This window comes from Pelobates fuscus, chromosome 5, assembly GCF_036172605.1.
Source record: "Pelobates fuscus isolate aPelFus1 chromosome 5, aPelFus1.pri, whole genome shotgun sequence".
NCBI lineage: Eukaryota > Metazoa > Chordata > Amphibia > Anura > Pelobatidae > Pelobates > Pelobates fuscus.
Genome location: NC_086321.1, coordinates 244,198,050 through 244,426,973, shown reverse-complemented (window position 1 = coordinate 244,426,973; position 228,924 = coordinate 244,198,050). Strand labels below are relative to the sequence as shown.

Sequence of the window (228,924 nt, the reverse complement as noted above, 5' to 3'; positions counted from 1 at the left end):
ACCAGCACCGGCCAGTAGGGGTCACTGTGTGTGGAGAGAGGCAGGGATAGGAAGTTACAGCATATCCCTGCCTCTCTCTACTACTTGCTGATCCGTGGGGGAGCAGCAACACAGCACAGAGTCCCGACAGCAGCTCTTCAACTCAGGTAAGAGAGGGATGGGGGGGGGGGGGAAAGGCAGCAGGGACACTAGGGGACACACGGGGGCACTGAGACACTAGGGGACATATGGGACACTGAGACACTAGGGGACACAGACACTAGGGGACAAATGGGGACACAGACACTAGGGGACACTGAGACACTAGGACACATGGGGACACAGACACTGGGAGACCTGGAAACACAGACACTAGGGGACACTGGGACACATGGGGATGCTGAGACACATGGGGATGCTGTGAGACATAGGGACATTGGGAGACACTGAGACATTGGGACATGGAGACACTATGTCCCCATTTCTCCCAGTGTCCCCATGTCCCCCATCCAGTGTCGCTAGTGTCTCAGTGTCCCCAAGTCTCCCAGTGTCTGTGTCCCATGTCTCTCAGTGTGCCTAGTGTCCCCATGTGTCCCAGTGTCCTTATATGTCCCAGTGTCCCCATGTCTATGTCCACAACTGTCCCCATGTCTCCCAGTGTCCCCAAGTGTCCGTCTCCCAGCCAGTGTCCCTAGTCTCCCAGTGTCTGTGTTCCCATGTCTCTGTGTCCCTAGTGTCTTAGTGTCCCCAAATGTTTCAGTGTCCCCATGTCTCCCAGTGTCTGTGTCCCTAGTGTCTCAGTGTCCCCATTTCTCCCAGTTTCCCTAAATGTTTCAGTGTCCCCATGTCTCTCTGTGTCCCCATGTCTCTCAGTGTCCCCAGTATCCTAGTGACATGGGGACACACTGAGACATTGGGACACTGGGAGAAATGGAGACACTGGGAAACTAGGGGACTGGGCGACATGGGGACACTGACACTGTGATACATAGGGACACTGAGACACTGGGTGGCTTGCGAGACTGACACTGGGAGCAATCCATCTATACAGCAGAATCAAACTGTGAGTAGTTTGTTGGATTTTCTCTGATGTCACTCCTTGTGATTATGCAAATGATTAAGGCTGGTATTTTTTTTCAAAGAAAAGTGGCAACCCTAACTACTCTTCACATACTCTTGCTTAAAGAAGCACTATAGGGTCAGGAACACAATCATGTATTTCTGACCCTATTATGTTAAAACCACCACTCTGGCCCCTTCTTGCCTCCCTAAGTATAGTAAAATATAACTTGTATTCAAGTCTGCAGCTCCTGGCTCTGCCTCTGAACTGACTGTCTGCTGACATCATCAGAAGTGGTGGTCTGAGCAAATTACAATACTTACCCATTGGATTGGCTGAGACTGTCAACTAGGCAGATCAGGGGCAGAGCCAGCACAAGTCCAACATAGCCCTGGCCAATCAGCAGCTCCTCATAAAGATAAATTGAATCAATGCATCTGTATGAGGAAATTTCAGTGTCTGCATGCAGAGGGTGGAGACACTGAATGGCAGTGCTGCACACTAGGCAGTATTGCCCCAGAAAGCACCTCTAGCAGCCATCTAAGGAGTGGCCAGTGGAGTTATTTTTTCTGAAAAGACAGTGTTTACTGCAAAAGGCCTGAATGGAATGATTCTACTTACCAGAACAAATACAATAAGCTGTAGTTGTTATGGTGACTATAGTGTCCCTTTAAGTTTGGAAGCTTAAGAGAGATGAATGGGAACAAAACTTGTGTGGACTGTCTGACAATGAAATTAGTTTAGGTAATGCAGACGTTGGTCTCTCTAACATTGTGGCATGTTCCCTTTCTTCTACACTCACTACAAACACCTTTTCTCTGTCTCAGACTATATACCAAGAACTTCTGCCTACTAGTAAGAAGGTAAGGAGACAAGTGCTAGGGGACAGTCCTTAGAAAGCATGGAATGAGCGCATCATTAGAAGCATTTATGTCAAGCTCAGGGTGCTGCCTGCATAGTATGCCCTTAGTTGGACAGCCTGCAGGATTGGCGAGCAGCCTGACATGCATTCATGCCAGGCTGACCTTCCAATTCTTTGGACAGATATGCCCCCTTTTTGGGCATGTTCTCCCCTTTTGGCAGGTCTGGTCACGTGATTCGCACCAGTGGCCCACCCTTTTACCCCGCCCGTTTACTTCCTGCTTCACTGGACACTGCTGTTGGGGGTTATGGATTTACTTGAAAGATGAAAGCATAAATTAGAGAGCGATTGGCATAGAGTATGGGTTTTCTTATATCCTCATCCTATGAGTTTCCCTCCAGCACCATCTCCATCCGATACATGACGCTTGGGAGGTATGAGTGTTTTAGTGTTTTTGGTCAATAAGATTCCGTAATTAGGCCCATCATAATTGTCAGCACCAGGCCCAGTGTGCTCTTAATCCGGCCCTGGAAACTGGTCAGAGTTGAGGGAAAGATGAATGGTGCTAAATACAGGGATATTCTTGAGCAAAACCTGTACCACTCTGTGCGTGATTTGAGGCTAGGACGGAGGTTCACCTTCCAGAAGGACAATGACCCCAAACACACTGTTAAAGCACCACTTGAGTGGTTTAAGGGGAAACCTGTAAACGTGTTAGAATGGCCTAGTCAAAGCCCAGACCTCAATCCAATAGAAAATCTGTGGTCAGACTTAAAGATTGCTGTTCACAAGCGCAAACCATCCAACTTGAAGGAGCTGGAGCAGTTTTGCAAGGAGGAATGGGCAAAAATTCCAGTGGTAAGATGTGGCAAGCTCATAGAGACTTATCCAAAGCGACTTGGAGCTGTGATTGCTGCAAAAGGTGGCTCTACAAAGTATTGACTTTAGGGGGGTGAATAGCTATGCACATTGATTTTTTTTGGTTATTTTGCCCTATTTGTTGTTTGCTTCACAATAACAAAAACACATCTTCAAAGTTGTGGGCATGTTCTGTAAATTAAATGATGCAAATCCTCAAACAATCCATGTTAATTCCAGGTTGTGAGGCAGCAAAACACGAAAAATGCCAAGGGGGGTGAATACTTTTGCAAGGCACTGTATAGTAAGTGTATCTTATACTCCACTATATTCACTGGTGGTAACCCCAGGTTGCCACTCACTCAGTAAGCCGACTGCCTTCCGCCCCTGGGATTCCTCCTGCTGCTGATCAGTGAGGATTCTGTCCTCGCTTACTGAAAATACATTCTGACCCTGGGGAGTGAGGACACTGTCCTTTCCTCCTGTAAACACATTTGGCTGTTGGAGAGTTAGGATGCTGTCCTCCCCTTCTGGAAACTCATTCAGCCGCTGAGCAGTGAGGAGACTGATCTCCCTTTCCCTCCCTAGGAAGACATTCTGCCACTGGGGAGAGGGGGTTTTGTCCTCTTTTACCGTAAACAAATTCTGGTGCTGGGGAGTGAGGCTACTGTCCTCCCTTTCCCTCCCTAGAAACACACGTTGCCCTCTGGAACCTTGGTAAATTCCTCAATATAGTGGACAAGACCAGTCATATTGGGTAAAACTGAACTGTTTATTTCAGAGAAAAACTCATATATTTATTCTCCTACAAACAAGTCTTTAGCCAGAACAATGCAAACCACTCCCTGGTGTCTTGGTATCTGGGACATAATTAGGTCAAGACATGTTAATCTAATTTCCTGCTGGACACCAAGACACATAGCACAATAGCTTTTACAGAATATAATTAACACAATAGCTTTTATCCAGCTCAACATTTGACAAAACTCAAGCATAACACAATGTACACCCACCTCCTATATATCATTTTAAAGTCTGTGACCAGGCCCATAGTTTGTGCCTCTCCAGCAGGCTGTGGCACGGGAACTTCTGTGACACCATACATTGCCAACTGGTTTTTAAACTGTTTGCCCACTGGCTGCTAGTGCTGCCAGTAATCAAATTGTAATTCAAATTTTATGTCGAGACACTGAGGTTTATATTGCTTAAACCTTTCTTTACTGTTCACCAATAACAGCAAAGAACACAAATAAAAAAAAAAATAGAACATACACAGTCACCAGCCAATTCCCATCCAAGTCCCACTATAGCAGTAAGCACTGCTCCTAAGCCTTCATCTTTCTTTGTTGCTCCACAGTCAGTTAAGTACCAATTTTCTCTGCATTCTCTATTTTTGTTGATTTATTGCCTTATTCGCCTGTGTATACACTTCTTAATACTATTGTTGTTATATATCAACTATTGTTGATTGATAGATATTTACCTTTGGGCCCAGGGTTCCAGACCATCCTGGGGGGATTCTTCTTTTTCTCTCTCTGGGTGTTCGGCTGTTTTGCTGCAGATTTGTGGCGTTCTGTAAATTTCAGTTCACGAACACCTATAGTTCACGGCCCAAATTTGTCTGTGTGAATTGGATGCGTTTGCAGGTTTTTGTCATGATTCTCGCAAGACTGGCAGCCATATTCTTTGACTACCCCTCCTTCCTGACTCTCTCTTTGCCTCGTGTTTCCCTGTCTGGTGGTCTGGGCCCTGGTGAGCTCCCCTCTCTCCCTCTCTGTTTTTTGGGGGGGCTAGTTTAAGTGATTAACCCCTTCTAGCCTGTGTTGCTTATTCTTTGCAGCCTGGTATTTGCTTCTGGTCTCACTATTGTGCTGGTATTTACTGTGGGTCTCAGCATTTTAATATGCCTAAGGGGCCTATCTGCCCCCTTCCCCTAGTGAGATGGATATGCTCTATGTCTTCTGCCCTGTCCCAAACCATTTCCCTGTCCTTACTCTTGTGCCCAATGGACGTGGGGAGGTTTGTTTTCACACCGCGCCAGTCGCATCCTGGGTTGGACCATTCCAAATCCTGACACTTATCTCCCTCTTCCTCCAGAACCCCTACGACTGGCGATCCTCTGGTTGCGCAAGAAGCATGCCTCATTCATGCAAAAAGAGCCTTTCAGCACCAGGCAGAATGAGCACAGCAGTGGAAACCTGAGAGTGACTCAGAAATCGGGTCTAGTCACGAGGCTGGTACCGAGTCCTTGAGCAACTCTGAGAATGACCCATTTGATCAAGACCTTGATCTATTGCCCTCCGCTGAAGCGGGGACTGCTGTGCGGGAAACTCTGAGTGGTTCTCCCTCCACCACGTGGTCCGCTCTCCTGGATCCATTGGGAGAACCCATGTTCGAGCAGGATGATCTCCATCATCCTAGGTCAGCCGACTGTTTCCTGGCAGACTATGTGGCACACTACCTATAGACCTGGGTGCGGCCCCTTCCCAGCAAGGCGGACCAGAGTAAATTTAGGGCTGAATGCCCCTGGCCCTTGGTACCCAATAAAGTATGTGAGACCACTGTCGTTGACCTAAAAATGACCCAATTCCTTACTAAATTTGGATGGAACCCACATAAGGGTTTGGACTTGGCACTAAAATTGTGTCAAAATAAGTATCTGGACATTGGCAACAGAGAATTGTGGGCCATTATCTTGGCGCTTAAAGAGTGGCGACATCTTTTAGAAGGTTGCAAAGATCCCCTTTTGATCATCACTGACTATAAGAATTTGGCTTATATAGGGGATGCTAAACGACTGTCTTCTAGACAGGCTAGATGATCTTTATTTCTGTCTCACTTTAACTTTCATATAACTTACAGACCTGGTCCCAAGAATGTGAAGGCAGATGCCTTATCTAGATAGTTTGATAATGAATCTATACAGGAACACGAGACATCCCCTATTGTGCCACCTGAGTGTATCATCGCTTCCACTGTTCGTTCACGGTCTTCTCCTTTGCTTGTTGCTATAATGGAGGCTTAGTCTCAGGCACCATGCAATAAACCACCAGATAAATGATTTGTTCCATTAGGTGAAAGAGAGAATGTCATGAGGGTATTCCACAACAACGTGACTTCTGGACACCCAGGCATTAAAAAAATCCGTATCCGCAATCATGAGATAATTTTGGTGGGATTCTCTCAGGAGTGATGTTAAGCACCATGTGCAGGCCTGTTCTGTTTGTGCAGTTTCCAAGGTCTCTAATAAACTTACTTGTGGGTTGTTGCAGCCACTTTCCGTACCTAGTGTTCCATGGTCCCATTTGTCCATGGATTTCATCATGGAACTTCCTAATTCTAATGGTTATACCACCATCTTTAAGGTGCGTCACCGTTTTTCTAAAATGGCTCATTTTGTTCCACTCAGGAAACTGCCTTCCTCTCAAGACCTGGTTCTTATTTTTGTACGAGAAACTGTCCGACTACATGGCATTCCTCACAATATTGTTTCTGACAGAGGTTTTCAGTTTGTGTCTTGGTTTTGGAGGGCTTTCAATAAACAGTTGGGCATTGAATTGTCATTTTCTTCATCTTCCCATCCCCAAACCAATGGCACGGCTGAGAGGGCTAATCAGTCATTAGAAGTGTTTGCGTTGTTTTGTTAATAGCACTCAAGATAATTGGTCCAAATTACTACCCGGGGCCAAGTTTGCTAGGAACATTGCTAATCATGACTCTTCTGGACATAGTCGTTTCTTTGTAAATTATGGTCGTCATCCTACTGTCTTGATGGCTGTCTTTTCTCACACGGCTATTCCTGCAGCTACTGAGAATGAAGAGAATGAAGGCGCAGCTACTGAGAATGAAGAGAAATTGCACTGATCCACATAGATTTCAGGAACAATCAGAAAAAATAATGGAAGATTTTAGAGAAAAGGGGTATAAAGAAGAACTCCTAAGAAAAGCCCTTAGTGAGGTAGAAAATGTGGATAGAACAAAGTTAATAGAGTATAAAGGAACAAAAGGAAATGTAGAACCACAGAATGTGAAGTTTATTTGTGATTTTAATCATAACAGTAGACGTTTAAGGAAAATTATCCAAAAGTACTGGCCACTCCTAAAAAATGACCCTGTATTGAATTCAATACTCCCAGATACACCTGATATTGTATATAGGGGTGTACCGAATCTTAGAAGGACACTGATAAAAAATCATATACCTTCAAGGAAGTTGAGAAACCAGTTCTTTAAAGAAAAAACTGGATTCTATGGATGCGGTATGTGTGGAGCATGCAAGGGCTCTAATAATAGCAGGAGGACAGTACGAGAATTTTGCCACCCACAAGACAAAAACAAAAACTATAAGATTAAACAAATAATCACCTGCTATACAACTAGAGTAATTTATATGATTACATGTCCGTGTGGATTAGCCTATGTGGGAAGAACTAATAGAACCCTAAATACTAGGATCCAAGAACATATTAGGAATATCAGAAAAGGCTTCCTAAATCATAGTGTATCCCTGCATTTTAAGAACCAGCATAATAGTAATCCCCAATTGATGGAATTTATGGGAATTCAAAAAATAGTAGGTAACTGGAGAGGTGGTGATCCTAACAAACAAATTGGACAAACAGAGATGAAATGGATTTTTAACTTGAACACTATGCAACCTTATGGTCTTAATGATGATTTTGAACTATGCCACTTTTTATGATTTTAACATATAGTTTATTTTTTATAATTGCAATTTTGCACATTTTTTTATATATTTTTATATATTTTTATAAAGATATTTTTAATGATTCTGTTTTTATATAAGATTTTTAGTGGCTTAGATAAAAACATCATTAACACTTGTGTACCATACTTTTAATTTGTAATATGCTCCCCTCTATGTATAGATGTATGTTTTCTTCTGTATATTTATAATCCACTGATGCACTTTATTGCTTATTATTTATCCTCAAATGCTCGTATATGAGCACATTTTTAGGATTGAAGACTGTATATATTGCTATGGATGGCCTTTCCGGTTTTCCAGGACTTTTGCCATCACTCAAAATGGACGTATGAACTTTTATAATAGACTAAAGGAGGAAACCTGTGAGACCGGAAGTGATGCCCACCGTTTTCAAAGAGAATGATTGGGTCTTTGAGACTGATGGAAGAAATGCTACCCTTTCGTATTCCCGGAAGTGACGTCGTCCGCACGATCATACGTGCGTGCGTGATGACGTCAGCATTAAGGGATAAAGCAATACAGTTGGAGCACTTTGCCCTCCCTCGCAGTGACGCCCGTGATTGGATGGCATTCGATCTCCGGCCACCAATCAGGGCGGAAGGCGGGGTTCATAACCAGGAAGCAAGCAGGATGGAAAATACCGATTGAGAAAGCCGGACGGAACCGGCGAAACGCGTTTCGGATTCACCTTATATTGTATGTATCATTTGATTTTAAAGTTTATGTAATAAATAGTTATTTTATTTGGAATACATATTTGGTGCATTTTCCATCCTACTAAAGAGGGAAGGAGTCATCCCTAAAATGACTCATATGCTGATTTACTTTGAGCCAGGTCACAGGCTCTCTTCCAGGTGAGAAGCAACCTTCACCTATGTGCATAATTTGCTGTCATATTGTATTGAGGATTTCAACACCAGGGCGAGTTTTCCCTGTTTCTCTCTCTCTCTCTTTTGAGGAATACATTTTACCTGGAGTGAAAGGTGTGTGTCACCTAAAGGACACAAGGCGGAAGTGATTAGAGCCAATCCTCAATAGGCTCTAAACCAGGTGAGTGTGTCTTTTATCGTGTGGTGTATAGTCACAACGTTCTGCACAGAGTGCACTATATTTTTCTCTATTTTTTAAATAGATTATGAACCCTTCATATTCTGAAGGATTTCCTGTGGAGTAAGTCTATAAAATTGAGCGCTACACACTTTCCCTATTTCATACTGTGTATGTAAATTAGTGTATAACTTCACATTGAATCACGACAGGATTGGAGAGTTCCTGTTTTTTGTGTGGGAGCAGCTGTAACATTAGAGCACTTGTTACAATTTATGTTAAGCGCCTGATAACACAGAACACTTTGCTATACTAACAACATTAAAACCACCTGCCTAATATCATGTAGGTTCCTGTCAGGATCCTATCCTGACAATCAGGACCATGTTTCATTTCTTCTGTTTTATTTCCATGCAAACCTGTTTCTCACCTCTAGTGGCCTCCCTAGCCACTAGTCACCTGAGTCTCTCACCTGCATAGCATGAATCAAGTATGCTATAAAAGACCACACCCGACAAAACCAAATGCCTTTACATTGAAGTTGATGTTCATACTGAAAAAGACTTCAGATCCTGGCTCCTGTGAAGCAACCTATGATTTACCTTCATTGCTTCGTACCTGATATACTACCAACCCTGCTCCATACCAACCTGGATTGCTTACAACCCTGCTTTATCCTGCCCGCCTGAATTATTCCAACCTGCATACCTCCTATTTACAAGGTGTTATTTTCTTACCCCGAAACCTTATTATTCTGTATACTTGTCTTACTATTCTACCTATACTTTTATCTATAGCTTTTTTTTATTTATCTATAAACATCCTGATTATCTATATAGGGCATATTGCCTAAACCTTTATTTCTCTCATTTTCTTTTTCCTTATTATTTCATTCTATAAGTTATCCTGCTGTTATGTCAATCCTTACCAATAAAGCCTCTTGTGTTAATTCTGGCCAAAGCCTCCTATCTGACCTGATCAAGAACATGACAGTTCCACTCGTCCTGCCACAACAGCTCTGCTGCATTGATACATAGACTCCACAAGACTTCTGAACATGCCCTGTGGTATCTGGCACCAAGACATAAGCAGTAGAGCCTTTATGTCCTGCAAGTTGCGAGGTGGGGCTTCCATGGATCAAATTTGTTCCAGCACATCCCACAGATGCTCAATCAGATTAAGATCTGGGGAATTTGGAGGCCAAGGCAACACCTTGAACACATTGTCATTTCCATCAATCCATTCCTAAAGAATTTTTGCAGTGTTGCATGGTGCATTATCCTGGTGAAAGAAGACACTGCTATCAAGGAACACCATTGCCATAAAGGGATGTACGTGGTCTGCACCAATAGGTACTTAGGTGGTACGTGTCAAAGGAACATCCAAATGAATGCCAGGACTCAAAGTTTCCCGGCAGAACATTGCCCATTGCATAACACTGACTGTGCCTGCCTCCTTTCCAAAGTGTGATAAAACTCTCACTACCCCTGGGCAGCAGCAATAACTATAGTACACATCAGTCCAAATACATTTATGCACATTTAAAGAATTAACGATCATTTGTATCACTCCAATGACCATTAAGGTGTAAGCTCACCTGCCATGTCACCGCAAACCTTGAAAGCAAGTGCGTAGGTAACTTTTTTTTGTGTTTGTATTTGCTTTTGTATTACACAGCCATGTTACAGTGCTGCTACCCACGTCATGTGTGCCCTATTAAAGGTTGATAAATGTGTAAGGGTTTAGAAAAATAACCCTCTGTTTCATTAGAAATTTTGTCTTTAGTTCAAAGATGCAAAGTGAATTATTATTGTTGAGGTTTGCTTTAATGTGGCAGGTGAGCTTACACTTTAATGGTCACTGGAGTGATCCTTAAAACCTCCAGTTATTTAAATGTGCATAGGGATTTGGGATAATGCACAGGTTTTTTTTTTGTTTGTTTTTTTCCCCTTCCCATAGTGCATCCTGAAGCGAACTCTTCCCCAGGTAAATTACATGTACAAACACATCCATTCACTTGATCTAAAGAAAACATGATTCATCGGACCAAGCAACCTTTTTCTATTTCTCCACGGTACTGTTCTGACGCCCACACCCTCATTCAAGGTACTTTTAGCAGTGGACAGGAATCTGACCAGACGGCGACCATGCAGCCCAATACGCAACAAACTGTGATGCCTATTTGATCTGACATCCTTTCTATCAAAGCCAGCATTACATTTTTCAGCAATATGAGCTACAGTAGCTCTTTTGTGGGATTGAGCTAGCCTCCCCAAGTGCATTAATGCGATACAAAGTTATCTTTTCATCATTTGTCCTGCCTTAGACACCACTATTTTGTGGTGAACGTGATTGAGGAAGAGAAACATAAGTTACACACCAGCATTTTGACTGGAAAAAAATAGAGCCTTGGGAGAAGTGATATTTGATCATATGTCTGATTTTAATTCTGTTTGCCATTTACCAGTAACCATATAATTTGTCATATAAATAATCAAGTATACAAACATTTCCATGTGGCATTTTATTGCTTTACAATCCATCATCCTTGTATTTAATCACGTTTAAATTATGCATCCATTTGTGTTTTGGAGCAATCTCAAAATATGTATCTACTCTTAATCTATAGATATAAAAACTAAGAAATGGCAAGTTAAAGGAATGCATAGTCAGCCAAACTAGTATAAATCATTTTAGGAATTACAAATTGCATTAAAAATTACACACTGTAAAAATCACTCTGAGATCTATTTACAGTTGTTTTATAAACCATAATCATAACAAATTAACAAAATGTACAGTAGCATTAATAAATAAAATGTTATTTTATTATTTTAAAGTTGAAAAAAAAAACGGAGCTATCCTCACAAATACTTTCGTTTAACACAACATTTCTATTAGCTCACATAAAATTAGCTACAGGAAAGTTATACTAATAGGGTTTTTACTAAAGTCAGAATTCAAAGTGAATTTCAAATGTTAGGCCAGAGGAGCCAAACTTAAAGCATTATTGTCTTTGAGAATTTTTCTACTTTTAGCTATATTGAACTAAATTTGAAATTAACTTTTTAATTCACTTTTGATTCCTCACTTTAGTGAATAACCCTGTATAAAATAAATGAGCCTTGACTAAATCAGAATTTACCATGTACTATTGTATATTTTTGTTTTCTTTGAGTCAGTTTCCTTTACCTCAATTAGAGGACTTGCATTTACTAGAGAGCTAGTTTTTAATTATTTGTTTAACTAAAAAAAAGTTCCACTCTGCCTAACTTTAGATTTGCTTCAATTTTGCACTACAATCAGACTTCCTGTTTAGCAAATAAATCCCAGGATTATATATTATTTTTAATGTGACACGACTCTATAAAACCTTCTGAAAACAGCTTTGATGTTAATGTTACTTTTAAGATGTTAATCAAACAGTATTGTTAGTTATTTGAATACAGGGCAGTAAATCACAAAACATTCTTGTAACATTAAAGAAGTAGGGTTATAAAGAAAAATAGCCTAATATTTCTGACTTTTTGCTCACAGAAGGTAATCCTAACCAACTTTATTTTTGTCTATTGTTTCTATTTCATTAAATGAGTTATGGAGTGTAGTTACATGCACTGTATTGATAGACTACCCTTGACCTACAAAAGCTAACATTAGAATACACACAATGGGCAATTGGTTGAGCTAGCTCAAGACAGAAATTTGTTAAATTTCCTCCAAGTCGAACAGCCATTGGTATCCATGATTAATTGACCTTGAGCTCTTGTGGTTATTCACTATAGTGATAATTGTAATTCCAATTCCAATACAATTGGCATTAAAAGTGCATTTTAAACTATCCTATCTTAAGACCTAGCCAATTTGGAGATTTTCTTTTTCAGTTCAACTATTTTGGCCTTAAATTTGAAATTTACTTTGAAGTCTCAGTTTAATGTCTAAGTTAATCCATCTCGTCACTTTAGAACAACTGGTCTGTAAAACAGTGTAAAAACAGTTGTCTCCTTCCTAACTTTTATAAGGAGATGTCTAGATTATCTTTACATTGGTGTTTTGTAAAGACTGATCTGCCTGGGTTTCAGATGAATGTGCAGTTTACGCCGTATAATTATTATTATTTTTTTTTTATTATTATTTATGTATTTAAAAGGAAACTGGCAATACCCTGTAACATCTGATAACCCTTTTAACTAACTGATTATCTGTGTTTTCTTTTAAAATTTATAATTAAATATTTGGCAAACTACATTATAATCCAATTCATACAAGAAAAAGATAACTGCAATGAGAATGAGAAATAAAAACAGCCTAATTTTTCCACTCCTCGGCATGCTTTCTCTATGTTGACTGCCAGGTGTAAAATACAGAGCTTATAGCAATGGCAGATGCAGGTGGGAAGTTTATGGATAAAGAGATGCAAATATCTACATTTAATAAAAACAATTTCACACCCAATAAATGTATGTTACTTAACAATAGAGATAGGTAAACCTTGTATTAAAGGAACACTCCAAACACCTAAACCGCGCTTGCTGAAGTGCTTTATGTTTGAAGAGTTTGTTCTCTTTTTCATTTTACAAAACGTGAAGTTTTCCATAGAAATTGGCACATGTGTAAATTGATCTTGTAAAAATTCCCCCCCCCCCCCCCCCCGGCTGTCAATTCGATAACTGGTCAATTTGCTTCCTGGTAGTTTAGATAAGTAGAGCTAAACTCAAAGAGTTGCAAAGAGTTCTTATTGATATTCATTAAGAAGTCTGTAATTGGACAAGTACAACTACAGAAAACCTGTACTAGGATAACAATTAAGGGCCTTACAAAGGCTGCAGACAGCAGATCTCCAGTGTTAGCAACTGCTAGCATGATTTTTATCCATGCCTGTTAATCAGACAAGTAGATACATTTTCTACCTCTTCCATCAGCTCCACAGCAAAGGTGTGCTGTGCTAGTGTACCCTGCCTTCCCTCTTCAGAAGCAGTGGGAAGCAGTATTTTTGGAATATTCCCCTGCACAAACTTGAAAGTCTCTACTGAGTAAAAGTGGGGGAGCTTGCAAAGATCACAGACAGCAAGTTTGCAGCTTTTGCATGCTGATTTTAGATACACCCGCAACAATAACATATTATATCTACTATATTGTTCAGAGAAATCTTATTTATGCTACATGTGTCAAAATATATTCTCTAACATTTTCGCTATATTTTAGACTAAATTCTATATCTTCATGTTACCCTCTCACTTAAAAATATTGTTTTAGATAAGGGATATCAGACTTGCAGCTGCTATTAGATACAACTTGCCTGCGACTAGCAAAGAATTATGAGAGCGTTGTAGACTAGTTTTTGGAAAGCTAAAGTTGGAGACCATTGCTTTAAAGACTATTGCTTTAAAGCATACTATACTTTTAAAGTAGTTCAGTGGGGGATTTAAATGTGTATCATTATCGTGTGGCCCTGAAATCAACCTTTGTAGATCAGTGCCATTGTAGTCACAAGAGCCTACTTTGTTTCATGTAAGTGATGTTTTTTTGGCAAAATGTGACCAAGTATCCTGCCTTTTTCTGTCACTCACAATGGCTGATGGGAACAGGAATCTTCTTGCTTTATTTTCAGTAGATGCCTATAGCAGCTTATTGCACATGTGCAACAATACAAGTCGAATTTTGGGCTATTTTTTTTTTTGCATTAAATGTATCTGGTTATCACACTCACACACAGACAACTTTTGAAATATCTGTCACCACTAGACTAAAACAACTCAAACATTTGTGAATCACAAAAAAACCTGTTTCTGTTCTATACAGATGAAACTGTTTAGACAGAAGCAGGTATGTTTTCTGATAAAAGTGGATGGGATTAATAATGAATTTTCAAGAACATAGCTTGGAATTAAAAAACACGCGTTCTTTAAAATGAACTTTTCTAATGAACAGTTACATAAAATCATCCTCTCCTTTTTTTGAAAAAATATTTTGAAAAAAATAATCAATAGAAGAAATCAGCAGTGTTTTAAGAAAACAATATTAGAAAAAATATTACAAAAGTCTCTTGTTGTAAAACCTGGATTTCAGTGAAGCAAGGAGGCATTGAATTGGGCATTCATGAATCTTCTCCACTATTCATAGCTTTATTATGAAGAAGAAAAAAAAAATATCTGTGGATGAAATATGAAATAATCTGGCCATCCTGCTTATCAGGATAATGGACCAGTGGCAGTAAAGCAGTCCTCTCAATTTGCAGTCTCTGACATGGAAGGAAGTATCTGCTCAGTTAAGGTCCAGTTGCATATTCATGACTTAATGGGTCAATCACACAGGAGGGACAATGCTGGTGTTGATAATGACATCCCTGAGAATCCACTTTTACTGACACATTCGCATTGACATTTCTTTCTGTGAAGAGAAAAGGTTGGGATGATGATTATAGCTCTGCTTAAACAAATACTTTATTACACAAGAAAAATCTAAAAGGACATGACCTCAATTGTAGCAGAAAGATCAGAAACCATTGTCTACCAAACTGGCTACAATTGTACAAAAATAAAAATAAATGTTGGGTACTACTCCACTTGTGTGCAAAGATGCATAGTTATTAACTAAAGGAAGAATTGCCAGGAATTCAAAATTAATTTCAAATTTAAGGTCAAAATACCCAAAGTGGAAAAATTCTCCCAGTCAGTTATACTTCCAGTTTGGCTAGTTTGAACTTAAATTTGAAATTCACGTTGAATTCACACTATAGTGAATAACCCTGCTAGGGTAGTTTTAAGGACACATTACTGTGAGTATTATGGCCATAGAGCTCTGTTTTTACTCTAGCATATCAATAATATGGAGCACCTAGAAAATTGGGACATTGGGATAGAAAATAGTAACAGACAGATAAACTGTGCCAAAAACAGGGATTGTTCCTCCTAAGTAGTAATACTTGGGAGGTATGTTTAATGTTTATACCCAAATCCCTTAATATAATACAAGTGTCTGTTATGTTAATGGAGCACATATCTTATGAACAGTATAGTGGACGAATACTGTTACAGATGGTGGGGAACATAATTTATTTTCTTTTTTGAGAGAGATTGACCACAATATCAATGTGCTCAAACTGTTTTATGGCAGTGTGCTTTTTAAATGTATTCTCAAGATATACCACTGGATGGCACTATATGAGCTTTAAATCCAATTTCACTGTCATTGATACACCGTTAAATGAAATATATATATAGATTTTTATGTAAACTATAAATATATCCAAGTGTTTATGTTAACAATTAATAAAGTATCCGTGTTTTATGATTGTAAATGTCTGTTATATATTGTGCTAATTACTGATCTAAATTAACTTGTTATCCAAAAAGAACTAAATAGCCACAATAAAAAGACAATCTGAAATGTGGTTCTTTTGATTATGAATTAGATACATCCCATTTTTGTGTAAACATATACTCCAAAATTACACACTTTTGCAACAGTTGTGCACAAATTATTAGCAGTTCTATATTAGGTCAGTGTAGTATTGGTGGGCTATAGAGCAGTAAATTGTGATTTGTTCACTCAATATGAATTATTTTATTATTGTTGTATACACAGTATTAAGTAGAAAACTATGTTATAATATTTTCTTCACTAAACTCCCTTTTGAAATCCAGTAGAATATCCTGGTAGGGCTATTGCTAATTTATAAGTAATTCTTTTTCCAGGTTTTAAATATCTTATATTACAAAACTTCCCCATTGGTTGAGCGGAGTATGAGATTAATGTCTTAAAATGAAGTTGCATTGTGAAACGAGGGAGTGTGGCTAAATGTATAGGGTAATGCTGCAGAAGGCTGCAAAACATTTGTTTGTTCTATTCATTAAATTGGAAAAAGTTGAAGAAAACACGTGGCCAGCGAACAGTAGTGGTTATAGTGCCAGAAGTGTACTGGTGACCCCAGTGTGAGTAATAAAAACATTTGCCAATGGTTTCACTTCTGGGGTTCACTGGGTTTTGGTCAATGTCTTTCTTTCTGATTCCTGCACATGCGAGTTTAGCCTCAAAAGAAAACCCAGTGGATACCAGGTAAGTTGTCAAAACGTTAGCTTTTGTCTGTAGGCTCTTTTGAGCAACATCTTCATCAACCTATTGAAACATTTCCCTCTTAAAAATATTGTAAAGCACTGTGGAATAAGTTGACGCTGTAAAAATGCCAATAATAATAATGCAATGGCACTCCTGGTACCTTAACTACTGCAGCACGCTATAGTGTTGTTTGTTTTTTATTTATTTATTTATTTTTTTCTTTGTTTTGGATTTTTTTTTTTTGCTTATTTTTTATTTTTTTTTTCTTCTTCTTTTTTTTTTTTTTTTGAAATGGAGAGAAAATAACTTTGCCCGGACTAGTAACTGTCATTCTCAACTCCCTGGGGGCTAGTTTACGTGAGTGAGGTACTGTGGTTAGTAGGCTTAGACGGCCTGTATGGTCTCATAGTTAGAAGTGGACTTGTCTCCCACTCTCATGGTCACCTCGTGATGTAAGATGTGGCCCAAGGTAAGGAGACCCTGTCCTCCCGCCCCGTCCCCATGCAGCAATTGGTGCCTATCGGTGGCCCCTACGTGGTCATAAGCACCTATGTAGCCCAGCAGTGCCGGTGGTCGTGGTGCCATATCGTGTGGTGGTTCTGTGGGACGAAAGCCGCTCGCGCCCTGCATGCAGGAAGGGGGAGCGGTGGGTGGGTGGTGTTGGGGGCCCACTTCCTAACCCCAGTACCCGCAGGGATTCAACATTAAAATAGGGACACTCTAGTATCTGAACGTTAATTGGAAAATGAGCAATTTTATACATTTTATGATGCAACAATGGTGCATAAGTAATACTACCAGTCCTGTAGTCAGCTATACATCGAGTAGCATGAAAAGACAGTTTCGCGGTCACTTTATGAGCGAGTCCTCGGTTAGTAGACCTCTTGCTTTTTCTTTTTTGTTTCTATGAAAGTTCTTTTGTAAGTTCTTTTATGCTGGTGACGTGTGTCGGGTTAGCGCCTGGGTTGGCCCACCATCTTCCATTCCGGACGGAATCGCTGCTGGGAGGCCTCTGGAGGAGCGGACGGGCCCTGAGGGTCCCAAAGGCCCCATTCTTTCAGGACGGTAAGACCGCGGTCAGGATCTGCCAGTGTGTGTAGTTTTCCTTCCTTCCAGACTAACAGTTTCGTAGGAAATCCCCATCTGTAAGCCATTTTGTTGTTGCGTAGTGTTTTAGTGATTGTGGAGAAGTCCCTGCGTCGGGCCATAGTCATGGCCGACAGGTCAGCATACAACGCAATGCCATCATAGGGTGCAGGTAGGTTGGGTGTTGATCTAGCCGCCTGGAGGAGAGCGTCTTTTGATTTATAGTGATGGAAACGAGCGATCACATCGCGTGGGGTGTCGGGTGTGAGGCGTGGCTGTCTCGGCAGGCGGTGAACTCTGTCAAGTTCCCAGGCCGTGCTGCTGATTGCAGGAGCTAGCGTTGTGCACATGTTGGTGATATATTCATGAAGTTTGTCCGACGGGATGTTTTCTGCTATTCCACGAAACCTCACATTGTTCCTTCGTGATCTGTCCTCCATATCTGCTAGTTTCTGCCACAATTTCGCATTATCAGCTTCCAGTGCTTGGAGCTTGTCTGCTGCTGCGTTGTGGGCTGAGCAGAGCTCCTCGGTCTTCTGTTCTAAGTGGTCAGTGCGGTCCCCCAGCTCTGCTATTTCTTGGTGGATGCCTGAGATAGCAGTAGTGAAGTCTTCCCTGATCGTCGCTCTCAGATCCTGGAGCATGGTTTTAATGTAGGATTTGGTAATATGCCCTTCCAAATCTGGATCTGGAGGCTGGTCGGGCTCCGTCGAGTTTCCTGAGGCCTGCGTTGGAGTCTCCGGTCCAGCGCCATCTTGGATTAGTTTATGGCGGTCTTTTTTAGGATTTCTGGACGGGTCAGTGAGCTTTGTCTGCTTCGAGGGAGACATCCTTTCGGTGGGTATATACCCCTGCGTTCTCTCGCCGGTGTTTAGCGTTTGTCCGTGCTGTTTTGTCCGTTTTAGTTAGCTTTTTGGCTCGGTGACTGGAGGAGCTCTCACTCCATGCGTCCGATCAGGCCGGAAGTCGGACACGCCCCCCCAGCACGCTATAGTGTTTATTGTGTTCCTTTAAGTTATATTGGTGCTTAACATGTAACATGGGTGCCTTCTAATGTCTGACGCAACCAAAGACTAGCCAGAGCTCAGTGGACTCTTCGTGAGACTCATAAATACAGGTGCACTGTCCAAAATTTAAAGTGGAACCATCGCATATGGTTTTCATATAAAAAAGTAATCACATTTAGCCATCCTATCACAGACAGAAAATGTCATGTAAACTGCCATTCACAGAGCGACATTTCCGTGTTCATGTGTGAGAAATGTCAACCTCACACAGAGCATTGTACAGCAATGATGTCTCCCCTAAGGTAGAAATGCAGCATAGGTATGTTTTTGTTGTGTTGTTTTTCTTTGTTGGTTTTTTTTTTCTTCCCTGTTCTGCACTTTTCACCCTAGGAAACACTTCAATAGCTTTTACAGGAGTGAGGAAACAAGGAACTATAATTTCCAGAACAGATGCTGTGTTTAATGCATGTTCATTGTTAGCACAAATTTTTCATTGGCATGCTTTTCATTTGGTTGCCATTTTGTGCATCATAATTTGCATGTTACCATTACATTTACAAAATTATTGTACAGAAGCAAAAGAAAAGATCCCAGCTGTGTGCGTAACACTTTCAGTCACTTTCTGGAGTCTAAAGCAACCCTAGCAAACTAATTTTATTTTTTGTAACTGATTTAGCATCATGAAACCAAGCAAGCAAGACTTTAAAAGGCGTGAAGACCTTCAACAACTTTAATCCAAATCCTTCCGAACATGCTTGAAAGGTTACAGGCAATTTGACTTACTTGGCTCAGTTGCAGACTGTAGCCAGTGATTTTACAGCTTGTTATGGAATCATATAAACCAGAAGTGAATAGATGAAAATGTTGGGTATAAAAAATATTGCAAACATTTTACGGTGTTCTCACATATATGGAGACCTGTGTAGCCAGGATTTTAGTACGATAGTATAAAACCTCTGTATCTTTTTGTCTGTGCCTCAGTGTGATTGTCAGTTTTTACAAGGTAGCAATTGTGTTGTACTTCTTGTGTTTTACTTACATAATCATCCGTTTTAGTAGCAGTTTAATGTACATAGTTTTTCCAAATATCCTGCTTTGGTAATGGATAGTTTTTGGTTAACAAAAAGATGTATGCTCTATCGATTATGCCTGCCATATGGAAAGAGGCCTGCGTGTGCGGCTCATAGTAGTAATAGCGAATTCATTGAGCCTCAACCAGAACCACAGTTCTGCTTTCATGTATACACTGTATAATGTAAGTATAAGTAATTAAGTGCTTATACATAGATGCAAAAGACCACTAGCCCTAATAACGTCCTTTAGAAAAAAGTGAGCAATTCCTATTTGCATACTTTTTGAATTGCATGACCGCTTTTCACATATTGGCCTGCGATTTACATCTTGTAGTTAATTTGTATATATTGGTTAATATAAAGATTCTTTGACCACCTACATGATATCCTTAGATGGGGATTATACCATCCAGGCCTACCATTGTAGAGCTTATATAAGTGTAAGTATTCCATTGACATGTTCTTTTTTTGTTGTTTTTATAAATTTTATGTAAATGTATTATACTATCTTTGTCCTTTTTTTTTTGAAGATACATACATCAATAGAAGCTCATTTCTTCTCCTTTCTACGTATGTACAGAGATGTAACTTGAATCCACCGGGCCCAGGTGGAAATTGCCCTGGATCCCCCCAGTGTCTCATTCCCTCCCCCCAGCTCTTGCATGTGTCTCATTCCCAAGCCCCCCCATGTGTTTTATTACCTTGACCCAAAAAACACTCGATGTGTCCAATTCCCTCTCCCCTCAGCTCCTCCATGTTTCCCATACCCTCCTTCGCCTAACCCCTCCATGTGTTCCATACTCTCCCTCTCTTCTCCCTCCCTTCCATGTATCCCATACTGTGATGGCATTTCAGCTAGGCCCAAAATTCAGTAGGCCTAAAATCTCCATGTGGCATGTACAAGTATCTGTTAGTTAGTTACCTGTAGCTAAGATACTGTCATCAATGTACTGAGCATGTGCAAGAACTGAAACCACATTCCATTCATCTAAAGGGCCATGTTGCCTGTCCATATAAGGTAATCCTGTGTATCCTGTTTGCTGATTGGTGTAAGGGTACAGATGGGGGATGCAAAGCCTCTACTCCATGTGCTTAGGGCTCAGACCTTTTGAACAGGAGTTCAGCTGAGACCCGGTCAGTGAAAATAAAGACCTTTACTTCCTGAAAAGACCTGTGTCTGGACTCTCTGTGCGTGGCTTCTTCAGTGTTCCCCTGTAACAATACCCTCTCTCCCCCTCCATGTGTCCCATTCCTCCCCTCCTTTCCATATGTCCCACCCTCTCTACACACTCCCCTACATTTGTGACATACCCTCCCTCTATCCCCTTACCCATCCATGTGTTCCATTCTTCCCTCCCTCCCCTCTCTGTGTCCCGTTTTTCTCCCCCTCCATGTGTCTCATTTCTCCCTCTCTCCCCCTCCTGTACCTGGCTGGCCATGGTTCCCGGTCTGACAGGAAGTGATCTCACAGTGCGCACTTCCTGTCAGAACGCTCGGCCACAATACACACAGGCAGGAGGGGAGCAGCATAGCTCTCCCCTCCTGCAAGACACCCGAGAAATGTGGACCTGGGCCGGTGTGGCTGTGCACCGGCCCAGAAGGTATCCAGGCAGCCCACAGTCACAGGGGTTGTGGCTGGAGTGCATATGTATAAGGTTTGTTAGCACTGTTCACCTTTTTTTGTTTGACTGGTTTGAGCTTCACAAGGGTGGTCGAGCTCCTTGTTGGTGCATTGCAGCTATCTTATCTGATAGAGAGCGCCTATTCCTCTGGTTATTTTTATCTTGTTGGTAATACCTCAAGTGATTTATTTGCAATTTACATGCAGTAGCCCTCCCTAAAAATTACTTAAAATTGTTGTTGCATTTTAGCTTGCACTTTACTCATGAGTTGTTTGGATGATCTATCATGTTGTTGGCTTGGGTAATTGTCAAAATTATTGTGCATATGCACAACAGGCATCCTTTTTAATAGGTCTCTCTGGTAGAGATTCACTTTGCACAAAAAGAATGAAAGCCTCAAGTTGCAATTGTTGGAACAGTAGTTAAAGAAAGAGAAAATTAAATAAAACTGAGCTGGAGGCGCTTGTAATTATTATTTTTACAGACTTTTGGAATATATGTTGGATGGCTAAGTTTAAAGGTTGCCTGGGACTAATGGGTATGGATGTCAAAGGGTAATAATAGATGCTGGTGAATAGATGGGGATCATATTGAGGAACTGCACTCTGTTTATGTATATCTGCTCCAATATTGAAGATGTCGCTGGATTAATAGTACCAGTGACAGCATCGGGGGCCACCGTGTATTCTGATGCAGACATTTTTCACTTTTCAGTCCTCTGCTCAGTTGGATATCCTAATTTTTTCACTACAATTCCAAGGTTTTTTTTTTTACATTGTGTGGGGACCTTTTTTCAATCGCTGCACAATTTTTTTCAAGTTAATACAAGTCAATGACAATGATTTTTGGAATTGAAATAACTTCAAAACGCATCAAACCTTTAAAGTTTAAATACTATAGTTTCAGAAAAAAAACCTTACTTAATTTTTGCACTACAGTTGCAAGAAAAAGTATGTGAACCCTTTGGAATGATATGGATTTCTGCACAAATTGGTCATAAAATGTGATCTGATCATCATCTAAGTCACAACAATAGACAATCACAGTCTGCTTAAACTAATAACACAGAAAGAATTAAATGTTGCCATGTTTTTATTGAACACACCATGTAAACATTCACAGTGCAGGTGGAAAAAGTATGTGAACCCCTAGACTAATGACATCTCCAAGAGCTTATTGGAGTGAGATGTCAGCCAACTGGAGTCCAATCAATGAGATGAGATTGGAGGTGTTGGTTACAGCTGCCCTGCCCTATAAAAAACACACACCAGTTCTGGGTTTGCTTTTCACAAGAAGCATTGCCTGATGTGAATGATGCCTCGCACAAAAGAGCTCTCAGAAGACCTACGATTAAAAATTGTTGACTTGCATAAAGCTGGAAAGGGTTATAAAAGTATCTCCAAAAGCCTTGCTGTTCATCAGTCCACGGTAAGACAAATTGTCTATAAATGGAGAAAGTTCAGCACTGCTGCTACTCTCCCTAGGAGTGGCCGTCCTGTAAAGATGACTGCAAGAGCACAGCGCAGACTGCTCAATGAGGTGAAGAAGAATCCTAGAGTGTCAGCTAAAGACTTAAAAAAAGTCACTGGCAAATGCTAACATCCCTGTTAGCGAATCTACAATACGTAAAACACTAAACAAGAATGGATTTCATGGGAGGATACCACAGAGGAAGCCACTGCTGTCCAAACAAAACATTGTTGCACGTTCCTCAGCATTACTGGCAAAATATTCTGTGGACAGATGAAACCAAAGTTGAGTTGTTTGGAAGAAACACACAATACTATGTGTGGCGAAAAAGAGGCACAGCACACACACATCAAAACCTCATCCCAACTGTGAAGTATGGTGGTGGGGGCATCATGGTTTGGGGCTGCTTTGCTGCATCCGGGCCTGGACGGATTGCTATCATTGAAGGAAAAATGAATTCCCAAGTTTATTAAGACATTTTGCAGGAGAACTTAAGGCCATCTGTCTACCAGCTGAAGCTCAACAGAAGATGGGTGTTGCAACAGGACAATGACCCAAAGCAAAGAAGTAAATCAACAACAGAATGGCTTAAACAGAAGAAAATACGCCTTCTGAAGTGGCCCAGTCAGAGTCCTGACCTCAACCCGATTGAGATGCTGTGGCATGACCTCAAGAAAGCGATTCACACCAGACATCCCAAGAATATTGCTGAACTGAAACAGTTCTGTAAAGAGGAATGGTCAAGAATTACTCCTGACCGTTGTGCACGTCTGATCTGCGACTACAGGAAACATTTGGTTGAAGTTATTGCTGCCAAAGGAGGTTCAACCGGTTAGGGTTCACATACTTTTTCCACCTGCACTGTGAATGTTTACATAAAACATGGCAACATTTCATTCTGTGTGTGTTATTAGTTTAAGCAGACTGTGATTGTCTATTGTTGTGACTTAGATGATGATCAGATCACATTTTATGACCAATTTGTGCAGAAATCCATATCATTCCAAAGGGTTCACATACTTATTCTTGCAACTGTATACGATGCAAACAAGGCTGAGTGCTAGGTGTTCTAGGATTGCTTTAAGGAGTCTTCATATAGTAATAATTTTTTTGTACAGGTCTTGGAAAGAAAATAATTGTGTATTTTCACACATTAAAGGGATTATCCAGTCCCAGGAAAACATATTTGTTTTCCTGGCACTGCAGGTTCCCGCAGTGCCCCTATCCCTCCCACCCCCTACCCCAAGATTCTGAAGGGGTTAAAACCCCTTCAGTGACTTACTGGAGTCCAGCGCCGATGTCCCTTGGCGCTGGTCAGGCTCTGTATATTCCCCTCCCCCGCCATCAGCCGGGAGACCTAATGCGCATGCGCGGCAATGGCCGCTCACGCACATTAGACCTCCCCATAGAAAAGCATTATTCAATGCTTTCCTATGGGGCTTTTGGCGACGCTGGAGGTCTTCACATAGCGTGAGGATGTTCAGCGGTGCTTAACCCCTTAAGGACACATGACATGTGTGACATGTCTTGAGTCCCTTTTATTCCAGAAGTTTGGTCCTTAAGAGGTTAAAAAACTTTTCGTGTTCTAAGAACACGAAGTCCCTCTAGAGGAGGACTTAACTCTGCAAGGTAATTATTGCAGTTTATGAAAACTGCAAAAATTACACTTGCAGGGTTAAGGGTAGTGGGAGTTGGCACCCAGACCACTCCAATGGGCAGAAGTGGTCTGGGTGCCTGGAGTGTCCCTTTAACTCTGAGGCAAAATATCTGATTTGGATATATTCTCTAATTCAATCATAGTCACATACTAAGAATTGTATGATGCCAAATGTGTTACTGCGCACCAATTCTGATGGCCCACATTTAATGAGGGGAAGCAATCTACATGCTTGTAGGATGGAAGGGATATTTTGTACTGTGCATGCAGCACCAGTGGTAGGTTCTGGGTGCTTTTCCTCACATTTAGTGGGTGAGGTGTCATTGTGTGATATAAAATGGAAAAGGTTGTTTTTCTTTTTTTTTCTGGCTTATATAATTATATTACAGGCCATATGAAAGCAAAACTGTAATGTTTTTAGAGCATGAACAGCATCAACTAAAAATATGAGCCTGTGTATATATAAACAAAGAATATATTTTTGTTAGCATATTATTCTATTATTATTTGTTTTTGAATTATACGCTTTTGTCTTTTGAATTATGACCTACAATTTATATGGAATTTTTTTGTCTAGTAGGACTCAAAGCACCAAACAGTTTTTTTCATGTCACAGTATGTGTTAGGAGTTCACTGGTGGGTGTAGTTCAAAGACTCTAGCAAAGAGATGTGTCTGGAGTCTCTTTAAATATTCTCACAGAAAGAACTTCTTTGACAGTGTGGGAGACAGAGTGCAACAGATTTAATGCAACAAAGAAAAAAAAGCTTAATGATATTAAACAGACGCCAATTACATCCATTACCAGGTGCAGCGCAAGCAGACGACTGACAAATTTAGTTGCACATAATTGACATTTGACAAAGTCATGTGTCCTGGGGTTTAACTACCGTAGCCCCCAGCCCACAAATGCAAAATGAGTAGAAACGTTGCATATATATACTCCTACCACCATGACCACTTTGAAAAGCCAAAATGGTCATGGTAGTTGGAGTTACCCTATAAATGTTAATAAGGCATTATTCATTTAATTTAAAACATGCCAACATATTCAGCAATGTACTGAACGGTGTGATGTTTATGACACTGGAATGGTTAAACAGCACAAGGGCCTGTGTGCAAGATTTCAGCCTTGCCTCTCATCCCATCCTGTATGAGCCTTTTTATTCATCATTATACTGACTGATATAAGCCCACAACCTCTGCAGCTGGCTGTGGGGTTTTAGAGATTTTTCTTTGATCTCCAGCTCCTTCAAGCATGCAATGAATTATGACTGCAATGATAAGCACTTAACACAGAGCCAAGTGCCTGGGTTGAACGACACATAACATCTACAAGCATGGCTCCATTATATTTTCATTTACTGCTTTGAAATTTCCAATTTGTGAGAAAAGTAAAATGACAGCAAGGAAATGTATTTGGTCATACGTGACTAAGTTATTTAATGGGTGGGGGGTGCTATTATTATGATATTACTTTGCTTTTAAGGACTAATGTTGCCGTTATTTAGAGTATTTAGGTCATAAAACACAGAACTAAAGGGACACTTTAAGAAGCATGGATAAAAAATGCAGCTATTTTACTGGTAATATATTGCTATAAGGCAATGATTTAAGTGATGTCCGTCCAGTTTTTGGTAAACCATTTTCATGTGGTTTGACAATTACAAGGAGATTCTTGGACTTCCCCACAGATGCTGACACGATTATGAGGAATTTCACTTCCTTATTATCCCTTAAAATATTTGGACATCTTGAGCAGGCAACACAAACTTACTCCATGCAAGGAAAAGCTGTGCAGAGTTTGCAACAAATCGCTGCAACATATTGGCTCTGCATGAGGACATCCAGTGTCACCCGAAACCCCATAGGAAAGCACTGGGCATCAGCGGGTGAGGAGCAGAGACAGAGCCTGAACAAAGGACATTGTGCAGGAGCAGGTAAGTGAAAGAAGGTTTGTTTTTTTTCAACACCTTCTGTACCACAGAAGGTGTTATGCTTTTAGTTTGTTTACTTTGGCCTTAACCCCTTAAGGACCAAACTTCTGGAATAAAAGGGAATCACGACGTGTCTCACACGTCATGTGTCCTTAAGGGGTTAAAGCAGCTCTCTCACTTTGCAGGTTTTGCTTGTAAATTAATCAATTCATTGATTTTTGTTTCTCTATTTCTCCTTGTTTTTACTTTTTTGAAATTCACCTTAGTTTATTTTAATATACACACTACTTTTTCTAAATGCCGAGTGATCTCCATCTCCTTCAAGCATGCAATGAATTATGATTGCAATGATAAACACAGAGCCAAATGCCTTCTGATGCTCAGTGTTCCTTTAATAGGTGTGTGTTTTCTTATACATAATCTCTGACATTCCTGGTTGTATCCCCCTAATGTAGTGGTGTGAGTGCATTATGTTATAGTAAACAAATGTTATTCTCTTATTGCAATTATTATTATGCTTGTTTGTGAAATTTAATTACATGGAATAAAATAATGAAGAGCAAACTAGTAAAAGACCTTTTAAAAAGATCACATAGAAAAAAGTCTTACAATACTAAACACATTTTTGCAACAGACTGAGCTTAAGTCAAGTTAAATTCAAGTTGCTAAACTATTTTACCCATATTCATTCAGTCAAAGCAGGGGTTCCCAACCCAGTCCTCAAGTACCCTCTCCAGGCCAAGGTTTAGGGGTTACCCTGTTGTGTCTAAAGTGTTTTTTCTTTCTTTCTTTCTAAAAACACCTTGAACCACTGAGTCAAAGGAATCCCACAGAGAAGAATAAAATGGAGCTGCCCAGATATTAAAGTGACACAATAGGCACCCAGACCACTTTAGCTCACTGAAGTTATCTGGGTGCAGTGTCCCTATTGCACTTAGTGCTGCAATGTTAAACATCGCAGTTCCAGAGAAACTGCAATGTTTACATTCCAGCACTGTCTGTCTCCAGTGGCTCTCTCCCAGAAAGCCACTGGAGGTGCTTCCTGCATCCAAACAGACCTTTGGTCTGGTATCTGACGCTGGACATCCTCATGCTCTGCATCCTGTGTCAGATTTTTCCCCATAGGAAAGCATTGATTCAATGCTTTCCAATGGGGAGGTCTCATGCGTGAGGGACATTTGAGGAGGCAGAGCGCCCCTTTATTCACCGACTAGGGGACGGGGGGATGCGCGAGGGAGACGGGAAGGCAGAGGGAGCTATAGTGCCAGGAATACATCTTTGTATTCTTGTCCCTTATAGTATCCCTTTAAGATCTAGCACAAGGAAAAATATATTATAAATAAAGGCAATTGGCAAAGAGGGGTTGTGGTGGGACTGCTTCCTGTCTGTGAATTGTCTTTATGATATTATGTGTGCATCGCCAACTCTTTGTATATTGTGCCCGCTCCCCGTTCGGGAGTGCCTCAACGAAGGGAATTAATTTGCCTCCCAAACGGGGACCACCACGATAACTCATTTAGAATGTTAGTTTAGAACCTTTACACCTCGCAACCTAAGTGTCAAACCACAAGGGAAACAATTAATGAGCGCCATTCGTACAGCCTAACACCAACCCGGGGGAGCGTTAGAGGATTGTTTCCCGACTTGTTAGTTTCCCGAACGAGGACCTCTCTAGTGCCCATTAGAACGCTCACACCAATTCATCAGAACGTTCTCACTTGCAACCTAAGTGTGAAACCACAAGGAAAGTAATAAATGAATGCTCCCCTCGGTGGCCGCCATTTCGTATAGACTAATGCCATCCAGGGGGAGCATTTGTCTCCCGAAAGAAGCTTCCCTTGCAGGGTTTCACACTGGGACCTCGTGAGCGGAGACTGGTTGAGGGAAGTACCGCTGTGAGGGTCCCAGAGATCGTTGTGGGCACTGGTGAGCTGGGCAGGCTTAGCGGGGCCTGCAGGGACAAATAAACCAGTTCTTTTCCCGCAGGTGGGCTTTCTGTGCCTGGGAGTCTAGGCGCGGGAACAAGGGACCTTCCCTTTGTCTCCCAGGCACAGAGAAGACCCCCTGGCGGCGGGTGTTGGAAAACCTATACCTTTAGTAGTGGGAGTTGGGGACAAAGGGAACAGAGTCCTTTCCCGCGCTGGGGACCCAGGGAGGCAGAGGATCCTGGTAGGGAAGACTGGATGTTGGTATGATACACCCCTTGCATGGGGTATGTATAAAAGCCGTGTGTGGCCAATAAAGTGGTTGTTGTACCTCCAGGACTGTATGTCGCCCAGTTACTGGGGTAGATGGGTCTCTTTGTATTCTAAATGCTTCATGATCGGCAGAAGGAAAGGAATCAGCGGAGGTAACCGGTCGGGTTACCCATGGTCCGCTACTGGGGTGTATCATCATTAAGATAAGGGACATAATGAAAAAAAGAACTGAAAGGGGAAAAGAATGACAGAGCTGCTTCAAATGTGAAACTCACTTGGAATTCTCACATTTTTAGTAAATAACCCAGTATATTTGTTTACATGTCATAGGCTATCAGTTTATTATTATTTTTATTAGCTTTTATAACACCAACATATTCTGAAACGCTTAAACAAGTATAGAATGGGGCTATTTGGCAACCGGTAATTACATATAGAATATAACGAAGACAAAAGGGAAACAGGGCTTTGCTCAAAGGAGCTTACAATCGACGAGAAATAACAGCATATCCGAGGGGGGTTTGGATGAATGGATCCAGATCACTGGTAATTTCCAAGTAGAATGGTGGAATGTAATTATTTTTATTTTAAAACTGTGAATAATGTGTGGCATGTGACATCATAAGTCAATATTTATGTGGGTGGGAATGCCATTTTCTTTATATACCACATTGAACTGGGTGATCAGACAAACAAGGCTTGGAAAATGCTTTCAGGAATGTTTCCCACTCAGTTAATTATGCAATATTAAATGGTTAGTTTTTCTTCTACCAACTCTGTAGGCAGATCTTTTGCATTCCTCAACCCCGGAAGTTCTCCTTAGGGCTTCAATTAAAAATAAGCCATAAAACTAATCAGATGTGTTTAGTATTGTAAGACTTTTTCCTATGTGATCTTTTTAAAAGGCCTTTTACTAGTTTGCTCTTCATTATTTTATTCCATGTGATTAGATTTCACAAACAAGCATAATAATAATTGCAATAAGAGAATAACATTTGTTTACTATAACATAATGCACTCACACCACTACATTAAAGCGGCACTGTCATGCCGAACTTACCTTTCCTCAATCTCTTCCTCTTCTCCCCCTCTCTCAGGATCTGTTATTCTTTTCTTCCTGTCTTCTTTAGTTTTCTTTAAAATCATAAGACAAAGTAGGGACTCTGTCTTATGGAGGATTCCTCCGCTTGACCAGCTCTGACCAGCGGAGGAGCAAAGTGTGCTTCATTTCCGCTGGTCAGAGCAATTTTCCCATGATCCCTAGCTTTCCTCCCTGTTCCCACAATGCTTCCTGTCAGTATTGCCGAAAGTCCTGTCACTTAGACAAAACGCCGGCAAAACTGCCGAATTGCATCCTAACAGAATGAGCACCGTTTCTCCATTGGTGTTAGGATGCAATTCGGTACTTTGTTCGTATCGGAATTTCATTCAAATGAATGAAACTCCGATCCTATTCATTGCTGTGGCTGCATCTTGCAGCCGCTTAGTAGATAACTCCCTAATTCCCACGGTATCAGGGAGCTATCTACTAAAAGGCTGAAAGACCTAAATTGGTCTTTCAGCCAAATTTACTAACACCAAGTAAAAATGACTTGGTATTAGTAAATAATATGCCCCTACTCGCTATACCGCGAGTAGGGGCATGTCTAGTAAGCAGTGAGCAGCCTGTGGCTGGGTGGGGGCCATAATGGTAATAAGAGGGGGGGGACCTACTGTCCTCCCCCCCCGGCCCCCACCCCTGGGCGGCGGGTGGGGGCCATAATAATAATAAGGGGGGGGGGGGACCTACTGTCCTCCCCCCCCCGGCCCCCACCCCTGGGCGGCGGGTGGGGGCCATAATAGTAATAAGGGGGGGGGACCTACTGTCCTCCCCCCCCCCGGCGGCGGGTGGGGGCCATAACGATAATGGGGGGGACCTACTGTCCTCCCCCCGCCCCCACCCCTGGGCGGCGGGTGGGGGCACTAAGTAAATTCCCCCCCCCCCCACCCATCAAGGTGACTAGGGGTGCCCAAGCCACAGGCTGCTCACTGTTTAGTGGACATGCCCCTACTCGCGATATAGCGAGTAGGGGCATTGGGGAGATTTTAATCTCCCTTGTGCTATTATGGGGGTCATATTAACCCCCATAGAGTGAGGAGGGGACCTGGGGGGCTTATGAAGTGGTGGGGAGCACTGCTCCCTGCCGCTTCTATAGTTACATATTACAAGGAGGGAGCTGCACGCCGGTAGCTCCCTCCTTGTAATAAACCGAACAAACAAACGAACACTGATACACAGTGTTAGTTTGTTCGTCTGATTTTTTTCTATTCATTCATTCGTCTGTCTGATGAATGAATGAATAGGTGAAATTCCCGTTCGCATGTCCAGATGTTTCACTGGGCATGTGCGGGAATCTCAGGGCTATCTAGTGTGGGTAGATGACGTGTCCCACAGGGACTTCACCTACCCACACAAAGATGGCGGCGCCCTGAATATAGATCGGGGCAGAAAATAAAGAATAAAAAATAGGTAATGTGGGGGGCATAGGGGCATTTGGGGATGACTAGGGGGTCGATTGGATGTAGTTGAGGCGGGAGGGGGGTTAAAAAAAAAACGGAATTCGGCATGACAGTGCCGCTTTAAGGGGAAACAACCAGGAATGTCAGAGATTATGTATAAGGAAATACACACCTATTAAAGGAACACTGAGCATCATAACAACGTCATCAAAATTAAGTTGTTATGGTGTCAGGAGGTCCTTGATGCTTTTAGGGGTTAAACACCAAAGTCGGGGTTCCAGTGCCTGATATCTCTGTCCCATGTCCTACCATTTGCTGAAAGTCTTCAAAACGGAAGATAATGGCGGCTGTGAGCAGGAGCACCATTGATTGCTCTCAGCCAATCAGTGGCACTCCATTCACAAACATACCTTGAAAAATATATAGATTTTATTTCCCAAAATATCTCGCCTACTTAAATAACCCTGAAAGAAAGTACCACAAATCTTCAAATACCCAACAGTTGATACTTTTGTTCTAGACCAGATTGAAAACCAAATTGCAAATTTGTAGGTAAATAGCAGATTTAGAAAAATAATCTAACTACTATAAAATTTCCGTTTAGATATTTTAGCCTGAATTTTTCAATTCTGTGTTTAATTCACGGCTAACAAATCATCTCAGTTCTATTCACTGAACTCTCAATTGTAGTGTTAAAATAGTCAAACCTAAACCTAAATTTTGCCATTCGGATTTAAATTTGCTGCAATTCACAGTTTAGATAAATCTGCCTGTATAATCACCATGTATCTGTTCCTATTTAGCCCACATATTATCCCATATTGTATGCTTCCTTAGACCTGCCAGCAGAGGTCACACTCACCCTCTCCCTATTCCATCTGCTTATTTTAGCTGAGTCCTTCCTTGTAGGTTACATTCATTGTGAACATAAGGCTGCTCTCTCAAACAGTTTCACTAATGGATCACAATAGCTTGTTTTAAATAAGAAAAAAACGAAATATCCTAATAAGTAGAACCAGATGGGATTGAAGACGGGTATATAAGAAGTAATCCAAAAACACAAAGTCAAACTTTTCTGATAAAAATACTTAAAAAAAAAAAAAAAAGACAAATGCTTAAAAAAACATCAAAAGTTAATTTATGTGAAAACATATTGGGTATGTAATGCTGTTCAGAGGATTCACTGTTAGAAAAAGTGATAGCTGCAAGAAAAAAAAACACAACAAAATAAAAAATACAACACAAACAAAGGGAACAGGAATACGGAATCTGATGGAGCTATATAAATAATAAAATAATTATATAACCTATACCTACAAAATCCTTTTAGTTTAGCACTCACTACTATATTAAGGGGGTGGCACACTGGTTATTTTTCTTTTCTTTGGGTTCTATTTTAAATAAGAACTACACATTTCATGCAGAGACAAGTCAACGTCAACCTGTCAACAAATATCGTTTAGGACACTTGTAAAAGTACATTAAGTCATGTCTACATACACTATTCAAAATATGAGTAATTGCCAAGGCTATTCTTGTGTTTCAGGTGGCTGAGGTTTTATAAGATATATAGCTCATCAAAACCTGGGCTGAAGTACACTCAAATGTGCCCCTTAATATTGGAAACTTTCAAATAAACAGATAATATATTGTTACAATCAAATAGCAATGTCCTCCATTTGGCACAAATGGAATAAAAACACTTTGGTTTTCTTGGTTTTTTTTTAAACGTAAGCAGAAAATATGGAGCTTTGATCTTAAAGCGGCACTGTCATGCCGAACTTACCTTTCCTCAATCTCTTCCTCTTCTCCCCCTCTCTCAGGATCTGTTCTTCTTTTCTTCCTGTCTTTCTTTAAAATCATAAGACAAAGTAGGGACTCTTTGCCTTATGGAGGATTCCTCCGCTTGACCAGCTCTGACCAGCGGAGGAGCAAAGTGTGCTTCATTTCAGCTGGTCAGAGCAATTTTCCCATGATCCCTAGCTTTTCCTCCCTGTTCACTTAGACAGAACGCCGGAAAAACTGCCGAATTGCATCCTAACAGAATGAGCACTGTTTCTCCATTGGTGTTAGGATGCAATTCGGTACTTTGATCGTATCGGAATTTAATTCTAATGAATGAAACTCCGATCCTATTCATTGCCGCGGCTGCATCTTGCAGCCGCTTAGTAGATAACTCCCTAATTCCCAAGGTATCAGGGAGCTATCTACTAAAAGGCTGAAAGACCTAAATTGGTCTTTCAGACAAATTAACTAATACTAAGTAAAGATTACTTAGTATTAGTAAATAATATGCCCCTACTGGCTATACCGCGAGTAGGGGCATGTCTAGTGAGCAGCCTGTGGCTGCTCACTGTAAAAAAAACAACAAAAAAAAACCTAATAAACCCCCCCCCCCCGGGGGTTAAAGATGGGGGGGGACCTACTGTCCTCCCCCTGGCCCCCACCCCTGCGCGGTGGGTGGGGGCCCTAATAAAACAATAGGGGGGGGGGACCTACTGTCCTCCCCCACTGGCCCCCACCCCTGAGCGGGGGGTGGGTGGGCCCTGATAATACAATGAGGGGGGGACCTATTGTCCTCCCCCCCCTGGCCCCCACCCTTGCGCGGTGGGTGGGGGCCCTAATAAAACAATAAGGGGGGAGACCTATTGTCCTCCCCCCCCCGGCCCCCACCCCTGCGCGGTGGGTGGGGGTCCTGATAAAACAATTAGGGGGGGGCTACTGTCTTCCCCCCCTGGCCCCCACCCCTGCGCGGTGGGTGGGGGCCCTAATAAAACAATTAGGGGGGGCCTACTGTCCTCCCCCCTGGCCCCCACCCCTGAGCGATGGGTGGGGGCCCGGATAAAACAATAAGGGGGGGGGACCTACTGTCCTCCCCCCCTGCCCCCACCCCTGTGCGGTGGGTGGGGGCCCTAATAAAACAATAAGGGGGGGGACCTACTGTCCTCCCCCCCTGGCCCCCACCCCTGAGCGGTGGGTGGGGGCCCTAATAAAACAATAACGGGGGGGGACCTACTGTCCTCCCCCCTGGCCCCCACCCCTGCGCGGTGGGTGGGGGCCCTGATAAAACAATAAGGGGGGGCCTACTGTCCTCCCCCCCTGGCCCCCACCCCTGAGCGGTGGGTGGGGGCCCTGATAAAACAATAAGGGGGGGGGACCTACTGTCCTCCCCCCTGGCCCCCACCCCTGAGCGGTGGGTGGGGGCCCTAATAAAACAATAAGGGGGGGGACCTACTGTCCTCCCCCCCTGGCCCCCACCCCTGAGCGGTGGGTGGGGGCCCTAATAAAACAATAAGGGGGGGGGGACCTACTGTCCTCCCCCCTGGCCCCCACCCCTGCGCGGTGGGTGGGGGCCCTGATAAAACAATAAGGGGGGGGCCTACTGTCCTCCCCCCCTGGCCCCCACCCCTGAGCGGTGGGTGGGGGCCCTGATAAAACAATAAGGGGGGGGGGCCTACTGTCCTCCCCCCTGGCCCCCACCCCTGAGCGGTGGGTGGGGGCCCTAATAAAACAATAAGGGGGGGAGACCTATTGTCCTCCCCCCCGGCCCCCACCCCTGCGCGGTGGGTGGGGGCCCTAATAAAACAATAAGGGGGGGGACCTACTGTCCTCCCCCCCTGGCCCCCACCCCTGAGCGGTGGGTGGGGGCCCTAATAAAACAATAAGGGGGGGGGGACCTACTGTCCTCCCCCCTGGCCCCCACCCCTGCGCGGTGGGTGGGGGCCCTGATAAAACAATAAGGGGGGGGCCTACTGTCCTCCCCCCCTGGCCCCCACCCCTGAGCGGTGGGTGGGGGCCCTGATAAAACAATAAGGGGGGGGGACCTACTGTCCTCCCCCCTGGCCCCCACCCCTGAGCGGTGGGTGGGGGCCCTAATAAAAAAATAAGGGTGGGAGACCTATTGTCCTCCCCCCTGGCCCCCACCCCTGCGCGGTGGGTGGGGGCCCTGATAAAACAATAAGGAGGGGGGGGACCTACTGTCCTCCCCCCCTGGCCCCCACCCCTGAGTGGTGGGTGGGGCCCCTGATAAAACAATAAGGGGGGGGGACCTACTGTCCTCCCCCCCTGGCCCCCACCCCTGAGCGGTGGGTGGGGGCCCTAATAAAACAATAAGGGGGGGAGACCTATTGTCCTCCCCCCCGGCCCCCACCCCTGCGTGGTGGGTGGGGGCCCTGATAAAACAATTAAAAAAGTGCGACGGGTATGATGGATTTTTATTTGGCCTTTTGGGGGGCTGAAGAAAGAAGAATTTAGAAAAAAGAAGACGTCAAATGGTAAGTTTAATTTTTTTTTTTACAGGTTAGTTATTTTATTCCCCCCTCACTATTTTTAGGGTGAGGGGGGTAGGTAGGGAATAGAATGTTTTGGGTGGGGGGGGGGGGGTGATTAGGGGCTTGGGACCCCTAGTCACCTTGATGGGGGGGGTTCATTTAGGGCCCCCAACCACCGCTCAGGGGTGGGGGCCGGGGGGGAGGACAATAGGTCTCCCCCCTTATTGTTTTATCAGGGCCCCCACCCACCGCTCAGGGGTGGGGGCCGGGGGGGAGGACAGTAGGTCCCCCCCCTTATTGTTTTATCAGGGCCCCCACCCACCGCGCAGGGGTGGGAGCCGGGGGGGGAGGACAATAGGTCCCCCCCCTTATTGTTTTATCAGGGCCCCCACCCACCGCTCAGGGGTGGGGGCCGGGGGGGAGGACAGTAGGTCCGCCCCCTTATTGTTTTATTAGGGCCCCCACCCACCGCGCAGGGGTGGGGGCCAGGGGGGGAGGACAGTAGGTCCCCCCCCTTATTATTTTATTAGGGCCCCCACCCACCGCACAGGGGTGGGGGCCAGGGGGGAGGACAGTAGCCCCCCCCCCCCCCCCCCCTTAGTACCATTTTTTTTTTTACAGTGAGCAGCCACAGGCTGCTCACTGTTTAGTGGACATGCCCCTACTCGCGGTATAGCGAGTAGGAGCATTGGGGAGATTTTAATCTCCCTTGTGCTATTATGGGGGTCATATTGACCCCCATAGAGTGAGGGGGGGACCTGGGGGGCTTATGAAGTGGTGGGGAGCTCTGCTCCCTGCCGCTTCTATAGTTACATATTACAAGGAGGGAGCTGCACGCCGGTAGCTTAGCTCCCTCCTTGTAATAAACTGAACGAACAAACGAACACTGATACTCAGTGTTAGTTTGTTCATCTGATTTTTTCTATTCATTCATTCGTCTGTCTGATGAATGAATGAATAGATGAAATTCCCGTTCGCATGTCCAGGTGTTTCACTGGGCATGTGCGGGAATCTTACAGTCTGTGTAGTGTGGGTAGATGACGTGTCCCACAGGGACTTCACCTACCCACACAAAGATGGCGGCGCCCTGAATATAGATCTGGGCAGAAGATAAAGAATAAAAAATAGGTAATGTGGGGGGCTTAGGGGCATTTGGGGGTGACTAGGGGGTCGATTGGATGTAGTGGAGGCGGGAGGGGGGTTAAAAAAAAAAACGGTATTCGGCATGACAGTGCCGCTTTAATTTCAAAATTCCCTTATCAATTCTCCAAAAACCATGGTGTAGTACATAAACTCCACTTCCTTGATTACACATTACAATACTTTCAGTGCCAGAACAGAAGGATGAATAATTCATTGCTTTATGCTGTGTTGCTTATCCTTGGTGCACATAAAAAGATGCAACACAAAGTTTCACAGTAAATATGACATATATCACAGATATTCAGAAGGGCCAGTATCTTGATGGCATACAGATCTCTGTCCCTCTTTTTTATACCCTACTGTGCTTTTATTCGATAAGTTGAGAATGTTTGAGCTCACTTTTTAGTTAAAGAAATACTCCAAGCACCAAAACCACTACAGCTTGCTGGGGTCCGGTGGTTGTCTTGTCCTGTGGCCCCAAAGATCTCTGTTCTGCACTTTGGCAGTCCATGGCTTAGCTCATTAACTGAAAGTGCTCCGCTGACAATGCAAGACAGAGCTTACCTCAATGGACCTAACAGAAGCTCCATGTGAGTAGGTGACTGGTGGGTTGACAAACCATTCTCAAACCGTTAACTACTTACTCTGGCATGGTATTCTAGCACCATAACCACTACAGTGATATGTAGTTGTTATGGTGCTTAGAATGTACTTTTAAAGTAGAGTAAATGTGTTTAGAAAGTAAATGTGTTTTAAAGTAGAGTGAATGTGTTAAGAAAGATAAATGGTCAGTGATGCATGAATTCATCCAAAATATAACATCACCTTCTGGTGTCAACTCCTAAAAACATCTTCCAACATGCGTCTATATTTTGTTATATTTAATGGTAGAATATGTGATAAAACTTTACAACTCCCTGTGTTTTAAGAATCGCTGAGATAAGATTGGACGTCAAAGGCCGTTTTGGCTTATAAGTATCATCTGCACCAACCAAACAGAACTATATACACACAGTCAAGATTAATGCTTTTAATTAAACATGAAGATATATTGGTAAAGTCATGTCTTGTGTTATTGTATCACATATTCTTTTCAAATGTTTTTATTAATTAATTTTCAATAATAACAATCATAAAAAAATAAATTAAAAATAACTAATAACGGATGCTATAAAACAGACACACATATATATATATATATGTTATTATTGAAAATCCATTAATAAAAACATTTGAAAAGAATATGTGATACAATAACATAAGACATGCTTTACCAATATCTTCATGTTTAAAACCGTTAATCTTGACTTTGTTTACTACATTTCCCAAGATGCTCAGCCAACTGACTGATTGTCTTATATAATGTAGCTCACAAACATCTGGGTTGACAAAGGTTTTAGAAAATGTATCTGAAAACCTTTAAAGGGACACTGTAAGCACCCAGACCACTTCAGCTCATTGAAGTGGTCTGGGCGCCAACTCCCATCACCCTTAACCCTACAACTGTAATTATTGCAGTTTTTATAAACTGCAATAATTACCTTGCAGGGTTAAGTCCTCCTCTAGTGGCTGTCTAGACAGCCACTAGAGGGAATTCCGGTTTCCTAGACGACTTTTGTTCATCTAAACGACGTTGGATCCTCACGTCATGCATGAGGACCTCCACCTTCGCCAGAATCCCCATAGGAAAGCACTTAATAATGATTTCCTATGGGGAGGTCTAATGCGCATGGCTTGCCGAGGGACATTCAGGTAAGATTCAGGTAAGTCTCTGAAGGTTTTTTTTTTCAATTCTTTATTTTCATCTGAAGGGCGAACCCCTTCCGCGTTGTGGGAAGGAGGGGGGCACTCCAGGGGTTTGTTTTCCTGGCACTAGAAAATCCGTTTAAGGGGAAAAATCAGGAACACAGCTATTTTATTTATGTGCAAATTGCAAAATTACAAATGACATAAATAAGTCGGAAACCTCACTGTAATAGGCCACTGGCTTTTTATGGTCATCTGCTCCTCGCCTAATGCTGATTGATCCATATTGATATTTTTTTATTATAAATTGCATTCTTTTTTTTTTATTTTTTTTTTACTGATTTATTTAACACCACGAATTACTGACCCATATCGTAAAAGAGCTACTGCTGTTTTGTAAAGCACCATTAGTCCGAAAGGCCAATAACATTTAGTGTCTGTTCTTCTAAACGCAATGACTCTGAAAGGAAACCAGCTGTGCACAAAAAAAAGCCGTCTACCACGCCTGCCCTAGACATACAGCTGGTTAGTCATTAACTCTCCAGATGTGAAACATAAACTGCAATTACCCCAGTCACTAACCAGCATTTGTGCTCTAAATACAGGTTTTATTTTTTTTCGACTGTTTGTTTGTAGAAATTGGAAATAACATAAAACGTCTATGGTGGGGAGCAACACAAAAACCAATTACAATATCATAGTATGGTTGATATTTTACATTATGTCAGCGGTTTCAAAGAACAACACCCATCACTGGCCGTCAGAGAGGGGGGCAGATTGCCAGACCGTTTTCAATAGTACATAAACCTACTCCAATAATGTATTTTTTTCAAGCTAATTTTACAGTTAAACATTTTTGAAGTGATTCTGTGAAAACCATTGCTACTTTTATTTGTTGTATATTTTTTATTAGGAATTTATCTTCTTACGATTATATTTTCGAACAAGTAGCCAAGAGCATCATACAGTGCTAAATGTTTTTACATATTCTATATATTAAAATTAATACAGGCGGTGCAAATGTCTCTTTTCCATTCTTCTCCACTGGTTGCGTAAAAAATATAAAATATATAAAAGTATAGTTTTTTTATATATATGGAAAATAATCTTGCACTCCATATAGTAGAAATACTTGCCCGGTGCTTGTCAAGCAAAATGTAGAAAAATTTGAAAATAATAGCACTCTCAGGACTCCAACTTAAGATTTAACTTTTAATAGTTTACAAAATAAAAAAAATCGACGTTTCAGTCTGCTATTCACAGACTTTCATCAGGACTCATGAAACACACACTACTTTCCCTAAACACACACACACTTTACAACCCCTACACACACTACATCATCCATACACACATACACTACAGCCCCTATGCACACACTCGCTACATCCCCTATATTCACACACTCTCTCTCTCTACAGACCCTAGCCATACATATGACACCACAAACACAACACAACTGAAACATGTACAAAAAAAAAAACACACCACAATCAACTCACTCTACACATACGCAATCCCACAAGCAGGCTCTAAACACATGTACAATATGCTTTCCTTACACGTTTGTCTTTTGGTATCCCATTTATGGAGACACCAGACACATGTCACAAGCAAACACAGCGCAAGCATGTTACTCAATTTGCTTGCGCTGCGTAGAACAATAACAGGTCCTTTTTTTTTCATGCGAGAGCTCTTCAGCAGGGCTCTGCACATTGAACCAACATGCTAACTTTGAGAGGGTGTGTGCTTGTCACTGGTGATGACAAAACAACCCCCCCCTCTCTCGGCCCGCCCCCTTCTCAGTGGTCTGCTGTGTTTCATAAACACCCGGGCCAAATTTTTTTCACAGCCCAACCCTGCAGATGACCCATTTAATATGCTTTGTATCAACTACTTATAAAGAGTATGTGGATAGCAGTGAGTCTCCATATTCAATATTTAGGGAATACAATACATGCATTCCATTATATTCTTGGGCTTGATGCAATCTTTTTTTTTTTTTTTAACACTTTTTTTTCTATAAAAGAAGCAAGTGCAGTCTCTTTAACCCCATAAGGACACATGACATGTGTGACATGTCATGATTCCCTTTTATTCCAGAAGTTTGGTCCTTAAAGGGACTCTCCAGGGAGGCAAGTTTACTTACCTGGTTCCAGCGCCGGGAGCCTCGTGAAGCCGCGCCCCCTATTTCGTCAAAATTACTAAATAGGCGGGCGCGAGCAGGGAGCAATCAGACGCTTCCATTTGGAAGCGTCATTGCTCCCTTGTGCGCATGCGCGGCTTCGCCGCACATGCGCACATACTTCAGAGGGCGGCATTCATGCCGCCCTCTGAAGTCCTGAGCGCTCAGCTCGCGGTCTTTGCCCGCCCCCCTCCTCCGCTGACAGTGCCTTCTCTCTCCTGAACACGTCAGATGTATTTTAATACGTCTGACGTGTCCAGGGCCTTTTTAGGGCCCTGCGTGATAGGAAGTCCCTCTAGTGGCCGTCTGAGTGACGGCCACTGGAGGTATTCCTATCAATCAATGTAAACACTGTATTTTCTCTGAAAATACAGTGTTTACATTAGATTGCCTGCAGGGAGCTATATATCTCACCTGAACAACTACATTAAGCTGTAGTTGTTCAGGTGACTATAGTGTCCCTTTAAGGGGTTAAAAGAACCTAGATGTATTCACCTGTATAAGACCTTAAGGCACCCTTGAGAACTGCAATAAAATCATGTGCTTGGGTTTTGTATTTTTTTAAATTAAATGCTGTTTGTAAATGCTAGAAGTAAAATGAGTTGACCTTCCAACTTAAGAACTTATATTTGCACACTAATATAGATTATATTGACTTCTTTTAAAAGCCACTGAACAAAAAAGCCAGGTGTGGCCCTGGGCACAAAGTCCACAGGTCTTTGCCAAGTAAAAGGAATTATTTGGATTGCATGAAGTACAAGCACTGGGAAAGTAATGACCATTCCTTGCTTCGGGTCTTCCTTACTTAGATTCAGTTTTATTGCTACAGCCCTGTTTAATGAGAGTATAATAGCTCCTCGCTGTATCACTGCAGGAGCTGAATAATGAAATGCTGGAGGAAAAACATGTAGCTATTTGCTGCTTTTTCAGAATGTATTTGCAACATAAAGCACAATAAATATCATGGATGGTTCTATGTCCCTACTTAGGAGGGACAATCTCTACATTGGGTCTAAATCCCTCTGTCCCTCTTTTCTATAGTAATGTCCTTCTTTTCTAGGAGCTCCATATTGATGGTGTGTCTGCCAGTGCCACTCACACCTCTAAAATAGTGTCCCTCTTTGTCTGTTATGCTACCATACATTCGTGAACAGTTCTATTTAAATGGTTACTGCAAGAACTATATCACTTCAGTGATTTGAAGTGGTCATAGTGCCTGGAGTCTGTATGCTATGAAAAGCTGCAAATATGGAGTTTAACTCATCTGCTGCCTCTGTCAGAGTCATTGGTTTCTAATATCAACTATGTGCAAATTTGATTGCACAGCATGTCATACATTGGCTGAAAACAGTCCGCTGATGCTTTCAGCCAATGAACGGTGACGCTCACGGCTTCTGGCCTCTGCAACACTGCAGAAGTCGTAACCAGAATCCAGGAGCTGCACTGCCTGTCTGCCTCCACAAGGAACAGAGGTAACTATGTGATTGTCTGCTTGTGTGTGTGTCTGTGTGTTTGACTGTCTGCCTGTGTGTCTGTGTGTGTGTCTGTGTGTGTGTGAATGTCTGCCTGTGTGTGTGTGACTGTCTGCGTGTGTGTGTGAGACTGTCTCTGTGTGTGTGTGACTGTGTGTGACTGTGTGTGTGTGTGTGACTGTCTGCCTGTGTGTGTGACTGTCTGCCTGCCTGTGTGTGTGTGACTGTGCGTGTGACTGTCTGTGACTGTCTGCGTGTGTGTGTGTCTGTCTGCCTTTGTGTGTGTGTGTGTGTGTGTGTGGCTGTCTGCCTGTGTGTGTGTGTGGCTGTCTGCCTGTGTGTTTGTGTGTGGCTGTCTGTGTGTGACTGCCTGTGTGTGTGGCTGCCTGCCTGTGTGTGTCTGGCTGTCTGCCTGTGTGTGTGTGTGTGACTGCCTATGTGTGACTGACTGGGCAGACTAGATGGGCCGAATGGTTCTTATCTGCCGTCACATTCTATGTCTGTGTTTGTGTGTGGCTGTCTGCGTGTGTTTGTGTGTGTGTGTGTGGGAAGGGGGAAGGAGGGGGGAAGGAGTGGGGGAGGGGGGGAAGGAGTAGGGGACAGGAATGGGGGGCGTTGTGAAGATTTCTCGCACAGGGCACCCAAAGGCCTAAGGCCGGCGCTGGCTTTAGGGAATTGTAGGCACTTTCTTATACATCACATTTATAGACCAACGTGTCTATATCTCTTTTGTACATTGACAGCATAAGTCAGATTTGTGTATTCTAGTTTTATGTATACTAGAGGGGGGAGAACTCATTAATGGCGATAGTTTTCTATAATTACTTGTTCTAGTAAACAGTAAGTCTATATAGTGGTTAGGACACACCCTAACCAAGGTATCCTTGATGAACTCCAGGCCGCATATCTGCTTACCTTTACTGGAGAATAATTGAGGAAGATTGTGCTATTTTTTCTCCTCTTCTCTAGTTCAATCTCTTTATTATTTTTCCCTTTTCTTTCCATACAGATTATCCAAAGATAACGAACAATAGCTAACAGGCCCGGACTTGCCATCGGGCATACCGGGCAAATGCCCGGTGGGCCGCGATGGCCGTGGGACCAAGGCCGGCAGGGGAGATCACAGGATCTCCCCTGCCAGCCCCTGCAGGGCCAGCGCTACCCGAGACCCTCACCCTCACCTGCCCAGAGACACTGACAGGCGGCCGCCGGCAGGAGAGGGAGTGAGGTAGGAAGGCAGGCGAGAGGACCGGCGGAGCTCTAGCCAGCAGCTCCGCCGGGTCCTCTCGCGAGGTCTGAGCGTTGCCGCGGTTACCGCGGCAACGCTCAGATCTCGCGAGAGTGAACTATAGCCTTCAGGCTAAAGTTCACTCTCACCACTGGACCACCAGGGAAGGAAGCTGCACGGCACCCCCCCCACCCCCCAGGCAGAACGGATCCCCCTCTCCCCACAGGCAGAACAGACCCCCCCCTCCTTCCAGGCTAAAAGGTAAGAAGGGAGGAGGGGGGGTATAAATTTTTTTTTTTTTTTTATTAATAAAAATATATATATTTAAATGTAAATAAAATATCCATTCACACACACAGCACACACAGCACCCAGACACACACACAGCACCCTCAGACACACACACAGCACCCTCAGACACACACACAGCACCCTCAGACACACACACAGCACCCTCAGACACACACATCACCCTCAGACACACACAGCGCACTCAAACACACACAGCGCACTCAGACACACACAGCGCCCTCAGACACACACAGCACCCTCAGACACACACACAGCACCCAAACATACACAGTGCACTCAAACACACACAGCACCCTCAGACACACACATACAGCACCCCCAGACACACACACACAGCACCCCAGACACACACAGCACCCCCAGACACACACACAGCACCCTCATACACACACACAGCACCCTCAGACACACACACAGCACCCTCAGACACACACACAGCACCCTCAGACACACACACAGCACCCTCAGACACACACATACAGCACCCCCAGACACACACACACAGCACCCCCAGACACACACAGCACCCCCAGACACACACACAGCACCCTCAGACACACACACAGCACCCTCAGACACACACACAGCACCCTCAGACACACACACAGCACCCTCAGACACACACACAGCACCCTCAGACACACACACAGCACCCTCAGACACACACATCACCCTCAGACACACACAGCGCACTCAAACACACACAGCGCACTCAGACACACACAGCGCCCTCAGACACACACAGCACCCTCAGACACACACACAGCACCCAAACATACACAGTGCACTCAAACACACACAGCACCCTCAGACACACACATACAGCACCCCCAGACACACACACACAGCACCCCAGACACACACAGCACCCCCAGACACACACACAGCACCCTCATACACACACACAGCACCCTCAGACACACACACAGCACCCTCAGACACACACACAGCACCCTCAGACACACACACAGCACCCTCAGACACACACACAGCACCCTCAGACACACACATACAGCACCCCCAGACACACACACACAGCACCCCCAGACACACACAGCACCCCCAGACACACACACAGCACCCTCAGACACACACACAGCACCCTCAGACACACACACAGCACCCTCAGACACACACAGCACCCTCAGACACACACAGCACCCTCGCTCACACATATACAGCACACTCCCACACACACACATATATATATATATATACCGTATATACTCGAGTATAAGCCGAGTTTTTCAGCCCATTTTTTGGGCTGAAAAACCCCAACTCGGCTTATACTCGAGTCAGAGTCTGTATTATGGCAATTTGCATTGCCATAATACAGACTGGGGGGAGAGGGGGGCTGGCAGAGCTGTACTTACCTTTCCTGCAGCTCCTGTCAGCTCTCTCCTCCTCCGCGCCGTCCGTTCAGCACCTCGGTCAGCTCCCAGAGACTTACACTGGGAGCTGACAGAGGGAGCTGCACAGACCGCGCGGAGGAGGAGAGAGCTGACAGGAGCTGCAGGAAAGGTAAGTACAGCTCTGCCAGCCCCCCTCTCCCCCCCACTGAACTACCAATGCCACTGGACCACCAGGGAAGGAGCCCCCCTCCCTGCCATATATCAAGCAGGGAGGGGGGACGAAAAAAAAAAATATAAATAAAATAATTAAAAAAAATTAATAAAAAAAAAAAAGGGGTATAAGGACCACTATGGGAGGGGGGGGGGGGGTATAAGGACCACTATGGGAGGGAGGTAGTGGGTTAAGGACCACTATGGGAGGGAGGGGGGTATAAGGACCGCTATGGGAGGGAGGGGGGGTATAAGGACCACTATGGGAGGGAGGGGGGGGGGTAAGGACCACTATGGGAGGGGGGGGGGGTAAGGACCACTATGGGAGGGAGGGGGGGGGATAAGGACCACTATGGGAGGGAGGGGGGGGGGGGGGATAAGGACCACTATGGGAGGGAGGGGGGTATAAGGACCACTATGGGAGGGAGGGGGGGATAAGGACCACTATGGGAGGGAGGGGGGGATAAGGACCACTATTGGAGGGAGGGGGGTATAAGGACCACTATGGGAGGGAGGGGGGGTATAAGGACCACTATGGGAGGGGGTGGGATAAGGACCACTATGGGAGGGAGGGGGGGTATAAGGACCATTATGGGAGGGAGGGGGGGTATATGGACCACTATGGGAGGGATGGGGGGGGATAAGGAACACTATGGGAGGGAGAAGGGGGATAAGGACCACTATGAGAGGGAGGGGGTGGGATAAGGACCACTATGGGAGGGGAGGGGGAAGTAAGGACCACTAGGGGAGGGGAGGGTAAGGACCACTAGGGGAGGGGTGAGTCAGGACCACTGGGGGGGGGAGTGAAGGAACACGGGGGTGGGGAGGTAAGGACCACTGAGGGAGGAGGAGGGGAAGTCAGGACATATGGGGGGGGGAGGGGGCGGCAAATATCCTTGCACCGGCCCTGCACACACTGCATTCACACACTGCATTCATGCACACACACACTGCATTCATGCACACACACACTGCACTCATACACACACTGCACTCATACACACACGCTGCACTCATACACACACGCTGCACTCATACACACACACATACGCACACACTGCATTCATTATACACACACTGTAAATAAATATTCAATTAATATATTTTTTTTAGGATCTAATTTTATTTAGAAATTTACCAGTAGCTGCTGCATTTCCCACCCTAGTCTTATACTCGAGTCAATAAGTTTTCCCAGTTTTTTGGGATAAAATTAGGGGCCTCGGCTTATATTCGGGTCGGCTTATACTCGAGTATATACGGTATATATATATATATATATATGAGCTCTTTCTAATTTTCTTTGTCTCACTGAGGGTTATTTTATTTATATATATATATATATATATATATATATATAAATAAATAAAATAACCCTCAGTGAGTGAACAGACTAAGAAAATTAGAAACCTAGAATGTGACGGCACATAAAAACACCCTCACACACAGCACCCCTCTTACATACACACACACTGCGCCCCTCACGCATACAATATGTCCAAATATATATATACACACACACTAAAGCACCCCTCACACTGCACCACTACACACATTACGCTCCAGATACACGCTAGATCCCTTACCCTATATGCACTCTTAATCCTCTACACACACACACACACAATCTCCTTTACACACTCTGGGTCCTTTACACAGTAGATCTCCTACACACACACTACATTCCTTGTCAGCAAACACATACAACATTCTCTAAACACACCCTCTCTACAACCCCTACACACACTACGTCACCTATACACACACACTTCAACCCGTATACACACACTCGCTACATCCCCTATAACACTATGCTCCCTATACACACACTCGCTACATCCCCTATAACACTATGCTCCCTATACACACACTCTCTACAGCCCCTGGCCACACATATTACACCACAAACACAAATGAAATTGACCTATTTACACAATACCACACCACACTCTACACACACGCAATCCCTCAAGCAGGCTCCAAACACATGCACCATACACTTTCCTGGCCCTTTTGTCCTCTGGTATCCCACTTGTGGAGACACCAGAGACAATTTAAAAGCAAACACAGCGCAAGCATGTTATTAAATTTGCTTGCGCTGCGCAGAACAAATTCAGGGCCCTTTTCTAATGCCAGAGCTCTTCAGTGGGGCTCTGCGCATTGAACTAACATGCTCAGTTTGAGAGGGGGCGTGCTTGTCATTAGTGATGACAAAACACACCCTCTCTGGCCCCGCCCCCTTCTTAGGGGGCCGCTCTGATTGAAAAATGCCCGGGCCTAATTTTTTTCCCAGTCCGGCCCTGATAGCTAACTGTGCTAGGATGGTGAACAATAGCTAATAGTCACTTTATCTCCTCCTGTATGAATGATCACTTCATTGATGAAAATATAAAGAGGTGTAACCCTGAGATAGATATTTACCAGATATAAAAGGTCCAGTCACTGTAATCCTAAGTATATTCTTCTTTTGAAAATGAGATAAGGTATTGCACAATCACTGCATATAAAGGACTGAAATAATTTATGTCTAAATATAGGATTGATAACCACATTATTTTCAAATAATTATTATATGTTTTTCATTTGCAAGGTGATCTCATATTGGCATTACATAATTAATAAACCCAGAATGGGGGCATACACTTTTTTTATGAGCACTATATATTGATTTAGGTGTATCAACCTATGGAGAATAGTATGTCAAGAAGGGAAATGTTGTAGATACTTTATTTAAAGGTATTCATTATTACATTTTCATTCGACCTTCTGGCTCTGTATGCAGGACTGGTATTTCTTAAACCTGCATTTCTTCCATTTGTTAAATGGAGAGTACTAACCAGCTTAAATAAGTCAGCAATTTCTTGGTTATCACTGGTTATTGACAGCAAAATAAATAATGTTCAGGTAGAAGTAAAAAATATTTTCCCAGTGCATATTTACCAAAAAAAGGCTGCTTTTCTACAGATTACTATTCCAGCACTAGAAAGTCTGTGGAAATTCCCCGCTCTGCATTCAAACATACTAATTATGATAAAAGGCTACTTCATCCATTAAATTATGTAAACACAGCCAAGGCGCCTTTGAGTTATAGAATGTTTGATAGTGAACTAATCTAAAGATGTCTTCAAAGTTAAAGGGACACTCCAGGCACCAAAATAACATCAACTAGATTAAGTTGTTATGGTGCCAGGAGACCCCTCGAGGCACCTTTAGGGGTGGTTTCTTGAAAAGGCTTAACCCCAATGGTGCCTCCAGCAGTGATGTCCGCATCCGACTTCTGAATTTTCAGATTCAGGAAGCATGGAGTGCCACTGGGCTGGATCAGCTGACACTATCAGTCAATCGGTGACTACCCATTCACTAAACTGGCTTGGAAAAAAACTTTTCTGAGCCAACCTAGTGAATGGGTAGTCACTGATTGGATAAGAGCTTCAGCTGATCGCTCTCAGCAAATCTGAAAATTCAAAAGAACACCGCCACTGGAAGCAACTTTGGGGTTAAACCATTTCAGATTGGTTTAACCCCTTGAGGTAAGAGTGCCTCCAGGGACACTCCAGGCACCAAAAACAACTTAATTTAAAAAAAGTTGTTTTGGTGCATGGAGTGTCCCTTTAAATATATAAATAATAATGTCTTTAATGGACATCGGCAATACAGAAATTCTTCTTTAAAGTGGCAATATATTCTACAGCACTGTACAATTTACATCCAAAACATTTTGCACAGTGCAATACAATTCCAGGATATTAAGAATGCAAACAAGGTGACGAGGGAACTTTAGAATAACAGTTCATATTTAATTGGTCCTGCTAAAACCCAAACTATATTTACTGAACGAAATGACTGATAAGTATGATTTAAGTTTTGTTTTGTATGCAGGAGGACATGTTTGGTAACTTCAGATTAGGGTAATGAGCATCGATAGTTTTTGGGACCCTCTGGGCAACCATGTAAGCAATATCCTACCACACAGGACATTGTAAAAATTGCATGGCACTGCTCCTGCTAATTATATCAAACCTTCATCCCCCATTATATATTTTGGTGTGTTTTCATCAGTGCTGCAGCAGAGTGTAGTACGTTGCCATATTTAAAAGTAATAGACCAAGCATCATCACCACTATAGCTTGACCACTTACACTCGCAGTGCCAGGGCACTCCTGTCAATAGAAGCACTACAGTGCATTGTAGTTGTTATGGTGCTTGGTGATTTCTTTAACAATAACAAGCTTAAAAGTCTTGTGTTTATCATTTTTGGTCAACCGCATAATTATGGTAACAAATAGGCTCAGCAGCAGCTTCCAATAAGCCTCCAGTAGTGCAACCAGACAAAGTGCTGCTGAGACCACTCTCTGTGCCAGGAGCCATAATTAAATACCAGTGCAAGTGCTCTACGGGCAGAGGCTGGGATGGGTTCTTGCATCATAGCTCTCCTTCTCCACACACAGAACAACAATCATGCAGGGACTAGTGAGTATAGGCAGAGAAAGAATGATGGCTGCCAGATGCAACCCATCTGACCACACTACAGGTTGGGGATGGATAAGAGGCAGAGTTACAAGTCTGCAAAAGGCAAAGGGTGAAACACAAATGTGCAAAGAACAGTATAATACAATGGCCAGATGGAAAATGGAAAATGAATCTCCAGCTCAGCTATTAAGCCAGCATAGATATTGTGGCTTAAAATTTGGAGCCACCTTACTTCCTAGTCTTTTCCTGAATATTACCAGTTTAGTGAAAAACTCTGAGTACAAGGAATTCTGTTTTTGTGAAAGATGATCTACACAAGTTAAGTGTTATAATTCAAAAGCATGCTGATGTCTAGAGGCAATACTGTACACCTGGGGCTTAATATGCGCTGTACTGATTTAGGAATGATTAAGCTATCACCTGTCACATCAATTGCCTTAAGATGAGTTAAGCAATGACACAATAATTATCTCACAGAAACATCTCAGCAATCTGAAACCTTTTCCTGTCATTATATACCATTGTATCACATCCTAGTTGTTGTAGAATATATTTCAAAAAAGCTAATGTTTCTAAATTAACTTGACTTAAAAAAAATATATAGCATTTTGGTGCTATATTTCTCTGCTATTACATGTTATTATGGGATCATATTATGGTATGACATGCATAATGGAATGCTAAGCCAGTGGTGTCCCTAGGGTTGGTGTCACCGGTGTGGTAACACATGGTACACACACACACACACACACACACACACACCCCCTATGTTACCATAGACCAGTCTGACAAGTACACTTTGAATTTATATATATATATATATATATATATATATATATATATATATATATATATTTATTTATTTAAGGGATAGGCACAAATGTAACAAATACTTTCACTGCTAAACATGCATTTTTGCTGGCACACACAAAATGTTACACACACTGTCACAGTTAACCACCACAACATCCAGAGTGTGAATCCACCAGAACTAAATTACGATAACATAACACCAGCCCTTAAAATGGCTGGGTTTAAGATATATAGATAAAAGAATAATCAAAGATAAGTGAGGTACAAAGGGAGCCAGAAGCGAACGACAAAGCTGGATCAAGGATGCTAAATAAGAGTAGTCAAGCATAGCAGAGTCAAAAAACTCTGGGACCAATATAGAAACCACAATTATGGCATTGAAAAATATTTCATATGTATTTATACTATTTATATAAGGTGCATTTACGTAGTAACCACTCCCCGAAAATGTGAGTGGCCATAGAAAATTATGCAATTCTGTGTGAGAATAGGGTGGGGTTGCAGCATTTGACATCAGAATCCAGGACAGTTGTCAGACATAGGGAGGATAGCGTGACCTCACTGGCAAAGCAGTGAATGCAGTGCTTCTCTATGAGATACACTCACTCTAACTGCTTGTTCAAGGCGAGTGAACAGGAAACTCTCTTGACTGTCAATATGTGTAACTAAAGTTTTGTGTGTGTGTGTGTGTGTGTGTGTTTGTAGACAGCCATTGTGTGTAGTTGGAGGCTGCATACGGTATTGCATCTCTTTGAATGCTGCTTGTGGGGTTGTGTTTGTGGTGAGGATACTGCTTCTGGAGCTATGTGTTTGTGGATAGGGGCTGTAGTATGTGTGGAGGAATGAAGGCTGTAGGGTCTGTGTGAGGAATTATAGGGGCTATAGTGTGTGGATGATATAGAAGCTGTAGTATGTGTGCTCTTGTTATGAGGGTATGGGCTTTAGTGTGTGGAGAAAGAGAGGTTTTAGAGCAGTGTTCCCCAACCCCCGGGCCGCGGACCGGTACCGGTCCGTGGATCAAACGGTACCGGGCCGCCCAGGGGTGTGCGAGCCTGCCGGCTAATGCAGGGCTGGCATTGCCCAAGTGCCAGCCCTGTAATGTGCCTGCGGACCGGAGGGGAGATCAGAGATCTCCCTCCCCGGTCTGCAGGCACATTGCTGGCAGCCGGCAGGGGAGTGAGAGAGGACCCGGAAGCTCTTACCTGCAGCTCCTCCGGGTCCTCCTCTCGCGAGATTTGGAGCGTTGCCGCGGTAACCACGGCAACGCTCCAAATCTCGCGAGAGTGAACTCTAGCCCTGTAACTGGGCTAGAGTTCACCTCACCACCACCGGACCACCAGGGAATCCCCACCGGACCACCAGGGACTAAGAAATGTCCCCCCTCCTCCCAGTAAAGGTAAGAAGGGAGGGGGGACATGAATATATAAATAATAAATTTAAAAAAAGCCTCCTTACCCCCCATACACACACTGCCCACACACTACACACACTGCCCCACAAACACTGCCCCATACACACTACAAACACTGCCCCATGCACACACTACACACATTGCCCCACAAACACTGCCCCCATGCACACACTACACACACTGCCCCATACACACACTACACACATTGCCCCATACACACTACACACATTGCCCCACAAACACTGCCCCCATGCACACACTACACACACTGCCCCATACACACACTACACACATTGCCCCATACACACACTACACACATTGCCCCATACACACACTACACACACTGCCCCACAAACACTGTCCCCATACACACACTGCCCCACAAACACTGCCCCATACACACACTACACACATTGCCCCATACACACACTACAAACACTGCCCCATACACAGACTGCACACACTGCCCCACAAACACTGCCCCATAAACACACTACACACATTGCCCCATACACACACTGCCCCATACACACACTACACACACTGCCCCACAAACACTGCACACACTGCACACACTGCCCCACAAACATTTCCCCCATACACACACTACACACACTGCCCCACAAACACTGCCCCCCACACACACACTGCAACTCTCACACACACTGCTACCCTCACATACACACTGCACCGCTCACACACACATACACACAATTTTGAGTCTATGTCTTTATGTGACTGTGTTTGTGATTTTCTGACTATGTATGTGTCTGCGTGTTTTTTTTAATATATGTGACTGTTTGGTTTTTTTTTGTCTTATTAAATCAAAACAAGCGGGCCACGGAAAAATTATCAAATGTTTACCGGTCCGCGGCGATAAAAAGGTTGGGGAGCACTGTTTTAGAGTGTATGGGTGGGATGGGAACTGTAGTTCGCTCTGTAGACTTGTCTGCATCCTGTGCTGGCGATCAGCATTTCACTAAAACTGACCATAAGGAGGCTTAGCAATAGTTAATGGCGCACCCTGATTCTCAACATCTTCTGACAATTAATACACACAATGGGCTATTTCAGTATATTTGTCTTATTTTTGGAGTATTTCACACACTCACAAACACAATAGACATGTGCACCAGTGAAATGTTCTTTTCGTACGAATGAATTCGTACTAAGTAAAAATGTGATTCCGAATATCGTCCGTAAAAAAATATTTGTTTTCGTCTATTACGACGAAAAGAAACACTGTGCTTGCGCCCCCCCCCCCCCCAAAAAAAAGCAAGGAGGGAGGTGGCAGCGCTACCAGCTCCCTCCTTGTAATAAGTGTAGCAAAACAGACACCTTTTATATACTTTTATTCCCTTTGTTCAGCTGTCCATACCAACCGTTTACCGAACCCCCATCTGTGTGGTCCATGTGTTTGCACCTTTTATTCACCGACCACCCCTGGCTTTTAACCGCAGATTGCTTGTTGAAGAAAGTGTTACCCCTGTGTGGTCGCTGTTCGTATAACTGAACGCACGTGTGCAAACAAATGGCGGCCATTTCTCTTGAACGCGGGCAGTGGTGCATAGTTGCCGACAGCATGAAACTGTTTTCGGCTACACAACCCCGTGAACACCCAGGTAAACTGATACTGCTGCCCATCCAACTTCCTGAACCGTCATGAGAACGGCGTTCAGTAAACATAGACTACCAAACAGGTGGAACATTCGTATGCTAATAGCCAGGGGGAACCTTTGTCGGTGGTCGTGCGAGAAAACCCCTGAAAGACGACCGGTTGTTGCTTCAATTCCTCTGGAACTGTTTTGGGGCATCACCCTGTGGCCGACCTGTTAAAACGTCACTCTACCGGCATTCCTAACCCACCGAAGTGTGCGCTAAGATCCAAGCTATCTGGTGATGTGACTTTCGTGGGGTTATGAAACATGGTTTTTGGATGTAAATTGTAAATTGTAAATTTTTCTGTACCTGAGAGATAATTAAGTTATAGAGTTTTCTCACGCAATTATCTCTGAGGCACAGAGGATCTATGGAGGAAAAACCCTGTAATTTTGTGTGAGAGACCCATGTAGGGGTCAGTGCATAAAAAGCCATGTGTAACCAAATAAACTCAGTTGACTCCCAGAACTGTGTGTCGTCCAGTTACTGGGGGAAAGTGTTTTGGGATATTTTACTGCTTGTTTCAGCTACGAGGACTGACCAGCAGAGATATTGGAGTTCCACTAAAATACATATGAACAATTCCTACCCCCCCCCCCCCCCGCCCCCCGCATTAAAACCTATGGGGATCACCATGACCCCCATATTAATAAAAGGGAGGTTAAATCCTCCTGCATGCCCATACTGGTGGCATGCCGCAAGTAGGGGGTATGTCGCCTAAACAGCTGTGCAATAAGAGGGGTCCCCCCATGGTGGGGAACCCAGATAACTAAAATGGGGGGCATAGTGCTCCCCCCCGTGCTTAAGCAGAGGACTCAGTTTTGCCAGCCATGGCCATGTTCTGTGCTCTTAGAGTTTCATCCTTATATTTGCAGAAAGTTGGAACTAATAACTCAAGAGAACTGCATCCTGTGAATTTACAGAGTCATTACTCCAGGGATATTGAGATCTATGATATTACTTCTGCTGCTTGAAGGCCACCCAGGAGTGGCACAGCTGAAACAAACTGCCCATAGTCATGTTTGGTGGCAAAGTTTGGATAGAAATACTGGGCAGTTTGCAACTGCATGCTCAGGATGTGCACAATTGCAGAAGCCCAGATGTAAATGTAAAATATAACCATGAACTTTTGGGGACTGGAGTGTTCCTTTAAAATATACCTGTATTAAACTTGCATATGTCTCTTTACTCTGTCCTCTTTTTTGATGTCTCTTCAACAGATATAGCTGCTTAAGGGTTCATGTTCTGTGTAACCCTTTTCTTACGCAATATAGTGATTGTTGGCCATGCAAGTTACAACCACAATTCATAAACCAGGTATGTGTGATGGAACATATAACCCACCTAGCTTCTAGTTCCATTTTGCCTCTAAGATGGTACTGTTATCAAAAATGTGTATAAATGTATTTTTACATTTTTATTTGTTTTTGTTTGTTTTTTTTAAATAAAAAATTGCAGAAACATTTATTTGGGCGTGTTGGGCACACAGTATGTTAAGAGAGAACAAATAATCTTTTCCTTTTTCACAAACAGTGAAAATCAAAAATCAAGGATTTTGATAATTTACATCACAATCTCATAGCAGGCTTTTTTGTTTTTTGGTACTAATAGCTGTGAGTTTGAAAATAGTGATGCAGTTACAAGATCATCACTTGAATACTTATAACAGTATCATCTTTCAAAATTGGGATAATCCTAGAAATCTGAATCTTATAATGGATGTCATAATGAAACAAAGCAGATCTATGTGATTTGAACAGAGACTGTGAATATTAATAAAATCTCACATTTATGCATAGAACAGGATATGTATATGTCGCATGTGTATCTAGAGCACAAAGTATCCTATTTACTCACCAGAGGCTCAAGCTCTTTGCGGTCTATAAGGTTCAACTCTGTTACAAAGTAATAAAAGTGCTTGTAACAAGTGTTGACGTGCGCTTCTGCTCCCATAATGATGATACGGTCAAAGTGATGGATGTACACATGTACAAAGACCCGGAATAATCGACACAGAATCTTCTTGCAGATTTGAAGAAAGTTCTTTGGAAAAGGAATTCCTGCCAAAAGAGAACATACGGTAGTTTGAATGGTCTTTTGAGTTGAAATGAATTCATTTAATAGTATTTATGAGAACACTGTAACAACAATTATTAGCATAATTAAAGGTGCATATTTAATAGTGTTCTCTTATTCCTATACCACTAGTGGCTCCACATTAGAATAAGGTTTATATTTTATAAGTTTCCCTTAAACAACTCTCCGTTCTCTAAGACGAAAGCTTGATGTTGCCAGAATGTATGAGTTTTCTGAACAAAAAAAAGGCTTCATGTCACGGCTCACGGCTCGCCGCCATGTGCGTCTGTGCCTGATCGGCACAACCGCACCAACTTGCTGAGCTTATCTGCTCAGCGGCGAGCCGGGAACAGCTCCTCCGCGTCTTCTGGGCAGTGTGCCCGAACCAAAGATGGCGTCGACCATGCGGTCGCGTCCATCAATGGCTCCGCCCCTAAAAGTTATACGTGTGCGTGACGTCACAACGCCAACGCACGCGCACGTTCTGGGGGCAGAGGTCACCCTCTGACCAATCAAAGCCCAGAGAGGGATATTTAAATCCCTGATTTGCCCCAGTACCTTGCCCTGTCGTGGTTTCCTGTTCCTGGTTCCTAAGAGTGCGTTTTTCCCTGTGATGTTGATATTCTGGTATTCTGATCTTGGCTTTTCCTGGTTATTCCGATTTCTGGTTCCCCTGACTTGGCTTGTTTTATACGGTATTGTGTATTTCTGGCTTCCTTGACCTCGGCTTTCCCTTTGACCATTCTCTGTCTCTAACGTATTAGTCCAGCCATTTTAAGGACCGGTTTACTTTCTGTCCTTTTATTTCCTTTCTTATTTCTATGTATAGGTTTACATAGTTTCTGCATGTTGGACCACACTAGCAGTCATGACAGCTTTACATACACATCTCATCTGTCAAACTTCATTACTATTACTCCCCAAATGACATTCACAAATATAAGACAAAGCACCTAATCATCATCTTTAAATGATTTCTGTTACTCTTCCTCTTCAGCATCCTAGCTTTCCCATAGAAAAGCTTTGACTCAATGCAACGGAAGTGCCTTGTCACTAGAGACATTTTTAATCCCGCAATGTAAATATTGCAGTTTCGAAAAAAGGCAGGGTTAAAAGAACAGGGCACCCAGTCAGACTTTCTCCATTATAGATTCATATTGTGTTCATACAGCGCAGCCCTTGCCCATGCCAAACAGTCATACTTTTCCTCTCTCATTAGTTGGAGTCCCCTCTGGTCCCCTTCTATTTTCCCTTTATGCTGCTTCTCTTGGTAAACTTATTACCTCTTTTGGATTCCACTACCACCTGTACGCTGATGACACCCAGATATATCTCTCCTCCCCGGACCTCTCTCCTGCCATCCTACAACGTGTCACTCCTTGCCTTTCTTCCATCTCTGACTGGATTTCCTCAAGCTTTCTAAACTCAATCTCTCTAAAACTGAGCTTCTTGTCTTTCCTCCTCCTAATACTGATCCACCTCTTTCGCTCTCCCTTCAAATTAGTGGTATCCACATAAGTCCATCCTTGCAAGCTTGCTGTCTTGGCGTCATACTTGATTCTGGCCTCACCTTTGAGCCTCACATCCAGTATGTTGCAAAATCCTGTAAATTCAATCTTAAAAACATAGCCCGCATCCACCCCTTTCTTACGCAAGATGCTACCAAGGAGCTTGGTTTCCCACATGGATTATTGTAACCCTCTCATAATTGGTCTTCCCAAAAACTGTATTGCACCGCTACATTCTGTAATGAATGCTGCCACCAGACTGATTTTCCTCTCCAGTCGGTTCTCTCACACCTCGCCCCTCTGTCAGTCCTTACATTGGCTTCCTGTATCCTATAGGTGTCAATTCAAGGTACTCATTCACATCTATAAAGCACTGAACAATTCTAGACTTAGATCTCTTCACAGAACCATAGGTATGCCCCTGCTCAGTCTCTCCGCTCTGCCCGTGATCTTCTCCTGTCTATTGTATGCACCCATATAGCCAAATTACACTTGCAGGACTTCTCGCGGGCGGTTCCCTTCCTATGGAATAGCCTACCTACCGCCATCAGACTCTCCCCTAGTCTTCAATCATTTAAGAAGTGCCTTAAAACCCATCTCTTTAGGAAAGCTTATTGCCTCCCAGAGTAACCTCTAACTTACATACGTGTCTCTTGCTCTCTCCTAAAGAGCAGCACTCTACTCTCTCCTCCAGCTCTGCTTCACTCACACCTTATTTGGTTGATATTTCCTGTCCTATTGTGTTTTAGACCCCACCTCCTATAGACTGTAAAGCTTGTTTGAGCAGGGCCCTCTTCAACCTATCGTTCCTGTAAGTTTTCTTGTCATTGTCCTATTTATATATACAGGGAGTGCAGAATTATTAGGCAAATTAGTATTTTGACCACATCATCCTCTTTATGCATGTTGTCTTACTCCAAGCTGTATAGGCTTGAAAGCCTACTACCAATTAAGCATATTAGGTGATGTGCATCTCTGTAATGAGAAGGGGTGTGGTCTAATGACATCAACACCCTATATCAGGTGTGCATAATTATTAAGCAACTTCCTTTCCTTTGGCAAAATGGGTCAAAAGAAGGACTTGACAGGCTCAGAAAAGTCAAAAATAGTGAGATATCTTGCAGAGGGATGCAGCACTCTTAAAATTGCAAAGCTTCTGAAGCGTGATCATCGAACAATCAAGCGTTTCATTCAAAATAGTCAACAGGGTCGCAAGAAGCGTGTGGAGAAACCAAGGCGCAAAATAACTGCCCATGAACTGAGAAAAGTCAAGCGTGCAGCTGCCAAGATGCCACTTGCCACCAGTTTGGCCATATTTCAGAGCTGCAACATCACTGGAGTGCCCAAAAGCACAAGGTGTGCAATACTCAGAGACATGGCCAAGGTAAGAAAGGCTGAAAGACTACCACCACTGAACAAGACACACAAGCTGAAACGTCAAGACTGGGCCAAGAAATATCTCAAGACTGATTTTTCTAAGGTTTTATGGACTGATGAAATGAGAGTGAGTCTTGATGGGCCAGATGGATGGATTGGTAAAGGGCAGAGAGCTCCAGTCCGACTCATACGCCAGCAAGATGGAGGTGGAGTACTGGTTTGGGCTGGTATCATCAAAGATGAGCTTGTGGGGCCTTTTCGGGTTGAGGATGGAGTCAAGCTCAACTCCCAGTCCTACTGCCAGTTTCTGGAAGACACCTTCTTCAAGCAGTGGTACAGGAAGAAGTCTGCATCCTTCAAGAAAAACATGATTTTCATGCAGGACAATGCTCCATCACACGCGTCCAAGTACTCCACAGCGTGGCTGGCAAGAAAGGGTATAAAAGAAGAAAATCTAATGACATGGCCTCCTTGTTCACCTGATCTGAACCCCATTGAGAACCTGTGGTCCATCATCAAATGTGAGATTTACAAGGAGGGAAAACAGTACACCTCTCTGAACAGTGTCTGGGAGGCTGTGGTTGCTGCTGCACGCAATGTTGATGGTGAACAGATCAAAACACTGACAGAATCCATGGATGGCAGGCTTTTGAGTGTCCTTGCAAAGAAAGGCTATATTGGTCACTGATTTGTTTTTGTTATGTTTTTGAATGTCAGAAATGTATATTTGTGAATGTTGAGATGTTATATTGGTTTCACTGGTAAAAATAAATAATTGAAATGGGTATATATTTGTTTTTTGTTAAGTTGCCTAATAATTATGCACAGTAATAGTCACCTGCACACACAGATATCCCCCTAAAATAGCTATAACTAAAAACAAACTAAAAACTACTTCCAAAAATATTCAGCTTTGATATTAATGAGTTTTTTGGGTTCATTGAGAACATGGTTGTTGTTCAATAATAGAATTAATCCTCAAAAATACAACTTGCCTAATAATTCTGCACTCCCTGTATATACCGTATTTATCGGCGTATAACACGCCCCGGCGTATAACACGCACCTCATTTCCAGAAGGAAATTCCAGGAAATTTCCACCCCTCCCATAGTATTCCCCCCCCTCATCCCATAGTGTTCCCCCCCCTTTCCATAGTAATCCCCCCCCCTCCCATAGTATTCTCTCCCCCCTCCCATAGTATTCTCCCCCCCCATAGTATTCTCCACCCCCTCCCATAGTGTCCCCCCCCTTTCCATAGTATTCTTCCCCCCCCTCCCATAGTATTCTCCACCCCCTCCCATAGTATCCCCCCCTTTCCATAGTATTCTTCCCCCCCTCCCATACTATTCTCCACCCCCCATAGTGTGTCCCCCCCCCCTCCCATAGTGTCCCCTAGTGCACTTTCCCTCTGTCCCATATTTACTTACCTGTCTTGAAGCGTGGGCCGGCTTCACAGCGCGCACCGCGGAACTGGAACTTAAATTTCAGGTTCCGGTTTCCGGCGGGACTGAAAGGAAGTGTGCACACAATAGTGTGCACACTTCCTTTTAGTCCCGCCGGAAACCGGAACCTGAAATTTAAGTTCCAGTTCCGCGGTGCGCGCTGTGAAGCCGGCCCACGCTTCAAGACAGGTAAGTAAATGTGGGATATCGGCGTATAACACGCACCCATGATTTTCTCCCTATTTTCTTGGAGAAAAAGTGCGTGTTATACGCCGATAAATACGGTATATATATATATATATATATTTATATAATATATATATATATATATATATATATATAAATATATATAGTTAAATCCCCCTCTCATAATATTGTAAAGTGCTACGGAATCTGTTGGTGCTATATAAATGGCAATAATAATAAAAATAATTATACACCTAGACCACTTCATTTAGATGCAGCAAATATTAGGAACTTTGAAGGTAAGTATATTTTTCTCATGCTTTTTTTTTTTTCCAGAAATAGTTTAAGTTAAAAACAAAATACATATATTTAGGATATGGGTTTACTTGGAACAACAAGCATTACAAAATGGAGAAATACACATTTAGAAATTTTTATAGAATTGTGCACAGTGAGGGAAATTTGATTTGGCCAAACCATTTTTTTCTGAAAATGAAAAGGTTTCGGGACAGGAGCATTTTGGCCATATGTTGACTCAGCTTGGCAGAATTTCAGTACTAAAACACTGATTCAGGAAATTAATCCGACAAATCAAAAAAGAGCATGAATTAGCCAATCTGTGTACTGCAAAAAATATTAGAAATATAAATATAATTTATATATTTTGCCAGAGTTAATGTGTTGAATGAGCTATGCTATCCGGGACACCAGGGAACTAAATTGTGACAGCGAGATAGGACCCCAGTATAGCGGCTGCCCCGCCAAAAGTGAACACTGAGGAAAACCGCATTTGTTATAATTTGTTTAAAGGACCACTATAGTGCCAGGAAAACAAACTTGTTTTCCTGGCACTATAGTGTTAATAGGTCCCCCCCACCCTCAGGCCCCCCTCCCGCCAGGCTCTAGGGGAAGGAAGGCTTACCTTTCTTCAGCCCCGGGCTTCCTCATTCGCAGAAAGAGTCGCGTGCGCATTCTGTCAGTCCATAGGAAAGCATTCTCAATGCTTTCCTATGGACGCTGGTGTCTTCTCACTGTGAAAATCACAGTGAGAAGCACAGAAGCACTTCTAGCGGCTGTTAATGAGAGCCACTAGAGGCTGGATTAACCCTAATGTAAACATAGCAGTTTCTCTGAAACTGCTATGTTTACAGCTGCAGGGTTAACCCTAGATGGACCTGGCACTCAGATGACTTCATTGAGCTGAAGTGGTCTGGGTGCCTACAGTGGTCCTTTAATTTCTCACTTATAATCTATTGGAGTAAAAAATTATCAGCTAGACTAGAGGGTATTTTCAGTATAAGTAAGGGAGCTTTAACAGATGCTGCTAAATAAAAAGAACACAATTTATTTAATTAGGTTTTTTTTTTTTATTGGCACTATCGTTAAATCTCCCAGCAGGATATTTGTGCAAGCTTTGTGATGTAATTTACAGTTAAACCAGCTGGTTGGATGAAAGGTATGTTGCAGGCCTGGAAAAATAAAGAACCAGGTTAATCTGAGATTATACATTGTGAAAAGGCTATTTTCAAAGAATATATGCTAAGAGCATGTACAATCTGTAGAGTTTACACAGCAAATTATGAATCATCCAATCGAACAGATAGCGTGTCTTAATCACATATTCAAAACAAGATATTCGATTAGGTATGAATAACTGTTGCATTCTTGATAAGCATTCTCTATGTATAAAATTAAAGTCCAAGTCCATACGGTAGAATTATTTCATTGGTTTCTGTGGTGACTGCGACTCCCATGTGCTAGTAGTAGTAACCCTGTAAATCTCAAACCTTAGACCATATTGGATCTTGATTTAAATCTGGAAGAATTGAAAAAGTATTTTGCCTAGTGCCTCTGTTCTTCTGATGATATCTTATTTATATATGATTATGGTAAATCCAATGGATAATTTAGATGGGGACATTCATTCTAACTAGAGGGGTATTGGCCACACTTCACTGACAAAGCCCAAGTTGGGCTAAAATGATCACCTGGGGTTACTGTATATCTTGTGCAGAGGGAACCTGCCAGCATTTAGGATCTGGACTGCCCTTGTGGGTCAGACCGATCTGATATGAGAATGATATATGTTCTCTCTGTAATGGTACAAGTGTGTGTATGGTTGCTGAACAGGGACTAACCAATGGACAGCTTAATACATTTTTGGCCATTCTCGAGGTTTCATTGACTGGTTGTTTTTTTGCTTATTTGAATTGCGAGCCAAAATTGCTGAATTAAAAAAAAATCCTCAACTCCTCTTCATTTTCAGCTTGGCTATTTTGGCCTGAAATTTGACAATTCATGGTTTAGTTAACATCCTTGACTGCATCCTACATGATGTAATAAGCAGGTGCATAGCTAGGTGGAAAAGAGACCAGGGCTTCAGCTCAAGGGTGACTTTTATGACTCTTGCCATGGCTGCACAGGTCTCTCACCCCAAAGGCCGGCAGGCTGCCATAACAGTATTTTAGGCCCCAGGCAAAGCAGTGCACTGGGGCCCTCACTGCACAATCACTCAAAGAAATAAAAAGGTAATTAATCGATAAACTTAGCTTATATTTATTGATACCTCCAATAAATGCAGTACATAGAATACATACACACTAATTGCTGAATACATTCACACACAGACTGCTGAATACGCACAGACTACAGTGTGTGCCGTGAGGCAGTAGGGTCTATATTGTGTGCGGGGGAGGGGGGGGGGAGAGAATCAGTGGGAAAATGTATATTTTTTACCTCTGGCCTGGAAGGAGTGGATATATCACTGCAAGCCCTGGTGGTCCAGCTGTGGCACGTGCCCTTCAGCCTACATGCTGATTTCACTCTTTTCTTCCCGTGAACACAGTGCGGTGTCGGAGCGTTGCCATAGTAATGCGTGGCAATGCTCTGACATGCCTTCTCCTATCCTGCAGCCTCCCAGGCCCTACCTCCCTCTCCCCTAACGAACTGTTAGGAAGCCGAGAAAGGAAGACAGCAGGGCCCCGGTATAAACCTACATTTTTAAACTATACACTATGCTGTACAAGCCAAGTACCCGCAGCATTATCCGCAAATGATTTCAGATGGCACTTGAGACTCTAACAAGTTTAATAGAAGTTTCGCAAGACTTACAAAGTGCAGCTAAATTTGGAAGGAATTTAAATTAGGGATGCACCGAAATGAAAAATCTGGGCTGAAACCGAAACAAGCTTTTCTATAATTTTATTAATATTGGACTCTGGATCAATTCTTCCCTATGGGGATTTAGCAAACGCAGGATGTCCTCATGCACAGCATGAGGACGTCCAGCATCAGTTAGGCGACTTTTGGTCGCCTAACCACCCGGAAGTCCCTCTGGTAGACTAGAGGTGGACTTAACCCCTCATGGTAATTACTGCAGTTTCTGAGAAACTGCAATAATTACACTTGCAGGGTTAAGGGGACTGGGATACTGCACCCAGACCACTTCAATGAGCTGAAGTGGTCTTGGTGCCTATAGGTCCCTTTAAAGTGGTCTGCGTGCTGTGTCCCTTTTGCACCTAATGCTGCAATGTTAAAGGATCACTATAGTGTCAGGAAAACAAAGCGATCCCCCTCCCGTAGCTTAAAACCCCTTCAGCAGCTTACCTTATTCCAGCGCCGGGCTCCCTCGGCGCTGGTGACCTCTCCTCCCCCGCCGACGTCAGCTGCCCCGTCTGACGTCAGCGGAACCAAATGTGCATGCACGGCAAGTGCCGCGCGCGCATTCAAAGTGTCCATAGGAAAGCAATTCTCAATGCTTTCCTATGGATGCTCTGCGTGATGGAGGCATAATATGCCTCCAGCATCGCAGATGCGCCTCTAGTGGCTGTCCGGAAGACAGCCACTAGAGGCTGGCTTAACCCCAAATGTAAACATAGCAGTTTCTCTGAAACTGCTATGTTTGCATCTGAAGGGTTAAAACCTGAGGGACCTCGCACCCAGACCACTTAATTGAACCCTTTAAACATTGCAGTCCCAGAGAACTGCAATGTTTACATTGCAGCACTAAGTTTGCCCACAGTGGCTGTCTACCAAACAGCCACTGGGGGCGCTTCCGGAATCGTAACGGACTTTTGGTCCGTTATCTGATGCTGGACGTCCTCTCGCTCTGCATGAGGATCTCCAGTGTTAGATTTTCCCCCATAGGAAAGGATTGATGAAATGCTTTCCTAAGGGGAGGTCTAATCCGCGCATGGCATTTGCCGCACATGTGCATTAGACCCCGCTTGTCGCAAGGAGGGGCGGAGCTTCGACCCAGCGCCCAGGGACATCAGCGCTGGGATAAGGTAAGTAAATAAAGGTTTTTTGCTGGGTAGGGGGGAGGCAGAGGGATTGGTAGTGCCAGGAATACAGCTTTGTATCCCTGGCACTATAGTATCCCTTTAAGCACACACACTCTGATAGACACACATACATTCACTGACAGACACACATTGACAGTCTCTCACACACACACACACACACTCTGTCAATGACAAACACACATACGTCACTGACAGACACAGACTCACTGATTTGACACACTCATTAACAGACACACACTGACGGACACATGGATAGTAACACACACACTCAATGACAAACAGACTTTCACTGATTTGACAAACACTCATAGACACACACATACACTCATACACACACACACACTCACACACACATACACTCACAAATTATTATAATTTAATTAACATTTTCCACCTCCCTACCTGAATGTAATTAACATTTTCCGCCTCCCTACCTGAAGAGCTGTTGTGGATCTGTCACTGGGATCCAGTGGGGCTGCTAGGAGGCGTGCGGCTGTGTTTCAATCAGGGGCGGCGAGGGAGCTGTGATCTCCCTGCTTTGCAGAAACACAGTTGCACGCCTCCCAGTAGCCCCACTGGACCAGGGAGAACACCAGGTAAGCTGGAGTGGGCCCCCTTGTTAGTGCCACCTAAGGCAAATGCCTAGTTTGCCTTGGGCTAATTACACCCCCACCTTCCACGGCGTGAGGTACTGAATGCGGGGAAGGGGGTGTAATTTTTGGCAGATTTGACCCTTTTTCGGCCGAAATGGGGTAGGCCCATTTTCGGCCATCCCTAATTTAAATGACCACTCTTAGGTTAAAAATAAACATTTTTGAAAAGTGAACCTGTCAGTCATTTTTTCTTAACATAAATCATCCTCAAACAAAGTGATTACATAGTATATCAGATAGATACATCATGAATGTATTAAACATTTTAAAATATGCTCACCTTATCTGAGATCCAGTGGTGCCATTTCCTTCTCATTGTTTGTTATACCACCTCTGGTCTACCCTTCACTCTGCCTGCAGTCTTCTGTGATTTTGTCCTGCTTGGGCACGAATCCCCAAGCAAAGTAAACCTCCACTTTGGCGCTGACTTGCTGGCTTCATTTGCCAGCATGTGGGGAACTGAATAGTGTGATGTCAGTGACTCCGTTCCTATGATCGCCAACCAGCAAGAGTAGCACCAGCTAGGGAGTTACCAATGCAACCACATGTGCTGTGTCTACTATATGTGGATAGCAGAAAGACTGTAGAAGGTATTTTCTACTTTCCCTTGTCAGTCAACTCTTTTAAAAGAGTTATTTGTCCCACGTGCCTATGCTAAGGAGGTGCTTTTTCCAATCTATATTTGTTAGCAAAACTGTGAACTGCAAAATATAGATGGAAAGTTATGCATTAAAAAGAGCACAGGCAGAATTTCCTATCAGCAACTACTCTGCATTTCAGTAGTTCTGATCTTAGTCCGATCCAATGCTCTTGTCTATGTTGCGCCTAACAAAATACATCCGCAAAAATAACTTTTACATCATCTAATTACATACGTCACGAAATTCCATCCAGACATCCCACTCATGGATAGTCCTCGCTCTACACTATGTATAGTCCTCACTGTAAAATCTGACCACATGTGAATGTATTGCTATAGGCTGGGCAGATCTCAGTTGCAAAACCTGCGTCATGCAGAACTTTATGAGGAGACCAAGAAGTCACGCTTAGTGAAATTCAGTGGAAACAGATATATGAAATCTGGTATAAGATACATAAAGCACTTACTGTTGCTTCTGAATATAAATATGTCTACATATAATTTGATAAAAGATTCCCTTTTAACTCACATGAAACATTTTCCGACAAGTAGACAAACAGATCGACTGCACGCTATTTGTCCTTCTAAATATAATGGCAAACACAGTTGTTGACAGGCTATTACATACACAAATGAACTGTGGCTATGTGTGAACATCCTCTGTCAGGGTTCTCAAAAACAAATATGGCAGTGCAGACTGCTGTAAATTGATTAAAATATCAACTAGATCAATATTTGTGTCAATTATAGCTAGTAACATTGAGCATATCCACTGTTCATTTCTTTAGTAAATTGCAAGGGTTTACCCACCGTGTAACCCTACTATGGCAATGCATTTCTAACTTAGCAGATATATTTGTCTGCTCTGCCCAAGGATGGACTGACTGCCTTCTGGACTCCCGGGCAAAATAATTTGAAGGTCTTTATACCAGTATTAAAGGGACACTGTAGTCACCAAAACAACTTTAGCTTATTGAAGCAGTTTTGGTGTATAGATCATTTCTCTGCAGTATCACTGCTCAGTTCTCTGCCATTTATGAGTTAAATCACTTTATTTATGCACCCTAGTCACACATCCCTGCATGTGACTTGCACAGCCTCCCTAAGCACTTCCTGTAAAGAGTCGGCTAATGTTTACACTTCCTTCTTTGCAAATTCTATTTAATTTAAAATGTATTATCCCCTGCACTGTTGATAGCTAGCTAGACCCCACAGAAGCATTCTGTGTATGATTAAAGTTCACTTTAGAGAGCAGGCAATAAGAACTTTTAAAGTAAGTTACATCTAATTGAAAGTGAAACCATTTTTTCCATGCTTGGTGTGTGAGTCACAGCCAAGGAAGGTGTGACTAGGGCTGCATGGACAGAAACAAAAGGGATTTAACTCCTAAATTGCAGAGATTTGAGCAGTGAGACTGCAGGATCTATGCAATAAAACTGTGCCCTTAAGCTAAAGTTGTTTTGGTGAATATAGTGTCCCTTTAAGTAAATTTTTCAAGTATGGATTTGTTTATTTGTATATTGTGTGAAAACGTGTATGGCATGTCTGTGTTTGAGTGCATACAATCATTGTGAACACAGTTGCACTTTGTCCACGGCAATGTACCTGCTTTATATATATACTGCCATTACAAATGCTTATATTTATTTGTATGTAATTGCAATAATTGTGAAAAGCATATTTGTGTGTAGCAAAATTAGTTTATTTGCATGTATTGTAAGTGTGCAGGTTTATTCAATAAACTGGATTGTAGTAAATTTAAAATACAATTTCTGACGAATTAATTAATTTCTAAAGTGTTAATCTTAAAATTTGGACTTTAATTTGGTATAATTCCGAGTTTGTTAAATATGTTCCTTTGTGTTGAATGCTGTATTGAATTTCAGTGAATGTATGGATGTTTGGTATTTTAGTGTATAAATTGGTATTTTAGTGTATGTGTAAATACAGGGGTGTATTTGTATGGAGTTTTGATGTGTGTGTGTGTGTGTGTGTGTGTGTGTGTATAAATGCAGAGGTGAAAACAGGTATACAAACAGTACACAGATGCACAGGACCAAATATTTTTTAAAAAGTGTTAAAGGAGGTTGAGCTAAAAACATATAAAGAGTTAGTGTTACTGATGTTTTATACAATATAGCAAAGCTAACAACTTGGATACATCATTTATAATTTAACATTGCAAAAGTTTCTGTGCATGTCATATACTAATGAACATTTATTTGAAGTTAAAGGTGAATTGTTTTTTGTGATACACAGAGAGAACCTACATATTACACTTTGGCTAATGTAATAAAAATTTAATGAATTAGTTTATAGAGGTAGCATAATGTGACATTTGTCAACGCAAATTAATTTCCTTTGAAATAAAGTAGACACAGCCATTGTTTTCAAATGAAGACAAATATGACACGTAGGCCCGGATTCCCACCAGGCCGATTAAAACACAATGAATGTACTACATACAAAATGTCTGTGGATGAGGAGTTAGTGACAGCAGTCTGGAGTCTGGAATGTGCAAACTGGGTGCAGTCCAGAAACCTTACACATTTTTGGCATTGCATAGTTTATAAATCTCTTCATACATTGTAAAGTACTTCTGGCAAGACAAAAGTGCCTTCCGAATGTAAAATTTGCATATTCATGAAACTGTACTTGCCACACACAGTGTTTGTTCTGCACATTTGAGATAAAGTTTCAATATTTTCAATATTAAATTGTTAACACTACAATGTTCATCTCTCAGGTTCAATTTGCTCCTATAACCTAATCCATATTCTAAGCACTCATTAAAGCAAACCCACAATAAAGTTTTAACAGACTTACTACAAAATAGCTATGGGGCAACACTATTATGTAATACATAAAGCCTAACTAGTAGCAATATGAACAGATATACAGATCAGCCACAACATTAATACCACTGACATCCTGTTACAATGGCACCTATCAAGGGGTGGGAAATATTAGGCAACAAGTGAACAGACCATTTTTACATTCCACGTGGAATTGGAAGCAGGAAAAATCAGAAAGAAAAGAATCTGAGACCTTGACAAGGGCCAAATAGTCATGGCTAAACGACTGGATCAGAGCATCTCTAAGACAGCAAGCCTTGTAGGGTGTTGCCAGTATGCAGTGCTTAGTATCTATCAAAAGTAGTGCAAGGACGGACAACTGGTGAACTGGCATCAGGGTCATGGGTGCCCTAGCCTGTCTACTTCGACCAAACAGAAGAGCTATAATTGCTGAAAAACCTAATGCTGGCCATGATGGAAAGGTGCTTGAATACACAGTACATTACACTTTGCCACAAGGGACTGCATAGCTGCAGACTTATCATAGTGCTCATGATTGTCCACTGCCTAAAGTGCCTTCAATGAGGATTTGAGCGGCAGAATTGCTCCATGGAGCAATGGAAGAAGGATGCCAGGTTTGATGAATCATGTTTTCTCTTAGACCAGGTGGATGGTCAGGTGCATGTGCGTCCTTTACCAGTGGAAGAAATGGACATGATGGGAAGAAGGTAGTCTGGCTAAAGCAGTGTTATGCTCTGGGCAATGTTTTGTTACGAGACCTTGGATCCTGGAATTCATGTGGACATGTTACTTTGACACATACCACATACCTAGAGATTGTTGCAGACCACATACACCCCTTCATGGTAATGGTGTTCCCTTATGGCAGTGGCCTCTTTCAGCAGGATAACACACCCTGCCACACTGCAAAATAGTTCATGAATCTTTTGAGAAACCTGACAAAGAGGCGTTGCCTTGGCCTCCAAATTCCCCAGATCTCAATCAGATTGAGCATCTGTGGGATGTGCTAGAACAAAACTCCATGGAGGCCCCACCTAGCAACTTGAAAGTAATGTCTTGGCAGCAGATATGTACAAACAAAAGGAGGAATCCATAGTCTTGGTGCATCCAAAACTGGGGCTGGCTAACCCCACTACTATGATAACACAATAAATGTAGTCCAGGCACTCAGGATCAGGCCCGGTCTGGCCATCGGGTACACTGGGCTATCCGAGCGGTGGCCCAGCTACATTCCATGACGGGCCGGTGGGGAGATCAAAGATCACAGGCCCACTATCACTAACAAGTTTCTTTTTTTCGTTCCCCCCAACACACAATCCCTCCTAACATATAGACACACACATCACGATCACACACATCACCCTCACACACAGCACTCCCACACACATCACCCTCACACACATCACCCTCACACACAGCACTCCCACACACACAGCACTCCCACACACACAGCACTCCCACACACACAGCACCCTCACAAACATCACAGAGAAAGATTTTATTTCTAGTTTGGCTACTTTGGCCTTCGATTCTCACTGTAGTGAATAACCCTGCTACACTCCCACCTGCTCTTGACATAAATTACATCATGTTCACAACTTGTCAAAGTCCTGGAAAAGTTGAGCGAATATCCTGATACAACGTTGTTGTCATTAACCGTTAAGAAGCCTCTTTACCTTTTGTGGGGGAATAAAACTGTGTCATTTCTTTCAAAGAACATCATAATCTAAACAGCATGTCCCGAATCCAGAGGTGAAGCTGTTCACACATCCATCCCATGAGACAACAGTATATGTGTGTTGTGAGAAAGCTCTGGCCTAGTGCCAGTTATCATTGACCTGTCTGCACAACAGCTGACACAATTTTTATAAACATCTCGGTATCCACACCATACTACTTTATGCACCGCTGAATGCCAACAGGTGTCTGTGCTTGTACTATGCCTTTTGCTGAAGCTGCTTCAGCTAGTTTAACGTAGCTAGACATGTACAGTTTTATCCATTTCCCACACAGGAAAAGGTGGATACACTGCTCACAGTTGAGACTACATAGTGACAATCTATTGTTACTATAGCTTTTGAAAGCGGAGATATTTAAAGGGAAAACACCCTCAAAATCCCCTTTGGTTTCATGCATTATAGAGACAATGCATTAAAAATAAAGAAGTCAATAATTCTTATGAACTGCTGCCTTTGCAAGCCCTCCTCTTTTTCCACTTTTAGTTTCTTCATCGGGAAATAAGCTGTCAGAGACTTGTTATCATTGAGTTATCGTATTCCAGGCATTTGTCAAATATATAAACAAATTTGTATTTTTATTTTTTTAATGTTGAACATTATTTTTAAGCAGATCAGTCACCCCCCACTCGAAAATTCAAACTCAGTATGTATGTGTGCATTATATATAAGTGTATGTGTGTGTGTACGTGCGTGCGTGCGTGTGTGTGCGTGCGTGCATGTGTGTAAATAAATTTAAATGTGGAACTTCATTATTTTAAAACAGCTCTGTCACCCCCACCTCAAAAATGAGTCTTTTTATATATAAAATCTCTTTTAAACAAATGTTGTCAAACTAATGTTCTAATAGATTTTTTTTTAAAACATAGTGGTGAACGAAAGAGAAACTCAGAGCCCTTGACATTTACCAGATGATGGACAGATTTATAGACGATTTAATATTTGACCCTCTACTCACTGTCTACAAATTCAAAATCAGGAATCTCATGCAAAGGAATAAAAATAATATGGAGAAAAATCTACTTGTAAACAATTATTATTATTATCATTGCCATTTTTATAGCGCCAACAGATTCCATAGCGCTTTACAATATTATGATGGAACTATATCATCCATGGAACTATTGCTAAATAACAACAATAACAAAAATCCTGACTATGAGGCACACATGGAAGATCCTTTGTTTGGGGAGCCCAGACGCTGAATGGAAACTTTAATGTATCCAGGTAAGCAAGTATCAACATGGCTGTGTAATGTGGATAAAGCAATGCATGTGTCATTGTGTGCTGAAGGAATAAGAGGCAGTCTGATTGTGTTTATGACAGTCATGGGCATGCTGGGATTCGCAAAAATGTGTCAGTGCTATAAGGGAAACAGCCTGAACAAAAATGTCACAGGTATAGTGAGCAAATAAGCGTTCATTTATTGATTTTTAGCAGATACCGCAAGAGAAAAATCTCAGGGTTCACTCATGAAACTTAGTGTTACTGTGAGATAAACCTAAGTGGAGGAGGGGGGAATCCATGCAGACATCCCAGCCACCAAACACCTTGACACACAGATACACACACACACATACAAACTGACACACTGATACACACACTGGCACATAGATTCAGATACACACACTGACACACACACACACTCAGAAACACACATACTCTCAGATATACACACGTCATACTTTATATATTTGCAGCTACCTTCCTGTTAGCTTACCTTTGTTTCCATGAGTGCGGCTTGCTTAAAGGACCACTATAGCGCCAGGAAAACAAACTAGTTTTCCTGGCACTATAAGGTCTTTAGGTCCCCCACACCCTCAGGGTCCCCCTCCCGCTGGGCTGAAGGGGTTAAAACACTTACCTTTATGGGGAACTTCCCTCCTCCTGCCGACGTCAGACCCGAATGTACATGCGCGGCAAGAGCCGAGTGCGCATTCAATCCGCCCATAGGAAAGCATTTTCTCAATGCTTTCCTATGGACATCCAGCGTCTTATCACTGTGATTTTCACAGTGAGAAGCACGGAGCGCCTCTAGCGGCTGTCAGTGAGACAGCCACTAGAGACTGGATTAACTATAGTGTAAACATAGCAGTTTCTCTGAAACTGCTATGTTTACAGCTGCAGGGTTAAAACCAGAGATACCTGGCACCCAGACCACTTGATTGAGCTGAAGTGGCCTGGATGCCTATAGTGGCCCTTTAAATGGTCCTAGTCCTGGCTGAGGCTGATGCGAGTGAGCATGCAGCAGCTGCTCACTCCAGCCTCTGAACTAACTTCATGCTCCTCCTCCCTCCATTCCTCTGGGGTGGCTCTCTGTGAAACAGGAAGGAAGTGACATTCGGTCATTTCCTTCCGGCTAATATCATGGGGGACTGGTTGGCTCTTAGAGGGCTACAGCACCCAACCGGGCCACTGTTTGGGGAGTATTAGGAGGGAAGGGGGTGCAAATCATACAGTATCCTGGAAATCACACACACAGATTGTGTGTGTGATTTCTGGAATATTCTATATGATTTGTGGGATGTCTGTCAATGCAGCATAATTTTTTCCCACTGGATAATTTTTATAGATTTGGCTCTTCCTCCATTTTGCAAACCGTCAATTGAATCAACACAACTCTCTGTTTAGTGAAGTCTGCTGATTTAATGTGAATTTACACAATTACTGATCCATGATTGTCGAACAATGTAACATCTAATTGCTGAGATGATTACCAGTCAATCTTATTTCTCTCAGATGTATGTATCTCTGCCCTTTTATTTGCAGCTTTACTCAGCCACAGTTAACTGTAGGTTCTACCTTTTCCATGTAGTTGTCTTCAACACTGGGGATGAAGTGAAGGGTATCAAGGGTAGGAAAGTTCCCAGATTTGCTGATGATGGGTAGAATGTGCAAGTTACAGTATAAAATATTGCCAATCTCAATGAAAGACCCACTCCCCCTCACATTTTCATTAGAGCTCCAAAGCTTTAAAAAAAAAAAAAAAAAGTGTATCAATCATCAGAAAAAAAAAACATCTCCCCATAGCATGGAAAAAGGTAGGAGGAGACCGCGCCCCAAACAATATATTAAAAATATATATACGTACACAGTTCTTTTGATGATTGTACACTCAGTTGACCTCAAAGATAAAAGCAAAAAAATAATACAATAGTGCAGTACAATAGTGGTTAATAAAGGTGGTGAAATAATCTTATGGGATATCACTCACATTTGTTAGAGCTAACTTAGAGCTCAGCTGTAATGCGCATGGATGGAACAATCCCCATCTAAGGATGTATGTAGATGTAGACGTCTATGATTTCTCAAATAAGGTGCGATGTGCAGGACATATGTGAAAATACAAAGAGATACTCATATGGTGAAGTAGGTAATATTAGGTGTAAAGGAGAAATAAAGTAATGTACTTACATTTACTAGAGCAGGACTTCCTCTAGTACAGGGTTGTCAAACTTGCGGGCCCCCAGATGTTGCTTAACTACAACTCCCATGATTCTTTCAATGAAACAGATGGGCAGGGAATCATGGGAGTTGTAGTTCAGCAACATCTGGGGGGCCGCAAGTTTGACATCCCTGCTCTAGTATATACAGCATGGGTGATATAATCCCCACCTAAGGATATGATGGTACCAGGAAGTAAAAAAAAATAAAGTAAAAATAAATAAGTAAACATAACAAGTAAAGTGTACTATTTATTATACAAAAATACTAAAAACAATAACAGATAATGTCATACTAAAATACTAAAAACAATAACAGATAACTGAAGTTATCTGTTATTGTTTTTAGTATTTTTGTATAATAAATAGTAAAGTACCAAAAGTACCGGAGTGGTTGGTGTTCGGTACTTAGTCTCTTTGGATGAATAGGTAACAAAATAACAACAAAATACCCAAACTGAGTAGGAGAAAGACTCTGGGGAAAGCAAAATAGGCATTTTGTCACATAGCTCCCCCCAATTCCATGGGACAGCATACCCGCCTAGATCCAAACGGATTGGCTTGGGGATGCCCGGTAAGTACGGGTAAGTTCTCCAGTTCGGCTTGTCGAGACAACCCATCTGCATTGGCGTTCTGTTTTCCTGGTCTGTACTGCATGGTAAAGTTATATGGTTGCAGCGCCAAGCTCCATCTTACCAGTCTTGGGTTGTCTCCCGCCACTCTGTTGAGCCAAATCAGGGGGTTGTGATCACTCATTATGGTGAATGAGCGCCCATACAAATAAGGTGCTCCATGCCATCTTCCCCGACATGGCTTAATATGGCTCCCAGTCCAAGCATTGAGGCATCTGTATGAACGCGAAATCTTTTAGTGTGATCAGGTGCTGCTAATACAGGTGCCTCGCTTAGTGCCGTCTTCAACTTCTGGAAGGAGTCCGCACACTCTGGGGACCATAAAACTTGTCTGGGCAGGGATTCTTTTGTGAGGTCAGTAAAGGGCTTAGCTATGACGCTACAGTCTTGTACAAACCTCTGGTTATAACCATCCGTCCCTAAAAAAGCCATTACTTGAGTTTTGGTACGGGGTTGGGGCCACTGGGTTATGGCCTCATGGCATTTGTCAGGTTTCAATGTTAGACCAGCGGTTTGAATTCTTTTGAGCACCACAGATATGTGTTCCAGGTGAGCTTCCCATTTGCGACTGAATATAGCTATATCATCCAGGTATGCACAGGTGAAGCTCTGGAATCCCTCCAAGAGCCGGTCAGCCATCCTCTGAAAGGTAGCGATGGCATGAGCTTGAACTGATACAGGCCAAATGGGGTGACAAATGCCGACTTGGGTATGGCGTCAGGCTCCAAGGGTGATTTTCCAAACCCTTTGCACAGATCAATAGTGGTCAAATAATTCCCTCCTGCCATCTGGTCTCATAGTTCCTCTACCGCACCAAGACCACCGGCGAAGCCCAAGGACTCTGGGAGGGTTCTATCACCCCTAATTCTAGCATGTCCTGGATTTCCTTGTGCATGATCTCTCTAACGGCCTCAGGGATACGATATGGTTGCTGCCTGAGGGGTACTTGACCTGGGGTCTCCACCATGTGGACTGCCAGCGTTGTGTATCCTGGTAGCAATTGGGAGGCTTGCTGCCTTTCCTCAGGACTTTATTCAGCTCCTAAACTAACCTGCTCTACTCCCATGGATGTTGTGGGAAGCATGTCGATCAAGGGAATACCTTCACTGTCTTCGAAGGCGGGAGCGCAAACTGCTGATACTCCTTTCCAGGTACAGTTTGAGCATATTCACATGAAAGGACCTTCTGATCCGTTCATTTGAACAGCTCACTACTATATAAGTAGTATCACTAATCCTTGAAGGGACCCTGCCAGGAGGCCTGCAATTTATCTGTTTTAGTGGGCCGCAAAACTAGAACTTTTTGTCCTGGCTCTAGGATACGATCTCTAGCTCCCCGGTCATACCGACGTTTCTGACGCTTTTGGGCCGTTCACAAGTGTTATTGAACTGACGGTCAGGTCTTGCAAACGGTCCCTCAGTTCCAGAAAATATGGCACTATAGGGGTTCCTGCATCTCCCATATCTCCCTCCCAATGTTCTTGTACCAGGTCCAAGGGTCCCCGCACTCTGCTCCCATACAATAATTCAGGGAGAGAAGCGGTTAACTTCTGGGACACTTCCCAGTATGCAAACAAAAAATGGGGAAAAAAGGTTTCCCAGTTGCGAAGGACTCTGCATCTGTTTAAGAGTGCCATTGAATCGTTCACAGAGTTTGTTCATCTGAGGGTGGTAAGGGGAGCTTAAGATAGGGTTTACCCTGCAGCTCTGCCAGAGCTGTTGGTTAATAGCTGCTGTGAACTGTGCCCCCTGATCAGACACAATTTCCCAGGGAAATCCTACTCTAGTGTACTAGCACCTCTACTATGGTCTCCGCTTGAATATTAGAGAGGGCCATAGCCTCAGGGTACCTACTGGCATAATCCACTATCGTCAGAATATATTTCTTGCCAGAGGAGCTGGGCTTATGTAGGAGTCCTATTAAGTCGACCGCTACCCGGTAGAAGGGTTCCCCTGTTATGGGGAAGAATCTAAGTTTGTGTCACGATTCGGGAACCTAACACGCTAACAGGTCACAGGAAGGGTGCAATACCAGTTGTGATAAAGTGAAGGCAGAGAAGCCATTTAACCCCAGGGGGAGTATATGTAGTTTGTGTTTTGTACAACACAAAGCGTTGTTTAGTTATGGGCCCCTGGGGTGGAGTATTTGGAGAGAAGGGAGGGCCAATGCTCCACTCCACAGTTTAGTGGTTTTCATGGGAGACATAGATCCAGGCCAGGGTTTTTTGGACTGTCTCCAGCCCACTGCTCAGCTGGAGATGATCAGCTGTAGCAGTGGGAATAAACCACTCCCTGCTAGGCAGGTAGAGGGGGATTGCTGGCTTCCTCTCAGGAAGCAGGTAGGAGAGAGGGTGTTCTCTCCAGTAAGAGAGTCAGGGAGACTAGGCACTGGGAGTGCTGGCTTGAGGCACTGGGAGTGCTGGCTTGGAGCACTAGGAGTGCTGAGAAGAAGCAGTCAAGGCTGGCTTAGAGCACTGGAGTGCTGAGAGCAGACAAATACACTAGGTTGGTGAAACCCACAAATTTTGTTATAGTTTAACCCCTGATAGATAGGGAATCTGATGTGAGTTAGTGCTCAGACGAGCTAGGCTTTTTGTTATAGGGTTTGTGTTACATTATTTCATTTATGGTTACATTTGCTGCTGTCTCCTGTGTGGATTTACAATAAAGTTGCCTGGATTATATAAAAGCCAAAGGACTGTACATGTTTTTGCCCTAGAGGACCGTGCTATCTACAGACAAGGATCACAATATGGTGGAGAATGCGGGCACAGTAGCACATTGAGGGTCTGTGGGTGTGCCAGTCATCCGTTGGTCTGCTTATTGAGGACTTTTATTTTGTCAGACCTGCTAATCAAATAAGTAGCACTGTACCTTTAAGACTGTTACCTGCTTGGTGCTATAATGGAGGACCTGCTGAAGGCTCTGGTACAGGCAACCGCTGTACAACAAGAGGCCACTGCTATACAACAAGGCACAAACAGTTTCCTGGCTGCACAGGTTAAGAACCTGAGGGACGCTCAGCAGGAGCATAGAGCTGCCCTTACTGAGGATTTGCAGATTGCCCCCTGCAGGGAGCATGGGGACAAGGGACCCCGTAACCAGGCTACTGACATCCTGCATAAGATAACAGAGGCAGTAGAAGAAGTCTTTAGCAAGCTGAAAAGCATGGAGGAAGCAAAGCGTTATGTTGAGAAACACGCAGAAGAGTCAGAAGGCAAGAAGGATATAATTGAGCCTGAAAGTAGTGATAATGTGGAAGAGGGTGAAAAGGCAGCTGGATCCTCCAAGGAACAAAAAGCAAAAGAAAAAAAGGTAGTAATGAGACCAGCAAAACTAAAGGACAAAGCGGAATTGTCAAGAGGCAGTGATGGTGACACTGATGACATGCGCCAAAGTAGGAAAGGTCAGAGGATTCCGAAGGGAGAACAAGACAAACTGATTACTGAAGTTGACAAGTGTTTATATGAAAATCAAAACATTGCAGCTTCACGTGAAAGCCTCAAACTTGCTCTGAGTGACATCACAACAGATGAAGTCTTAGAAAAAGAGTTGGAAACTAAAACATTTTCAAGCTCAGACACTGAATCTTGCATGTTTCAAGAGAAAGCTGGAAAGGCATTTGGAAACAGAAAGGTACTGAGAAATCTTCCCAAGGCAACGAAAGGAGAAAGAAAGACTGTGACTGAGGCCAGCAGTGTAAAGTCGGTTTGTGCTATAAAGCATGAGACAAGTAAAAATACACCATGTAAAGGTGATAAGACCAAAGCATGCAGAAACATCCTAAAGAAAACTGCAAAGATGAGAAATAAATGTACGCAAGGCCAAGTGTTGGTCGTAAGCAAAACCCACCCGGAAGGTGCAAGTGAAGCTAGTGGATACAGCCAGGGAAAGAAAAATGAAGCAGAAGCCGCTGATGTTCACCCAAGTGAACAAGTTAAAGGCATGAGAAGCAGACTGACTTGGGGAGTCAGAGAAGACAACAGCGAAGGAGCTGAGCTTAATAGAGAGAAGCAAAGCACCCCAGTTGAGCTAAAAAATACTGTGCACTGTTTAGTAGAAGAGGCTACCCAAAAAGTGCAACCAGCTGTTGGACAGTTTGGCAGAGAAAAGCAAGGCAGAGAAGTAGTGGCAAAACGAAGTCAAAATAAGAAAGGCGACAATTACTGTTTGAGCAATCATCAACTATTCCCTGCAGACACACTGCATGGATCACGCTTAACTCCTTGACTATCACCCCAGCCGGTCGACAATACGCTATTGATCATCGACATACAAAAATATAAAATGAGGCATTAAGGCTCTGGGAATGTTTATGACCACTGTTAGCACTGTTTTGACCCTACTATGTACAACATTTATGCATCTCCCACTCTTTCTTCTGTACCCCTCAAGTTTGCCTTAATAAAAGAAAGATTGACAAAAAAAAAAAATAAGAAAGGCAAAGTAGCTGCTTCTGATCTAAGTCAAGCGAGAGCGACAGTTACAGAACCAAGCTGTCGTGACAAGATGGGTATGTCTGCACCTAAGCCCAACCAAGTCGAAAGTGACAATGTAGATGACATTGGCATAGCAGAATTAAATATTTCTGAGACACCTGCTGCTGCTACAAGGCCTGGGTGCACTGACTACCTGGAACAGCTGGCAGATTCTGGGGACACAGCCATGGAATTAAAGGCGGAGCTCGGAATGCCTGACTGGCTGTTTGATACCGGGGCTGTCATGACCCAGCGAGAGGCCATGACTTCGTCTCTGCACACCCCCGAGGGAGCAGGGAGACTGCCAGACAGTCCAGAGGAAAGCTTTGCTGACATTGAGAGGTGGCCACTCAAGGCCGAGCAAGCAGAGGATACCCCTGGGAAGGAAACCAAGCAAAGGAAAGAGGAGCTAAGCTGGGAGTCTGGGCCTCCGGCAGAAGAACAGCGCTCCATACCAGGCCAGGCCGAGCATGATAACATGGAGCTGAGATCAAAGGCTGCATTCATGCAGGAGGAAGTTGCTCTAGACAGCCTCCATGGCCAACCCTCTGAGGATATAGAGAGGAGACCTGTAGCATTAACAGTAGAGCGCAAGGAAGGCTCCCAGGAATTCACAGAACTGATGGAGGGTATTGTGGAGCCCTTCACGGAGGGATCTGCTCCAGTGAAGGATGAGCGCGACTCTGCCTCTGAGGGCGAAGCGAATGAAGTTGGAAGTTCAGGGCACCAGTACGAGAAGGAACATAGCGATGCAGAGGAGGACAAGAGAGGGGGTGCCAGTGGATCAGAGAATGATGAAGCTCCTGCAAGGCGGGTTGCAAGTGACTCTGAAGATGAGACGCCTGCTAAGCGCATAGCTGCCAATAAGCGAAAGAAAGTTGCAAAGCACGCAAAAAGTGACTCTGAAGATGAAGTTCCTCTGAAGCGTGTAGCTGCCAATAAACATGTAGCTTCTTCAAAGCATCTGTCTAAGCGGACAACCTCTGCCAAACATTCAGCGAGCGACTCTGAAGATAATGCTCCAGCAAAGAAGGCAGGAAGTGACTCCGATGAGGCTCCCCCGAAGCACACAGCAAGCGATACTGAAGATCAAGTTCCTGCTAAGCGTGCAGTTATTGATCCTGATGATGATGATGATGTACCTGAGCCAATGGTTATTAATGACGATAAAGCTCCTCCTAAAAGTATTCCTTCTGATTCAGAGGATGAAAAGCCTGCTAAGATAGAAGACAATTCAGAGGATGAATTTCCTAGAATGAAGAGGAAAATTGTGTCTTCTGACGACAGTGAGGACGATTTTAAACCTGACCCTAAGAAGAATAAGAAGTCCTTGCAGCGCAGCTCCAGTAGTGATGATAGTGAAAATGAGGGTACGAAAAAAGAAAGACCTGAAAGTGAAGGAGATAAAGCAGGGAAAAGGAAAGCGGCAATCTTGACAGACAGTGAAAATGGAAAGAGAGGACAATATAACTATGATGGTAGAACGTACCTAAAAACCCCATTTTGGCTACAAGACCAGACTGAGAAACAACTCCGATGTTTCAACTGCCACATGCAAGGACATATTGCATATAACTGTCCTAACAGTGAAGAGCCAATACAATATGACATAGTAATAAGGGCTCTGCATGGGATTGTATTGACTTGCTTAAAGAGGTGTATGGTGACTGGTGGTGGTACAGCACAGATAAAAGTGGTGATGGTGGTAGGGAAGAGTGCACAAGCACTGATAGATTCAGAGATGGAGGTTACTTTGATGAAAAGTGTTCTGTTCCAGCAAGAGTATGCAGCTGCCCACCTTGGTGATGTGGGGATTCACAGGGTGGACTGTGAAGCACACCTGATGAAGGTCCAGTTAATTGTGCATAATGTAAGGGCTGCCGGTTTGACCGCTAACAAGTGTTATCTAGGATTTGAGGAAGCTAACTATTTGGGTTATCCACTTGGGTGGAGGTTCCTTAAACTACAAGGGAGCAAGGTAGCGGCCATCTACAATAGGCCACTTCCTGTAACTGAGGAGCAAGTCAGGGCTGGTACAGCCCTAGGTGACGTGAATGTTCACGGTTTGTGTTTTAAGGCCGCTCGACCCGATGGGTCTGAGCTGGGGGGGAGGATATGTGATAAAGTGAAGGCAGAGAAGCCATTTAACCCCAGGGGGAGTATATGTAGTTTGTGTTTTGTACAACACAAAGCGTTGTTTAGTTATGGGCCCCTGGGGTGGAGTATTTGGAGAGAAGGGAGGGCCAATGCTCCACTCCACAGTTTAGTGGTTTTCATGGGAGACATAGATCCAGGCCAGGGTTTTTTGGACTGTCTCCAGCCCACTGCTCAGCTGGAGATGATCAGCTGTAGCAGTGGGAATAAACCACTCCCTGCTAGGCAGGTAGAGGGGGATTGCTGGCTTCCTCTCAGGAAGCAGGTAGGAGAGAGGGTGTTCTCTCCAGTAAGAGAGTCAAGGAGACTAGGCACTGGGAGTGCTGGCTTGAGGCACTGGGAGTGCTGGCTTGGAGCACTAGGAGTGCTGAGAAGAAGCAGTCAAGGCTGGCTTAGAGTGCTGAGAGCAGACAAATACACTAGGTTGGTGAAACCCACAAATTTTGTTATTGTTTAACCCCTGATAGATAGGGAATCTGATGTGAGTTAGTGCTCAGACGAGCTAGGCTTTTTGTTATAGGGTTTGTGTTACATTATTTCATTTATGGTTACATTTGCTGCTGTCTCCTGTGTGGATTTACAATAAAGTTGCCTGGATTATATAAAAGCCAAAGGACTGTACATGTTTTTGCCCTAGAGGACCGTGCTATCTACAGACAAGGATCACACAGTCCTTAGAATGGCCGGGTTAAGCACACTAAGAATAGTCAGGAGACAAGCCAAGTAAAGGGAGCCAGAAAACAGGAGAGCGAGAAACAAGCCGAGGTCAAAGGAGTGGAGAGTACAGGAATATCGGAAAAACAAGCCAAATAATCGGTAACCAGAGAGAAACACGAGTAAACTGCAATACTGGTATCACAAGACCACAACAGGGCACTGAGAGACAGGAAAGGTAAGTATATAAATCCTGCGCCTAATTTTGATTGGATAACTTCCAATCAGAATTAACAAACACACGTGGGAGATATTTACACCTCCCAATGTGATTATGGTACTGCGACTTTAATGCCGGGTCACGTGAGTGACTCCGGCGTTCGCATAAATGCGCGGGGTCCCAGCGTGCAGCGTTATACATGCTGCCGCTGGGAGGCGAGGAGGAGGACGGAGCTTGCTGACAGGTAGGGGAAGGGGAGACCGCGGGACCCTGACAGTTTGGCCCTAGGCTGGTCACCCATTTTTCCTATTGTTTGGTACACATCACATGTCCTACAATAATCTTGTAACTCCGGGCCAAAAGAACGTCTGCGTTAACCTATCCCTCGTCTTTTTTATACCTAGGTGTCCTGCTAGGGGAATATCATGGCTAATTCTGAGTAACTCAGCCCAGTACTTTCGGGGTACTACCAATTGCCTCTTGGTCATTTGACTGGCCCCCTCCTGTCACCCTGTACAATAGTCCCTTCTCCCTCTGAAACCGTTCCTGATCTAAGTCTCCCTGGGGTTTGTCTGCCGCCCATCTATACCCACCCAGGGTAGGATCCTCCCTCTGTTCCCTTCCAAAATCTTGTGGGATGCCCAAGTAGGGAGCAGGATTTTTGGCCAGGGTCAGTGTATCAGTTCCTACCTGAGGTTCCTGAGAGTGTGTGGCATCCATCACTCGAGTCTGCTGGCAGGTGGTTACAGGTAGAGCTCCCTCCAGGGTTGGTGGGACAAACTGAGAGGTCAAACACCCCAAGTCATTTCCTAGGAGTAACTCCGCTGGCAAGTCTAGCATAATTTCCACTTCTAGGGATTTAGCTCCGGTGCCCCAATCAATATGGACCAAGACTGTTGGCAACTTGTGGATGGCCCCCCCGGCTACCCTAACGGCAACAGTGCATCCAGTGTGTTGGGACGGCTTGACTCTGTGTGGCTGTACCAGGGTTAGGGAAACTCCAGTGTCTCTCAGGCCTCGAGCCTCTTGTCCATTCAGCCGTACTATTTGATGATGGTGAGCCCTGTTGTCGCCGGCTGCCTGTACTGGGTTCACCGCATGAAGCATGGACCAGTGTTCAGGTATGTCCTGATTAGGGTAATACATATGACCCTTTTGTATACTTCTCCTGAATGCAATGTGCCGCTGCTCTTGTCGGTGGTACTGATTGTCGCCCCCATTTGTCTGAAGCGCACGGGGGGAAGTTAGGCTTGATGTACCCTATCTGGTTGCACCCGTAGCACATAGGAGCTACTTTCCGATATCCGTGTGCTGTTGGCGTAGCGTTAGGTGGAGAGGTTCTAGGCGGTAGTGTGGGTGTTGGGGTATACATAGAAGGACGAGGCCCCAGCGATGCTTGGTTGCACTCAGTCATTCTGCCACGTTGGAACTCGTCAGCCAATCGTGCGGCCTCTTCCACTGTCTGCGGCTTGCGGTCTCGGACCCAATCTCTAACCTCTGGGCAGCACGGTGCATGCAAAATGCCCATTCGGCATGTGAGTCTCTGCCCCTTTCCGGTGACCCCTGAATTTTCTCTGAGATGAATCTGGCGTGACTGCATACCGGGCTAACAATGTCTTTCACCTTATCATAGTTTTGTATGTCCTCATCTGACACGGCTCTGTAGGCTTCCGCTGCTCTGCCTGATAACTTGCTGCTCAGTATCGCAGCCCAGTTAGCCTTCTCCAGATTCTCCAACACACACTGCCGTTCAAAGTCCTGCAAATAACTGTCAATGTCTAGCTCACCATATGCAAATGCTTTAAATGCAGCATAGTTGACTGTCCGTGGCTGTCAGTTTGTAGATCATTGTAGCGCTGTCACATCCCCTTGTCTTGATTCTGTCATCTGGACCCGGGCGTTCTGTGCTTCTGACGCTTGTGCCAGGATTGGGCCCCACCATGCTGAGTCTCCATCTTACATCTTTTTGGAACTCTGTTTCCTCTGTATTCTCCATTGGAATGTTGCTGGTTCCGTCGCTCTCCATTAGTTCAGCTATTATTGTGGCTTTTGGTTTGTTGCTTGCCACTATGCCTTGAGCTTCCAGCAGTTCCGTCAGCATCGTATGTTTATGCCGTTCATATCTGTGAGCCATTCACTTCTTCTTTTAGTTCGGGATATCCATTCGGGAGAAAGGTCCCACCGCTTGCCAACAGTGTAACGGATCCCCTATACTCCGGCTGAGTATATACGTGCAGAATCTCCCAAAATCCAAGCATAGAAGAAGTTGTAGTGATTATAACTCCCAAATCCCCAAACATGAGCCGAGACTTCATGAAGGGGTAAAGCATTCTGTTTAATGGAAGCCACAGCTGGCCTTTTATGCAGGTCCCCATGCAAGGGGCACTCCCCTCTGGACCTGAGTGGTGACAGTAACACAAAACAATAACCCAATGACAATAACACCCAGGTCCAGGACACTCCTACATTAACAGTATAATCCCTCCTGTGAATCTGGGAGATAATTGAGTGAAGTGGCTGGCTTAAACTCAATTATCTCCAGGTACAGAAAATAGTCACTCTTTTATAAATTCACAAAAACACTTTAAAAAACATAAAGGTATATTTCGTACAACCAAACCCCCATAGTCTGCACATCCTCTGATAGCTTGGATCCGAGCGCACAACATATCCGAAAAACGCTCAGATCCCACTAACGTAGTGAAATCGCTACTTAGGTGAATAATAGACCGACCAATATCCCTAAAACTATGGAACTATTTCTGGAGATGTCTGCCCAGAAATAGTTCCATAGTTTTAGGGATATTGGTAGGTCTAGTTCGAGAGTTTTTATACAAAATAAAAAGGTTCACGAATCAAAAAGGGGAATGGGTCCCCAGGCTCATAGTATGGGGTTTGTTCAGGAGTTCTCATCAAACAATCTGTCGAACAGCGCTCTCCTGGCTTGCCACGAATAGAAGCAGGTGGTCGTACGTTTTGACTTTTGGGCCCTCCTCCAACCATGTCACACTCATCCCCAAAGCCTGTCTCATTCATTCCCTCGCCCTGTCACACCCACCCTGCCACAGTTACCCCTTTACTCATTCTGTCACAGTCACCCCTGAAGACAATCATCATACATTCAAAGTCATAAAACATAGCTTTGCCACAAACACTGTGCACAAAGGCCACAGGCAGCCCTCCTACATACACTGTTCCATATACATTCTTTTTTTATACCGTATGTAGCGGTCCCCCCGAAGAGTAGCGGGGTTTCCACCGACTTTTCCCAAGTGTAAGGTGTCCAAGTCGTAGTTATCCAAGTTGAGAAGCTCTTACAAGAGCTAGTAGTGATAGCTTGTATAGCAGTTCCCTACAATAAGAGACAAGACTCTGTATTGAGGGTGAAGTAAGTCTGGTTTAATGGTGGCCACACTGGCCTTTTATGCAAGTCCCTATGCAAGGGGTACTCCCACATGGACCTTGTGGGGGACTAGGATACAGAACTATCAACCAATAATAACAGGGTTATACATTTGACACTCCCATACAGGACATACAAACCCTCCCCTCGGCCTGGGAGATAATTGAGTCAATTACTGTCTTAACTCCAGGCGAATTATCCAGGCGAATTATCTCCAGGCGAAAAAGGAACATAATTTATATACAATCTGAAAGTACCTCCAAAACACATAATATCCCCAAAACACATAATATCCCCATAAAAAGCATATCCCCTGATAGCCCCAACCTGGGAGAGTAAAATATTCAAAAATCACCCAGATCGGTTCAGGGGTTCGGGATTTGTATGGAGGTCTTATTTCTGACTGACCGCACACAAGGCTCCTACCCAGAATAGTTCCATAGCATCATGCTGTGCGGCCGGTCTCTTTCAGGAGTACCAAACTACTGTCTATAGGGAAATAACTGTATGTGCATCCGTTCCCATAGTTCGGGATATGTTCTTACCGAACAACGTTCTTTTTGTGTGTTTAACACCGGTGGACATGGAAGTCTTAGCGGTGTTCGTGCTGTCGAGTGTCCGAATCTAGTTCCATGCACTCGACGACCAAACACCGCTGGCCGCATTCGTATTCCAAGATGGATACCGCCACGTGTTTGGGCATACGAATGCCAACCGCTTAGAACGTTGGGGTGTTTGGGGTTTTAGAGGTGTTAGGAGGGGCCAATTAGGTTAACAAGTGCCACACTCAGCATCTGGGTGGTCGGTTGTTCTGTAGTTCTTTTGTTAATTGAACGGACAATGGTGATATAGGGCATAGCTGTATTTGGTTGAACGGATAGGCGAAAGGGTGACATAAACGTTAAAAATCCAGGGACCCACATTTCTATGAAAATAGTTTCTATGTTTTTTTTTGCGGCCCACATAACCCTAAACCTTGTTTACGTGGCCTGTTAGAGTTTAACATGCCTGTTCTACAACAACCACAGGAAAAACATCAGGTCTTAAAAGATTTATGACAACAGTCTAAGTCTTCTGGTCTGGAATAATAAATGTGGTTATCAACACAATTCTCTGGTCATAAGTGCAAACAAAAAACTACAAAGCCTAACTGGGAGATTCTGCCTTCTGACAGATGTACAGAAATGGGCCTCATGAGGACACAACAGGAAGAGCTTTTAAGGATCACGGGGGATTATTCACTAGAAAAAGAATTCTGGGGAACTGGCATGGGAATTGCCAATGTAAGGCCAATTTAGCTAATGTGGAAAAACAGCTAACTTGGAGATTTGTATTTATTTCTTCATTAATTCAGCTAAATTAGTCCACATTGGTTGTTGTGTATCCATAATACAATAAGCTGTAGTTCATATGGTGCTTGTTGTGTTCACTAAAAGCATTATCTGACAAATCTCTTTCAGAGCTGATTTATATGTTTACAACTCAAAACCATGCAGATGCCAGCTCTCTTCTTTGTATGATACTCCCTTAACAACACCAACAGCAGTAGGTGGAATATTGTTGAATCCTAGATCAGTTATTTGAAAACATTTTTGTTCAGCTACTTGGTTTCTTTTTGCAAGGGAGAAGTCATGTGGTATAATTCAGCCTGAATTTATTCAAATACAACCATAAATAACACATTCCTTTAATCTAAGGTCAAACTGGGCATTCAATAACAAAACTAGTCACAGTTATCTGAATCAATGTCAGCAAGCAGTGCATGACACAATAATCACACAAACCTGCTTCTGCTATCAGCTGTCCTTGGGTTAATCATTGCCCACCTACATTCTAACTGCAAACTTCAAAAGAATTTTATGAGTTTGTACACACTAATGTTTTGGCATACAATGTGCCATTCCCATTTATGAACAAGTATGTCAATTTTGTATGCTAAAATGTAATTATAATACAGGAAAAAAAATCAATAAATACACAAATGCACAATAAGTATGTTCTCTTCTACTGATTGTGACCTTTTTTGTGACCCATATTTAAGAGTGGGTGGTGCTAAGATGCCACACCAAGAAAATATTTCCCACACAATTATACCACGCTCACTGGCTTGCAACGCGTGTGAAGTAAAATCATAATTGGTCTTTATTTAGGTTATTCATTAAAGTGTGAAATCAATGTGAATTTAGATAGAAGTTAGCTATGCTTTCAGATCATCTGTGTGTGTGTGTCTGTGATTATGTATTTGTATGCATGTGATTGTGTGTATGTCTGTGATTTTGTGTGTGTGTGTATATGTGGTTATGTGTATAGGTGTGTGATTTTGTGTGTCTGTGATTGTGTGTATGTATGTGATTGTGTTTGTCTGATTGTGTGTGTGGGTCAGATTGTGGGTGTATGTATGATTGGGTGTGTGTGTGTATAGATCTGTGATTGCGTGTATAGGTCTGTAAATTTATGTGTGTGGGGGGGTTTGATTGATTGTGTGTGTATGTATGTGATTGCATGTGTGGGTCTGTGATTGTGTGTGTATGTCTGTGTATGTGTGTACATCTGTGATTTTGTATGTATGTGTCTGTGTGTATAGGTATGTGATTGTATGTGTGTGTGTGTCTGTGATTGTGTCTGTGTGTATAGGTCTGTGATTGTATGTGTGTGTCTGTGATTATGTGTGTATAGATTTGTGACTGTGTGACTAGGTCTGTCTTTGTGTGTGTATCTGTGGGGTTACAGTGCCTTGCAAAAGTATTCACCCCCCTTGGCATTTTTCGTGTTTTGTTGCCTCACAACCTGGAATTAACATGGTTGTTTGAGGATTTGCATCATTTAATTTACAGAACACGCCTATAACTTTGAAGATTTTTTTTTTTGTGAAGCAAACAACAAATAGGACAAAATAACAGAAAAAGTCAATGTGCTTAACTATTCACCCCCCTAAAGTCAATACTTTGTAGAGCCACCTTTTGCGGCAATCACAGCTCCAATTCGCTTTTGATAAGTCTATATGAGCTTGCCACATCTTACCACTTGGATTTTTATCCATTCTTCCTTGCAAAACTCCTCCAGCTCCTTCAAGTTGGATGGTTTGCGCTTGTGAACAGCAATCTTTAAGTCTGACCACAGATTTTCTATTGGATTGAGGTCTGGGCATTGACTAGGGCCCAGGCATAGGCAACCTTCGGCACTCCAGATGTTTTGGACTACACCTCCCATGATGCCATGCCAGTATTATGGGTGTAAGAGCATTGTGGGGGATGTAGTCCACAACATCTGGAGTGCAGAAGGTTGCCTATCCCTGGACTAGGCCATTCCAACACATTTACATGTTTCCCCTTAACCCCTTAAGGACCAAACTTCTGGAATAAAAGGGAATCATGACGTGTCAGACACGTCATGTGTCCTTAAGGGGTTAAACCACTCAAGTGTTGCTTTAGCAGTGTGTTTGGGGTCTCTGATTAATGCCCTCCTTGCCCCGTCCGTGAGTTTTGTGGGGCGGCCGTCACTTGGCAGGTTTTCTGTTGTGCCCTGTTCTTTCCATTTGGTTATGATAGATTTGATGGTGCTCCTGGGGATCATCAAAGATTTGGATATTTTTCTGTTTTCTATTTTTAAAAAATAGTTTTATGTATATATTGTTCTCATTTCACTTCACCAACTTAGACTATTGAGTTCTGATCTGTCACATAAAATTCAGATTAATAAAACATTGAACTTAAGGCTGTAATGGGGGGGGGGGTGAATACTTTTGCAAGGCACTGTATGTCAGTGCTACGGAATCTGTTGGCGCTATATAAATGGCAATAATAATAATAATAATAACAATAATAATGTGCATATGTATGTGTTTAGTAGATAACTCCCTAATATATCCTTAAATATGCCAATCCCACATAAGGATAACAAATAAAGGAGTTATCTGCTAAACAACTGAAATATCAAAATTAGGAAAAGGGCATTAAGATAGCTTATATACATTATCTATATCAGGGGTAGGAAACCATCGGCACCCCAGATGTTGTGAACTACATCTCCAATGTGTTGGCTAAGACAATTCCTCTGCGCTCAGTGCGGCCCAGGGAAACCAAAAGGTTGGACACCCGTGGTCTAAATCATTTGGATAATGCACTATACCCATTATAATATTCCATTTAATAACTCAACATCTTGACCATGTCCGCATGTTTAATATATAATGAGATGCAACCGCAGCTACAAGTAAGTGTACTTTCAGTCCCAGCTGGAATATGCCAATTAAGCACACATTGCCAGGAAATGTAGTCTTGCTAATAAACTTTTAGCATTAACAAGTCTACATTTCCTGGTAACATTTGCTTAATTGGCTTATCTCAGCTGGACCCAGAACACAGTTCTTGCCTATCCTTGAGTGCAATATTCAACACCAGGATTTCCCCCAAACAATATTAAAATTTATGTTTGCTTACTTATTGCGGTGACACACAATCTTGGCTACATAAATTAGTATTTGCACCTGTGTTTTCATCATATAATTAGTACTCCTACAAAAATAAATAATATATGTCCTAGCATGATACATCCCTTGCATAAAGTCTAAACTTGGTGATTAATAGTTTTACTTGTTCAACATATGGCCTGTTCTATGGAAAAATGGAGCAAAGCCTCCAAATAAAGTAATTTCTACATTTATGTGACTTAAAGGGACACTCCAGGCACCCAGACCCCTTCTGCCCATTGGAGTGGTCTGGGTGCCAACTCCCACTACCCTTAACCCTGCAAGTGTAATTATTGCAGTTTTTATAAACTGCAATATTTGGCCTTGCAGGGTTAACTCCTCCTCTAGTTGCTGTCTACTAGCCACTAGAGGGCACTTCCATGTTTATAGCACACATTTTGTGTGCTATAGCGTCGCTGGACGTCCTCACGCTATGTTAGGACCTCCAGTGTCGCTGAAATCCCCATAGGAAAGCACTTTCAATGCTTTCCTATGGGGAGGTCTAATGCGCGATAGGTCTCCCCCGCCGGATGACGTCGGCTAGGGAGGAGCGTGGGTGGGCCCTGACCCAGGGCCGGTGCTACCTGTTAGGCGGACTAGGCAGCTGCCTAGGGCGCCCTTGGGAAGGGGCGCCGCCAGGAGCGCCGGCCCCCCTCATGCTGCAGCCGCCCGAGCGCTCTGCAGAGAGCCTCAGGCGATTGCAGCTTTTCCCGGGCTGGTGCGTCCATGAGGGCGCACCGCCCAGGCGCAGCATGAGGAGAGGGGCTGACAGGAGGGAAGCGCTCAGCGCTCCATCCTGTCACTCCCTCACTGTAGCGTGGCCGAGCTCTGTATGGTCCGCGGGTACAGGGAGCATCTGTCTCCTGTACCCGGCCGGACTAACTAACACTGAGTGTGCACTTCCTTTTAGTCCGGCCGGGTACAGGAAACAAAAGCTCCCTGTACCCGCGGACCATACAGAGCTCGGCCACGCTACAACAGAGGTAGGGGAGGGTGGGGGCATAAATTGACAGGGAGGGTGGGGGGAATAAATTTAAAGGGAGGGGGGAGAAGAGAGGGACAAGCAGGGGAGAAGAGAGTGACAAGGGGGGGGAGAGAGGGACAAGCAGGGGAGAAGAGAATGACAAGGGAGGGGGGGAGAAGAGAGGGACAAGGGAGGGGGGGGAGAAGAGAGGGACAAGGGGGGGGAGAAGAGAGTGACAAGGGAGGGAGAGAGGGAGAAGAGAGTGACAAGGGAGGGGGGAGAGATTGACACCCAGACACACACACACACACAAGCCATGCAACCCTTACACACAATGCATCCCTTACACACACAGAAACACACAATGCATTCCTTACACACACTCAATGCACCCCTTACACACACTCAATGCACCCCTTACAGACTCACACACTGCATCCCGTACATACACAGAAACACACCTTGCAGCCCTTACACATACAAACACAGATTCACACAATGCATTTGTGGAACATGAAGGTGGACCCTGGGACCCAGACTTTGAGTTGTGTAAAGGGCCTTAAAAAAAATGGAGCTGCTTCCCGTTCTCCCAGAAAATTGATTTTAGTGACCACGGTTACAAACAGCCTCCAGAGAGCCTGTTCTACACCAGACAAGTGGAGCCAGACTGCAGCTAGAGCCCATCATCATCCTCATCTGGTTGTAAGTAGGCAATCTAGTATATTATTCATGGCACTAATCTCTAATTTACCTCACATTAAAGAAACACTATAGTCCCCAGAACCACTTCAGCTTAATGTAGTGGTTCTGGTGTCTATAGCCTGTCCCTGCAGGCCTTTTAATGTAAACACGGCGGCACTGCAGCACTGGCGTTAGTTAACATGGCAGATCATATGGGTGGGGCATTGTGATGTCACATGGGGGGGAGGGGCGGCAAACTTTACTTTTGCCTAGGGCGGGAAAAATCCTTGCACCGGTCCTGCCCTGACCCAGCGCCGAGGGACATCGGCGCTGGATAAAGGTAAGTCACTGAAGGGGTTTTATCCCCTTCAGCAACTTGGGATGGGGGGTGGGAGGAAGATAGGACCTGCAGTGCCAGGAAAACAGTTTGGTTTCCTGGCACTGGAGAGTCCCTTTAAAGCTACACATTACTGCAATGTGTAAAGTCTCGCCACAAGTACACCTGTATAGATTTTCCTCAATACATTATTGAATGAAGCAGGAAAGCCTGACCTTCTGCGTCAGAAGCCTTTTGTATGTTGTGTTCTTCTACAATTCTCAAAGGAGCTTCCTCACCTGGCTTTCAGGGCTTATTTTTAACAAGATGTAATTATATAGCCTGCAGTAATGACCTGACAAACTCTAATGAATTGCTTTCTCTGACACCCAGAGGTGTTCATTATTTAATCAAACTGTCTATCAGTAGTTTCTAGTAACTGTACTCACCTCAACAAATGCTCTGATTTGACTGAGCACAAAGTCTGACCCAGCTATTCAGTAAAATATACCTCTAGTTGCTGTCATAAAGACAGCCCCTAGAGGTGTGTTTAACACTGCAATGGCAGCATTTTAGCATTGCAGTTTCTAGAAAAACTAAACAAAACTAAAACTTAAGGGCCACTGCACCCAGACCACTTAATTGAGATGGTGTGGTCTGGGTGCCTTTAGTGGTCCTCTCAGCTCTGTAACTCAGCATTTCTATTGTATGTTTCATAAGCAAAGGAACTGTCAAAACTCGTTTCATCAATGCGTTTATTGTGTGCTCTTATGCAGAGGTTGTATGTGATTTCTCCATAATTGGTAAATGGTTTTGCAGTAATTATCTAACTATACATAATTTCCAATTACTTCATGTATATGCTAGATTTAGAATGTCATAGGCTTGTTTAAATATTTTCTTTCTGAATTGACTTTTTCCACATTCAGAGAGTACTCTTGCAGTAAACACACTTAAAGGTAATTTAACGTCACTAGATATAGTAGTTGTGTGTGTGTGTGTGTATTGTTTTGTTTATGAAATATTACATGCTGGAACTATTGATTTACAATATGTTGTCAAATTATACTAAAATGATTACACTAGGACAGCACCATGGCACTCCTGGAAGCAGCTGAATGGCCGGGTTTGTGCGTTGTTTAACTGGGGAAGATATAGCAGCAAAATGCAGTATGGGAAGAATGCAGGCCGGAGGAGGCAGTTATATGCCCAGGACAATGGTCTTGGCATTCATGTGGATGTTACTTTGACACATACCACCTACCTAGAGATTGTCGCCGACCACGTACACCCCTTCATGGCAATAGTGTTCCCTGATGGCAGTGGCCAGATAATGCACCCTGCCACACTGCACACATTGTTCAGGAATCGTATCAGGAACATGACAAAGAGTTCTAGGTGTTTCCTTGGCCTCCAAATTTCTCAGACCTCAAACCAATTCAGCATCTGTGGGATGTGCCAGAACAACAAATAGGATCCATGGAGGCCCCACCCTGCAACTTGCAGGGCTTAAAGGATCTGCTGATAATGTATTGGTGCCAGATACCACAGGACACGTTGATAGGTCTTGTAAAGACCGTGCCTAAACACAATTGTTTGGCAGCACAAGGGGGACTGTACAATATTACACAGGTTCTTTTAATGCTGTGGCTGATCAGTGTACATATTGTCTTCTCTTTACAGTACCGTTTAAGTACAAAACATGAAAACCAGACTAAAGGTATAACAGGAAAGCGATATGTACAGTTATGACATGGTTTTGTACTGTCATAAAGGAGATTTAAAAAAAAAAAAATTATGTAAGGGATCATGTCTGAAAATAAGAACCAGCTTACTTCAGAAAACAAATTGATCAAAGGAGAGTCATAAAGCAGACTTGACATTGTAAAAGTGACACAAAAGGGCTTACTATAAGCAAGCAGAAGAACATCATGTATACAGTGTGCTTTCATAACTGCTAACAAATATACACTTGAAATCATACTTCACAAAAGTGCTCTTTCAGAAATTGGGATGCATGGGTTCTAAGGTTCTGTGCAATGCATTTTGGGATTACAAATGATGCATTTTGATTGCTTATGCAGCCTTTCTGTCAGCAGTGATATACATTATCTCTGTATGCATACCGAATGTGGGGGGGGAAACAATCACTGGGAAAAATAGTACTGGTAAAGGCGATCCCCATGAGTTCCTCTTTATTTTTTTTCTGGTACATATTGAATCCCCAAAGAAATAACAAATTTCTTGGGATGTAAAAATACCTTGTGACATTTATTTCAAGCATGTGGTTGTAATCTGTTTCCCTCAAAGCTATTGAAATTTTCTGTACTATGAACTAGGTAATTAGGAAAAATGGTAATGAAGCCGTTGGGGTTGCAATCAGTAGCTAATAGCTACATGCTAGGGGAAAAGCTAACAATAAATATACAGAATAAATAACTGTTTGCAATATAGAGGAGATAGGAGAGCAGACTGTGAGGGATAACTGCACGTTATGCCTTTTTATTAATACCAGGTTGATACTGTACTTCTGAATCTCCACGGGTACAGTTTAACTTGCTCTGTTAAAAGAAATCAATCAGAAACAAAAATATGGTTACTTGTCCGCTATATTCACACTAACTTCTCTTCGGTTCTGAAGCACATATCGAGGTTACCAGCAAATATGTTTGAAATCAGAACACATTTTCAGTCCAATTACTGACATTAATAAATTAAAATGGAGGCTATTCATACTCTTAAAGTGGTACTACACCTTCTGGAGGCTTTTCATATCTGCAAAGACCTCTGATGGTGACAATGCTGCCTGGGGTGAGGTGGCTCAGTGGTGCTGCTATGATGAGTTTTACTTACGTAATGCTGTACACTGCAAGTGCCATCATCTTCTTTCTTTAGCTCCTGACCCTTCATCTGCCAGGCGCTTATATTTGTGCTGTACTCTTGCGTATGTGCAAGTGTACAACACATATGCCTATGGAGAATCCCACTCCACAGGAATCTCCGTAGATATTGCCTCGCTGTGAGCAAGATACTGACTTATTTCCACAGCTGTCACTAGTAACAGCTGGGGGGAAATGACAAACCTTGAAGAAGGTTGCTCTACCTTATGGTAAGATTAAACCATAAGAAAAACTAGTCTACACTTTGACTGTCTTTTGACTGCATTGAAATTTGACTGCACTAGTAGCAGGAGTGGATTGTTTAGGCCAGGACTTGATAAATTTGCTTTTTATTTTTGTAGTGCAGTAAAGTACAGACAAATGCAATGACACATTGTAATAATATAACTTTGTTCACAATCATATGGGTAAAAGAGGCAGGCATCATGTCACAATAAACTGCACTTTGTGTTTTTTTTTATAAATTAAGGAATATACATGACTGAATGTGCGTCTAGGTAGGAGATGCAATAACAAGAAGTATCAGACAGGATAAGTGCTAGGTGTGTTAGAGAGGCAACAGGTTGGTGAGCTAGATAGTGAGATCCAGACTAACCTATTAATTACATAGCGTAGGTCTGGCCTGAGACTCTCAGAAAATTAGTTAATCAATATGTTAGTTATAGCATGAGGATGTTGCATACCCTACTAGGTATTGTAAAGAAAATACTGGAAATACTGCAGGTGCAATAAAATCATTCAACACTTGTTACCAAAGTAATAAAAAATAATATAAGTAGTAGAACACCTTTGGGGGCTAATGTGGTCGGAGCTGGCATCACCCCATAGTCTGTGTTTGCCCAACCGTCTAGGGTGGATAGACAAAAAAAAGTAAAAGGAAACCGCGCCCTAGGTATAAAGAGGTATATAAATAATGTACGTACACAATGATGGTGGTGGTGGTCTCTATACAATTGAACTCAAAAGATAAAACATAAAGAGATAATGGTGCAGTAAATCAAATACAGTGAGTGTGTGAATGGATACTTTGAGATAATTCACACTCACATTTCCCAGAGCTAACTCAGAGCTCAGCTGTTAGTACGCATGGACGGAACAATCCCCGTCTAAGGATATGTGTAAAGTAGTAGATATCTTGATCGTCTCGGATTAGATGATATGTGAAGAGACAGAGAAGTCCAAATGGTGCAATATTTACTGATAAAATAAGTAAATAAAATAATAAAATTCAGTACTCACATTTACCAGAGCAGGTCTTGCTCTAGTTTTTATGGCGTAGGTGGTATAGTCTTCACCAAGGAGCAAGATGGTAACCAGGAAGTAAGGAGTAAAATCCAAATGTAGTATAATGGAAAAAATACTTTATTTAACAAATAAATAAAAAAATACTATGAATAAAGTCCTTTAAAATCCACTTTACGCGTTTCGCCTGTCAAAAGGCTTCTTCAGAAGTGTGGATGATGTCCTGGTACCATTCGTTTACATATGTAATCCATAAGTGATAATTTCTTCCTGGTGTGTGAACGGAACTTCCTGCTTCCTGTGCCCAACGGTGAACCGCACGCATCACACCGGAAGTGACGCTGCGCATTAGGACCATGGTATTGTATACTGACTGCCGTGAGTCACTTCCTCCCAGATAGAATGAAGCCGCACGGGATATAGGAGAAGGCCGTCAGGAGGGAGCTGGAGTGCAGGAGCCTCACACTCCCAACTTCCTCAGCCTGCCACTGGACCCCAGGGAACCCATAAGGTAGGGCTTTATAAATGTAAACTTTACATGTGTGTGAGTCAGTATGTCTGCGTGTGTCTTACTATGTGTGTGAGTATGTCTGTCAGGGTTTCTGTGTGTGTATGTCACCATTTCTGTGTGTGTGTGTGTGTGTGTGTGTGTGTGTCAGTATGTTGTCAGTGTGTCAGGGTGTCTGTGTGTGTCAGTATGTCTGTCAGTGCGTCAGGGTGTCTGTGTGTGTCAGTATGTCTGTCAGGGTTTCTGTGTGTGTATGTCACCATTTATGTGTGTGTGTGAGTATGTCTGTCAGGGTGTCTGTGTGTGTGTCAATATGTCTGTGTGTCACTATGTCTGTGTATCAGTATGTCTCTGTGTGTGTCAGTATGTCTGTGCGTGTGTCAGTATGTCTGTCAGGGCCTTTGTGTGTGTCAGTATGTCTTTCTGTGCATGTCAGTATGTCTGCCTGTGCGTGTCAGTATGTCCATTAGTGTGCATGTCAGTTTGTCTGTCAGTATGTCAGTGTGTCAGTATGTCTGTCAGTGTGTAAAAATGTAAACTTTGCATGTGTGTCAGTATGTATGAGTGTGTCAGTATTTGTGTGTGTCAGTAGGTCTGTGTGTGTGTCTTAGTATGTCTGTGTATGTGTGTGAGTATGTCTGTCAGGGTGTCTGTGTGTCACTATTTCTGTGTGTTTGTGTGTGTGTGTCTGTGTGTGTATCAGTATGTCTGTCAGTGTGTATCTCTGTTGTCAGTATGTATATCTGTGTATCTGTATTTAGTATACCTATGTTTCTCTATGTGGTCTGTGTGTATCTGTATGTGTGTCAGGTTGTGTATCTGTGTGTCTGTGTGTGTTAGTGTGTGTATCTGTGTCAGTCTGTATCTGCATGTGTGTTAGTGTGAGTGTCAGTGTATCTGCATGTGTTTCAGTGTGTGTGTATCACAGTGTGTGTGTGTGGCAGTCTATGTGTACATGTGCATACATCTCATCATTCAAATCGCCAACACTACACACAAGTACACCCCTGCATTCAACCTTCAACACTACATACAAACATAGTCCTGCATTGAAACGTCAACAATATATAAACACCAAAAATATATATAAACACACCCCAGCATTTAACCCCTTAAGGACCAAACTTCTGGAATAAAATGGAATCATGACATGTCACACACGTCATGTGTCCTTAAGGGGTTAAAAAAACAAGCAAAAAAAACTACACATAGATGCATGCTTGCATTCAAACACCAACACCACATACAAACACACCCCTACATTTACACAAACATACTCCATACACAAACATGCTTCCATTCAAACACACAAACACAACTCAGTGCTAAATACGACTCTGCAACATGGGAAAATGGTTGCGCTACTGCGTTGGGAAGTGGAGAGCGTGATTGCATGTCAGGGAGTGGGGGTCAGGGGGCCCCATCAAATTCTTGCCCAGGGCCAAATCAATTTTAAAGACCGCCCTGACACTACACAAACACAAACAGCTCCCCTGTCTAAACACCCTGCATCCACTACATGTGGCATGTATATTTTGTGCATTTACCTTTAGAAATAGTTATCGGTATCGGCTCTAAAAAAAATCAATATCGGTTGATGCCTACCTTCAAGGCCATTACCCATAATTCCTGGTTAAGTGAAAACTGTAAACATTACCTTAGAACAGTAGAGGCAGTTAGGTGCCTATGTACATTGATAAGAAAAATGTATATATATGTATATATATGTATATATATGTATATATATATATATATATATATATATATATATATATATATATATATATTATAGCAAATAATGGGTGTCCAGATAAGTATAATATGTATTTCTAGATCCAAATGTGTGTGGTCAAGCCTGTTGCATTGGTTTTCAACTTTGTTTTAGAGATGCAGATAATGATCAAACTTGGCACATGCAAATAATGGATAAAAAGAACAAAGGGCTTTTTTTTTTTTTTTTACTGCATGATGAGCCTATGAGTATTGCACAATAGGCTTCCGCTCCAGTAGGGAAATCATGCTTAACTAGCAAAAACCCATCAATTGCCTGCTCATTACAGACAATAATCAGATTCTCCACGACAATAACTGATGGTAAATAAAGGGGGGAAGAGTAAACGAGCAAGAAAGTTGGAAATATATTCTCCTTTGGTAATAAAAGAAATAGACCAAAGGAATTATCTTCTAAATACTGCTCTATATAAAAACTTGTAAAATCGCAATACGTTTATGAATAAGCAATTTAGTCAATAAAAAATACAAAAAAATAAAATTGCATCCAAATACAGCATAAAAATATTTAATTCCATCTTGCAATCTGTACCAAAATATAAAAAAGCACACTGATAACAAAATAATAATAAAAGCACTATATTTAAAATAAAGTAGATGGTATATGATCACTTATGAATAATATAAGAGGGATGCAATGTTAATAAATTAATATAAAATCAAATAACAGTATAGCATCATTCCTATTGGGGGCTCTGTTATTTGATTTTATAATATTATATTAACATGTTATTCCTTTTCATAAGTAATCTTAAGACTTCTTTGTTTTGTGTATTTTACGTACACCTGACATTTGCAGAGAATGAAAAAACATACATGGTATTATAAATAAATCAAACATACTAAGTATTTAAAGTTCTTGCTTTTGTTGCAAACCCACAGGTTTTCCAATTTCCAGAGGGAGCTCTTTCAGCCAACCCCAGGTCTTTTATTGCAATATGTAAATGTTTACCACGCTGAGATAATTTCATTCACGAAGAGCCTGCTGTACAAGCTAAAAGAAGTCAAAAAATAGTTTCTACACATTTATTGCACAATTTTATCTTTTTTTTGTATTTATATTCAGCAGACTAGAATATGATAACTAGACTTCCCATGTAAGGTGGAACAAGAGTAAAGGAAGAAATAATAGTAAAACAAAATAGCACCTGACAGGGTTGTAGATTGTAAGTTTGATTGAGCAGGATCCTCATCAGCTTATTGTTCCTGTCAACATTTTGTAAGAGAAAAAACAAGTAGCAAGAGAAGTGAGAACGGACAACAGCTCAATTAGCCTGCACTTAAGTGGGTCCCCGCTCAGATCTCAAGCTGGTTTTAGCTCATCTAGTGCCATTACAGAGAGAAGAGAACATATCTGATGCATATCAGACTGGTCCCACCCGGCAGTCCAGATCCGAAATGCCAGCATGTTCTCTGTAATGGCACAAGATGAGCTAAAACCAGCTTGAGATCTGAACGGGGACCCACCGAAGGGCAGTCTATTTCAGCTGCTGTCCGTTTTCAGTACACTCTTGCACCCCGTTTTTTTTGCTCTCCAACATTTTGTACGAGTTTGCCTCATTAGTTTAAGTCCCCTTAATAATATTGCCTAGATCTGTGGGATTTCTTGGTGCTATATAAATGTCAATAATAATAATTAAGCCGGTCCCTGTAGTATACATGTCCATTACCAGACCTCTTAAAGCCAGGCAGAGATCTAGAACAATACATGTGCAACTACAAATTGCTCACCTCAATGGTTGCAACCACTCCCACACTTTTTATGAAATATTAACACAGGGTATGTACTAAATTGAGCATTCCAAGTGAATTAGAATCAAATTTTAAATTTAAGGTCAAAATAACTGAACTGGAAATATTCTCTAAGTCAACTATACATCAGCTTTCATTTTGGCCTTCATTTTAAATTCTAACTTTACTGAATAACCCCTCGTGAATATTTCATGGAAAGTATAGGATAGTTTTAGTAAATAATTCTTGACAAAATGGAAGAGTAAGGCAACAACAAAACATAGTTTTTGCTTGCAGTATGCCATCAATATGCCCTCATAAAAGATGGTTGCTCTAAACATTTATTATCAGCAAGGTCTGGCAGGTATTTGAGACAATTTTTCTCAAAGTAAAACCAGAGTTACCAGCGGAACCTTTCTACTAGTTTCTATGGTGGCTGCACAGAATGTAGCATGTTGTCCAATATTTTTTTTTTTTTTTTAACAGGAATAGAGTGTGTATGCGGGCCTAGGGGACTGGAGCTTGACATCCACTGATGAAAGCAAACAAGTAAAACCTGATTTTTATATATTTTTTCTCTGTACTGGAGCGAAAGAGACAAGATACATATAAAATAACAACTTGCTGTTTAACACACACTGGAACTGAAACTACTTTGCTTACCAATTTATAACATTACTACTTTTAAAAAATGCTACTTTTTTTTGTCATATCTGAGGTACAAATACCAGAACAGATCTTTATCATAACTTGTTTATAACAATAAACATGAGTGCAACTTTATGAGGATCACAGGTTTTGATCAACAAGGTTCTGTTTATTAAACTGCACCACTGTATTCCATTTTGTCCTCAACAGTGATGGGATGTTCTGTCCAGTATAACAGAGCATAGTAGAGAGGGTTCAGTAGGCATGTATTCATCATTGTAATGGATACCTCATTTAATTCTATACTCTGAAAATTAGTTCTTTTCAGGCTGTTTCTAGTATAAAAAAAACAAAAAACAATCGGCCCTGGCACTTAACCCGAAGAGGTGCATCAAGTTCCCGGAGGGTCCTGGCTCTTAATATCAGAACAGGACTGCAAAAATTACAATGGAATTATACACACTCAAAAGTAAAGTCACAAGAAATTTTTTTGTCTGTTTTTTTAAAGAAAGTAGGCTTTTATCATACATAAAATCTGGAGTGCAGAAGAAAAACAAAGATTCATTATTTTGTATTTTCATGTGTTGTAATTGCAGTGCAGAGCACGGCTTACCCTGAGAGTATCTTTTTGGTTTATTTTGTACTCTAGACTTTTTGTAAAATAAAAATTTGCTTTCTTCGAACATCAAACATTTTTTTTGTGGCTTTACTTTTCAGTGTCCGTAGGTCTATTGTAATTTTTGTAGTTCTGTTTTTAGCATAGAAGCTCAGCCATGCACATAATGAAGAAGTAGAAGCAGTGCCTAATATGTATATCAACAAACAGTTTCTGTTATTATAAAATTGTTTGTGTTCCTTTAAGAAGGGTCCCTGGACACTCTTATCGTGACTCTTGCTGGATGTATGGCTAAGGCTGAAATTGCACACTTCTTTCTAATCAACTCATACCTGCATTAGATGTTGTGATAGGCTAAAAGCAGTCGCCAACACTCTCTATACCAATCAAAGCTGCCCATTGCTGCACAAGCTAATGCAGCACAGAGGAGATAGGCTGCTGGAATTATTTGAATTGGTTTAATGCTGAATATGAGTGCCAAAGAAACGATGCTGCTTTTATTTAAAATGTTACAAAGGACAGTATAAGTATGTCTATAGCTAAGACATACTTTTAAATGAACAATTTTTAATTTCTTTTTTTTTAGTTAAAAAAAAAAAGCTTACCTGGATTATAGCCTCTGTGCATAATATTATTTTATAATATTTCCAGTGCATCTTCTGACTTACCTTAGATGTATGGAGGCAGACACCTTGAGCCCTCTTTGCTCAAAAGAACAGCCTTTCCATCCTAAAACTATGCACATGTTCATAACCAAGCAACAGGGTGTTCACTAATCCTGACAAAATCTACTCTGGTATGATTTCGATCTTAGAAGACTTTTTGCCACCACACAACTGGAGTAAGACAGGAGATGCACTAAAATGACTTTTCAGTTTGTGTTTTTATTAAGTAAAACACACCAAGGCTATATTACAAATAATCTTTTATTTTCAGCATTCCTTAAAATGGCCTATAATTTCAAAAAGGCATCAGAGGATTAGAAAATGTCAAAGACAACAGAATTTACAGAAGCCTTACCCACTGGTAAGGTTTACTGGCTCTCCAAAAACTTACCCACACTTGTAGGGAATATATCCTCATTGTTGATTTGCACCTCAATCCAATCCATTAGAAGATTCATGTATTGTAGTGCTGGTAAGGCAGTGGGCTTCTTGTATTTCAAATCATCCTGCCACCTATATTCATATTTTGGGCCCCCAGACATAACAGGACAAGTTCTTTCTGTGCAGAAGTCTCCGATGGTTCCATAAATTAGGTTTATCCTGTTGAAAAAGTCTACAACATGAACTGCCACCCAGTCATTAAGGTCCTCTCCGTGGGGCAGTTGAACGGTAGCTCTCAAGTCAACTCCTGAGGTTAAGGATGCTTGAGCACGTTTGTGCAATTCAAACCTTTGGGTTCCAGGATCAAATTTTCGTTTAGGCCTGAAAGTCTTGTCTTTATTAAATACTTGTTTCAGTCCTATTGACATGATTGTGTCCGGAAATGCCAATTTAAACAAGAGTGTTTTACACAAGTGATATGTTTCCTTTAATCCTACTCCAAAATATGTATGGCTTCAGTTTTGAGTTAGGGCAACAGTCCATTTAGAGTACTCTGAAATTGATTTCATAGTCTATGGAAAAAAAAGTAAATAGTTAGCAGTGTTAAATGGTAGAGTATTTATAAACATGCATCTACAGTTATGGGAATATGACCAGGAAGCAGTGCTTGATTACCTAGTTTTCAAGAATTAATTACCCTACAGCAAGTTTGATATTTGACCTGTTTGTTGGCAACTTCTCTACTGAGCACTATTTGATTGAAAAAACATGTATTTGAAGCAAGGGCTGGCATATTTATACAATTTTTATTTTTCACTTATTTATTCATCCTCTACAAAAAGTATATGGGAAATTAGCTTTATACAGTATGCAGTGCATACTTGCAATATTTCACACAGGTTCTGTTAGTATAAAAGCAAAAATTATTTTAAAAAAAATACATATACATTTTACATACAGTAGACAAGACAAAATTAGATAAATAAAAATTATTAAATACCTTCCTTATAGGTTATTGTAAGGATCCTAAAGGCATTAAAAGCAGCGCAGTTAACTGAATATTGCAGTAGAACGTAAAAAAATGTCTGCTTTTATTTGAAGGCACACCTTCACTAAATACAGTAAAAAAAAATATAGATCTAAAATCAAGGCATTTAAAACTGCTGTAGCAATGATTATCAATCTCTGAAATGTTAATGAAATGCTTACAGTGAAATTGAACATTCACTCCGCCCTACGGACTATAGGAATGATATGACCCACTGAAACCTCCTGTATTGTTTGAAAGCAGGGGGTGAGCTTACATTTTCAGCAGATCTACAGGCATTACATCAGTGACCAGTTTTATTATCAGCCTGCAGAGGAACATATTTCTCTGCCAGGAGCCACTATAGCATAAATGAGGATGAGTGAGGCTTGATGGACTAGATTTCATACTGCAAAATACTTTAAAAGAAACATTTATACTCAATTGAGTATACGGTATTGAAAGGGTTAAGCAAAACTCTTAAGTTGTTTTTATCGATCTCTGGTTCTATTAATACTATATTCCTTATATCTGATATAATCATTCCAAACATCCAATAACTTATTCTAACTCATTTCTCCTAGATCAAACTCTAGCCACCCTGATGTTGCTGAACCACGCTTCTCATGATTCTCTGGCTTTTTCATTCAAAGAATTCTGGGAATTGTAAGATTTCAATATCTGGGGGACGACATAGTTTGAGATCCCTGTCTGAAGTGATGTGAACAGCACGCGCTGTTTGAATCACTCACCCTTCTACATCCTAATCACAAGAAAGAATGACGAATAAACACCTTAGTCTACTCATGCACAGGTAAAGTCTAATTGTGTCCAATATTAAAATAATTTGTAAAAAAAGAAGGGTCACCGCTTCAAATTAAGAATGAGTCCAAAAAATCTAAATACACAGGCAAGCCAGATGGATGGCAACGAGAGGCATGCAAATAGCCCTGCATTTCCAGAATGGGCTGATTTTTAGACTGTACAGCTCTCAATTGTTTTCTTTTTATGTATTTGTTTGAACTTATGGTTTATTTGGAATACTAGGGTGCAAATGAATGAGTACCTTGATATGATGCACTCTTTAAGTTCTCCAGAACAAGTAGCTTTGCCTTACTGTGATTAGGGTTTATTGATTTGGTTTACATACGACAGCTATTCTTCAAAGGTAAGGTGTGAGTAGTCAGAGCAGGGGTAGACAACCTTTTTAAAGTCCCGGGGCTTTTTTTTTTCCTTCCTCGTGTATGTTGCCATATTCTGTTTGTGTTAGGAATAGGTGCTGTGGCTGTTTTGAGGGTTGTTTGATGTGTGTATATGGGCTTTGTGTGTTATTATGCATTCATAACAGGGGTCAAGTCCTGGGAAAAAAGTGTGGGAACTCACCCAAGATTCCCGCCCCTCCCCCTTAAAAATTTTTTTTTTTACACTCCTATGCATATAGTGCAGTGCAGGGTGTGTATAATGAATGTAGTGTTTGTAGTGAATGCAGAGTATGAATAATAAATGTAGTGTGTTTGTAGTGAGTGCAGTGTGTAATAAATGTAGTGTGTTTGTAGTGAGTGCAGAGTGTGTATAATGAAGGTAGTGTGTTTGTTGTGAGTGCAGTGTGTGTATAATGAATGCAGTGTGTTTGTAGTGAGTGCAGTGTGTATAATGAATGCAGTGTGTTTGTAGTGAGTGCAGATTGTGTATAATGAATGCAGTGTGTTTGTAGTGAGTGCAGATTGTGTATAATGAATGCAGTGTGTTTGTAGTGCGTGCAGATTGTGTATAATAAATGTAGTGTGTTTGTAGTGAGTGCGTATAATGAATGTAGTGTATTTGTAGTGAGTGCAGTGTGTTTGTAGTGATTGCAGTGTGTGTAGTAAGTGCAGTGTGTATAATGAATGTAGTGTGTTTGCAGTGAGTGCAAAGTGTGTATAGTGAATGTAGTGTGTTTGTAGTAAGTGCAGAGTGTGTATAATGAATGTAGTGTGTTTGTAGTGAGTGCAGAGTGTGTATAATGAATGTAGTTTGTTTGTAGTGAGTGCAGAGTGTGTATAATGAATGTAGTGTGTTTGTAGTGAGGTCAGAGTGTGTATAATGAATGCAGTGTGTTTGTAGTGAGTGCAGAGTGTGTATAATTAATGTAGTGTGTTTGTAGTGAGTGCAGAGTGTGTATAATGAATGCAGTGTATTTGTAGTGAGTGCAGAGTGTGTATAAAGAATGCAGAGTGTGTATAGTGAATTCAGTGTGTGAAGTGAGTGCAGTGTGTATAGTGAATGTAGTGTGTTTGCAGTGAGTGCAGAGTGTGTATAATGAATGTAGTGTGTTTGTAGTGAGTGCAGAGTGTGTATAATTAATGTAGTGTGTTTGTAGTGAGTGCAGTGTGTGTAATGAATGCAGTGTGTTTGTAGTGAGTGCAGTGTGTTTGTAGTGATTGCAGAATGTGTATAATGAATGCAGTGTGTGTAGTAAGTGCAGTGTATATAATGAATGTAGTGTGTTTGCAGTGAGTGCAAAGTGTGTATAGTGAATGTAGTGTGTTTGTAGTGAGGTCAGAGTGTGTATAATGAATGTAGTGTGTTTGTAGTGAGGTCAGAGTGTGTATAATGAATGCAGTGTGTTTGTAGTGAGTGCAGAGTGTGTATAATTAATGTAATGTGTTTGTAGTGAGTGCAGAGTGTGTATAATGAATGCAGTGTATTTGTAGTGAGTGCAGAGTGTGTATAATGAATGCAGAGTGTGTGTAGTGAATTCAGTGTGTGTAGTGAGTGCAGTGTGTATAGTGAATGTAGTGTGTTTGTAGTGAGTGCAGAGTGTGTATAATGAATGTAGTGTGTTTGTAGTGAGTGCAGAGTGTGTATAAGGAATGCAGAGTGTGTATAGTGAATGTAGTGTGTTTGTAATTAGTGCAGATTGTGTATAATGAACGCAGTGTGTGTGTGCTGGATGAAGTGTGTGTGTGTGTGCTGGATGATGTGTGTGTGTGTGTGTGCTGGATGGTGTGTGTGTGTGTGTGTGTGTGCTGGAGGGTGTGTGTGCGTGTGTGCTGGAGGGTGTGTGTGCACGTGTGCTGGATGGTGTGTGCGTGTGCGTGTGCTGGATGGTGTGTGCGCGTTGGATTATTTGTGTGTGTGTGTTGGATGATGTGTGTGTGTTGGATGATGTGTGTGTGTGTGTGTTGGATTATTTGTGTGTATGTGTTGGATGATGTGTGTGTGTGTGTTGGATTATGTGTGTGTGTGTTTGTTGGATGATGTGTGTGTGTGTGTTGGATTATTTGTGTGTGTGTGTGTGTTGGATGATGTGTGTGTGTTGGATGATGTGTGTGTGTGTGTGTGTTGGATTATTTGTGTGTATGTGTTGGATGATGTGTGTGTGTGTTGGATTATGTGTGTGTGTGTGTGTTTGTTGGATGATGTGTGTGTGTGTGTGTTGGATTATTTGTGTGTGTGTGTTGGATTATTTGTGTGTGTGTGTTGGATTATGTGTGTGTGTGTGTGTTGGATGATGTGTGTGTGTGTGCTGGATGATGTGTGTGTGTGTGCTGGATGATGTGTGTGTGTGTGTGTGTGTGTGTGTGCGCGCGCTGGATGATGTGTGTGTGTGTGCGCGCTGGATGATGTGTGTTTGTGTGTGTGCTGGATGATGTGTTTGTGTGTGTGTGCTGGATGATGTGTGTGTGTGTGCTGGATGATGTGTGTGTGTGCTGGATGATGTGTGTGTGTGTGTATGTGTGTGCTGGATGATGTGTGTGTGTGTGTGCTGGATGATGTGTGTGTGTGCTGGATGATGTGTGTGTGTGTGTATGTGTGTGCTGGATGATGTGTGTGTGTGTGCTGGATGATAGGGGGGGAGCATTTTTTTTTTTCAACTTTATGTGTGTATTTTTTTAGTTTATTCCCCCCTCCCTGCTTCTTACCTTGTCAGGGAGGGGGGAGATCGCCTGGTGGTCCGGTGGAGGGAGGCAGCCGCTGCACACAGGGGCCATCACACACTGTGTTTCCTCTCCAGCTCTAACTCTCGCGAGACTCGCCTGTGCGGAGCGTTGCCATGGTAACCCATGGCAACGCTCTGACAGCCGCGGGTCTCGCGAGAGTTAGAGCTGGCGAGGGAACACAGTGTGTGATGGTCCCTGTGTGCACGTAGCAGGGCACGTCCTGCAGGACTGGGAACGGCGTTCCTGCTTTGGAAAAAGTGCAGGAACGCCGTTCCCCAGCGTTCCTGCAGGACTCGAGCCCTGACTCATAACATAGTGGCATTCTGTGTTATGCATATATGTGAGTTGAGTATGGTGGGGTTGCTTGTGTGTGGGCTACCTGTATTGTTTTTTACAGGCTATATGTATTTGGTCTGTATGTGTACAGGGGCTGCTTGTGTATCTCACACGTTCCCAGACAGATATTCAGACACACACCTACTCATTCAGAGACACATTTAAGGGATACACACACTGCCAAGTATACACAAAGTTGCATGCTGCCACAAACACAATCACACTGCTACACACACAAACATTTTATACACATATAGTGCTATTGGTTTTTATGTACTATTCTTTTTTTCCCAACTGTAAATATGTTGGCAGTTTATAAATACCAATAATAATATACACACTATATTACACACACACAAATTCACGTTAATGTTATTTATGCCTCCCCTCTCTGCTTACCATTTAGCAGCAGCGGATTCCCTTTGGTGCACTAGGGACCAGTTAGCAGCAGCAGCTTCCTTTTGGTCCACTAGGGACCAGGCTGTTGAGGCATGGGATGATGAGGCACAATTTGCTGTGGGCTGCTTTTTTATTCCTCCTTAAGTACTCTAACATCACTTCCTGACCGCTTAGTCAGCACTAGCAGAAATTTAGTTTAAAATAGGGCAAGATGTGGAAAAGTGGAATGGCAAAATCCTGCTGCCCTCAAAGTACACAGGTACCATTGGTCCCAAAGGGGCCACTGTTGGGCCGGCTAGTCTTGCAACCTGTGTGCCATAAGCTACCGACCCCTATAGAGGGTGGGTTTTGGCACTGAATATGTTAACATTTATGCAGCACTATATTAGGACCACCTTCTTCTCACTGTCACACACACCTTCCCAGGTTGTGATCAAAATGGTAACTAAGTAGAAATATAAAGTTCATCATCCCTAGTCACACACACAATGTAGCTGCAAATTGGAGCGAAATATGTAAATTTCTGAATAATCACTTTTAAAATACCTCTCATTCTTTCTATAATACACATTTTTTTTTTTTTTTAAGTTTTAACATTTTATTGAGAATTTGCACTTTACATCAATTGTCAATCGTTTATCAGTGTAATACGATATAGAATATAAAATAACATGACATGACATAAGATGATACAACAATGAATCTGCGCAAGATATAACTTTAGACACCAAAGTAGCGGGCATTGTATCACATTGGTTCATCACAGTTAGGATTTATGTACAATTTATTTTAGTTTGGCTAAATGAAGGAGTTGGCTGTAACAATGCGATGTAGTAATTCAAAAGTTGGCTCGTTTCAATGATAATTCGACCCCTGAAATAAAGGATAGAGCAATTGTTGTAGTTGTGCCCTGATCTGCATTTACGGCTCTATTGACAGCTAATTCGCTGTCTAGGTGTGAGTGCGAGTGCAAGGTGGAAAAAGGAGGGAGGGAAGGGCAGCGATCCCCGGGAGAGAATTGGGTTTCTGAAGTGGAGAATGTGTCTGAGTCATGTGAGAACAGTTACATCGAACGGTTAGTGAGATAGTCGCACCAAGGTTGCCAGGTAGCGATGTATGTGGAATATTTATCCGTGAGGGAATGGCATGTTTCTTCTAGGTCTCTAATTGTTTCTACTTTTTGTATCCACTCGCGGATGGAGGGTGGGTTCGGTAGCTTCCAGAATGCAGGAATGAGTTGGTTCGCAGCTGAAATTAAGTGCGTAAGTAAATCAGAAAGCATTTTGGGAGTATCTCGTGGGGTAATCAAGAATATGAAGAGGTCTGGACTGAACGGGATGTGTGTGGTTAGGATTGACTGGATCAACCCATGTATGTGTTTCCAGTAACTATGGATTACTGGGCAGGACCACCAGATGTGTGTGGTGTTGCCTTCGGGAGCTTGGCACCTCCAGCAGTGGTGCGAGTGTGTCGGGAATAGGGATCTTAGTTTAGTCGGAGTGTAGTGCCATCTCACTATCCTTTTGTAGTTACTCTCTTGGGTTGCAGTATTTCTGGATGACCTGTGAATTCGTGTAAATATGGTACGCCACGTTTCGGGCGTGAAGGGGGTGTTCAATTCCTTCTCCCATGACGATGTGAATGCTGGTAGGTGGCGTGACATTGTCTTACTGACCTTTGTGTACATCTCTGAGATGATTTTCTTCTTTAGGGTATGTTCTCTAAAGAGTAATTCCAATTGTGTGTGAGGTCTAGTAGAATTGTGAGCCAATGGCCCTGTAAGCACGAAGTGGGAAAGTTGTCTATATTGGAATGCATGCAGTATAGTGTGACCCCCTGTTGTTGTCTGTAGAGGTTTCATCTGAGCTCCCGAGTCGTCCACAACATCGGCTAGATGTAGGTAATGGGAGTCATAGTACTGTTTGAATGCTTTCCCATCTTCACCCGGCCGAAAAAGAGGGTTGTGTGTGATAGGGTAGAGTGGTGATGGGTATGGTGACATCGTCTGGTGAGACCTCACCTTAGCCCACATGCGTAAGGTTGGTGAAATTGTGGGATGCGGGGAATGCAGCAGAAACGGCTGTCCGGACTTATGCCATGGTATAGTAAAAATGGGTGCTCTGAAGAAAGTATTTTCGATATGTATCCATTGTGTGGTAGGATGTGGATGTGTCCAGTCATATAATCTAGTCAAAAGGACTGCTTGGTGATATCTCTCTATGTCAGGTAGACCTAGGCCACCTTCGTCCTTTGGTCGTGTGAGGAGGGAGTATGCGAGTCTTGGGTTCTTGTGTGCCCATATGTAGGTCGTAAAAGTTTTCCGGACCATCGTGAACCAGGACTTAGGTATCGCAATTGGTAAAACCTGTAGGATGTACAATAGCCTTGGCAGAACATTCATTTTTAGAATGTTCAGCCGACAGAACCAGCCAAATTGAGGTTTGTTCCAAGTGCTAAGATCCGAGCAAATGCCCTTCATCAGGCCAGGGAAGTTACTCTCAAAAAGGCGGGATGACTCTTTAGTTAGGTGGGTACCTAAGTATTTTATGGAGTGGGATGCCCATACAAAAGGGTGAGCTTGTTGTAGGATGGCTGCATCGTGGGGAGAAACATTGAGTGGCAATATCTCACATTTGCTGAGATTAGCTTTGAAATTGGAGATCTCGCTATACGATTCCATTTCAGTCATAAGGTGAGGTATTGACGATACTGGGTCTGAGAGTGTGAATAGCATGTCATCTGCAAATGCTGCTATTTTATGTTCCGCCTTATCTGTTGTGATGCCTTTAATGCAGGTCTTGTCCCTAATCCCTTGAAGGAAGGGCTCCAGGACCAGGACAAACAGGAGAGGCGACAGGGGGCAACCTTGTCTGGTGCCATTCCTTATTGCCACCGGTTCCGATAGTTGGCCATTAACCCTAATGTTTGCCGTGGGCTGCGAGTAAATTGCGTCAAACCATTTAAGCCAATTTGGGCCGAATCCCATATATTGCATGGTGTGTGATAACATAGTCCAGTCTACCCTGTCAAATGCTTTTTCGGCATCTATTGACAGGAGTAGACTGGGACATCCATCCCTCGTGGCCTTGTGGATGAGGTTCAGCAGTTTCGTGGTGTTGTGTTTGGCCTCCCTGTCAGGGATGAAACCCGATTGGTCACCATGTATCAGTCCTGATAGTAGTGGTCTGAGTCTGCTAGCCAAAATCTTTGTGAATAGCTTTAAATCAATGTTTATCAAGGAAATCGGCCTGTAGCTGCCGCATTGGGTGGGGTCTTTCCCTGGTTTTGGAAGTAGTGTGATCGTTGCGTTCAAGGCCTGTGGGGGGAGTGTATCTGTTTTGAGCAGGGAATTAAACGTGTTTTGGAAATGGGGTATTAATAAAGGGGCGAATGTCTTATAGTATTTGGCAGTGAGTCCGTCGGGGCCTGGGCTTTTCCCTAGTGGTAGTTGTTTAATTACTTGGCGGCGGGGGGCGGAGCCGAGCTAGCGAAGCGACAAGACGCACTCAACATGAGCTCCTGCAGCAAAGACTCAATTATGCCGGTAAAACGGGGTAAAGTGACACGACTCACCCTCAACACAGCCCACTGGACTAACGAAGCTCCTATGGACCCGGAGACACCTTACTCGGAACCCGATCTGTCCGGGAACCGCAATAACCGGTTTGGGCCTACTGAGAGAGGCGAGGGAGGGGGAAGGACGGCCGCCTTCCCGCCCGACACTGAAACCCTTACACGAGCAGGTACTGCTTCCCCCCCCCCTGTGGACCGGTGGGGGATATCCCGGTCCCCGCCAAAAGAGGCACCCCACCCTCACTATAACGCGACAGTCCTGGTGCTCCCCTTAAGCAGTATGGGAGCGGGGGCCTCCAACATGGCGGAAAAGCCTGATCCAACCAAAAGTGACACGCGACTGCACCATCATGCACCATCAGGCCCCAGTGGCCATGCTAAAGACCCCATTGCAGATATCTTTGACCGTTTTTGGGCCAAGCTGGCACTGCATTTACAACCGGCGAAGACCCACCGTAATTCAATCACCCGGGACCGGGTGCAAGGCGCTGGGAAATCCGGGACTCCACCTCAGGGCACAACGAAGTCCCTCGCCGCTAGCTCACACATTAAAAGCCCTCCCAGGCTGAGAGCAGTAGGGGACATACCCCGTGGGTGCCGGCCACGTCAGCGGAGAGCGGCTACACGACGACTAGCACCGACCAGCAGGACTCCCCGCATTATCCCGGAAGGGACGACCCTGGCCCATACTGGCTCCCAGGCTCGTGGCAAGATGGCACCGGCTCTGATACAGTCCTGGGGCAAAGGGGGAATCCCGTCTGAACAACGCTATGTAACCTCCCTAACGAACAGGGGTAAAAGTGAGAGACGCCAGCCTGGACTAACATCGTCCCTCAGCAGACGCCGAATGCTGGACAGTGAGGTATTGACCCTGCAGCATGACAGAAACTGGAGGGTTACCTCGCGTGGCCTGAACACAGTGAACAAACGGCAACATGACCGCACACCTCCCTACCAACTCCTGCTCACTCACCGGTCCCAAACGGAGATTCAGGGACACCCACAACAGAGCACTGTACAACCCCAACGAGGCATCGGGTGAGCCATCAGAGACACATGGTGAAAAGGGGTCCAGGACGGGGAGACCGAACACGACTCACTGTGCCACATCGCGACCTCTGGATATGGACCCTCCTCCACCCGACCTATCCACAAGGAGACCTCTACCTGGGGGACCCCAGGGGACCTCGCTATGACATTTTGCTTCCACACATGCCACCTCAAACGTATTTTCTCGTGACACCACTAATCCTAGGGCCGACATACAATTAACCTATTCAGGCACATATAGCTACACCACGTATACACATTGTTAGTTTTTGAATCAGCATGACAATTATATGTACAGCGATGTTACCTTATGTTCAGCTAGCATGTTAATCCCACAGGTCACAGGATTAGTCAGTTTACTATACTATTAAACACTGAGGCAGATTTTCATGTAACCATGTCAAGCCATACTGTGTACGTCTTTTACTCCATCATATTTACTCACACGGTAACAGGCTAGGCAGCATGTACCCAGCAACTTTTATATATGCTACTGGTTTGACACATCTTGAGATAACCTGACTAAACTCTCATAAGTTTGTTTCACTACTGTTCACTCTTCCTAAATATAAACAAAAAAGTGCACTGTTTAACCATGCCATACACCTGTGCTTTTACGAATATGGAAACCCTGGCATAAGCTGTTGTGGCATTGCTGGTGTAAATGTATATTGTCTTAATTGTGCACGACAAAATAAAGAATTTAAAAAAAAAAAAAATAATAATTACTTGGCGGCACTCATCCTCTGAAATGTGCTTTTCTAAGGATTCACGGAGATTATGAGGTAAAGTATTGCGGATCCTATGAGACAGGAATTCGTGGATATCTGCCGTTGCTGGGGGGGTTTGTCTTAAATTGTACAGTGAGGTGTAAAAGTCTTTAAATTCTCTGAGTATGTCGGTCATAGAGTGTGAAAGTTTGCCTTCTTTAGTGCGAATGGCTGCTATAAATGTGTGTTCTCTTTGTTTCTTTAGGGCATGTGCCAGGAGGCGCCTGCATTTACTCCCTTGTGCGTAGTATACGCTTCTCGTTTTGGCTAGGGAGTGTTTAGTATTGATGTCGAGAATCTTATTTAACTCGGTCCTTTTTTCTATCAGTGTCTTAAATGTGGAAAGATTTAGATCGCTTTTATGTGTCCCTTCCAAGTTCCTAATTTCTCTGGTGAGGCTGAGTGTGCGGGATTCCCTCAACTTTTTAAGCCTGGAGGCTGCTTGGATGAATGTTCCTCTTATTGTGCTCTTGTGTGCTTCCCATATAATGGGATAGGTGGATGCTGGATGTGTGTTAAGCTCGAAATACTGTCCCAGCGAGGACTCAATTTGGTCCCGTATATTGGGATGGTTGAGTAAGGTGTCATTCAGCTTCCACTGTGTCTTATTGGGATGTAAAGAGGGGATCTGAATTGAGAGAGAGATTGGTGCGTGGTCGGACCAAGTGATTGGATCATAATTACAGGAGTGTACCAAATTAAGGAATCTGTGTGGAAGGAGAAATAGGTTGATTCTCGAGTATGAGCCAGAGGAGTGCGAATAATAAGAATAGTCCCGTTCAGCGGGGTGTAGAACTCGCCAGCAGTCATAGAGTTGGTGTGAATCTAGGAGTTTTTGGATAAGTGCTCGTGTCGATACTTGATATGTTGGGGCTTGTGATGTTGTGTCTAGGGCTCCGTCTAGGGAGATGTTGAAGTCGCCCCCTAAGATCAACATGCCTTCAGTGAATTGTACCAACTGTTTAATTATCTTGCGTAAGGTCTGAAATTGTTTCCTATTAGGGAGGTAGATGTTGGCCAATGTGATCGGAGTTGAGCCCATTTGGCCCTTCAGAAAGATGTATCTCCCATTGTCATCAGATAAGTGTTCTTTGTAAGTGAATGGTAAATTTGGGGAGAGGAGGATCGCCACTCCTCGTGATTTTGATTCTAAGTAGTTGCTAAAGTATCCCTTTGTGAAGTGTCTGGATTTCAGTGATGGGGCTGAGTCTCTTGGATGAAGACCACTTCCGCTTTTGTTTTATGATAATCCGTGAGGGCCATGTGGCGTTTTTCGGGAGTATTCAGTCCCCTAGCATTGTGCGAGAGTATTGAGATTGTTGCCATAGCGAAGGGTCTGGTGGGAGGAGGGGGAGGTGAGAGGGAGATTACTGTAATCGTGTAGAATATGTGTTTTGCCTTTACCCGTGGGGGCTGCGTTGGGGGTACCTTGAGTGTTTGAGATAAGCGTTACACAGATTCTTAAATCTAGCAATATTACTTCAGTAAATGATGTCAACCTGGAATATTTTTTTTTTTTTTTAAACCAAACAAAACAAAACAAAACTATATACAAGCAGTCGAGTTATAAGTGGAAACTACCAGTAGAGATACTGTGGGTTTACCAGTGTTGCTCTTTGGCCACTATTAAATCAACTAGGGTCTGCCCCTGAGAAGTCCCGTAGTCTACAGTGGGCAAGGTTGAGATGACCCTGATATAATGAGGAGGGGGGGGGGAGTGGGAGTCGTGTATGTTTTCCTTATGTTTTAAAATTTATTTATTTTTTTTATTTTTTTATTTATTTTTTTTTTTTACTTGATTAATTCTTTTTTTTTTTTTATATAGATTTTTATTTATGTTTTTCGTTTTTGTGTTTCTTTCTTTTTTTTTTTTTTTTGCTTGCTTGTCAGAATGACAATATGTACTGTTTTAACAAATTACAACACAGTGGGCTTCTAGAGCGCACGTAACCAAACCGCAAAACTAGCTTACAAGTGCTTCATGGAGGTAGATGCCAATACAGGCAATGGGGTGATGGGGAGGCAAGTCAGGTGTGTCCACTGGAGGGGGGCAGAGGTTGGCAGACTAATTCCCATAACCTTTCCTTCCCAGGAATATCCCCTTTCCGTCAAATGGAGGAATACTAACCCTTCTGTAAAGGTCGGTGAGTGTCCTCTCCCACTGTAACCGAGGTTTGCTACCCACTCGGGTCTCTGTAGCCCCAGTCAGTCAGGGTCTTTGTCTCCCTGTCACATTATGGGATGTACTGAATTCCTTAACATGGAGAGTATTGGTTAAACCTGTGGTCATGGCTAAACAATGACGTAAGTCGCCCCCATATAATCAATGCATATCAATTTCACAGTGAAAGAGAGTTAAAACATTTGTATTCATACGACCTGAAGTTCTAGCACCGGCCATATGGACCTGTCTTGTGTGTAAGACGAATTGATCCCATTCGGGACCTTAGTTATGGAATATGTCCTAGTCCGAGTAGTTGGCTCTGTCTGTGAATAGAGGCCATTGTCTTCGTGTTGAGAATCAGTCTCGTATAGAAGGGTATCTTGGGGATATAGTTGGAAGGTGGCAGATGAGAGTGCTTAGTGTCCTGCTGCTTCGGTCTGCCCTCCTTCTCCTGCTTGTAGGGCGAGTCCAGTTTGATGCATCCGTTGCCTCTTAGCCGGGGATCTCCATCGTGGCCTTTGTTGTTGAGATGGTGCCGTTAGAGCCGGGTCCGGTGCATACCAGTCCATGATAGAAGTTTCCGCCAGGTTCAGTGCTTTGGCGAAGGGTATGATGTCCTGATGTGTAGATATTGTGTACGTGGTTCCACGGGTGTTTACAATGAGGGCAAAGGGGAAGCCCCATCTGTACCGTAGGTTGCGTGCCCGGAGTTGGTCGGTGATTGGCCTTAAGGCTCGTCTTGCTTGCAGGGTGTGCCAGGATAAATCTTGATAAATCTGTAGCTCGTGCCCTTGATATAGCATGGGGCCTGAAGTGGCCCTGAGATGTTTTAAAATGTCTTCCTTTAAAGCGTAGTAGTGGATGCGGCAAATGACATCTCTTGGTGTGTCGCCAGCCGTTGCTTTGGGGCGTAGGGAGCGGTGTGCTCTGTCTAGGATAACCGGGGAGTCTGGCTTGCGGTTGAGAATAAGGTTAAATAGTGAAGCTAGGGTGGTGTATAAGTTTTCCCCTTCTGCTTCGGGTAGTCCCTTTATACGTAAATTATTCCTCCTGCCCCTATTGTCGATATCGTCTAGGGAGCGTTGCATCATAGATAGATGCCTTTCTTGGGCTTGGACTTTGGTTGAGAGGGTATGCATTAATGTTTGTTGTGACCCTCTAACATCCTCCAAGTCTTGGACCCTGCGGCCTACCTGGGATATTTCCGAGCTGAGGCCTTCCATTTTCTGCTGGAAGGTGGTTTCTAATTTCCCCAACATCTGAGCTAGATCAGCTCTGGAGGGTAGGTTCCTGATCATGTCTTTAATATCGATGTCCGACGACTTGTGCGAGGTGTCTGACTCTGAGGGACTCGGGGGATCGGAATCAGCAGTTATTGCCGCCGGCGCCATGTTGGATTCTCCGAGGTCCGCCACGCGGTCGGAATATTCCTTAAATAAACGGGTGACAGTGCCCGTTCTACCTGCGGGAGTTTTCCCGGAGTGCTGGGGAGTAGGGTAAGCCTTTTTATTGTTTCCCATTATGGTGAAATACCTCCGTTTTCAGCGGTTGTAATGCATGCAGCTCAGGAGCTGTGTTAATGTGCTGCCATGTAGCTCGGCTGTCGGCCACGCCCCCCCTATAATACACATTTATGTGATGCAAATATCATCACTTGTTAGCATATCTAGAGTGGAATCACATAAAGGATTGTCAAATACTGCTCGTACAGCAGTAACCTAAATAATCACACATAAAGAATTTGACACGACAGTGTTAAAAACAAAAAAGTTGTAACATTAAAGGAATACTCTAAGTACTATAAGTCATTCAGCATTCGCAGAACCTGTCCCATACAATTTACTAACGCAGCCTCAGACCCTCAGGGGCGGTTCCTTACCGTAACGGGACACTTAGGCCCGAATAAATATGCAATCACGTCGGTATATGCTCCGACAGTACCGAATGCACACTTCTGGACGGCCCTGCAGACCCACCTGGCCCTATTCCCCTCTCACCACAAAGTGGTGGGGGGAGACTTTAATGCGGTGCCATCCCTAACCAACGACAGACGCAGAACACAACACCGGGGACAGTTGGCCCCACCCGAGGTAAAAACAGACAAACTATTCCACTCCTTTTTAACGAACACGAACCTAGTGGACATGTGGAGAACACAACACCCACTGACAACGGATTTTACATTCTTTTCTCACCCACATAAGTCCTACTCATGCATAGACATGTTCCTGACCTCCCCATCCCTAATGCAACACACGGACAGGACAGAGATAGGACAAATCACGTGGTCGGACCATGCAGACATTACTATAACTATAAGGCTCCCACATACGACCAGACAATGGGCCTGGCGCCTAAACCCAACACTACTCCATGTCCCACACATCAAAAACACAATCAACGAAGCCATACATGACTTCTTCAAAACCAATAAAGGCTCGGTGCCCTCGGCAGGTATGCTCTGGGCGGCACACAAGGCAGTCATCAGAGGCAGCCTCATTTCGGCGGCCTCAGCTCACAAAAGGGAGAAACTATCCCGACTAAACCACCACCTTACCGAACTCTGTAAGGCGGAACACGCGCACAAACAAAACCCCACCCCCGACTTACAACAACAGATACAGGTACACAAACAAGCCATCCATGAATTGATGGCCCAAGACTCGAAAAAAAGCACTGCCATGGACAAGGCAGATGTTTTATGAGAAATCTAATAAAGCAGACTCCCTCTTGGCCAACAGACTTAAAAAGAAAATGCAACATAACCGGCTAGCCTCGATTAAATCCCCGTATGGCCAAACACAATACCTCCCCGAACAGATAGCAGAAACCTTCACCCAATTCTATGCCTCCCTCTACGACCATGACCCCCAATCTCGACACAACGCAACCGCCACAGAGGAAGCCATAGAACGCTACTTGCAAAACATACCCCTACCGCAACTCACCGACGAAGCAAGAGAATCACTAGCGGCAGAAGTTACATTAGAGGTGGTGGCAGAGACGATTAAGGCCCTCCAACCCAACAAATGCCTGGGCCCCGGGACGGCTACCTCAAAGGAGAACCGCTCCCAGCGGAAATGCTCCAAGCTAAGAATTAGCCTAATACCAAAACCGAACAAATCCCTACAAGACCCGGGACACTATCGCCCCATTTCGCTCCTAAATGTAGACGTTAAATTATTTACCAAACTCATTGCGAACAGACTTAAGCATTTCCTCCCAAAACTGATACACCCGGACCAAGTGGGCTTTATACCCAATAGACAAGCCTACGACAACACAAGACGCACCTACGACCTAATATGGACAGCCACCCACAGACGGATCCCTACGCAACTACTATCCCTGGACGCCGAAAAGGCATTTGACAGGATCCTTTGGCCATACTTGTTCGCGGCCCTGACGAGGTTCGGCTTCCCCAGGGCTCTACTACAAGCAATCCACACCCTTTACACCACCCCAACAGCACAGCTACTAATGCCAAACCCCATTCCGAATACATAACGGTACTCGGCAGGGGTGCCCCCTGTCCCCCCTCCTCTTTGCCCTCTCCCTCGAACCCCTATTACAAAAGATCCGCAATACACCGGCTATACAAGGCATGAAAATAAGACGGGAGGAATACAAAGTGGCGGCATATGCGGACGACTTGCTCCTAACTTTGACCGACCCAGCGACGTCACTACCCCCACTGCTAGAATTGTTAGATGAATAGGCAAAAATCTCAGGATATAAGCTCAATATAGAGAAAACAGAAGCCCTGACAATACAGATCCCACCTCACGCACGAACACTACTACAACAAACCTACCCATTCCGCTTCCAAACACATAGTATTCACTACCTAGGAATCGACCTACCCGCGGACCTAAACTCTACATACAGACTAAACTACCCCCCACTAATCGACCAGGCCCTGAGAGACTTGCAAACATGGCAAAAATTATCCATCTCATGGCCGGGGAGACTGGCAGCAATAAAAATGAACTTACTTCCACGTTTTCTATACCTATTCCAGACCCTCCCCATCCCACTCTCACGAGCAGACTTCAAAAATCTTCAAATGCACATAGATAAATTTATTTGGGCAGGAAAAAGAGCTAGAATAAAACGAATTACCCTGTATATCGCACACAAGAAAGGGGGGATTAGGCCTGCCGAATTTCTGGGACTATCACCAAGCATCCCAAATTCAAACCATGCATGTCCCTCCAGGGGTAAAGCGGTGGGTGGACCTGGAGCATGACCTATTCGGAAGTGACCTGCCAACACTTTACCTATGGATACCAAAACCACACAGATCACAGCAGCCAAACATGACACCAGCCCTCACGACAGCCATCCACATCTGGAACAGGGTGACGGACAAGTACAACCTCATAAACACGCCCTCACCCCTTATGCCCATACTGAGAAACCCTCAATTCACCCCGGGAATGAAGCCCCAACACTTCACCCGTTATGAGGACAATGAACTCACGAGGATCTGTCACTTCTACAATAATCACCACCTCATTCCCTTCCCAGACCTGCCGAATGACACACCGTATAACTTGTTCGACCACTTCCGATATCTCCAGCTCCGAAGCTTCTTGTCAACCCCTAGCATAGCCGCAGCGGCGGTGATGAAACCAACAGCGTTCGAAAGGGGCTGCCTGAACAACCCAATACACAAGGGCCAAATTTCCAATCTATACAACCTCATGACACTTAAAGCCCCACCTGACGCCTTCTCCTACATACAGGCCTGGGAAAGGGATCTTGGCCCCCCAGGGGACCCCTCGGACTGGGCTGATATATGGGAAGCAATAGCGACAGTGACCATATGTGTTAACCACAAGGAGCAGGCATATAAAACCCTGCTCAGGTGGTACCTCACCCCATTGAGACTCAAACAAATGAAACGTACAGACTCGGACAGATGCTGGAAAGGGTGTGGCGAAAAGGGAACATACGTGCTGGTAATGTCAACATTTAACCCAAAATCTGGAAAGAAATGGCCACTGCCACCTCAAGAGCATTACAAACTGACGTCCCCCTAGACCCATGGATCTGGCTGTGGTCCAAGCCCCATGAAAACCTGACCCGAGCACAAAACAAACTAGTAGCAAAGGTAGCCTTAGCAATGCGTAGAACAATAGCTACCCACTGGGGCAGCCCAGAAATCCCAGCGGCCCCAAGAGGCTCAGAGAAAGATTAAGGAGGCTATGGAGATGGACGAACTGTCCGCCCTAGTACATGAGAATACAGATCTTTTCATAAGATCTGGGACCCCTGGTTGGCATTGTAGGAGAACTCGTGCGGCGGTGGTGGGGGGACTGCCCCCCCTCCCTTCCACACCCCTTTCCCACACCCATCCAATCTACATACCCAAACACCACTACTAACAGACACCACCCACATAAACAAGCAAACATAACAACTACAAACAACCACCTGACCTGACTCAGGAGAACTCCACGAGTTCAACCAAACACTGTAAAATGACATAACGACACTAGAACAATCTGCAAGTTCTAAACCCCCGACTCCGGAGGCACCACCACATCCCCAGAGGACCGAGACAACACAACGCAAAAGGCAGAGTAAGACCACGACACCTCATACAGCCCACGAACAGGGCGTGGAACATGACTGAGCACAACACAACAACACCATAATCTAACGCACATAGCACAGTAACTAAGCACAGGGAAAATGGTGGTCACACCAACCGGAGGAGTTACCCCCACCCAACCGGTTCTTCCAGACCCCGAGCAACGAAAGCAACCTGTTTAACAGCTGGAAAAACAAATGTAAACAGTAAAATGTTAAAACTTAAAACTGTAACCAATATGCTTGTAACATGTTGCAACCCTCTTTCCTTTCTGTACCCCACAAAGTTGAAGAATTCTTGAAAACTCGGAAATAAAGAATTTATAAAAAGAAAAAAAAAAAAAAGACAAGGCTCATATTCACAAAAACAAAATGGTGCCACCATTGAGAAACTATGGCATATATACATAATAAGTAAACCTCTGAGAGAAAGTGACCGTATGTTCATACCGGTTTTATATTGCTCATTTTTGTATTTTTACTACCTATTCTACTTATGTTTCTTATATACAGTATGCTTAAATTGTTCTTGTGTATCATTTAATTATTTTATTGATCACATGACTTGTCATGTGACTATTACATTTTCACACCCTATATATACTGTGAAGTTCATGTGTATATGACACTTTTGAAACATCCTCTGTGAAGGTGAAATGCGTTAAGTGTTTTATTACTGCTTTGTACTGCTTTTATTATTTTATGAACTCCTATACAAGTTTATTTAATAAAGAAGTTCATTTTAATACACCTTTGGACTTATCTTTCCGCTAGAGCCTGGATACACATTCCTTTGCTGGCGAACATACCACCTGAGCCCTGAGAATTGAGCAAAAACCTAATTTTTGCTCCTCACTTGTGAGTATCTCTCCAATGTTTTACTATTGCACAGTTTTATCAGTGAGCACTATATTTTTATTTCTATTTGTTATATTTATACAACAAAACTGCCTATAAACTTGTAAGACCCTGAGGTGGGGTGTATACCATCTAGAGCCACCCTACTTTTCTGAAGACACCATACATCCCTAGGCTGGGATTACACCACCAAAGTGAATCAAAGAAAATTTACTCAACCTCTACAATCTAACGTATCTATACCAAGGCGCTACTCCCTATTCTCAATTTTTTTTTTTTAGAAAATCTTTATTTTTAATTTTTTCATTTTGTCACAGGATAGCATAAATGTAACAGCACAACAGTTGTAACTTTGTAATACAAATAATCTTAACACCATGCTTGACCTTTTCAGCTACTGCAAGTGTCTAAACAAGCTTTATCAGTGTTATTCGCGTATCGTATAACCGCATTACGCAGTGGGTGGCTTTCCTTTGCCTGCCAAGTGCCCATTTAAGCGCTTATGGCGTATGTTCTGGGGATAGGGGTGACCTAGTGTCCATTCTAAAAATTCTATTGGGTTACGGCTCTGTTCTGCGTAGGTCATTATAGTTCCGGGGCCACTCCCGGTTGCGTCTGGGTTCTTTGGTGTTATGTCGATAATTGTCGCGTATGGGTTGTCGTTTCCACCCCCCGTCTTCGGGTGCATCCCATCTAGGTCTTCTGTCAGTCGAGCGTCAGTCAGGCTTGCAGCGAGACCCATTGTGCCTCCTATGCCCTCCTCCAATCTCTGGGTGTGTGTCACCTGTGTCTCCCCCTTAAGCCTGATGGTCTTCCCTCGGCGGGCTTAACCCCCGATTCGGGTCCATCCGTGTTCTTATGGTCCCCTCATACGTGCAGGTGCAGTTGCTAGGAGTTGAGATCTGTGTTAGACGGTGTGAGGTTAGAGTCTGGGCATAAGTTGTACTAGTTGTGCGTCAGTACGAGGGCCAATGTGGAGGGCGACCTAGTAGGTAGGGGTTGAGCAGGAATGGAGCACAACGGGTGTGTAGAGGTAAGGGTGTCACCCCCTCCCATGTGCCCACCCGAGCCGAGGGGCCCGCCCCCGCGCCCCTTCTCGCCTCGCGTCCCGTTCCCCTTCTCCTAGGTTTATGTCGGGCCATTCGTCCTTTGTTCCGTCTGTTGAGGGCCCCGGTGTGAGCCCCTAGGTCTCTCTGCGGGAGATGAAGTCAATCCAAGGGGTCCACGTTTGTAGGCATCGTTCAGTGGTTCCCTTCAGGGATGCGGAGAGTGTCTACATCCCGTGGATCTCTTCCACCTTGTCCATCCATTGCTGGAGGTTATAGGCCTGCGTGGTGCGCCATCTGGCTGGGATGAGTAGTTTGGCTGCGTTTAGTAGGTATTTCGTAAGTGATTTTTTACATCTCGATGTGGTGGAGGAGCATCTGAAGTGGTTGTAGCTGGAGATCAGTGTCCAGGATTTCCTTGATCTGCGTGTGGACCTGGGTCCAGTACTGAGTTATTGTTCTACAGGACCACCAAATGTGCAGGTCCATCCCTATTGCCTCCTCACATCTCCAGCATAAATCTGACCTATTCTCAATTTACCTACCTTCTATCGGAACCGGAACAGAGAGACTGGTTTGAGTGTCTGAGCTGCCTATTTGCTTCAACTATATGCGAGAGAAACCCAGTACCAGTGTTAACTTTAGCAGCAAATTTCAATTTAGTTTTAGTCATACTCTTTTGACTAAAAATCCGTTTTAGTTTTAGTCGTATTTTAGTCATCTGAATTGGTTTAGTTTTAGTCTTTTACTCAACTAAATCACCAGTAGATTTTAGTTGACTAAATCACCAGTAGATTTTAGTCAACACATTAAAATCTAATGAGTTTATTTAAAGCCTCTGTCTCTTTTGCACCTTCCCCAGTCCCACTGTGTCTCTTGGTGTGTCCCCAGTCCCTCTCGGAGTCTCTCTCCCAAGCCCTGGTCTCTCTCTTTGGCCACTACCCCAGCCCCTCTGTGCAGCATTAATTTTGGCAGCAAATTTCAATCTTAGTTGACTAAAATTTGACTAGAATTCTTAGTCGGCAAAATTAACACTTCTTAGTACCAAGATATTTTATAAAATCACTAGTTTTCATCATGAAATGGCAGAACCATGTGATTTTCGTGAAACTTTGAAGGTATGTTTTTTTGGTTTGTTTTTATATAACATGTTTTTGGATTTTAATGCATTAATGGAGTGGTCTGGGTATAGTGGTCCTGTCATTTTAACCCTGTAATGTAAAAGATTACAGTTTTTTGGAAACATTGCAAGTGCTTCCTCCTTCAGACAGAGTGAACCTCTAAAGATTAGGAAACAAATGCTGGTGATAGCAGAATTTTATTTGAGGAGCATCGTGTTTGGCTGCACAAAGCCTTGTTCCAATCTATTGCATCTCTATGGAGGCGATCTCAGGTAATGTCACCTTGGATGCTAACATCCTGGCACTATAATTTTTTTTTTTTTTTTTTAAATCCAAAGAGGGTTGCAAATGGAAAGTGCATAGAAGGGAATCTATAGTTCCAAAACATTGATTGCTATTTAACATATTCTGAGGGTTATTTTTACCCCATAGTTTCGCTTTAAGGATTCTTAAATTGTGCTTGAGGCTCCTTAAGTCTTCCTGTTTGTATATCCATTATTGTAAGTGACACAGAGGTGATCTGCTGCTCATTTTCGCTACATGTCTTTCTGACACTCAGCTGAAATTAACAAGAAGTACAAGTTTAAGCAGCTGACATAACCCCTTAAGGACACGTGACATGTCATGATTCCCTTTTATTCCAGAAGTTTGGTCCTTAAGGGATTAGAAAAAATTATCTCTTTCTACTACAAAGTTTGAGCACTCACATCTAAAGGCACTTCACACCCCTTGCTCCCAGCACTTGTTCAAACAGGCTGCCGACAAAGAAACTGTTGTGTAGTTCCTTACTGATCCTTAGTAATTATTTGCAGCTAACAGAACATAAGCTGAAGTCTGTGAAGACATTGTATCAGTATATACAGTCACTTATTTTAAAGCATTTTAATCAGTTTATTACTTCTACACATTTTGCACTATTACATAAAGGGACAATATAGTCACCAGAACCACTACAGCTTAATGTAATAGTTTTGGTGTCTAAAGCCTGTCCCTGCAGGTTTTTCAATGTAAACACTATCTTTGAAGAGAAAAGGCAATGTTTACATTGCTGCCAAGTAACACCTTTAGTGACAGTCACTCAGACAGCCACAAGAGGCAATTCCTTGTCCAGTGTTGCAAAGTCTGCAGGACTTACATTCCGCGTCTCCACACTCTGCATGGAGATGCTGAATGTTGCCCATAGAGATGCACTGATTCAATGCATCTCTATGAGGAGATGCTGATTAGTGCATGCACAATAGCCTCACAATTTTTTTCGATGGAAAAAACATTGGCTTGGCTTAGATCATCAAGATTGATGATCTCAGCCATGGAGACAAGACAAGCTATTGCCAGACTGGCATGGCTTGGGGGGGAAAGGTCAAATCCTTTCCCACTTTCCCATAGGGGGGTTGGTTAACTATGTATGTATGTATGTATATATATATATATATATATATGTATATATATATATATATATATATACACACACACACACACATATACACATACATACATACATACATACATACACACACACACACACACATACATACAGTTGCAAGGAAGAGTATGTGAACCCTTTGGAATGATATGGATTTCTGCACAAATTGGTCAAAAATGTGATCTGATCATCATCTAAGTCACAACAATAGACAATCACAGTCTGCTTAAACTAATCACACACAAAGAATGAAATGTTGCCATGTTTTTATTGAACACACCATGTAAACCCTCACAGTGCAGGTGGAAAAAGTATGTGAACCCTTGGATTTAATAACTGGTTGAACCTCCTTTGGCAGCAATAACTTCAACCAAATGTTTCCTGTAGTTGCAGATCAGACGTGCACAACGGTCAGGAGTAATTCTTGACCATTCCTCTTTACAGAACTGTTTCAGTTCAGCAAAATTCTTGGGATGTCTGGTGTGAATCGCTTTCTTGAGGTCATGCTACAGCATCTCAATCGTGTTGAGGTCAGGACTCTGACTGGGCCACTTCAGAAGGCGTATTTTCTTCTGTTTAAGCCATTCTGTTGTTGATTTACTTCTATGCTTTGGGTCATTGTCCTGTTGCAACACCCATCTTCTGTTGAGCTTCAGCTGGTAGACAGATGGCCTTAAGTTCTCCTGCAAAATGTCTTGATAAACTTGGGAATTAATTTTTCCTTCGATGATAGCAATCCGTCTAGGCCCTGACGCAGCAAAGCAGCCCCAAACCATGATGCCCCCACCACCATACTTCACAGTTGGGATGAAGTTTTGATGTTGTTGTGCTGTGCCTCTTTTTCGCCACACATAGTGTTGTGTGTTTCTTCCAAACAACTCAACTTTGGTCTCATCTGTCCACAGAATATTTTGCCAGTACTGCTGTGGAACATCCAGGTGCTCTTGTGCAAACTGTAAACGTGCAGCAATGTTTTGTTTGGACAGCAGTGGCTTCCTCTGTGGTATCCTCCCATGAAATCCATTCTTGTTTAGTGTTTTACGTATTGTAGATTCGCTAACAGGGATGTTAACATTTTCCAGTGACTTTTGTAAGCCTTTAGCTGACACTCTAGGATTCTTCTTCACCTCATTGAGCAGTCTGCGCTGTGCTCTTGCAGTCATCTTTACAGGATGGCCACTCCTAGGGAGAGTAGCAGCAGTGCTGAACTACATTTATAGACAATTTGTCTTACTGTGGACTGATGAACAGCAAGGCTTTTGGAGATACTTGTATAACCCTTTCCAGCTTTATGCAAGTCAACAATTCTTAAAGGACCACTCTAGGCACCCAGACCACTTCAGCTTAATGAAGTGGTCTGGGTGCCAGGTCCTTCTAGGGTTAACCCATTTTTTCAGAAACATAGCAGTTTCAGAGAAACTGCTATGTTTGTGAATGGGTTAAGCCTTCCCCTATTTCCTCTAGTGGCTGTCTCATTGACAGCCGCTAGAGGCGCTTGCGTGATTCTCACTGTGAAAATCACAGTGAGAGCACGCAAGCGTCCATAGGAAAGCATTATGAATGCTTTCCTATGTGACCGGCTGAATGCGGCGCAGCTCTTGCCGCGCGTGCGCATTCAGCCGACGGGGAGGAGAAGAGGAGGAGAGCTCTCCGCCCACCGCTGGAAAAAGGTAAGTTTTAAACACTTTCCCCTTTCCAGAGCCGGGCGGGAGGGGGTCCCTGAGGGTGGGGGCACCCTCAGGGCACTCTAGTGCCAGGAAAACGAGTATGTTTTCCTGGCACTAGAGTGGTCCTTTAATCGTAGGTCTTCTGAGAGCTCTTTTGTGCGAGGCATCATTCACATAAGGCAATGCTTCTTGTGAAAAGCAAACCCAGAACTGGTGTGTATTTTTTATAGGGCAGGGCAGCTGTAACCAACACCTCCAATCTCATCTCATTGATTGGACTCCATTTGGCTGACATCTCACTCCAATTAGCTCTTGGAGATGTAATTAGTCTAGGGATTCACATACTTTTTCCACCTGCACTGTGAATGTTTACATGGTGTGTTCAATAAAAACATGGCAACATTTAATTCTTTCTGTGTTATTAGTTTAAGCAGACTATGATTGTCTATTGTTGTGACTTAGATGACGATCAGATCACATTTTATGACCAATTTGTGCAGAAATCCATATCATTCCAAAGGGTCCACATATATACTGTATATATACACACACTATACCTTTCAATTAAATAGTAAATCTGGCCAGTGTCAGGTCCTTACAGAGTCATTCTATGACTACTCCATGACCAGTTATAAACTATAATACACAAAACCTCATGGAAATCTGATCTTTGGAGTTCTCCAGTAATTGAGTATTTGGTATGTGAGGATTGTTTACCCATAAACCAAGCAGCCCATACAATTTCTCACACACAATCCTTTTACCTATACCCCTTGAAAAACCTACACAGTTTATTCCACAGAGTAAGTATTCCTGGAACAAGCTTCCCCTTAAATGCATGCTACCTGACAAAGCATCTTGTTTGGTACTGGAATATAACACCAAAACCTTCAGGCTATTTTATCAAAGGAATGGCTGGAGGCAGAACAATACCATACCAGAAATAAAACCATTTCTCTGAACATTTTTACGACCTCCATTATTATTTTTTCTAATAGATATGCAATGCAATATATAAGGAATGTTCAGGATATATCTGGAATATATGGTTCCCTACATCTTATCTTTGACAATTACTAGAGCATTGTGACAGTTATCTTAAACCTCTTCTTTATCAGCCAGCATCATTAACTTCCTCATCTGATATAGATCTCCAGGAGAATGCTCACAGGAAACACAATGAAAAGACAGCACATCCAGTTTGTGCTGTATTGTAATTAAATATTGCCGGGAGGCTCTTCTATGAGAATTCTTCAGCTGAGTTCAGAAAGTAGACAGCTAGTGACATGCAAACGCATACTGTGGCTTTGTTTAAAGCACGAATGGCACTTACAAACTTACATACTGAATTGGAATTTCACTGAAATTCAAAAGCAATCAAAAGACGTACATAAGGACTTTTGACTTTTCTATGAACTCAATTTTGTAAAAATAAAGCAACATCCTAGATTTTATTCTGCTTTGGTACCTAGCCATTTTCTTCACACAAAACAAGATTTGTAGAGGATCATGTGGTTATTCCAAAGTCCCCCATGTGTACAAATAGCATTTCATAGCTGTATCTGCTAGCAACAGAACGAGAAAGTTGTTGTAGTGGTTATGGTGCACCCATTGTAAGTAATCAAACTTTTTTTAAATGGTTTGACTTCTTACATGTGAATCGTGAGGTTCCTGCCCTAGTTGTGCTGCTTCCCACATCCACTGAGTAACCAGAGCGCCTTTCCATGAACAGGCAGAAGCTCCCAAGCAGGCAGTTCTGTTCGAATTCTGAGCAAAGTTTTGCACTAACTGCAGTAGCGTATTGCTCTCGGCCAATGAGCTAAGCCTTGCAAAGGCAGGCTTAGCTCACGCAGAGAGCTTCTGGCTTTCTGCCAGAAGTAGGGAACAGATCCCAGATAAGAGGTTCAAAACATTCCAAAATATTTGGATTACTTACAATGGGGAGGGTCATCAGGACAGTCAATCAATGATGTAGAGGGTATTGTGCTTGGAGTGTTGCTTAAGGGAAAATTCCTTTGCCTTTATTAAAAAAATAAACTGGACCATGTGTGATTGTGGATTGATACACTGTCAATTTATTTTGTTTGCAAGATAAACCCAAACTATTTCTTTTTGATTGTTTAAGTGGATAGAATTTAGGATTTGATGCACCACCTCATGGCAGATCAATTTTCAGTGATAGTAAATCTCCAGAGAATGGTGATTAATTGCACAGAGGAACTTAATTCATCACAGATATCAGGAGTGTTGAAGTAAGTAACCCCTGAAGATCAATAGGGATTTATCCAGTCAATGAAATATGTCATCTTGTGACACCGAGAGATAAAGGATGATCAGTCAGAAGCTTGACAAATTGTGGAGAAACAATCCTCTGTATCAGCAGTATCATCTATAAACCAGGGTGAATAAAATACGTGTGTGTGTGTGTGTGTGTGTGTGTGTGTGTATAAATTTGTTTTGTTTTTCTATTTAAATCGTATTTTGTCTAATAAAATACTTTTGGGTGAAAAATCTATCTAAAAACTGTTTTTTTTTTCTATTTAAAGTACATTTATAGTCAAGTGGTTATTAAGAATGAAATAGGGATTAGTTATGTAGTATGAGTAAACGTATTGATGCAACATTTAAATTATTTGGTAAATGAATTCCATTAATTCAAGTTAATTGAACTTTTGACTGCAGAGATGCCAGGCACTTTTTCACAGCAAAAATGTTTTAAAACACATACAAATGTCAGAAAAAGATGCTATTAGTTTCACTGCTATTCTATGTTCAACCTATGTACACACAATGAACAGCTTACATTTGTAATCCTACCGCTTTAGTGTCCTAGTCATTGTTTAGGTGTCTGTACCCCATAAGAAAGGTATTTTACTCACTTTCCTCTTAGAGTAGACTCTGCATGTTAGTGCGTATACATGGCAAAATGCTGCACTGCGCCTCTATGAGACCATCTGATTGAAATTGCTTAGTTTTACTTAGTTTTACTATGCTTTGGAAGAAGCACCTTTAGCATGTAAAGTCTGCTAGGTAAACATTGCCGTTCTGCAGAATGGCAATGTTTTACACAACAGGAACAAAACTACAGGGACATGGCGCCCAGACCACTTCATTGAAATGAAGTTATCTGGGTGCCTATAGTGTTCCTTTAAAGCAGGGGTCCTCAAACTTTTTAAACAGGGTGCCAGTTCACAGTCCCTCAGACCGGGGACTATAGTTTGACTTTTTTTTTTTTTTTTAAACAAATTCCTATACATAAACAGACACAGACATATACAGACACACACATACACATACTAACATACATACAGACACAAACACGCATAAGGACATACATACATACACATACTGACATACATACATACATACACATACTGACATACATACACATACATACTGACATACATACAAAGACAGACATATACATACTGACATAAAGACATATACATACTGAAATACACACACACAATGACATACACACACACACACACACTGAAATACATACACACACATACTGAAATACATACACACATACTGAAATACATACACAGACATACACATACTGATCATACATACGCACACTGACATACATACAGATAGATAGACAGACACATACACAGACAGACCTACAGATAGACACATACTGACATACATACATACACACAGACATACAGAGAAACATACTGACATACAAACACTCATACACACAGACACAGATACATACTTACATAAATACATACACACACACAGATATACATACTGAAATACATGCATACAAACACATACTGGCATACATACACAGACACAGACACATACTGACATACATACAAACAAATACTGACATACATACACAGACACATTCTGACATACATACAAACACATACTGACATACATACACAGACACATACTGACATACATACACACACACACACAGCTAATTGTTCTTACTTTTTTGCAGGAGGATGGCTGTGGCTGATGGGAGTCGGCGTGGCTCTTCCCTCCCGCGCGGAGGGAGCTGGGAGGAAGTGACGGCCACTTCCTCCCAGCAGTACTTTGCGGCTGCATATTTTTAAAGGGACCCGGTCACGCTATTGCACGGCCGCATTGCTGACCGGGCCCTTGAAGATCTAGGGCCCATCGAGTGGCCCTGAGTGCTTGGGGCGGGTTCAGGACCCTGGCGGGCCGGACCCGGCCCATGGGCTGTAGTTTGAGGACCCCTGCTTTAAAGGTTTACTCTGAACTGTAATTTGGAGTGGTCATGATACTTTAAGTCTGTATGTAAAACTTTTCAATTTAAAACGCGGAACATACGGAGATATTTTATATTGCTATAAGAAGTGTAACTCTACCTCAAGCAGCATCATTAGTACATCAGTAACCAGCTCAAAACAAAATTTCAATGTTGGCTAATGCCAATTCTGTGCGTAGTTTTTGCACAGTGGGTCATCCATGGGTGAGACTACTCAGCTGTTTAAAGACCAGGGAGATTGGTATCTATCTGCCTTCTGTAGCTCTGTAGAAGTCAAATGCACATCAGCCAGCATCAGACAAAGTGTGATGCTCGGTGGGGACCCAGGTAAGTGGACAAACCACTGCAGTTTAAGTCTTTTTTAATTTTTTTTTAGGGTATTTTGCTTAAATACTTTTGTTAACAAACACTGATGTTTAAGCATGTTTAACTGAATGTAAAACAAGTAACTTCAATTATAAAAAAATAAATAAAAGGATATTGATACTTTGGAGTGAGTTCAGAGAAGGGCTACAAAACTGGTTAATGGATTGCAGGGTAAAACTTACAAGGAAAGGTTAAAAGATCTTAACATGTATAGCTTGGAGGAAAGATGAGACAGGGGGATATGATAGAAACAGATAAACACAAAGGGAATCAACACAGTAAAGAAGGAGACTATATTTAAAAGAAGAAAAACTACCACAACAAGAGGACATAGTCTTAAAGGACCACTATAGTGCCAGGAAAACATACTAGTTTTCCTGGCACTATAGTGCCCTGAGGGTGCCCCCACCCTCAGGGACCCCCTCCCGCCGGGCTCTGGAGAGAGGAAAGGGGTTAAAACGTACCTTTCTCCAGCGCTGGTCAGGGAGCTCTTCTCCTCTGATTCTCCTCCTCTCCTCCCATTCAGCTGAATGCGCACGCGCGACAAGAGCTGCGCGCGCATTCAGCCGGTCTCATAGGAAAGCATTATCAATGCTTTCCTATGGACGCTTGCGTGCTCTCACTGTGATTTTCACAGGGAGAATCACGCAAGCGCCTCTAGCGGCTGTCAGTGAGACAGCCACTAGAGGATTTGAGGGCTGGATTAACCCATTTATAAACATAGCAGTTTCTCTGAAACTGCTATGTTTATAAAAAAAATGGGTTAACCCTAGCTGGACCTGGCACCCAGACCACTTCATTAAGCTGAAGTGGTCTGGGTGCCTAGAGTGGTCCTTTAAATTAGAGGGGCAACGGTTTAAAAATAATATCAGGAAATATTACTGAGAGGTTAGTGGATGCATGGAATAGCCTTCCAGCTGAAGTGGTAGAGGTTAACACAGTAAAGGAGTTTAAGCATGTGTGGGATAGGCATAAGGCTATCCTAACTATAAGATAAGGCCAGGGACTAATGAAAGTATTGGAAAATTGTGCAGACTAGATGAGCTAAATGGTTCTTATCTGCCGTCACATTCTATGTTTCTAAACACTTTGAATTACTTTTTACTTCTTCATTGTCACAGCTTTATGTCACAGAACAGATCAGGTTTCTTACTACAACGTTGATGATGTATACATAACTCAGTATGTAAAACGTATTTTACTTTTATTGCATTGCTCTCCACTGCAGCTCAGAAAAGGTGACATTTACTGGCATAGGTCACCTGTTGTGCAAAACAAACAAAATATCAGTTTACCTTTTAGGACAGTAATATTGTATAACTGGACAAGGTGCTATTACAATAATCTGCAAACAATAAACAAGCAAATCTTAGTGCAGATGGTTTTTACAGAAATACGTAGAAGTAAATAATAGATGGGTAACTCACAAACATAGAGCCAATAATACACTTGGCTCTGATGGAAAACGCCTCTGGATCTTCTAAGGGAGATCCCACACCTTCTTTTTATCTCCTCCTGGTCTCCTCCACTTTCAACCAATTTGGTAGAAATAGAGAAGGGCAGCTCCAAGGAAGGTTTAACCCCTTAAGGACACATGACGTGTGTGACACGTCATAATTCCCTTTTATTCCAGAAGTTTGGTCCTTAAGGGGTTAAACAAAATATTTATTGTATATATATATAAAAAAAAATTATCGATATAAAATAATGATTCAAAGATTAATAAAATTAATATCTATGTAGAATCAGTCCAAAACGCGTTTCGCCAGTAGCTGGCTTCCTCAGTTGGTCTAATGTACCTTGTTTCCTCGTGTTCTTTTATGTGTGTCTTAATTTAAAATTGCCGGCATCTGCTGGACCGGAAGTTTGTTGTGTGGAACGCACGTGGGATCTGTTGAAACGCACGTTCGGTCATACGTGCGTGCGTCAATCACGTGATTTGACTGTTTGTCTCTCTCTTATTCTTCGTGGAACGCAGCGCGTGCGTTTCACAGTCATCAATTGTAGAGGTCGGCTGTTCTACTTCCCTTTTCTTCGTGGAGCGCATAGCATGCGTTCCACAGCCGGATTAGATAAATGTCCAACATAAAATCTTTGAATGTATTGTCCATTAGGTCTCAACGGACCCAGATATAGATAAATAATGAAAAAGAGGAACATAATAAAATTATTAAAAAAATATAAGAAATAAATCTAAAAATATTTTGGAATATAGGAGATGATCATAGTAAAAAATATATGTGAACAAACTATTGTAATCATATAATAAAGTTTGGATAAAAATGGGTAAAAAATCCAGACGGGTAGAGAGGAGATATTACTATAAAATGGAAAACTATAGAATTCTCAATTTGAATTATGGTGGAAAGCGGGGAAAAAGGGGAGGACTTCCAAAAGGATAAGGGATATTCATGATAAAAATATGACATAATTCAAAGTCTAGATTTAATCCATGGGGGACCATAGTATTAAAATGATAGATAAAAGTCATTTCTTCTATACCAATTTTTTTAATAAAATCTCCACCCCTCCAATTATTTTTAACCCATTTAAGTGCACAAAACATAAGACCTTGTGGATTTTGATGGTGGTGGTGCTTAAAATGTTGAGAAACGCTATGTGTTTCAACTCCTTTTTTGATATTTCTCACATGTTCGGAAATTCTAACGTGAAGACATCTAATTGTCCTCCCTATGTACATTTTGTTACATGGACAAATTAATAAATAAATAATATTCTTAGAGAAACAGGTCAATAGGTATTTTATTATAAACTCTTTATTAGCAATTTCATTTGTATTCTTTATATGTCTTTTATTATTTGATGTTTCCCTACATGCAAGGCACGTTCCGCACCCAAAAAAGCCTTTACTCTTCGTCAGGAAATTGTCATTTCTATTCTGTTGGTGTTTTAAATTACTGTTCACTAAAAAATTCTTAATGTTCTTGCATCCCCTATGTACTATTTTAGGTCTCTCTGGTAATATCGCTTTAAGAATTGGATCATCTTGCAATAGATGCCAATATTTGTTGATAGCATACCGTACCTTTTTATTGTTAGCAGAAAAATTGCAAATAAAAGGAATATTCAATGTGTTATCTTCTCTCCTTGTTTTTTTCTTTTTATAAGTTAATAAATCTTTTAGTTCTAATCCTTTTACGTCATCTATACTCTTTTGGAGATTATCCTCTTTATACCCTTTTTCTAAAAACTGTTTCTTAATTATCTGTGTTTGTCCTAAAAAGTCATAGTCTTTTGTGCAATTCCTTTTCAACCTCATGAACTGGCTCTTAGGTGCATTTGTGAGCCACGGAGCATGATGACAGCTAGTTAGATCAATGTACCCATTACAGTCTACTTCTTTGAAATAGTTTTTTGTGAAGATATTTCCTTCTTCTATAAAAAACAGTGAGGTCCAGAAAATTAATTTCTTTTTTGCTTTGGGTAGAGGTGAGGCTGATCCCCCAGTCGTTGCAATTTAAAAAGCTTAAAAAATTGACTAGACTCAAATCGTCCCCCTTCCAAATAAAAAATATGTAATCAATGTAACGGCGATAGGTGACCAAGTTCGCAAAAAATTCACTATGTAAAATGAATACCTCTTCCCAATATGCCATGAAGAGATTTGCGTAACTGGGTGCGAACTTGGTCCCCATCGCCGTTCCATTGATTTGCAAATAAAAACTATCTTTAAACCAAAAACAGTTGTTAGTCAAAATTAAAAATATACCTTCTTTGATAAAATTGATTTGTTCTTGTTTAAAATTGGATTTTTCTAAAAAATATTGCACTGCCTCTATTCCCTTTGTGTGTGGAATTATACTATAGAGGGAACTTACATCGCAAGTAACCAATGTGTAATTATCTTCCCATTTGACGTTGCCTAAAATCTGCAGGATGTGTATTGTGTCTTTTAAATATGTGGGGTTCTTGATCACCACCGGTTGGAGTAGGACATCTATGTATTCCGATACTCTCGATGATATGCTCTCTACCCCAGAAATTATGGGTCTGCCTGGAGGGTTGGTCAAATGTTTGTGCATCTTTGGCAAACAATAAAACACTGGGATCTGGGGATGTAGAATGTTCAAATATTTTGCTTCTGCATCTGTTAGGATGTTTTTATCTAACCCTTCATTTATGTAATCTTCAAACTTAGTTCTAATTTCCTGACTAGGGTTAAATGTTAGTTTTGTATATGTTTTTACATCTGACAAAAGTCTTTCAGCTTCCCCCACGTATTTCTCTTTAGATAAAACTACCACTCCTCCCCCCTTGTCTGCAGGTTTTATAATTAAGTTTTCATTCTCTTGTAACTTCTTTAAAGTTTTAGCCTCTGCATGTGTGAGATTTTTTTGATATTTGTTTGTATTTTTAATTTTTTTAACCTCTTTCATAACCATAGTTTCAAAGGTTTTGATCTCGCTTGAGATCATATTCTTAGGAAAGAATTTTGATTTGTCTTTGAGGTTGCTATGAATATACGGGGAGATAGTATTAGTTTCTACAGAGTCTTTATTGTGGAAGAATTTTTTCAGACATAATTGCCTAGTGAAGCGGTTAAGGTCTATAAAGAATTCAAACGGTTTGAAATCAGCAGTCGGAGCAAACTTCAACCCTTTTTTTAAAATCCTAAGCTCGTCCAAATCCAATTCTTTGTCTGAAAGATTGAATATACCCTTATTATCTATATCCGTCCTCGTTTCTCTCTGTTGAGGTTCCTTTCGTCTTCTAGTTCTCCCTCTTCCCACGATCTTCTCCTTTTGCCCGGTGAGTCCCACTCTCGTGATTCCTGTAGTTGTTTGTATCTGGGTTGGGCTGGGCTCTTGCGAAAAGGAGAAGATTTAGGGGAGGTATTACTATGTTCTAGTAAGTAGAACAGCCGACCTCTACAATTGATGACTGTGAAACGCACGCGCTGCGTTCCACGAAGAATAAGAGAGAGACAAACAGTCAAATCACGTGATTGACGCACGCACGTATGACCGAACGTGCGTTTCAACAGATCCCACGTGAGTTCCACACCACAAACTTCCGGTCCAGCAGATGCCGGCAATTTTAAATTAAGACACACATAAAAGAACACGAGGAAACAAGGTACATTAGACCAACTGAGGAAGCCAGCTACTGGCGAAACGCGTTTTGGACTGATTCTACATAGATATTAATCTTTGAATAATTATTTTATATCGATATTTTTTTTTTTTTTATATATATACAATAAATATTTTGTTTAAACCTTCCTTGGAGCTGCCCTTCTCTATTTCTACCAAATTGGTTCAAAGTGGAGGAGACCAGGAGGAGATAAAAAGAAGGTGTGGGATCTCCCTTAGAAGATCCAGAGGCGTTTTCCATCAGAGCCAAGTGTATTATTGGCTCTATGTTTGTGAGTTACCCATCTATTATTTACTTCTACGTATTTCTGTAAAACCATCTGCACTAAGATTTGCTTGTTTATTGTTTGCAGATTATTGTAAAAGCACCTTGTCCAGTTATACAATATTACTGTCCTAAAAGGTAAACTGAAGCTCCACTTATATTTTGTTTGTTTTGCATGTCCTGTGTTGTGAAGGTTAAGGGATTCCTTCACTTAAGTGTAAGAGCTCACTTTCACCTTACTGTTACTGTGTGCACCCTTTTTTCATATACATAGGTCACCTGTTGCCTGGACTCACTAAGTGTTGCATTTACACCATTGTTTGAGACTATGAACAATGTCATTCAGATAAATTGTAAATTGCATAATTGTTTCCATAGTCTCATATGGAGTGCTCAATCTTTGAGCAGAACCCTTTGCTAGCATCTTACATATGCACATATAAATGTAAGTTAAATGGTTGTGTTGGAATTTCATATTTTTCACACACACAAAAAAAGAAAAAAGTGTATTATAAATTATTACTATTATTTATTGTTGTTTTAAACCGAGAAATATATGCATTACATTTTCTAAACAAACAAGGCAACTGTATACTTTTTTCCTATCTTAACCTTTTGTTGTTTAGTCAACCTTTATTCCAACATTTTAAACAATGTCCTTAGGAAATCACACTTTATATTAAAAATTGTGAACATAATGGTTAGCTGATGCAGGCATTCGCTTACATTCTTCATATCATTAAATCTGCTACTTGGAAATCTGTTTTCTCTGAACAATAGAAGGATCATAAAGCCTCTTACAAGCTGTGCTGTCCTAAGATTTGTATTTAGAAGGAGGCCCCGGAATGATGCTCAAGACAAAGAAAGGACATATATTTACCAGCAGCTGCAGACCAGGGCTTGTTTACAAGTGTGAGAATCAGAAATCTGCTGTCACTCCTAGTTTGAGCATCCCTGGTAGATATGTTGATTAGCTGACAGCTGTCATGTAGTTGTTTTTACTGATGACCCCTCCAGTGAAGAAGACACTAATTCTCACGGACTCTCAATTGTCAACTCTTATTTTGTTGATGTGATCATCAGTGAAACTGTATATCTGGCTTACAAAAGAGCTGCCGACAGGCCAGCGTGTTACAGTGTCCCCAATTAGGTTTTCAGTCTATAATTACTGAGAAAAGCAATTAGAATAATACCGTCAACCCCCACCCCCCACAAAAATGGCTTTCAGCCTTGCAAATACAGGCTGGGTACATGGTCCAACAGTTTAAATTATCATTAAATTATTACTGATGACATACAGTAAGTACCTGTGTTACCTATGCTGTTGGTTTGGCATCTGGACCCTAGGTAAAACTACTTGTTTCTAGGTGCGCAAGTGGCATATAAAGGCACACGTTCCCTGATTTGCTTCAGTAAATCGGAGCTGCAGGGGGCTTCAGCCGTTACGGCGTTAAGGGGTTAAAGCTGGGAACCTACAACGACCAATGAGTAAAAATTGCATGAAAATTAATAAGGGACAAAAAAAGTAGAAGCACGGAGCGACATAACATTTCTCCTCTGATTGGTTCTTTTTTCTATGTTTTTCTCTGCTGCTGTGTGGAGCTAGTAAAGAGAGATATGCAAAATACATAGCCTCCTGTCATGTTGTAAAATGTATATGTGCTTTTGTATAGTTCTAATTCTTCTCAAACCCAGCAAATTGCAACCAGAATGTCCCTTAAAGGGGGGGATTCAAAGCACCAACAGCACTACATCTTAATGCAAAGGTTTTGTTGCAGTTGCATAGATGCTGTCCCTCTACATGGACAATGTAAAACTCTGCATTTTCTGAGAAACAGCAATGTTTACAATTGTCAGACAATATACTATACTATTAGGGTAACTTCCATAAAGCTTTCATGATGGTTTTTAGGTGTCATTAATTCCTCACTATACTGGGCTTTAACCAGGGGTGTCACCAGGAAGTTCTGGCCCAGTACAAGATTGAATGAAAGTTCCCCTTGTTGCGTCTCCTTGCACTTCCCCAAGCAACAGACATAAGTGTGATATCTGTGGTCACTGTGTATGATTGTGCGAGGGTTGGTTTAGAATGATTTGTGTGTCGCACTTGGCTGAGTGTGATTGAGGTGGTTGACTGAGAGTGATATTTATTTGTGGAGTTGGTTGAGCATAATTAGGTGTATATGTTGGACTGGCTGGAGCATGCGTGTTACAAAACAGACACAGGTGCACCCACACATAGGTAGGCATACACAGTGACAGACAGGCAAATACAAACACACAAAAAGAATACACAGACACAGTAAAGGCATGATATCCTTATGCTACTCGTTTTATAACGCCAAGCCCCTAGTTAAATTAAAACACATGTTGTCATGGGAGACGGAGTTGGGTGCCCAGTACGATCTAGAAGAATGGTTCGTTTTTTTTAAAGCTTTAAAAGGTATTTCGTATTGAACCGACCGCTTTGAAAATCATTATAAAATTTCATATCGTTGGTACCTGGCCCCGTCTAGATTGCACAACATGCAGGGGCGTATTAGCCGCGAGGCAAACAAGGCATTTGCCTTGGGCGACATTTTCCAGGGGGCGGCAAAAAACGCCGCCCCCAAATGCCCAGGGCAAATGCCTTGTTAGCCTTGCGGCTAACTGGGCTGCCGGTCGGGCTGATGGGCTGGGCGGGCGGGCGGCTGGCGAGGGAGCTCTTCCTCTGAGCGCTCTGCTCAGCTCCCTCGCGCGCCGCAGAGTGAGGCTGGGAGCCGGAATATGACGTCATATTCCGGCTCCCAGCCTCACTCTGCGGCGCGCGAGGGAGCTGAGCAGAGAGGTCAGAGGAAGAGCTCCCTCGCCAGCCGCCCGCCCAGCAACCAGCCGAGCAACTGGCCCAGCAGCCCGACCGGCAGCCCCACTAGACCCCAGGGAGATAAAGAACCCCCCCCCCCCAGCATTCCCAAAGGTAAGGAGGCTGGGGGGTAGGTTAAACTAATTATATATTATTAAATTATATATTATATATTATTAAATTATATATTATTAAATTATATATTATATATTATTAAATTATATATGTATTATTAAATTATATATTATATTATATATATTATATTATATATATTATATATAATATATATTATATATTATATATATTATTATATTATATATATTATTAATTATTATATTATATATTTCTTATATATATTATATTATATATTATTATATTATATATTAATATATTATAATGTATAATATAATATATTATATATTACATTATATTATATATTATATATTACATTATATATTATATTATATTATATTTTATATTATATATTATATATCAGAGAGTGTGTGTGTCTGACAGAGTGTGTGTGTGTCTGACAGTGAGTGTGTGTGTCTGTTAGTGAGTGTGTGTGTCTGCTAGTGAGTGTGTGTGTCTGACTGTGTGTGTGTGTGTGTCTGTTAGCTAGTGTATGCGTATCTGTCAGTGAATTTGTGTGTGTGTGTGTATTTAGAAGGCGGGACGGGGGGGGAAGGGTTGGGTGGGGGTGTCGGGGGGGGGGGGGGGAGAGGGGCGCCTGAGTTTTGTCCTGCCTAGGGCAGCACAAAACCAGGATACACCACTGACAACATGAACAATATGTATTCTGACCGGTGTTGGAGGGATTGTGGGGGTGTGGGCAATATGGCCCATATTTGGTGGTTCTGTCCTAAATTAACTAAATATTGGAAATTGATTCACAACCTAATTATTAAAGTGGACAGGACCATTAGCATTTTAACCTCGGAACTAGCCTTATTTAAAAAACTCCCGGAGTCCATTAATAGATCAGACAAAATAATCATAGGTCATATTTTGATCGCTGCTACATCCTGTTTACATAGACATTGGAAGTCCCAAGATGTGCCATCTCTCAGGGAAGTTTTTAATTTGATTCTAGAAAACAAGGCACACAAATTATCCCATAGAGCTCATATGCGTGGTTTCCCAATATTAAAATATAATTGGGATAAGTGGGAAGAAAAAATCAAAACAGCATATGGTCTTTGACATATTTGTTATTAAAGTGCATTGATGTAAAAACATATTTTTTATTTAATTTTTTTGCCATATACACTGTTATGCCTATTTTAATATTGGATGGTTATTCTCTTCCATTTCCAAGTTCCCCTTCCCTTCCTACCCACAATACAATGTTTATATTCTTGTTGTTATACAAATGTGTAAAACTTTAATAAAAATTATTTGAAAAAGAATACACAGACACAGCCTTTAACAGTCAGGTGCACAGAGATGCAGGCATAGGCACAGACAGAGTCATTAACAGACAGGCATACACAAACACAGGCATACAGAGATAGAGGTACGAAAGGACAGTGTAACGGCACCCCCTAGGCATAAAAGCTGTTAAAAGCCGTTTAGTAGATATTCCCCTTCCAGGTATACAGGCAGCTACCAAAGACACCAATCCGCCGAACAGGAAACTATATGAATGCCGTAAACAGCCGAATAGGAAAAACCATACGAATAGGTTTACACTCCTAGCAGTCAAACTGGAACAGCATACAATAAATCCCCCCCAAGAACGAGACAAGGCTCAGTTTTGAGGGTCAAGCAGGAACTGACAGAGCTGTGTTTTATTGTTGTTATATACACATTCTCACACATTATTACCACCCACAGGGTTTTGTGGAACATCCAATTAAACACGTAATATACTTTTTAATTTACAATGAACACTCTCATTCATTCCAGCAAAATCCTTCCCTCTGCCTGTGATATAATTACTGAACACAATGGGCTAACATAATTATCACAGGCAGGAAAATACACAGTTTTACATAATATTCATAACTTTAAAAGTATACATCACAGACAGTTACACACAGATGCTGGCATAGACACAGTCATGAACAGATAAGCATACACAAACAGGCACAGACAAGCATACACAGATTCAGGGACAGGCTTACACACAGGCACACAGACACACAAACAGGCACACTGTAAAAAAACGTGTTTATTTATTCTCCCTGACAGCAGGGCTAGCAGCCTCTCCCTCTATGTCACATACAGAGTGAGGGAGAGGAAACAGAAAGCTGTTATCCAACACTTGCAGCCCATAGATCTCAGCACTACTGCTGTTATGAGCCTCCCTTGCCCTGTCTCCTCATTGAGTCTCTCGGCTAACAATGGAAGCCGCACACTATGACTTTCCATGTGCTAATGAGAGCGAGGCAAAGGTTTAGGGTTAAAGTTAGGGCTAATGTTAGGTAAGGTAAGAGTTATTATTGGAGTTTGGTTAATGCTGTTTTAGGGTTTAGGATAGTGTAGGGTTAAGGGTAATGTTAGGGTATGCATATGGTTAGTGTAAGCCTAGGATAAGGGATATGGTAGTTATAGTGCTGGGGGGAGGGGGAGTTTAGGGTTAGCTACCAAAACTTAATTGAGATCCTTGACATATTAGTAATTTAACCATTAGAACTGATATGTGAATATATTTTGAAGTTTTTTTTAAATTTAGTTTCACTGGTTGTATACAAATTATTATAGGCAAAAATTGGGGGAAAGGTTTTTTCACATTTTTTTAACATTTAGGTATGCAAATAGGATATTAAAACAAAGCCCTTTCTGTCTTTAAAAATCAATATATATGAGAATGTGAATAGTGTTTATGTTAAAGGAACACTATAGGGTCAGGAACACAAACATGTATTCCAGACCCTATAGTGTTAAAACCAACATCTAGCCCCCCTTGCCTCCCTAAATACAATACAATCTTACTTCTATTTAAGTCTGCAGCTGCTGGCTCTGCCCCTGTGTGCCTCCAACCTGCCTTGTGTCTGCTGACATCATCGGAAGTAGTGGTCTCAGCAAATCACAATGCTTCACCATAGAATTGGCTGAGACTGTCAGGGGCAGAGCCAGCACAAGTCAAACATAGCCCTGGCCAATCAGCATCTCCTCATAAAGATGAATTGAATTAATGCATCTCTATATGGAAAGTTCAGTGTCTGCATGCAGAGAGTGGAGACACTGAATGGCAGTACTGCTCACTGTGCAGCACTGCCCCAGGAAGCACCTCTAGCAGCTATCTGAGGAGTAGAAAGTGCAGGTATCACTAGGCTGTAATCTAAACACTGCATTTTCTCAGAAAAGACAGTGTTTACTGCAAAAAGCCTGAAGGGAACGATTATAAGCTGTAGTTGTTCTGGTGACTATAGTGTCCCTTTAATGCTCATCTCAGATGTAGGGACAGCATCTTTGAGCAGAATGCCTTAATCTGGATTAATCTGGAGTGTTCGCTTCTTTTTTTCTTTCATTTTAAAAAAGGGTCTGAATATAGAAAGACAACAAGGAATACTCTATCCTTAAAAATAAATATGTTTTAATGTTAGTTACTTCCGTGCATGAAGTATTCATGGTCTTTGGAGTGTGTGCTGCATTTCAGGAAGAAATAAAGCAACTATTGAGACAAAGTACTTTGTTGCTGGAGGTGTTACTCCACGTCTACAGCTTCATTAGCAGCCTGGCTCCTAATGTTAAATCTGTGCATAAAGGACCAATAGTGGAACAGTTTCCCTCATGCCTCCCTAGGTCCTCTCTCTGCCTTGCCTTTTGGACAATGCAGCGAGGGGCATTGACGTTGCGGAAGGCAAATCAGACTGCTGAAAGAACAAGACTATGTTTTACTAAAAGGTTATTTTACATTTCTTTTATTTTATTGTGAGAACCGTGCCAGCAAGGTTTACTTCAGCCATGTCAAATTTGCGGCCCATGGGCCGCAGCAAGGAATATGGCTGTCTGTGTGTATAGGTGTATGGCTGTGTATGTGTGTGTCTGTCTGTGTATATAAGTGTATGGCTGTCTGCGTGTCTACTGGCTGCATGCTTGGCTGTCTGTGTGCCTGGCTGTCTGTGTGTGTCTGTCATTGTGTCTGTGAGGGAGCCTGTGTCTGTCAGTGAATGTGTGTGTCTGTGAGTGTATGTGTGTGTTGGAGTGATTCTTTGTGTCTGTCAGTGTGTGTGTGTGTATGTCTGTCAGTGAGTGTGTCAGAGGGTTTCAAGGAGTAACAGGAGGATCTGCTTTTTTAAGGTGCGGATGGGGCCATTGGGGATATAGTAGACGAGGGGGAGACTAGGATTTAGTAGACAGGGGGGGGGACTGGGATTTAGTGGACGAGGGGGGTGGAGTTTAGTAGACGAGGGGCAGGGTGAAGTTAGTAGAGGGGGGTGAAAATTTATGTTTTTTTTGCGGCCCACATAAACTTAAACCTTGTTTATTTGGCCCTTGCTAGACTTTGAGTTTGACATGCTTGGGTTACTCCAACCAGAAACAGTGCTTTAACAAGTTTTTGGTTGGCATAACCGTTTATGGTATTCTTTTGAGTGTTTTCATATCTATGTAACTACATGCTCTTATATGTCGCTTTAGGCATTGCAGATGAGAAAACAGACATCCATTCTGTAAAGCAACTAGTAAGCATTCCAGGACATGTGAGGCAGATATAATTCCCAACCACAGGGTATACAAGTTTGGACAATAACTGATACCACTAACTTCACCTTTTTTTAAGACATGTCTCTGTTCACATTTCCCCATACCTAGGACGACTCATTGCATACCTTACTCTCTCACCCTAAAGAGAGACATTCCAGGCTGGTGTTCACACATTCATTTTGAATTCATTAAAAATCTATGAAAAAAAAAAATGAGTTAAAAATAATCGTGATTTGTGGATTGCTAACTATGCATCTGATGGGACACAAGTCATCAGTAATGCTGACTTCACAAGACTCAAATCAGATGTGCAGTGAGGAGACCGGGAAAGCTCTGGGAGAAAAATCGCAAATTTCCTTAAAGGGACACTCTAAAATGGTTTATGTGTGAAGAGTGTGTCATCCTGTTTTAAATTTACATTTTGTTTTACTAATTTCAATAGAAATTGGCACTTTTCTACATTAACCATGTTACACCCAATGGCTGTCAATATGACAGCAGGTCCTGTTACTTCTTTGTTTAGCTCAGTGGAGCTAAAATCAAGAGGCAGCAATTGCCCAGAGCACCTGTCTTGCAAAGACTTTCCTTTGAGCTACATTGTGAAGTCTGTGATTGGAAGACTATGGGCTGGGGAAGAAGTGGAGAGCTTGTAATGGTAGCAGACAAAAAATCAGCAGTTTTTGAAAGCTGTTTTTAAATATGCCCCCAATGAAAAAGTGTGTGCGTGTGTGTGTATATATATATATATATAGAATTGTCCAATGCTTGCACTCCTGTAAAGATGTAGGTATAGCCCGGTGCTTGTCAGCAAATTTTATAGAGATCGAAGGTAGGAAAAGCACTCCAAGGACTTCTTTCAATGTAGAAAACAAGTAAATTTTATTCGGCAACTGCCATAAAAACTCAACGTTTCAGTCCCGTGTCAGGACTTTCGTCAGGATAACAGTGCATTGTAATAGTGACAGAATATATAGCAAAGTTAAACAGTTCTAATCCAATTAAAATCAAAATACAGTACATACGATACAGCTGAGACTTACCCCTCACCCTGTGTAACGAACTGCCTGGGCGCCAGAAAATCGCGGGCAAAATTGATTCCATTCCAAGTATTCTGCAGCTGTACGAATTGCTGCTGTGCTGACCACGCGTCGGCCGTTCCCATGGTTACCGGCTAGGCCTCGAATTAGCATGCGTTTGCATATTGTCATGGCAACCTGCCGATCGTAGTACGATCGGTTTGCAGGTCAGTTCCGTACACAGGATGCAGGGGATAGAGCATATGTATTATAGGAGGGCCTAAAGTCACTAGCTTATGACAACACATAATATAGAATAGGTGGCATGTAACAACATTTGCATAGTGGTAAGGTAAATAAGTCGTGTCCATACTGCTTAGTGGTATGGGTAAAGACATGCTAGGGGTCTGAGGTTAAGTGCTAGCGAATGATACAAATTAGATCCTAGTGGGTGAGAAGACAATCTTAAGTGGCCACACTAGTGTTTATACGACTATGCACACAAGAATTTACACAACTATATACATAAAGTCCATCGCAGGCCAAAACCGCCATAGTGTCCAGTCAAAGGAAAATACCCAAAGTGTACTTCTCATTGAGGCCTTTGGGTTGGACTGTGTCCAGCGTCCGAATCCAGTGAAGTTCTCTTTGTAGCAAAAGTTTTTTTCGGTCACCACCCCTAAGTGGCTGTGGGACATGGTCTATCGCCGTAAACTTCATGGAGGGCAGGGGATGGCTTTTTTCCCAAAAATGCTTGGCTACTGGTAGCTCAGAGCCCTTGTCCCTGTATGCAATGCGAATACTGGAACGATGATTGCGCATCCTCTCCCTGAGTGGAAGGTCCGTTTTGCCCACATAAGCCAGTCCACAAGGGCAGACCAATTTGTATACTACATGATCGCTGGTACAGGTGAGTCTGTGTCTGATAGTATATTTTCTGCCCGTGTGTGGATGGGCGAAGGTCTTGCACGGAATCATGTGACTGCAGGTAACGCATCCTAGGCATCTGTAACATCCCAGGTTCGAGTGGGTAGTTGGTTTGTCATAGCAATGCGTGGGGTCCGTCTTGACCAGTAGATCCCTTAGGTTCTTACCCCTGCGGTAGCACATCATTGGTGGCTGTCGAAATTGGCTCGGTAAACTGGTGTCATTTGTCATCATGCGCCAGTTGTGGTTAGTAGACTCCCTGATGCGGTCAGAGATGGTTGTGTACGTGATGGGGAATGTCAGTCTTCCCACCTTTGACTTCTGTGTTGGGACCACTTCCAGGCTTTTCTCCAGAGCTTGCTGCAATATGCTGGGGCTGTATCCTCGAGCCAAGAACTTATTCCACATTTCGTTTAGTTGATGCTGTCTGTTGGTATCATTCGAGTTGTTCCTGATTACTCTCAGGAATTGGGACTGTGGGAGGGAATTCTTTAGATGCCTTGGATGGTAGCTGTCCGCGTGCAGGATGGTGTTTCTGTCGGTTGGCTTACTGTACAAAGTGTATGCTATTTTCCTATGCTCTATGTACAACCGTATATCGAGGAAGTCAATCGTTTGTTCATTCGTCGTCATGGTGATGCGGACCGGTGTGTCGGTACTGTTGATGTATTCCAGCAGTTGCTCGGGTGTGGGTCCTCCTTTCTTCCAAATCATTATGATATCGTCTATAAAACGTTTATAGAACAAGATGTTATCTTGGAATGGGGTGATTATATGTTCCTGCTCGAAAATGTACATATAGCCGTTGGCGTACATAGGCGCCATGGCCGCTCCCATTGACGTTCCAGCTCTTTGTTGATACCACGTTTGTTCAAATCTAAAGTAGTTCTGGTTTAACACCAGGTGTAGTAGCTCCAAGGTGTACTCTATTGGAGGTCCAATGTATAAAGATGATGCTGTTAGTATTTGTCTCATTGCGTCAATGCCCTTGTCATGTGGGATGACAGTGTATAAACTCCTGACATCGCAGGTGATGAACGTAGTCCCTTCTTCTAAGTTATCCAGTAGTCGCAACTCTGTTAGTAGGCTTGGTGTATCCTTAATGCACGTTCTCAATTCCTCAACCGGTTTCTTGAATAGAAAGTCAAGCCACTTGGCTATGGGTTCCAAGATCCCCCCGATTGCTGAGACTATGGGTCTTCCTGGAGGCAGAGTTGGATGTTTATGGATTTTGGGCAATGTGTACATTACAGGTGTCCTGGGTTTCGTTTGTAGTAGGTATCTATACAGATCCTCCGAAATGTAGGTCGCATCTAGTCCTTGCTGTAGGGTCTGTTGAACCTTCTGCATAATTGCCTGTGTGGGGTCAGCCTCGAGTTTGGAGTAAGTGCTGGTGTCCTGAAGCTGGTTCAGAATTTCTTGTCTGTAATCGCTGTAATTCAACAAGACAATCCCTCCTCCTTTATCTGCTGGGCGAATTATTAGATTTGGATCTCTGGCCAGTGAGGTGATGATGTGCCGTTCCTCCTTGGTGATGTTTGATCTAGGTTTCTTGGGCTTAGTAAGATGGTCTTGTGTCTCCTGGTTTAGTGACCTCAGGAATGTTTTTATGGTCGGTTGGTTAGGCAGTGGGTCCCACACACTTTTAGGCTTAAATAAGTTTGTTTGTGTATGCTCAGTGCCACTTGCTTTGAAGAAATCCTTCAATCTTAATGTCCTTCCAAATTTGTAATTCTCAATTTCTTGGGTCAGTGGAATCGGGTAGTTTGTGGGTACGAATGAGAGCCCCTTCATTAACAGACGGTTCTCTGTGTGACTCAACTTTCGTGTTGACAGATTAAAGATCGGGATCATCTCCGTCTCGGTGGTTTGCCTTTCAGACCGGTAAACGCCACCCTTCTGTCCTCTTCTTGTGATGTAGCGTCTGGCTCTAGGTCTTGTCTGGAGCGTTGTCGTGTTGTGGTTCCTATCGCTGTCGTAAAAAGGTTTGTATTTTGAGTAGATTCTGGTCTTTGTTGAGTGTCAGAATCGGAGGTAGACTCGCCCGACGTTTTGTCTATCGTGAATTGTCGTGGTCTCCTTATTGGTCGTCTGTTTCTGTTGAAACGAGGGGCTTCATTCTGGCCGCTTAGCCACCGGTATACCCTATGTTCAGTATAGTCATTTTTCACCTTTTCTTGCTTCTCTCGTTTGAATCTGATTAGATCCGTTTTATATTCTTTGACATTCTGTTCCAGTCTGAGGAGGGTCGGAGCCGCTTCAGTGGATGTCAGCAGAATCACCTCTTTTGCCTCTAGTTGTGTGATTCTTTGTCTAATCTTAATGAGATCTTCTTTCACATCCTCTATAATGATAAGGATCAGGTCCAACGAGCATTTATTTAACACCGATATCCATTTTTTACAGACCTTTGGCTTGGCTCGTCCAATTGTGGGGATGTTCTTAATTCTGAACCCTCTTGGTATTTGTAGCCTTCTGTGGTAGTCTGACAAAAACAGTCCATGCAAGTCTAGATCTGTCTCTTTCTTTTTCAGACGTATAAGGTCTAGGTAAATCTCTTTAAGTGTGGTCGTTTGTGGTAAGTCTGTTGTTAGGGAATCCCATCTGATACGATCGGCGTCCTCCTCTGTATATTGGAAGATTTCCGCTTGTTCCAATAGGCCTCCTGCTTGTGAAAAAAACTCTTCCATGTGAACTCTCAGAGTGTTCGTTATGTACTGCAGATAGTTTCTGTATGTGTCCAGAAATGGTGGCTGCTACTGTCTATGTCAACTCTGTGCGTAGTGCAGGTGACTTAAGAACAGTAGTGCACTGTTAAAAGTAATGTTGTCATAAGCTAGTGACTTTAGGCCCTCCTATAATACATACAAGGTGGGAAGACTGACATTCCCCATCACGTACACAACCATCTCTGACCGCATCAGGGAGTCTACTAACCACAACTGGCGCATGATGACAAATGACACCAGTTTACCGAGCCAATTTCGACAGCCACCAATGATGTGCTACCGCAGGGGTAAGAACCTAAGGGATCTACTGGTCAAGACGGACCCCACGCATTGCTATGACAAACCAACTACCCACTCGAACCTGGGATGTTACAGATGCCTAGGATGCGTTACCTGCAGTCACATGATTCCGTGCAAGACCTTCGCCCATCCACACACGGGCAGAAAATATACTATCAGACACAGACTCACCTGTACCAGCGATCATGTAGTATACAAATTGGTCTGCCCTTGTGGACTGGCTTATGTGGGCAAAACGGACCTTCCACTCAGGGAGAGGATGCGCAATCATCGTTCCAGTATTCGCATTGCATACAGGGACAAGGGCTCTGAGCTACCAGTAGCCAAGCATTTTTGGGAAAAAAGCCATCCCCTGCCCTCCATGAAGTTTACGGCGATAGACCATGTCCCACAGCCACTTAGGGGTGGTGACCGAAAAAAACTTTTGCTACAAAGAGAACTTCACTGGATTCGGACGCTGGACACAGTCCAACCCAAAGGCCTCAATGAGAAGTACACTTTGGGTATTTTCCTTTGACTGGACACTATGGCGGTTTTGGCCTGCGATGGACTTTATGTATATAGTTGTGTAAATTCTTGTGTGCATAGTCGTATAAACACTAGTGTGGCCACTTAAGATTGTCTTCTCACCCACTAGGATCTAATTTGTATCATTCGCTAGCACTTAACCTCAGACCCCTAGCATGTCTTTACCCATACCACTAAGCAGTATGGACACGACTTATTTACCTTACCACTATGCAAATGTTGTTACATGCCACCTATTCTATATTATGTGTTGTCATAAGCTAGTGACTTTAGGCCCTCCTATAATACATATGCTCTATCCCCTGCATCCTGTGTACGGAACTGACCTGCAAACCGATCGTACTACGATCGGCAGGTTGCCATGACAATATGCAAACGCATGCTAATTCGAGGCCTAGCCGGTAACCATGGGAACGGCCGACGCGTGGTCAGCACAGCAGCAATTCGTACAGCTGCAGAATACTTGGAATGGAATCAATTTTGCCCGCGATTTTCTGGCGCCCAGGCAGTTCGTTACACAGGGTGAGGGGTAAGTCTCAGCTGTATCGTATGTACTGTATTTTGATTTTAATTGGATTAGAACTGTTTAACTTTGCTATATATTCTGTCACTATTACAATGCACTGTTATCCTGACGAAAGTCCTGACACGGGACTGAAACGTTGAGTTTTTATGGCAGTTGCCGAATAAAATTTACTTCTTTTCTACATTGAAAGAAGTCCTTGGAGTGCTTTTCCTACCTTCGATCTCTATATATATATATATATATATATATATAAATATCCAAAAAATACCGGCACTCCAGGAATTCTCAGTAATACAAGTTTTCTTTTATTCAGTTCAGGACGTCAACGTTTCAGCTCCTCATGGAGCTTTCATCACATACACACACACACACACAGTATTCTCCACTAATATTGGCACCCTTGGTAAATATTAGTAAAGAAAAAAGGCTAGAAAAAAATTATATATTCTCAACAGTGTAACTTCTGAAGGTAAAAGAGTACCCGGGGGCATCATAGCACAATAACAACTTAATTTTGATTAAGTTGTTTTGGAGCCTTAACTGCTCCTTTAATTACTCTCATACAATTTTGATATTTAATGCAAAACTGAGTTACTGAAAGAGGCCCATCTAGGTACATTTAAAGAAAATAGGTTAGGACAAGGCTCAATTGAGATATATTTAGAAACAGACTCCACAAATGCAAAACAATGGAATGCAGAAAATAATATTGGTTACTACCTAAAAATAGGACCATTCAGCGCTTTTTTGTCAGTGGAGACCATGCCAACTCCACTTCCCTGTCACATCACTAAAGCACAGAACCTGCTGATGTTGCAGGGTGGGAGCAGCAAGGAAGCCGACTGTGGGCTCACCTCTTTGATCCTCTATATATATATATATATATATATATATATATATATATATATGTATATATGTATATATAAATTGACTATTATATATCACTTCACAATGATTGGTTATTACTGGTGAAAAACAAAGTCTGATGTATTTTTTTTTTCTACTTCTACTGAAGTGGAAGGTTGCACAAGTTTTACTTTTAAAAAAATCACTGTTTTGATGTAAGAAGATATGTGTGAATTGAGTGTGAACCACAAATCTGTCACGCTCAATGTCCATCCTACTTTACCCATCTTGTTGTTTGAAAAAGAGTTTGTTAATAGTAATATTAACCTGTTGCCAACTCAGTCTGAGTGCATGTGCAAAGTGCTGTAGATTATCATCATTATCCACATACTGCACTTCTAGAGAGAACCTGGAGAAATAATGCTACAGCATCCCATCTTATTTAAGTAGCTAATAAAATTAAAGCTGAGAAGCAAAGCTTGAACCTGAACCCTTGTTTTTGAATGAGGACTAAATGGGTGCATTTATTAAATGATTAAGTGATGCAATCAAGCAAGTCCTGCAGAATGGTTATCAAAGCAAAGGTCTAACTTTGTTCTTTTTGCCAAGAAGCATTCTGAATGAAACCTTCTACTGACACTGGTTACTGAGCAGATACTAGCAACATTTCGATCAAATTGATCCAATGTTTTTATTTATAGATTTTTCTCTTACAGCCAAAGATGAGTGAAGTCAGCAGTAAGGTCATTAATAGTCAAAACAATGTTAAAGGGACACTCCAGGCACCCAGACCACTTCTGCCCATTGGAGTGGTCTGGGTGCCAACTCCAACTACACTTAACCCTGCAAGTGTAAATATTGCAGTTTATATAAATATAGAGGGACTTCCTGGTTCTTAAACGACTTTTCGGTCGCTTAAACGACGCTGGACGTCCTCACGCTATGCATGAGGACCTCCAGCGTCGTGAGAACCCCTGTAGGAAAGCATTGAGGTCTAATGCGTGCGAGCGCCCATTGCCATGCATGTGCATTAGGTCTCCCCCGCTGGCGGACGTCAACGGGGGAGGAGCATGGGCAAAGCCTGACCCAGCACTGAGGGACATCGGCGCTGGATTCAGGTAAGTGTCGGGAGGGGGGCACTGTAGGATTCTCTAGTGCCAGAAAAACGGGTTTGTTTTCCTGGCACTGGAGTGTCCCTTTAATAAACAACAAAGCTCTTAAACATATTATGCATTTTTAATTGTTGTAGTGCTACATATAAATTTGTGTAAGTACAATTAGCTTAAAGCAGCACTATTGTGTTAGGAATAGAAATGTGCATTCTGAACGTTAAAGTGTCCTAGTTACCATTTAGGTGACTGCCCCTGCCCCCACAATGGTTAAAAGTTTAAATGTTTAACGTTCACTTACCTTTTACACTATGACAAAGTATGGACTAATTTGTCTCAGTGTTTTTCCTTCGCTTGACACTTCTTACCACCTTCAAGAAGTGTCAATCCCCCAGTTGTCACCAGTAGCAGATGCAGTGGAAATAGCTCTGTCTATGGAGGACCTTGCATGTGAGCGTAATGCAGTGCTGTCAGTTCCTGGCAGCTAAAGCGCCAAGAGCAGAAGAGGACACATTGTAAGAGAAAGGCTGTGGCCGCAAAAGACGGGTTAAGGTATGTAGAACTCAACATTGCCTGCACCCTCCGGCCACTAGACCCCCAGCGCTAATGTCACCGACGGCGGTCTTTATGCAAAGTCCCCAGATGGTGACAGTGCCCTTTGAAATAAATCTACTCATAGTCTCTAGTAGGACATCACCAAAGGTAAAAGGCATAACCAACTGCAATTGAAGGGTTGCATTTTAACACGTGGCTCCTGTCCTAAGAAGGATCTAAGAATACTTGAATGATAAAATACTAAAAAGTAGTTTTCAAGGTAAGATACGTTTAAATAAAACCAAAATGAAAACAAGTTATGTTAAAACGTGTGGTTGCTTGGTGAGAATTTACAGTGTCTGTTTCTGAGCTTTACCAGCAAGTAATCTGTGTATGGTTTGAATCAATGCAAGAAGGGATTACAGACAGTCAGCTGGTCGAAAATAGGGATAAGATTGTAAACAAGTCAGCAATTAGTGGCAGCTATGTGCTACTAGTTGTACTTAAAGGAACACTATAGGCACCAACACCACTTTGTCTCAATGAAGTGGTCTGAGTGCCATGTGCCCCCATTGTAACCTTGCAGCTGGAACATCATTTTCTTTGTAGGGTAAATATGCTTCTAATAAAGACACCTTAAGGAAATGTTCTCTTCTTTAAGGAGAAAATCCAGCTAATCTCAGTGTTTTCTGCAGAGATATAACCGGCATACCTCCCCTAAGATTCATGTATATTTTGCTGTACATTATATATCTTTTGCAAGTACTTTTGCTGTCTCTGATTATTTTTCGCAGGCTGCCACACGCCATTAGCTTCTGCTAGAAGCCATGATCCTCTGACCAACCCCGAGTTTTCAACTGCCAATAGATTAGTAGTCCCATATTACCTCTAATTAATATATGCAAGCTCATTGTTTGTTATCCAACCAGTCAGAGAGCTACAATCTGATAAGTAAGATTATTATAGGAGACAAATGTATTTGTGAGGGAAATTTTTAAACAAAATAATTATAGTATTTACATGTTTAAATGTAACAGCTTTTCTATTTGAAAACGTAATATTTTTAAATATATATGAGCCCGTGTTACTGCTCCAAGAATAAATACAGTTGGGGCATGTTTAAGTTATTTTTATTGAGTTTTCAAACTTCTAACCGCTAAAGCTTGGGTACTTTGATGGCTTTCAACTGTTCGGGGCTTTGAAACACCTGATTTCCTATACATAAGAAGATCATGTCACTGCATGTGACCTTAAAGTATAATAAGATTAAAAAATACATGAGTATAGATACTAGGTTTGTCAATACAGTATATAAATACTCTGTGTTAGCCAAACCTTAGCAACATTTACTGTTACAAATAACAAGTGCTACTTAGCATGTATTGGCCAGTGGCCACTACAAACATCTGCTTCAAAAATAAAAAAATAAACACACACACACTTTAGAAGTACCATCTGTAGTGTTTCACAATCCCTGTGCTCAAATGGATAACACAATATTGCTCTTTGCAAAGTCCTATTAAAACCCCCAACACTGAAACTGCTGGGTAGCAGGATCTGCCCTGTGTATTGTGTAGCCTATCTCCCAGCAGACTCCCAAATCCACCGCCCTCCACCCTCCAGATGTCCTTTGGACAATGTGTGACCCTTTCCCTCCCAAGTCCAGCTGAGGCTTGACTAAACCTGCAACTGTTACGAGTTGGACTCTGCTCCACCATAACATTAGGACAGTCTAAGAGCCACACAAGGGAATGGAGTCTTTAGATAGATCTCACACGTGTTCACATTTCACATGTGTTTTTACTATACAGAGTTCCATACAGTCAATGTATGAATCTGGATTTCACATATCTGATAGAAACTCTTTACATTTCATCTACATTTGGATATTGCACAGCCAGTGAAAATTCTTTAAGTGCAAATGACAACAGAAATGAACAGTACAGACATTATCCTTGGTATTGCAAGAGTCATCTTTCAATTGGCATAAGAAGAAATAAAAGCTAACTCATTTATTCAATGAGGTGCAAAGTAATCCCTCAACCCAGAGTATGCGAAGTTGTAAGGAGTGTGCAGCAGTTACAGTAAGTCTTTAAACCCACACAGTAATGCACTCAGAACTATTGCAACACAGATCAGCGTTTGCCCAGTTTGTTCCAGCATGTCACAGCACTGTGAAGAGTTGCCAAGATATACATTGTAACAGTGCCACTGAGCCTCACAGCTCCCATCAAACTTTCTCTGAACACTAACACTTGGAGTACTAGAGGGGGACAGGGTGGCACAGCCCTGGCACGTCTAATCTGTGCACCTATCCAAGTCACATTTACCTTTTTTCCATGGGATCTGGCGAGCTTTCCAACGCTGTCTTCTGCGCTTTACTTATAAACTATGGAATATTTGTAGAGAAAAGTTAAAGGGAACCCCGTGATGTCAGCAGACACGTCCAGCAGAGGATGAACTGATCAGCCCCCAGGAAGAGTGAAGCATGCAAATCCCACAGGGTGTTTCATTTTCATTCTGCAAACCAGTACCTACATAGGGATTCCTTCTGCACCCCCTGCTGGTGACTGCTGGAACTGCACTGCCACTGTTGAGGGAAAACAAACAATAGGCGAGAATCCCAAATAGGCTTAGACAGTTAACTCGTTGAGTACCGCAGTTGTGCAATAAAAAGCTTTTTATCTTTGACAGGATTACAAAAGTCCTTTGTGGGATTAAGGCCTCTCACATAAGAAGTGCAAAGCTTCGCTTGCAGTTGTTGTGCTTGACCTTTGTAAATCCCACTAATGATTAATAGATCTTTAGGTAGTTATGCATTTACAAACCATTCCTTGAACTGTAATTACACATGTGTATATGCGATTGGTTGTTTTTTTTATTTTTGTTGTTGTTCATTAAATTCTTTTTATGGCCTTGGCTGTAAATACATGAACTCAGTCCATGAAAAGTTGTGTCTTTTTCAGAAATAGAAGCCATCAAATATATACATGTAATATATTGCATATAGGCACATTATATATGTGATATATAGGCTGTGTCATATCTGAGGGTTCTGGAATGGAGTGCTAGGCCGTGCTGGTTTTGTCAGGGTTTTTGTCATGTCTTCCCAGCCTTATTTTTTACCCATGACTTCCAAAGTCCCAGAACTGGCACAATTAAAAGAATTAACTCCCTCTAGCATGTAAGCTCATTGAGCAGGGCCCACAACCCGTCTGTTCCTGTGTGTCCAACTTTTCTGGTTACAACTACATGTCTGTTCGTCCAAACACTGTAAAGCGCTGCGGAATTTATTTGCGCTATATAAATAACATAATAATTATAATAATTACGATGTCTCATGGACAGGCAAGGGTACAGTGAGGGAAAAAAGTATTTGGTCCCCTGAAGTCTTAGAGATGTAGAAGCTCAGGTGATGTGTCAAGAAACAAATGTAGGAAAACATTTAGACAAAAAACAAACAAAAAACAATTCCCATCTGTAAGAGTATTTTACCAATGGCCAGAAACTTTACAAGTAAAGAAAGAGTAAATCGGTGATTTGCTAAGTGGCTTGACAGAGGCTCAGATTGGGAGCCAAAAGCCAAATGTGCATACATAAAGCCTCTGTGTGGCTGGATATCTTTCCTCCTTACTTTGTCTACGGGGTATGTACAGTGAGGGGGGGAAAGTATTTGATCCCCTGCTGATTTTGAACCTTTGCCCACTGACAAAGAAATGATCAGTCTATAATCCTAATGGTAGGTGTATTTTAACAGTGACAGACAGAATAACAACAACAAAAAATCCAGAAAAACGCAAGTCAAAAAAGTTATAAATTTATTTGCATGTCAATGAGAATATGCCCACATATATAAAAGTAAGGGTCTGTACAAATAACAAGCATATTCGAAATATGAAACTGAAATAATTTGCAACCATTTTGAACTTACAAGGTTATTTTCTACAGGGTAAACTTCAATGGACACTGTAGGCACCCAGACCATTTCAGCTCATTAAGGTGGTCTGAGTGCTGTGTCCCTTTTGCACTTTAAAAATGTGTTAAAGGGACACTATAGTCACCAGAACAACTACAGCTTATTGCATTTGTTCTGGTGAGTAGAACCATACCCTTCAGGTTCTTTGCTTTCAGAAAAAATGCAGTGTTTACAGTGGCCACTCCTCAGATGGCTGCTAGAGCTGCTTCCTATCTCAGTCTTGCCTAGTGTGCATCACAACATATAAGTATATTCTCCCTCTGCATGCAGGCACTGAACTTTCCTCAGCAATTCATTGATTCAATTCATCTCTATGAGTAGATGCTGATTGGCCACGACTGTGTTTCACTTGTGCTGGCTCTGCCCCTGATCTACCTCCTTCACAGTCTCAGCCAATCCTATGGGGAAGCATTGTGATTGGCTCAGAACAACACTTCTGATGATGGCAGCAGACAGCTTGCTATTCTGAGACAGACAGGGGCAGAGCCAGCAGCTTTGGGCTTGCATACAAGTAAGATTTTACTATATTTAGGGAGGCAAGAGAGGGCCAGGGGGGCTAGATGGTGGTTTTAACACTATAGGGTCAGAAATACAGGTTTGTGTTCCTGACCCTATGGTGCTCCTTTAAAATAAAGCAAGGCATGTGAAGGTTAAATCAGAAACCAAAGGTTTTCTGACAACTGTTTCAATTTTGATAGGGCTGATCAAATTCTGACTGGAATTAGCTTTAGTAAATATGAAAATTGCCATTACTGTCAGAATTTGGTTATTTTCACTGGATTTTGTCCAACCGGATAAAATCTGTATTTAGTGATTAAAGGGAAACGCCAGTGCCAGGAAAAAAAAAATCAGTTTTCCTGGCACTGCAGGTCCCCTCTCCCTCCCATCCCCCAATTACCGGTTGCTGAAGGGGTGAAATCCCCTTCCTCCGCCTCCGCTGCTCCCAGTGATTGCGTCGGCCGGTGGGCCATACTGATCCCGCCCACCGACCGGGGAGACCTAATGCGCATGCGGAAGTGTCCTCTAGTGTCTGTCTAGTAGTCAGCCACTAGAGGTGGAGTTAACCCTGCAAGGTAATTATTGCATTTTATAAAAAAACTGCAATAATTACACTTGCAGGGTTAAAAGTAGTGGGAGTTGGCACCCAGACCACTCCAATGGGCAGAAGTGGTCTGGGTGCCTGGAGTGTCTCTTTAACCCTGTTTATTTTTTTGGTTGGAGTAACCCTTAAAAACTGAAATTTTGTTTCTGTGTTTTATCCTTAAAAAAGGAAGGCATATAGAATGAGCTCATTAACCCCTTGAGGACGCAGGACGGTTCAGGACCGTCATCGGCATTTTTGCGTTGCCGACCGACGGCGGTCCTGAACCGTCCTAAATTTAAAATGTACTTACCCGATCGCCGTCGTTCCCCCGGCGGCGATCGGCGGTGCTCCCGGTGTGGGGAGACTGCCTGCAGCCCAGACAGTCTCCCCATGGCGGTTTAGGACCCCTGGGGCCATGTGATCGCCCAACAGGGCGACCACATGGTCACAATAGGTGTCCTAGTCTCTGCCTGCAGGGGGACTGTCTGTGCTGACAGGCAGTCTCCCTGCATGTGTAAAATCATTAAAAAAAATAAAGTTATAGTTAATAAAAAAAATATATATTATTATATATGTGTATATATATGATATATAGACATATATTATACCTATATAATATATGTCTATATATCATATATATAATGTCATGCTAAGTGTATTTTTATATTAATATGTACATATATTAATATAAAAATACACTTATAATTAATTTGCACACGTATATATATAATATATATAATAACTATATATATTGTATATATATATATTATAAAATACGAATAATAAATAATTTAAATTAAATTAAAAAAATTAAAAATAATAATAAAAAATTGAAAAAAAATTATATATCTATACGAAATTTTATTCTAACTGTATTTTGATATTAATATATATATATTTATATCAAAATACACTTAGAATGAAATTGTATATATATCTATGTATATTTAAGTAAATAAAAAGAATGCGAACTATTCATATGTCGATATACAAAATTACATAAATAATTATATAAATATACACGTAGACTTCAAATATATAAATATGCATATATATTTAAATTCTACGTGCGTATTTAGGTAATATTTTTACATAATTAAGTTATTTTATTGATTGCAATTTAAGGGACCTGCCTGCCAACCCAGGCCGAAAGACCAGAGAATTTAATTTGCTATCACTGTATTTTACCCTGTAACGTTCTACGACACCCTAAAACATGTACATGGGGGGTACTGTTTTACTCGGGAGACTTCGCTGAACACAAATATTAGTGATTCAAAACAGTAAAACATATCACAGCGATGATATTGTCAGTGAAAGTGACTTTTTTTGCATTTTTCACACACAAACAGCACTTTTACTGATGATATAATTGTTGTGATACATTTTCCAGTTTTGAAACACTAATATTTGTGTTCAGCAAAGTCTCCTGAGTAGAACAGGACCCCCCATGTACAGGTTTTATAGCGTTTTTGAAAGTTACAGGGTCAAATATATAGGTCAAATATTTTTACATTGAAAATGGCCAGGTTGGTTACGTTGCCTTTGAGAGCGTATGGTAGCCCAGGAGTGAGAATTACCCCCATGATGGCATACCATTTGCAAAAGAAGACAACCCAAGGTATTGCAAATGGGGTAAGTCCAGTCGTTTTTAGTAACCACTTAGTCACAAACACTGGCCAAAATTAGCGTTCAATTTAGTTTTTTACTTTTTTCACACACAAACAAATATGAACGCTAACTTTGGCCAGTGTTTGCGACTAAGTGGCTACTAAAAAAGTCTGGACATACCCCATATTGAATACCCTGGGTTGTCTACTTTTAAAAAAATATGTACATGTGGGGTGTTATTTAGCAATTTATGACAGATAACAGTGTTACAATGTCACTATTGATACATTTTAAAAATGTATGTTTTGAAACCGCAATATCCTACTTGTACTTATAGCCCTATAACATGCAAAAAAAAAGCAAAAAGCATGTAAACACTGGGTATTTTTGAACTCAGGACAACATTTTGAATCTATTTAGCAGTTTTTTTCATTCGCTTTTGTAGATGAGTAAAAGATTTTTCACATAAAATTCAAAAAACGTGTATTTTTTTCAATTTTTCATCATATTTTTTCATTTTTTTTAAATTAAATTAGATGAGATTATATAAATAATGGTATGTAAAGAAAGCCCCTTTTGTCCTGAAAAAAACAATATATAATTTGTATGGGAACAGTAAATGAGAGAGCGGAAAATTACAGCTAAACACAAACACCACAAAAGTGTCAAAAAGATGCCTGGTCGCAAATGTACAACATCGCAAAAAAAGTTCAGTCCTTAAGGGGTTAAACACACAATGTTTTTTCCTATTAAGCTACATTTGGAGAGCCTATAATTGGACATTTGTTATTTCAACCTCATGAACTAAAGTAAGTTACAATGTAACTATGTCCAGGTAATGTATTTAGAAGCTTCAGTGTGCTTTATTTTCAGTCACTATTGTTAAAACAGGCATAAAACTACAGCTGCCATGATTGTTGCCCACCCCTCACCACAGAATTGTAAAACGGCTTAATCTTCTAGTTGCACATTGAAAGAGGCTTCCCCCCATAACACAATGGACTTAGATTGCAAAGTGTGATTTGTGGGGATTCTCTTCGATTTTTAACTTTTCTAAACATATATATCTACCACTGAAATGCATAAAGAATGAAATGGGAAATACAACAGCATGTACTGCCTGATATACATATATATATATATATATATTTATAATTAGCACTTGAGCCGTAAATGGCGCTGTGCAGTTCAGAGTACTGCTTATATGATATGAACTTGTTGATACTCACAGAAATGAAGTTCTTTGATACTTGCTCTTTGTCTCTCTTCCGTTTACCTTTCACCCTGCTGGCTGCTGCATTAAAGGACCACTATAGTGCCAGGAAAACAAACTTGTTTTCCTGGCACTATAGTGCCCTGAGGGAGCCCCCAACCTCAGGGTCCCACTCCTGCCGGGCTGAAGGGGGAGGAAGGGGGTTAATCCCTTACCTTTTTTCCAGCGCCGGGCTCCCTCGGCGCTGGGACTCTCCTCCCTCTTCTGATGTCATCTGCTGAATGTGCATGCGCGGCAAGAGCCGCGCAAGCATTCAGCCAGTCCATAGGAAAGCATTCTCACTGCTTTCCTATGGACGCTGGCGTCTTCTCACTGTGAAAATCACAGTGAGAAGCGCGGAAGCGCCTCTAGCGGCTGTCAATGAGACAGCCACTAGAGGCTGGATTAACCACTAGGTAAAAATAGCAATTTCTCTGAAACTGCTATGCTTACAACAGAAAGGGTTAATCCTAGATGGACCTGGCACCCAGACCACTTCATTAAGCTGAAGTGGTCTGGGTGCCTATATTGGTCCTTTAAGTAACTAATATGTTCTAAATGTTTGCTGTTTGTCCACACAAGTAAAGCCTAATATGCTTCTTCACAATCTGCCAGTGTCTCTTTTTGATGCATAACCAACAGGTTATGGGCCCAGTCACTGAAGGAAAACCACAAATAAGTAAGTACTGCATCTATGATCCCAGTAAATACTCAGTGAGGAAACAAGAGCTGCATGCAATTTACTGAAAGATGGCAAGTGGTTCAGATGAGAAGTTTGCAATAGCAAAGCTCAACAATGCCGACTACCAGCTGAGGAAATTCAAGCTTGAAATGCTGTTATCCAAAGATGACTTGTGGCAGGTACTGGACACAAACAGACGCACTGACAACCCTGAACAATGGGACAAAAAGAACAGGCAAGCAAAAGCAGGTATAAAAAGCCTGTTAGTGGAGGATGATCAACTCATTCATATAAGAAAAGAAAACACAACTAAAGGTATGTGGACTCGGACTGCATTACAAAAACGGCATGAGCGTTCAAACTTAAACAGCTAACTATATCTGCTGCGCAAACTGTATAAGATGAGGCTGGATAAAGGCCAGGACATGCGCGAACATGTGAATGCTATGCTGGAGATTGTGGAACAGCTATGTGCAATAGGTGAAGACATTAAAGGCAATCATGTAGTAGCATTATTACTATGCAGCCTTCCAGTATCATTTAGTGCGCTTATAAATGCTCTAGAGGGGGGGCGTGGTTTGCAGCCGAGCAAGCTGGATGTGTCCATGTAGAGCTCTGCTGCAGCCACGGTGCCAACTGCTAACAAAAGCCGAGATACAACCGCAAAAACTGCATGCAATCATGGGGGACCCATGATGGATAAGAGGTCCCCGAGGAAACAGGGGAAAAAGGCGATGGAAACGGGTACTACCGTGTCGGAGCTGTTCGCGGGCTCCCGCGCTGTGCGACTAAGCACCCAAGATGGCGGACGGGAAGGCCAGGGGACACCGCGCTCACCGTCAAGCCCGGGTAGCAGTGTAGCCACCGGTACTCCTGAGACGGATACCGGTCAGATACTGGCCAAACTGGCGGAGGTGCGTTCTTACCTTGCCACTGAAATTGTCAGAAGCACAGACGAGGTGAAGGCGGAGATTCAGGCCGTGGGCGCGAGGACGGCAGTACTAGAACAGCGGGTGGAGTCCACGGTTGTGGCCCACAACGCTGCTGCCGCACAGATTAACCTCCTGACGACCCGACTAACTTCAGCTGAATTGGCAATTGAAGATCTCGGAAATAGATTGCGGCGAAACAATATTCGCCTCCGAGGCCTGCTGGAACAGGAGGGGGAGGGGTCTCTTATTGATGTCGTCTCAGGCATCCTTAGGCCACTTCTCCCCGATGTGCCGGATCATCTCTGGCATATTGAGCGGGCACATCGGGCTCTCCGGGCTAAGCGGACAGATGATAGGCGACCGAGAGATGTCATTATAACATTCCTTTCCTTTCAAACGAAGGAAGCCCTGATGAAACGGGGCAGGAATAGCCCGATCACATATAAGGGGGCTGAGTTGGCTCTGTATCAGGATTTAACCCCAGCTACACTGCAGAAAAGGCGCGAGTGGCCCCCATAACCGAGGTATTGCAGCATCACTCAATCAAATATTCCTGGGGTCACCCTTTCCATCTGATGGCCTTTAAAGATGGCCGCACTAAGATTTTGTATCCCGACGGCGACCCGGCGACGTACCTGCGGGAACTGGGGATCCAGATTCCTGAAGGACTGGCGGTTCCAAGGGCGTCGGCGGAGGTCCTGGGATCCCTTCCACGCGACTGGTCCGAGGCGGGTGTGTGAGGAGGATGGCCCTTGCACCGGGTTTACGGGCCGGATCTCTGCGGTTCCGGTTGGTGATGTTCTCCGGGTGGGCTTCTGTTGTTTGGGCGGGTGGGGATGGGATCTCTCATCCTCCCTTTTTCTATTTTGGCTTCGCTCCTCATTTTTCCTCCCCGGGGCTTTAAGTGGGAGTGCCCCGGCTCGGTTGTTAGCTCCGCGGGTGGGGATGCCGATTGATTGGGGCGGGTTAGGGTTTTCTAGCCTCCGTTTCTAACGTCCCCAGCCTGTGCGCTTTCCAGCCCTGTCCCATCTTGCCTACCGTCTACTAAAGTTATAAGGGCCAAGGGATTGTAACGCTGCACTGGTGTCACTCACCCTGCCATCGGACGGCCCCCATGCTCAATGTGTCCCCAACGGCTTGAGACAATGTTTGGGGGATGTTATTCTAATGTATGCTTAGACCCGTTTTCTTTTACTGTTTTTCCCCTCCTCTGTCTTGTTTTAGGGCGGTGGAGGGCGGCGGGTGGCGTTTTCTAGGACGGGTTGTCAGTATCGCAATTTTATCTGTTTCATACACCCCATTGTACATGTTCTTACGCATGGGGGAGGGGGTTCGGCGGTAGCCTGCAGGCCCGGCAGTTTGGGACGGATCACGGGGGGGACGGGGCTCTGAGTTTTGTTTGCCCCCCCCCCCCGCAGATCGGGTGGAGGGCCACGCCTGTGTTTTTTTTCTATTATATTCTGTATGCTGTATTTTCATCTCCCGGGCACCTTTCATGTTATTTGCCGTGAGTTAAGAGAGCGGGGGGTCTTAGGCTCATCTTTGGGCCAAGTACTCTAGGCCAAACTGCTTGTAAGCGGCCCGGGGGGGGGGCCCGTTTTTAAGAGGTGGGGGGGTTCTGGCGACGAGGCGGCCGACCCTGTTTGCATTCCTCCCCCTGCCCACAGGGGGACCTAATTTATTTGGGTCAGAGCATTTTGCACTTGCTATTCTCCCCCTGCTGTCCATGTGCTGGTCCCTGGGGGGCGCGGTGTATCCCCCCCTTTTTGGGGGGAAACGCCCCGCTCCCCGTGGTCATGGAGGGTAGAAGGGGGAGTTCTGTTTATGTTTATGTTTGGATTTATGTCTTGGGGAGGGGGCGGGGATCTTCCTGGAAATGTGTTTGTAAGTAACGTAGATATTTGCCAAATTATTATATATCACTGTATCTCATAAATGGTTTAAGTTGGCACCCTATGGGTGCATTTCTCTGTTGGTTTATGTTCCCACTTCTCTGGAGCCTCTTCGATGTTCTGGAGGGGATGGAACACGTGCCCCACATAATCCTGCCTATAGGTAAGACCAGGCGCAAGTTACATATGTTCTTTCTCTTCTTTTTCATTTTAACCATACTTCTCTTTCCTGCTTCTTATTTCTCTTTAAATCCTAACCCTTTATTATTTCCCTTGGGAGGGGGAACAGGTGAGGGCGGATGTGCTGTGGTTATACACCACAGATGTCCACTTAGCATGGGAAAAGTGGTGGCGGACCCGGGTGGTCGTTTCATTCTGGTATCAGGGAGCTTATATTCCCACTCAGTGCCCCTCCTCAACATCTATGCACCGAATGACCCCTCTGTTGAATTTTGGGATGGGATAGCACAAATAGTGAACACGCTGCCACATGGCATGACGGTAGTGGGGGGAGTCCTGAATGCCACCCCATGTCCCACGGTGGATAGGGGTCCTAGAGACAGGCTGCCGCGGTCTCACGGAAGAGGTGGTCAGGATAAAATACTATGCACTTTTATGCACCGTACAGGCCTGGTCGACATCTGGAGAGCACATCACCCAGACGACCGTGATTACACTTTTTATTTGGCACCCCACGATACTTATTCAAGGATAGATTTATTTTTGGTGAACCCCCACACGGTCCCCAAGGTGTCGAATACCGCGGTAGGTTCGATTACTTGTTCGGACCACGCTGAGATTACGATGACTTTGGCTAAACTGTGTACGGCATCTCCGTGGACCTGGAAACGAAATACCTCACTGCTTCAAGACCCAGCCATAGTGGAGACCACCCACAAGAGAAAAAGAGGTAAAACAGCCACAAAGGAAACTGCGGGTGCATTATGGCGTGGTACCTTTAAAGTAACTCAGAATAGCACATCACATGGATGGTGCATTGACACAGGGGCAACAAGTCACATGACAAGTAATGACAAGTTTTTTAAAGAAATCGATTACAGTGCAAAAGACAAAGTCTTCCTAGCAAATGGTGAAAGTATTACAGCGGAAAGTTACAGTCAAGGGTTTCTGAATTGCATCACACCGTCAGGGTGTAAACAAAGCGTCCTTGTAAAGAATGTTCTGTATGTTCCATGCCTAGAAGGAAGCCTCCTATCAGTGAAATAATAACTCCAGTCACATCCAGCTAGACACCTGGTAGATTATCTGGTGATGGGTTTTTCACAGGGGATTCACACGGGCCTTATCGCCATCCCCACAGGTACTCTCGAATACCCTAACCTTTTATCCACTTCCACTTAAATTCAAGAACTTCGCTGTTATATTCATGGTAATTCTTGCCTTTTTTCTCTAAGCTTACAAACCAAGCTTCTTACTAAAAACCTCCTATGCTGTCACTCAGCTGTCACGTCTCCAAAGTCAAACACTCTCAATCATTCCTAAATCCATTTCGTTACGTCTAACCCTTCCACTAAGCTCGAGCATCATCATGTCTCCTCCGCTGGTCTCTTTTAGTAAGCACTACAGCAGCAGCTTCAAACACTTACAGTAGATTTTTTTTCTTCAGAGAGGATATCTCTGATGAATAGCGATTGAGATTGTCTGCCTTGTATGTTGTCATGTATGTTATTATTACTGTTAATGCGGTGGGTTTCCTAGACTCAGATATATTTCCAGATCTAGACATTTACTAAGCAGTGCCACGAGATTCTCTGATTTAAATAAACTATTTGCGTACATTTCATCTGAAAGAAATAGACTTTTCCTGCTTTTCTAGATCCTTTTGTTTATATTCCAGAATTGATTTGATCTTAGGTGATAGGCTTTTATCCAAACATATTAAGAAAATATTTATTACAGGTACTACCTGCTTAGATCCATAATCCTGTCATTGTAGACATCAAAGACCAATTTGACAAACAAAGATAGGACTGGAGGCTGAATGACTGGATCTCAATGGATGAAAATAATCTTTAAAAAAAAATGACCTTACTGACTTTTTTACTGGAAATAGAAATAAAGATGTATTGGCACCTATAACTTGGTGTGCATTTAAAAGTGTTATACAAGGCCATCTTATAAATGTAACCACCAAAAAGAAGAAATTAAGTTATAAAATATTTACTAGCTTGGCAGAATTATATATCACCTTAGACCAGGGCTTTCCAAACTTTTATGGGCCGACACCCACTATTAAAACCGATAATTTTTCATGACCTACTTGCTTTCAAGGCATAAAATGGACACATTATGGCAATAAGTTTTAGACTTGGCACACCATGCCAGTCAGCTTTAGACATATAAAATTGGCACACCATGCCAGTCAGCTTTAGACATATAAAATTGTCACATCATGCCAGTCAGCTTTTGACATATAAAATTGGCACATCATGGCAATCCATTTTAGAGGCAAACAATTAGCACACCAAGAAAATTGGTTTTAGAGGCATAAAATTGGCACACCGTGACAATCAGGTTTAGAGGTATAAAATTGGCACACCGTGACAATCAGCTTTAGATGCATAAACTTGGCACATTATGGCAATCAGATTAGATGAATAGAATTGGCACATCATGAAAATCAGTTTAGATGCATAAAATTGGCCCATCATGGTAGCTTTAGATGCATAAAATTGGCACACCATGGCAATCAGTTTTAGAGGCATGCAATTGGCACACCATGGCAATCCGCTTTAAATGCATATTGGCACACCATGGCAATCAGCTTTAGATGCATAAAATTGGCACACCATGGTATCCAGAGGCGGCTCTAGACTTTATGAGGCCTTAGGCGAAACTCAAACATGAGGCCCCACTAACAAAAAATTGTCACATTTACACATTGATGCACAGTTTACCTGTGTATGTGCCTGAGAGTGTGTCTGACAGAGAGTATCCTTGTGTGTGAGAATGTATGTCTCTGTGAGCATGTTTGCGTTTCTGTCTGAGACTGAAGTGTGTTGTGTGTATGGCGGGTGATGGTGTGAGGGGGGTGATGGTGAGAGGGAAAGGGGGGTGATGGTGAGAGGGAGAGCGGGGTGATGTGAGAGTGAGGGGGGGTTGATGTGAGAGTGAGGGGGGGTTGATGTGAAGGGGGGTTGATGTGAGAGTGAGGGGGGTGATGTGAGAGTTAGGGGTGATGTGAGAGTGAGGGGGGGTGATGTGATGTGAGAAGGAGGGGGGTGATGTGAGAAGGAGGGGGGTTGATGGTTAGGGTGGTGAGTGGGTGAGGCTGAGGGGGGTGGGGTGAGGCTGAGGGTGGTGAGGGGTGAGGCTGAGGGGAGTGGGGGTGGTGCTGAGGATGGTGAGGGGGTGAGGCTGAGGGGGGTGGGGGTGGGGGGGTGATGCTGAGGGTGGTGAGGGGGGTTATGCTGAGGGTGGTGATGCTGAGGGTGGTGAGGGAGGGTGATGCTGAGGGTGGTGAGGGAGGGTGATGCTGAGGGTGGTGGAGTGGTGAGGCTGAGGGTGGTAGGGGGTGGTGAGGCTGAGGGTGCTGAGGCTGAGGGTGGTGGGGGGTGCTGAGGCTGGTGGGGTGGTGAGGCTGAGGGTGGTGAGGGGTGAGGCTGAGGGTGGAGGGGAGGGTGGTGAGGCTGAGGGTATTGGGGAGGGTGGGGAGGCTGAGGGTGGTGGGGGTGGTGAGGCCACCACCACCACAATGCTCTGATTGGCCGGTTTTCGCGAGACACATGGTCTGCAGCTCTGCTGACTGCGGAGCTGCAGACCGGTGTCTGCGGTGGCTGGCCGGGCAGCCAGGAGGGGCCTCGCACTTGGCGGCATACCTGGCAAGCCGCTGGGCCCCCTCCTGGTGTCAGGTCCTTGGTCAGTGACCGAGGACCTGACACAGTCTGCCCACAGGTGGTTTTGGCGGCCGCGAGGCCCCAGCCAGCGCGAGGCCTTAGGCGGCCGCCTGAACCGCCTAATTAGAGAGCCGCCTCTGATGGTAGCTTTAGATGCATAAAATTGCCACACTATGGCAATCCGCTTTAGAGGCATAAACTAAGCACATCATGACAATCATTTTAGATGTATAAAATTGGCACATCATGGCAACCAGTTTAGAAGCATAAAACTGGCACATCATGGCAATAAGCTTTAAAGCAGGTGTGGGGAATCTTAGGCCCTCTAGATGTTCTGCACTACATTTCCCATAATGCTCTTACAGCCATAATGCTGGCAAAACATCAAGGGAGATGTAGTCCACAAATCTGGAGGGCCGAAGGTTCCCCACCCCTGCAGTCAATTTTAGATGAATAAAATTAGCATATCATGTCATATTTAGATGCATAAAATTGGCACACCATGGCAACCCGCATTAGAGAGCTAAACCTCTTACACCATGGCAATCAGCTTTGAGGCATACAATTGAAGATTATATTAGCTTTAGTGTACTAATAATCTTAATTTTAGTAATGACAGGAGGCGAATATTTGCATATCTTTCTTTACTGAAAACTCCAGCAGCATAGAAACAGTAACAACCAATGAGAAAAAAGATATGCTGCCCATAAAAGGGCCTGTCTATGACATCATTTCCTCTTTCTTTGAGGCGAAAAAGTAACAGTCAATACATAAAAACATCAAAACAAGATTAATAATTCAACAACATATAGCGAAGATGAACTTTGGTAGGTCCAAGATGTGACGGAGTGGAAGATGATACTTCGTCCCATAAAGTGGATATTCACGCTGAAAGAAAAAGAAAAAGGTGAAAGGTTTCTGGCGTGGCAACGTGTCCGCATATCATAACCATTGATAACTGAACGGTAACCTATAGTAAGATGCGTAGCCTTATACTAAACATAGAACATCAAAATCAGAACGTGAAAAGCAATACAATCAAATCAAAGGAAAAACTGATAATTTACTTATACTCCATGCATAATACCAACAATGTAAGTCATATGCTAACATATACAGCAAGAACCTGCATGCTTACCTGAGCACTAGGACTCAATCCTGAGAAACTAAATAATCTGAGGGGGGGAAAACAAACCCTAGGGCGGGAAATATTCGCCTCCTGTCATTACTAAAATTAAGATTATTAGTACACTAAAGCTAATATAATCTTCAATTTTACCACATGACAGGAGGCTTCATATTTGCATTTTTAAAGCTTAGGCCGAACTAGTGTGAAGGAAGCATGTGAAATTTGGCGGAAATAGAAAGTACGAAACGTACTTTCCCTAGACCAGTCCGCACACCGCATAATGTCGGCTAGGGAGGCGCCTGCCAAGAACGCTTGGGACGCTGCCGCCCCTCTGACCGAGTGTGCTCCAAAGCTAGATTCGATTCCTGCCAACTGAAGTAACCATCGAACCCATCTGGCCAGGGTTGTCGCAGACACTGGGCCGTGAGGCTTCACGTAGGAGATCAGCAGCTGGCCCGACAAGGAGCGTCGGAGGGCGGCTGTGATTTCTACGTATCTCCTAAGTGTCTTGACAACGCACAGCTTGGAGTCAGATTCGAAGTAAGGGTAAGACACAGAGGACGAATCTGATTTAGTCCGTCTTGCGATGGAAAAAGTGACTCCCTCTGGAGTGAGAGAGAAACCGTCCACGTCAAAAGCCCTAATGTCAGACACCCGTCGGAAAGAGACGAGGCATAACAGCAAGGCCAATTTGGCTGAGAGTTGTTTCAGCGATAGCGCTGGGTTGTCTGGCCAACCCCGAAGGAAATCCAGCACTCCATTCACTTGCCAGAGGTTGGAATATTTGGGTGCTGGTGGTCTCGTCAGTCTGGCGCCCCGCAGTAGACGACATACCAGCGGGTCCTGACCCACCGGTCTGCCTTGTACTGGGACGTGCGCCGCTGAAATGGCCGATCTGATCACGTTGAGGGATCTATATGATCGACCCGTCGAGAAAAGATGAGCAAGGTAATTGAGTATTAATGGGACAGGGGCAGTAAAGGGATCGGAATCCCTTTCCATGCACCAATCACTCCAGGCTGACCAGGCGGAGATGTAACATCTCCTGGTGCCCGGGGCCCATGAGTCCCATAGGAGATCTTTAGTAAATTGCGATAGGCCGTGGACCGACCAGGAGCCCCTGAAATCGTCCAGGCCACCAGTTCCAGACGTCCTTCCAGGACGAGGGGGTGAGGTTCCCCTCGCAGTCCCGACAGGAGGAGTGGAAAGGTAGGAAGTAGGACAGGATTGTCGTGGGACATCTCCAGGAGATCCGGAAACCACGGCTGGCTCTGCCAGAGAGGCGCTATGAGGAGGAGCGATATCCTGTGGGTGCGTAAGTACCGTAGAACCCGTGGAATCATTGAAAATGGAGGGAAGGCGTAGGCCCCGTGAGGGGGCCAGTCTTGAAGGAATGCATCCGCTGCTTCGCCCATCGGGTCCGGAAGCCAGCTGTAGTATCTCCGTAGCTGGTGGTTGGTCCTTGAGGCGAACAAGTCTATTGATAGCGGACCCATCCGGTGTCGTATTGCCTGAAATACCTCCCTGTTGAGTGTCCAATCGCTGGTGTCTCTCCAGTGTCGGGAGAACCAATCCGCCGTCAGGTTGGAGACCCCTGGGAGATATTCCACCTGTAACGTGATGTTCTTCCGTATGCAGAAGCTGTAGATGTCCTTCGTGGCTTCGGTCAGGTCTTTGGACCTCGCTCCGCCCAGGCGGTTGATGTATTGCACCGCTGAGATGTTGTCCATGCGGAGTAGGATGCAGCAGTTCGACTTGTCCTTGGCCAGGCTGCGTAATGCGAAGGAACCCGCAATCAACTCCAGGCAATTGATGTGGAGATCGGTCTCCTCTTCCTGCCATGGGCCCCCCGTGGAGGCCTCTGAGCAGTGGGCGCCCCATCCCCATAAACTGGCGTCCGATTCCACGACGAAGTCCGGGGAGGGGCCGAAGATCGCCTTGCCGTTCCAGGCTTGTATGTGTAGTAACCACCATCTCAGCTCTGATCTCACCTCCCGAGTGAGTGGGATCCAATGGTCGTAGGAATGTCCGGTGCGCAGGTATCCCGCTTTCAGCCGTTGCATGGCCCTGTAGTGTAGAGGGCCCGGGAATATCGCCTGAATGGATGAGGACAGGAGTCCTACAATCCGAGCGAGCATCCTGAGCGGTATTGAGTCCATCCTCAAGACTCGCCTGATTTCTTTTCTTATAGAGGTAATCTTTTTCGAGGGAAGGCGTAGTACGCATTCCCTCGAATCGATGTCGAAACCCAGGAATTGTACCGACTGGGATGGAGAGAGAGACGACTTTTGTCTGTTCACCACGAATCCCAGGGATTCCAGTAAGTGAACTACAAATCTCGTCTGCGATCGTAGCCTGGACGCGGATTCGCAGAAGATCAGCAAATCGTCCAAGTATACGAGACAGCGTATGCCCTTCGTACGGATGCGAGCCATCACCGGTCTCAACAGCTTCGTGAAGCACCACGGAGCCGAGCTGAGGCCGAACGGCAGACAAGTGAACTGGCATACCCGTCCTCTCCATCTGAAGCGGAGAAATTGACGGTAATCTCTGTCCACGGGAACCGTGAGATACGCGTCCTTGAGGTCCAGGTGTGTAAACCAGTCGTTCTTGACGAGAAGGTCTTGTAGAAGATGGATACCCTCCATCTTGAAGTGTCTGTAGACCACAAAGGCGTTCAGTTGTCGGAGGTTGATAACCGGTCGATACTCGCCTGTCTTTTTCTTGACCAGGAAAATATTGCTTATAAAGCCTCCCCCGTCTGGCGCGTATTGAATTGCGCCCTTCTCGAAGAGCGTGTGAATCTCTTCGTCCACCAGTCTGCTTTGCTCTAATGACATGTGGATCGGGGGGGGGGGAGTGGTTTGAACGGGTTGCGCGGCAAAGTCTATTACGAAGCCGCGCACCGTTTGGAGAACCCAGGTGTCTCTGGTAATCTGTTCCCAGTTCTGGAAAAAAGAAGACAGGTTGCCTGCAATAAACTTTGGGACACTGGTTTGTACAGTTGGACTCACCATTATTGAAGCGGCCGCGGCCGCGGCCCCTGAAGCCTCTGGTCCTCCCTGCACTTCGGAACGTAGAGGGCCTTTGTGAGGAGGACGGGAAGAAGGTCGACGTCTGTGGAAGCGACCTGGAACCTGAGGACCAAAATCGGCTGGCGGCACGGTTCCGCTGTCGGCCAGCCCTTCCAAAAACACCTCTTGTGGGAGGAATGTGGAACACCTGCCTGAGGGAGGTCTGGGCCTTAATTAAGGTTGTGAACAAGTTCACATGTCGCTTCAGCTCTGAGATGAAGGCATCACCAAATAGTAGGCCCTGGGCCTTCGGTCCGAATTCCTTGGCTCCTAGTTCCAGGAGCTTGCTGTCGATCTTGATCAGCGCCGATCGGCGTCTCTCAACGCAAAGTGCAGCATTAGCGTTGCCCAGTAGACAAATTGCGCGTTGGGCCCACTCGCGTATGGCATGAGGGTCTAGCTGCGAGTCCTGGTTGAGGGCCAGGTCAGCGAGATACAGCATCTTGGCTATGGGGCCTAGCAGATCTAGCACCTTGTCTTGTGCCGCCATCATGCCCTTTTCCACCCCTTTGCGCGGGTCTCTGCCCGAGCGCGACATAAACACTACCATAGTGTCATCGAATTCTGGCGTCAGTGCCACTTTGTCGGGGATCAGCGGCCTAGGGCATTCGGCCCGGAGGCGCGTCCGTACCTCCTTTTCCAGTGGCTTGCGCAGCCAGTAATGAATGAATTTTGCCAGGTGTTCCGGCAGTGTCCATTCCGAGGACCGAGGGTGTCGGATGGTACGCGGGTCAAATAACAGTATCCCCTGGTCATCCATAAAGACCCCATCACCGGGCGGCCCGGTGGGGCGGTCGTCGTCAGCATCCTTGGCTAGGAAGGTCTCCTTGACGTAAGTGGAAGAAGTGGGTGGTAGGTCTTGCCACTCCTCGTCGTCTGAGGGTGAGCCGTCCCTTTGCCACTCGTCCACCACATTCAGGGGGTGTGGGCCATAGGTCTCGTCTTCGTCCGAGGACAGGGGTGCGAAGGGTGCGGGTTGTCGGTCCGCGCTCTTCACCCGCTTGACGGGCATCTTGCCCCTCGCTTTGGCGGAGGGGGGGCTTGAAGCCTTTCTGTGCCTTTTGGCCTTGGGCACTTCGGAGCCCGAGGCATCCGTGCGTTCCGGCGGGCTAGTGTCGCCTTGATTGTGGGGGAGGGCTCGCAAGAGGGCCTTTTCCACAGAAGCCGCCACGGCGGCATTGATCATGGCCTGAAAGTCTGGGTTATTTTGGGTATCCTCCATGATCCGAGGTATCTGTGACCTGTGGGATGAGAGCGAGTTTCAATGGAAAATCGTGGAGGTTTAACGTATTGGCAAAAATTTATATATATCGGTTCCCGCCACAACCGGAGTAACCCGGTGTAGGGGTATATGTATAGAAGGCTCGATGCACGTAATATAATCAGGTAGGGCTGTATATAGTAATGAAGCCCTTGTGCATACGCTCGGGGTTCACCCCGGGTGGTGTGCCGTGGAAACCAGAGGACACCCACATCAACCAAAACAAGGTGGGCTGTAGCGCCCTGCATGCGTATCTGGGGGGTCACCCCAGGTGGTGTGCCATGCAAAAATACCCAGAGGACACCCACATAAATTTCACCCTTAGGTGCAGTAATGAATATGACCCTATGCAGGGTAAGTATATGAAAATTACCCTGAACGGGTAAGGAAATTCCAGCAAAATCCCTTGAGGGATGTAAGTATAGGCATATGTCACTTTAAATTGCTTTGTCCTGTCAGTGCAAGGACTATGTGAGCTGTATACAATGAGCCTTCAAATACATATATGTACCATTGCATGCATTTATTCTTGCCTATGGAGGCAGATACACAGGAAAAAAGACACTGTAGAAAATCTTCTACCCTCTAGGGTAGTAGAGTGTGATCCTCCCCTGCCTGAACGAAGGAGGCTAGGGGAGAAGGCGGGGAGAGCACCCTTGAGGGCAAAACCCCGATATTGGCAGCGGTCGGGTGAGTACCGGACCGCCGTTTAGGAGAGAGACGGCCGCCGCGGATCTCGCGATAGCCGCGAGATCCAAGATGGCCGCCGGCCGCGTGAGGAGAAAGCTCCCGCTCGCGGCCGCGAGCGAGATGCCGAACGCGGCAAAACACAGGTGGAATAAAGCAAAACCCCGGCTACCCTCCACCCGTCCCCACAAGCCCCTGTAAGACAGTGAAACAGGTCCGCGCGGCGGGCGAGGCACAGAAAAAGGCCGCGCCGCCCGCGGACCGCAGAGAGGGAAAGACTTCAAATAAAACAGGGACAGTTGAAAACAGAGAGGGGAAAAAACGGGTACAAGTAGTCAGGGTAGTAATGTATGATAGAAACTAACATAAACAAGTACACATTAATGATTATCAATCAGATTAAACGTAATGAAGTAGTAGGAGAAAAATACTCTGACCTGTTGATGGCTGGAGCAGCAAAGAAAGAGGAAATGATGTCATAGACAGGCCCTTTTATGGGCAGCATATCTTTTTTCTCATTGGTTGTTACTGTTTCTATGCTGCTGGAGTTTTCAGTAAAGAAAGATATGCAAATATGAAGCCTCCTGTCATGTGGTAAAATTGGCACACCTGATCTGACTTATGATGGAGCATAAAGAAAGAGGAAGTGCCTTAGTTATAGGTGCCTATACCCTGTACCTGATTCTGATTGGTTCTTTGTTCTTTGCTGCTTGTCATGTGATAAAATTCTATCTCTGATCTGCTCCTTTTGGCAGCACCAAACTCACAGAACTTAGACAATTCATAAAGGCTGCGCACAAATGATTCCACTGAATCGCCCACATGCTGCACATGCTTGTGAAAACAGGCCCTCTAATGAATTACATTCCTCCTGGGCACAAAATGGGCACTGAGCTTATTTATAAATAGCTCAAAGTCAAATTCTTCCCCCTAATGGAATGTACGTTTATTGTAGACAGACTCCACATCTTTCTCCATAGAATATAAAAGAGAATTAACTTGTACTTCACTACTCTCCTCATCCTGTAACTGCTGCTGGGTCCCCTATTTACCACTGTAAATGTCTTAAAGCGTCAAGTTTAGCAGAGATAACCGTACAGATATCTTAGCCATAATATTATATAGTTAGTAAAAGTTCCTCTATTTAAAATATATAAATAATGAAGAATACAATTTAAATATAGAGATATAAAAGCATAATAATCCATTACAATAATGTATAGCAGAGTTTATAATTAAGGTATGTGCTTGCAATATCAATAAAACAGAATAACATACCCTCTTATGATAAAATGGAGCAACATCTCTGCATCCAAATTATCTCCTCTGTGACTCTAATATTAATAAGTACACATATTTATAACCTTGGATTTTCAATAAGGTCATGTTGGGACCTACCTTAACAAGGCCATGACTTGGTCATTTCATATGGGAACATCTTATCTATGTTTGGAGTAAAACTTACATGACATGGGAAATTCCACTAACCTATGACAAGATGGTGTCCTAAAGTCTGAATATGGGTAAGAGGTAATTTATTAAAGAAACAGTGTATGAAAAACAATATGTTCAATTTCTAACAACTTGTCAGTTTGCAAAATCTCTTAAAGACAAAGTACACGGTTTAAGAAATACAAAGTTTCATTCTACAAATTTGTAATATTTGCATATGCCCATAACAATCCTGCTTACATGCAATCCTGAAGCGTGCAAACCGCCGGCGCCGGGTAGGCCATGCAACAGGCTGAGAAAAAACAAATGGATCAGGGGGAGTAAACAAACATTTTCACAGATTACCAAACAGATGCGCAGGTTAGTACTTCTGACACCATGTCATGAAATGCATATAACATGGTGAGCTGGTTTCAACATGTGTTTTTTTTTTAATATTTATTTTATTTATTCAATTTGTAGCATTCGACTTAAAGAAAAAAAATACATCAATAGAAATGCTTTAAATATATATCAATAGTGGTATTATATAACATTAAATACCTAAAATTTCTATATGCAATACAATATTCAGTGAAAACCATCAGTTATGTATATAAGATATATCTTACAATCACACTCTATACTTGCTTGGTAACCAGCCATTATTAAGAATCTCATACAAAAGATTTTCCACAATATAGCTGTTACATTGGTAAACATAATCAATTTACAGCAAAAAATAAAAATAAAAGAATACATTAAGTTCCTGAGGCTCGACATGGGGCCTCAAAAGATCACAATCTTTGTTGTCTTATATAATGTCTATTTGTCCAGGGTAACCATAGTTTGACCAAGTTCCTAGTACCAAAGAAGGGGTTTGATTCCATCCTAACCTGACAGTCTATTTGCTCTGTAATATTATGCCAAGATAATGGGATGGAAGATTTCCAGGCCCTTGCTATGCATATTTTAATGGCAAAAAAAATATGGGTCAGAAGATATTTTTAATATTTGTTTTGTGAGGGAAACCAATATTAAAAAGGAAAAGTTGAGGGCTATTTTTTTTAATCTCCTTGAAAATAGAGTTAACAAGACCAAGCCCCTGACATTCCCACCATATATGGTATATAGTGCCCTCCTCATTTCCACATCTCCAACAATTCCTAGAATAGGCAGATTATATTTTATAGAGTCTAGCCGGTACCATATACCATCTATATATTATCTTTAGATGTGTTTCGTAGAGAGAGACACTATGTATACAGCGCTTTACTAGGAGTGTAGCTTTAGTCCATTCCAAAAGTGAAAAGGATTCCCCAATATCTTGTTCCCATTTAGTAAAGGAGGTAGCATGGGAGTCTTGTTCCATTGATTCTAGCAATTTAATAAATCTAGAAATCTCTCCCTTCTTTTTATTTAATGCTAGATAATAGAAAATGTTTAATCCTTAGATATTGAAAAAGATCTCTGGGGGGAGGTTATATTTTACTTGCATCCATCCCATAAGTCGGAGATCTTCAGAATGCCTAGGTGTATCCAGGGTTGAACATTTATGTTAGCCATTGCATGTTGTAGGACCACTAATGGAACCCCATATAGTAATTTGTCCTCCAATTTTAATTTTGTATTTAAGGTTTTTGAGGTATTAATCATATCGATCAATATTCTATTGGAGAAATGCTTGGTGTCCAATTCACCTAGTTTCAAAATACCCATCCAAAAGAGAACAGACAATTTATATCTGGAGCTATCCTCCTGTTCTAGAGTGAGCCATGATTAATTTCCCTAGTCCCTGTCTAGCTACTGTAAAAGGTGAGTTGCCATACATGCTTCATGGATTTTTATCAACATCTGGAAATGCTATTCCTCCATTCTGGTTTGTTTGCCAAAATATATTTAGAAATCAGATTTTGAAAGTGGTTAAGAATACCTTTCCCCACTCTATAAGGAATCACCCTAAGACAGTATACAAGTTTGGGTATCAGTAATGCTTTGATCATATTTTTTTTTCAATGTCTCGTTTTTATTATGTTTTTTTCAACATGCAAGGAATATTCAAGGGGTTCAGAAAGGAAGAGGGGGATGGGGGAACAATGCATCGACATCATCATTGACCGCTCCTGCGGACACACGTTAGTATGTACATAACTTATGAACTCTTAAACATCGAGTAACATCCGTCAAGTAACAACAACAATCATAACATAATTATTAGCAAGGGTTTGTAGCAAAACTGCATTTGGCATATGGTGGTTTGCGTTCGACTAGGTCACCCTTGTCAGTTGTCAGTTATGGGGGGGATCGGTCTCCAAATGAACAATTGTGTGGTCGCGGTCGTGTGCTGCTTCGTGTCTTAATGTCACTATCCTGTCCTCGTAGTAGACCAGAGCTGCAAGTTGTCTTTTTATGTCTCAAGGGTGGGCGCATTTTTCCAGCTATGCCATAGTCGTGTATGCTTGCTCTCTTGCCCTTTCAATCTATACGCTAAACGTTCGTACTCATAGGTCGAGTGTACCCTGTCTCTCACCTCCCGAAGAGATGGGGGGACTGCGCTTTTCCAACGGCTAGCTATACTGATCTTGGCAGCCAACAACAGGTGGCAAATGACCATCTTGTGCGGTGAAGTCAGTAGCCCTGGGGATACATGTAGGAGAAAGCACTCTGGTTGGAGGGGGACGGTTACCACAGTGGTTTCTGTAACCAGATCCCTAACTCGTTGCCAATATTGTGTCAGTTTGGGGCAGTCCCAGAACACATGCAGCAGTGTGCCCTCCCCGTCCCCGCATCTCCAGCAAGACTGTGTTGCCGTTTGGTACATCTGGGCTAGTCTCACAGGGACTAAGTACCATCTCATCAGTAGTTTACAGTACGCCTCCCAGTGTGACAGGTTGTGGGAAGATAAGCGTGCTTTGATCATATTTAATCTTCCTATCCATAAAGACTCAATCTTCCTCCATTTGTCTACTTGTTGTTGCAAATCTTTTAATAGACTGTCATAGTTCATTTGTATCATCCTGTCAATATCAAAGGATATTTTAATCCCAAAGTAGCCAATAGTATCCTTTGCCCATAAGAAGTGGAAGCGTAAAGTCAGAAGATCGTTCTGAGCCTCAGATAGAAAGGAGGCTAAGATTTGCATTTTTTTTCATATTAACCTTGTAGTTAGAAAAACTACTATAGATAGATATAGCATCTAATACCGATAGGATTAAAACCATCGGATCCGTCAAGATGAGAAGGACATCATCTGCAAAGAGGGAAACCTTGATTTCCCCATTGAGAGACTTGACCCCTTTTACATTAGTATTCTGTCTGATCAAAGTGACCAAAGGTTCAATTGTAACGATATATAACAGGGGAGCCAAAGGGCAGCCCTGTCTAGTACCATTTTTAACCTCAAAGAGGTGAGACTCAACAAAGGAATTAACTATTTTGGCTGTGGAGTTCCTATATAACAGCATAGTTTTATATCTGAACTGTCCCTCTAGGCCAAACTGGCCCATGACAGAGTCAAGGAATATCCAATTGACTCTGTCAACGGCCTTCTCAGCATCAAGGGCCATGATAAAACATCCCCATTTATGCTCATTTATTCTATGAATTATGTTAAATATCTTACGTGTGTTATCGGTAGTGCCTCTCCCTCTCACAAATCCAGACTGATCAAAATCGATCAGTTCTCCAATTACCTCTTTAAATCGATTAGACAATATTTGAGAAAATATTTTCATATCTAAATTAATAAGAGATATAGGTCTATAGTTAGCAATGAGTGTTAGATCCTTCCCTACTTTGGGTATAGGAATAATTGAAGCCAACAACATCTCATTGGGGAAGGGGGTATCCATGGATACCTTCGTAAACATCTCTAAATGGATAGGGGAAATAAATCTAGAAAAGGTTTTATAGAAAATGGCGGAAAAAACTTCGGGGCCCAGTGCCTTATTCAGTTTTAGGTTATCTATTGCTTCAGTTACTTCTGATAATAAAAATGGGGCATTTATCATTTCCAACTCCTTTGATTAATTTTTGGAAGTTTAAGATTTCTCAAGAATTTATCAATTTCTTCTCTACTCTTCCCTACCTCCTCTAGATTATATAGAGATCTATAGAATTCCGTGAATGCATTTGCAATGTCATTTGGTGACGTTAAATGTTTATCCCCTAGGACGATTATTTTATTCTTGATTTTATTAGAAAGATCTTTATTTATTTTATTGTTATTATGGTACCATCTTTGCCTAAGAAATAATATATTTTTATTGACCATATCATAAATTCTATCTTTGATAATTTCCCTTAAATTAGCTATTTCTTCAATTAAGTCTTTATTCGCCATATTTTTATTTAAACGTTCCTTATTTGCCAATTTTATTCTTAACTCTTGCAAAGATTCTCCCTTCTTCCTTTTAAATTCAGAACCAAGTTTAATCAATGGTCCCCTTATAAAACTTTTAAAGGTACACCATACCATTGCCGTGGGGACTTCCCCATTATCGTTAATAGTCAAAAAGTTTTCAATTTTGGATGACAAAAAATCAATGTTACACTCTGATTTCAGAAGGCTTTCATTAAGTCTCCACCTTGTCCTTGGTCTAAGACCATCTTTTAACTTAACCTTGATGAATACTGGTGCGTGGTCCGACACAACTATAGATCCAATATTGGATTTAATAATTGATCTTAAGAACCCGACCTTCACCATGTCTTTATTTACAGAGCTTGAATTTGAGGCGAGATACCATTTTCTCCAGCAGGCATTTGAAAAATGACAGTTATTTCCCAGAGTCTGCGGCCCCACCTCTTTCTGTGATGTCATACAGGCTTGCATCACAATTATTATTGAAGGTTTAATGGTTATCCAGGCATATTGGACCTTCATAAGCTTTTAAAGTGATTACCCTATATAAGAACGCCTTAAGTTTTATTGAACTACATTTAGATTGTCCAGCTGTTATTTGTAGTCAATATATGGAAATATTTTTAATATTCATGGAAATATTTTTAATATTTTCCAGCTAGCCTGAAAGTATCAACAATATTGTATCAATATTTTAAATAAAAACTTCAAGCTGGATCATCCAACTCTCCTGGTAGCTGAGAGGACACTCTGTCATGCCTCCCAACTGTCCCAATTTTGGCGAGACAGTCCTGATTTTTTTTGGTCCTTTCCACTGTCCTGTCTGTTGTCCTACTTTTGGGGACACCAGGGAACTGTCCCCAACAATCATAGCACGATGAGCGCATTATAGATCTATGGTTTCTCAACAATACAAACTTTAGTGAATAACCCCATGAGCATTTTCTTATATAATATTATATTTCTGCTTCAAGTTTATTTATTTTTTTAATCTTTCTTTCTACTGGTAATTTCCTAGTATTCTGCAGCTTGCAAGATAACTTCTTGCACATCACATTGCGCAATTGCATAATGGATTACTGTAAACAAACAGTATTATCTCCACTATACAGGTTGCGTATTCTAAAGCTGCCCTTGCATTGCTACATTATAGATGTCAAAATCCTGGCTCTAAAGCCAGCTACATCTGTCTTCCGATTACAAAGGTGATTTCCAGTTGCAGAGAAATTATTAATCTTTCCTTTAATCTAGGAATTCTATACAGATCATGATTACCTCTACTGCCATACCAATCAAAGTCTTCCCACAGATAATTTATTTATTTATAAAATATTTTACCAGGAATGATACATAATGGCCTTGATATTTTTTTTTATTTTTTTTGTATAAGCTTTTCAAATGATATAATATTTTTGGCAACATTAAAATATCAAAAAAAATATATCAGGTTTTTCAAAATATGAAATCTTTTCAAAATGTATACAAAAATATTAAATAATTTGAAAAGCTTACACAAAAATATGGAATAAATGCCAATATTATAAAATGGCTCTACTGGTACACACTAGGTTGGTATTTCCTATTGTCTGACATTTGATGCATGCCTACAGGGGACAGATTATAAGGACATAAAGGTCTTACTAGTGAGCTATGGTGGAACGGATAATCACAACAATTATTGGTGTTTGAAAAAACCCTCAAATTAAGATTAATCTGCCTAATTTGAGCCTTTAACTTCCAAATATCAATGCAGCAAATATAACTAGACCACTCTAATAGACAAATGTAATTGGGGAAAGCGAAAGTATGTTAAAATAAGCACTTTATCTTGTGTTTTGCTTGTTTTGGTTTTTTTCTTTATATATGCGAGTTGGCATTCAAGAATATTTTGAATAGTTGAATTTGTGAATATCTGCCATATGTTCTACAAACAACTCACTATTTGATTTGCTATGGATGTTAAATGCATGTTTTGTAAAGACTTACAACCAGGCATAATGGACTCTGATTAGTGTCATCAGAGTGTTGAAAAAAATATTTTCTTATTTCCTACCAAAGCATTGTTATAAAACTTTGCTAATATTTTGTAATGCTTTTTTTAGTAATATAGTTTTAGTCATGGGCGTAGGAACCCAAAAAAATCTGGGGGGGATAGCATTTTTACTCGCCGGGTATATTCTTATTCCGTAAACTAGGAGTTGTTTATCCCATTGTACAGCGCTCCGGAATTTGCAGTCGCTATATAAATGATTAAATAATAACATTAAAGGGTCACTAAAGGGAAGGGGTTTTACTTACCCGGATACAGCGCCGGGATCCTCCTGATTAGAACCACCCCTACCCTTCCCATGAATATTAGAACCACCCCTACCCCTTCCATGCACAAAAGAACCCCACCTACCCCTTCCACGCATATTAACCCCCTACCCCTTCCATGCATATTAGTACCCCCCTAACCACTTCCATGCATATTAGTACCCCCCTCCCTCCCTGTTTCTTTCTCCCCCCTTCCCTCCCTATTTCTTTCTCCCCCCCTCCCTCCCTGTTTCTTTCTCCCCCCCTCCCTCCCTATTTCTTTCTCCCCCCTCCCTCCCTGTTTCTTTCTCCCCCCCTCCCTCTCTGTTTCTTTCTCCCCCCCTCCCTGTTTCTTTCTCCCCCCCTCCCTCCCTGTTTCTTTCTCCCCCCTCCCTCCCCCTCCCTTGTCACTCTCTCTCCCCCTCCCTTGTCACTCTTTCTCCCCCTCTCTCCCCCTCCCTGTTTCTTTCTCCCCCCCTCCCTCCCTGTTTCTTTATCCCCCCTCCCACTCTGTTTCTTTCTCCCCCCTCCCTCCCTGTTTCTTTATCCCCCCCTCCCTCCCTGTTTCTTTATCCCCCCTCCCTCCCTGTTTCTTTATCCCCCCTCCCCTCCCTGTTTCTTTATCCCCCCTCCCTCCATGTTTCTTTATCCCCCCTCCCTCCCTGTTTCTTTATCCCCCCCTCCCTCCCTGTTTCTTTATCCCCCCTCCCTCCCTGTTTCTTTATCCCCCCTCCCTCCCTGTTTCTTTATCCCCCCCTCCCTGTTTCTTTATCCCCCCTCCCTCCCTGTTTCTTTATCCCCCCCTCCCTCCCTGTTTCTTTCTTCCCCCCTCCCCTCCCTCCCTGTTTCTTTCTTCCCCCCTCCCCTACCTGTGTTGTAGCGTGGCCGAGCTCTGTACTGTCCGCGGGTACAGGGAGCTTTTGTTTCCTGTACCCGGCGGACTAACAGGAAGTGCACACTCAGTGTTCACTTCCTTTTAGTCCGGCCGGGTACAGGAGACAGATGCTCCCTGTACCGGCGGACTATACAAGGCTCGGCCACGCTACATTGAGGGAGTGACAGGAGGGAGCGCTCAGCGCTTCCCTCCTGTCAGCCCCTCTCCTCTGGCTGCGCCCGGGCGGTGCGCCCTCATGGACGTACCAGCCCGGGCAAAGCTGCAGCCGCCTGAGGCTCTCTGCAGAGCGCTCGGGCGGCTGCAGCAAAAGGGGGGCCGGCGGAGCTGGGGGGGATTTCCCCATTACCTGTCCCCCCCGCATGATTTGCTGGGGGGGATGTGTCTCCCCCATCCCCCCCGGTTCCTACGCCCATGGTTTTAGTATTAGAACAATACAGGTTGACACTGAAGCCTCAGATTAATCAGGTGGTAAGCTCTTGCCACTACCACCTGAAGCTTCTGAGGTCTATTTTCAGATTCATTGCCCCCTCCGATCAAATCTCGGTGGTCAACGCCATCATCAGTAGCCGATTGGACTACTGCAATGCTCTGTACATTGGACTGCCTCAGAACATCATACACAAGCTACAGTTGATACAGAACGCAGCTGCAAGGCTACTTACGGGTGTGGCCCGCAATGATCATATCACTCCATCATTAAGAGCCTTGCACTGGTTGCCCGTTCGTGAACGGGTTCTGTTTAAAAATGGTTGTTTGGTATATAAGGCAGTCCATGGTATGGGACCAGACTATCTGAAGGATAAATTCACACGCTATACTCCCAGTCGATCCTTGAGATCGGCTGATTTAGCCTTATTGAAGATTCCAAATTTTAAAAAGAAAAAGTGCGGAGGGAGAACGAGTGATGTTCAGGGAGCGCAATTTTGGAACTCCCTGCCTCTGACATTAAGACTTGAGAATGATCTACTGAAGTTTCGCCGGAGCTTAAAAACAGTTTTATTTGCTCAGGCGTATGGGATGACATGAAACTTTTAACCTGGTTCAAATGCATGTGATTATAATGCTGTTGTTTGCTGGATATTGTTTTGTCTGTTTTATTGCTGGTATGCGCATCGAGACCCTATGGGTAATAAGACTGCGTTTCTTAAGAATTTTTAATAAATAAATAAATAAATAATAATAACAACTTTTAGTTGAAAGCTAAATAAAATAAATTGGCGAGGCCACATAATGCCACAAAGATAAGCAAAACGTACAAAGTAATTAGTAGGTATTTCATTCATTTCATGGCCCAATTAAATGCAATAAAACAAAAATTGACTAAAGGCATAGTTAATTGCTTGCCACGCTTTTAATATAAACTGTTAGCTTTGATGGTGGAGTAATTTGTCAAGGGACAAGTAAATACAGAACTAACACAAATGTAATATACTAAGATACAATTTGTCACAGCATGAAGCCTCTGCTCTAGCCAGTTTTTAATGGTGTATGCTTGTATTTAGCTCAATGTAGGGAAAATGCAGAAATTGCAGAAAATGTATGGAATATGGGATGAAATGCAGCGAGTAAGAAGGAAAAACTGCAATTTTAAAATTTAAAAGAGGAGTGCAGTCCTGACCGGAGACAAAATGGCCACATATGAAAGGAGCTCCTCCACAACCAAACCATAAACAGCACTTGTAAACTACTAAACAAGAAATTACTTGCCCGCACTAGTGGGGTGGATGGAGATGCAAAGTCCCAAAAATTGCCCAGGCAGCCATCTGACATCAACTCACCAATCACGGACATGTTTGCAGTGTTGCGGGCCTCACAGCAGGCGGCATATGCCTACACTCCTTACCAATGCTTTCTTCGCACGGGGAGGCAGATTCCACACCACAAAACACTGCACGAGTTTTAGCCAAACTGGCCAAATTAAAAAAATTCCTGACATGAGATAGACAGGAACACAAGAGAAGTAAGAGCAGAGATACAGGCCTTGGGCAATTGTATGGCTGAACTAGAGGAACAACTAGTTGACCCCTGTAGACTTTTTTTTTGTAATGCAGAGGCTGGCTTGCAGCCACATACTTAACTCTTGTGCCACCAAGTTTTTCCTTTTTCTTTTTTTTTAACTATTTGCCCGGTAGCTGCTAATGCTGCCAGAAGGTTTGGGGTTGAATTACAAAATCCGGTAATTCTTGAACAATGTCAAGATGTAGCTGCCGGATGGTACACATTCGGACTTTAGTGAAGTATACCATCGATGCCAATACTTGTTTTATGTCACCATTGTATTATTGCAGAGCACTGCATAATATGATAATATGTTGTCTTGCTAATTTAAATAATAGCTAATGCTAATCAATATACATATATATTTCATGTTGATGTTGATGATTATACAATTCTGAACAAGAGCGCCACTTTTAGGTATGCAGTGAAATTTATTTCAACATTATGTTCTTTTTTTTTTAATTCTTTATTTTCCGTGCAAAATGTATTGGTTTTACAACTTTTTGCCGCAATGGCCATATCAAAAAATCAACAGTATAACATGTTACAGGTGATGCATATTGAAGGTACATTTTGGCACATGTTTTTGTTATAGCAGGGCTATTGGGTTTTAACAGTGTGTAGTCGCTACCTAATAGTAGTGTGTGAGACATTCAGTAGACGTTGTCATCACTAACTTGGCCTGGTCGTATTGGTATGCCTCAAGCACCGAGTCTATTGAGACTGGTGTTCATCGGTGCCCTCTGCCAGGCGATAATCCTGGGGTATTTCTCCGTGGGCGGAGCAGGGCTTAGCGTGTGTACCTATGAGATAGTCGAGTAGCCTTCCGTCGTGTGGTGACTCGCTAGGTGAGGTCTATTCGTGGGTGGTCTAGTCGTGTATGTTAGGTCCGAGCCAAGGAGGGTTTAGCTAAAGTGGGTCCTTACCGAGCCAAGGAGGGTTTAGCTAAAGTGGGTCCTTACATGTCTATTGCGAAGCCTGTGGTGGCAGCCTATCTGTTCCGTCTGATTGTGACTTTGCTAGTGTCAGGCATTAGTGAGTGTGGAGGTATTTCAAACCCAATTGTCCTCAACCCAATTGAAATGCTGTGGCGGGACCTTAACCCCTTAGCGACCGAGGACGGTTCAGGACCGTCATCGGCATTTTTGCATTGCCGACCGATGACGGTCCTGAACCGTCCTAACGATGCAATGTACTTACCCGATCGCCGTCGTTCCCCCGGCGGCGATCGGCGGTGCTCCCGGTGTGGGGAGACTGCCTGCAGCCCAGACAGTCTCCCCATGGCGGATTAGGACCCCTGGGGCCATGTGATCGCTCAACAGGGCGACCACATGGTCACAATAGGTGTCCATGTGTCTGCCTGTAGGGGGACTGTCTGTGCTGACAGGCAGTCTCCCTGCATGTGTAAAATCATGAAAAAAAATTAAGTTAAAGTTAATAAAAAAAAAAATGATTATATATGTGTATATATATATATATGATATATAGACATATATTATACCTATATAAAATATGTCTATATATCATATATATAATGTCACGCTAAGTGTATTTTTATATTAATATGTACATATATTAATATAAAAATACACTTATAATTAAATTACACACGTATATATATAATATATATAATACCTATATATATTGTATATATATATTATTATAAAATACAAATAATAAGTAAATTAAATTAAATAAAAAAAATGTAAAATAATAATAATTAAAAAAAAATTATATATCTATATGAAATTTTATTCTAACTGTATTTTGATATTAATATATATATATATTTATATCAAAATACACTTAGAATGAAATTGTATATATATATCTATGTATATATAAATAAATAAAAATAATACGAAATATACATATGTCCATATACAAAATTACATAAATAATTATATAAATATACACGTAGACTTCAAATATATAAATATGCATATATTTAAATTCTACGTGCATATTTATGTAATATTTTTACCTAATTAAGTAATTTTAATGATTGCAATTTGAGGGACCTGCCTGCCAACCCAGGCCAAAATTCCAGAGAATTTAATTTGCTAGCACTGTATTTTACCCTGTAACTTTCTATGACACCCTAAAACCTGTACATGGGGGGTACCGTTTTACTCGGGAGACTTCACTGAAAACAAATATTAGTGATTCAAAACAGTAAAACCTATCAGAGCGATGATATTGTCAGTGAAAGTGACTTTTTTCCGCATTTTTCACACACAAACAGCATTTTTACTGATGATATAATTGTTGTGATATGTTTCCCTGTTTTGAAACACTAATATTTGTGTTCAAGAAAGTCTCCCGAGTATACCAGTACCCCCCATGTACAGATTTTATAGCGTTTTTGAAAGTTAAAGGGTCAAATATATGGGTCAAATATTTTTACATTGAAAATGGCCAGGTTGGTTACGTTGCCTTTGAGAGCGTATGGTAGCCCAGGAATGAGAATTACCCCCATGATGGCATACCATTTGCAAAAGAAGACAACCCAAGGTATTGCAAATGGGGTATGTCCAGTCTTTTTTAGTAGCCACTTAGTCACAAACACTGGCCAAAATTAGCGTTCAATTTAGTTTTTTACTTTTTTCACACAGAAAACAAATATGAACGGTAACTTTGGCCAGTGTTTGCGACTAGGTGGCTACTAAAAAAGACTGGACATACCCTATATTGAAAAATATGTACATTTGGGGTGTTATTCAGAGACTTTTGACAGATAATAGTGTTACAATGTCACTATTGATAAATTTGAAAAAATGTATGTTTTGAAACCGCAATATCCTACTTGTACCTATAACCCTATAACTTGCAAAAAAAGCATGTAAACACTGGGTGTTTTAAAACTCAGGACACAATTTTGAATCTATTTAGCAGTTTTTTTTATTCGCTTTTGTAGATGAGTAAAAGATTTTTCAAGTAAAAGTAAAAAAAAATGTATTTTTTTAAATTTTTCATCGTATTTGTTTGTTTTTTTAAATTAAATTACATGAGATTATATAAATAATGTTATGTAAAGAAAGCCTTTTCTGTCCTGAAAAAAACAATATATAATTTGCATAGGAACAGTAAAAGAGAGCGGGAAATTGCAGCTAAACACAAACACCACAAAAGTGTTAAAAGAGGCCTGGTCGCAAATGTACAACATCGCAAAAACAGTCCAGTCCTTAAGGGGTTAAGAGAGCTGCGCATAAAGAAATGCCAGCAAACCTCAATGAACTGAAGCAAGTTTCAAAGAAGAATGGACCAAAATTCCTTCACAACGATTTGAGAGACTGATGAACTCATTCAGAAAATTATTACTTCAAGATATTGCTGCTAAAGGTGGTTCTACAAGCTACTGAATCATAAGGTGTATTTAGTATTCACACATGGCTACTCCATTTTCTGCTTTATTCTTGTCAAACAAATCATGACATGGTGTAATATGTCATGTGTTAATCTGAGATTGCATTTATCTAATTTTAAGACCTGATAAGGAACAGATGATTGTTATTATGTCCTTATTTGTAAAACCATAGAATTCAAAGACTGTGATCTCTCTTTTTCCCATGACCAGGCCCGGACTGGCCATCGGGCATACCGGGCAAATGCCCGGTGGGCCGCGATGGCTGTGGGGCCGAGGCCGGCAGGGAAGATCACAGGATCTCCCCTGCAGGGCCAGCGCTACCCGAGCGCCGGCCCTGCTGTGTGTCTCCATGGGCCGGTGGGGAGATCAAGATCTCCCTCACCGGCCCAAAGACTCTGAGATGCGGCCGCCGGCTGGAGAGGGAGGGAGGCAGGAGAGAGGACCGGCAGAGCTCTAGCCAGCAGCTCCGCCGGGTCCTCTCGCGGGATTCTGAGCGCTGCCGTGGTTACCACGGCAACGCTCAGGTCTCACGAGAGTGAAATCTAGCCTGCAGCCTGCAGGCTAGAGTTCACTCTCACCACTGGACCACCAGGGAAGGCAGCATGGTCCCTCCTCATGGCAGCACGGCTCCCCACCCCCCAGGCTAAAGGTAAGAAGGGAGGGGGGGAATATAACTTTTTTTTTTTAATGGTTAATAAAAAATATATTTTAAATTTAAATAAAAAAATACATTCTCACACACACACACACACAACCCCTAGACACACAGCACCCCCAGACACACAGCACCCAAACACACACAGCACCCCCAGACACACAGCACCCTCAGACACACACAGCACCCCCAGACACACACAGCACCCAAACGCACACAGCACCCAAACGCACACAGCACCCAGACGCACACAGCACCCAGATGCACACATCACCCAGACACACAGCACACCTAGACACACACAGCGCACCCAGACACAGCACCCTCGCTCACACACACAGCACACTCCCACATATATATATATATATATATATATATATATAATATATAAAATAACCCTCAGTGAGTTAACAAAGAAAATTAGAAACCTAGAATGTGACGGCAGATAAAAACACCCTCACACACAGCACCCCTCTTACATACACACACACTGCGCCCCTCACACATACAATACGTATATATATATATATATATATATATATACACACACACTACAGCACCCCTCACACTGCACCACTACACACATTACGCTCCAGATACACGCTAGATTCCTTACCCTATATGCACTCTTAATCCTCTATACACACACACACAAACACACACACACAATCTCCTATACACACTCTGGGTCCTTTACACACTAGATCTCCTACACACACACACACACACACACTGCATTCCTTGTCAGCAAACACATACATCGTGCTGAGAAGGCGGATTGCTCCACAGAGGCCAAGAACACGACCCCCCCCCCCCCAGCCACTAGTTAAGCTTTCTATAAGGCCTGTTACCCACTTCAGATGTTAATTTGTCTTAATTTGTTATAACTGCCTCACAATTGACTTAGCTACACATTTGAAATAGTAATGTATCTGCAGAACTTGGGCTGGACCCCAGGAGGTTCATACCATACCCCAACTTATCTAGCAAGCAACCATACAGCTAGTGTTTAAACGATGCCAGATGTGAAATATTTAACAGGCACTTGAGCAGTCTTCTCTAGCATGTAACCCAGCTAATAACTACTATTCAAGCAGTTCAACTATGATTGTCTACATTAGTCCTACTCATGTTAAGTTCATACAACTTATTTAGCTCACTACACTATGACACTGTCCCACAACATGACTATTCAGAGCTATACACTATTTCACTCTATTACAACTACAAATAAGCAAAGTATGTTTTTCTATGTTATTATCTACAAGTTGATTCTTAAGCATGTTATCATGTTATATTCCATAAGATATAGTGCACAGTAATAACCTGCCATACCTATGTACCAAAATGTCTAACTAATTCTGCTTGATGATGCTGTTGTGGCACCAAAAACATGCCTGTTATCACCTGCACTGCAAAAAAATAATAAAAAAAAATACATACACACACACACACACATATATATATATATATATATATATATATATTTATTTGTGCTCTGAATTTATCTAATACGTAATGGAATGTAGAAGGAGAAGCAATGTTGGTTGAGGTGTGCCGAAACTAACGTACGAGTAGTCCTGTAAAAGAGGGCCCACAAAGGTGAATTGTTAATATAGGTGGGTGTAGGTGGGTGGGGACAAACAGCTTCCACGACAAATGGAAGTAGGGGGGTAGCGTTTATATAGGATCATAACTCCTCCCACAAATTCAGGCCAAATGGCCTTCCAACTTGTGCTCGGAATTGATCTAATACGTAATGGAATGTAGAAGGAGAAGCAAAGTTGGTTGAGGTGTGCCAAAACCAACATACGAAGAGGGCAAAAAGAGGATTAGAAGAAAACACACTTAATGAAGTTAAATACAGCGTGGGTACTGAAAGCTTGTAAGGAGCTTTTACTCTGATTGAGGTATATATGTAACCGCGCTGAGGATTAGCCGTGGCCCAATCACTTAGTGATGCAAATTGGGGTGTAAGAGCTTGAAGCTGCTGATGCAGCACTTTGTGACAGAAAGAACAGCGAAGGAAGCCATGATGTATCTCCACCTTAATGGAAGGTTTAGACGTGGAGTAGTGGATTAGGACTGATAGTGTGTGGTTGACCTTGGAGACAAAGCGGAAAGAGGCAAAAAAATAAAACATATTGTAACTGCAAAAGTCTTGATTCAAGCAAACTCTAATTGTGATATGTACAATATACAAGGCCCTGGCGTGAGTGATAGAAAAGTCGTGAAACTGCGTGAAGCGTGCACTCCTGTACATGGTGAAATTGTGTGCTTAGTCCAAAATTAGCTCATGGAATGGTGGTATCTTGGATGGTATGTAGTGGATTGTAGGGAGTGCCTGAAAGAAAAACTTAAATTGAGAGCGTGCAAAGTGTCAGCAGTTGTGTAGTGGACAGCAGGAATAAAAATGTAGACTAGAAAGAACTGAGGGGTTGCTACCTGCCAAATCAGCCACAGTGGCGGTGAGTATGACCGCCCTTGCTAATGAAATCGCAGGCTGCGGAGTTGTCAGAGCAGCATTTAACTGCCTTGCCGGTCCAAAGATGACCCCATGTGAGGGTGGCCGCCACGTTGGAGTAGATCTCTGACAAAGTAGAAGTCTCTCTAAAGGCCGGCAAGGTATCCGTCACAGTGGGCCAGGCATCCATAACCCGGGGTTGCCTGGTGACAGAGGGACCCCGAGTGTTGTGAAAAGGAGGCTGTGGTGGTGTGAACACTGTTAGGTGTTTGTAAACCTGCTAAATCAACAAAAAATTCATCCAGATAGTGGGTGACCTGAATATTTTTAGGAGCGGCCAGCAGATGTTGAATACGTAGGGCTGCTCCTAGAGCCAAACATAGACAAGGTGCCATTGAGGAGGGTGAATAGGTAGTAGATTAACCCCTTAAAGACCAAACTTCTGGAATAAAAAGGAATCATGACATGTCACACATGACATGTGTCCTTAAAGGGTTAAAGCCGTTGGATAAGTCTGACTTGCTCAACCAAGCCTTACTACTTGCTGAAGTGATAAATTGTATGGCATGGTCGATTTGCATAGTGCAGTGAGAACTCCTTAACGGGAATGAGGAGTTTTGTTGCTGGGAATGGAAGTAGAGTGCGGTGCGGAAGGGGACTATGATCAGACGTATAAAAGGGTATTGTGAATGGCTACCTCGATGGGAATGGTACGCCAAGATGAGAAGTGTGAGGACTGGAAAAGAGGCGATCGTGAAACCAGCGTATGATTGCTGTGGACAGAAGGTGGTCCACTGGAAGAGGGTCAATGGATGTAGATAATAGGTTGGGGCATATGAGTGTACCTGTGGGAATGGTGATAAGGCCCGTGTGATTGGAACAGAGTGGGCCGGTGAGACGTATGGAGTAGTGATAGTGGATGGTGGGGGACGGGGAGGGAAATGAGGGGTAAGTCAGACTGTATGACCGAGATCGCCAGGTGAGGGCCTGCCGGGCTTAATGAGACACCTGGTGTGGCTATAGCCGATTCCACTTATCAGCCTGTTGATCGTTTGGAGGCTGGCTGGGATAGCAACTGGGGTCACCTGATTGGAATCTGAGGAGTAAGCTCATGGCCCTTGTGAACTAGAGCCGGGCCTGGGGACATTGGCCTGAGCCGTCATGAGCCTGTGTAGTCCTGCCTTACTGGTAGTGGCTGGAAATTGGATACACCTGTGACTGAGCTCTGCTGACATTTTTGGAATGTACCAGTATCCCAGGTAACTGAGGGTAGAAGGGGTGAGGGATTCCTTTGGAGACCTAGGCCGGACTGGCGTGCTGGGTATTTCGTCCAACAGCAGACCGATTATTGGGATGGATTCTCGTGACATTCTGAAAAATAAATAATGATTTGGATAAGTAATGTGTCTTAGAGGTGTGGATGAGACCTTCTGAGAACTGGCCTGCTAGCTAGTGCCGAAGCGAAAAAAAATTCTAGAACCAAGTGACAGGTGAGAACCTGCTAGTGCCAAGTGGCACTAGCAGGGCTGAGGGAATTTTGTGGCCACTTGAACGTGGTGGCAGGGTGTCGGCCTCTCGGTTACCGTAAGAGATTCAAAACGTGTGGCTGTGACGTGGGAAGCCCTAACTCTAGCCCTAAAGAAGGGCAAGCGAGGTAGCTAACTATGATTTGGTCGGGGGGCTGAACCTCCGTGTATGAGGTGGGGGTGTAGACCTCGCGGGACCGTAGTGTTACTTAGGATAGCTAAGGCCAGCGCCTAACCCTCAATGCCAGTTCTCTAGCCTGATGGGGCTTGTCTCTTAGAATGGTGTGATTTAACGTATGTAGATACTTAACCTTGAGTGTTTGTCCTCTTTCTTTGGGCAATGCGCAGGAAGATTACAATATAGTCTTGCTTCTGCAGGGAATGGGTCCGGTCCGGTAAACCTTAGGGGAAAAAGATGCTAGTGGGCCTGAGGCATGCCACTAGTATAATGAGTGTAAAAATGTTGAATGTATGGGTAGGTGTGTATCAGAGATACTGTAACGTAAGAACTTGGGTAAGCTGAGGGACCTGAACGTAGGTCCGTAAATTAGAGACAAGCCCCTGGGTTCCCACAAATGTGAATATTTTTTAATGAAACGAAGGCGAAGTGAGGCCTTAAGAAGAAACGTAAACGTAGTGCGTAAGATTACCAATACCTGATACTGTAATGTAGGGAACCAGGTAGCCTGTATGTTGTCAATGGCGTAGGACTTGGCGAGGTGCGTTAATGACGCAGGTCTAAGTAATGATATGTACAACTGAATGACAAAAACATGTACCGTTAAATATGGTAGTAATACGGTGGATTATGATAATGAGATTGTTGTTGACATTTGTGAGGAATCTTAGACCAGGTACGTTTTGAAGTTTAGAACCCACTTTGGAAGGTGGGGGCTGTATGAGACCGTGGAGGCTGAATGAGGCCTCAAGGGAAAACGTAAAATGGTAAACCTTCTTACCTGTTACCGAAATGCGGGATATTAGTAACCTATTCTTGGAGCTTTGCTTGAAGAAAAGTATAAGTAGAAGCAAGGTGGTGTAGGTTTGTGTGATTGATGAAATAATCGCAGTGAGGAAACACAGATCTAGCCTGTTTGAAGTTTAGAACCCACTTTGGGAGGTGGGGAGGCTGAATGAGGCCTCGAGGGAAAAGAGAACTGGTAATCCTTCTTACCTGATACAGTAAAAAACCTAAAAAAACATATGCAGACTAAGTGTAAGGAAACAGTATAAAAGGACTTTTAAGGAACAGAGTTTTTTTTTTAAATCGTGCTAATGGTCTGTAATGAGCCTCGTGAAAAAGGACCGTAAAGCGGAGACCTTAGTTGCGTAGAAGACTGATACATAAGGGAAAGTACAATAGACTAAGTCTCAGCAGGGTATGATAATGCCTGGAGGTGTACTTTATAACTTAACTTATAAGAGAACGTGGACAAACTGTGCCTTTAAGAAGATTTACCCTGTAAAATATAGGTGTCCTATAATTATGTGACCATAGTGGAAAATTAGAAACACATATTATTTAACCAGTGGTGACTTTAAGAGCCATATAATAAAAACACATAAATACATATAGGATAAATAATGCGAGTGCTTAGATACGTGAAAGCATAACTATACTATTACAGTAGATTAGTGAATTTAAACACTGTGGCCTCTTGTGTTCGGTAAACGAATGAACAGGAGAACTGTAACGAGAAAGAACTCCTGCATTCATCTAAATGGAGCATACAAAACAGATTTTTAAATGAAAGCCAATTGTACCTGTGGTCGGATGAACGAACAAATGAACAAATGGATGAAATAGTCGAACGTAAGTTCGTTTAGTGCGGTCGGTAGTTAGCTTATACGAAAATAAACGAGCGGAGTAGTACACGAATGGTGTAAAAGCACGAATGGGTAATTAATAAAGGGAGCCTATCCCCACGTTTTTAGGCCCGAACGTGGGAAATAGCCAAATGCCATTTCCCACGTTTATGCATATGTGGACATGCCGGTCTCGTGATCGGAAGCCAGGTAGCAAGTGGCGGAGTCGGGTAGAAGCCGGTGGACGAGCACGGAAGACGGAGGCAGGAGCTGCTGGCGACGGACTGCTTGCTGGAGACAGGACTTGGCGGGAACGATGAACCGGAAGTGCAGGTAACTATGGAGAAGACAAACAGCTTGCACGACAAATGTAAGTAGGGGGGCAGGGTTTCTATAGGATCATAACTCCTCCCACAAATTCAGGCCAAATAGCCTTCCAACATATAAAAACACACCTACCATTTAAATTGTAGACTCATCATTTCATTTTTGGGGGCAAACGTTCAAAATCAGCAGAGGATAAATACTTTTTATCCTCACTGTACATATATAAAATCCAAATAAGTTATGGTGGGGAAAAATTGTGATTGAAAACTAGCCATGTGCAATTCGTTTCGGGCCGAATTTCAGGTAATTCGGACATTCGGGTGCTTCCGAATGTTCGAATAGTTGAATTGCCGAAGTGCCGAATTGGTGAAGTGCCGAAGTTCTGAAGTTGCCGAAGTTCCGAGGTGTCAAAGTGCCGAAGTGCCGAAGTTCCGAAGCACAGTATTGCCTAAGTACGAATATACTTACCCAGTGAAAGAAGAAGAATGTTACACTGTATACAATTTCAAATAAAAAGTATACAAACATAGCCAGGATTCAGCTGTAAGCGTTTACAACACTTACAACAATCAAGTAACATACATTCATATTAAATGTAAGTTACTAAGCCAGTCAGTGTAATGACAGGAATGAATAAGTAGATAACTCCCTAATTCCCACGGTATTAAGGAGCTATCTACTAAAAGGCTGAAAGACCTAAATTGGTCTTTCAGCCAAATTTACTAATACTAAGTAAAGATTACTTAGTATTAGTAAATTATGCCCCTACTCACTATACCGCGAGTAGGGGCATGTCTATTAAACAAAAAATACAAAAGTGTTCCCCCTCCCTGAGCGGGTGGGGGCCCTAAAGTAAAAAAAAAGGGGGGCGGAGCTATTGTCCTCCCCACCGGCCCCCACCCCTGAGCGGCGGTTGGGGGCCCTAAAGTAAAAAAAGGGGGGAGGACCTAATGTCCTCCCCCTTAGCCCCAACCCATGAACGGTGGGTGGGGGCCCTAAATACAAATACAATTAGGCTCAGAGCACTCTGATTGGTGGGTTTAAGACATCCAATCAGAATGCTCTGACAGGTAAATGTAGAGACTTACCTGTCAGTCTCTTCATTTACCTGTCAGAGCACTCTGATTGGATGGCTTAAACCCACCAATCAGAGTGCTCTGAGCCTAATTGCAGGGCGGAGCCCTCGCAGTGTGAAGATGGATTATTTTTTTTTGCACTCTTTTTTTTTTTTTTATTGCGTCGGTTATTATGGATATTTATTTGGACTTTTTTGGGGCTGAACAAAGAAAATTTTAGAAGAAAGAAAACATCGAATGGTAAGTTTATTTTAAATTTCACAGGTACTTAGTTAAACGGTCCCCCCTCATTATTTTTAGGGTGAGGGGGGTAGGTAGGAGTTTATTTTTTGGGGGAGGGGGTGACTAGGGGTTTTGGGACCCCTAGTCACCTGGGGGGAGGGGGTTAAATTTTCATTTAGGGCCCCCACCCACCGCTCAGGGGTGGGGGCCAGGGGGGAGGACAATAGGTCCCCCCCTTATTCTTGTTTAGGGCCCCCACCCACCGCTCAGGGGTGGGGGCCAGGGGGGAGGACAATAGGTCCCCCCATTTGTATTTAGGGCCCCCACCCACTGCTCAGGGGTGGGGGACAGGGGGGAGGACATTAGGTACCCCCATTTGTATTTAAGGCCCCCACCCGCCGCTCAGGGGTGGGGGCCAGGGGGAGGACAATAGGTGTGTCCTCCCCTTATTCTTGTTTAGGGCCCCCACCCACCGCTCAGGGGTGGGGGCAAGGGGGGAGGACAATAGGTCCCCCCCAGTTTGTATTTAGTGCCCCCACCCACCGCTCAGGGGTGGGGGCCAGGGGGGAGGACATTAGGTCCCCCCTATTTGTATTTAGGGCCCCCACCCGCCGCTCAGGGGTGGGGTCCATGGGGAGGACCTTAGGTCCCACCCCTTATTCCCACCCCTTATTCTTGTTAAGGGCCCCCACCGCCGCTCAGGGGTGGGGGCCGGTGGGGAGGACAATAAGTCCTCCCCCTTTTTTTTACTTTAGGGCCCCCACCCGCTCAGGGAGGGGGGACCCTTTTTAATCTTTTTTTTTTTTTTTTAACAGTGAGCAGCCACAGTATGCTCACTGTTTAATTGACATGCCCCTACTCGCGGTATAGTGAGTAGGGGCATAATTTACTAATATCAAGTAATCTTTACTTAGTATTAGTAAATTTGGCTGAAAGACCAATTTAGGTCTTTCAGCCTTTTGGTAGATAACTCCCTAATACCGTGGGAATTAGGGAGTTATCTACCAAGCGGCTGCAACAAAAGTTCCGAAATGCCGGAGTTCTGAAGTTGCCGAAGTTGCCGAAGTGCCGTAGTTCTGAAGTGCCGAAGTTGCGAAGTTCCGAAGTGTCTAAGATCCGAAGTGCCGAAGTTGCCGAAGTGGCGAAGTTCCGAAGTGCTGAAGTCCCGAAGTGGTCAAGTGCCATAGTTGCCGAAGTTCCGAAGTGTCGAAGTGCCGAATTGCCAAAGTCCCGAATTGATGAAGTCCCAAATTTCGGAATGCCGATCCGAGCCGAATATTTTCCCCATGCACATGCCTTTTGAAAACCCCTACCACCTGAAGTATGTGGATAGTTAATGCAATGTTAACCCGTTAACACCGTTACGGCGTTCTATGCCATCCCGCATTAAGTGGGCTTTAAAGCCGTTGCGGCGGCATAGAACGCCGTAACGGCTTTGAGTCCCTGGAGATCGGAGGTACTTACCTCCGCCGCGATCCTCTTCTGGAGGGCTGCCTGACAGCCCAGGCAGCCCTCCCCTGGCAAATGAGGCCCCCAGGGCCATGTGATCGCTCTCAAAGAGCTCGATGGGTGGGCAACATGCATAGACATTTGACTGCAGGATCAATAGCTGCAGCACACTTAGAGAATATGTGAGTTATCTTAAAATAGCATGCAAAGCATCTGGTCTGTCTAACTGGCTTTGTGCAGGCTATGTGGAGTGTGTGTGGCAAAATTAGACTGCAGGCTAGCTGTGATGCGAGTGAGTAAGCTGCTAAAACTCGCCGGGCGCTTAACATAACAATTAACCACTTTGTAATGAGCGGAGCTCCCTCTGCGGCTACCCACACCGGAGCTAATATTATCGTCAGTCGCTTTAATATTGTCGTCGCTGTTATCACCCAGGCCAATCTGGGCTGTCCGTACTGCCCAAGCGGGGAGCCGCCATCATGGTGGTCCTGAGACTGCTCTCGGAGGGGGAGTCCTACTGCTGACTGACACCTGCTCGTTCTGTGTAACGGGAGTGAGTGTCCTCCAGAGCAGGCATCTGAACACGCTGGTGTCTCTGGTGCTGCCGCTGCTTTGTGGTACGCTTGGTCCTCCGAGGGCCGGGGTCAGCCGAGGTGGGAGGCTTAGTGTCGCCGAATCGTGAGTTGTTTGGTGGTAGGCTAGACAATAGGTGAGCAGGATGTCCATCTTCGCGCTGGGGTACACTGCTTGGCGCCCTGCTCGGTCCTTGAGGTCAGTTGTGGTCGGGGCGCGGGGTAGTTCCGTCCCCCTGTGCAGCTGATGTCATCATTAGTTCGGAAGCCTGCTGGGGCAGGTAGTAAGAGTCTTGCTCTCCTTCATGGCAGTGTCTGGAGGCATAAGCCATGGTGTCAGCCGTCGGCACAGGTTGGGTTACTGATCCTCCCTTTCTCTCTTACGCACATGGCGGCCGCCATTTTGGGTGCAGCGGTTGGGCCCCCGGTTTCGTCCGCTGTAACTCGATCAGGCCTTTAGGGTGTGGACCGGGATCACCCCCCCGGTCCTTAGGGGGGGACCAGGGCCGGATCTGCCCGGGTTCATGCTCTAGGCTGGATGCTGTATTGCATGATAGTGGGGCAGCGGCCGTCCGCCCCACTCACCGCCGGAGAAGGCCTCAATCGGGGCACTGAAAATTTCTCCTCCAGGGGACTGAAGCCTGAAGAGCCAGCCTCTCCCTGGTTCCAGCCATCCTTCTGCTTTAGGCACTGTTGCGGTCGGTCTGTTTTTCCATTAAAAGACATGGTTTTTTGTCATTTTTAGTAATGTGATGCAGGAGCTCCTCTTGCCTGCGACCGTCCAGCTCGGCGGTCCAGCCCCGCCCCCCATGTTGACAGATTTTATTAGTTGGTTTTTTTTTTAAATACCTAATCTAGGCAAAAATAATATGGGATTAGTTACATTATATGATCATACATTTCATAAGCCTGCCACAATGTTAATGTTCCCCATCTTTGGCAGGTCCTACTCTAACAGCTTAATGTCTGCTCCACCTACTTGGGGAAAAACTCCATCTGGGGCTCTCTGCAGTACAAGGCTAAATAGGTCATGGGATGAGGAACCTGTGACAGGGAGGGGTGCAAAACCAAGGAGTTGGCTAGACTCCCAAATATAAATATAAATGGGGTGCTGCTGACTGGCAATTTATACAATACACAAGATACCAATAATAGAATAATAGAATTTGAGTAATAATTTCTTTGTCAGTGGGCAAACGTTCAAAGTCAGCAGGGGATCAAATACTTCCCCCCCCCCTCACTGTATGTGGGGGGGGGGGGGGGGGGGAGACGGACGTATTTGATTTGACTGAGAAAAGAAGAGATATTAAACACATTATATATTTGTGTACGGGATTATGGAAGGGGCGCACATTCAAGTGTGTGTAGTTTTTATATATAAAAGTCGGTTGAGGTGTGCCGAAACCGACGCGAGGTTAGGCCTGTAAAAAGAGGGCCAAAAAGTATGTAACATTTATTTATCACAACAACATCATTTAGACATATTATAGGAAGCGAGCCCGATTACTGCTCTGGATTTGGAATGCACCGGCTGCAAGCCGAGGACCCCCGGCGTCCCATCTTCCCCTACAACATGAGTTGGAACCTGACAATTTGAGGCTGCAGTGGCGGCCCCAAAACAGAAAGCATGTCCCGAGAGGGAATTTGGATTGAGGCCAAGACTAATAAACAAGGAGCGAATGTATAGCATGAACTGTTTGAGAGATGTGGCAAAAATTGTACGAGCAACCATTATAATCGGAACGCATGTATTATCTTGAACCACATATAATACTTATATACTTATATCATAAGCCGTGGAGTACGTTTGCTTAGTATCATTGGACAAATCTTACCTGCGTAGACTCTAACTCCAGGCATGATCGATACCTCTTATTTACCTGCAGAGGAAATCTGGACTGCGACTTCTTTTATCTCAACCGTTACATTTAAGCAAGGTCCGACTTCGGACTTCGGAAGTGGCTAAAGCGGAGGATACTGCAGGGGACTTGAGACGACAGGGTTAGCGTTTATTAAAGATAATACGATACCTGGAGCTAGTTGTTGTAGCGTGCTGTGAGGAGGAAGGAAATGTAAAAAGTTAATATTATGCAAGACTCAGATGCCCATTGAAATTCTTGTGTAGTAGAGCTGCTAGCTAATGGGAACCAACAGGCGAAGATAAGGACTATCCCGTAAGAGTTGAGGCCATGCCAGTAGCCCTGTGTTTGAGAGAGGCCCTACCTATGATTTGGGCCATGTGGACCGGTACCAACTACGCGTGGCAGGGTATTAACCTCTTGTGGACGAGCGTTAACCTGACCGTACACGTGTGATTACCTGCAGTAAACCGCAGTGAAAAAAGGACTGTAACAGGCACCTAATGAAACTAATTGTCGTGATGTGAACCGAAAAAAAAAAAATAGAATGCAGAGCCGTGACTCACCGTAGGGAAATATTTGCACAAGAGAGGAACCTGAAAAAGAGCTTCGATTGTAGTTTAAATTCGAAGACGATATGTGTTTGTATAGCAAGTACCCTATAGCAGTTACTTGGTAGGCGCGAGATCGTAAAAGTTTGTATTATAGGATGCGTAAGGTGTTACAAATTAAATCGAAACAACCAGCATGACCGAAAGCAACTCCTGATGGACTTCTGAAACTTAAATAAAGTGAAACGTGAACAACAGCAACTGCGTGATGAATGAATTGAATGCGCATGGAGGACCCTGTGAACGCCAAGCGCGTAGACAAGTCCCTAATTAGTAGATTAAGGATTTGAATGGTATTCGTTTGGTCGAAATGGAGGCAGAGTGATGCCTCGATGTTTGATATGAAACAAGTGGGAATTCTGTTTACCCGGACTAATCAGATTGCTGAAGTTTATTCTGCATTGCTTGTATAAGTGACGTTGACGTGAGAATTAAGTGATAGTATGAGTTGATAAATGGTAATTTAGAATTCAATGTACTAAATGCCCCCAAAATGTTGCGAAGTAACAAATAGTATATCTGTAATACATGAGTCTGGAAGCAGTCACTGTATGTACGTCAGCGTCTGGAGGACCTGACGATGGGCCGATACGAGGCCAAACCTGTACAACGTGTAACGTGAAAGGCAACGCAAGACCCAACATACGTATTTAACTGAATTTATGTAAGAAATGCCTGAAACAAGTTGTTGGAGGGACCGCTGGTCTTGGTGTCAACTAGCTTGGCCTGGGCACGTAGTGTATGTGGAACTTAAAGATCACCAGCGAGTGACAGGTTGGGCTAATATATATATTGGTATCCTCGTACTGCTATAACTAAGTATCTAGCGGACCCTTAGCCCGTAAGAGATAACGTATTGAAAGCACAGGAATTAGCCTAGCATGAAAGTTCTGACGTACTGTTTGCATCACTGTAAGAGTATGTAACACACAATCGAAACTAAAGCGGGAAATAAAGCGCTAGGATGACTGATTTGGTTATAGGATCTAAAACATAGTGATTATGCGTGATGGGTCTGTAGTGTGCCATCCCCACCCAGCTTACTAGGAGTGCGAGCGTGAGTGTGAGCTGGCTGACTAGCTAGTGCCGCAAAGCGGCGAAACGATTACTCTAGGTTGGTGACAGGTGAGGCCCTGCTAGTTGCCAAGCGGCTTGAGAGGCTCTATCTATGCGTTGGCGCAAGGGGGTAGCGTGGCCACTGAACGATGTGGCGGGGTGTCGGCCTCTCGGTGACAGTAAACATAAGACAGACTGGGAGTGACAGATGAGGCCCTCTCTATGCCACAATGCGAGGCGACTAACTATGATTTGGCCCGAGGGGCGTAGTACCTCCAAGCATGAGGATGGGTGTTGGCCTCGCAGGACCACTAACCTATGGCGAAGAAGCCAGGGGGAATAACAACTAGTGGGGACCTAGGAACCTAACAGCCAGCAGTTGCTAACTAAGATGGAAGGTTAGTCAGTGAGAGAGGATATACTACTGAACGAAACGTGGGTGGCAATGAGTTAGGATCGTACGGTTTGACCGAAACTGGAGTGCCCAGTGAGCATGTGGGGACCAGACGGTCGGGACGCATAAACTAGAATGCGCGTACGATTGTATGCATGGCCCTCGGGGCTCGTGATGCCAGATCGCAGCCTCGACTCGAAATGCAATACGAATAAACATACATTATTATTTTTTTTTTTTTATATGCTGATCTTGTACATAGTATCGTTAAAAACGCGTACTTGCCTCTGCCGAGGCTTGCTCACCAGAACAGCAGTGTGAATTTAGATGCCCTTGTCCAGTAACATATGTGCTCGACAGCGTAGGAGTACGCCGGGTTTAACATTTGCTGCACTGACTGAAAATGAATCAGGACAGGTTCAGACAATGCTTTGTTCGTAGTGTAACTACATTGTCTCGAAGACCCTCAACATGACGAGCGGGTTAGAGAAAGTCAGTGCGGCGCTCTCTCCTACCCACATATGATCAACACTCCTAAACGGATGCCCGTATGGCTTCCCGGAATGCCACCAGCGTGTCCATCAAGCCCTCTGTGGGGATTGTGTTTACGTATGAAGGATCTAACTCTGCTGAGGGGAGCATTCACTCCGTGTACTGAAACCCTCAATTAATATATTAATAACATGAATGTGCAACTATGTACGGACAATGGGCAGACAATGGGAGAGGGGGGTGCGGGGAGACGAGGGGGGATCACATTCCTACTCAGTATACAGACAGTGTAACTGTATACAAAGACTATCTGCATGCAGCGTGCTTGCGGCTCTGAGTCTGTGCTTTGCAGGTAGTACAGAATGAGTCTAATAGTAGTCTAAGCAGAATGAACCAAGGAAGGGCTTGTTTTCTCCTCAAACAGCCCCCATGTGAGAACAGACATAAGTAAAAAGAAACACCTCTAAACGAGGAACAAATGTTTTAAATGAGAAACAAGCCATAACCGATTAAGCGCGAACGACTGTGTGTCTAAGATTCTGCCAACTAAAGTCACAGCTTGACTATTGTAGACAAAATGTTTCCATTTGAATTTATGTTTGATACAATTTAGAATTTAGTAAATAAACCCCAAAAAGCGGCCGTAAAGGAGATCCGTAGCTCCCTGTTCTTTGAGCCCCTTGTAGCCCTTATCCAGGTATTCTTGGTAATGACATGTATAATTTGGAAGGTCTTGCCGCTGTCCTCGTTTAGAGGTATTACGGGGTCACAGCTGGCCATGCACTGGCTGAGAAACTAATATGCTCTGAGCAATGGTTGCCATGGACAATGACTGCAAAATATCGGGATATTGGACAACTATCAGTCTTAATGTCAGGACTACCCTGAGTAAATTGGGACCCTTGGGGAGTATGTTTCCACAGTATTGCAGAAATTATTATTATTATTTTTTTTTTTTTATATACAATATGTCTACATTCCCAGTGTGTCTGTACAATGAAAGACTGTTACAACCTTCGGTTTCGGGGTGGATCATCCCACAAAAATGCTATAGAGGCTGCAAAATATGACCAGCATTCTAAAGGAAACTGAGCACAAGCCCACCTACAGCTGCGCTCTGTATACTGCCAGCGTGCTGGAGGCACAGCAGGAGTGCCAAGTGACGGCTTCTCTGCTTCCTGAAAAGTAAAACACGTAAAACAATGTCGGTCTGGGAAGTGGTATTCACACAATTTAACGAGACGCAAACAGACATGCACAGGTTAGATTGGGAAAGTTTGTTTAAGTAGAAATTAGCTGGCTTATGCAAATGTAAATGTTCGGTGAAGGCAGAGGTAGTTCCCGTTCCATTATTATTGGTAGGTAGAAGTTCTACTACAGTAGGATTTCATTGTCTGTTTTAGAGCTTCCGCTGTACAGAGCATCTTATACTGTCGAATGGTTATGCGTACGGAACGTATGTACATGACGAAGAGCAATATGAGTGGACTTACAGTTTGGGTGAACCGACGAACAGCTTCCGATGCGTATGAAAAATACTCACGAACAACTGGCGGGCTGTGTATGAGCGTCGCGGCAGATTGACGTCAGAGGTCTGTGAAGCGGAAATGAAGGCGGGAATTTCCGAAATCGTCGAAGACAGGTGAGTAAGGGGATTGCTGGGTTTCAATAGGCATAAAATCCCTCCCACAACTTCAGGCATACGCCTTCTATATATATAATGTGTTTAATATCTCTTCATTTCTCAGTTTGCCATCAATGTGTTTAATATCTCTTCTTTTCTCAGTTTACTGAATTAGAAAAAGGGGAATTATATTTGAACAAGCACACAGTAAAAAATGCCAACATTTTACAGAGCTCTACCTTTATAAGTCTAGCTACAATCATCCCCCGTCCCACATCCAATAGAGGTCAGTGCATAAATGTCATTGTTTGTTATTGTATCCTTATTTCTTGTTGCCTTGTTATTGAAGCTACTTGTTACTTCATGCAGGCTGTAAGTAACATTAACTCCACTGTATCAGTAAATAGCTTCTTTATTTATTGACTGTAATATTCTCTGTATGGCAGAGTGTAACTAAATCTTCATACTTCTCTCTAGAGGAAACAAGCAGGCCGAGTGCACCTGACACCAGAAAGGATAAGGAAGGTCTCATAAAAATAATAACACAGACACCCAGCTGCTCAGCGGATAAAGTGCCTTTTTTGTCCACAGTCCAAGCTGATGCTGATCCCCACCAAAACCTATTATGTGCTTCAGTAGCTTGGAAAGACAGTTTTTTACTTTCTTTTTTTCTGAGTCAATTACAGCTCTTACTGCACTGGTGCTTGTATATTAAATGTGGACTACTGTCTAGTTTGGCTGCATAAAGATAAATATTGAGAGAGATGTAAATAAATAAAGACACAGTTTCTAAGATTTAAGATTTGCTATTACGTCTATGCTGTGATACAGAATTTAATTGAATCCTTATAACTAATTCAAATCCCACCGAATTCTGAAGTTTCACATGCCATCAAGTATTGAATGCCAGTCGTGTTTCTTCATAATACATGGTACATTATACATATAAAGTGGTCTTTAAATTAGTGATGTTTGTGTCTCCTCAGAGACAGTCTTTATATGTAATAATCTTAGAACAGTACAGAAGGAAGGAAAACATTGCGTGTACATTGGGAGAAAAAGAATGGTTATTCAGTATGTGAGCAAGTGACATTAAGATAACATGCTGTCCTCCACTGGAGTGAGTATGGCATGGTATTAGGGCTTATATAAGAATGATAACTTGAAAAAAAAGCTCCAGGCCCATGCCCATTGAAAAGAACAATTGATTGAAAATAAATATAATAAAAAAATATGCCACTGATGTGATTCATGCTGTTGTCTCCGCTTACCCCTCCTAATGATGTCCGAATTCACATGACGCCAATTTTGGGGGTATGAATTTGGCTGAGAGATGAAAGTGAGAAACAGAAACAGACAGGATAGCTACATGAGTCGATGTGACTCAACTTGGGCGTAAGAGAGCTTCCCCTTTTTTCCAAGTTAATTAGACTGCCAATAATTAGCATGTTCTGTTATGTGCCAAAATTAACCCATAAAAGGTGAGGGAATTGATAGAATTTAAGAAGGAAGGATGGCCCAAAGTCACCTAGGGGTTTGGGGGGGGGGGGGCAGAGGAAGCATAAGGTGTCGTCCTGACTACATAAATGCAGTTATTGAAGTCTGGAAGTACTTAAACAAGTTTAATTGGTATAGTTTGAAACACGTACCATGCCCTGCGTAATAAGTTCATATTTGCAGCATTGATGTGAGAAGTGTATGCTGGACAAATGCTGTGGGTCACTCTTAAGAGTATCCAGTAATAGCAGGAAGTTCTTGAGATAAAACTGGGACAGGCAAATGGAGATTTCCCATGAGCCTACTAACTTCAGTAACAAGAAAACTGAATGAAGAGTATCTGAGTTAATGTGAAGGTTAAACATTTTTTTGTATTCTTCAAAGACTCGAAAGATATCGAGGAGGGAGACTTTTCGTTGTTTAATCCCTTAGTGACCAGACCATTTTTTAATTTTCTTACCGTTAAGGACCAGGGCTGATTTTACATTTCTGCAGTGTTTGTGTTTAGCTGTAATGTTCCTCTTACTCATTAACTGTACCCACACATATTATATACAATTTTTCTTGCCAGAAAGATTAGTGATGTCGCGAATATCAAATTTTCGGTTCGCGGACGGCGAACGCGAACTTCTGCAAATGTTGCGAACGGGCGAACCGCCATAGACTTCAATGGGCAGGCGAATTTTAAAACCCACAGGGACTCTTTCTGGCCACAATAGTGATGGAAAAGTTGTTTCAAGGGGACTAACACCTGGACTGTGGCATGCCGGAGGGGGATCCATGGCAAAACTCCCATGGAAAATTACATAGTTGATGCAGAGTCTAGTTTTAATCCATAAAGGGCATAAATCACCTAACATTCCTAAATTGTTTGGAATAACGTGCTTTAAAACATCAGGTTTGATGTTGTATCAATCAGGTAGTGTAAGGGTTACGCCCGCTTCACAGTGACAGACCAAACTGCCCGTTTAACGCACCGCAAACAACCGCAAACAGTCCATTTGCACAACCGCAAACTCCCCATTTGCACAAGGTTGGATACCAAGCTAGCCATGTCCCGTTCCTTGTCCTCACTGATGTAATTGAAGGTCTCTCTTCCTCCACCCAGGAAGCGGGAGATGGAAAAAGATGCTTGGTCGGTCCTCCCTCTTCAAATTTGGGGCACTGCGCGTGCAATCTAATGTGCCACCAGATAGGAGTGGTGTGTTAAGTAGTACTATTCCTATCAATTTAATCCCTGTTACGTCCCCTATCAGGGGACGTGTATATAAGGCATCGATTTTAGGAAGCGGGAGATGGAAAAAGATGCTAGGTCGGTCCTCCTACTTCAAATTTGGGGCACTGCGCGTGCAATCTAATGTGCCACCAGATAGGAGTGGTGTGTTAAGTAGTACTATTCCTATCTGGTGGCACATTAAATTGCACGCGCAGTGCCCCAAATTTGAAGTAGGAGGACCGACCAAGCATGTTTTTCCATCTCCCGCTTCCTAAAAAAAGTGCGCCATGGCCGTGTAGGAACGCCTGAAATGGCCACACACCTTCCTGGCCTGTTTAAGGACGTCCTGTAAGCCTGGGTGACTCTCTGCTTTCAGGCAAGTCAACCCCAAGACGGCGTGACACTGCCGTATCCGGGATGTGGAACAGTACCTGGGGAGCTATGGGGGTGCCGTTGATGTGGAGCAAGACGCAGCAGCAGAAGAGGACTCAGCCGAGGAGATTATGGAAGAGGATGGAGTAGGAGGAGTAGAGGAGGTGGCAGCAGGCCTGCCTGCAAGTTGTGGCGGTGTCACCAACTCCTCTGCAGAGCCACGCATTCCATGCTTGGCAGCCGTCAGCAGGTTTACCCAATGCGCAGTGTAGGTGATATACCTGCCCTGACCATGCTTTGCAGACCAGGTATCAGTGGTCAGATGGACCCTTGCCCCAACACTGTGTGCCAGACATGCCATTACTTCCTTTTGCACAATCGAGTACAGGTTGGGGATTGCCTTTTGTGCAAAGAAATTTCGGCCGGGTACCTTCCACTGCGGTGTCCCAACACCTACAAATTTTTTGAACGCCTCAGACTCCACCAGCTTGTATGGTAAAAGCTGGCGGGCTAAGAGTTCAGTCAAGCCAGCTGTCAGATGCCGGGGGTGACTTTGTGACATTGGCTTCTTATGCTCAAACATGTCCTTGACAGACACCTGACTGTGGGCAGATGAGCAGGAACTGCTCAAGGCGAGAGACAGAGGGGCGGATGGTTGAGAGGGGGCAAGGAGGACAGCAGTGGTTAACGTGGCTGAAGATGCTGGACCAGGAGGAGGATGGCGGCTTTGAGTTTGTGTGCTGCTTGTACTCATGTGTTGATCCCATAGGCGTTTGTGTTGTGCGATCATGTGCCTTCGCAGTTGTACCTAGGTGGGTGTTGGACTTCCCACGACTCAGTTTCTTTTGGCACAGGTTGCAAATGGCATCGCTGTTGTCAGAGGCAGACACACAAAAAAAATATGCCACACTGCTGAGCTCTGCAATGACGGCATTCTGGTGGTTGCATTGGCGTGCTCTCTGGCTGACCCCAGGTGCCGATGCATGCTGTCAGACTGTGCCACTAGCTCCTTGCGACAACCTCCCCCTGCTTCCAACTCGTCTCCTCCTCCTCCTCTCTGTCTCCCCATCTGAACTTTCCCCCTGTTCTTCTTCTCTTCTAGCGGGCACCCACGTGACATCCACTGACGCATCGTCATCATCAACCGCTTCACTTGTATCTGACAACTCAGCAAAGGAAGCAGCAGTGGGTACAACATCATCATCATCACACCGTACGTGTGTAATGCTGCCTGACTGAGACATATCCCTGTTATCTACATCCTCTGGCAATAATGGTTGCGCATCACTCATTTCTTCCAACTGATGTGTAAATAACTCCTCTGACATACCAAGTGAAGCGGCTGTGGTGCTAGTGTTGGTGGTGGCGGCAGGCGGGCGAGTGGTAACTTGAGAGGTGCCCGAAGCTAAGCTGGAGGAGGATGGTGCGTCGAGGTTCCGAGTGGAAGCTGTAGAAGATTGGGTGTCCTGTGTTTACCAGTCAACTATGGCCTCAGAACTTTTCAAGTTCAGGGTACGTGGCCTCTAAACACTGGGCATTATTCTAGGGCCAAAGGGAATCACAGCACCACGACCACGACGGCCCCTGCGGGGTGGCCTGCCTCTGCCTGTCATTATTCGATTAGTGGTACTATGCGTGCAAGCTACTGTGACAACAGATATGAGTGGCACTGGTGTGACACTGTGCCCTGGCAGGCCCTGAAACGCACACTCATGAAGGAAACTGACTGCTATTATATTACAGTCCAAAAAGTTTTGTTTTTTTTAAATGCATGCTATTGGGACACCAGTGAGTGAGTGGTGGCACTGGGCAAGTGGGCACAGTATACGCTGTGAGCCTGACACACACGCTGGCAGACAACTAACTGCTATTCAATCTATTACAGTCAAAATTTTATTTTTATTTTTTAAATGTACACTACTGTTACACCAGATATGAGTTGCACTGGTGTGACACTGTGCCCTGGCAGGCCCTGAAATGCACACTAGTGAAGGAAACTGACTGCTATTATATTACAGTCCAAAATTTTTTTTTTGTTAAATGCAAGCTATTGTGACACCAGTGAGTGGTGGCACTGGGCAGGCCCTGAAACGCACACTAGTGAAGGAAACTGACTGCTATTATATTACAGTCAAAAAAGTTTTGTTTGTTTTTTAAATGCAAGCTATTCTGACACCAGTGAGTGAGTAATGGCACTGGGCAAGTGGGCACAGTATATGCTGTGAGCCTGACACACAGGCTGGCAGGCAGGCAACTGCAATTACATTACAAAAAAAAAAAAAAGCAGACTGATGTTCTAGCCCTAAAAAGGGCTCTTTGGTGTGCTGTCCTTACAGCAGAAATCAGATGAGTCCTTCAGGACTGTAGTGGACACTGAATACACTAGCCTAGCTTTCAATTTCCCCATCAAATCAGCAGCAGCTACACTGTCCCTACTCTCACTAAGAATGCAGCTTCACAATGAATGTAAAATGGATGCTGTCCAGGAGGTGTGAGGGTCTGGGAGGGAGGGTCTGCTGCTGATTGGCTGGAATGTGTCTGCTGACTGTGAGGTACAGGCAGGGTCAAAGTTTACTCAATGATGACGAGTAGGGGGCGGACCGAACAGCGCGTGTGTTCACCATCCGTGGCGAACGCGAACAAGCGATGTTCGCCAGGAACTATTCGCCAGCGAACAGTTCGGGACATCACTACTAAAGATACCATTATTTTCATCATATCATATAATTTACTATAAATTGTTTTTATAAAATATGATTTTTTTTTTTAAAAAACATCCTTTTTCTAACTTTGACCCCGAAAATCTGTTACGCATCTACAACCACCAAAAAACACCCGTGCTAAATAGTTTCTAAATTTTGTCCCGAGTTTAGAAATACCCAATGTTAACATATTAGCTTTTTTTTGAAAGTCATAGGGCAATAAGTACAAGTAGCACTTTGCTATTTCCAAACCATTTTTTTCCAAAATTAACAAAAGTTACATTATAACACTGATATCTGTCAGGAATCCCTGAATAACCCTTCACATGTATATATTTTTTAAAAGAAGACAATCTAATGTATTAAACTTTGGGTATTTTGACTCTTTTCATAAAACCATTTTACCACCAATCTATGCCAAATTTAAAAAAAAAAAAAATTGGTTATGTTTTTGACACACATAGCAATTTAAGAATACATGTACTGAGAACTTTAAGGGTTACTGCCAAAGAACACCCCAAGATGTATTCAGCAACATTTCCTGAGTACAGTGATACCACCCATGTACAGGTGTGTCAGGTTCTCTGGGGGCTAAAATACCTTATTTGGAGGGTGCGCATTCTAGTTTTCCAACATGGAATTTTCACATCTGGTCATCATGCACCTATTTGGGACATTTTTGAAGCCAGCCAATGTAATTTACCCCATCAAAATATATTCTTGAAAAGTAGACCCCCTAAGGTGTTTCAAATGGTAGTATTTTCACACTTTCCATACACTAATTCTACCACCAGTCTTTTTTTAAAACTTTTGGGTAGTAATTTATTGTGTTATTTTTCACACACATTGTAATTTAGGCATGGATTATCAGTTCCTGTTATGTGTTACTGACAAAAAACACCCCAATATGTGTTCATCAACATCTCCTGAGTACAGTGATACCACCTTGTGACAAAATCAGAGATTTTGCCCAAGTCTAACTATTCTGTGTTCGCCTAGTCCCATTCGTTTATTTCTTTGTTCCCCATGTATTTTGTCTGTTGGTTCGTCTGAATAAAAACTACCGAACCCCCAGACCACCCCCAAGTGAAGTGTGCTGCTAATTGACCACACAGGCTCGTAGTTAAACACCGTGAAACCGCCGAACAAATGGGGGGTTGCCACGTGGCGGCAGCTATCGTTTCTGTCGGACAAAGCAGCGGTGTCTTGTCGTCGAGTTCGTGGAACTATTTTCGGACACTCGACGGCACGAACACCGCTAGGACTTCCATACGCTTGTAATTTCATACTGAAACTACCGAACAGAGCGGTATTCTCCAGAAATAAAGACACGAACGGGGGAAATATCATGAACTAAGTGACAAACCAGCAAAGTTGGTATTTTGTATGTTTTACAAGTCCTGAACTAGACCGGCTACACAGCTAAAAACTCTGTAACTCTTTTGGGCAGACGCCTCATGTGTAGCCGGCTAACTTTGACTTCCATGAAAATTCCGAACCCCTGAACCGATCTTGGTGATTTTTGGATATGTTTGTCACCCAGATCAGGGCTATCAGGGGATTGCCATGTTGTTTAGGGGTACTTTTGGGGTACCAGTAAAATATTGTACTTTTGTGCTGGGAGATAATTGAGCTAGATAAGCTTAGCTCTTGATTCAATTATCTCCCCAAGCATAGAAGAGGGAGTTTTCAACTGTAAAAGCATGTTGATTGGTGTAACAACTTTGTCACCATGTGCCCCACAAGGTCCAGGGGGTGTACCCTTTGCATGGGTAATTGTCATAAAAGGCCAGCCTGTGGCATCCATTAAACAGTTCATTTTACCCCTTCATGAAGTCTCAACTCATGTTTGGGGGATTGAGAGCTATAATCACTACTTTGCTCTATTTCATCTGGGACTTCAGGAGAAGCTGCAAGGATCTTTCCTACAGGGATACAAGGATCTGTTACACACCTATGCATAGGTTTGTTGGGTTGTTTGGGGGGTACAATGCCAAACACTGACGTGTTTTTCAAATTTTACATATCTTCTTTGCCTATCTTCTTTTTGGGGGCCTTTTTACATATCCCAATTTATTTTCTTGCAATGGCCGTGCATATATTTGAAAAGTTGACACCCCAAGGTATTGTATATGGAGTGTTTTGATGCCTTTGATGCAACCGTTAGCTAAACAAATTTGAGAAAATATGTGATGGTAATGTTTCAATTTTCATTTTTACAAACACATTTGTGTGCGATTTAAGGGAGCCTGTTTTTGGTTATTGCAAGAACAACAGGTTGTTTTCTGCATGGCCTCCTGAGTACACTCATGCCCCTATACATAGGTTGAACGTGATCATAAAAATAGTCTGGTGCAGTAAAAGTAAAGAGAGAGAGATCCACACTGATCAGAGTCAATAGTTACTAATATTGACCTGACCAGACATGGGGATCATAGTTATAATAACTATTTTTATAGGGGTAAGCTCTAATTGGATGACTCTAGACTGCCTCTATGATGAGGCAGGCTAGGAACACCCCCAAAAGCCCCATGATGCACTGTCTTTAGAAAGGCAGCACCATATTGGAAGCCACATGGTTGGGGGTGAGCAAGGAGATTAATACATTTGTTTTATCAATATTTTTTAATTCATTTTATTTCATTTCTTTTATTTAAGTCTTCACGGCTTGTCTCGACCCCTTGAGGCACTCAGCACACAGGCAGAGCATTGGAAGCCTGCCCGATGGCTTCTGATGCTCAGCTACAATGCTCCTGGGAAGCGATCACTCAGTGGCCCAGCAGTTAGGAGAAGTATTGCAGGATGCCTCGACATCGAGGCATCGCTGCAATACCCTTAGAGCGGCTGGAAGCGATCACGATCGCTTCCAGCACTCATATTTGCCGCGGACGTACTAGGTACTTAAGGACCGTTTTTTGTCGGACGTACCTAGTACGTCTGTGGTCCTTAAGGGGTTAAGTGATATATGTACTTTCCCAAAGAACAAAGTAAACATTAATACTAGTTTATGCGCTGCAGTGGTTATGGTGCTTGGAGCATTCCCTTAATTGAGGACACACAATAAATAAATGCAATGCTGTATAAACAACTTTATATGAAAAGTTTTTTTTCCCCCTGCTAAGCATATAATTCACTTGGCACAGGTTGCTTATGGTTAAGCACCTCTCAGTGCAAAACACTAAGCATGATGTGTTGTGATATCAGTTTGGAGGTCTTTATTACATGTCAGAATAAAAGTGAAGCTTTTTGGATTTTTTCAGCTCATAATTACTCATTCAACCTATCTCAAGCTAGCCATGTAAATGGCTTTATACTACATATTTGTGTATTCAATCTTCACCTCTACCCCTCAAGGCACTCAGCACACAGACAGAGCATCATAAGCCTGCCCGATGGCTTCCGATGCTCTGCTACACTGCCGGGCGCCACGTGGGGCAACCCGGAAGTAATCACTCGGCGGCCCGACAGTAAGGAGAGGTATTGCATGATGCATCGCAGAGGCATCGCTGCAATACCCCTAGAGTGGCTGGAAGTGATCAAGATTGCTTTCAGCGCTCATATTTACTAGGTTCGTCCGCAGTCCTTAAGGATCGTTTTTTGTCGGACGTATCTAGTACGTCCGTGGTCTTTAAGGGGTTAAAAAAGAACAATACATTTTCCACGTAATTGACCACATTATGTTCCTATCTCCACTTACCCCTGTTTTGATGTAAAATTCAAGAAAAGTTACGAGGAAAGAAAAATGCAGAAGGGAAAATATGCACTTATGCTGCTGCGTCTACTACTTAAAGGGATACTCAGTGAAGTGGACTGGGTGCAGTACCACTGTCTGTTTAACCTTGCACTGTAAAATATTCTGAGCAACTGCAATGATAACCTTAACGCAACCTTTAGTGGATGTCTTCAAAAGAGCCACTAAAGGCAATTCCGGGTCCCTAACAGAGTTTTCATTCCCCTATTTGACGTTGCATGACCTCACACTTTGCGTGAGGATGTCTAACATCTTCAAATTCCCTATAGGAAAGCATTCATTTAATGCTATAGTGTTTCTTTAAGGTAGGTTCCTTACGCTGAGCTTGTTTGATCCATGCTACACAGTGTATGATATTGATATGTTCCAGATATTATGGCTTATGTTGAGTTAGAGATTCACAGCTTTTGCCTTATTTTTGGAATTCATGTGTCATGTTGTCTTGAAAGTGAGTGACTATGGAAAAAGCAGGCTTGATAGTGTAGATATGGTAAAAATGGCACCTTTTATAAAGTATGTGAGCAAACACATTTAATCATTTAGTCATGGTGCGAATTAATAATATAACTTATGAATCTCATTATGGCTTGACACCCCAACACCAATGTCACATCATTGAACCTTGGGAGTAACCTACACTGTTACAAAACATGTACAGATTTACAGATTGAATATAAAAAAAAATGATGTATAATATACTGAGATTGTCCATCTCCTCTGCATCACAGCTAAATAATCTCGACTAGTTTGGATGTAGTAATAAAAAGGTTTTATTGGTATATGCATTTAATGGAATTTGGGAATCTTTTATCGTCTGCCAAGCACCATCAAATACAAAACCGCTTAGGCTAAGTGCTGAGCAAGACAGTTAATGAATAACTTATTGATTTCTATAAAATAAGAAAATGCAAAGGACAAACCTTAAAACTACTAAAGGGAGGATGGATGGCTAATACAACCCATTCTTCTTTTATGAGTATTGTGTGTTTCTAGTTTTTACACGTCTTTCATCTTTTTAAAACCAGAATAAATCATGGCACAATTTGTGAACCTGGCCAAGACCTGTTTTAGTAAACTAACTAAGCAGGGATACAATATTTTAGCCACAAAACAAACCTATTTGCTACAGCAAATGGTTTAATAAGAATCAATGACTGTATTATTCTAGGATGGTTGTCCTTCCCGTAAGGACCCGTGATGGAAACATTTTGTCATATGCCAAAATTAGCTCCAGATTGAAGCAGAACCGGCGCAGCATTGGATGTCTCGGTGCCCGTGGCTGAGCAGCAGCAGTAAATCACAATATCACAGCACACGTGATTGTGCGACAGCCAGTCACAGTAATCACAGCGCTGTCAGACCTTGTGATCTTGGGAAGTGGATAGAGATGTATCAGTGTGATGCAGTGTGTTCTTCTACAAAATGATTCCTTAGTCCTCTTTTTCCCTTTCCCTTCTGTTTGATCACAACGTTATTTAATTAAAGTTAAATTTAGCAATACTTAGGAAGTTCAAAGCTGAGAAGGCTTATATAATTTCAACAGTGACAACCAGCTCCTCAGAGAGTAAGACTCGGCCCTGCTTACAGGCGACCAACAGTGCCTCAGAGTTTGACACAACTGAATGCAAAGATGACTATTGGCCTGAATCTGAAAGGGTTAAAGCATAAAGACACGGTACCCCAATGCTGCCACTGATACAGATGACTGGATATTCCCTGACAACACGAGCCGACAAATTTTAACATTTTTTTCATCTAACATGGAAAAAAATTTGTTTCAGAATAAATCATTAGAAATGAACCAAATCTGGCACAGAAATGTTGCAACACTCACATAGTTTGTCATGTTAAGCCACCATAATTTTTTTTTAATCTAAATATGATTTATACACATAGAAACATAGAATGTGACGGCAGATAAGAACCATTCGGCCCATCTAGTCTGCCCGGTTTTCTAAATACGTTCATTAGTCTCTGGCCTTATCTTATAGTTAGGATAGCCTTATGGCAATCCCACACATGCCTAAACTCCCTCACTGTGTTACCTTCTACCACTTCAGCTGGAAGGCTATTCCATGCATCCATTACCCTCTCAGTAAAGTAATATTTCCTGATATTATTTTTAAACCTTTGCCCCTCTAATTTAAGACTATGTCCTCTTGTTGTGGTAGTTTTTCTTCTTTTAAATATAGTCTCCTCCTTTACTGTGTTGATTCATTTCATGTATTTTAATTTAATTAAATATTTAATAATGATTGAAATATATTCTAGAAAATAATTCTTATAGAACAAAAACATTTAATAGATATATGGCAACAAAGTATAAAATAAAAGTACTCAAAATACAATAAACAAACAAAAAATACAACAAATGAACTACATTATATAGCAAAGTTTCAACTTTTTTCTTTTATGTGGCCCTTTTTCTTCCCTGTAAAGAAACCAACACTAATTGCCCATCATTGCTGGGTTACATTGTTCTTGGTATCTTCGTTTCATGGTACCTATATCCTGGTGAAACCTTTTACCTTCTTCGTCACTAACGCCGCCTAAATTGTCTGGTAAGAAGTTACACTATAGGCACCCAGACCACTTCATTTCATTGAAGTGCTCGCATTAGGTTCCCCTGTCGGATCACGGAGTGCAACCCAGCGCTGAGGGACACTGGTGTTGGCATTAGGTAAGTTTTGAACCCTTTTTGTACTGAAGGGGAGGCCTCGAGGCGGGAGACGAATGGGCACTACAGTGTTAGAAATACAACTCTGCATTCCTAACACCCTAATTTTCCTTTAACATGAGAATGTAGAAAGTGGACTTTTAGTGACATTCAACACCATCATTTCTTATGTATAGTTTTTGATTAATTGCTCTACTATTTTTGTATACTGTCCATCCTTCTTATTACCAAGAAGCCCTTCTACTATAGATCTTTAAAAAATCCACACCGCTAATTTGTCTTTGTTTTAATTTTCGAGAAACATTTAAAGGACCACTATAGGCACCCAGACCACTTCAGCTTAATTAAGTGGTCTGGGTTCCAGGTCCATCTAGGATTAACCCTGCCTCCTGTAAACATAGCAGTTTCAGAGAAACTGCTATGTTTACTTTAGGATTAATCCAGCCTCTAGTGGCTGTCTCATTGACAGACGCTAGAGGCGCGTCGGTGCTTCTCGCTGTGATTTTCATTGAGAATGCTTTCCCAAGGACTTGCATAAATGCGCGCACGGCTCTTGCCGCGCATGCAGCCGATGACGACTGAAGGAGGAGTAGAGTCCCCAGCGCTGAGGGAGTCCGGCACTGGAGAAAGGTGAGTGTTTAACCCCTTCCTCCCCCTTCAGCCCGGCGGGAGTGGGACCCTGAGGGTGGGGGCACCCTCAGGGCACTATAGTGCCAGGAAAACGAGTTTGTTTTCCTGGCACTATAGTGGTCCTTTAATCTTTTAGCAATTTTCTAATCTAAGGACCAACAAACCTTCTTTGATTTTGGGGTTGCTTAGTTTAGGAAATGTATATTTTAAATATTGAAATGATTCATTTTTTTGTATTTAAAGGACCACTATAGGCACCAAGACCACTTCAGCTCAATGCTGAAGTGGTCTGAGTGCCAGGTCCATCTAGTGTTAACCCTGCAGCTGTAAACATAGCAGTTTCAGAGAAATTGTTATGTTTACACTAATTTTAATCCAGCCTTTAGTGGCTGTCTCACTGACAGCCGCTAGAGGCGCTTCCGCGCTTCTCACTGAGAAATGCTTTCCTATGGACTGATTGAATGCGCACGGGGCTCTTGCCGTGCAAGCGCATTCAGCGCTGACGTCAGCAGAGGGAGGAGAGCTCCCTAGCGCCGAGGGAGCACGACGCTGGAGAAAGGTAAGTGTTTAACCCCTTCAGCCCAGCAGGAGTGGGACCCTGAGGGTGGGGGGACCTAAAGAACCTATAATGCCAGAAAAACGAGTTTGTCCTTTAAAGCTTTTACAAATTGCTTCATAAATCCCAATTTTTTTATTTTTTTTTATTCTTTATTTTTCTTGTGCATACGTTTACAGACAAGCTTGTAGCGCCACGACAGCAAATACAAGCTATTCAGCGGCATACAATATCATGGCATAGTAATCAGCACATTTAATTTTTATGAGAGATGACACGCTTGGAGTACTTGAGTGGAATTTATGTAGAGTAGTTAGACTATACATGTATGGCTATGTGGTCGTTACATAGTTAGTAGTTAGACTATACATGTATGGCTATGTGGTCGTTACATAGTTAGTAGTTAGACTATACATGTATGGCTATGTGGTCGTTACATAGTTAGTAGTTAGACTATACATGTATGGCTATGTGGTCGTTACATAGTAGTTAGACTATACATGTATGGCTATGTGGTCGTTACGTAGTTAGTAGTTAGACTATACATGTATGGCTATGTGGTCGTTACGTAGTTAGTAGTTAGACTATACATGTATGGCTATGTGGTCGTTACGTAGTTAGTAGTTAGACTATACATGTATGGCTATGTGGTCGTTATGTAGTTAGTAGTTAGACTATACATGTATGGCTATGTGGTCGTTACGTAGTTAGTAATGCACTTTTTGTTTTTATAATAGAAAGATAACATAACATGAAGGCATGCTAAACTTCATTGGCTAGAGGGTTTCTTTACTTTAGATGCAGTAAGCATTGATTAATGTCCAGACATAAAGGTTAAAAAGTAAGTAAGCTTTGCGATTCTGGCTAAGCCAACATCTCTAAGTAAAGTACAAATTGCAAGACAAGTGGTAAAGCATGTGTGTAGTAGAGGCTTATTGCTTAAAATTAGGAACATGCTATGAAACAGGGAAACATTATATTAGGAGAATAAATACACTGAAGGCTGCTCATAAAACAAAGTGAGTCCAAAGACCGCATGGTGCCTTAATGCTATTAGGATGCTCAGCCTATTCCCACCAAACAGCATTGCCTATTCAGAGGGTTTTTGGTGTGCCAGGCCCCCAGAGCATTGCCCCACCGGCCCCGGGCTTGGAGATAGTTCAGCTCCACATTGCTCTGCCCACATTCAATTACCCCACCAAAGTCGCCGGATCTGCCCAGGGGTTTCCGATTTGCATTCACGGTAGTTGCCTCTCGGAATTGTGAGCGAGGTCTAGGGATTCTTCTCCTAAAGGACTGATGTCCAGGTGAGTGCTGGCTTGTCTTTAGGCCACGTCTCCTCAATCGAGGCCCTCCACGTTTCTTTCTCCTCCTCTTTGTCGGCGCTGCAGCAGTGAGGACCATGGCAGGCATCCGCTCAGGGGCTGTACCAGCAGGCTCGCGCCCCTGCCGGGGACTGTCTGTCGCTGCCATCCTCTCTGCTCTCCGCTGCACTTGGGCCCAAAACTGCTCCCAGAACCGCATAAAGGCCCTCTCGATCCGCTCTTCGTGAGGGGTCTGGGTCTCAGGTATCGTTGCGGCGGCCATCTTGTGTGCGGTCTCGCTGACTTTAGAGCCTGACACTGTTTTTCGCTGCGGTTGAGGCCCAGGACAGGTGAGCCCCTCAGTGGGGACCGAAAATCCCCCGCCGGTCCAAAGGGGGGGGGGGGGGGGGGAACAGGGCTCGCTAACAAGCTGGTCTGTGTGGGTCGGAGGAGTGGCCCTTATGCTATACTAGGCCGCCAAGGTTTCCAGTAGCGGCTGCCAGGGGCTAGAAGCCGGTCCGTACCAGCAACGTATGGAGGCTTAATAGTATGTTTTGTTTTTGTTGCTGTTAATTTGGGCCAAGTACTCCTATCGAGAAGCCCTGGTTGCATGCGGCTGCCTCGGTCGGCTGTCAGGCCCCGCCCCCCCATAAATCCCAATTTTATATAGAGTGGCAAACGAAGTACCAAATTTGAATTTCCTAGTGGGTTATACTAAACATTTTTCTTTCCTGGAATAAACTGTACACTTGAAGGCCATTATTTTACATCATAATGCTGGTTGATAGCTCGACTATCCCACAAAGTTTAGTTGGTATTTAAGAAATGTGATGTGATATAATATTTTTATGTTCACATTTGTGATTAAGTCATTTAAATTGACATGTTAGAAAACTCATGTCGGCTAGTGTAATTTTCAGGGGAGTCTGAAAGAACTGTAGCCCAGCCAAAACTTAATGAAGCAGGAGTAGCACTATCAGAGAGGGACAGCCGGATCTCAATGAGTGCCAGTAGTGTGAGAGAATTTGAGATGGTGAGGTTGTGTATAGCAGTCGATTTCAGATTGTTGCAGACAGAGTTCCGGAGTGTACATGGATGAGGTGCAGGTGGCTTCTGTTTGGCTTAGTGTAAGCAGAGGAGATGAAGGGCCCAGGGTTGGTAGAGATATCGCCAGCTCCTAGAAGCAGTGTGAGAGAAATTGACAGGAGGTGAGAGTGGGTTTTGTATGGATGAGGTCTAAGATGAGATTGTTTGAAAGTAGAAGAGAGGGAACAAAGAAATGAGTGCAGGACATGAGATGAGAAAGGGGGAGGAAAAGTGGATATTTTTGGGAGGTTGCTGAAAGTGGGTTTACAAATAGATTTTGATACTGTGGGAGAAGAGGGGAAAGACGACTTGACCCCCCACAGCCGTTCGTCCACCCTTCTTGCAGAAGGAAAGGCAGAGCGTAGTTGTAGAATCCTAGTTCAGGAGCAATGCACAGTGTTTTGATGAGCTGGTAATTAGTCTCACGCAGGGGATCATTCAATTGATTAAAAACTGGGGCAACTTTGCCTGTAACAAAGTGCAGTATATAATTCATAATAACCCCGCTGCAATAACAGATAATTTAATTTGCAAGCCCTATGTTTTACCATATAACTTTCCAAAACCTCATGAAACCTGCACATGGTGGGCATTGCTGTACATGTTGGATATCACAGTATACAAATATGTGTGTTTATATTATTGCAATAAAAGCTGAAGTTAAAATGTCAAGCATAACTTGGAAAACCTTTTTTTTAAATGAAAGCCCCATTATCAGAAATATATAATAAGTGTGGGTGCACTTAATATGAAAAGGGTATGTTGTGCTTAAACAAACAGTTAAAATTCTAGGTTTTGTTTTGTTTCTTAAACGATTGCCTCCCTTCTTAACCCCTTACTTCACAAAACAGTGGCAAATGCATACATTGGGGGTATTGTTTTACTCAGAAGAGGATATAATTCCATCAAATCCATCATTTAAAATTCTAGCTTGTTTGGACAGGGCCCTCTTCACCTACTGTTCCCTTCTGTCATACAAGTTTTGTTAGATTAAATGTTTGTCTAGTTTCCTATTACACATCTGTGTGGAATATGTTGGCACAGTTCAAATAATTCTAAATGTAACTATATGGAACTGTAGCGTTACAAACTATAGTGGCAAACCACAGGGCTTGACAAATACCAGGCTGCCATAGCACTTAAGATATTTGAGCCTGTTACCTCCAAAGCAGACGGGAGGCCTGCTGGGGATATGTTGATGCTGGGGGATCGTGGAGGCAGGTGGCTGGCGGCACATATTGTTGCTTGGCGGCGAGGGAGCTATGATGTTTCTGCTCTGCTCCCTCGCCGCTTAGTGAGGCCAGAATATGAAGTCATATTCCGGCACCGGTCTCACTAAGCGGTGCGCGAGGTAGCATTGCAGAGGAGAGACATCACAGCTCCCTCGCCGCTTGCCTGCTATTCGTGCAGCCAGCCACCCGCCTCCACAATCCCCCAGTTGGTCGCCCAGTGGATCCCACAGGTATTAGAACAAGCAAAATGTCTGTGTCAGTGTGTGTGAGTCTGTCTGTAAGTGTGAGGGTCTGTCTGTCATGGTATGTGTGTCTGTCTGTCTGTGTCATGGTATGTGTGTCTGTCATGGTGCGGGTGTCTGTCATAGTATACATGTGTCATGGTATGTGTGCGTCTGTCAGTGTCATGGTGTGTGTGAGTGTATGTATGTCATGATGTGTGTGTCATGGTATGTGTGTTTCTGTCTGTCTGTGTCATGGTATGTCTGTTTGTCATGGTGTATGTGTGTGTGTGTCTTTCAGTGTCATGGTGTGTGTGTGTGTGTCTGTCATTGTAATGGTGTGTGTGCATCTGTCAGTGTCATGGTGTGTGTGTGTCTGTTAGTGTCATGGTGTGTGTTTAGGTGACCAGACCCTTCTGTTTGCAAGGGAATGGTGTTTTAACTTTTTCCCCCACACCATGCTGGTCTCCCCTCGACTGGCCCTGCCTCTATAGCTGAGATTATCAAGCTTGATGATCTCAGCCAATTCAATGTTTTCCCATATGATTTGCTGCAAAACGTTAGCATCTCCTCATAGAAATGCATTTCCATAGGGAACAGTTAGCTCCTTCATGCAGAGCGTGGAGACGCTAAATGTAGCTGCTGCACACTGTGCAGCACTGACACAGGAAGCAACTCTAGTGACCGTCTGAGTGATGGTCACTAGAGGTGTCACTAGGAAGCAATATAAACACTGCCTTTTCTCTGAAGGCTATAGACACCAGAACCACTACATTAAGCTGTAGTGGTCCTGGTGACTATTTGCTTTATGAATAGTATTTTTGTTGATGAATGTAAAGCTTTGTAAGTTTTAAAAAAAAAATCTGTCTCCTAACTTTTTTTTGCTGGCTCCTAGATTCAAAACAAATTTATCAAGCCCTGGGGTTTAGTACAGGAAATACATTTGCTGAAAAAAAACTAAACTTGTTTATATGTGTGCTTGAAAATTAAAAACAGAATTTTGTATTTTTTTTTTACAAAAATGTTTTGCTGAGGATAGTTAAATAGCTAGGTTGACTTTTATTTAATGTTGGCAATGTTTTTTATTAACAACTGACAGATATTAGCAACTACAAATTACAGACACATTTCCAACTTAACCCCTGCTTTCTAGTACATTTTCATATCAAATCCAACATGACACATTTCTTAAAACCTCTTGCAGTTCTGCAATTGCAGCACTGAAAGCCACAAAACAAACCACTTAAACAATAAAGTAGAATCCTTTGCGGACCCCAATATTACTGAGTCGAGGCCCAACAAATAGTAAATATTACTACACATGGGGTTAAGGATTGAGTAGAGGTCACCCACTCATTGGATCCCTACCTAGTAATCTAGATATGGACCCATTGATCGCTGTACCTAAGGGAGCATTAGTTACATCTCACTAATGAAGCCTAACAAAGGCTAAAATGTTTCTCTGGGGTTATTACATTTCAAATGCAAAGGGAGCCTATTGGCATTTTGAATGTGGACTTCCGCTGGGTAGGATCAGTCTAATATGTCCTAGCTAAGGTTCTCTCCGTAATGGCACAAGTGAGCTAAACCCTGTATGAGACCTGAAAAGGGATACACTTAAAAGGGACACTCCACTGCCCAAATTAAAAAGAACTAAAAATCACTGTTTAGTAGATATACCCCAAATTAAAACTTGCATGCATTTAATTATGCATTTTTCAACTGTGGCTATATCTAAAATCAGCTTGCAAAGCCTGGGGTTCTCTTGTCTCCTGCCTTTGCAAGCTCTCCCCTTTAAACCCTGCCCATACTTATGTGGATGTCCAATCACAGACTTTCCAATACAGCTCTATGATAAGACTTTGCAAGGCACGTGCTCTGGGCAATTTCTGCCTCTTGAGGTCAGTTGTATTGACCTAACAAAACCAACATTACCTGTTGTGTACTTGAAACCTAAGGGGGTGTAACCATTTTAATTTATAAAAGTGTAAATTTGTACTGAAATCTGCACTTTTTGCAAAATGAAAAAAATAGAACAAACTCATCAGCTTTTCAGCAAGCTAGAGTTGTTTAGGGGTCTGGAGTGTCTCTTTAAGAACAAGCCATTTCAACAGACATTGTATTATATCAAACAGACAAGAGTTTTAGAAGCTTATTAAATTACGTTCACATGGTATATTTAAACACATTCATATCTGTGTTTAAATTGCTTATCTGGCTTCATCTCCAACTACATGCTGGTCTGTTTAAAATATTTAATATCTATAGCTCCTAGTTAGCAAATTACCAACAATGAGGTTAGGTAATGTAGCTTTCACACATAATTTATCAACTAAGAAGAGAATATAAAAAGTATTTTCTGGTCAGCATTTTATCTTACAAGTAGTGTAAATGCAATTTAGCCATACATATCAGGCACTACTGGTGTCATGCCCAACCACATAACCATAACCCTTTTAATGGTTGATCATGAGGTCAGTGGTTCAACTTTGGACAGGAATACCTGCCACGTTTGACCATATTGACTACAGCAACAATAACTCTAATATCTGAAACAGTGCCCAACACTGTTGTACTGCTGCAAACTCTTTCTGCATCACCATACCTGCTCAATCACCCAAAAATGTACACGTCACATGATACATATGACACACCCATATATGGGGGCAGAGAGCGAAAGTGTATAATGGCTGGTTTCACAAGATGAAAGCAATAACAATGGGAATGTAATTACAAAGATATGGGAGCTTAAATTCCTAACTGGAAACACTATTTTTTTGTTTTGTTTTTAGAAAACAAAAAGAAAAAAACCAACATGTTTAGGGGCCATAAGAAGCAGCAAACAGGAAGAAAGAAGAAGAGGAGGGAGAAAATCCATTCAATGAGAATCCAAAACCTTTAATATGTGCAAAAACTAAGTTAAGTAGAAGCAGATTTCAAGGGGACAAATACAGGGGGAATTCAACCTGGTCCCTACTGCCCACTAGTGGGCGGTTTGGGATTTCAGGTGGGCGGAGGTGGGTTCTGCAGAAAACGTAGGCCAAGGCTGACAGGGGAAATCCTTTAATCTCCCTTGCCCGCTCATGCAGAGCCATCCTTGCTGTAAGCCCTCTCGGGCTAGTGAGGAGATCAAAGAACTCCCTAATCGGCCCGCTGGCACATGGTTCCAGCAGAGGGAGGGAAGGGCATGGGAGGCTCTGTGTTCCTCCCGCGAGCAGACTGGTCAAAGCATTGTCGCGTGTTACCATGGCAACACACCGATACAGTGCTGTGCTCACAGGAGAGTCAGCCTGCAGCCAGAGTAGCTGCAGGCTAAAGCGAACATGCCACCACTGGACCACCAGGGCTTGCAGCATTATATATACCCTGGCAAAAAGTAAGAAGAAGGGAGGGGGAGACATTAGGATAAGCCCCCTCACATACACACACAAACGTCACACACTGCCCACCCCACACAAACACTACACCCTTCACACACACGCAGCACCTCACAGACACACATAGAAAAAACAATATAAGATACATATAAGTACATATTTTTTTTATTATTATTTTTTTTTTTTTAAACCCTCCTTTCTAAAGATTAGTTACTGCGGCACTGGTGGGCGGTAAGGACATTTTACCATCAACAAAGATACAAAAGTGGGAGGTAGGTATTAAAAGGTTGACTACCCCTGAATTAGAACATTCTACAGGACATCCACTGAAAAGAGGTTGTGTACAAATTATGATTTTAAATACTGGGATTACCACATGGACTGAAGTTCATGTTTTGGATTAGTAAATCACAAGATATGCTTGTTTTTTTCTTAATATTCAGTCAGGAGATGGGTCTAGTGGTCTGGGCAGCCAGGCAGACCAAAAAATATGCTCTCAAATTTCTGTGGCTACATGGTAAGCACCTGTGCAGCACTCATCACTCCGTAGAGGAATATAGGTGGCAGGCCTTTTGGACAAGGTAGGTACAAAAGCAGAAGAAAAAGTACACATGACATATAGGTCTAGCAATAAATTATGGGAAAAGGCACAACCGTGTCACAGTACCTCACTACAGGCATGCTCTCAAACTAACCCAAAACTAAAACCATACAACTAAATAGGAACCTAAGCTAAAGCAGGAATTAACACAACCATTCTTAAAACAGACAGAATAGACTGAGTGAAACACAGTAGGGAAAGATGAAAGGAACACTCCAAGCAACAGTTTGTTGGAAACGGTTTTACTATTTACATTGGGGCACCAGGCCATTCCTGCCATCATAACCACTACAGTGACCAGTAGTAGTTATGGAGTTTACAGTGTTCTTTTCACTATAACTAGAAATAGGAATATCCAAACACTGTAATACAAGGAAAATGGATGCAGACATGTATAAAATTGCTGTCTTTAGCTTGAGGCAGGATAGTTTCTTCTTAATTTAAAGTTTGTGATACCATGGTTATTTATGTGTACAAGAAATGTTACATTTTATCCAAATATCCAATTTTCTCCTGGAAATACCCCTTGGTTGATCCAAACATTTTTAATAGATTTCTGTTCACAATATGTGACAAATATGATAGCTCTTACTAAAAGCAGATATGAGCAATTAACCCCTTTGCGATGCTGGACGGAAATGTTCCCTCATGCTTGTCCTACCATTAAGGATGCATGATGGAAAATTTCCGCCATTTACTAAAGTGAACAGATCGCCGCGATCGTGGTTAACGCTCCTCCAGTTTCACTCGGTATTCGTACAAAAAAGTAAAAATACACATAAAAAATGCTCATTACCACTACACCTGGATTAAACTAGCGAAAAAAATGATCCCACGCTAAAGGAACACAAACATGTATTCCTGACCCTACAGTGTTAAAACCACCATCTAGCCCCCCTGTCCCCCTCATGCCTCCCTAAATATGGCAAAATCTTACTTGTATTCAAGCCTGAAGCTGCTGGTTCTGCCCTGTCTGCCTCAGACCAGCAAGCAGTCTGCTGACATCATCAGAAGTGGTAGCCTGATCCAATTACAATGCGTCCACATAGGATTGGCTGAGACCGACAAAGAAGCAGATCAGGGCAGAACCAGTACAAAGCAAACACAGCCCTGGCCAATCAGCATCTCCTCATAGAGATGAATTGAATCAATGTATCTCTATGATGAAAGTTGTGTCTGCATGCAGAGGGAGGAGACACTGAATGTTTGGATGCATTTTAGGCAGCCATGACCCAGGAAGGATCTCTAACAGACATCTGAGGAGTGCCCAGTGAAGTTATCACGAGGTTGTAAAAATGCTATTTGTTTGTGGGGTAGTTTGAATAACCAACCAGCTAAACCACTCCAAAATGGGACATGGAGAGAGCCAAAAAAGTCAAAGTTAAAAAAAAAACAAAAAACTGTCTCAAATGTGCTTCTTCAACATCCACATATACCTGTCAAAGGTACATACCATGGTATAGTTGTACTCAGACAACATAGCTGAGCAAAATATGAAATATTATACAGCTGTAGCACACATAAGATTTGCAAAATATACTGTGCAAACTCACTTTGTGTGTCAAAAAGGCAGAAAAAATGCTTATTACAACTACACTTGGTACAAGTTAGCGGAAAAAATGTCCAACGCTAAGGTTCAAAATATGCCTTTTGAAATACCCTGGGATGTCTTTTTTTAAGAAATCGTATGCCTTTATGGTGTAGTTGGAATATGTAGCCTGCTAAAGCCATCAAAACCATCTATGAAAATTCACACTTAAAAACCTTTCAAGTCTTTTGCAGCACTGTAACTTCAAAAATAGTGTCTAGGTCATACATTGGGCATATTGTTTTACTCAGAAGATGTAAGTAAACATAATTTGGGGGATTTTATGACAGTGGCACATATGAAGTGTAAAAAATACCCAGCAAAAATGCTATTTTTTTTCCATCACCATAAACATTGACATAAATTGGTGAAAAAATGGTGACAAGGTAAGGCACAATATACACTATATAAGATACCCTGGAGTGTCTGCTTTTCGAAATGGAAGCCCAGTTTGAACAGTCAAACTGCTATAATGCCACAAAATGAGACATATGAACAGAGAGAGGATAGGGGGCACTCCCGAGACCTGAATTTTGTATGAAAGGTGCTGCTGCTGTGACCAAAACTTCATGAATGAGAGAATAAATAGTTGCGGCGCACTCAGACTACAAAAAAATCAAAACAAAGAAGGCTACTAAAATGCCTAAGTATAAATATGGGGATTTGGTTCCACCATATGGCCATATGTTGTTAAGCCCACCACTACTTTCAAAGTACCCCATTATTGGTGGGTCCTACACTAAAATGTGGGGGCAAATAAATAGTAATAGTGTTAAAAATAAAAGTGTTAAATTAAATAAAAAATTTTGGCATTTGTTTTATAATTAATGAGAATTTATATGTAAGTGTGACATAGTATTAAAGCCATTTATTTCTCTCTAAAAAACAGTATAAAATATGTGTTGGTGCAATAAATGAGAGAGATGCAAATTGCAGCTGAACACAAACAGCAAAAATGGCTTGTGTCCTTAAAGGATCACTATAGGGTCAGGAACACAAACATGTATTCCTGACCCTATAGTGTTAAAACCACCATCTAGCCCCCCTTGGCCCCTCATGCCTCCATAAATATAGTAAAAATCTTCCTGTATTCAAGCCTGAAGCTGTAACTCTGCATGCTGTAAGACTCAGAAAAACAAGCAGTCTGCTGACATCATCAGAAGTAGTAGCCTGATCCAATCACAATCCTTCCCCATA

At 42.9% G+C, this 228,924-nt stretch overlaps 1 protein-coding gene across 2 annotated transcripts; it reads right to left on the bottom strand.

Moving 5' to 3' along the window:
- Positions 1 to 14,321: 14,321 nt before the first annotated feature.
- On the bottom strand, positions 14,322 to 155,479 carry MOB3B (MOB kinase activator 3B). 2 transcript variants are annotated; one of them, XM_063455183.1, is made up of 4 exons: positions 155,329 to 155,479; positions 102,050 to 102,611; positions 55,264 to 55,466; positions 14,322 to 14,922 (listed from the first exon to the last, which is right to left on the bottom strand). In XM_063455183.1, exons 2-4 carry the CDS (start codon positions 102,465 to 102,467, stop codon positions 14,893 to 14,895), a joined length of 651 nt encoding a protein of 216 aa, XP_063311253.1. In that variant the 5' UTR covers positions 102,468 to 102,611; positions 155,329 to 155,479; the 3' UTR covers positions 14,322 to 14,892. The 2 variants fall into 2 exon arrangements, with proteins under 2 accessions (XP_063311253.1, XP_063311254.1); XM_063455184.1 differs by lacking the exon at positions 155,329 to 155,479 and adding an exon at positions 128,648 to 128,751.
- Positions 155,480 to 228,924: the final 73,445 nt, after the last annotated feature.

Excerpts from the sequence above, each read along its gene's own strand:
- MOB3B (XM_063455183.1), bottom strand. The coding sequence starts at position 102,467 with ATGTCAATAGGACTGAAACAAGTATTTAATAAAGACAAGACTTTCAGG. Across the intron at positions 55,467-102,049 it reads TATATTCCCTACAAGTGTGG|GAATTCCTTTTCCAAAGAAC; the intron begins GTAAGTTTTTGG and ends CTCTTTTGGCAG. Across the intron at positions 14,923-55,263 it reads GCAAAGAGCTTGAGCCTCTG|AAAGAAATGTCAATGCGAAT; the intron begins GTGAGTAAATAG and ends TTCTCTTCACAG.